Source organism: Juglans microcarpa x Juglans regia, chromosome 2D (genome assembly GCF_004785595.1).
Source record: "Juglans microcarpa x Juglans regia isolate MS1-56 chromosome 2D, Jm3101_v1.0, whole genome shotgun sequence".
Classification (NCBI taxonomy): Eukaryota; Viridiplantae; Streptophyta; class Magnoliopsida; order Fagales; family Juglandaceae; genus Juglans; species Juglans microcarpa x Juglans regia.
In genome coordinates, this window is record NC_054596.1 from 39,212,433 (window position 1) to 39,500,790 (window position 288,358).

The following is a 288,358-nucleotide window of genomic DNA, read 5'->3' on the forward strand; positions in this document are numbered from 1 at the left end:
ACTTCAAGGTTTCAAATAAATCTCTTACACTCAACAAAAACATGTGAGAGAATCATAATTTATTTTTATTAAGGGTAAAGCGATTAGGGCCTTTGCCCCCAAAGACAATCATAATAGTCTAGTCATTACTTTTAACGACAATCGCATCACAAACTCACTTAACAAAATAAGCCATATTTACCCTCTAACAAAATCTTAACCTCTAACTCCCATGAGCAAACTATAATGGAAACACCAAACAATATAGGCAAAATTAGATTCTTTAGTATTTTTCATCTCATTAGTTGTCTATGGATTTTGAACAAGAGCTGCTAGAAACTGTTTTTCTTATAAACAGTCACACAAGACATGAATCCTGAGCTACTTTTCACAAACCCATGTCCATCACCTCGTAGTATGGAAAATCTCTTATTAGGCGACAATTAATTATCTAAGATAACTAGTTCGCAATATCTCTTATGGTGACACTTTTCTAATATTGTCAACAACGTTCAAAGAACAACATTTTATTCAATATGTCGTCTAATAAAAAAAAACGACTAGGTACATTGGGTATCTTTGAATAGATGGTTTGTTTAGGCCGCATATAAACAGCACCAGTAGCATTCATTCGCTTTCAGTACCAAAATAATAAGCAACAATCATGCGCTGAAAGTATTTCATGCCTAAACTTCACAAAAGCTAACCATCTAATTCTCCTATGAGAATCAGCTATTTAACACATTCAAGAAAAGTTTCAATAAATATGCGATTAATAGTTATCTAAATGCAACTCAATTAGTGCCAAGAGATGGATCTATACCTCTATCAACTCCACTTTTCCTTTGTCAATTAGATCAACAACCCTATGTTGGATCATATAAGTGAAGCAAATCTAAGATTCTATGTTGGGATTCCTACTATGTGAATTCAATATCTTTAGCAGAGCGATATTATAAATATTCTCTTCTAGTCTCTAAACGACGAGAGAATATTGATATAAAGCTACCACGCTATTTAAGAGGATCCTTATATTCTATAACTTTTGGGAGTCACTATCACTAATGGTACACCTTAATTCAAAGGTATACTCCCACTAGCTATTGAATTACTCCTACTATTTTCGGCGATCTTATATAAAAAGAATTTTGAAAATATTAAGGTTAAGGTAGTGTGGAATGAAACGTGATGAAAACGTTCTTTTAAAAAATAAGTGTTACAAAAATACACAATTCTCCACCCTCACCGAAAATACGAGTAATTTTCTTGACTCAACCAAAAAATGATCAAGCTTAGATCCTCTTGATTTTTAATAGAATTCACGCTTGCACAAAATAGTCACTCAGCCTTTCTCAAAAGCGAATGAACTCGATCTACGGACGACAAATCAGAATTAAGGCTGCAACCTCATATTACATCAACCCAAGTCTGATGTAACAACTGCTTTGTGCCATAATTCATTTATAACATCATCCTCAGCAAGTCAATAAACTGTGAGATAATTGTTCTCATATTTATTATCAAAGTCCTTAGCGTGCATGCATAAGAACTTTCACATAGAAAATACTCATATTTCCTTTTCTCTTTGACTCTACTAAACCAAGGAGAGGGATCTCATTAGCGAGAAAATTTTCAATTTCTAAAGCTTGACACCCATCATCTTATGCCTTCATGACATATTTTAGTATATAATTTCCCCACCTGAGAAATAATACTACTGAGTCAATGAGTGACCATCCAACTTCTAAACCTCTAGAAATTCTCACTAATACCACTACTTTCAATAAGTCTTAAATCAAATTAGATATAGACTTTATTAATATCGCATTAAAAAAAGCGCTAATAAAAACATCGTTTTGTGCAACAAGTGCAGTATGTGATGTTTTAGCTGCTAACTAGCGATATATCTTTATTTCTTGCATACTCAATATTTTTCATATTCTCCGATCCACTATAGGAGAGAAAGAGAAAAAAAACTTTGCAAGAAATTATCGTAGCCTAAAACCTATCTTACATCAGTGCAATCACGAGCACAATTTTTAGTTTAGGTTTAGATAAGTCATGCAAACCTCCAGGGTGCTTGGTATTACTCTTAAGAGGTGCTCCAAAGTTTATATATATGCAAGAACCTATCTGTTCTCACTAGAGAGAAATAAAACTTAAGCAAGATTACCAGTGCTAATACCACATAAAGGTGCACTGATAAAATCTTTTAAAAAATGAATGTGCCAATCAAGAATGTTCTCAACACGCTTGTGCACTCAGATTTTAATATCCTTACTCGCCAGACATACTAGCAAGTTTTAGAGAGTATTTTTTTATCTGTGAGTAATCTAAGTTACTTTAAGATTATAATCCTCAACCTCAAAAATATAGGAGCAATTAATCTTTGCATTACAAAAACAACGCGCAATTTCTACTATTACCCACAAGATTCTTAAAGGCAAAATAGTGATTTAGCTCTATATGATAGTTGATCCCATCAACTTCTATAAAAATTGTAGTGCATGCATCCCACGCGCACTTCCAATTTTATTCTAGACATTTTAGAGGTTTCATAATAATGATGGTCTAAGACTATCTGACACTCATAATAATCTTTATTTGTTTTCAACTACTGCACATGGAGGAGATTAATGCGACAATTAAATCGTATAAATAATCTCTAGGCTTTCTTCATGGTTATCTCATAGTTACTAAACTATGCCCATCTTATTTCACACACATCTATAAAATTTGCCGCGTTAATCTAAGTTAGAACAAAAATAATTACTACACGTCGCAAGATCGAAAATTCGCTAAGCTTCCTAATCATCTATTGCGCCTCAATATCTAATTATTAATTTTTAATTTAATTTTTGCGCAAATTTATATCGTATAGGAGATTAATTCCAAATCAATCTCAACCATACTCCCACTAAGATAAGCAATTTACCGAGTTAGTCACATGAAAAAAATAATAATTTCTCTCAGATCGAAGAAATTCATTTGAGCCAATCAGAAGCATGGACTAATCAAACTCGGGCTACTTAATCCTCTAATTTACACATTCTAAAAAACTGAAGACAATTCTTAAAAATAGTCTAACAATACAAGTGATAAAATAAGCTCGTACAATTACATGTTATCACAATACATGTACAAAAAATAATCATCACATTTCATTCAAATAATTATTATTCACAAAAAATAATAATCTAAACAATTTATAACGTAAAATAAAATGCCAAACAAATGTGAAAAAAATAATATCATGGCAAGCATATATTTAATAACCATAATGACATGCAAAAATATTTCAAAAATATTTTATGCCACAATAACATGCTCAATAAATAAGTAAAATCAGCAAACTTACTAGTAATAAGCTCGAGCCTAAATGGTTGAGCTAATTGTTCTTGTGTGTGAGGTTGAGTTCAAATCACCACCCAAGCATTTTGCACAAAAAAAAAAATTGTGCCACTGAATTTTGGACAGCCAATGGGCCGCACCCTCATGGGCGCCCAGCTGTTGTGCAAGCCTGAGCCTGCTGGGCTTGTAGCCCAAATAACCCAATGGCTCTTTTTTTTTTTTTAAAGAAAAAAAACTTAAAAAAAAAAAGACTGATGCATTTTAAATTGAAGAACATAATATGGGCCTGACTTCAAACAATCTGTTTATTGCAAAAAAAAAAAAAAAAACATTTCAGCCCAAGCAAATAAAAATCTCACACCAAAATGTGATTTTAAAAAACAAGCCCAAGTCAAGCATTTTTCTAGCCCATAATCAGATATACATCTAAACCCAAATATTATTTCAAAACAAGCCCAGGCCATTAAGTCTGTAGAGATGAAACACAAATAACTATTCATCTTCTTCCTCAAACCAATGGTTACAGTGCTTGTAACGGAAAAAAAAACTGTAACCGAGGCCACATCATGTAACCGCCTGCTGCCACTTTATGTTGGCACGACGACACTCGTTCGGCCACTGGTTCTCAACGGCCGCAGCATCGTGGGCAGCGAATCACCGTCGGCTACGCCGCACACGTTCGCAGCACTCAACTCTGCGGAAGGCAGAGACTGTCGCACCATCCGTGTGCGCAACTCTTCCCGTAGTAGAGCTTGCCCTGCTACGCAGCAGAGCTCGCAGCACCCCCATGGTGCACACTGCTTTGCATGCAGTAGAGGACTGTACAGCAGAGCTGCAGTGAGCAATGCGCAACGACCAGAGTACCGCTGCATTGCACACTGCCTAGTGCGCAGCACCATCACGGGCTGCGCTGCTCCGGCCTGCACCACGGCATTGCACTGCACCTCTAAATACGGTGCTGGACGCGACGCTGGTGAAGGGCAGAGCCATGAGCAACGGAGCATGGTGCTGCCGATAGCTCTAGCCTCTACCACTCTGTTACACAAGCAGCCCTCCATGACAGCGCCGCTGGTTCATTATCTTTACCACCGTGCACTGTGCGCAGCCATCAGCTGTGGGGTGCCACCACCTGCAGCAGAGCACTTAGCTCTGCGTGCAGCAGAGGCCCCACTGCATCTAGTTGCTCCCCACCACCTACGGGTGAGCACCGCCCCTTAGTAACACATCACCCAACGGATGCCCGCAACAAGCACAGTGCCATGAATGGCACAGCTTCGTGGTACCCCGACGGTCAATTTGTCGAAACCATCGTAGGGCGCGGAACCTCGTGTGTTGCCGTACTGGCAACACCTTATTGGTGCGTGCAGCTTTGTCCGCTACGCCACCACAGTGCGCTCTGCTGCCTCTTGTGGTGCTGTGTAGAGATCTGGAGAGCACGTGCACGGGTCCTTATTGATGCGAGTGGGTGGTTGCAGCCATTCCACAGCGGCACTACCACCCTAACAGCCAACCTCGACAGCCATGTTACATAACATCATGCATGGAAAAATTTTTTCGTAAATGAAATACAACATGCACGTCAAAAAATAAAAAAAGGGGGAACAACAGATCTTACTCTGATACCAATGTTAGAAATGCTAGATCAAAATGTATAGCGGAAGCGATATTACCTCATAGAAAATATCTCAGATCTAGTGTGATTATTCTACGGATTCTTCAGCGTCGTTGTTCGTCCACGATCTTCACATTGATGGTGGAGTGTGCTACATGGTAATACCAGAATAACACTCACACGTTCCACAGCCTAGATGCCATGACTAGAGAGAACCATTTGAGAGAGAGAGAGCTTGTTTTATCCAAGTGTATATTCCAAAGAGGGGAAGAGACTATGTAAATAGTCTCTCTAGTGTAACCCCATTGCTGGCTATTAAGAGCCAGCCATCAAGCCTCATGAAGTGGCTTAAGAGCCACTTCATAACCCCCAAGAGGAGGTGAAGGAGTGCCCACTATGGATGCTCTTTTTTTATATAAACTTAATTAGTATAGGTTGAATATATGTTGTTGTTGTGGAACTATCTCGATTCTCTACCTAGGAATTAAGGATCACCCAAAAACTGGGAAAACAATTAATATAAGATAGAGATACGATGACTGATCAGAGCAAATTAAGGTTAATATAACAGAAGTAAATATGCAGAGATCGAAGAAATCGGGGAGGCCATCAAATTTCCCAAGTAGGAGGCATATTTGTACGTATTACTTTATTAGTAGCAAAATGATACTCAGATTCATCGAAACCACATTCCAAGTGTAACGCCCCATTCCCAGAGGTCCGGAGAGTTAACTCTTAATACCTCAAATCAACTTAAATAGTACAACTATAAAATCCGAAAAATCTAATAAAATATTAATCAATTTAATCAATCCAAATGTCTAAATTCCTCCATGGGGACGATAAAGAAAAACTCAATAACATAAATTAAAAACTCTCTAAAACTCGAAATTATCCTTAACTCATCAAATCAAAATATCTTAAACATAAATTTGGTTTACTAACTACGACTCTCAAATAAGCACTTGTACTTCCTGGCACTTATTCCACTCTGATCATCACACCTGTTAAACCTTTCTATTCTTGTTTTCCAGCTGAATCATAAAAAATATCTGAAAAATATATGGAGATAAGGGGTGAGTAACATGCATTAATTCTAAGAACCTGCATACTGCAGCATGCACGTCCATATTGATGATGAATTAATAGTGTTTATGCCATTCTACGTACGTCTTCCTGCCAACGTATTTGTTCGGGCAATGTTAATTACGAAAGCATGCATCAAATTAAACATCTTTTGTCAAAATAACATGCATTAATTCTAGCTACTTGCACTCTTATACCCCAATTATGCTCCATGCATGTCCCTAGCTAGCTAACTCGAGCAAATGTTCAAGTCCAACCAATTCTTCTAGAATTTCATCAGGGTTTGTAAACTTGGGTCTTCCACTATTATCATGCGAGTTAAATAAGAGATTTAATCTAAGTATAAACACGGTGGTACTCTCAAATTATCATAAAATAACATATTATTAAGAATTTTTACATAATCATCAATTTTATGATATGATATATATCGCTTGATATTATATGCATTTACTTCTAAACTATTACTATGATGGTTGGGCATGGAAGAACTAGAAGTCCGGATATTAATGGCTTGATCAGGGCCTCAAGCTTACGGCCTCTAATAAATGTGTAAGGGGTTTTCCCCCCTCTATCGGCCCTTAAAGCAAACTCACGAGAGACTAATAGGGAAGTAAGTCGGAGAGTCCGATCAACCCCAATCGAGGCCAACGACCCTCCCCTAATTAGAGTCAGTGGGCCTCTACAGAATACTCGGCCCATACGCAGGAAAAGCAGACAGTAGGGGTAGATGAGACGCGCCGCCCTAACACCACCCTGATGATACCCTACCCTCAGGAACCTGCACAGGCAGGTGGGCAAGAAATATGGAGAATCCTTAATCTGCTGACAATAGGCATGGAGAGACTTAACAGAAAATGCCCATAGGATAAAGTGAGTCAAGGAACTATGTCGTATTAATGGCACTACTATCCAGAATCCATGTTGCATTAATGATGCCGTCCCATAAGCCATGCTGCATTAAAGGATTCTGACAAATAAATAGTAGAAAGGACATAGGTTCCTCAAAGTCAGGGATGAGTTGTCCCCACCAGAAACCTAGTATAAAAGCCGATCCTCAGGTACGAAGAATATGCTCTCTGATTCCTCTAAACTTACGCACAAACTATTAAGGGGATATACTGACTTTAACATCGGAAACTCCCCGGCCACCACCAAGACCTCCCACTCTTTGTGTTTGTTTAAGTGTGCAGGTGAAAGACCGAAGACCCGAGTTGCTAGAATCCGATCCAAAGGCGTGTGAAATACGAAGTTAACAAAATGCATTTCCGATTTTTTTAATGTGGAAAAAAAAACATGGATGGAAATAAATTGGGTTTTCCATTCTTGACAGGATGGAATTGGCTTCAATTATTGGTAGGGGTGGCCATTCGTGTTGATGGGTTGTGTTTACGTCGTGTTAAGTTATGGATATTTAATTATATGGATTAACTCGAACATAGTATGTTAAGCTATGCGGGTCAAACCTTCAAATCCTGTCGTATCACCCATTTTTACTCATTTAATTATTAATTAGAAATTGGTCAACACGATACGACTCACGATTTCAACTCATTTCATGTAAATGAGTTGAAGTTTGAACTAGCCCACATAATCCATTTGACCAAATTAACATAATTTCACATAAAAGTTAAAATATATATTTATTAGTAGCTACAACATCTATAAAAGATAAGACTACCTACTGACAAAAAATATCAGTATTTCTAAAATTTTAACCTATCAAAACCAATATCACAAACTCAACAATAACAAATATGAGCATAGGTCCAAAATTAGTACAATCTCTACAATAAAATCATAAGCATATTGAGAAATGACATTAATATTAGGAGTGTAACCGGTTCGATTCTGTTCAATTTTGGAAAATTTTTGGAACTGAACCAGAATACACCGGTTTTGAAAATTTAAGAACTTATACAGACCGAGTCATTACCAAAATCAGAACTTTCGATTTTTTCAATTTCGGTCTAATCTGACCTTTTTTTTTAGTTTACAGTTTACACATATGTCACTACATAAGTTTAATATTATAGTTTTTTAACACTAAATTTAATTGTTAGGATTTAGTATTTATTATTAAGAATTACTAATTCATTAATGTTTAATCATACTAATGAATAATAAGATTAACTTATTGGTGAGATTAACTTATTAGTTATAAGATTAATAGACAAGATTAAAATCTCATGTTATATTAATTAGCAATTTAGCATATAATATAATATAAAAAATTATATATAATATAAAAACTATATAAAAATTATTTTATATATAATATAAAAAATTAAAATATATATATATCGGACCGGTTCAGTTAAAACCGGTTTTCAAAATAAGAAAACTAGTACCGAATTGGTTTCAGTTCTTAATAATCAGTATCGGACGGGTTACAAACTGGACCAAACTCACCGGTTATATTCGGTAATTCAGTCAGTTCAACCAGTTTTTCGATTTTTTTACACCCATAATTCATATTTCAACTCAACAATAATAAAATTATAATTTTGGAATAAAATTTAAATGAATTATTGTGGGTTGACTCGTTATTGACCTGAATCTATGTATATCAAATTTAATCCTATTAATTTTGTATCGTATTCATATTTAGTTCAAGGATCGTGTCACCATATTACCACCCATAAAATTTTTTGACAAACTTGCATTAATATATATATATATATTTATATATTATATGTATGTATGCATGCATGCGTGTTTACGCATAATGTCTTTCTTTTTGTGATATAATAAATGGTTTAAAAAATATTATACGTTTTGAGAGGGTGTGGACTGTGGATGGTATATGCAATTGATTTTTTCATAATCGTTTTTAAATTTTCCTTGAACAACTGTGACCGAATGATTTTCTCTGAAAATATGAGCTGGGTTCTAACCAGCTGAGCTGGCTCGTTAATTATTAGTTATGCAAAATATTCTATTTTGTGCTCTTCCATGAACTTACAACACAATTCGCAGAATTTTGAAACTTTCTTCCCATTTGTTAGTTGAAATAGTATAATGCTAATTAATTATTGACAAATTCTCCCGTTCAGATGATGATCTCCTACGTACTTCTCCCGCGTCTCCACGTACTACTGCTGCTTGCTGTATTTTAATATAAACAAATAATAAATTCTCATAAACTTGTCACTCAAAAATAAAAATAAAAATAAAAATAAGTCTTCAAAAAAACTTGGAGTAAACCCATGAATGATATCATCTACAACATATATATATATATATATATCTATACACATGTTAGAATACATATACAGTTCGTATTTGTCCATACAGTCGTCTAAATAATTTTTTAATTATAGATTTCGCGAGAGAATTGTGAGTGAGATCGAAATGATGTATGTTATTTTTCCTCGTAATTGTCTTTTCCCACATACAAGGTGGTAGATGGTAGATACAGATATTCTCTAGGACAAGCATATTGACTAGTCAACCCCCAAAAAGTCAATATTTTTAAGTTTTGTTGAAAAACTTCACGCGGCAATCCAACGAACTTCGGCTGCCCGAAGCGGAATAGACCAACTCCAACTCCACCTCCAAAATGCTAAGCACCAATCGTGTTGACTATAAAGTGTGTACGTGTCAACCATCCAATGCCACAAGATTCCTACGACTCCGTAGCCCATCTCTCTATAAATATAGAGACGGAGTCGTTGTCCCTCCCTCACTAACTAGAGCTATCCCTCCTCGATCTAAAACAGAGCACGAAAGAGAGAACAGGGGCGACCTGAGCTTACCTCCAAAACGACACAGCAATGGCAAAGAGACTTGACATCGTTTTTCTTGCAGTAATAGCTGTTGCAGCTTTGCTGCAAAGCTCTGTGGCACAGACTTCCCATACGGTGGGTGATGCCTTGGGCTGGGCCATTCCTCCTAATGGCGCCTCAGATTACAGCAACTGGGCTGCCGGCAAGACCTTCGCCGTTGGCGACATTCTTGGTATAACAACCAAACTTTTCAAACGAATCATATCCATATATATGACTGAATAAAATAAGGTTCTGGGTTTTGAATTTTGAATTTGATTTTGATTTATTTGATCTTTTGCAGTCTTTACCTATACAGCCGGCCACGATGTAGCCAGAGTGACCAAGGCAGCTTTTGATGCCTGCAATGGCACTAGTCCCATTTCCCTTAAAACGGACGGTCCCGTGAATGAGACTCTCAACGAGGCTGGGGAGCATTACTACATCTGCACCGTTTCTACCCATTGCAGCCTTGGTCAGAAGTTGGCAATTAATGTCTCTGCAGCTACTTCTCCGGCTCCTCAACCCAGCACTCCTCCACCTGCCACCACTCCAACAGCACCAACTCCGTCTGCTGCTGCTCCACAGCCTAGCAGTCCTTCACCATCGCCTTCCAGCGCCACCCCTCCAACCTCCGCCGTACCTGCTCCTTCCCGCACTGCCACGCCTCCATCCCCCACAGCATCTCCTCCTTCCCCCACAGCCTCTACTCCATCCCCCACCGCCTCTCCTCCATCCCCCACCACCTCTCCTCCATCCCCGCCCGCCACCCCACCATCCTCCAGCGCCACTCCGCCCACCAGCCCTTCAACGCCGTCTCCTACAGATGATGCTTTTCCACCTCCACCTCCACCTCCAAACTCTGCTACATCGCTCGGGTTGGGTGGCAGCTTATCTGCCGGCTTCTTGTCCATCGTCGTAGCCTTCTTGTATTAGACGTGATTCTGGAGAATCACTGCGAATCATTTTTACATATGTGATTGTTGGTATACGGATTGAGATTTTTTTTTGGGTTCAATTTCTGATCATAATAAAGCTGTTTTTCATATTTTACCGGTGGTTGAGTTTGATCTTGATTGATGTTTACTGCAATTGAAATTAGTTGGTGTATGAGCTCAAATTTTCAACGCCCACTTCGCCTCACCTTTTTGTCTCGACATGGTGGCCGGTTATGCGGTTACAAAATGGAACACTTGGCTTTCACACACGTTGATTTGTGTCAGAATTAAAGGCTGGATCATGGATGTTCATTCGATGGCTATTATTAGAAAGGATGATGGTTTGGGGGTTTCTAGTTAGAAATTATTTACATCAGTCACGATAGCTACATCACATCATGATGGGGAAGAAAAAAAAAAAAATCACATTGAGTGTGTAGAGAGTGTGACTTATCATTACTCTTCTAGTTGATTCATGAACTTGACAGATGAGGCTCTGTTTGTTTTTTTTTTTTTTCCGTTCAAAGGAGGATCTGATTAGAGAATTTAGGAGAGCTTCGGATAAAAAAAGTGTTTTTATTTATTTTATTTTATTTTATTATTATAATTTTTTAAATTTTTTATATAAAATTTAATAAATAATAAATTTTTTAAAAATTTTAAAATAATATTATTATTAAAATATAATATTCTAATAATATTTTATTTTATTTTAACTCATTTTATTTTAATTTTCTATCAAATCTCTCGTCAGAATGATTACGTAACATGAGTTATGACTAGTTAGAATGTGATCATTGACGAGTATTAAATTATTTTTAGAAATGATAAGGAATCAATTCATTCACAATTAATTGATAATTACCTAAAAAAAATTCTTCAGTTTACCACACATTCTACACTCTATAAAAAATATAACGTGGAATGTGAGATTTTTTAATTTATTTGTGTTTTAAATTGATATGTTTAAATTTTTTGTTGTATCCGTTCTCAATTATTTTAGTTATGATTGGAATTGTTTCTCTCATACTTAAAATGAAGTGGCAAAAAGAGAAAATCCTGCAGCCTGGAACTGGCTTGAAGGACGTGTCCACCTGTAATGAAATGGTTCCAATTAAGCAACTGCAATTCCAGCCATAATGAAATGGTTCCGATTAAATTATATCCCTCACTCTGGGTTGCAAGTAGTTGGGTTGGCCCTTTCTTGGTTTGCATAATTTGTATATATGGACATCGTTTTAACTCTGTTTGCCCTTTCAAGTGTGGCTATTGGTTTTGAAAAATGATAACCTTATAATTATTTTATAATTCTGCATGAAATGGATGTGTTAAGGACGTATTTCACACCACCAACTGTACGATGGTATTGATGTTGCAGAATAGGCAACGCTCTATGCCCTGCATAAACTCTTATACTTAAGTCAATAACAATATATATATATATATATATATATTTATATATATTAAAGTGTGTAACAAGAGTCTACCTTTGTTCATTACCTTTACCGATCTATTTATAGAAGAATGTGGTCTGAGGGCCATTCACCTTGCTCCATGCTCTTCTGCTTGTCTCCCATTATCCGCCTATTAATTGAAAAAGGTGTCTCCTATTACATTGGTATCCACTCAAGGATGTTATCCTTGCAGAACCAGGGATGTCTCTCCTTGAGCTGTGGGCCTTTTTGTCTGAGGGAACCTTTAATGAAGGCCTTCGACAAGCCTTCTAGAACGTATGGATGGGCCTGGGCTTTAGGGATGGGCTTGAAGCCTAAGGGCATAAATATCACCTTCAGGATGGTAGTTTCGTAATATTAAAATGATTTTTAATGGAGTGACATAATTTTATTGGTTGTTTGAAAATTAGTTGTAAAATATTTATAAAAGAATTGTAGATGTATCATTACCCATTCGTTTTTCTAAATTAGCCAAATTGCTAGTAATTGTAAGAATAGTAGAAAAATACTTTTTGTTTATGTATTACATTTCAATGTACAGAAGTATTTGTACACAAAATGTTATTCTTTACAGTTGTACAATGTAAAGTAGGAATGCATAGATCATGGGATTATCCTGCTGACTTTCCTTCTTGAGAATATGACTTGTGTTGCATATCTGTAACAATTGAATCCTTGGGGATTTGAGCTGAATTTATGGAGGCTAGAATTAAGGAGAGGGCTACATTCTTGGGATCTTCTGTAATTTTTTTGTTTTTTTAATCAAAACATGCCTCTGTATTTCATTAAGAAGTATCAATTACAATTTTGTCCTATAAAATCAAGCTATACAAACCCTTAGGGCCATCTTCCATCCACACTAACTCTTCATTTATGTTCAAAGCAAACTTTGCTAGAAAATCTGCAGCTTTGTTTGCCTCTCTAAACATATGAGTAACTAACCAAGGAGATTTGTTATTTAACATTCCCCTTATATCTTCGATTATCTGGCTTCCCCACTCCCAATTCTCATCTCTTCTATTTACTGCTTTAACAATACTCAAAGCATCCCCTTCGAACTCTGCTCTACCCACCTGCATCTCCTCACATAGCTTTAAAGTTTTCCACAAGGCAGCAACTTCTGCTTGAGTAGCAGACATGGCATTAAATTGTGGCATACAAGCAGATAGCAGAATATCCCCCAACTGATCTCGAATCACAATTCCAACTCCCATCCTCTTACTATCCTTCATAAAAGCAACATCCCAATTGACTTTTGTTTCCCCCTCCGTAGGCATCTTCCATCTCACCAACTCTCTTCTTATAAGATTTTCCACTTAACTTTCCATACAGTTTGCTTCCTTAAACTCGACAATTGTCATCTCAACTTGTTTAAAAATAGTGGCAGAGCTAATAAACTGTGCTTCGAATATGAATTTGTTTCTTCTCAGCCAGTTGTTTCTTAAAACTATAGCAACCAGTTCCAATTCTTCCACACTCAAAGACTGTGTCAATTCCTCCATACAAGCCTAAAATCCACTTCTTTTGATGACCACTTCTGAACTAGACTACTCTCATCTACCTAGACATCCACTATTGCACCACAACTCCAAAGCACATGACAGACTGTTTCTTCATATTGATTGCATATTGGACAACAAGAACTTTCAAGCACCTTCCTTTTAAACAAGTTTCTTCTTGTTGGCAAGTAATTATTTAAAGCTTTCCATAAGAACATCTTAATGACCCTTGGGACTTTTAACGTCCAAATGTCACTCCATCCTTCATTTTCAAAAGAAGCCTTTGAAACTCCCTTATTATCCTTCTTCTTCTCTGCATTTTAAAGTGATATGCAGATTTCACATTGAAGACCCCACTCTTTGAAGGTGCCCATATTTGCTTATCTGGTCTACTAGTTTTACTTATAGGTAAGCCACAAATACTTCTAGCTTCATCTTCATTAAAAACTTCCTTCTTCACATCCACCTTCCACTCACCTTTATGTTCATCAATTAGCACAGCCACCCTAGCTTCCTCAGAGAAACAGTTAACAGGAGATTGAACTTGTACAAGGATAGTTGAGCAATCCACCTATCTCCCCATATTTTAATACTCTCCCCATTGCCAACCCTCCATACTAACCCCTCTTTTAACATATCAATAGCCTCTTACAAACTTCTCTAGATTAAAGAAGGACTTCTGCTTAGATTTGCCTCCAACACATTGGGTGATTTATAGTACTTGTCATGCAAAATCCTTACTGTAATGGACTCTAGATTTAGCAAGACTCTTTAGCATTGCTTGGCTAAAAGAGCTTTATTAAAACTCTCTCGCTCCCTAAATACAAGGCCCCCCATATTTCTTTGAAGCTCCCATTCTGTCACAGCCCATCCACCTTATCTTTTTGTCATTTTCTTTGAAGCTCCACCAAAACTTTGCCATTTCAGCTGCTATTTTCTTGCACAGTTTTTTGGGAGTGCAAAAACACTCATACAATAAGCTAGAATCGACTGGATCACAGCTTTTAACAGAACTTCTTTCCCAACAGGAGACAGGAAGTGATTCTTCCAGTTGTTTATTCTTTGTCACACTCTATCTTTTATACCTCTGAAAGTATCATACCTGGATTTCCTAACCATTGCAGGTAATCCCAGGTATTTTTCAAAATTGTTCTGAACTCAAGCACCAAGGTCTTCTATAATTCTCTCCCAGTCCCCCTCTTCTTCCATTCGAGCTGAACATGATGGTTGTTTTCTGTTTGTTGAGGCATTGCCCTGAAGCATTTTCATATAACTGTAAAATGCTTCTGATCGTCACCCATTCCTCCCAACATGCCCTTCCAAAGATAATGCAATCATCAGCAAAGAAGAGATAAGTAAGCTTTACTCCTCCTCTTGCCACTGCCACAACTCTAATCAAACCCGCCCCTTTTGCCTTATTTAGCAAACCACTCAAACTTTCAGCACATAATAAGAAAAGATAGGGAGATAAAGGACATCCCTACCTTAGACCTCTCGATGGTGTTATCATCTCTCCAGGCTATCCATTCAGCAAAACAACATAAGAAACAGTGGTGATGCAAGCCATGATCAAACTAATCCATCTCCTTCCAAACCCCATTTTCAGCATAATTGACTCAAGATAGCTCCACTCAACTCTATCATAGGCTTTTGAAATATCTAGCTTTGAGACCATAGCCCTCATTTTACCCTTGAGTCTGGTTTTCATAGAGTGTAAAGCCTCATAAACTGCCACTATATTGTCAATGTTCAATCTGCCTGGGATAAAGGCACATTGATTTTGTGAGACCATTCCATTTAACACCTTTTTCAATCTATTTGCCAAGGCTATTGCAATGAGCTTGTACAAGACATTACACAAGCTTATTGGCCTGAAATCCCCCACCTTTACAGGCTCAGACAACTTTGGAATCAAAGCTATGTATGTGAAGTTCAAGGATTTTTCTATCATGCCACCATTCAAAAAATTGAGAGCTGCTTCACTGACCTCTTCATTAATAGTCCCCTATAAATTCTGATAAAAACAAGCATTATAGCCATCTGGACTAGGTTTGTGATGGCCCATATCTCTCAACGCTGCCTCCACTTCCTCCCTACTAAATCTTTTTCCCAGCTCCTCATTCATACAGCTTGTTACTTTTGTACTAATGGATGTATGCATTTCTCAATAGCCTCTCTTGAAGGAGATTCAGATCTAAATACATAAGAAAAGAGCCTTTTGAAAGTCTCAACAATCTCATCCTCTTTAACCCTTAAAACTAATTGAGCATCCATTACTGAAGACACTTTATTTCTTCTCTTTCTTTGATTGGCACAAGCATGGAAGAACTTGGTGTTCTTGTCTCTCAAGTTATACCAATTTCTTTTTGCCTTCTACTTCCACCTTATATCCTCTTACTCAAGCAATTTCCCAACCTCTTTTTAAAGCTCTTTTAATTCAGCTGCAACCTGAGGACCCTCCACATCTTGCAATTCTTTTATCTTCTTTTCTTTTTCTTTTTTTTTTATTTTTTTTATTTTTTTTATTTTATGGCAGCTCAATGCTTCCTCCCCTTTCCCTGTCCCTCTTTTTCAATTTTTAGCTCACTGCTACATCTTTGCAACAAATTATGCATCTGCTTGATGGGTTCAAGTGTCAACTGTTTCCTCTCCCAAACTATTTTTTTCACCATCATCTCATAATCCTCCTCCTTTAACCAACTCGCTTCAAATTTAAACAGAAATATTCATCTCCTTCCCCCATATCTTTCATTCCTTGCAGTCATTAAAATAGGTTATACAACAACTCCCAAATAAATTTCCTCTTGGCTGCCTCAGGGTGCCCCTAAAAACCAGTGAAATTCCACTCTTTTGCACTACCTTCTTTTACTATAGCATTTATATGCCACTGTGCGAAACTAGTGATTTCCACTTTCACTCTACCTTCCCAGAACAGAGCCAAACTCCATCTCCTTCTAAGTGAGTCAACCACAAAACAACCATTCATCCCTAGCTTAGTTTGCAATTCCTCCACTCTTCTTGTTTTCACCATAGTCTCCATCAAAAATACCATAAGAGGCCTCTTATCCTTAACCAAATGGTTAAGGTCTTAAACTGTCCAATGGTTGTCAAGCCCTTGGCAATTCCAGCATAAATCTATCATTGATCTTGGAGCAGCCTCCAACATACAATTTACATTCAAATCCCTCAGCAGCCTCCACCATACAATTTGCATTCAAATCCCTCACTTCAACAACTCTTATTCTCATTCTTTTTCGTCCCCTCCACAATCCCAGCCTTTTTTATGTTACAAACTGCATTTCTTTTCAAAGTCATATTAGAGGCTAGAGACTCACCATGAGCTTTTACGACACGAGCCCTCCTCTTCCAACTGCTAGTTCTTCCCTCCTTAATTCATCATCATGCTGCAAGTTTGCTGAGGAAAACTCACTAGTAGTAGCAGATGAGATTACCTCCTTAAGATCTTCCTTCGAGCTCACTGTAACTGGTGCTAGGACAATTTCTGCTTTGATCACCTTTGTTCCTCAACCCTTGTGTCATCCCTACCACCTCTGTCATTCCTATGCCACCCTCTATGCTCCTTTTACCTCGAACCAATACACCTCCACTTGTCACATCTTCTCCACTTTCATCCTGATCAACACTAGTAGAACTTCCCCCCATTCCTGTAGATTTTGGTTGTCTATCAACTCTACTACGACTAGCTGTTGAGGCATTCATCCAAGCCCCAAATTGCTTTGAGGAACCTCCTTCTTGTGAACCTCCCACCTCTCCTCCCAAGCACCCCTGTCTAGAGTGCATTATACAACCACATCGAAAGTAGATCCTAGGTAATTTTTCATACCTAAAAGGATCTAGATCTGCTTCCTTTCAAAATTCATTATCCTCCCTCAAGCTAAAGGTCTTGTAAGCTCGCACTCCACTTTCACCCTCAGAAATCGACCCTAGGCCAACTCGTTCTCCTCCCCCTCCACTTCTAACACTCTCCCAATGGATTTGCCAATATCTTCTCCCATTTTCCAGTTCATCCCTCCCAGAGGCAAATTATACATCTAGATCTAGAAACTTGTCGTTGAGAAATCAAGAAGATGAGCCTGCGTACTTCCATCAAACGGCTTTAATGCAAATAGATAGCTATCAAACAGTCATGGACAACCAACATGGGCTCTGTTCCTATCTCCCCGATTCGCAAAGGTCACCACGAAAATATTAGATCCAATCTCAGTAAATTCCATACACATATTGACTCGCCAAATCTTTTTCATCGTCTTTCTCACAACCTCCTTTCCAATGACTCAATCCGAGCAAACTCTTCCCACTAGACTCCTTTCACCCTTCCTGCATAACTCCTCCATATCTCCCAAATCCACTGCTATCGAATTACTCCCCTCTTCATTCAATCTTAATCACTCCCACTCAACTTCTATTTCCTCCATCTTCAACCTTCACTGCCGTCATCAATGGCAGACTTCACCTCCCCTTATTCCTGCGAGAATAAAATAGACTAACTAACTTCTCCTCTGTCGCCTTCTAGAGGAGAGAGAGAAGACTGGGATCTTCTGTAATTACTCTAACATTAATCTCATCATAATATATTAAAGATGCATATTGTAATTTTTTTAGTATTTTATATTATTCTACAACATGTATGCGTCACTCATGATAATTAAATCCATGACTTCATCCATGACGATTAGATTCACGATTTAGCTATCATTTTTTATGTCTATAAAGAGGTTACTCTTTATTCCTATAAAAGGAGAGCATACAAGTTGAATTATAAGTCAATTGGTTCTTCAAATGCTATTCTTATTCACTTTTAAAATGGATAAAAGAAAATAGTTTTGGTTCGATTCATTCCAAATTAAAATTAGAAAAGATTGTACCCTTGGGCCATTTTTGCTTTCCCCTACACAAAAAGCATTGGCGAAAACATAAAAATTTGAGAGCAAAGTAGAAATGTTTTGAGATATTCTTAGAGGTAGATCTACTTTAAAAAAGCCAAACCTAGGAAACTAATCCATGCACTTGAAGAACTCCGTTGTACAAATGGTTATATTTGCTTTCTCTTATAACAATCTCACATTTGTATTTAGATAAGCGACACACTTACCTCACACCAGAGGAACTTGAGAATCTTTTAGACAATTTTTCTATATGGCTTCTTCACTTGCATATCTTTGTGTGGCTTAAGAATAATCAGGAGAGCACTCTCAGTAATATTCTTACAAATGCAAACTATATCTTTCTCCTAACACAATGAACAACATGCAGCCTACATATTGTAACAAAATTCTAGGAGAACTCTAAAAAACACATAAAATCAAAACTCTATATATCTCCTAGCACAAATCATATGACCTTCTCAATTCTCTATATAATTTCATGTACATAGGCCCTTTAAATGGAATGGAAAGCAATTGAAGTTGTGAAAAGCGATGAGAGAAAAGTAAATTAAAATAAGAAATCAATCACATGACAAATATTCATATGGTTCGGCAACATGTCTACGACCATGGAGCTGTAGAGGATTTTATTATCTTGAAGAATGACAAAATATACTTTATGGTAAAATACACTGTTCCAGACTGGTTATATTGTTCATAATTACATATTTATATGGTTGTACAACAAAAACTCTAATTTCACAATTATTGGATTATTCGCTCAAACTAACTCTTTGTCTGATGTTTGCTTGAGAGATATGTCGAGCGAACTCTATTTTTGAGTTTCGCTCAATCAACCTTTTGTGCAAACATCGAGTGAAGTTCTTGTCTAGCATTTCTCGAGTCACAAACAGGGTCAAAATTTTTCATGTTGGCTTTCTAACACCATCTCAAATTAGCTTGTCTTGATCATACGAAGTAAATCAAGAGATATGGTTGTTTTACTCCACCGTCTCATTCCAAGTCGGCAAATTGTGAAATACATATTGTAGGTCATGTTCGAAGCCCCATTTTGAGCTCGATGCCAAGCATGGAACAACTCTCAATCCATATAGATTGAACCTTATCCAAGTTTTGTTTGACGCCGATATTATTAGGGAAAAAAAAGTAACAAAAGATTAATACCTTAATCATACCTTTTTTTTTTTTATATGTTTGATATGATTTGTTTGTATCAATGCCAAAATATCTAAATCAACACCAGTTTGATTCACTTATGATGATTCATTCCTTGTAGTGACGAATTCAATTTCTTTGGATGGCTAATATCTTCAATATATGATGATCAACAAAAATATAAGAAAAAAGGATGCAAATTATAGTTTGGAAAATGATCAATTTGAATATGTTGATGTTCTCGTGCATTAGGTTATGTGCTAGTATATTTCAATTGATCTCTAAATATGTCAAAATGCTATGAGCATATATTGTTTTCGAATTTTTGGACTGGAGATTTATTTCCTAATCCTGATCATTTTCTTAGGCATATTTCTCCAATACTCATATACTACCAGGACAACATTTCAAGGGAAAACATTGTCTTTTCAATAACATAAATTTACTAGTTCACGAGTCAACTTCCTATTATATTAGAGTATAGATCATATTATTCTTCAATTCATCCATCTTAATGCTTTGAATAAGATTAAAGTTCTTTTTGTTCTTACAGTTGGAGATAAGAATAGTCAGTGGTCCCACTCAAAGAGCTCATGAGTATATGGAGAATAACCTTATAAAGTCTATTTATTAGATAATGGTTGTTCAGCCCTAATATTCAGGAAATAACCACCCACACATCACAATTATCATACCAAACAAAGTTGACACGTTGCAAGTATCTATGGGTTTAAAAAAATGATCACTCCGTGAGATGGAAACGGGATGGGGAAAAAGTGAGAAAATACTCTCTCTTTCGAACTTCACTAGAAATAGAAAAGGAGTGACTAACTTGATCATCAGAGTGTCTCTGGTCTTTCGGGACCCAACGAAATTCTAAAGGAGTTAAAAAACAGACAATAAAGAAGAGGGTCATATCATCATCTTGTTGGTATTCTCCCTTGATCGGAAATGCACCAACACTTATCAATTTTTTGGTGGTTGAATAGTGCAATACGTTGATATTGATAATGGGTTAATTACACTTTGCCCCCTCCAACTATCACCCAAATTATAATGTGCCTCCAAAACTATTGATTGCATCAAAATGGACCCTCTTACTATCAAAACGTCTCAATCCTCCCTTTCGTCTACAATGAGCGTTAAATCGAACGGAAAACTCACCCACGTGCTTCTCACATGCCAATCCTTCAATGTAAAGACAAAATCACCTCTCACTCCATCTGCTTTTCCCAAACTGAACTTCATATATGAAAATCCCCAAATCTGAAATTCGAAAACCCTAACTCGGAAACCACTAACCATCGATCGATTGTTGTTCGTATTGGTGTTTCGTTCGTCTTCGCACCAATCTGAGTGGCTTCATCAAACATTTTTGTTCGTCTTCATCGAGTTGGTATCTATCTTCTTCGTGCAGAGGTGTGTCCATCTCGAAATGACTCCATCTTTGTCTTCATCAAATTTGCATATTTTTCGTCTGAAACTGAGTAATTTGAAATGACTAATGTTTCAGTTTTAAGGATTTCCATGTCCAATGTTGCACGTGGGTGGGTCCAATGTTGTATGCTTCCTAATATGACGCTAATGCATTGCTGAGCGGTGTTCGTTGTCCCAGTTTGAGAACACAATAACATGGGGGTGTTGTTGTTGTCTTTATTGTTGGGTTGTGACAAAGAGGTGGTCCCTTGCATAGGAAAAGGCACAAATTTATCTATTTGGTCCAATAGTTTACTTTTGTTTACTTTATGATTGGTTTAATTATTGACTACGGTCCTTAACTAATTTAATAGATAATATTTTGTAGGATGGCTACAAGGAATTTATTATTTCAAGTCCATCATGGTGGGGTTATTGATAGGCGGCAGAATGGGGAAAATGTTGGGGGTAAGACTAATGTGTACCATGAACCATATGATGAGGATCAACTATCATGGATTGAGATACAGATGATTGTGACCAAGTATGGTTACCATCATCCAGGTGACCTAGTCTATTATAGACACTCTGGCTTGGGGATGCACAATAGTCTTAAATTACTTACATCTTACCATGATGTGTTGTCTATGATGGCTGTGCTTCATGGTCAACAAGTGGCTCATTTGTATCTTGTGTCTCATTCTCGAACTTCAGTGCACTAGTCTTCTTTGCATGATCATCATGTCGAGGAGGATGTGAGTGAGGATGAGGAGGAAGCAGAAGCACGTCACTTTGGACTTAATGATCCATTTTGGAAAGAAGTATTGAGTAGTGAGGATGAGTTGTATGACATGATGTCAACACAGTGGAAACATCGAGATCAAAACTTGCACAACCAAGGAGCAAAGGTGTTGAGTCTCAAGTGACGGTTGATAATATAGAGCTACAATCTTTCTCAGATGTTGAGGATAAGGAGGATGAATGGAGGAGTCAGGACAGAAGTGGTCCAAGGTGGCCAGAGGAGGATGACATAGGTATAAAATACTCTTCTATTTTCTTATTTATTAATTTAGTGTTCATTTTTTAGAACCTGCTAAACAATGCTTGCTTTCATAAATAGCTCCTGAGTTACCCCTGTTTTTCAAAGGAAGTACAGATTGGTAGCCTGTAGAGAGGGTTTTAAGGCTGGTTGTAGACCATTGATTGGTTTAGACAGGTGTTTCTTAAAATGACCATTTAAAGGGTAGCTCCTATGTGCTGTTGGTAGGGATGCAAATGATAACATGTACCTCATTACCATGGCCATTATAGAGGCAGAGTTAAAGGATAGTTGGGGATGGTTTATTGAGACACTTATATCCGATCTTGGAGAACAACCTAAAAGTGGGTGGACATTTATTAATGACAGACAAAAGGTAATTTTGTAAGTCTTTCAATATAATCTATTAACTAAAACCTATTAAATGAACCACTCATCGAATATTTTTTGTAGGGTTTAAAGCCAGCAATGGAGGAGTTGGTGCCTTACAATAACAGTCATATTTGTGTCGGGCATTTATATGCCAATTTTCGAGATATTCGCCACAAGGGTGTGGCTTTTAAGAAGAAATTGTGGCAGGCAGCTACAACATACACCGAGAGGGATTTTGAGAGAGCTATGGAGGAACTGAAAGCCCTCAATCACCATGCATATGACTACTTGAAAGTCATAGACCCATTACAATGGTCTAGAGCATAGTTTAACACATTTTCAAAGTCTGACCTGGTAGTGAATAATCTCAATGAATGTTTCAATGCGTATATTCTGCAAGAACGGGATAAGCCAATTGTGACTATGGTGGAGACCATACGAAAGAAACTAATGGGACGGTATCAGTTGAAAATGGAAGCAATTGCTAAATGGGAGAATACAATCACACATCGGATAGTTGCGAAGCTTGAACTTATGCATGACATGTCCATCTATTGCACTCCAACATATGCAGGATGTGATCAGTTTGAAATTAACAATGCTAGTAGGCAATATGTGGTTGATTTGGAAAAGAGGATCTGCTCATGTTTGAGATGGGACATGACAGGTATTCCATGCCCGCATGCATATACATGTATTGTGTATTCTGACCAAGACCCCAAAGGATATGTGCACCATTAGTATAGTGTGGAGATGTGGAGGGCAGCATACGATCCTTTAATTTACCTTTTGCCTACTGAGGATTAGTGGCTCACTACCGCATACGAGAAGCCTACTGCTCCTAAGGTTAGGAAACAACCTGGGAAGCCAAAGAAATATCGAAGAAGAAATGAGGACGATTAATAAGTAGCAAACAAGTTGAGGAAAACTGGTGTGCATATGACCTATTCGAGATGTAATCAAGTTGGTCACAACAGAAGAAAATGTCCACATGGGAACGCAGGCACACCCTCCTTCACTTCCACAGCAGAATTTCAAGCTCCTTCATTTCCAAATGAACAAGTTAGTGGCTACTTCTTCCTTATTTATTATACATTATTCATTTACATATTGCTTGAAAATGTTGAGAATGTTAATTTACATTTAAATGTGGTACTAGGTCATTTCACAAACTCCAATGTCAAAGCCTTCACAACCAACAACCCAATCTATGCAAACTGAGTATGCTCCATCGTCGTTGCCTTTGCAGACAGCATGGCAAACAAGTCCAACAGTGCAGACTCCTCTGTCAAAGACTTTGCAGGCAGCATGGCAAACAAGTCAGGCAGGTCAAACAAATCAACTACAAGCCAATGTGGGTCGTGTAAAGATGTTGGTCAAACGACCACCCAATAGGTGGTCTGCAAGACTTGGGGGCCACCACTCACAGACTAGTACACGTAGACCTGTGTTTGTGGATTTAAACGCAGATACAAACAATCTAACACAAGGAAAATTGTGTTCTTGTGGCAATCCTGAAAGGGGAGGCATGCAATTCAGAGTTGGTCAACTGTCACCCAACACCCAAATGCCTCCTGCCAAGGCTAATGCATCAGTGCCACCCAACACCCAAGTGTCTCTTGTTAAGGCTAATGCATCAGTGCAGAAAAGGAAGGGTGTATAGTCATTTTCATGTGTGGAGAGGATAAACGAAGATAAAAAGGGGAAACGGAAGTGACTAAATTGGCAATATTGACTTGGTGTTGTAATAGTGTAGTTAAGGTTTAATGACATTACTGTTATTGGATAACTTTTTTTGTAATGGTCCATAGTTTATATTTTTGGTTTTATGGTGTTATGGTGGCATTCCAATTGAAGGATTTTAATATGTAGGGTAACATTATTATTAATCATTATCAACACAGTAAGTTGTTGCCACAAAATTCACTCCATAACCAAATTACATACAATAAGTGATGTTCAATACAATAATCAAATTCAAAACAACAACCACAGTCAATACACATTCAAAAAATTACATTAACTAATCATACATTATCATCAAGTAATGGTGACCTTTATCAGCATGATGGGACATTTTCATGTAGATAACAGCAACAACCAAAACAATTACAATGACACCACACCATATGTAGTTATTGTATTTATTGCTCAAGTCTTTAAATTTTTCTTTCTCCTTATACAAAAACTCTTTGATATGCTTCATGCACTCCCTCTCCATCACTAAGTTAACCTCCAATTTTGTATATTTTTCCTTCAACTTATTGCATAACTCTTGGATATGCTCCTTGCGCTCCCTCTCCATTACTAAGTTAGCCTTCAATTCGGAATTCTCAATCTTGAACTCACGACTCCGTATCAGGAGTCTATCTTGTAGTTGACCAACGACATCTCCGCACGTGGAACAAAAATCATCATCTATCCAATAAAAAAATGTACAAAACATGCCTCCACCCCTATGTTGACAACCAGACGTTCTTCACTTTGAAATGAAACCATTTTTTGGCATTAATAAAATGAGTCGTTTTGGCCATGGAGTTTGGGGATTTTCGGATATGAAGTTTTGTTTGGAGAAATGGAAATCGATGGAGTGAGAGGTGCTTTTATCTTTGCATTGAAGGATTAGCATGTGAGAAGCACGTGGGTGAGTCTTCTATTCGATTTAACGCTCATTGTAGACGGAATAGGGGATTGGGACGTTCTGAAAGTAAGAGGGTCCTCTTTGATGCAATCAATAGTTTTGGGGCACATTGTGAATTGGGTGATAGTTGGAGGGGGCAAAGTATAATTAACCCAAAATTTATGCACTACATTGGTTTATATTGATAATTTTGAAATATAACAATATTGTTTTGAAAATAGCAGCCTACCTCCTGCTTTATATTCATTAAGTATATATAAAGTACATAGCATCGACTTTGTACAGAGGTTTGGTACATAAACTTATCTCTATCTATCACATATCCTTATCTACAATATTTGAATTACAAGTGATTGATAACAAGGTAATATCAGCAAATGCATAAGGTGTTAAACTCTAGCATTGGCTTGATTGAAATTTATCCCTACCATTCTCTTGGCAATTATCGTTGATACTCACACGGGTGGAATTGGAGTGGGACATGGACTTCGGCTCTCTGAATTGTGTGCAGAAGGAAAAGTTGTCCTAACATCCCCTTTCAAGCTGAAGGGAAGGGCACAAACCAACAACTTGTCACCAAGTTGAATGAAGCAAGCAGAAGTCAAACCTTCAGTAAATTTATCACCAGCTGAGCAAAGGTGGAGATGAGCTTGAGTGGAATATCCTTCCTGCAAGCCTTCTCTCGAATGAAGTGGTAATCCACTTCAATATGCTTGGTGCTAGCATGGAATATAGGATTGGTAGCAAGGAACAAGGCACCAAAATTGTCGCACCACAAAGTAGGGGCAGAAGGAACAAGGAGGTGAAGCTCACGAAGAAGCATATTAACCAATACAATTCTGCAATAGCCAAAGCCATAGCCCTATATTTTGATTATGTGCTTGATCTTGAGACAACAGGCTGTTTCTTCACACTCCAAGTTATTAGACAAGGTTCAAAGAAGATAGCATAACCTGTGGTAGAGAGACGGTCATCCACATTTCTAGCCCAGTCAGAGTCACTAAAGGCATTCAAATCTAGGGAGCCTTTGCCAAAGTATAAACCATGATGAATGGTACCCTTAAGATACCATAACACCCTCTTTGCAACAGTCCAAATGTGAAGGTAGGAAAGTGAATGAATTGACATAATCGATTCATAACAAAGACAATTTTTGGGCATTTCAATATGCATTACTAAAGTGCTCCAATGATTTGATGATACTCAATAATGTTGGGGAAAGGTCACCTGTTGAATCGTTGATTGGGAAAGCTTGACTCCTAAAGCAAAAGGACTGGAGTAAGGCTTTGCACCAACCATTTTGGCTTGATGAAGGACATCAACAATGTATTTAGTTTGAGATAGGTGCAAACCAGTGGCATCTCAGTGACCTTGGATGCCCAAAAAGTAACATAATAGTCCCAAGTCTTCATTGCAAAGTTTGTTGCAAGGAGGAAATCAAGCTCATGATTATAGATAGATGAGTGCTAGTAATTATTAAATCGTCAAGATATACTAGAATGAACAAATGAATGTCGTGATGATGATAAGTAAATAGAGAGTGATCCACCTGTGAAGAGCTGAAGCCAAGTTGCAGCAAAGACTGAGTGAGCCGATGAAACCAAGCTCTTGGATTCTGCTTAAGTCCATAAAGAGACTTGTGTAGTTTACAAATAAGTTGAAAAGTGAGGTTTAATGAATCCAGGTGGTTGCTCCATGAAAACTTCCTCTTGTAGTCCCCATGCAAGAAGACGTTAGACACATCAAGCTGTTGGAGAGGCCAATCAAATTGAACAACATGTGCTAACACTATTCGAATGATGGAAGGCTTAATAACAGGGCTGAAAGTCTCGAAATAGTCGAGGCCATCTTGTTGTTGAAACCCTTTAGCCACAAGGCGAGCTTTAAATCTTTCAACTGAACCATTAGATTTTTGCTTCACTTTATAAAATGTTGTGGTTGGGAGGCCTAGGACATAAAGATCAGGTCTTGTTGGCCTACAGTGCCCGGAACTCCTCTAGCATGGCAGTTCTCAAATCAGCACACTTTACAATCTGAGTGAATGATAAGGGAGTTGTAGGAATCACTTGAGAATGCAAAGCACACAAGGGATGCTTGGTGGAGGAATATATTTGGTAGTCAAAAAAGTGTTTGGGACAATGATATTCTATCTTAACAAGGGTAAGCATAGGATGTGTAGAGGCAGGGTGACTAACACTCGAGGAGGAAATGGATTGGTTACCACTTGTAGGTTTTGGGGAGGGAGGCAAAATAGAATCTAAGGACAATGGGAGCTAAGTGGATCAGAAGTGAGTGGGTTGATTGGCATAGTTGTGTTGGGAAAAAGGGTAGTGAAATATGAGAGGAATGTTCAAATAATGAAGAAGAAGCATGATAAGATACCTGAGTAGTAGCAGCAGCAGTTGTAGTGAGAGTGCAACCTCCAGGATTTGACTCCATGACAAGTGGCCTTTGTAGGGATTGAGTGGAAGGCACAACCAGGGAAAATGTGTTCATCAAAGATCACATTCCTATTAAGATAGATACGATTAGTTGAGAGGTCTAAGCAGCGACCCTTATGATTTGAGCTATAATCTAAGAAGATGCATTTTTTAGAACGAAATAGCAATTTGTGGTCATTATAGGGTCTAATAAATGGATAGCAAGCACAACCAAAGACCTTGATTAATTTATAATCATGATCTTTGTGTAATAGTATTTGAAATGGAGATTTATTTTTCAAGACAGAAGTATTCAGGATCTTGTAGTCAAAATAACTATAGTCAAGCGAGCTGTTAATGTAAAATCTGATGAGTTGGGGTCAATATAATGAGTCCTCGGATATTAATTAACCAGCCGGAGCCGTCTCTCATAGAAGATTACATGGATATTCTTGCTTGGTCTTTGCTTCGAGAACAAATGAATACTATTTTGACGAAGAAATTGGTATCAATGGTTTGATTTTCAAAAAAAAAAAACAAGGGCAAAGCAATTTACGGTGGGTCAATGTTCTCGAATCCCTCAAAGTTTGGCATGGGTAGCCTATTTTGAAAGAAAGGAACTTGTTCTTTAATTCACATTATAAAAGTTGACGTCAATGAATCCATACATATTAGGCATATGGGGTGGCCAGCTGGTTGGTAGCGGCAGGCAGCTTATAAAAAGTACGTCTCATCGCCATTCCTCCAATAACCATTATTCCCACATTCATAATTATTCCTTACCCTTTCATTTTGTCCCATCAATTTCAGAAGAGATATTGGCAGGAAAATTAAAATGGGTAATCGTGCTGGGTTTATGATTTGGTGCTTGATTGCACTAGTACTTGCTGTTGATCTTAAGGCCACAACTGCAGAAACTTACATTGTTGGCGACGGAATGGAATGGGAGATACCTCCACTTGGCTCCATTGCCTACAGAACCTGGGCTCGTAGTAATGTTTTTGAACTTGGTGACACCATAGGTACGTAATTTTATTTATTTATTTATTTAATATTTATTTTTACTATCTAATTCGGCATGACCAATCAAGAGTCTCCAAAAGAGTTTTGAGGATTTTTAGTTCTATGTGCCGTTCCATCCCTCGATCCTCTTTTTTAGAACGTTCATCTATCGATATTGATCAATCAATAGAATGCACTTATTGTAACATGAATTGTTCCATTTTTAATCTGAAGTGATCTTGAGCTGATACGATAGTTTTTTTCCCGGGACCTAGATTATGATCTATTAATCCAGCTTGCTCTTTTTTCAGATGTTCCAACAATTTTGATGTTCACAATTATAATATATTTGTTTTGTTTTGTTAAATACTAGTACTGTCAAAAGCTATCTTCAATATATAGTCATTATTATTGTTATACTATGAATTAAATAACTAATTAAACTTAAATTTTTTAAATGGGTATTGCTATTATGCCACTCCAGTTATATTATTCATTTTGTCTTATTGATGTGGCACCATCACGTGATTTTATGTAGTTTATTAAAAAGAAAAAATTCAAAATAAAATAGTGTCTGTAAACACAAAAATAAAGAAACTGAAATTTAAATTCTCTACTATTTTCATATATGGTGTCACGTCAATGACATAAAATAAACAGTATAACTAAAATACCGCAGGATAGCATTTCTCTTTCAAAATAAGTACATTTTTCGATATGGACATACTTAGAGTCAAAGTCATGAGTTCGGAATTCCATGAGTATTAACTCGTCGCGTTTCACTAATATTCTACATGCAGTGTTCAACTGGACTGGGACGCACGATGTTGCTGAAGTGACTAAAGAAAATTACGACAACTGCACAGGCACTGACGCCATTGATCTGAGACAAACAAGCCCAGCAAATTTCACTTTAACGACGAACAGCACTCGCTACTTCATCTGCACAATTAGCAACCACTGCGACCTCGGCCAAAAGGTGACCATCAATATCGGAGATCAGTGGAGCTCAGCTTCATCTCTGGCTGTTGGTGCTCTTTCTGCAATTCTCTCCACCATCGCCATCTCTTTCTTGACATTTTTCTGAAGCTTTCATTAAGATATAAACTATTCATGATGTGATCATTAGTGCAGTCTTTTCTTTTTGTTTCTTTTTGTGGTTTGTTTTTTGTTAAGAAAATTGTATGTTGTTCTTGTAGTCTGGAGCACGTCACGAATCATATACCATATATTGGATTGATAAGTAATTACAAAAATGGAGATGATCACAGCTCATTTGATTCCCGAACTTATTATTTAATTATGGAAAATGATTCATACAGGTGTACAAGTTGCACGCGCACGTGTCCTTTAAAAAAATATGACTAAGAAAAAATTAATAATTTTTTTTTCAAAAGACTTATGCGAGACATTTCTAACTAAACTTGTAACGTCTCAATCTCGAAAATCCAGAGAGTTAACTCCTGTTACCTGATAATCAACTTTAACATTAATGCTAATATATTCTCCAAATCCAAATATATACTTCTAAAGACTCCAAATCAAACATAAATTCATCTAATTTGATTAACTACACATACTCATCTATCGAATCTTCAATACAATAAACCAGATAAAATAGGTCAACTACTTCACATATCCCAAATAACATAATAAAATGAACCAGAGTTTACATAAATCTCCATAAACCATCTTTAAATATCCATTTACTGAATAAAATAAACCCCCCAACATAAATAATACCCTGAGGTACTCAATTACTATGCTCGGTTAATCTTGCCCGCGCACGCCATTATTGATCCTTAGCTGAACCATCAAAGTCATCTGAAATATTGTGAAGATAAATGGATGAGTTACCAACAACTCATTAAGCAGAGAACATATACTAGTATGTAAACATTATCATTTACAGAGTTCAGAATACAGAACAAAACGTTTACTTTTAAAATGCAGAATCAGAAATATGTTATCAAAATATCAAAATGAAATTTTTAGAAAACATTCTTATTCAAAAATATCCTTTGGCATATCAAAATTTGATATATCATCTTCATATCATATCTAATCATCACATCGAGACAGAGACTATGTTTAACTCCGCAGTAGAGTTATAAACCACCATTATACCCGTGACGAAAATATATACCATTATTATACCTGTGGAAGGGTCATATACCACTATTATACCCGTGGCAGGGCCTTAACGGAACTAATTAGAAACAGAATCAAAATCATATCATAATCAGATATCGAATCAGAATATCAAATCAAAGGTTTTCAAATGCCATATCATATCAAATAGAGTACAAAACAGATTCAGATCATTCTCGCATTTTCATAAACAGAGCCAAAGCATCTTCATAAACCATACACAAATTCTCATATTTTCTTAATCGCTCTTTTTTCATAATTCAGAAACTGAATACCAACAAAAACTTGCTTATGTCTACACCAGTCATGACAAAAATACTTTCTCTTTATACAGATTTCATGAGTATGCAGAACACATATTTAAGGTTGTTTTTAGATTTCTTTTCAAAACAAACATGCATATTTTCAAAATCAACCTCAATCATTTTCTTTTATACAAAATCTAGTATAGGAATCCCGCTTAACTGACTCTTGCAATGTGTTATCTAAGTCTTGAGTCCGACCTCTAATATTTCATCACCTAAATCAGAAAAATATTCACTGAGTTTTAATAATCGAAACGCACCACGACTAACTCTATTAACTAATCCCGTACAAGAACTTGTCAAACCAAAATAGTCATGTAACTCAACTCATGCAGCCACACACACGTCAAGTGAACAACCATACTTCCGAGTTAACCAACTTACTCCCGACATGTCCCAAAATCAAATACTCAAGAACAAGTAACTACCATCCAACTCAAACTATCAACTCCAAAAGTAACTTATAAACCCACCATAACTACCGTCCAACTCAAACTATCAATATATAAACCCCAACACAGCCCACATCTAGCTCAAAACAACCAACCAGTAACTCTGGACAATCACATAACTCCATACTGCAACACAACCCCGAACAGTCACATAATAACCCAAACAACCAACAACTTCACCAATCAGCAGCAAATAAACCCGAACCTTCACATATCAATCCAACAACCAACACATTAATCCCACCTGCAACACAAACAGCCTCAATCTCAAACTCAACACAAACACCAATAACACTACCACAAATCAACACCAAAACTTCGAATAATTCAAGGCTTAATCATACAAATATACCATCACAGTAGTACATTGCAAAGAGGGGAGAAATTTACGATACCTAATTTCGTGCGCTGCCTAGAGATGAAATTATCTCTTTGTGATCCACCTACAATGTCAAAAGTTAGGTTTATTCAGTGGAAAACACGTTGCAGTAAGGCTAAACTTTGAATACTCATTAGAGAGGAAAATACCTTGGCGGCAAGAGGGGTGGGCCTTTGTCTGTCATATCACCAAAAATAAAGAGGGAGGATTTGGTGTTGGCAGTATACGGAGGTGTTTGCTCGTGGTGTAGGGCTCTTGGGCAGCGACAGAGACAGACAATAAGGGGGTAGTACACGGTAATGCCTAAACTGCAGAGACGCGCAACGTGGAGGTTGATCTGCAAAGAGCTTGAAAGGGAGAAATCGGAGTGGTTGTGTGTGTGGGTATGAACGGGAAACAGAGAGTGAGAGAAAAATCTAGAAATTAAAAGGAAAGGGGAAAAGGATTACCAGTGTGAAGAATGAAGAAGGGTCAACCGGCAATGACCCTTGATGGTGGTGGTGCACGGCGTGGTGGCAGAGAGAGTATTCTGTGCGTGAAGGAGAAAATTATGTGAGTGAGAGTATGAGTGTGTGCATGAGTGAGGGTGAGAGTGAGAGGAGAGACTTAGGCTACGTTTGGGTAGCCAACATACCTCAACACTATCCAAGTATTCTCGTATTATTGGAAATACTCCACATGCCAAATACAATAAACCATCTTCATACCAAAATCTTTTCAAAAATCACTATAATATTTATCATTATTATATATAAATAAAAATTAAAATCAATAATATTTATCATTATTATATATAAATAAAAAATAAAATCACTATAATATTTATCACTATTAAATATAAATAAAAAATAAAATCACTATAATATTTATCACTATTATATATAAATAAAAAATAAAATCACTATAATATATAAATAAATAAATAAATATTTATCACTATAATATTTATCACTATTAAATATAAATAAAAAATAAAATCACTATAATATTTTTCACTATTAAATATAAATAAAAAATAAAATCAATATAATATATAAATAAAAAATAAAATCAATATAATATATAAATAAAAAATAAAATCACTATAATATTTATCACTATTATATATAAATAAAAAATAAAATCACTATAATATTTATCTCTATTATATATAAATAAATAAAATAAAATCACTATAATATTTATCACTATTATATATAAATAAAAAATAAAATCACTATAATATATAAATAAATAAATAAATAAAATCACTATAATATTTATCACTATTATATATAAATAAAAAATAAAATCACTATAATATTTATCACTATTAAATATAAATAAAAAATAAAATCACTATAATATTTATCACTATTAAATATAAATAAAAAATAAAATCACTATAATATTTTTCACTATTAAATATATAAAAAAATCAGTATAATATATAAATAAAAAATAAAATCAATATAATATATAAATAAAAAATAAAATCACTATAATATTTATCACTATTATATATAAATAAAATGTGATCTGCTCTTAGAGAGAGTATAGTCCATTGATCAAAGCATTCTTATTGGATTAGCTAAAAGCTAAATTCAATGAGTATTTAGCTATTAGAGAGTAAAATATACTCACATTGGATTAGCCAAATTTTAAATATTTAGAATTTAGCTACATTGACTTTCAAAATTTTTTTTAAAATTTGAAAGTTACTATATATACATCAAATACATATTTTATTAATTATTTTTCTCTCATTTTCTTTCTATTACATATTTTATCAATTGATATATTAATTTGAGTTAGTGATATATCAATTTAATAAGAATATGATTATTAATTAATATATAGTAGGTAAAATAATAATATATGATAAGATTAAATAAATTAATAATTAAAAAAATTAAATATTTTTGAAATTATTAGTTATTCATTACTATATAATGAATAAATATATAATCTAATGTGAATATTTGATGTGAATAATTAAAATCGAATTTATCTTATATTATTTTATTATTATATAATGAAAAAATAGTTATTCTAATATAAAGATTTATATGAATGGAATAGTCAAAAGTTAAATTTTTCTTATATTCATAAAAAATATCTTTTAAGTTTGACTAATCTAATGAAAGTGCTACAAGAGATGTGAAATAGGAATTGCTATAGACGTGGAAGGTTTCTATCGGGGTGGAGGGATTTTCGGGTTGCAAAAAAACTGAAGGAAAGAGAAGAACTCGAAAAAAAAAAAACTGAAATCGGAGGGGGAAACATACCTAAACAGCGTCGTTTGGAACTTCAAAGCTGAGTCTCCCGTGGGCCTGGGCATGGGCCTACGTCTGGGCTTGGATTTGGGTCCGAGTACTACAAAACCAAACGAGATTTATCTTGTCTAGATTTATTATTATATGTGAGATTTATCTTGTTATGTTTGTTTAGCTGGTTTTGGGATTGTATCCTTGATTATTGACGACCAAGTGGCATCATGCGTACGTACAGATCAGACGTTTGTTTTTCATCATCATCAAAATAAGATTTTAAAACAAAAAAAAAAAAAAAAAAGACTATACCCATATTGTATACGTACCCTCTACAGTACTTTCCAAGCTATTATTCGATCCCATCGACATAACGTAAATTTGACGCCGTTTTGAGCCACAAATATCCTTAATATGAACAACAGTACCCTTTTATTAGTCTTATATAGAATGAATCGCACACACGCATACATATATATATATATATATATATATATATGACAAGTTTGAATGTGATAAAGTCTTGGTTTTGGCTTTGCTTTCATGATTTTCATTGGAGAAGCCGCGTGTCCTCCTAGCCTGCCATTTTAGAATAATATTATTGTGTCATGAAAGGGAATTGGACCCAACGGACCATATATGTACATTTTCTCTTCTTCACACTAAGTAATATTAAAAGAAGAAAAAAAAGACGAACAAACCATATTATTCAGAAGGAGAATGATTGAATAGACAAGTACGTAACAACATGACTTTCATGACAAATTACAACAACCATAATACGAAAATTATTCTCCACTTCTACAATTCCAGATATTCAAATATGTAACATGAGTTTCCTCCCATGGTGTATGCGTTACGGCTACGGCCACCGGCCCGATGAGGCCGATCAAGTACTGACAATGTTGACTTGAGTAATGCAAAATTAATTGGTGAGTCTCGATTTGAATCATTATGTTGAATAAAATTAAAGAACGAGTGGAGTTCCTGTACAAAAATAAAATATTGGGATAGAAAAATGCTTCGAAAGTACTAGTCTTGAGATTTCTCCTTAATTATGAGTAAATAGGAGCCTCACACGACTTGATCAGAACTCCTTGAGAATGATAAATAGCACTCATGATGATCCATAAGCTTAATTGGTTCCTGGAGAACTAACACTAGTAGGTTTTTTTTCTCAGCTAACAGTAGTTTTTATTTATTTTTTATTTATATACCTTGTTATTAGTACTTTGAAAATTGATAAATATTTTTCTTATCATAAATTCGGATCGACATCCTTAATTATACTTACTATATGTGACATGTTTTAAGTGGTCACTATTAAGTAATTAATATATATATAAAACCATCTAAAATCTGCTGCTACAACAAACATGACAGATCTAAGATCTAGAATAAAGACTGAAATATATCCAAGTCTAACATAAGGCAGCAATTATCCAGCCCAATTTCTTAGGAAAAAAATCATTACAGCCCATGACCAAGTTCGCCATACCCCCTTGGCCCCATTCTTTTCAGGCTTTGCTGGGCTAGCTTAGTCGTTGAATCTGTATTATATTTCGGTTGATTTGTTTATTACCAGTGTGGGGGCGAGAATATTCAAAATCAAACTGGGTACGTTGCTTGCATGTTTGAATACATATATAATAATCTATTCCGTTGGTCTTTCTTCAGCCATATTCATGAATGAGCCCTTTGAATGGACCAGGCTTCAGCCACGTTGTGCGCGGCCTGGTCCAACTGCATGCATGCGTGTATTTGTTCGACTCCAAGAGCAGCACGTAATTAAAGGACTGGAGAATGGTCCGAACCAAGCATCATGTTTTTCTCTTTTTTAAATTTTCTTTTGCAAAAGCCCTACGTAACTTCACAGCTATATATACCCATTAACACCATCTCTCTTCTATACATATAATATCCATATCCAAAACCATATACAATTCTCATCATCTCGCATAGAGAAACTTTTACAGATCAAGAGTACAAGAACATTTTTAGAGGGAACACAGAGCAAAATGGGCAGCCGCATGAATATGATCATCGGGTGCTTGATCGTTGTGGTGACTTTAGTGCATATTAATGGTGCAAGTGCTGCAACAGTAACCTCGGCAGGAGATTATAAGGTTGGAGACAGCCTTGGGTGGGATGTTCCCCCAAACACCTCCTATTACGCCGACTGGGCTAGCACCCAGACTTTCTTCCTTGGTGACAAATTCTGTAAGCATTATTCCTCATCGCCTTTTATTTCTATCCTTGGACCATGCATGTCATGTCTATATATTCAGTTTCGAAAATGATTTCATGCCCAGACTCAATGTTTTGTGCAAAACTTATTTCTCATTTCAAGTGGATTTCACTTTTTTTTTTAAAGAATTTTTGCATAATTATTAACGTACGTTGTTTTGATCAAACCTGCATGAAACTTTTCCTTTCAACTGAGTCGATCATTAGTGGTTAGTATTTTTTAATAAGATTAGGCTTTAAAAATCATTTATTGGGTTTTTTTTTTCCCCTCAAAATATGAACAGTTTTCAACTGGACGGGGACGCACAATTTGGCGGAAGTATCAAAGGCTGATTATGATAACTGCACCAAGGTTTCAAGTTACATTGGCAGCCCAGTCACCTACACTCCTCAATCAACCGGTTCTTACTACTTCATCTGCACCGTGAATGACCACTGTGAAAGAGGTCAAAAACTGGCTCTCACCATTTCAGCCCCAAACTTCACCACCGTCAGTGAGTCCCGGCAGAACCGCCCATCTCCTCCGCTTCATCGCTCACCGTTGGTGCCTTATTTGCTGTGCTCTCCACCGCAGCCATCTCTTTCCAGACTTACATGATGATCTAAATGTTCCCCACACTATAGCTAGCAGATATATATATATTCTTCATCATATGTACGATCGAATAAATTATGTATTCTATTTCCCGATTATTTATGTTAATAAATTAAAACAGTTCTTTACATATCATGGATATCGATGCATGGCTTTGTCTCGAAGATGCACTGTGTCAATTAATTACTATTTTCTAGCGCTAGCTAATTAGCCTATATAGCTCTTGAAGATTCAGTTCGTGGAAGTTAATGTAGCAATATTATTGGAGTACACACGTATATAATCGATTCAATATCCTCTCAAATTCTTAGAATATCCTACTCATAATATATTCACTTTCGTGGACTCTTTCAAGTCCACGATTGTTTTACAATTAATAAGCAACAAACGAACCATTTTGATCGTGAGGCACGTCAAGATCTTGACGCAGGTACTTGATGAAATCATTATGCTTTTAGAATAACAAAAATTATATTCATCGTCCCTATATCACATTTTTTTTTCTTTTTATTTGTTCTCTCAATAGATGTGTGATATAGGGTTGCTGAATAGAAAAACTCTAAAAATAATTATCTAATGGATAGAGTTTTCCTATGAATTGAGTTAGAGGAAACCGTATATTAAAGAGAAATGATTTAACATCTCATAAACTGACGTGACTTGATGTATTACGTTAGATTATAAACTTATTTTTATTGTAAAGTAAAACTAATATATCATATGAAATTATGTCAATTTATGAATTTATTTTTATGAGATTTCTTTGTGCCTGTAACATTTCTCTATATTAAATATGAAAATTTTTCTTAATCATTTGACAAATACATACACTTTTTGAAGTCCACTTAAAAAATGAGCATGTCCCTTCACTAAAAAAAAGGTGTGCTCGTTATATAGACACATTTCAATTTTTTAAATAGGTTAGAAGAAACTCTCTCTAATCCAGTCTCGAGGAAGGTTCTATACTTTCCTAATTACCAATTAATTAAGGCATGCCCAATTCTAGCTTCAACTGACAAATTGGCCGAGATATGGGCCTTGAAATAAATATAGATATAAGAGGCATGTTTATTTGAAATATATAGATGTACCATACAAACTTAAAAGAACTAAAGAGTACTCTATATATAAGTTATATTTGTAATTCTAAGGGGGTCATCACCAAAACGCCAAACGGTATATTCCTTAGAATGATACCCTCTCCATGGTAATGGTTCTCAAAAGGGGCGATGGTTGAGGAAGTGTCAAGAGACACAACTCTTTGATTTAGTCAAAATGTTGTATGATCACTTGTTCATAGTTGTGCCCTTTACCAACTATATATTGTCATACCAATGGTTGTGCCACTTATCAACCATTGCCTCATGGTCTATAAATAGGGACCATTTGTGCACAATGAATGCACTTGATCCCCCTTTGTCCATCACCAACTTGTGGAACAAATACTTTCACAAGCATGTCACCATATTATCGAATCTTTACCCAATTTTCATTCATCTTCGTTCTTCATAATTCTACAGTGGTATCAGAGTCTGGTCATGACAGAGAGAATATTTTCACGCATTGAGAAGACGATCAATAAACAAGTGCTTGGTTTAGCAACCACACTTGCATATTACAATCATCATCGAAGACTCTCGAATCCAAATGAAAAACTTTTCCAAATTACGATGTGAGGTCTTGAATATACTGGGAAGGGAAATACTCTAGCCACAAAGGGATTGCACAAAAAAAATCTCACAAACTGATGTGGATTGATGTGGTTCGTCAGAATATAAAGTTACTTTTATTGTAAAGTAGATCTAACAGATCAGATGAAACCACATTAATTTGTGGGATTACTTTTGTGTAATGTAGATGTAGCAGTACTCTACTAGGAATCTTCAAAATCTGGTAAGTAGTTATTATTCTAAAGAAAATTTTTGGCACATTTTTACACAAAGAAAAAACAGTGCATTTCCCATTTCACACACTGTTCCAGTCGGTCGCCAGAGCCACTCACAGCCACCGCGAGTTGAAAGTATTGAGGACACGTCAGAACCTTGGTCACCAAAACCATCTTTCCAGACATAAACCAAGACACCATTTTTTTTTTTTTTTAGAATCTGTGTCATCCTTGCGCGAGGAAGAAGGAGGAGAACAAATTAGTCGAAACAGTGCCGTTTCGACCAACAGGCAAGAAAATTCAATCTATTCTTGGCTAAATGCATTGTCGTTCAGCTAAGTGAAGAGAAAAACAACCAAAATTGTCATTTTGGCCAAGCCTGGGAAGTCAAACGTTGCAACGAACGACGCCATTTCTAGCAAGAGCCCAAACGACGCCGTTTCGAGAACATTAAAAGCCATCTGTAAGAAACAACACGACGTCGTTTCAGCCAAGCTGAACGACGACGTTTCATCTGGAACAAGCTCACCTCAAACGGCACGTATACAAGTCTTGTCACCAGCCCACTTCGCTAAAGCTCGTGGGTCATAAAGAACTGGCCCAAGCCCAAGTCACTAGCCCGTGAGCCGACCCATCATCTGCAGCTGCAAGCCAAGCCGCAAACGGAGAGAAGAAACAAGCCGCTGACTGTGCCGTTGACTGAGTTGTTGACCTTTCCGCTGACCACCGGTTTCTTCTCCTGGACCCAATTTAACCTAATTGACTCGGTTTTCTGAACCAATTCGGGCCAGTTTTGATATTTTGGGTCGTTCTGTGTCATTTCAAGATCGATTTAGTCCGTTCAAAAGCTATTGTGCTCCAAATTTCGTGCCCATTCATTATAGAGCACTTGTTGGTCGAGATTATTGCCAATAATTCTTTGGAAGGAGTGAAACATCAAGGAAAGCTCATGAGAATACTCAATCGGGGCATCATTTCCATTATTCTCCTTATTTAAAATATAATAGGAGAATTAAAAGACTGCCACCTTGGATTAAATCTAATGATTATTATTATTATTAAGTTTTTAATAATTTTATTTTCCCACAAGTGAACTATTGTATTTAATTTATTTACAATAAAATACATTTATTATTTTTGCATTTTTTGTTATTAATTTTTAAGATTTATTATTTATGTACTAAAGAAAATTATCGATCCCTCGAGAATAGAAAAACTGAATGGAAGAAATTTTAGGGCCTAAAAAAGGCATATAACTTTTCTTCTAACCCATAAAAAAACTTTATACACATTGACAACACAAAAACCAACAAAAAATGTAGAAAATGAGTCGAATGGAAGTGGAAGCAACTTACGGAGCAAAAATAAATAGAAAGAACACAATGCATAGGCAAAAATTTTAATTTTGCATTGTATGAATGATCATATCATTCCTCTCTTTGAAGATTATGAAACTGCCAAAGAAATTATGGATACAATTGAGACAAAGTATGGTTTAAGGTCGGATACTTATATACAGTTATTGGATAAGTATAACCGAACTTGCATGAAAGAGAATGATGATATTGGCGATCATGTGCATCAAATGGAATTAATTGCAAAAGAATAATATGATGATGGTCATCATCTCACTGATAAAATGCAAGTTATAACCATACTGAATAGTCTTCCTTCATTTTGGGATCATATTGTTACTTATTTAATATATAGTGAAAATAAAATAATAATGACATCACTTTCAGTACTTTTAGTACTTGAAGGAAAAATGATGAAGATGAGAAATAGAGATAGTGAATCATCCAATTTGATAATAGCTCAGGACAAATGTTCTACACAGAACAAGATAGACCCAAAATAGTTTAAGAAAAATAAATGGTTAAAAAAGAAGTAAAATAAATCATTTACTGGAAACCGTTTTAAATGTGAAAAAAATGGGCATTGCAAATCACAATGTCCTAATAAGAGAAAATGACAAGAAAACAAGAAATTTGTGATGACAGTATCAGAAGTAATGCTCGTGGAACCAGCGTCAGATTCATGATGGGTTGACTCTGCAGCAACAAAACATATATGCTAAAACCAAGAGCTGTTTGTCAAACTTGAAGAGAAACAAACAAGAGAGCACAAAGTGTGTATATCTTCGGGTAAGGTACATGTAAATTTAAAGTGAATGGTTTTATTATTTTACTTAGTAATGTATTATATGTACCTAGTATTCGTAGAAATTTAGTATTACTGCATGTACTATATCTAAAAGGCTACACAGTTAAATTTAAGTCTGGAACCGTTGTAATAAGTAAGGGTGATGTATCAGTGAAAGGTGTGAAAAATCACGATATGTATGTACTGAATGTGTATATTAATAAAGTATTTATTTTTTATTATTTGAATGTGTCTACTAATTGTGCATATTTATGGCATTTAAGATTAGGTCATATAAATAAAAATAAAATAATTAGAATATATAAAAGTACATTAATACCACAAATAAACCCAGATAATTTTGATATATGTGAATCATGTATCAAAGGAAACATAAGTAGCAAATTTTTTCCAAAAGTTGAAAATCCACATATTTATTTGAAATTATACATTTTGATATTTGTAGACCTTTTAAAACAAAACCCATAGAGGAATGGAGTACTTTATTACTTTCACTGATAATTATTCAAGATATGTTTATATCTACTTACTCAAACATAAATCTGAGGCAATTGAGAAATTTAAAAAATATAAAGTAGAAGTAGGAACTCAATTGGGTAGGCCTATTAAATGTTTGAATAGTGATAGAGGAGGTTAATTTGAAGCTTTGGATATTATCGCAAATTAAATGGTATAAGACATATTTATACTATGACATATAAGCCTAAAAAAATGACATTGTAGAAAGAAGAAATAGAACTATTTTGGATATGACGATATCAATTATGGCATATGTTGATCTACCAATATATTTTTAGGGTGAACCACTATCGAATGTGACATATATATTAAATAGAGTTGAAACCAAACCAAAACCTCTTACACCTTATGAGACATGGACGGGACATAAACTAGACTGAAGTAAACTCAAAATGCGGGGTTGTAAGGCACAAGTGCTTATCCCAAGGCAACTAAGGGATAAATTAAAAAGTAAAATCTGGGAATGCAGGTTTATTGGGTATTTAAAAAACTGAAATGACTACAAATTTTATCATTCTGATATAAAATTTATAGAAATTAGAGATGTCGTTTTCTTGAAAAATACAAACTTTGTTACTCCAGTTGATCATATAGATTTATTAAATGATCTAGAGAATCAGTAGATCTCCACTGAGTCTGAAAATGAAAATGCTAATATTATTCAGATACAAGATAATAAAAATAAAAGAAAATCAAATGAAAATCAATTTTTAGATATTGATGTTAGAGACAATGGGAGTAAAAGAACAAGACGACCATCGATAGTATTTCAAGTTCATTATTCATTAAATACTAGCTTGAAAATTTTAGAAAATGATCCTAAAAATCTTTCTGAGGCAATCAATAATGTCGATTCAGGCCATGAAAGATAAAATAAAATCGATAAAAAAAAATAATATTTGAGAGTTAACAGATCTTCCAAATGATAGAAAATTTATTGGTTACAAGTGGGTTTTTAGAAGAAAATTTAAAATTAATAGTAGTTTGGAAAGGTATAAAATAAGGTTAGTGGCTAAGGGATATACCCAACAACCAGTGTAAACCTTGTGGACACGTATTTGCCTATTGCGATCACATCCGTAAGGATTATCATGTCTATTGTTGCCATGATAAATTTAGAATTACATCAGTTAGATGTAAAGACAAATTTTCTTAATAGTGAATTAAAAAATGATATCTTTATGATTCAACCGAAATGATTTCAAATTAAAGGACATGAAAAAAAAGTCTTCATGTTGAAGAAATCACTATATGGACTTAAGCAATTTTCAAGATAGTGATACTTGAAGTTTCACCAAGCCATTTTGAAAATGGAAGTCCACTAGATCATTATGTATACATATGGAAAATGATAATAAAGTGACATTATTATCATTATATGTTGATGATATATTATTAGCAAATAATTGTCTAGATAGGATGAATAAAATAAAAGAATTCTTGTAATTTAAATATGAAATGAAAGACATAAGTGAAGTTGCATATGTTCTTGGTACAAGAATTTCAAGAGATAGAAATTCAACGATTTTATATTTAAATCAAGAAAAATATCTAGAAAAAAGTAATTAAAATATTTGATACAAAAAATTGTATACCCTTAAGTACACCTGTTTGCAAATGTCATGCTTTAAATAAATATATGTCTCCAAAAGATAAGGAGAAAATAAGCGAAATACTTAAAATTCTATATGCTCAAGTTGTGGGAAGCCTCATGTACGCCATGACAAATATGTGACTAGAAATTTGTCATGTAGTAGGATTGGTATGTAGATATCAATCCAATCTAGGTAAGAAACATTGGCAAGCAGTGAAGCATATGTTAAGGTATTTACAAGGTATCATAAATATAAAATTATGCTTTGGAATCAATGATATAAAATTAATAGTCTATAGTTATGCTGATTTTGGAAGTGATGTAAATGATAGAAAATCTACAAGTAGATATATATTTCTATTTGATGGAACAACAGTTTATTGATTAAGTAAGAAATAGGGTTGTGTTGCTAAGTTTACTATGGAAGCAGAATATATTGCTTATAGTACTGCAGTGAGTAATGTAGTGTGGATAAAATGCTTTATTAAAAGCTTAAATTTGGGTACGTCCATAGAACCAGTCAATGTGTTTTGTGATAATCAGTCTATCATCTTATTGATAAAAAGGGAAACATAGAGTTCCAAGAGAAAATACATTGATGTGCATTATCACTATATTTTGGATATAGTGGAGTGATATGAGATCAAGGTTGATTTTATTTCCTCAACCGAGATAGTAGCAAATCTGATGACCAAGGGATTGTCTCTGGAGAAATTTATAGCACATGTGACTAGAATGAAGTTAATAGATACCTAGATGAAACAACCTCATGGTCGATATACATAACTCAGGAAATTTTGGGGACACCTAGAAAAATGGAGTTATGATGATACCCAAATTAAAATTTTGATCATTTATAAAATCGTTTATAAGGTGATTAAGAAAAACCTTAGGAACGGTCTTAGGGTGAGTACTTGATAAAATTTCAATACAAATTGATTAACCAAATAATTGGTTGATCATTTGTAAAGTCACTAATAAGATTATTAGAGAAAGCCTCAGGAATAACTTCTAAAGAGAGTACTTAATGAAAATTTAGTGCAGATACATGTGTTGTGTATTCGGCTGAAGTCGCCAATTATGACAAGGATATTGATTATTGATTCAGTCACGGAGAATTGATGTCATTCACTAAATTTTTAGTGAAATGAAGTCACCCTTTATATGTGGTAAGTGGGAGCACATATGGTGGAGGGTGCGGTCAGATAAGGTAATGATAAAAGCGTGCACATGTAAAGGCTTGTCATGCTCTAACGCCAATCTATAAGAGTTTGCAAATGATAATTGAGTAGTGGAAAGTTTATATTGGTACCAAGGTAAAATACTCAACTGGATCATCACTATTTTGTGTGATTAAGTGGAAGATGTAATTCTAAAGGATGTGATCACGAAACGGTGTACCCTTTGGAATGACATTATCTCCATGGTGATGGTTCATATGGGGGTGATGGTGGAGGAAGTGTCAAGAGACACAACCCTTTGATTTAGTCAAAAGATTATGTCACTTGTTAATGGTTGTACCATTTGCCAACCATTGTCTTACCAATGGTTGTGCTCATTGCCAACCAATGTCTCATGGTCTATAAATAGAAATAATTTGTACACAATGGAGTGTCACCATATTGTCAAATCTTTGCCCAATTTTCGTTCATCTTCATTCTCTATAATTCTACACTATTGTCTCTTATAATACTTATAGCAAACACTCGTACTTAGAGTACTTTTTTTATTAATAAACAATACTACTCGAGCTATTTTACATTTGATACTTTTTACTAAGAGTAATGTTAGTTATAAGTCTTCAGTATATAAGTTTTGCACAAAATTTTTGTAAAAATATGGATTTCATAAAAAAAGAAAATATTTTTTTATATTTTTTCATGGTGATCCAATTTTTTATAAAGACAATATTAGGGCCACCAAGAAAAGTGCCCCATGCATTAATTGTATTGATAGTGCAAATTGCACTTTTATTTTCCTTTTTCAAATAGTTTTTAAACCTCTTAAAAAATTTTAAAAAATTCACAAACTCATTAAAAAATATGTTTTTAACCCTTAAGTAAAAAAAAAAAAAAAGGATTGGTCACTTTTGGAGGGCACCATTCTCGGTAGCCCAAGTATTTTTCTTTTAACAAAAGAACTATGCGGAGGTTTATCTATTTGAAATTTGAACAAATTTTTTTCTCTCTCTCTAAATGATTTCTCTACTACAAAATAGCTACTTACTTTTCTTTTAGGTAAAGAAGAAGATCACAACTACAGAAAAAGGATATTATCTCGATAACTCAAGATATAGAAAATACTATGAAAAGTAGTTTATCAACTTATTAGGGACATAAAACACACGTCTATGGTAACGGAAGATCACGCATTTTATGTAATGATTTTCACTCTTCAACTAAAAAACTTCGTATGTTTTGTGTTACCCTTTTTTCGCACAAGACTTAAAATCATTTTTCCTCCTTGCAAGAGGTGGGTTCCTACAAAAAAGTTGGGCTGGAACAAAATCAGATTTTCTCGGCCGCGTTATGTAGACCTTAAAAAAAAAAAAAAAAAAGAGCTGAATCCAGACCATGAAGTCAGGCCCAATCAACTCTCCCCACCCTCTCTCCCCCTTCTCTCTCTCTCTCTCTCTTATTTTTCGAGAACTGATACGGAGATTAAAATAAACTTACAAACTGATGTGATTTTATAAAATCTGTTAGATCTACTTTATAATAAAAGTAACTTTGTAATCTAACGTACCATATTAATTTGTGAGTTTATTTTTGTGTAATATCTTTGTAACTAAAGTATTTTCCTATTTTCCACTTTCTTCCTGTCTGACATGAATGAAAAATGAAAGATTTTCATCATCAATATGCAGTGACTAATGTTACCATACATATCTGGAATGAATTTCAAATAAGGAAAAGAGTCAATGCAGTTGGTGGATTTTTGAATTGCTTGTCATCATCGATTTGTTCAAGTAAACTTGTGACCAATCCTCTCCACAAATATCATAGGCTACTTCCATCAAGGAGTTAATGGTCATTGATGTTTTCATGGCCAGGATTCAATGTGGCCCCACAAGAACGCAATATTTAAGCTAAAACGAAAAGAGGGAGGCACCACTCCGTGAGAGGAGAAATTTCATCCATATCATCTCACTATCAAGCTATTTTCAAAATAATGGAGATGAGTGGCATGCAACTTTGTACGTTTTCAGTTTATGACTCTGGCTCTCAGTAGCCAATGGGTGCAAGCAATATGGAACTTATCATCACACTAAAAGGGGAGAGCACAGATACACCCAAGATAGGATAGGACAGCAGGACTTGAGGAGTCAGAGAGGAACATAACTACAGAAGAGGTATTGGCATAATCCATAAACAGTGTGAATAATATATACTTCCTGGCTGGAAACCCACTAATGATTTGTATCTGAGTTATAACCAAACGGTTTTGATAAGAATTTGGCTTAAACTTCTATAGTTTATAATTAAACAGTTTTGACAAGAATTCTTGGCTAAAAACCACCAATGATCAGAATAGTTTGAACATTTGCTTGTAGATCATATTTCAAAATCTGTTAACAGGATCTTCCAAATCCCAACTCCATGAATTGGATTTTTTTTTTCTTTTTGGTCCAATTGGATTGAACTCTCGCTGCTTTTTTAAGTTTTGATTGTGTTTAATTTACAGATTCAGGTAAATCTTACATGTTTTGAGGCAATCCGACAGATATGGATCTTAGTGTGTCAAAACTTATACTGTGCCTTGAATACTGATCAAGTTATATTTCTGTTCTAGAGAAGAATTTCATTATGAGTAATGCTAGATTCGATCAATATAGAAGCCCTATTAAACCATTCACCCGATTTCACTCTTAACTTACCAAGCAAGATTACAATTTGGTTTCCTTTCAACTCTTAACTGTCTCTCTAGATGTATGGTCCATGAGCCAAGGCTATCCATCAGTGGAGCAAAACAACAAGAAAATAAAATAAAGAATATTGGTAAGAGTCCTGTTTGGAGGAAACCCTACATACCATTAATATAACAAGACTTAATTTGCAAGATAAGTTTAAAATTAAGTTTCTTGCAAATTAAATCATTCCATGTCAGTGGTGTGGAGTGTATCTTTCTCACCAGCATGAAAATATAACTTTTGAATTGATATACTAAAAAATAGAGAAATAAAGAGATTTTTTTAACAAAATATAGAAAGAAACGTAACTAGAACATAAGTTTTATTTTTTTAATCTCGTGGAAAGGAGGGGACAAAATTTTAGCCAATGATCTTTCTTAACTAAAAATACACTCCAGTAATCTACCTTAATTTTCTGCGGAAAAAGACAGTAGAACGAGAAACACTCGAGACTCGAAATGAGGAAACAATCCAATGGTTGGAAGTATAACAGCTCTAACTACATTTTCTTTTTCTCTCTCTCTTTTTGAAAGGTCTCTAAACTCCACCAAATTCCTTGCCGAGAGATTTTGACATGAATACTTTAACCTTGGATACAAGGAGCTAGACAGCTATTAGCCTATATAAGTCTCATTTGAGCAAGCACTCCACCATCCACCCAACAAATAACCAACCAGGAAAAGTTCCAAGCAATTCGAGCAGGCCATCAACCCGGAAAAGAAACGATCAAAGACTTCTTCAGGTAAACCTGACACAGGTTCCACAGGGCACCAAATGTTCCTATCCAATCAACTGGATAAAATCAGTAGGTAACACTCCTTCCTACAAAGCCGGAAGAGACAATACTTCCACAGGTTCATCCCAAAGACAAATAACGTGTCAAATGGAAACCCCTGAACCATCTCCAACTAATGGGATATTTACCCACAGAAGCTTTCCAAATAATTCAAAATAGATCATATGAATTAGAAAGACTCGTTCCAATTTGTTTTATTCATCAGTTAAATATAAGGAAAGATAATGCATATAAGACCTGCGCCATTGCCACAGGGAACACAAGCCATTCATGTGCAGGTACACAAGTGTATACTGAGTCCATTTCTTTCGAGTCATATATTTCATATGTTCTGCCCACATCATTTATTTTCTGTTTCCCTCAAATCAGTGTATCAATTTATCTAGAAATCAACTATTTTATTCAATGAATGGGGTAAATTTGCAGTGTAAACTCTAAATTAGCTGCAATAATATCTGCTAGATGTTTGCAGGATGCAATGCCTTAAAACTACAAGCTATACTATTCTCCCATTTAGTCATTTAACTACTTGGATTAAATCAAACCAAGGTTTTCTTTCCCATTCACATTTTACACCACTGCAACTTCCTACCATCTGTTTCTAAAATTTTACAATAAGACCAACAGAGATTTGGAGGTCAGAAAACGGAATTAACAACATATCTCAGGGCATCTTGGATGTCAAAGCATATACAATACAAAAGTGAAAGATTGTCTACAAACCTTGCCTTTTAATATGACCAGTAGACTACTTGGATGGGAGCTCTATTTTCCAGTAAAATTACCCGCCATCATTATAACCAGAAGGTGCCTTGCGCTTCCTATTTGTTGTCTCCATATTCTGACCTTCACTCTCTGTATTCCACTTTCTTGAAGTGGAGTCATCGGGATCACAAGCAACCCTCCTTGGAAAAAAACTGAACTCCTTTTTTGTATGTGGAGACAAATCACCAAACCTTCCCCCCTCTTGAGAACAGGTCGAACCAACATCTTCCACTTCACATGCTGAACTCTTTTCAATGCCCGTACGTGACTGTGAAATTAGACCCAGCCTCAAAGACAAATCGCATTCTCTCTCTTGTGGCTTCTCTTGGGTGTCCAGGACATTCCCTTGCATTAATCTATTTGAAGCATTTTTAGCATTATTAAAGGAGAAAGGGTTCTGGAAGACACCCCTTTCAGCAGACTCTCCCGTTGCTGCAAGAATCGGTTTGCCAATATATATAGTCTTAGAATGTGGTTTTTCTGGGATCTGGGAGCCTAATTGGGACCCTCCAGTTGGATAGTGAGTTCCATAATACAATGGATACACTGTACCCAAGTTCAGTAGGGTGTTTCTTTCCATTATCAACGGGTTAGGGCCGGCAGGAATGTTCTCTACCAAGAGAGGGTGGTTGCAAGGGGCAGTGAGGTTAGGATTTGGATTGATCTGGCTGTTGGATTCTGAAATCAGAAAAGCAGGATTCCTGGTGGTGGTTTTTGCAAGGTGTAACCGATTTCCAGAGTGAAATGGCGACAATGGGCGTTGTTCACAACTAGTTCTATCTAAAATTCTAGCAGGTGCAGAGGCCGGTTCTTGTGCTCTCGGGGTGAGGTAACTCCTAGGATTACTGAGCCGTTGGCTTCTCGAAGCCCTCACAGGAATGCAACCCAAGTTAAGGGCAGCTGAACAACATAGGAGGAAGAATAAAAGTAAGCAAATACAAATTACAAACTGAATTAAATTCCAGTTTGAACTACTTCTCAATGCAAATAACTGAGCTTGATCTAATATTCTTTTCGATTGCAACTTGTTTCCAGAATAAAATGGTGTAGAACAATAAATCAGTACCTTCTATACATGGCGGCAATAGCTCGCCGGTTTCGGTGTTCTCGTCTTTCCGAATGATAGTGTTGACGGCATCATTTACTCTGTCCCATAGTGTTTCAAGACACATATACTCAGCCTAGGCAATGAAAGTACGCACGCAACATTAGTACAAAGCACAAAATATAGATCTCTAAACATGCGCACGCACACAGGAAAAGATCAAATGATCTCGAAGCAAAATGAAGAAGATAGACCTCGGAGTTTGCTTTGGAGTACATGATTTCCTCTGCTTTCAGGACAACAATAGGAAGCTTCTCTTGCCATTCTTTGTTCTTTTTAGTTGCAGCGCTGTGAGACTCATTGACGACCCTAATCAAACATGTGGTGGGCACTGAGTTAAAGGCACATGTACAGCATCAAAGAGCGAGAGATTGATCGAAATAGAGAAGACCCAGAACCTGAAAATCTGTTGAATAATAGAACCTCTCATGGGTTGGTGTCTGTCGCTGTGCCAAGCTCTCCTAACACACTCATAAGGTCTAGGGCCCGGCCGTGGCATCCTCAATAGCAGCAGCGACTCAGTCTGACCACAGCGAGATGGTAGAGAGAGTGACAAAGAGAAAGAAAGGCGCTTTATCGGTGGGGAAGGAGGCGTAGGGCTCTACGTGGGGGTTGCCGGGTTAACTGTACTTCTGCGCTCCTTGTGCACTTCCATCTGCCAAGTTGCAATGGGACAGTTTAGCTGGGCAGGACAGTTGTGCTGCTTGTGCACTTTCACCATTCTGTTGTCTTCTCCAATAATTAAGAAACTTTACCACACTTTGATGTTCAATATTTTCTTAGGTGTAAGGGGGTCACCTCTTGTGAAAAGGAGAGTTAAAGAGGTGGGTATCAAAAGTACTACAGGCCTACTCCATCTCTAAAATCTCCCTCCTAAACCATCACCTTTTGTCTTTCTTATTTATTTTCTTCTTTTCCCTCTGGAGTCTGCACCATCCCATCATTTACCCAACCTTAACTGCATTTTACTCACTTTACTATGTTATTATAATGAAAAAGAAGTTTGCTTTTCTCTCTCTCCTTCCTACCCTGCTAACAGCCCCCTCTCCCCCAGTGCCGCTGTTCTTTTGACTCATTTTACAAAAACTTTCCATAGCAAATTAAGCAGTATGTTGTATTTTTTTAAATGAATGGATCATTGAAAAAAGGAAAGTAAAAATTACATATATGCAATGCAATGTAACAAAAATGAAACCTTTTTTTGCAGGCTAGGTGGATCCTTCGATAAAACGCACAGTGAAAACTTTTTGCAGCCCCAACTATGCGTGAAGATGGCCTAATAGCACACTGTCACTGTCTTTGATACGGCCATGTCAATGCACGGGTCTTCCCCCCCACTCACTCATGTCTTGTCCACTCTTGAAAATGGCTTCACTGATACAGCCCCTTAACCTCTTTCTGCAATTTTTGGCAGTCCAACATCTAACCCTACTTACCCCACAAAGGAAACACTTCCGGCCCTCCTCCTCTTAAAGAAGTCCTTCACTGATACAGATGCTATCACTGCGTTTTTAATTTCTACATACTAATCCCAACCGGTGACCATCTCAGCTTCAACTGCAAGTAGTTAGTGTGCTTAGATTTTTCTGAATTGTGTTGAATTTTAGCTCAGTTTAAAGTTATACAATCTAGAAAGTCATGAAAGGATGCTCTAGAAGTATGAATGGTCGCTTATGGAATCATCAGATTCGAGTTGCTTGAGTTTTTAATAGCAAACGAAGCGATCTTTTTGGAGGCATGAGTGTAATTAGGGAGACAACGATTGTAACTAGAGAGATTCAGGAAATGTGCTCCTGAAATAGCTAAAACAAGCAATTTGAGTTCGAGTTATGTTGACACTGAAGTATTTAGAAGTTGATTATGTAATTGGTGTCATCTAATTCCCGAGTGGGACTTGGGATATTAAATGGATCCCTCGACCTTACCCGGCTTGTGGATATCTCTTGAGATAAGATGAATTAATGGTGCTGCAGGATCATGAAAATAGATTAAAGTGCAGCTATTTAAAAATAGCAATAATGTTTTAGAGACACTTCATTAGAGATTTGGATCCAAATCCATATTCTTCAAATTAATTTTCATTTATTTCAGTGTTTGTTTCGGTTGGGGGTTGAGCAAAATAATGAAAGGGACAGCCTATAAAAAATAATGAAAAGGACACAATTATTTGCATTATTATATTATTATTTAAAAGAGAACTGCTACATATACAAAGAGATTACACAAAAGTAAACTCACAAACTGATGTGATTTAATAGAATCCGATAAATCTACTTTACAATAAAAATAACTTTACAATCTGATGTATCACATCAAGTCACATCATTTTATGGATTTAATTTTATATAATTACTTTGTGTCTAAAGTATGAATTAGTCTGCATACATTCTCCAAATGGGGATTGCTCATACAAACTCATACAGTTATATTTAAAAAAAAATTAAAATTACAATAATATATTTTTTTAAATGATTTTTTTTTCTTTTTATCTTTATTCGTCAATAAGACTGTATATGCAATCCCTCTTACAAATAAAATTTCTACTAAAATACTTTCTTATTTAAATGTTTTTTTTTTTTTTTTTAATCCAAGATTCCCCCTACCTCCCTTCAACATCAATTAGCCTTCATTCTTGGAAGGAAAAGATTTCGTACCAATTAACTTCATCCAAAAAGTATAGGCTGTCGTGCCAACATGAGTTATCAAAATTATTTGTATTTTACTGGCTCCATTCAAGGACTGTCACTTGCACATAACTCAATCTTGTCCTCCTCCGACAATCTTGTACAGTTCCCACGCAAAAAGCCGACCACCATGTCAAGTGAATTGGCCTTGTGCTGAAGCTTTCCGACCATATTTTCAGGGTAATTCTAACACCTTTTTCCTGTCTCAAACTAATCCTATAGGAATGATGAAGGACTCCTCACATGCTCTCACATACATATTGATGGAGACATTACAAAAACTTACTGTGCATCACAATGTACCGACACGTTGTTAGGTCGACTTTGGTACCATTTATAACAACTATATCGAAATGTCGTGTGGTTTGAGCTGGCCTCCTTTGGTTTTTTATTTGCTCTCTTTTGTATCTCATGGATTAGGGAGTTATAAAAAGGCATATATGGAATTCTCAACTTCTTCCATGTGATGTGATAGAGAAATAAAAGTATGTACTGTATTGAGCAATTTGCCATTACTTTTAAGAATAAATCTTCACAATCTCTTCACACTATACATTTCATATATTTTTTTTTTATTATTTTTTTCTTTTATCAAATATTTATTATATGAATAATGAATAAAAAATTTGAAATAATTTAAAAAGAATAAAATCAAAAAAATATTTTAAAAAAATTTAAAAATTTAAAAATTTAAAAAAATGTAGAGTATAGAGTGCGGAATACGATGAAAATTGTAAAGTTGTATAGCAAAACTCCTACTTTAATACTCCGTATATATATGTGTGTTGGTGATAGTCTTTATCTTTTTATTCTCTCTTATTTATTTTGCTTTTGTTTTAATGGGACGTTTGCGTCACAAGAATTATACAAGTAGCAACATCTTAAGCCTGGTTTTATACACACAAAACATTCTATAAAAATAAATTTATAAATTGACATAACTTCATATGATACGTTATATCTATTTTACAATAAAATAATTTTATAATCTAATAAATCACATCAATCATGTCAATTTATGAGTTTACTTCTATAAAATATTTGTGTGGTTAAAACATTTATCTTCATTAAATATTTGGGCAATGGACGGATAAAAAGATCTCAATTGTAAGATACTAATAAAAAAGGGTAGACAGTGCAAACTTTTAGTAGTTTAGATGTGCAATGTACTAATGTCAATAGTTTTGTATGTAAAATATAAAATCCTCACTAGTTGAGAAGTGAAACTTGTATTTTATTCATTAATAAATGATAATATATATCTACTCTATTATAATAAGTGGCTATCTAACTGTGAATAATAATTTTTATTATTTTTTCGTTAACTTTTTTTGTTTTTCCGTTAAGTCATGTTTTTATCAAAAGGTCCTTAAAACTCTTGATCATTTGACATGTAACTCCTTTGTAGAATTTAATGAAGGATCCAGTTTTACTAAAATGTCCTTAAGACTCTTGACCATTTGACATGTAGCTCCCTTGTAGAATTTAATGAAGAATCATGTTTTACCAAAATGCTCTTAATAGCCTCGCGGCGCATATGAATTGACGTCTCTTTTTCATGTATTTTTTATCTTGACAGTGTACTCATTTTCTTTTCTTTTTATTTTAATTTATTTAAATAAAAAATTAATAATATTTTTTTATTATATAGAGTAAATAAATAATCAATATGGATGCAGACCAATGCTCATACTTTACTGAAATTTAGATTTTTTTTTATTTTTTATTTTTTTTATTTTTATTTTTATTTTATTTATTTATGTATTTTTATTTTTGTCTTTCTTTTAACTTTGGATTTTCTTTTCCCATCAAATAAGCTACTGAATTTTTTATTATTTTTTTAAATTATTATGTCAGGTGCACTCTATGGCTAATGCACCCGGGGCCGTTTCCGTGTGTATGTGTGTCCACTTCAATGTTCTTTCTCCAAAGCACCTGCAATCATGAAATAAGAGAGGAGAAAATACAAAATCTTGAGGTGAAGAACATTGCTAAAATATTTCAAATATAAGGTGCACAATCTAATTAAGTTTCATCATTAAGATGAATCTTCTAAGGTAGGTCCAGCCTGCTTTGCATCATCACCATACATTTGGTCAAGAATCAGCACCAATCCCATGGCGAAAGCACTATCAAACCCTGGCTCAAGACACAACAAGAAAACATCCTTCCCAAGCATCACACATGTTGACGGGTCCACTTTTCGTTTGATCCGAGCCACAGGTAATTTTCTTGATGCGTTCTCCACACAAGTCTTGTAAACTGTACAACATCGACGTGGGAAAGAGCCTTCGATTTGGTACTCCTCTGAAACATCACCTTGAACCTCTATCATCAATCTAGACCGTCCAATTATGGATGATCTAGATACACTAAAAATCGAGTTTTGATGATCTGCTTTGTCTCCTCTGTATCCTTCCCACCTTTGATAAAGACTCGGCTTCTATTCCATAACACACTCTCTTTCATTATTCACTTGGTATTAGAATGTGAAAATGTGTAGTACATTTAAATTAACTCTGATAAATAAAGATTAATGAATGATTATTATCTAAATTGGATACTCAAATCTAAATAATGAAACAATATCATGTGGACCCTAAAGTATTTAATAATGTGGGACCAACCGAGGATGTGGACTCTACATATTTATTGCATTAGTCTTCGAATATGACCTACATTCGATATAGATACAAGTAAAGAACCCCAATCCGAAAGAATAGTATTATAAATAAATTTTGATAAATATTTTTAGTCACAAAGAAATAATATAAAAGTAAACTCATAAACTGACGTAACTTGATGTGATATATTAGATTATAAAATTATTTTTATTGTAAAATAGATCTAACATATCATATGAATTATATCAATTTATGAGTTTATTTTTGTATGATCTCTTTATAATTGTAGCATTTTTCATAAATCTTATAACAATTAACTAATTAGCTTAATGATTTTTGTGATTCATTTTAAAAGTATATCCCATCACAAAACATAAGCTCATCTTTATTTAGATTGACATTTAAATATTTTATTCCTTAGTATTGTTGAGTATATTGTAAAATTTAGGACTAGATATAACCAATACACAATATTAATTTAGGATAACAAGGCACGTTTTATAGCTTTCTCATATATAAGAAGGGCTGGTTGACTTTTTATTGGAGACTTGCAAATTGAGAAAATAAAAATAAGAAATTTAGAGGGTAAGTTGTAGTTTCTTTTAAAAAAAATATTATATATATAATATATTTTCATGGGTTTGTGTATTATTTATTATTATTTTTTAAAAATTATTATGTTTAAAAAGTAAGAAAGTTACTATATATGTAAATTAGTATAAAGATTGAAACAAATGACAATTATGCATTAAGCATCTGACATGCACATATAATTTTAGAATAGAGATTGAAAGATACGACAATTATCCATTAATCATCTGACAACCAAATATATTTATGGAAAACTCTACTATGCGGTTCAAATTATACCGCTCGGTTTGACTGTTTAATTTTTATTTTTTTTTACCAAATGATGAGAAAAATAATTTTAAATGTATTGATGTATTTTTTTTATTTTTTTAAAATATTTAAGTATATTAAAAAATATGAATAGAAAAAAAAAAAAAAACTAATTTTACAATTAGCGGTAACACCAGTACCACCGCTCTATATTTATAAGTCTAACTTAAAAACTGACGTGTATTCGTTCATTAAAAAAAATGCGCTAGTCATATACGTAGCCTAGCGATCTATATCAATTTCTTTATAAATGGTTAAATAAATTTGGAAAAAAACTCAATTAATATCATAAAATCATATTGGAAAAAACCTCAATTTTAAAGTGGTTAAGCAGGATGTGACGTAGTTATATCACAAACCTTTCGAAGAAGAGTGAGGAGGCATTTTCCGGAGGAATCCATGAGAACGAGCTCGTCTTTGGGTTTGGAATCGGGGCCGTACGAGTCAAACCGGAACAGAAGCACCCCTTGTGGATCATACACGATGAAACCGTCACCGGGGAAGAAGACGGAGGTCTTCCGGACTGTGAGAAGGGTCTCTTCAGGGAAGCAGAATTTCTCGTCCACGATCATGACAACCTTGTCCATATTCATTGCCATGCACCCAAAGACTTTTAAGATTTTAGAACAGAAAACCAGTAGTATACAAAATCGATCTGTGGAAATATGCAGATCATTGCAGAATATATCATCTCAAGTAGGTAATTTATGCCATTTAAATGGCGCATGGGAGTTGCTTTGCCATCTATATGTCTTTTTCTGAGATGCCTCGAGTTGGAGGTCATGCATGCAAATCATTCAGTTTATGTATATTTTCCATAAAATAATGTTAGGCATACAAATTTTAAATAGACAAATTTTATACAAATTATTTATAAAAAGTGAATCTCATTAATAGAGAATTGGTTTTTTAGATTTTTTTTTAAATGGAATCTATTTTTTTATAATGGCTTGTACGAGACTTGTCTATTTGAAACTTATACAAATCATTTCTCTTTTCGATAAATATATATGCTAAATTGGATTTCTCACACACACATATATATATAAATATATATATATATATATATATGAGATAAGTAGGTTTGGGTCCTCTTTATATTTTCATAGAGTTTCTAGACAATGAATATATTTCAATATTAATAATTTATGAAGGAAATATTATATCGTCTATCTACAGGGTCAGTACGATAGGAGTTGAATCTTGACACAAGATTTAAGTGTGATCGGTGTTGCAATCATTTGTGCATGGCAAAAATACAATGGCGATCTATCGTTTATATATTCATTAATGCCATCATTTGTACGTCCAATTTTGAATCTCCTCCTCAATTAACTTCAATATTGTCTATAATGTGGTCAAGCGAACTCTTTTTTCCTAAATAAAAATGAGTAGAAGATGATAATCAAAAATAGTTTTTATATTTGTATGTGATCATAGTAGCATTCTATCTGTTGGAAACTGAAAATGAGTGATTTATGGGTTGTTTAGATTTGGAGTTGATCTCATCTAATCATTACAATTTTCTCAAATTTTTAAATAAAATATAATAAATAATTTAAAATTTTTAAATCTCAAAATAAAAAAAATATTAAAAATATATATTCTAATAATATTTTATTCAACTTTCAACTCTCATCATATTTCATATCAACTCAACTTACTATTCAAACATCTTAGACGGAAAAGCTGCATACACCCCCTCGAAAAAGTTTTGAGAACTCTATCTTGTGATTTTTGAGACTATGATAATAGATTCTATCCCCTTTTTTAATTTTTGACATTATAGATCGTGCTTTTTAATATTAATTATCTGATATTTATTAAGGGTGAGAAAAATTACAGCAGTGGTAGTGGGTCGCTGTGAAAATTAGCATACCAACAAATAATAGGAAGCATTGTTGCTGTATCTAGTTGATGTCTCTCCTAACTAGCTGCTTGTAGTTGTCACTGATACAAACAGCTAAACACACACACATATATAGTCATAAAGTTGTCATATATATATATATATATAATAAATATTTTAATCACAAAAAGATCTTATAAAAATAAATACACAATTAACTTACGTGATTATATGTTTTTTCAATTTATTTCTTCATAATTCTATGTATAATCAACTTCTTTTATCACAATTTAATATAACGTTGCATATATATATATATTTATATGTATATGTATGCATACAGTTTCCCAAATGAGACATGGTATATACTTTTTTTATAGGTAAAATTAAAAATATATAGGTGCGTGCATTAAAAAAGTAAAATTTCTCTTCATTTTAAATATTATTGTCATCCTTAATCAAATTTACTGATATAATATATTTTTAAATAACATCGGTTACTTTAACCATAATTATTTTAAATATGAACAAATATAATAAAGACCTTTGCTCGGAAGGTGGTGTAGCACGAGAATGGCTCCCAACAAGACCAATTGCCTTTTTTATTTTTTTTATTTATTTTTTTCAGATCTTTAAATATTTTTTTAAAAAAATTTACAATATCATTAAAAAATACTTCTTTAAATATTAAAAAATAAAAAAATTATTGGGATCCGGTAGAGTAGCTTTTCTCTATAATAAAATTAATTTGAATAGTAAGTGATGTTACACTTCATCGTAAGGTTACATGAATGCAGATCACCAGTACTAAGATTTGCAAAATAAAACAAGAGGTGATCCTGTGTAAATCGCTGAATGATGTGAGATGAAGGAGAGAGTACTGGCCAATAAAGTATGTCTTTTCTTATCAACATGGTTATCATTTCTTTTTTAGAATTATTCTGTACAATAGTCTTATACCACGCACTTATTAATGTGAGTTTTTATTTTTTAATTTTTTTACTTCTTTTTTTAATATGTCTATAGTGTAAGGTTGCATTATATAATTTTTCTTCTTTTTATAGCTAAAATTTTGGATATCTCTTTGAGAATTGCTATAGCTGACTATTCTTTTTGGATCTTTGTGGAATGATTTTGCTTGCTTAAGAGCCCAAGTTCAAGTCTAAATTTTAGTTTTTCTTTTTTCTTTTTGTTAAAACTCAAGCATTGGACTAGTCAAAGGGATATTTATGAAACTTTGAGTTAAAGTAATTTAAGGGCTCTAATCATATTTGGAGAGTCACTGTAGAAGGATCGAATCCATATTTTATGATTTTTCCATCCAACTACTTCTCTCTTTTAATATTAATACAAGTGTATTTACAAAATATTAATTTTTTTAAAATATTATTAAAATATATATTATTATATTATTATTTTGACTTTAGAATGACTAGTCTAATATGAACTAACCTTATCAAAAGTTTTGACTATAGTCAAAACCTCAAATTCTAATAAAAATTTAGACTTGACAATGATTAGGCCATTGTCAATGTTCTTAAAGCCATACATCAGATGCAGTGTGGGTTGGTATGATCTCCATATCATGTTATATTTTTTCCTACTTAAATTTGTATTATTATGAGTGTTGCCTTACAAAAGCACCAAGTTTCTATTTTTGTAGAGAATGAAGTAAGTCCTATAACATTTATTTATGGCCGCATAAAAATTTCAGGTAATATTAAATGAATAATAAATACCGTAGAACCTGTTTTATATATCTATCCAATTTATTTTAAATATAAAAACTTGAAATAGCCTTACTCTCCTTTAGGGTAAGAGAAGTGACTTCTGTCAAATGGATTAGACATGGATGTAGTATTGTTCACTCGGGTTCTGACTCGGCTACTCGGGTATACTCGGCTCAAAACCTGGGTCTCAAACCTAGGTAGGAACTCGGATGAAACCTACTTTTTTGAAACTCGAAAATTCACATTCTTGACTATACTCGATTTTTTTTTTTATACAAAAGCCGATATGTTATTAAATTCTTTTAATGTTGAAAAGCATAATCTTTTTTAATCTAAAAGCCTATATTTTACCAAAGTTTTTTCAAGAAGTCATGTTGAAAAGCATAATACTAATGCAATGAACAATGTCTATAATAATAAAAATATATTAAAATGGAAAACTAAATTTTATGTAAAAAATAAATAAAGTTAGAAACAATTAATTATATTTTTAACTAAATTTTTTTTTCCTTAAAGTTGACTTTTTTTATATAAATCCGGAATACAAATTTTATATCCGACCCCGCCCGAGTAGGCTCGGATTTTGAAATGTGAGTTTTGGCCTGGATTTGACCTGAAATGGAAACAGTAACCAAAACCCGGATTACTAGTAGGTCCGATAATCGGGTTGGAAAAAAATCGACCGGGATAAAGAGTCTTACACGTATGTCATAAATTATACTTGATATCATAGGGTGGTGGCGTTTTTGTAGCTTTTATGTCTCCAGATTTTCCATCCTATCATTTCCTTTCCTGTCATTTCCTTTTAAAGATGTTAAACCAAGGCCAAGATGGGTTGGCATTTCCTTCCTAGGTCGAGACATTTACTTTAGCCACTGTCCTTCTTTGCTAACTTTTGGGCCTATGTCACTTACTCTAACGAAATGTGAAGTGGGCCTCTTGGTTAAATCCCATGTGAGAAGAAAATATTTATTATTCAACTCGGTGGTGAAGTCAAAAATAATAAGTCATAAGTGTAAGAGAACGGATAAAAGAGAAATAGGTGGTGAAGTCGAAGAAAATAGTCATACATTTTCAAGGTAAAAAAAGGGCAGTTTTATGGAGACGGAAAGTCTATCGATAGAACTGATCAATTACCACTAAATTGTTTTTTTTTTCTTAAATATTAAGAAAAACATTTCTTAATGTTTAAGGGGAAAAAAACAAAAAAAATAATTTAATGCATATCTTAATATTTAAGAAAATAAATAAATAAAAATGTACCCATCGGTGCAAATGCTCTGTAGACGGTCTATTCTACCTAACATTTCTCTAAAAACAATTGTATTTGTTTTGTATTCATCGTTGCATTTTGAATGTCGAGTGAATGACGAGTAGGGTGATAAAAAGAAAAGCGAAAACGAGAGTGGACGAACATATATAATTGGACATAGTTTAAAAGTCACATATCTAGCCATTGAAAAGCCCGAATAATAGAATAATAAATTGAAGAGAAATGGTACTTACATTTTTAGGGTTTGTAAACCCCGCTTATTCACTTTTAGAAAAATGAGTAAATCTGAAACTGATATGAAAAAATAATTTTTTTAATGCTGGACTTCACTTTTTCTTTAAAGGGAATGTGCAAAATTTACACATTCTAAAATTGCATTTAGCATTACTCTAAATTTAAATAAATAGAAAAAGAAAGCAAATGAGGAAGAAATGAGAGGATCCATAAGAGCGGATTGTTTTTCGAAGGGGACAACTTTTTAATAAGCTAAGTTTTATCAAAGAAAATAGGTTAGGAGGTGAATTATCTTGTGTCATATCCACATATAATGGATTACAAGGAAATCAAACACAGCTTATGTAGCTAGTGATAGTTAAGATAGCTCATGAGTTGCTAATATAAAGAACTCAATCATCTAAACACAATTGCCACGGTTCATGGAAAGAGTGGAGATGAGGAGGAAAGTTGGTCAGAGAGGTGTAAGGAGGTAGAATGTAATTGTTAATGCCTAAAAATGGCGCAACAATCGGGAAGGGGAGAAAGATCCATTTCCGACCCCGCTGAGGTTGTTCTAGGCCAGGATCAGTGTTGTGTGGAGCCCCCGGAGGTGGGCTAGTGTGACTGAACGGTGTTCATGCGTACATCCATAGCGGTGAACAATATTTAAATGCAAAGGAAAAAATAGAGGAGGACACACAGATTTATGTGACTCGATACTTGGCCTAAGTCCACGGGGGTTCGGGGAGGGGAGATTCCACTATAATATATTTTTTTATAATCTCTCATAGTCTTTCATCCTCACTGTACAACGGAGATCTAAGTTCTATCCTCTAATTTTTCTCCTCTCGCTAGAGTCTCTGTGGTGAGGTTGAAGAATGTGAAATCTCAGAGAAGTCTAGCCGAAAGTCCCCTGGAGTCATATGTCTCCATGCCTTCTATCTCCTACCCCTTTACTTTATGTCACTTACCTTTTACCCTACTGACACACTGCCCTTCCTTATGCTCTTGTCCTCTCTCTTTCTCTCTCTTCTCTCCTGATGAGTCCCCTCTGTTGGGCTGGGCCTAGGAAATACCATGGGCCTGTTATATTTTATCCCTTACAATTGTCCACAATTCTTAAGGGCAATTTGCTCCAAAAAGAAGATCTTGAGAATTTTCAAAGATAAAATATGCAATCGAAATAATCCACCCAAGTCTGTAGAGAAATAAATTCTGAGTGTTGGTCCTTGGTTATCCGTTCCTCTTCCGTTATGCAATGAAAATTTTCGAGCACCGGATTAGGCGGGAGACGAACTCGACTATATAGAGAGTAAGCACGAGGCTCGTCTTAGCGAGATAAGTAGGAGATGGATTCGACCATATATAGTGCGAGTGCGAGGCTCGTCTTGGCAAGGTAAGCAGGAGATAGGCTTAACCGAGTAAGGTGTGAGCATGGGGCTTGACATGGTGAGAAAAAGCTGGAGATAGGCTTAACCCCATAAAGTGCAAGCACGGGGCTCGACTTGGCAAGATAAGTGGGAGATAGACTTGATCGCGTAGAGTGTGAGCGTGAAGCTCGATTTGGCAAAGTGTATACTCCAACGCTTAAGTTGCGAGCACGTAACTTGGCTATGGCGGGAGATGTACCCTACCGCGTAAGTAGCGAGCGCGTAGCACGGCTACGACGGGATATGTTCTACAATGTTTTGAATGCCGTACCAGACGCCGTATCGGTCAAGGCACTGGAACGAAATATTTCAGTACCGGTACCGTTTCGGGATAGTGTTTCGGGATAACGTTTCGGGATAGTCGATATATAAATAAATTATATATATAAATTATATTATAAAATAATAGTCTATATATAAATAAATTATATATAAATACATATATATATAAATTATAAATAGTTTAGTCTGAATTGAGGATTAAAAAATAAGCTTGTAGTTTGAAAAAATGAAAAAAAAAAAAAAAAAAAAAACACAGGCCGAAATTGAGGCCAGAACGGCCGGTACCTGCCGGTACTACCGGTATTTGGGTCGGTACGAAACAGGTCTGGCCGGTACGAAAAATTTCGACCGTACCGGCCGGTACGGTACGAAATTTGAAACACTGATGTTCTATACCTTGTAAAGTGCGAAGGTCGGGTAGTCGAGTGCCCTGCCCACCTGTTGGGCGCTAGCTCGGCTATAGCGGGAGATGTTCTCTAATGCGTAAGGTGTGAAGGTCGGGTAGTCGAGTGTCCTGCTCCCCTGTTGGGCGCTAACTCAGCTATGACGAGAGATGTTCTTTACTGCATAAGGTGCAAAGGTCGGACAGTCGAGTGATCTGCCCGCCTGTTGGGTGCCAAGGGGGCTGAGCTACCCCTGACCCTTCTCATTTGTTGACTCGATATCGAAAATAACCCAGGAGAGGCGGTCATGGCTCGAGTGTAAACACTCAGTGTTTGCTGGCGGAGATGTTGTCTTAGGAGTAATGTTAGGCAACTGAAAGACTGGACCCACACTTCGCCTTTAAAGAAGGCCAGGCTGTCTTAAGGCTGGACCGACCTATTGACCCTCAACGGGAAGGTAAGTAGGAGATGTTCTACCGTGCTGGAAAATTCAAACCGGTTGGTGTAAATATTCTCCAACCATAAGTGTGAAATTTGCAAACTTAATCTGTTGTCCTGGAGTGAGGCGAGAATCAGAGGTTCGGCATTTTCTAGAGGAGATGCAATTCTTAGAGTAATGTCAGGCAGTTGAAAGACTAAATCCGCACTTCGCCATGAGGGAGGCCGGGCCACCTTAAGGCTGGACTCACCTGTTGACCCTCAACAGAAAGATAAGTAGGAGATGTTTGATCATGCTGCAAAAGTAAAACCGGTTGGTGTAAATAATCTCCAATCACGAGTGTGGAATTCGCAAACCTGAGCTGTCTTGCTGGGGTGTGGTGAAGGTCTGAGACGTTACTCTTTTGGCGTTCCGTTGCATGAGATGGAGTGTGGTGAGGGTATGAGGCGTTATCCATTTGGCGTTCCGTTGCAGGAGATGGCGTCCCAGGAGTAATGTCGGATAGTCGAAAGACTAAACCCGCTCTCCAAAGGAGGAGAGGTCGAGATGCCTTAGGCTAAGTCCACCTCTTTGTTCCTCCCGAGGAGGTAAGTTGTCGAACAGCTAAGGTGCTGGTTCACTCTTCACTGTGATGGGGGTATGTTGTCCGGCAATTGAGAGGCTAGACCCGCTATCCATAGTGGGAGGGATAAAGCAGTTTTAAAGCATATCTCATTCCTTTGTGTCCAGCGAAGTGGTAAGTTGTCAGCGAGTTTGAGACTGGACCCTCTCCCGCTTGTTGATGCTCATGGGGAAGGTAAGCGTTGGGCAACCGAAGGCTAGACCCATTCTCTATTACGAGAAGGATAAAACAGCTTTCGGGTGTAACTTATCCCTTTGGTACCTCGCATGGAGGTAAGTGCCGGACAACTAAGAAGCCAGGCTGCTCTTCGCCGTAAAGGGGTTGAGATAAGTTGTCAGGCAACCGAGGGGCTAGACTTGCTCTCCTTCGCAAGGGAGATTGGGTTGCCCGAGGGACTGGACCCACATGTTGACTCTCATGGCGAGGTCCTGCCCTTTGATATCACTTAGAAGGTAAGGGTTGGGTCAGGCTATAGCTGGACCTGCTCTTCACCATGCGGAGGTCAAGGTAAGTTACCGGCAGCTCAGAGGCTAGACTCGCTCTCCTCCGTTAGGGAGGTCAAATCGCCAAGGGGATAGATCCGCCTATCGCCCCTCACAAGGAGGTAAGTTACCGGTTAGTTTGAGACTGAACCCGCTCCTGTCTGTTGAGGCCACAAGGAAGGTAAGTGTCAGGTCAGGCTGATACTGATCTCACTCTCCATCGCAAGAGGGATAAAGTAGCCTTAAAGCGTAACCCACCCTTTTGGACCTCGCGGGGAGGTAAGTAGTCGTTGATGGAGATTATATTGATGAAGATTACGTTGGTGGAGATTATGTTGATGGAGAAATACTGAGGTGTCTGAATAGTGTCTAAGTGTGGCAGGGCGTTTAGCCAATGTTTTGCACTGCAGGAATCAATCATGTTAGTAAAAATAAAATCCACATAAGTTTTGAGGGAGACAAACTGTGGTGTTTTAGCCTTTGTATCCAGTTGTTGTTTGACCAATATTCCTCGTTACTAGTTGCTATTTATTCTCTTTCTTGCTCCTCTTCTTCTTCTCTCTTTTTTTCTTTTCTTTTTTCAATTGAGTCAGTTTACTGCTAGGGAATTTGTCCGTCCTTAAGTATCTTTGAAGCGATGTGGACTTAACCATCTCCTAGAAAATTTCTTGTTCATCTTCTCCTCGAGCCATGTTATGTGGGTGAGTGGAATACTGGGTGGCTTCTTATACTCCATCATGTGTACCGTGCATGGCTAATGCATGGCGCACATTACACATGCGCAACACACGCATAAACACTGGTTGTTAATCCGTCGAGATGTTGCCCACTGAATAAGGGGGTAGGCAACATGCCCACCATGCATGTGGCCGACCAGTGGAGATACTTTGTTGGGTTGGCTGAGCACGACGGCTGGTATCATGTGTAGGTTTCCTGCTTGGCCCTGGCTGAGACGGTGGTTGTGTAAGGTGTGCATGTGACATGCAAGGTGGCCGAGGCACATGTATGTGTCATGCAAGGTGACCGTGATGTAGGTCGCTGGGAAGGTTGCTTACTTGCGTGGCTGGGAGGTGGGCTATCTAAGATGTGCATGCGACATGCAAGGTGGCCGAGGTGCATGCAGGTGACACAAGGTGATTGGGCCATGCATGTGGCGGCCAAGTAAGTGAGGCTGGTGGAGCACGTCGCACGGCCATCACATTGCATGGGCCATGCAACATGCCTTGGATGTGGCTCATGTACAGCTCGAGAGAGGGGTTCTCATGTGGGTTAGGGTTGAGCCGGGCAAGGGAGAGTCCTCCATTGGGGCTGTGAGAGAGATGGCTAAGGAGCTTGACGTTGGCCGGAAAACTTGGGTGAAGAGCATCTAGCCGGATGTAGTGGGCAAGGTGTAGTGGGCGAGGAGTTTGGGCAGGTGCAGTGGGCGAGTAGCTAAAGGAGGCCAAGAAGCTTAGGGTCGAGGAGGGCCGTCATAAAATTGACCGACGAACCTAGGGGCGAGAAGCTAGTGGCTGAAGAGGTGGTGTGCTTGCCATTGGGTGGCCGGGCAACACACTGCTGGTCGAGATGAGTGGTTAGCAGAAGGAGTGGCCAGGAGACCACTAGCAGAGGAGTGTAGGCCCTTCACTGAGGACCGAAAAACACCCAGGTTGTTAGGGGCCTGCCCGCCACTGGGGTGTCGAACAGCTCAAGACGTGGTCACTGGTTAACTCGGCTAGGGACCTTGTGTCGGCGACATAAAACGCTGATGGTGGCCACACTGTGCCCGTGAGCTGGCTTTCATAGGTGCTCCGAGTCGGACCGAGAGCAAAAGAGCTTTTTGCAACTGAGGAGCCTCCGTCAGAGAGGGACCCTTCCCTTTAAACAGAAAACTTCAGCAGCCTGGTTGGTGACCGCCATTGGTCTTCTTGGCCCACGGTTGGCAATCACAGGGTGATTGCTGTGCCCCAACGGTTCTACCGTGCACAATGTACATGTCCCCCAGTGGCAGATCGCCTCGAGGGGAAGACATAAACCATCGACAGACCATGTGGTGGCCATCGATGGTGCTCATCGGGCTCATAACGGGGAAGTCGTGAGCATCCTGGGTTCACTTTACCTGCAGACGCGTGGCTGTGGGCCACTGCCCGCCTGCCTTAGTGGTCGGGGACCAATTTCGGGCCAGTAGAAGGTGCCGACGATTGCTAGCCGTGGCCCTCTTGGGTTCCCTACACTCATGCACACATACTGTGCATGGCACTGCGCATGCCATGCATAGTCGGGACGTGCATCCATGCACTTAAGTGCACAGTGTTTGCTTGCTTGTGTGAGTGCCTATACACAGTACATTTTTGTATTTAAAATGCATGCCGATGACATACATAAAATGCAAAAAGGACTTGCAGTTCAAGTAGTTAGGGAGTTTGGGTTCTCGGCTTACACGTTACGTGCAAAGAAAATCATTTAAGTGTAGTGCACTTAATCGTCTGGGCGAGGAAAGGTTCACTCGCCCCTTTTTTGCAATAATGCTTACTACTTTTCATAAACATAAAAAACAAAAAGGTTGAAGATACTTATCTGGAAGAGTTTCATCTGCTCATCCTTTGGAGATTATTTAGCGCTCAAGGAAATAATCTTTCTTCCGCTTTTGATGTAAAAATAATATCGATCCCACAGACGGCGTCAACTGTTAACGCCTAAAAATAGCGCAACAGTCTAGAAGGGGAGAAAGATCAATTCTCAGCCTTGCTGAGGTTGTCTGGGCCTCGATCGATGTAGTGTGGAGCCCCCAACAGTGGTCCGGTGTGGCTGTACGGTGTCCATGCGTACATCCATGACATGAACAATATTTAAATACAGATGAAATAAATTGAGAGAGACACATAGATTTACATGGTTTGGTACTGGGCCTACGTCCACTGGAGTTCGGGGAGGGGAGATTCCACTACAATATACTTGTTTATAATCTCTCATGGTCTCTCGTACTTATTGTATAATGGAGATCTGATTTCTATCTTCTGGTTTTCCTTCTCTCGTTGGAGTATCTGTGATGAGGTTGAAGAAGGTGAAGTCTTAGAGAAGCCTAACCAAAAGTCCTCTGAAGTCGTATGTACCTGTGCCTTTTATCTCATATCCCATTTGTTTTATGTCATTTCTCTTCGATTTATGTCACTTCTTTTTGCTTTATATCACATCACCAATTTTTTCTCCTGAAACACTACTCTCTGTCATGTCTGTCCCATCATTCTCTCTCTTGATGAGTTCCCTGTTAGGTTGGGCCTAGGAAACACACTGAACTTATTATTTTTTATCCATTACAATAATAATCAATTCAGCCCCTTAACTTCATCATAAATGACTGAGAAAAATAAAAGTGAATTATTAAGGGAGGTAATGTTGAAACCAAAAGACTTGCATTACTATTATTAAGTGCTAATGCCACTATGAAGTGGTTTGAATTCAGAGATGAGTTGAGATGGTTTGTGAATAGTAGAATAAAAGTTGAATTGTTTATTATATTTTGTGTGAGAATTTGAAAAAATTATTTTGGGATTTGAAAAAGTTGAATTGTTTATTATATTTTGTATGAGAATTTGAAAAAATTATATGATTAGATGAGATGAGTTGATGTGAATTTTGAATACAAACGAGGCTATATTACACTATCATGTCTAACCATTATCAATCCAAGGCATGCAAAAAACGAAATAATGCCAAAACATGTGAGAAATTACACCAATTTTTTTTGTTTTAGAGAGGAAAATTAAATTCAAAAGTAAAGATTATAAACAAATAAGATTATTCATTAACTTTTTAGAAATTTGATAAAAGAAAAAGAAAAATTTTAAATTTTTAAAATTTTAAATCAATGAAACCAACGAATAAATAAAATGCAGGTTTGGGAGGTAAGATGAGAATTTTATGTTTTGTTTTAAAATTTAAAATATTATATTTTAATATTATTATTGTTTTGGAATTTAAAAAAGGTAAATTAAAATTTAAAAAAGTTAAATTATTTATTATATTTTGTATGAAGATTTGAAAAAAATATAATAATAAGATGATATGCAAATTTTATATCTCATCCCACCTCAAACCTGCCTATTTGATTTTTATAAAATTCAATGCGAATGACCTTTGTGATGCATAAAGGAAGTTAGAGCGCAGAACGCGCATTGCAAGTAATTTGTATTTTTGACTTAGTTTTGTTAGAGTAATAGTATGTATAATTCTAAAATAAATAATTTTTATATAAATTTTTTTATAAAAAAGTGAGTTTTTTTAGATGGGTCTACTTTTTTGTTTATAAAGATTTATATGAAATTTGTACTTGTATAAATTATTTTTTTTATTATATATAAATCGGTATAACACATTATTTATAGTGAATTTTATTTTAAAATTAAAATACAAATAACTTATTAGTATAAATGATCTGAAAAGCTTTCATATTAGTAGTGTATTAGAAAAAAATAATATTAGGGGTTGTCCAGCTGTACGTGCCCTAATGCATTTCATTTTTTGTTAAATATTTTTTTAAAAGTATTTAAACATTTAAAAAAATATATATATATTTAATACTAAGGGTGATTTGTATTCAGAAATCATTTCAAGTCATCTCAACTCATCTCACTACTATTTATTATTATTTATTAATTTTAACTCATAAATTTTATTACTATTTACAACTTATCTCACTATTATTTATAATCTATCCCAATTCATTCCAATTCATTTTCAAATCCAAACGACACCTAATTATTTGCTTTCAAAAGATTTAAAACGTCCAACTGAGGCTACCATTTTCCTTCAACAAAAAAAATGTCTTAGATAGATTTTATCTTTTTGCCTGAGATTCTGAGAGAGACGGTGTCACTTCGCTTACCCAAGAAACCAACCGTTTTCACTTTCAGACCTCCTCCCCCTTACACCCCAATCCCATCCGTCGGACAGATCACATCCGAGGATCTTTCTCGATTCTGTCTGTATTCGGGTTCGCAACGATCACAGTCATAATCGGCAATGTCGAGCCCTAGACCAGCTCCACAAGTGTTACATTCACCCCAAGACTCTTGGGACTCCATGCTTCCGGGCCCTCCGAGCCGCAATAACTTCGGATCCTCTGACCTCAGCCCCTCCGGCCTCCTCGCCTTCCCCTCTGGCAGCTCCATTTCTGTCCTCGACTCTCGCTCTCTCCAGCTTGTTTCTACTCTCCCCCTCCCTGTTCCCCTTCCACTTCTTCCAATCCTCTCTCCCCATTCGTTACCTCCGTCCGCTGGACTCCTCTCCCCCTGCGCCGCGACCTCCTCTCCACTGAACCTTCCTCCTCCCACCTCCTCCTCGCTGCTGCCGACCGTCAAGGTCGCATCTGTCTTCTCGATTTCCGTTCCAGATCTCCGGTCCTCTGGTTCGAAACTGATCCCGCTTCCAAATCCGGCGTCCAGGATCTCTGTTGGGTCCAGGCCCGATCTGATTCCTGCCTCCTCGCCGCCATCAACGGTCCCTCCACTCTCTCCCTCTACAACATCTCCTCCGGCCGCTGCGTCTTCCGGTATGAAGCCGCGCCCGAGTTCCTCTCCTGTCTCCGCCGTGATCCTTTTGATTCTCGCCACTTCTGCGTACTCGGCCTCAAGGGCTTCCTCTTATCCGTCAAAGTCCTCGGCGAGACCGAGGATGATATAATTCTCAGGGAGCATCAGATCCCCACTGATTGCGCCGAATTGCAGAAATTGGAGAGAGATGCCGTCGCCTCCACTAACGGTTCCAATTCATCGTCGCCGGCTTCGGCGGTGTTTCCGCTTTACATGGTCAGGTTCGCGTTCTCGCCGCAGTGGAGGCACATTGTTTTCGTGTCATTCCCGAGGGAATTGGTGGTGTTCGACATGAAGTACGAGACCGCGCTCTTCACCACTGCGCTGCCTCGTGGCTGCGGCAAGTTTCTTGACGTCTTGCCCGATCCGAATAAGGACCTACTTTATTGTGCTCATCTTGATGGGAAGCTCAGTACTTGGCGCCGTAAAGAGTAAGCATTATTTTTTACCTTTTTCTCTGGAAATATGGTTATAGTCTATACTAGGCTTCAGTCATCTTATCTACCATCTTTCAAAATTTATGATACCAAGTTCTGCCACTATACGATGTTGAAAGACCAAAGGGATTTAGCTGTACATGAACAATTCGTGAGTTTCCCACGGAAGAGTAGTATAAATAATATTCATCGATCTAAGAAGCATTAATTAGGACAATCACTAAGATAGGTGGCTCAGTTTAAGTCACTGCCTTATGACCAGAATGCTTACTACTAAGGCCTCGTTTGTTTTCATAACTCCTCTCAACTCATCTCATCTAATCATTACAATTTTTTCAAATTCTCACACAAAATAAAATAAACAATTCGAATTTTTTGAAATCTCAAAACAAAAATAATATTAAAAAAATATATTCTAACAATATTTTATTTAATTTTTAACTTTAATCTCAACTCATCTTATCTGCAAAAACAAACGAGGCCTAAGTGATCTTTAGCAGCAATGCTTGGAACAAGGTTATACTATGATCCAATATAAAAACACATATGTCACATCCCTTTATTTTTGTAATTCACCTGGCCACTGCGATCCCTAGTCTTGTTCAGGGTCTGGCATGGTCCGTATCTAGGATTTAGGGGCAATTTTTTACAAATGCTACTTCACCTCTTAGCTAGCAACTCGGGGAAGTGGGTTTACCATATGATTTTTTGCCATTAGTGACTTTAATACCCCATATTAGGGGTGGAAACTGACCCTATTGGTTCGGTTTCGGTCTTGACATGTTTTTTAGGGGGTGATACCGACCGAAGTTTCAGCCGGTTACCATCGGTTCAGTTGTGTTCTTGTCAGTTTACACTTTAGAACGCCCATAAAAAAATTTCACAACAAAATCATTACAAAAACAAGAAAACTTAAAAGAACCCCATCAACAAATCTCACAACAAATATCACAACAAAATCATTACAACAAAATCATTCCAAGAACCCATCAACAAATCTCAAATGAATTGGAGATGAGAGAATCTGAGAGAGAGAGTCAAAAGCCTGAAAGTTTGAAACGGCTCAAATGGATGGAGGGAGAGAGGGACGGCAATGGAACAAGAACCCCATCAACAAATCTTAAATGGATCGATGGCATCAGAGAGAGAGAGAGATAGAGAGAGTTCTTTCAAGGAAGAATGGCGCACTGAGGGGAAGGGGGGGCTCGGGCGGCACCGTTTGGTATATTAAATCAAACGGCGTCGTTTCATATATATTTTTTTCAAAACTGTGCATATAAAATGATGCCGTTTAAATCACTTAAGTGAAATGGCGTCGTTTTACCTAAGATATATATAAAATATATACATATTATACCGGCTGGTTCGGCAGTTTTAAACCTGGTTTAGACCGGGACCAAACCGGCTGACATCGGTTTCTTGTATTTCCTACCACCGGTCGGCCAGTTCTCCACTGGTTCCGGACTCTGGCGGCCAGTTCCCGTTGGCGACGGTCGGTCCTGTCGATTCCTATGCAGCCCTACTCCATATTGAGTATAGGAAGATGGTGAATAGGATCGCGCATTACTTGGAAGGAGAAGTTCTTGCTCTTTATAATGATATATAGAGTTCTAATTGCAACATTGACTAGTTCTTTTGAAGCATGGGTCTAGATGTGGTTTAGGCCTTCCTTGGGTCGTTATAAATGATATTAGAGCCAAGCGCAACCAGAAGTGTAGGACCTGAGTTGTGCTACCCATGATGGAATGACCAGATTTAAGAGTGGAGCATTGGTCTTGGTGGTATGCTTCCTCCAAGTCTAGGGTTCAAACCCTTGGTTGCAAACAATTTCTAAGGACCATCAGATTGGGGGAATTTCCCCTTAATTTCCCAAGGTGCACTTGAGGGAAACTCATTGCTGAGGGCCTAAGCACCCCCTGAATTAGTCGGGACTTTATTCCAGTAACTCGATGCCGATAAAAAAAATAGAAGGGGAGATTGTAATTCCACGGATTGAGTAGAGGAAGGTGGTCTCATTTTGCTGGGGGGAAAGAGTTCTTGCACTTTATAATGATTTTGGAATCTCTAATTGTAATAGCTTGGGCCTTCCTTAGGTCATTTAATTGAAAGAGTTGTTGACTAAGATAGATCTTGGGTTTGAAGAGTTCTTTTTTGATAAGCTGGGTCAGAAGAATTGCATTGTAGATATTCATGTGTTTCTTTGAGAAGGAAAATTCAGTTCATTTAAAAGAGTCCGGTTTCCCAAAAGAAAGAAACTTAAGCCTTCTAGAAAACCAAATGATTTTTCAAATGGAGATTTAGACTCATTAATTTCATCTTTGGAACGTTAGGTATCATAAGGCATCTATTACTTGTAGAAAAAAAGGCACCTAACTTTTTATTAATATTAAGTTGGAAATGTCAATGTTTTTGCTGAGATGATTTTTGAGGTACTTAAAGAAGCTAGTAAAAACATTGTGAATTTAGGTGAGAGTGAGTCGGAGATTTCTGATTAAGTTGGTTAAGGGCATCTTGGATGCTATGAGTGGGGTCTTATCATATAGGCTACCAGAGTTCTGAACATATCTAGAGACTAGATAATACTGAGTAAAGATACTGCTACTGCTGGAAATATTTCACAATGCAGTTTACGTATCTGAAAAAAACCTGCACTGCATTATCTTTATGTTAACAGGTGTATGTTCATCTCTACAACTAGAAGCTTCTGAATGTTATATTAAAAAGTCTAAATACTTCGTGTCAATTCAATAGAATCCTTCATTACTAAAAAATACTTTGTATCAATTGATTTTTGAACTTAATTTCTGTTTTCTCTGAGATAATCATAAAACTGATTAGATGGCAAATGTTTTCTGGTCCAAGGGAATATACTTACTTGAATATTGTCACAGACGAGAGCAGATACACATAATGTGCTCAATGGAAGAGTTGATTCCCTCGATAGGCACATCTGTCCCTTCTCCTTCAATTCTTGCTGTAATCATCTGCCAATCAGATTCTACCTTCCAAAATGTTGGCAAGCTCTATTCTGATGTACCTCATTCTTCTTCTCCAGATGTGGATTTTGATACACCTTTTGATTTTTGTGATGAACCGCTTCTTGTTTCTAAGACACATTTAATCTCCATTTCTGATGATGGAAAAATTTGGAACTGGCTCTTGACTGCTGAAGGGGCTGAAAGCATGCAGAAGGACAATACAAACTTGGGCTTGGTTGCTGATGTTAGTGAAGCACCAGTTCCAGAGACCAATGCTAGCATTGTAGTTTCTTCTACTGGTGGACCTGCGATGGAAGCAGGTAAGCAACTGAAGTGTTTGGATGGTAGCAGAAGCGGCCCGTCAAATTCTACCTTGGAAGATATGTCATTTAAGGTTTGTATAATTATTTTCTTCTACAGTCCTTTTTATTTTCATATTTGTCAATGTTGTCACAAGCTAGATAAAAGGAGTAGCATTATGACATGAACAACGGGAAAACCCAATTATTAAGTATAAGCTCTCTCTCTCTCTTACACACACACACACACACACTTAGGTAGAAAGAGAGTATTCAAAGAGAGCTGAAAAGCTTTATTGCCAAAGACCACCAGTACAGGAATGAGTATTCTAGAACTTTTAAGTGTTCAGGCATTGAGTAGCATACTGTATGTGTTTCTTCTTCAAGACAATTTTTGGCCAGTTTTTGATACTGTATAATGTAAATGCTGCTCAGTGTTTTTTTTAATAAGCAAGATTTATTAATGAGCAAAAAAGCGCAATCTAAGTACACTAGTCATAGCCCAGTTAGAAAGAAAAGAAAGATTAATAAAGTGGCAAACCTTGTAGTTATGTCAGAGGAGGGCGTATATTGAAACTTTTCTCTCTCCTATTAAAATTTTCTCTCTGTACACTTTGCAATAATTTTCCTTGTTGAAACTGATGATCTTGCTAGTGCAAGTTGGAGTTGGTTCTGATGGGATTCTTTAGAGAGGTGGGGATTGAATCGAAATTATTCACTCTTAGCAATGAAGGTGGATTATTTCATATAATAGAGAGGGGGTGGAGTAGGAAGCAGGAACTACTGGTGGAACATAGAACTGTGTAGTGGTTGGTCAAGGCGTTGGAGGTCTGCTTTAGTGGGGAGGAGGAGTTTTACAGCTCCATCAGAGAGGGTTATTGCAGTTACCTTGCACAGAGATGCTTCAATAGTAGAGGTTGTTTTGTGAGGGTGGCAGAATATAGGGAGGGGGGAAGGAGAAACTTCATCATCATTCCGGAAGGGGAGGGGGGGAGAGATGGAAAAGGTTGAAGGAGGCGTTGGGGGAGCTGTTGCAGGAGAGGAGAGCAAGTGGTGCTCCTACCGTCGGTACTCAGGTGAGGCCTAAGGTGGAGAAGGCACGGTCGTACAAGGAGGCACTTGCATTGTATGGGGAGCGAGATGGGGACTGGAACTCTGACTGACGCATGCCTTGAGCTCCTCAAGGCGTACGCGTTGTAGATGGTGGCAGGGAGATGGAGAGGGATGTGCTCTGGGTGATGGATGATTTGCAGAGCCAAATATGGTATTTGCAGAAGGAACTTGCGGTGTTGAGGGTAATGGTCGAGTGTAATAAGGATAAAGGTATTCACAAGGAGATGGAGAATGAGGGGCTGGCCTTGTCATTGAAATCTCATCAGCCCAACGTGAAGGGATTGGCCCTCTAGAGTAGTAAAAACGTGGGGTTGATTTGGAGGAAGGTTGGGTTGAAATGGAAGTTTATGGGCTCACAGCCCTTGGGCCTTTCTTCTGAAGGCTTGGGCAAAACTGAGAATTGGCCTCATCACAGGGCCCAATTGGCGTGGGAAAGCCCTAGGGCTTCACCTGTAGTTGAGTCTGGTTAGCCGCTAGCAGAGACCACGGAGTGTCTGCCACTGTCGCAGGAGGAGCTGTCGGGGGTCAACAGAAATTGCCGATGATGAAGGTGGCACTCTCCGATGATGGTCTGCAGGTCTGGGGTGCTCAGAATGAAGGGATTGGTGCCGCGATGGTTTCTGCGACTCGGGGGGGGGAGGGTTTTCTCCGTTGCTCGAGCAACAGACAGTGTTGACAAAAGAAGGGGAGGGGAGGGGGACACCAGCGAACCACTTTGGGGGCTTTCTTGTGGACTCTGAGGTGGACGTGAAAGATGTGAAGCTTTCGGATTCTGAGATGGGTTTGTCCCAATATGATTCTGTTGAAAGGGTGACATCAGATGAAGAAAATGCACTGGCTTTGAGTGATCATTTAGGTATGATAGAAATCTCGGTGGTGGAGGAGACTTAAGATTTTTTGGGGGTTAGCAGGGTGGTGGATTCGACCCCTTTGAATTTTCTGCTCCCCTCCCTATCGAGAGTCTCGGATTGGGTTTTTGATAAAGTTATAGAAATACAGAAAATTGTGGGAGTGGAATGTGAACGATTCGAAGATCAATTGATGGCCTTGCTAACGGCCATCAAAGCGGGGCACCAACAACATCGGAAGAATGCTTCGAAAAAACAGCAGGAGCTTAATAGGTTGACATGGTCGTTCAACACTGAGGGTAGATCTAGCAAGGGCAGGTCGAAAGGGGCTAACCTTTTCTCCATGAAGCCCAAAATTGTGTCGTGGAATGTCTGCGGGCTCAATGAGGCCAATAAACGTCTTCGGATAAGAAACTTGCTTCGTGAGTGGAAGGCGAACATTGTGTGTTTACAGGAGACTAAGTTGAAGTTGATCAATAGGGGAATTGTGAGAAGTTTGTGGAGTGGAGCTCATGTGGACTGGGTTTATATGGCTTCTAATGGGGCGTTAGGAGGAGTGGTTGTGATGTGGGATCGACGGGTGGTGGAGAAAATGGAGGAGTTTATAGGGAGATACACAGTAGCATGCTCTTTTAAGAGTGTCAGATAATTTTTTATGGACTTTTGCAGACGTTTACGGTCCAAATCTAGACAACATTAGAGTATGTTTGTGGGAAGAACTGACCGGAATTCACAGTTGGTGGAACCTCCCATGGTGTATAGGGGGAGATTTTAATGTCACTAGATTTCCAAGTGAGTCTTCTTTATTAGAAGAGGGCGGACAGCTATGATAGACTTCTCTGAGTGCATCTCGGATTTTAATTTGGTAGATTTGCCACTAGCTGGTGGCTTCGCCACATGGGCTAATAATCAAACTTGGTCACGGTTGAATCACTTTCTCATTTCTCCTGAGTGGTAGAGCCACTTTCCAGACATTTGGCAAAAGCGTTTGCCGCGTATTAGCTCGGACCATTGGCTTATCCTGCTTGATTGTGGTGGTATCCGAGGCGGTCGAAGGTACTTTAAATTCGAAAATATGTGGTTAAAATCTGAAGGCTTTGTTGAAAGAGTAAGACAATGGTAGTTTTTGTACCAGTTCCGGGGTTCCCCTAGTTTTGTCCTTGTAGGTAAATTGAAAGTGCTAAAAAGAGACTTGAAACTATGGAATGTGCAATCTTTTGGTGATTTAGGGGCAAACAAGAAAGGTAAGTTGAAAGAGATCCAGGAAATTGAGAGGATCCAAGAGGCTAGGCACCTTACCCAGATGAAGTAGCTTGAATGTCTTTGTTGGGTGAGGAGCTTGAGAAAATTATCTATCTAGAAGAGATTTCTTGGCGATAAAAATCAAGAGCCTTGTGGCTCAGGGAAGGAGACCGAAGTACCAAGTTCTTTCATCGAGTTGCAAATTCTCATAGGAGGAACAATAACATTGAGATGTTGAATTTTGGTGGTGTGGAGTGTAGAGAAGAACAGGTTATTCAGGATCACATAGTTGGATTCTATGAGCAACTCCTAACTGAACCGATGTGTTGGCAGCCGTCCCTTGATGGCTTGGTATTTGACGCCATTGGAATGAGTGATGTCTCTCGGTTGGAGAGGGCTTTTGAGGAAGAGGAGGTGGCGGAAGTAGTGCGGAAAATGACCAAGTACATGGCACTGGGGCTGGATGGCTTCTCCATGGGTTTCTTCCAAGATTGCTAGGATGTTGTAAATGAAGATATCATGAAGGTGTTTCAAGAGCTCTTTGTGGCTGGAAAATTTGAGAAAAGCTTAAATTCTACTTTCCTTGCATTGATCCCTAAGAAGGTGGGGGCAAACGAGATAATGGAGTATCGCCCCATTAGCTTAGTGGGAGTGGTTTATAAGATTATTTCCAAAGTGTTAGCCAACCGATTTAGTGAGATGGTGGGGAAGATCATCACCAAGCCCCAAAATGCCTTTGTTAAAGGTAGGCAAATACTTGATGCGGTCCTTAAGGCAGGCTTAGCAGGGATCATATGCAAGTTAGACATGGAAAAGGCATACGATCATGTTAATTGGGATTTCCTTCTCTATTTGTTTGGGAGATGTGGGTCTGGAGAGGTGGTGGTCATGGATCCGGTGGTGTATCTCAATGGCCAAATTCTCTGTGTTGATAAATGGTAGCCCGGTGGCTTTCTTTCATAGTTCACGAGGCCTAAGACAAGGCGATCTGTTGTCGCCCTTACTGTTTGTTATTGTGATGGAGGGATTGGGCAGGATGATTTCGGCCTTGACCCATCATGGCTTCGTGGAAGGATTTTCGGTTGGAACCTTGGATGGGGGCATCATTAACATATCTCATTTATTGTTTGCAAATGACACGCTTGTATTTTGTGATCCATATCGTAATCAGGTGCGGGCTTTAAAGGTGTTGATGTTGTGTTTTGAAGCAGTGTTTGGTTTAAAAGTGAATTTTGATAAGTCGAAATTGGTGCCAATCGGTGTGGTGTCTAATGCACGACAACTGGCTCATGCGCTGGGTTGTAAGGTTGCCTCTCTACCTTTGAAGTACTTGGATCTTTCGTTGGGGGTTGGTGCAAGGACGCCTGCTATATGGGAGCCAGTGATTAAGAAAAGTTGGAAGAGATTGGCGTGTTGGAAGAGATTGTACCTGTCGAAAGGTGGTAGGGCTTGCTTTGATTAAGAGTACACTCTCTAACTTACCTATTTACTTTCTATCTATTTTTCCTATACCTATAAAGTGTTGTCGGCCAGATTGAGAAACTCCAACGTGACTTCTTGTGGGGTGGTTTGGGGGAGGAGTTTAAATTTCATTTGGTCAAGTGGGAAACAGTACGTCGCCCAATATCCAACGGTGGTCTGGGTATTAGAAATGTGAGTACCTTCAATCGGGCGTTACTTGGCAAGTGGTTTTGGAGATACAATAAGGAACTGGAAGCCTTGTGGAGAGGGGTGATTGGGTGCAAATATGGCGATATATGGGGGGGATGGTGCACTAAAGAAGTTAGAGGAGCTGATGGAGGGAGGTTGTGGAAACATATTAGAAGAGGATGGATGATCTTTCTTCGTCACACTCGTCTTCTGATGGGCAATGGATCCAGGATTAAATTCTGGAAAGATATTGGTGCAGAGATACTGCTCTACAAGATGCATTTCCCTCATTATTCCAAATTGCTAGTGTCAAATAGGTTTCAATAATGGAGGTTATGGGAATATCAGGAGAGCAACTTCATTGGAATATCGATTTTAGTAAGGCTGCGCAAGATTGGGAGATGAACAATTTTACTGATTTTTATAGTCTTCTGTACTCCGTGAAACCAAGCAATGTACAAGAAGATGGATTGTGGTGGGTGCCCGCCGGGAAATGTGTTTTTTCAGTTTGCTCATTTTATAAGGCTCTTACCCAAGATCCCAGCATTCGGTTCTCTTGGAGGAGGATTGGAGACACAAGACGCCTCCAAAGTAGCTTTCTTTGTGTGGACAACATCTTTGGGCAAGATTCTCACAACTGATAATTTGAGGAAGCAGAGAATTATTATAGCAGATTGGTGTTGTATGTGTAGGTGAGGGGTAAAGTCGGTGGATCATCTCTTGTTACACTGTGACATAGCACGGGCTTTATGGGATGGGGTGTTGGGTAGAGTAAAGTTGGGTTGGGTTATGCCAGAGACTGTGATGGCAGCCTTGGCTAGCTGGCCAAGTATTGGAGGGGTACATCAGATTTCAGCAGTCTGGAAGATTATTCCAATGTGTATCATGTGGTATCTATGGCAGGAACAAAATGCACGAACGTTTGAGGACAGTGAGAGATTGCTAGAGGAACTTAGAGCTTTATTTTATACCACTTTATGTACTTGGTCTTATGATGTCGATTTCAATGGCATGACCCTTCATGATTTTCTTGTTTCCCTTGCACCCTCCTAGTCAGGCTTGTCTTTTGTATATACTGGGCTAGGCCTATCCTTGGAATAATATATATTGTTTACATATAAAAAAAAAAGTATTCTAGAACTTTTATCCCACACTAAAATTTAATGAATGTTATTTAATTGGGCTTGGTTATCTCTTATCTCTAGCCCAATATTTGGAAGTACAAACATGGAGCTTTTGGTTTGACTATTTGATGGTCGTTGATGTGTCAATTGGATTGAATGTCCCTCATTGTGAGGGTTCTTCTCATTATATAGAACGATATCACTAATTACAAGGCTGAAAATCAGCCATTACAACAATCAAATCTAACTAAATAAGGAAGCTATAAAAGTCCTACTAATTACACGATATCTACAGCAATATATACAAAATATGCCATAAATAGATAGACACGATATCTACAACAATATATACAAAATCCTGCCATAAATAGATAGACAGCACATATCCAACTGACATCCCCCCTCAAATTGATGTTGGTCGATCAAGAAACATCAATTTGCCCACAAGAAACCGATGGCGCTATCGTGTCATGGCCTTTGTAAACACGTCAACTATCTGGAGGTTAGTGGAGACATGAGGAAGAGAAATGATACGAGTGTCAAAGGCTTCCCGAATAGAATGACAGTCTACCTCAATGTGCTTTGTACACTCATGAAAAACGAGATTGACAGCAATCTGAATGGCACTAGTGTTATCAGCATGGAGAGGAGTTGGATCAAGCTAAGAAAAGCCAAGCTCAGCCAGAAGCCCACGAAGCCATATAACCTCAGAACAAGCAGCAGACATAGCATGATATTCGGATTCAATAGAAGATTTAGAAACTCAAGCTTGTTTCTTACTCTTCCAAGAGATCAAAGAATTGCCAAGAAACATGCACCAACCCGTGACAGATCGTTGAGTATCAGGACATCCGGCCCAATCCGCATCACTATAAGCAACAAGGCGAAGAGGAGAGCCGGTTGGGAAGAACAAACCATGGGCAGGTGACCCTCGAAGATATCGAATGATACGACGAATGACAACTAAATGTAGATGGCGTGGAGTCTGCATAAACTGGCTAACCTGCTGGATAGGGAAGGAGATATCTGGCCGAGTGATAGTCAAATAGTTCAAGCTGCCCACCAGCTGTTGAAACACAGTAAGATCGGAAATGATTTCACCCTCGCTCTGATATTTCACATTGATCTCCATAGGAGTATCTACCGAAGAAGAATCTTGAAGACCGGCCAAGCTAATCAAATCTTGGGTATATTTGTGTTGTTCAAGAATATACGCGAAGGATCGATGTGCACCTCCAACCCCAAAAGAGGACCAACATCCTTCATACGAAAGTAGCCCTGAAGATGCTGTTGAAGTTGGGTAATCAAGGTGGAATCAGTGCCCGTAATGACAATATCATCCACATATACAAGTAAAAGAACGAGACCAGTTGAAGTCTTGCAAAGAAACAAAGAGGAGTCGTATTGGCTTTGGACAAAGGAGAAGCAAAGCAGAGTAGACCTAAACTTCTCAAACCATGCCCGGTGGGCCTGTCTTAAGCTATAGAGAGACCGCTTCAACTTACACACAGTGGAAGACGGAGAAGAAAACAAACCCGGAGGAGGAGTCATATAAATATCCTCTTTGAGATCACCTTGAAGAAATGCATTTTTGACATCCATATGGTGAAGTGGCCACCTTTGGGAGGCAGCAATGGAAATAACCGTACGCACCATAGTCATCTTTGCCATTGGAGCGAATGTCTCCTCATAATCTATCCCATACTCTTGCCTGTTCCCAAGAGCAACTAATTGGGCCGTATACCGATCCAGAGTCCCATTAGAGCGGAGCTTAATCGAGTAAACTCACTTACAACCGATGGCTTTAACATAAGAAGGACAAGGAACCACGTCCCATGTATTATTTTCTTGGACAGCCCGAAGTTCTTCATCCATCGCTTTCTGCCAACATTCATGTTTAACAGCCTCAGAAAAGCATGTAGGAATAGGAATCGAAGACAAAGTAACATTAAGAGAAGTGTGGGAGAAACCATACCGATCAAGAGGACGTGATACTCGAGTCGATCGACGAGGTCCAGGTGCAGGAGGCATGTCAGGCCCATGAGAACTTATCGGAATTACCTTAAATGATAGGTCAATCTTAGGAGAAGGCGTCTTAACAGTCTCAGATGGAGGGTTAGTCTCGCCGCTCGGGAAGGGGGCAAGGTCGATTGACGTCGAGTATACACAATTTTAGGTTTGAACCATTCAAGAAGAGGAGGTAACGCATCAAGACAAGGTAGGATACTAATTTCCGGCAATGACTCAACATGGGTAGAAAAGAAACATTGATTCTCAAAGAAAACAACATCACGAGAGATACGAAATCGGTTAGAGCAAGGATCATGGCAAACATAACCTTTGTGAGAAAGACTATAACCCCTAAAGGCACATTTCACAAATTGAGCAGAAAGTTTGTGATGACTTTCATGAGGAGGCAAATGAACAAAACAAACACATCCAAAAGTGTGCAGATTAAGATAGGTAGGATGTTGATGATACAAACGATAATATAGATAATCAAAATTCAAGACCTGAGAAGGCAGTCTATTAATTAAGTAAACTGCAGTAGACAATGCCTCAACCTAGAATTTAAAAGGAACAGAGGACTCAAGCAATAAGGTGAGAACAACGTCCAAGAGATGGCGGTTCTTTCGTTTTGCCACACCATTTTGCTGTGGGGTATAAGGACAGGAACGTTGAGAGACAATTCCTTTGTGATGTAAGAAATCATGAAACTCATGGGACATGTATTTCCCACCTGAATCATACCTCAAAACTGTAATACCTGCAGAAAATTGGGTCTCAATGTAGGCTACAAAGGTCTGGAAAACAGTTAAGCCCTTAGATTTGGACCAAAGAAAATATACCCAAGTATACTGACTAAAATCATCAATGAAGGTTACAAAATATTTGTATTGAGCATGAGAAATTACAGGAGAAATGTCCCATACATCACTATGCACAATATCAAAGCACTTTTCAGCACGACTAGCATGAGAAGGAAATGGAAGAGTCTTACTCTTACCAAGTTTGCATACAGAACAGTCAAATGAAATATTGTTAGAAACTTGTTCTTTATTGCCTAACGAACCAGAATTTAACATATGAGACAGAGCAACTGAGTTTGGATGACCCAAACGCTTGTGCCATACTTCACTCTGAGTGTTAACTGTCATACAAGCCAAGGATAAACAACTGGGAATGGAAAAATGCAATGGAAATAGTATGCCAACTTTAGGCCCCTTCGCGAGTATCTTCCCCGACGCCTGATCTTGCACAAGACAACCACCACGAGAGAAATGGACATGACAGTTGTTATCAACTAATTGGCCAACAGAAATAAGACTAGTAGAAAGTCCAGGAGACACATAAACATATCTGAAAGAAGAATTAATATCTCCAACCCCATTAATAGCTAAATGACTTCCGTTGGTAATCTGAATATGAGATGACCCATGATATGGACGAACATTGCTAAGAGCATCAAACGAACTGGTCATATGATTAGATGCACTAGAATCAACAAGCCAAGACTTAGACGAAGTCGTACCATTACCTTGGAGCCCTAAGGCGGAGAAGGCAGACACAATCATATGTTGTACCGTTTCAGGAGTAAGAATAGATTGTCCAGGTGTAGATGAAGATGTTGAGGACATCGATGGAGCAGAAGAGGTTGTCATTGCTTGGTAAGCATCGGCTTGACAATTCTGAGTCCAAGTGGGACATTCTTTGATAAAGTGTCCCGGTTTCTTACAATAGTTGCAAACTTTATTTGCACAGTTGGAGGCAATATGGCCAAACTCTTTGCAGCTGAAACACTGGACTTTGTGCATATCCTTACCCTTTCCTTTCCCGTGAGTTGCATAGGCGACAACAACAGGATTGGAAATTCGGGAATCTTGCTTAAACGTAGCTTGTGTGAGAAGACATTGCTCCTTGTGAAGTAATTCTCCAAAACATACATCCAAGGATGGAGAAGGATCCCGATTCATCAAATTTGAGCGAGTAACCTCAAATTCAGAGCGTAATTTGGTCAGAAATTGATCCCTCTTGCTTTGCTCGTGAACAGCTTGAACAATTGAGAGAGAGATGCTGCCGGTACCTTAGCATAAACCATATCAGAGAATTCTCCCCACAAATTCTGAAAACCAGAAAAATACTCCTGAGTGGAGAGATTGCCTTGAGTGTAAATAGCAATCTCGTTTTCCAATTGAAAACGGCGGGCAGTATTGTCCTGGTGATAAACCTTTAGCAAATACTTCCACATGGTCTTCGCAGTCTTATATGGCCTCAGATTGAGCACAATAAAGGGATCTGCAGATCCTAAGATCCAGGACATCACATGTGCGTCCTTAACCTTCCACTGAGCCAGCTCCTTAGGCTTCGTAGGAGCCGGATCACTGCCATTGATATGGCCCCACAAGTAGCCCACCAACTTTGTCTGTCAGCAAGCCCAAAAAGCAAACAGCAACCCGAGAGGCCCCAAAGAAAGACAGAGGGTGCCAAGACCACCAAAAGAAAGTCACCGAAACTATCGACCACCAACAATCCCTCAACTCACCCCCCAGTTCTGTCAATCTCCACAGAGATTCTGACAGCCAAGAAAATTCACTCAAAAGAGCCTAAAATATCAAAACCACAAGACCCAATCCCACGAGAAGACACTGAAAATAAATTTTAGCTCTGATACCATGTCAATTGGATTGAATGTCCCTCATTGTGAGGGTTTTTCTCATTATATAGAACGATATCACTAATTACAAGGCTGAAAATCAGCCATTACAACAATCAAATCTAACTAAATAAGGAAGCTATAAAAGTCCTACTAATTCCACGATATCTACAGCAATATATACTAAATCATGCCATAAATAGATAGACACGATATCTACAGCAATATATACAAAATCCTGCCATAAATAGATAGCCAGCCAGCACATTTCCAACTGACATGATGTGCATTTGTTACTTTATTGTGGTGTAACTTGCCTAAGATTGTTGGCATTTCTTTTTGTTTGTGTCAAGATTGCATCCTAGGGTGGACATGGCACCTTATTTTTTTTTTCTTTTTGGTGTTGTTTATCCTTTGAAAAATGCAATCGCTGATGATTATCATTATTTTCTTTTGTCTGGGCATTTTCTTTATTTTTTCATCCATACTTACAAGTCATGTCACTCATGCAGATTAGCTTAGTTGGACAGCTTCAGCTTCTTTCTTCGACTGTGACCATGCTTGCCGTACCTTCCCCTTCTTTAACAGCTACTTTGGCCCGTTAGTATCCTTACGTATAATTTTATTGAATCCACTTCAATTTGGTGTGATTTGAAGAAAAAATGGTAATGCTTTGTATGCTGATTAGTATGATTTATTAAAGGTGGGGGAAACTATCCTGCTGTAGCTGTTCCACTGGTGGCTTTGGGAACTCAGATTGGGACAATTGATATCATTGATGTTTCTGCCAATTCTGTTGCTGCAAGTTTTTCTGTTCATAATGGAATGGTTAGAGGATTACGGTGGCTTGGAAATTCTAGACTGGTCTCATTTTCTTACAGTCAGGTGGATTATCTTTGATTAGGATATTATTTTTTTGTTTAAAAAACTTATAAAAAAAATATGTTCTATTTATATGTCATTTGTTTCAGCACACCCCCATCCTTTCCCCTACCTCTTTTTTCCTGTTTCCTTTTGCTTTGCTTTATTTTTTTTTACATTATTAAAATTTCTGGATTTGCATCTTTTCTCTCTGTCAGGCATCTAGGGTGATGATTTTCTCACCATCCTCTAGTTATATGAAATTTGTGCATTTCTCTTAAAACATTTCCATGTCCATTACTACACTTTATGCTTATGTGCACACTAACTTTTGTTGATCCAGGTGAATGAAAAATCCGGAGGCTATATCAATAGGCTTGTTGTTACCTGTACTAGAAGTGGCCTGAATAAAACTTTTCGGGTTTTACAAAAGCCAGAACGCGCGCCCATAAGAGCTTTAAGGACTTCTTCATCTGGAAGGTTGGCTCTGAACCATGGGTTCTCTCATCTTTATTTTATTGCCATCAATTTAACATCTTATATTTGAAATTGTGTGATTTCGTTGGTCCTTATCCATGCAAAAGTAATATATTCTAAGTTTGTCATCTGTTGCTTATAGGTAAAAACCTTTTTCTATATTGTGTTGGTTTGGTTTGATAACCTAAAAGAACTTTAAAATTAGGACAGAGTTGTGATTTCTCTTGGTTGATGAAAAAAACAGTGCATGAGGCATATACAAGAGAAACACTTAGGCCCCGTTTGGATTCAGAAAATGTTTTATCTCATATCATTTCATCATTACAACTTTTCCAAATTCCCACACAAAATATAATAAACAATTCAACTTTTTCAAATCCAAAACAATAATAACATTAAAAAATAATATTCTAACAATATTGTTTTCAACTTTCATCTGAAACCATCTCATCTCATCTCTGAATCCAAATTGGCTCTATACTTGTTAGGCTAGGGATAGAAGGAAGTCATGAATATTTATTCCATTTAAGTCTATTATGATCAACCAATGAAATAAAGTAGTAAAGAAAAACATTCTAAGCTCATCCATTGGCTGGTTGCGATCAATTGTCTAAGTAGGTAGGGAGGGAAACATTCAAATTATAGTCTGAGTATGTAGGTAGGAATGTAATTGGGGACACTTGAGCATGGATCTATATATATAATTGTTGGATATTTGCTACGTACAAGTCTGGAACAGATTGTACCAAATGGGTATTGAAAAAGGGAAAGAAAAAAATTTGGAATGTTGAAAAATGTTGGATAATTGTTTGGCAAGCATTTCTTTTTCTGTCAGAGCTGCAGTTGGTAGGTTATATTTATTTAGGAAGGACTAACAGTGTTACACTAGAAAAGATCTAGGAGCCACATCCCATCGGTGAATAGTTGATGATTTACCTGATCCATGTGATGGGGACATGTTGCACGAGTTCGGGGTTTAACTGGGTTAAAGATGTGTTGGGCTTGTACGGTCTCTAGGATTCCTTGTCATTAAAAGTGTTGCATCATAAAATATTTTCAAAAACTAGTGTGTAGTTTTAGGGAGAGTCGTGTTCAATGAACTTCTTGGAAAATATTGAGTATATGGAAATGGAAAATGTATTCGAAAAATATTTATCTATGATCTTAAGATAATTGCTTAGGGTTCATATAATTGATCAGTAGTTGTTATATCTTCATTGACGAAATTTCCATGGATAAATTTTTATTGATATTCTTTTGACTCATACAGACTGATATTGTCTTGAAGAGCTGATATTTCATTGAAATTGTACTTTCATTTGGTGCTGTATCTCTTCTGATTTCTTAAATGATTGTGCCCTTATTTTTGGTGTTTGTAACTTCATCTGCAGTTTGAGGTAATATTGTGTCTAATCATGTTAGCAAATTTGCAGATATCTTCTAATTTTGTTTCGTGATGCGCCTGTAGAGGTTTGGGCAATGACCAAAACACCCATCATGGTAATTTGTGATGCGCCTGTGATGGGGACATGTTGCACGAGTTCGGGGTTTAACTGGGTTAAAGATGTGTTGGGCTTGTACAGTCTCTGGGATTCCTAGTCATCAAAAGTGTTACATCATAAAATATTTTCAAAAACTAGTGTGTGCAGTTTTAGGGAGAGTCGTGTTCAATGAACTTCTTGGAAAATATTGAGTATATGGAAATGGAAAATGTATTCGACAAATATTTATCTATGATCTTAAGATAATTGCTTAGGGTTCATATAATTGATCAGTAGTTGTTATATCTTCATTGACGAAATTTCCATGGATAAATTTTTATTGATATTCTTTGACTCATACAGACTGATATTGTCTTGAAGAGCTGATATTTCATTGAAATTGTACTTTCATTTGGTGCTGTATCTCTTCTGATTTCTTAAATGAACGTGCCCTTATTTTTGGTGTTTGTAACTTCATCTGCAGTTTGAGGTAATATTGTGTCTAATCATGTTAGCAAATTTGCAGATATCTTCTAATTTTGTTTCGTGATGCGCCTGTAGAGGTTTGGGCAATGACCAAAACGCCCATCATGGTAATTTGGCAGCTACCTTTCTTTCCCTCCTCCTACTTGAAATGTTGTCTAATGAGTGAAGTCATCTATGGACTATGGGACTATGGGTTTTGGACTACTAGATTATATGATTCTGCAACTATTGTTGTTCGTGAAAATATATCTATTTGGTTATATGCTTTGGAAGGTTTGAGGTATGAATGACATGCATGACATAGTGTATGTGGTCAGTAATATTATGTGTTTTGGTCACCTTGGAGACGTGATGCCCTTTATTTTATTTCAATTTACTTATCATAAAATATTATGTGTTTTGGTATTTGCCAACCATCGCATCTAAGGCTCCTTTCTTCCCAAGTGTTTCATAACTCAAGGTTCACGAAAAAACAATTGGAGCACAATAGCATGAAAATCAAAATCCTTTTGGCAGAAAGGTTAATAATGTTTTCTTGTTAATACTTGTGAGGTTGATATCTAAGTCACAGTATTATGGATTGATTGATTTGGTTTCTTTTGTGGTTTACATGGAAACTGAGTGCCAGATTCTTTTGCAAAGAGTGCTGTAAGCATCCCCCTCTTTTGACAAGTAGACCTTTTTGCCATTTTTGCATTCGTAGGTCTCTATATGTCCATGTTGTATGTGCCTGTCATTCCTAATTAGTGTCCCCCCACTGCCTAGATAGCAAAGGGATTGGGTAGCTGTGTGTTTATCTTGTTGCTCTCTAGTTTTATTGGAGTGGGAGTTGTTCTGATGTTTGTCAAGATGAGCTCAGCAGTTTACCTAATATTTTTAGGATATGCTCTTAGATATGCTATTATTAGGTTTTTAACAAGTAACCTCATTTTAATATTATAGTAAAATTAGGTACCACAAATTCATTCCAAGAGGCACGTGATTTTAGTATATGTTATTCTAAGCATTCATCTATTTTCCAGTTTTTTTTTTTTTTTTTTTTGGTTTGTACATTTGGATTGCTAAATAGGACTTGGAATTTTATTTCTAAATCTGGTAGCAGAATGTCTATTTATTTACTTATCCTCTATCATTGAGATTTCCCCCTGGATTGGAAAATTATATATATATATATATATATTTTTCTAGCTGATTGTGTTGAGGAATTTTTAATGCATAATATTTTGTGCCTTCACATATCTTGTATGTTCTTCCAATATATTTTTTTGATTGGCATCGGTGTCCAAGAACAGCGTTCTGACTAATCCTGGGAGTGCACAGGCCCTCGGCAAGGAGTTTTTCACAAGTGCACCTTGGGTAATTTAAGGGAAAAATCCCCAGTCCGATGGCCCCTAGAGATTGTTTGCACCCAAGAGGTTTCGAACCTTAGACCTTGGAGGAAGCATACCACCAAGACCAAGGCCTTTATCACTTGAGCCAACCCCTAGGGGTTGTACGTTCTTCCAATATATTAAGAGTGTGTTAGATAGGTATTTGTGTATTCATATACTGTTTATTGTGCTTTCTTATTTGTTTTAGTTTTTGATGTGCAATGAATTTAATGTTTACTTTGTGGATAATACGTTTATAACACACATATAGATGTTGGTTTAGACTTTGTTTCTGATGAAGATGTTTATTGTACTTTATGTCTCTATGTAGCTTAGATCATTAGCTCTCCCCTTTACGGTAGTGGAATGGACTCTTCCGACAGTTCCACGGCCTTCTCAAACTGGATCTTCTAGGCAATCATCATCATTATCTAGAGATCGTACAGATTTGGCATCAGATGGGGCATCTATGCCAACGCAGATATCATCTTCAGATTCTAGTGAGCTTCTTTTGTTGATATGCTTACATATTTTTAAATCTCCTTTACTTCTTTTACTGATAAATAAAACTAATCACTGTTTTTCTTTTCTGCAACAAAAATTTAGACTAGTGTCTGGTCTGTATTTTTGCCTATCGTTTTCTTGGATAATAATTATTCTTGTTTGTGGAAGGAAAGAGTAAGATTCCACTATATTGAAAATAAGGTTACAGGCCCCTCTTTTTATAGATGATAATGCTCATCTATTTTAGGGATATTTACAGCTAATCTAGAAAGGAAATCAGAACTACCTAAAACTGAAAGCTATAAAACAGGAAACTTATATCTACAGATTTGGTAACAGACTACCAAATCTCCTAAAATCATGGGATAAGAAAAACTGATCTGTTAGCTGTAAATCTCCTAGATATTAGCCCCTAATATTGCTAACAGATCCTTAAACATAAATCTCTCTATAATTCTACACTTCCCCTCAAGCTGGGCGGTAAATATTAATTAACCCCAGCTTGGAACTCAGATCATCAAACACCTTTCTCGATAGAGCCTTGGTAAGGATGTCTGCTGTCTGAAGACATGTAGGCACGTACAACATCTTGATTATTCCTTCCTCTATCTTCTCCTTTATAAAATGTCGATCAATTTCCACATGTTTTGTTCTATCATGATGAACTGGATTTTTGGCAATGCTGATTGCTGATTGATTATCACAGAACATTTTCATAGGTTCTTCATCTGAAATTTTTAATTCCTTTAGCACCCTTTTTAACCAAATTCCCTCACAAATACCGTGTGCCATTGCCCAGAATTCAGCTTCTGCACTGCTTCTTGACACCACTGACTGCTTCTTACTTCTCCAAGTGACCAAATTTCCCCACACAAAAGTGCAATATCCTGAAGTTGATCTTCGGTCTTGTACTGATCCTGCCCAATCTGCATCGCTGAACACTTCAATATCTCTTCTTTGGTTCTTCTCAAAAAATAATCCTCTACCTGGTGTTAGTTTCAGGTATCTCAGGATTCTATACACAGCTTCCATGTGTTCTTCATTTGGATTGTTCATGAACTGACTTACCATGCTAACAACAAATCCAATGTCTGGTCGTGTGTGAGATAGGTATATTAGTTTACCTACTAATCTTTGGTATCTTCCTTTGTCCACGGGTGCACAATTTTCCTTAGCTCCTAGTTTGATAGTTGGATCCATAGGAGTATCTACCGGCTTACACCCGAGCATTCCAGTCTCTTTTAAGAGATCTAGGATATATTTTCTCTGTGAGACAGAGATTCCCTTTCTTGACCTTGCAATCTCCATACCTAGGAAATATTTAAGATTCCCAAGGTCCTTGATTTCAAATTCTGCAGCTAGTAAACTTTTGATGGTGCAGATTTCCTCTTCATAGTCTCCTGTTAGGATTATGTCATCCACATACACTATGAGGACAGCAAGTTTTCCTGCAGAAGAGTGTTTAACAAATAGTGTATGGTCCGTCTGACATTGAGAGTAGCCATGCTTCTTCACTACCTTTGTGAATCTTTCAAACCAAGCTCTTGGAGATTGCTTGAGCCCATATAGAGATCTCCTAAGTTTACAAACCTTGTTGCATGTAGTTTGTGTCTCAAATCCGGGGGGAATTTCCATGTACACTTCTTCAGTTAGGTCCCCATTTAGAAAGGCATTCTTGACATCTAGTTGGTGGAGAGGCCAGTCAAGGTTTGCAGCCAAGGATAATAAAACCCGAACTGTGTTTAACTTGGCTACAGGAGCAAATGTCTCCTCATAATCGATTCCATATGATTGGGTGAATCCCTTTGCAACCAGCCGTGCCTTGAACCGATTAACACTCCCATCTTCATTATATTTTACTGTGAAGATCCATTTGCAGCCTACTGGGCGTTTCCCGGTTGGTAAGTCAGAGATTTCCCAAGTTCCATTTTTCTCTAGTGCATGAATTTCTTCATACACTGCTGATTTCCATTCTGGTGAGCCGAGAGCTTCTTGTATATTATTAGGAACTTGGATGTTGTCGAGGTTGGCAACAAAAGCTTTGAACTTCGGTGACAATCCTTCATATGACACAAATGTGTATATCGGATGTTTTGTGCATGATCTTACCCCTTTTCTCACAGCAATAGGAAGGCCATTGTCATCATTAGTTTCAGGATTAGTGTTACCTGGTGGATCTTCACTTGGTCTAGGACTTGAGTCAGACTCTTGGGTTTGCTCAAGAGATGCTTGTTGTTCCATCTCCTTTTGGTTCTTTCTCCTCCTTGAGTAGGTAATCAATTCATCACTCTTTGTTGATTGAATAGTGTCCAGTTTTTGAGGTGTGTCCAGATTTTGAGGTGGATTGTTGGCTTGATCTTGAGTAGGAGGTTCTAGGAAGTAAGAAGACTCAAGGGAGAGATTTTGAGGAGGAAGTGATTCATGATTTAGTGATGGGCAAGTTTGGTCAGAATTATGAGAGACATGAGGTGATTCTTCAATATCCCAAAGCTGATATTCAAGGATAAAATTAGTCTCCCCCTGAATATCAGATTTGGGGAAATAAGGTTGTTGCTCAAAGAAGGTGACATCCATGGAGTGATAGAATTGTTTAGTGACCGGTGAGTAGCATTTATATCCTTTTTGAGTTGGAGAGTACCCAAGGAAAATACATTTATGAGCTCTAGGATCAAGTTTGTCCCGGTGTTGTTGATGGACATGGACAAAAGCTGAACATCCGAAAACTTTGAATGCGATGGTGGAGATGAGACGAGTAGTGGGAAAGGACTGAAAGAGAATTTGACAGCGAGTCTGGAAGTTAAGAATCCGAGATGGCATCCTATTTATGAGGTATGCAGCAGTAAGAATGGCTTCACCCCAGAAATATTTTGGTACATAGGTAGAGAACATAAGAGACCGAGCTACATCAAGAAGATGCCGGTTTTTTCTTTCGGCAATACCATTTTGCTGAGGAGTGTTAACACAGGAACTTTGGTGAACAATACCATGACTCATGAGATAATCATTAAGGCTGGAATTGAAATACTCTTTGGCATTGTCAGTTTTCAGAATTTGAATTTTTGCTTGGAATTGTGTTTGGATCATGGTATTGAAGGTTTTGAAGATCTGGTTTGCCTCAGATTTTTCTTTCATGAGGAAAACCCATGTGAGTCTAGTGTGATCATCAATAAATGAAATGAACCAGCGAGAACCAGTAACATTTTTTATCCTAGAAGGGCCCCATATATCACTATGAATCATGGAAAAAGGTTGAGATGCTTTGTAGGATCTGTTAGGATAAGAATTGCGAATATGTTTAAAGAATTGACAGATCTCACATTGAAATTCATTTGGATTTTTACCATGGAATAATGAAGGAAACAACTTCTCAAGATACAAGAAATTTGGATGACCTAACCTATAGTGCCATAACATAATTGCACTATCATTATTAGACTGACTCACAGACAAAGAAACAGAACTACTGGACACTGAACAATCTGATTGATGAATTGCTCCTTGAGGAGGATCATTAACCTCTAGAAGATAGAGCCCCGAACACATCTTAGCACTGCCAATCGTCTTCCCCGAGTCCAAGACCTGAAATACACACAGATTTGAGCCAAATTTAGTAACACAGTTGAGATCCCGAGTGAGTTTACTAACGGACAGTAAATTGCAATTTAATTTTGGTACAAGTAGAACGGAATCAAGAGTGATGTTCTCTGAAATTTGAACCGAGCCTGTACCAGCCACCTTTGAGAGTGAACCATCAGCTATTCGCACAGTTAAATTTTTATAGCATGGGGTGTAAGTTGAAAACAGCTTCTCATCTCCAGTCATATGATCAGAAGCTCCTGAGTCTATAATCCATGGACTGAGTCTCTCCTTGTTAGCATTTAGAGCACTTAAAAAATTACCTTTTTGTGCCAGGGATCCGGTACCAACTACAGTGGGAGTTGGTGCAGGCAAGGATTGGCTGAACATTTTCTGCAAGATCTCTATCTGTTCCTTGCTGAAGGGAGTTGGTTCGGGTGGAGGTTGTTCATCCATGGAAGCAAGGTTGCCTCGTCCTTCTTTGTCATTGGCAAATCGGGAAGGCCTCCAATCTGCTAGTTTGCCATGAATCTTCCAGCAGTTGTCCTTGGTGTGACCAGGACGTCGACAATGATCACACCATGGTCGCCCTTTCTTTGGTCTGTGATCGTTGTTGTTGTTGGATGGATTCCCTCTCACCACAAGTGCTGAACTCTCAGGATTTGTCACAGAATCTTGAGATCCCATCATGATCTTCTTTCGACTTTCCTCTCTCCGAACTTCTGAAAAAGCTTCTCGGATATTTGGTAGTGGTTTGGATCCTAAAATTCTTCCTCGTACTTCATCAAGGTTCTTATTTAATCCAATCAAAAATTTGTATATTCTTTTCTGTTCAATTATTTGTCTATACCTGATTCCATCATTCGGACAGCTCCAATTGTGCTCCTCGAATAAGTCTAGCTGCTGCCAATACCGATTGAGAGTGTTGAAGTATTGAGTCACTGTTAATTCTCCTTGGCGGAAATCATGAAGAACACTTTCCACCTCGAATAATTCCGATGTATTCTCATTGTTAGAATATATTTCCTTGGCAGCATCCCAAATCTCCTTTGCTGTTCCATAGAGAAGAAAGTTTTCTCCAATGTCATTTGTCATGGAATTAATGAGCCATGACATGACCATATTATTCTCGGCATTCCAGACTTTGAACTTTTCATCCGTCTTGTTTGGTTTGGCAGCATCTCCGGTGAGATAATCATCTTTGCCCTTTCCGCATATGAACATCATTACGGAATGGGACCATTGGAGATAGTTGTTCCCATTCAGTTTGTGTCCTGTAATGGGCATGAGGTTACTATCATTGTTGGAAGCCATGGCTTCCTGATTGGAGGTGATTTGGGAAACGGTAGCTCTTGAATCACGTTTCCCGTATTTGGTCATATGAGGGAATTAGGGTTCAGAGATTGCTCTGATACCATCTTGTTTGTGGAAGGAAAGAGTAAGATTTCACTATATTGAAAATAAGGTTACAGGCCCCTCTTTTTATAGATGATAATGCTCATCTATTTTAGGGATATTTACAGCTAATCTAGAAAGGAAATCAGAACTACCTAAAACTGAAAGCTATAAAACAGGAAACTTATATCTACAGATTTGGTAACAGACTACCAAATCTCCTAAAATCATGGGATAAGAAAAACTGATCTGTTAGCTGTAAATCTCCTAGATATTAGCCCCTAATATTGCTAACAGATCCTTAAACATAAATCTCTCTATAATTCTACAATTATATGTAATTGAAGGTAACTTTCATATGCAGAGGCAGTGAGCTCAGATGGATCTCAAGATGACACTTCTGAAAGTTTTGCATTTGCGCTGGTAAATGGTGCACTTGGGGTTTTTGAGGTTCATGGGCGAAGGATCCGAGACTTCAGGTATGATTCTTCTTCAATTTGAACAAACAATATAGTATATATCAATGCATTTGGTCCACATGTTAGCTAAATGGATGCACAAATAGATCATATTCTTGGATTGCCAAATGGTTTATAGAGAAAGAGGTTGTGTCATAATGTACTGTGGGCTACAGGTCATATTTCAAAAATCAAATTATTTTTTTTCTGGAATGATCTATCATGCCTTGGGGAAGCATGAATCGCCATGAAAATTATTGCATATATTGCTCTTTGAAAGCCTTGGCTATATAAAAAAAATTAATCATTTTTGCTATCTGAATCACTCTCACTTGTGCTTCTTATATGCATATGAGTGTCTCGTTGACACACACCTGAGTCCTTATTAAATTGCAAGTCCGGATTTGAAGTGGTTGTGCTTGAACATGCTTTTGTAGCACATGTTTTGGGCGGCATCCTTGTTGCATGTGATGACAAAAAAACGATTGCTGTAGTGGTGTGTTTGTTTAGTTGGGGTATTGGATTGATTCTTTTCAAACAGTTTTTTTCTCCACTAGTGCCCTTACGACTTGGTTTGTCCCCCCTATATTGGTTTTCTTGTTCCTAATATCTTTCATGATAGTTTTGATCGATGATCATTTCAAATGATCACAGATCAAATATTGCTTTGATAATTTGACTGTCTGTGTTGTATAAATTTCATAAACATATGATTTGATTTGTTTTTATCTCATAAAGGCTACATTTTTACTTGTCTCCAGACCAAAATGGCCTTCTTCCTCATTTGTGTCATTTGACGGATTGATTACAGCCATGGCATACCGCTTGCCTCATGTAGTATGTATCATATCTTTTGAGATTGTTTCATCTGATTGATAATCTAACTAGAATTTGATCCTCCCAAGATTTCTACTATGAGTGGCAACTGCTTAATTCATTTTCCAGGTCATGGGGGACAGGTCGGGGAACGTAAGGTGGTGGGATATAACAACTGGACATTCTTCCTCATTTAATACCCATAGAGAAGGAATCAGGCGAATCAAATTCTCACCTGTTATTGCTGGAGACCATAGCCGAGGGCGTATTGCTGTACTATTTTATGACAATACATTTTCTGTATTTGATCTTGTGAGTATGAAAAATGGTATTGTTAAAATTTTCTTTTCCAGTTTGTTCTTTGATATGGTTGTACTATACTCTCAGTTGCTGTAGCCCATGATTTATACTTATTGGTTCTTATTTGCTACACAAATAGAAAACACTCATTCAGCATGTTATTGAAATTCGTTGACCTATTTGCTGCATAATATAGTTAACAAGCGAACCGCAACTTTTACTATGAGCAGACCACTCGTCTATTTTGTATGTGTTTGGTAAAATTTAGTCACTGATGGACTAGTTAGATGATTTTCTTGTACACCTTGTTTTACTTGGATTGTGCCTTTTACGCTTTTCAATGAATTCTTATTACTCATGAAAACTTAGTCACTGGCAGAGCTTTTTTTATGTGCTTGCTTCAGGGTCTTGTTTGTCTGGACATTTTTCAAAATCCTGCATGTGTATGCTGTATATTCTGTTGATTGATGTAAATTTTTTCCAATTATATGCCTTTTGTTCCACCACCCCTTTCAAAGGATCATTTTTCTGTTCGATCCTAAATTTCTACATGTTTATTACTTGCAGGATTCACAGGACCCATTAGCCAATTCTCTTTTACAACCTCAATTTCCTGGAACCCTAGTACTGGAGCTTGACTGGTTGCCTTTGCGAACTGATAAAAATGACCCTCTGGTATTGTGCATTGCTGGAGCTGATAGTAGTTTTCGCCTTGTTGAAGTTCATACGTATGTGGCAGATTTTTTGGTGCTTTTGGATTAATTTCTGTCCTTTTTATGTTTACATGACTAAGAATGTCAAGAGTACATCTTTGATATGATGTGAGAAATTGTAAGATGTTCTTGATGAGATCCAGTAGAGGCTAGATGATGCTCTGTTATGGCTCTGGTTAGATTTGAAGTTTTGAAAGGTTTTGAGTGGCTAATAATCAAGGGATGCTGATGAGGGTGACACATTCACATAAGTATTTTTAGGATAGGGGATTAAGGCACTCAGACCTATTATGACAATCATTCTTATAGTGTCTCTTGTTATGTATATAATTTAGGTTTTTCTATATTTAGATTGTATGGCAGAGAATTAGGCTACCTATAAATAGACTTAACATGTATAGACACTTAACGTGTCACAGAGAAATCAGTAGAAGAAATATCTAGCAAGTTGTAATTCTTTCCTATAAATAATGAAAGAAACCTAATGGAAGAGGTATTCAGACCAATATTGACATGGTATCAGAGCCACTCTAATTTCTGTCGCGTTGGTCTTAATCACAGGGTGCGATTTTCTTTCGCTATTCTTGGGAGAATTTTTTTTTCTGATTCAGCAAGTTCTTTCTTGCTCTTAGTGCGTCTCGGCGACTTCTGTGGAGTCAAACCTTGTGGTTTGAGTTTTTGGTGGCTGTCGGACTCTGTCCTTTGGTGCGGGCCACTTCTCTCAGTGGTTTTTCGTGGTGGCTGTACCTCTTTGTGGCTGTCGGCACTCGTTAGGAGTTACAAGTGCTGTTTCTGTGCCAGTCGGCACATTTTGTGGTGGTTGACAGCATCTGTGGGTGGCTGAGGTAGTCGGCAGTTTTCGTGGGTAGCTAAGTGGCCGTCGGCTTCTTCTGTGTGGTGGTTTGCCGTGATCCTGTTCTAGGCAGTGCAGTTTGGTGCTTATCGGCAGTTTCTGGGTAGTTTCTGGTGGCTGACGACGTGCGGGTGTCTCCTTTGGTGAGTATTTGCTTTCCTTTGGTTCCTTGTTTCGTGACTTTGGGTTGGAAAATTTTCTGGGTGAACTTTTCTGCTTTCTATACGTGGGAATTTCAGTTGTTTGGGCGGGCCTTTTTATTTTGGGAGTAGACTTATTACCGTGACTTTGGGCCTTTATCAGTTTTGGCTTATTTTGGTCCTAATTTAAGTTAGGCTTGCCGCTTATTTGATTGACTACTTGAGCATATAAGTGCTTTTCATCATGTCTATTGAAAATACTATTGTTCGCTTTACTGGAAAGAATTTTTCTACGTGGGAATTTCAGTTTAAGATGTTTTTGAAAGGAAAAGAATTATCAAATCATAGTGATAATTCTGTTAAAATTCCCACTGATGAAAAAGAATTTGCTCAATGGGAGGTCAAGGATGCCAAGGTAATCTCTTGGCTATTGGGGACGATTGAGTCTCACCTTGTGACCAATCTTCGATGTTTTACTACGGCTCAGGCTATGTGGGATTATCTTCACCGCATTTACCACCAAGATCATAGTGCTCGGAAGTTCCAATTAGAATTGGAAATTAATAATTATAGTCAAGGCAATTTACCTATCGCACAATTTTATTCTGGTTTTATTAACATTTGGTGCGAGTATTCTGCCATTGTTCATGCTAAGGTTCCCACTACAGCACTCGCGGCTCTTCAAGTAGTTCATGCTTAGAGTCAACGCGATCAGTTTTTAATGAAGCTTCAACCCGAATTTGAGTCCGTTCGAGCTGGTTTGTTGAACCGTTGTCCGGTTCCTTCTTTGGATATTTGTTTGGGAGATTTGTTGAGTGAAGAACAACGGTTATCCACTCAGATGGGTATGACTTCTGAGAAGGTCTTTTCTGAGACTGTGAATGTAGCCTATGCGGCACAAGGGAGAGGGAGGAACAAGTTGCAATGTTTGAGTTGCAAGGAATTTGGTCATATCGCTCACAACTGTTCTAAGAAAGTTTGCAACTACTGCAAGAAGGAGGGCCATCTCATCAAAGATTGTTGAGTACGGCCTCAGAATTGCCAATCCCAAGCTTTTCAGGCTGTTGTACAGTCTTCTTCTTCATCTTCTGCGCACCATGTGATCCCAGAGTATGCGGAAGACATAGCACGATACTCAGACTCAGTAGAGGACTTGGAAATTCTATCTTGCTTCTTACTCTTCCAAGAAATGAGTGCATTACCTAAGAACATGCACCAGCCGGTAACGGAGCGACGAGTATCCGCACATCCGGCCCAATCAGCATCACTATACCCCACCAACTGTAAGGAAGATTCTTTATGAAAGAACAACTCCCGTGTAGAGGTGCCTTTCAGATATCGGAGAATGCGGCGGGCAGCAACTAAATGAAGATGTCGGGGAGCCTGCATAAATTGACTGACTTGCTGCACAGCAAAAGAAATGTCAGGACGAGTAATCGTCAAGTAATTCAAACTCCCAACAAGCTGCCGATACAAGGATGGATCTGATAGAAGCTTTCCTTCTTCCTGACGAAGCTTAAGATTTACCTCCAATGGAATAAAAACAGAGTTACCCAATTGGAGACCACCCAATGAAATAACGTCCTGTGTGTATTTGTGCTGGTGTAACAACGTACCAGTTGGAGTAAGCTGCACCTCAAGGCCAAGAAAGTATTGCAGGGGACCAAGATCTTTCATGTGAAAGGAGGCCTTGAGATGCTGTTGTAATTGCTTAATTAACTAAGTATCTGAGCCAGTAATCACAATGTCATCGACATGTACGAGAAGCAATACAATTCCTGCAGAAGTCTTGCGAAGAAAAAGAGAGGAATCAAACTGACTTTGAGTAAAATGAAAAGCAAGCAGGTTAGATCGAAAAACCATGCACGCGGAGCCTATTTCAGTCCATACAAGGATCGGCGTAGATGACAAACCTCTGAGGAAGGTGTAGCAAACATGCCGGGAGGTGGGGACATATAGATTTCTTCCTTCAAATCCCCACGTAGAAAAACATTCTTCACATCCATCTGCCAAAGAGACCACCCTTGCGACGCAGCAAGTGCCAAGATAGTCTGCACAATTGTCATTTTGGCAACAGGTGCAAATGTCTCTTCATAATCAATACCATACTCCTGTCGATTCCCAAGAACCATGAGACGGGCCTTATATCTGTCCAGTGAGCCATCAGCTCGAAACTTGACTGATTATAACCATTTACAACCAATAGGTTTGACATCAGAGGGACAAATTACAAGGTCCCAAGTGTGATTGTCTTGAAGAGCATGGATTTCCTCTTGCATAGCTTGCTGCCAACACGCTTGGGTGGATGCTTGGGTATAAGAGTGAGGAACAGAAATAGTGTCGAGAGTGGCAGTAAGCGAGATGTGAGGAAAACCATACCTATCCGGTGGATGTGTAACCCGGGTGGGGTGCCGAGGTATAGGAACCGCAGAATCAGATGATGGATCAGTGTCTGGAAGGGGCGTTGAAGAAGGGGGAAGACGTCTACGATACACTATACCTGGTTGAAAACGCTTAATAGAAGAAGACATATCATCAAAAGCGGGAAGAAGAGTAATAGGAGGATTAGAAATGACCAGAGACTGAAAGAAATATTGATTTTCAAAGAAAATCACATTCCGTGAGATTCGGGATTTATTTGCATGAGCATCATAACAAACAAATCCTTTCTGAGTAGGACTATATCCCATAAAGGCACATAGGACAGACTGTGCAGCAAGCTTGTGATGCTCAACAGGTGGCAGATGAGCAAAACAAACACACCCAAAGGTATGAAAGGATTGATACTCAGGAGATATGCCGAATAGTCGAAAATAGGGAGAATCATAATCTAGAGTAGCAGTAGGCAAACGATTGATCAAATAGACAGCAGTAGATAAAGCTTCTACCCAGAACTTAGAAGGTACCAAGTGACTACCACGACCACTGCAGGCAGCACCACCGCCTTCTTCACTGCCGCCATAAAAAACCCCCCCACCAGCAACCCCATCGCCACCACTACCACCACCACCCACACAGCCGCCTTAGGCACCGCTATAGACCCCGCTCCACTTAACTTCTCTGCCAACAAGCTCGTCACTGCTGGACCGTACACCGCCTTCCCGGCAGACTCCAAGTGAGTCGAAGAACCCCTACCCTTGGAGGCGAACCCTATGGGACCCGAGGTGATGAGCCCGGTGGGCTAGAGCGGCATCGGGCCCGAGGATTTCTTCGGGATCGCACCGGAGTTGGAGTCGGATCGGACCCGGATTGGACCGATCCGCTGTTGTGTTGGGAGGAGGAGGAGGAGAGACGGGATACTTTGGGGGGAGGTAGGGGGCATTGGATGTAGGATCGAGGACATGGATGTCAAACATTTTGCCGAGCTCACCGGACTTCTTAACGTCACCGCCGGTATAAGGAATGGCGCGCGAAGCGATTGTGGGCTGGCGCTCCTTGACCTGCTCCGGCCGCCCCGACACGTAGAGCCCATTGTTGAGCTGGTGCGACGTTATTCAACCACTCATTTCTATGCACTCAGTGACTACCACAACCACCGCAGGCAGCACCACGCCACCTACTGCCACCAGCACCACCGCCTTCTTCACCGCCACCATAAAAAACCCCCCCACCAGCAACTCCATCGCCACCACTACCACCACCACCCACACAGCTGCCTTAGGCACCGCTATAGACCCCACTCCACTGAACGTCAAACTGCAGACATATTCACTAAAGCTCTTTCTCGACGTCGACATCAGTTCTTGGTTGACAAATTGATGCTTTCTGATCCACCAGCATCAATTCGAGGGGGGATGTTATGTATATAATTTAGGTATTTCTATATTTAGATTGTATAGCAGAGAATTAGGCTAACTATAAATAGACTTAACGTGTATAGACACTTAACGTGTCACAGAGAAATTAGTAGAAGAAATATCTAGCAAGTTGTAACTCTTTCCTATAAATAATGAAAGAAACCTAATGGAAGAGGTATTCAGACCAATATTGACATCTCTGCATGTGTATTGTTGTCACTATGTGGCCTTCTGTAATGTCTGCATCCAATGATGGAGTACAGGTCCTCAATTGATAAAGTGAAAAAACTACTTTTGGCTATTATGCACGAGCAAATCATTTAAAATAACGCTTTTTTTTAATGAGCAAATTTGCTTATGAATGACTACTATTCACTAGTTAACACATAAGTGACGACCTCGTTTGGATGTTGAGATGAGATGAAAAATCTGTGAATAATAGTTAGGTGGTTTGTGAATAGTAGTGAAATGGTTTGAGTTAAGATGTTTTATTGGGTTTTGGGAAAGGTGAGAAAAAAAGTTGAATAAAAATATTATAAAGTTCAAATATTGTTATAATATTATTTTTGTTTTGGAATTTAAAAAAGTTGAATTGTTTTTTTGTGTTTTGTTTAGAAGTTTTGGAAAGTTGTAATGATTAGGTAAAATGATTAGATGAAACAGTTGAAGATTTGAAATTGAAAAGTGTTTGTGTTTGAGTGATGTTTAGGAAGTGAGATGAGATGAGATGGGTATCCAAACGGGCCCTAATACTATGAAGTATTCGTGAATTGTTTGGGTCTCTTATCTGTGGGAAGAGTGGTAAACTGCTATTCTCTAATTGTACATTGCTCCTTGATGGCTGATCTTGCTGACATAAGATGATTTAAAGGACTGATTGAACATCTGCTTTATATCAATTGGTCAATATTGAGCATTGTGGCTCCCCCACCCCGCCCGTGCTGGGGGAGAAAGAAAAGAAGGAAAAGAACCTTGAGGCTGACAAGCTATCATGAATATTGTCTTGTTTTGTGCTTTGCTCATCTTGTTCTTTTTTATGCAGAAACGACAAAAAACTTGGCTATGGACCCCAGTCCAGAAATATTAAAGAGAGATTCCGGCCAATGCCCCTATGTTCTCCCATTCTACTTCCTACACCACATGCCCTGGTAACAAGTATACTCTGTTTCCACTTATTTATTCAGTGTTTCTGTGTCAAGACATTATCAGATACGTTCCTGTCCTAGTTGAGCTGTCAACAGTAGATGATGTACTTTTATATCTAAGTTCAGGGTTATATCTTATATTTAGGCAAATGTACAGAATTTAAACCAAAACGGAAAAGAAAAGGATAATCAATTAGCAGTTTTTAAAATAAAACTTAACATGCATATCTCATTACTGAATAGAGCTTTGTTTTTCCTTTACAACTTCCCCTCTTCCTCCATAAACATATTTGAGAAAATGGTGTGGTCCTCGGATAAAGTGCAAATGCTACTTCGTCTCAAATAACATGTAGAATAAGATATCGGACTAGTGCTTAGTTGTAATTAGGCATGTTTGATGTATACTCCTGGTGTACTTGGCCTATGCCTTTACTATCACTCTTACTTATAAAAAAAAAAAATTAGAGAGAGAGAACGAAGAACCAATTTCTTGCAATCTACTGATTTTAAATTCAAATTTTCACTACAGGCTCTGCGAATGGTATTGCAATTGGGTGTAAGGCCCTCATGGTTTAATACATGCAGTACAACTCTAGAGAAAAGGCCACACCTAATTCCAGGGACTGCTTTATACTCGGGAGATCTTCGCAATTACATGATTGAGTTACCTCCTGTTGGTGACTCTGTGGTGCCAGAGATGCTCCTAAAAATATTAGAACCTTACCGAAAAGAAGGTGGATCTTTTGTCTTATATGTTGTGTTTCCATTGTATATACTGGTATTTGCTTTTTCTTACTTGTTACCAATGCTTCATTGCTCAAGGCTGCATACTTGATGATGAGAGGGCAAAATTATATGCTAAGGTGGTGAATAAAGGTTGCTCTGTGAGGCTTGCGTTTGCAGCTGCAATATTTGGTGAATCTTCCGAAGCATTTTTCTGGCTGCAGTTGCCCCATGCTCTCAAGTATTTGATAAATAAATTAGTAAATAAGTCTCCACAGAACCCCCATGTAGCAGCATCAAATTCTGAGCTCGATGACACCGCTATACTGAAGAGGATAACATCAAAGGAGCGATCGATGCCTGGAACAAGGAAGAAGGATGCGCTTGTAAGTCCATTTATTAACTGCTAATTATTTTTAACTTAAAGAGTAGTGAGATTTTTTGTTAGGTTTCTAGCTCAATTGTTTGTTTTGGCATGTCATCTTTTAAATCCCAAACATCTGTATGAATTATTCCTTAACATTTTAAGCAATCTCATATTCTCTTACACTAATTTTTCCATCTGGTCAGAGTCACGGTCAACTTAGGTTGATGGCTTTTGAGCAAGAAGAGCTGTGGGAAACTGCTAATGAGCGTATTACATGGCATGAGAAATTAGAGGGAGAAGAGGCTATTCAGAATCGTGTACATGAGTGAGTACTCCCTAAGTTTATTATTAATATTATTATTATTTTGTATGTAACAATACCACTTCTTGTAGAAGCGCTAGGGGTGCAGTCCAAGTACACTGGGGGTATACGAAGGGGAATGTCTGGTTTAAGGAAGGTTAAGGAAACAAGAGCTAGAAAAATCTATAAAGAATTCAAAACGAGAGTTATCGTGGATTGTAGTCCACTCATACAAAGATCTAAGCATGAATGTTCTTAATTCTGTCAGTTTTTTTACAATCTTTGAAATGTTGGGCATTGCGTTCCCTCCAGATACTCCACATCAAGCACAGAGGTCCCATCCTTCTGACTTCTATACCCATGACTCCACCTCTAGCGCCTCCCCAAGCCGCTATTAATTCCAATACTTGGGAGTGGTTTGCCCTTTATGTCCTGAGAAGTTGGGAATATGACCGCCCTCAAGGCCCTATCCACTGGGTGTAGAACACAATAACATGTTCTGACCTCAAATTGTGTTCTGGTATGGATCCACTGTTCTATCTTCATGTTCACCCCTATATCTTTGTTTGAATACACAAGGTTGAGGAGTGAAGTGACGGGTTCTGGTATGGATCCACTGTTCTATCTTCATGTTCACCCCTATATCTTTGTTTGAATACACAAGGTTGAGGAGTGAAGTGACGGCATCCACTTCCCAGTCCTGCATCAATCTTACTATTATTTTTACTTGTGCCAGTTCACATTTTTTGCTGAATAAGCATTAATTTGACTTAATGCTAATACATGGTTTGCATGTTATTCCATGTTAGACCTGACCCATGCTAATACAGAATTGTGGTCCACCCAGCCCATGCGAGCCTGTCCTCAATGGGCAGGATTGGGCTCATATTTGAGGTCCAATTAAGTGGCCGGAATTATAAAATTAGGCTTATTTAAATTTTGCGCTGGGCTATGGCTAGGTGCTTAGAAACCCAGCCTGAACCAATAACAAGCACTCGAGTTTTCACCCTCCTTTTGTCAATTGAAGAAGAAAAAGAAAGTTTATTGGGCCACAATTGAAGGCAGGCCCAAGGACTTCGTTGTGAAGCAACTATATGCTTCGGGTTAGAGTCTTTAGACAGAACTTGATGGCCATTACTGGATCTAGATTTTTGCAGAAAATAAAGATCAAGAATCTTGCAACCTATTTCAACCCCTAGGGGCTGGCTCAAGTGGTAAAGGCCTTAGGCTTGGGAGTATGCTCCCCCCAGGTCTAAGGTTCAAATCCCCTTGGGTACAAACAATCTCTAGGGGCCATCGGACTGGGGGATTTTCCTCTTGAATTACCTAAAGTGCACTTGCGGAAAAATCCTTGCAGCCTCTACACCCCCGGGATTAGTCGGGATGCTGTTCCTGGACACTCGGTGCCAATAAAAAAAAAAAAAGAAGTATCTTGCAACCTCGTTGGCTATGAGGAGAAAGTATGGACTTGGTTGGTTTTTCCATAGCAAATACGTTGTGAACAACATGAGGCTGGCCAGAACCCAACTGTTTATAATCCATTGTGGGAGTTTATATTTTATCTTTCAAAACATGACCTTCTATGTATTTTTTCTCCTTCCCATAATAAAATCTTGCATATGGACTCGAATTATCTAAGCTTCCAATTAGCACTATTTAGTTGACTGGTTGGTAAGACCATGTATCTTCTGGCTAATTATCCATCACTCACAATGATATAACTATATGTTTATGTGGGTGTATGTGTCAAGGATGGATCCCATCCTCCCAAATGCTCCCCCACCCAACACACATTCCGAGCTTCCTAAATTTTTACAAGCCCCAGCTCCCTGTTTGCATGAGAATTCTTGTGACTGTATCCACTGGCTTTTCCAATTTCTCAATAACAAACTAGTGAAATCTGAAATAAAAGAGGCCATGTACTTTTACTGGCTTTGGTTATCTGCAATATAAGCAAGAGATCAAGATAAATTATCATGCGCAAGAATGGGTACTAGATTTGTTGGATCCCATTACATGTATTTCATGTTATTGACACATTAAGGTTACACCCTACCTACAAATGGTAGAATATCTAGCAGACTAGCATTGTGTGACCTCGCTTGTTTTGGTCAGGCTCCTGGACTTTACTGGTTGTGGCTTCACTTTTTTTTACAAGTGGTTGTGGCTTCACTTATAAAGAAATATTAAAATTAGTTGGGGGGATCACATCTTCTGATACCTGTACCTTTTCATGTCTTATATTCAGGCTTGTCTCAGTTGGAAACTTAGAAGCTGCAGTTAGTTTATTGCTTTCCACTCCTCCTGAGAGCTCTTACTTCTATGCAAATGCTCTACGTGCAGTTGCCCTTTCATCTGCTGTGTCAAGGTCTCTTCTTGAACTGGCAGTTAAGGTGAGTATTTTATGCATCTGTACAGTGTCAAAAGACATGGTGATTGGAACAAAAATGGTATACTTTTCCACATTTTGTTTACTTCATCACCATATTCTCAATTAGGTTGTTGCAGCCAACATGGTCAGGACTGATAGGTCACTATCTGGTACTCATCTTCTCTGTGCTGTCGGAAGGTATCAGGAAGCTTGTTCTCAGGTTAGGATCTGTCTTATATAAATGTTCTCTGATCATTTTTTGCTCGTAAAAAATTACCAGTTACAACAGTCCATTTTTCATTTCAGAAGCATGTCATTTTCCCTTCTTTTAAATTATAAAGCTTGTGGTTAGTCTTTAAGGTATTCTCATAAAACTTTGAGAGTGTTGACAGTATCTGGGAAAAATGGACATAAGAATATAGTAGGTTAATACCTCAGATGATAACGCCCTGCATCCCTGTGTACCCTAAGATTTGTCCAACTAAGTGCCTGAAATTTTGGCATGTAAGAGAAATGAGACATGTAAATTGTCAACTGATTGAACTAAATGTGCAATTCTATGAACATCATGCTTCATGACTGGGAGCTGATCCTGTTGGGCTCTGATTTCGTCAAGACAGAAAGAGTGTTGATGTCAGGAAAATATGGGATGAGGTGTTTAATAGATTGGACATAGCGTGGGGTATGCCGAAAACCGTGTTGGATGTTTTGGCTTGCTGGACCTCAATTCGAGGTATACGTCAGATCAAAGCAGCTTGGAAGATGATTCCCATCTGTATTATGTGGTGCTTGTGGCAGGAGCGCAATGAGAGAATTTTTTAAGACAGAGAGATCTATGGCGGAGCTGAAAATGTTATTTTTTAGGACTCTTTGTACTTGGGCCATTGCTGTGGACTTTAATGGCATGGATTTTCATGATTTCTTAGTTTCTAATGCTCCTACATAAATAGGGCATATTCTACTTGTAATTGACAGTTGAATGGATGAATATATACCTATTTTACCTATCAAAAAAAAAAAAATATTGAGATAATGTCTGGTGCCATTGGGTATAGGTCTATACCACCTATAATGAGAATTGATAACAAGTTGAAGGTTTCCTTGCTGCATTCATTGTAGTGTCTGGTGCAGACTGTGAAGCATCCCTGCTGGTTAAGGAAATATTCTTGCAAAAATGGAACAGGGGTGAAATTTTCATGTCAATGTGCTATGCTTTATTGTCGCTAGGCTGATTATCATAACATCTCTTAATGCAGCTACAAGATGCTGGCTGCTGGACAGATGCTGCAACTTTAGCTGCTACACATTTAAAGGGGTCTGATTATTCAAGGTTTTTCTTCTTCTTCTTGGGTTTTTTTTTTTTTTTTTAAAAAAAAAAAAAAATTGCAACTTATTCTGCTTATTGAGTTTTCGAGGTTGATCCATCTTTCATATTGCTTTTCTTTATCTTATTGGTATTTTTCCTTGCATGTTCTGTCACATGTGCCTTGTGGTAGCCAAATATGTATATTCATTTGGGGCCTTGAAAACACAAAATCAAGTTGCCTATGTAGTTTATGCATAGAATATTTCATCATACATGGGGATGGGGGAGCAAGTTTTTTTTTTTAATTGATTCCTGGCTTTTGTATCTATAAAGAAGCCTGATTTTTTGGCATAATTTTTAGTGTTTTATGGCGTAACACGTAAGCATCTCAATTGATCATTGTTTGTAGGGTAAACGACAAGTTGATTGCCCTTGCTTTTCACTGTATTATGAGGGCACTCATGACATGTGACTCATAAAATTTATTGATGACCTTGTGATGAGTTAAAGACTTTCTTCCCCCACTCGGTTCCATTTTTCCTTAAAAATAAAACATTTTAACTAATCAACTCATATCTTTTTTGCTTATAAGTGATCAGCTGTTATGCTTTTTAACGCTTAGTTATGATATATAACTATAATCAAAAGGCATAGCTATAGATCTGCAATAATGATTATAGGCATAATCATCTTTTCACGTGGAAAATCATGTCATCGTGTCAATTTTTTCTGTGATGGGGATGATGATTTACTTAATCAGTGTGATGGGGATGCGTTACATAGGTTCGGGGTTTAACTGGGTAAAAGACGTTACGGTTACATGGTCTCCAAGATTCCTCGACATAAAAAAGAATTCCTAAAACAATGTTGAAAAGTGTACTGAATAACAGCATGTTTATTAAATTTCAGTAACAGGCTTTTGGGGGTTTTCCCCTTTTGCTGACATGCTGTACTACAATTTTTGAAGGAGTTCAATTTTTAAATATGATAGTCACAGGCTCGCACGATGTGCTAGATTAATATCTTTAAGATATTTAGTTAAAACTAGTATATATGATTTTCTGGAAAATATCTTAAAATTTGTTAATGTTTTAGATTTATTTTATACCCTCTACAGCAAAGAAAAAAAAAAAAAAAAAGAGGAATCCATCTTTGTAAATCCATTTTTTTCTGCAGTATCATTAGGTAATGAAGTTAGTCAGGTCTCTATACTCACTTAGGTTCACTTTTCTCTTTAAAAGACGAGTGTTTTGAAAACTCAAAAACTGTTAATTCTAAATAAAAATAGTAACTTGATTAAATATATTGTTTTCTAATTAAGAAATTTAGTTTTGAATAAAAATGATTGATTTAATTAGATATAGTCATGTTCGTTTAATATGTTGAACTTAATTGCATACATTATTTGATTTTATTTAATAATAATACAATTGGAGGGATGATTTGGTTTCATAGGAATACTTTTCATTTAACAATAATAAAATGAGATAGTTAATGATGTGGCTTCATGAGAGCTAGGCTTATGCTTTGAGAATTATATTGTATATGGATACTCGATATAGTTACCTGTAAAAAAATTTGGATAAAGTTTAAAATTCATTTTTATTTTAAACTGTTGTTGTTGAGAGTATGGTTTGAAAACTCTATAGCCCTCTTGATTTTTTATGTGTTGTCTTTATATCCAGGGTGTTACAAAGGTGGGCTGGGCATGTTCTTCATGCTGAACACAACATTTGGAGGTATCACCATTTTTCTTCTATGACTCTCCATATATACTCATCTGACTGTTCCGAGTTTAACGTGGCCAAGTGCAGGGCTTTGATTTTGTATGTTGCAGCTGGTGCACTTCAAGAGGTATTGGTAGCACTTCGTGAGGCACAACAACCAGACACAGCTGCCATGTTCATCCTTGCTTGTCGTGAAATCCATGAAGAAATAATTGCTAATCTAGTGAATTCAGATGATGACTCAAGTTCTTTGACGAAGGATAAGCTGCGTCACTTGCCCGGTTTGGACCCAGATAATGAAGATGTTATTGCAGTAGGTGAATTTTATGGGGAATACCAGAGAAAATTGGTGCATCTGTGCATGGACTCTCAACCATTCTCTGATTGATAGGACTAGGCTTGGTTATCTGCCTCCAAGTTTCTCATCCATACAATTGTGTCTACAGAGAAAACTGGAAAATGTGTTGCCAGATGGATTCGGAATCAAAAAGATGACTTTGGGTTTGAAAGAAGGTAGTTGGCAGTGATGATATGGAGCCAACTTGAGAGGGGATTTACCAGTCATTATAGAAACCGTCTATGGTTGAATACTGAAATTTAGCTGACTGGCTCCTGTCGAAGTTGTTTGTTGTAGGCATCACGGTGAGGTTGATTGTATTGTTGTAACTGACATAAAATTTTGTCAGCAAAGAATGTTCACATTCGTTGTATGGATGGTAGGATTGTCATAGTGATGTCATTCATTTTTCTTTACAGAGAATTTCAATGTTATTACTTGATTTTGAACAAGACTATACGCTAGATCACATTCTTATTTGCAGCCAGATTCTTTTGTTGCTGAATTCGTTTGTATTTGTCCCCTGCCTCCTAATCTTCAGAGCGTTCTGACGTTATAACTATCCTATTTGTTTTTGGATAACCCTGTCTCGACGGGCGCCTGCATAACAATCGATCGTCCTTGTTGCATCTCATAACACTTATCTAGGAGCACTAACAGGCTCTCTATACCTTTTTTTTTTTCCAAAATTTAGGGTTTACATTTGAGAAAAATCTCAAATGCATCCTCTATCTGGCTTCCCAAAATAGGGTTTCGATTTCAGAATGGTACAGTGGATCCCCATATTTGGGGAGCTATTGTGTATCCCCTTTCCTCATTTTGATTCATTCACTCTTGCGTAGCTTCACTCTCACACCCTATTTGCTACCATATCTCCTTTGCGTTCCCATTTGGCGGCCCCTTCGATCGTCTTCTCTTGCAAGTGTCTCCACCTTCGACACACACACACACACACACACATTCTCTCTCTCTCTCTCTCTCTCTCTCTCTCTCTCTCTCATATGGGGATGCTTTGGATCTCTCTCCACGTTTCCATCTAGCAGCCTTTCCAATCGTATTATATCTTGCTTCTATTGGACTCGTTTACCATTCGATTGTATAGCAATGATATTGGGTCTCTAATATGGTCACCATTGGATCTCTAACTCAATTATTCTATCTTGGTTTCATTGAGCCTCTGTGCTCCTGTTTTGGGGCTTCGACAGATTTCCGTTGTCTTTGATTTCTATTGTACATATTATGTGATTTCCATTGTACGTTTCCATCTAGCAGCCTCTCCAATCGTATTATATCTTGCTTCTATTGGACTCGTTTACCATTCGATTGTATAGCAATGATATTGGGTCTCTAATATGGTCACCATTGGATCTCTAACTCAATTATTCTATCTTGGTTTCATTGAGCCTCTGTGCTCCTGTTTTGGGGCTTCGACAGATTTCCATTATCTTTGATTTCTATTGTACATATTATGTGATTTCCATTGTACAAATGCTAGGATTTCTATTGTCTTTGATTTCCATTAGTGCTCTCAGTTGTTGGTTGCTTGTTGGTTGTGATTACCATTATTCGTAGTGCTTTGTTTGGTATTCGATTAGGATTTGTTTGCCATTCGATTAGGGTTGTGATTGGTGATTTGTGCAATGTACAAACTCTGTGTTTGGCATTCGATTTGGGCTTTGATTACCATTCAATTTCCATTGATATGCACGAGCTGTTGTTGGGGCTATATTTGTAATTTGATGAGGCTATGATGATGGTAGGATTGTTGGGTGTGTGAGTGTAATATCAACAGTTATAGTGAATGCTTATCGATCAGTATGGCAAGATAACCCGAATGATAATCTTTATTGTGAAATTTTCACAAAGGCAACGGGATTTACAGCCATTCCATCGTGTCCTTTACCATGTTTGAAATTGTATCATTTTGAGCCCCCATGTTATTGAATTATAACCTATTTTGGACTTTGGTTTGTGCTTTCTTGGCTTAATTGATTTAGTATGCAAAGGGGTTTGGCCCTTGTTAGTTGATGTAGCAACTCTACCCACAAGTGTTGGCAGCTCCAAAATCATGTGCTGGAACATGTTTTTTGCATCGTTTTATCCCTTATAACCTGTTTTCCAAACCTTATTGACTAATTGGTTGGGTGTGCAAAAGGGCTTGGTCCTTATTGGTTGATGTGGCAGCCCCACCCACAAGTGTTGGTAGTCCCAAAATCATGTGTCCGAACATGTTATCTGCATTGTTTTGTGTTTTCTTGGCTCCATTAAATCATTGCAGTGCTTTGTTAGCTAGCTGGGTTTTGTTTCCCCTTTGGCTGTGATGATGACAAAGTTGAGTGGAGATAAAGAAAAATGGGTACAAACTCCATGGCAAGGTAACACCAATGGCCAATATCTATGTGAAGACTCATTATATTGGCAACTGATTGCTGCAACCATAAGTTATTATCCCTGCCTCTATGTCACAATTATTTTCCTAAGCTGATTTGCAAAATGCTTTCACCATTGATTTTAAGTTTCTAACATACCTAAATTTCTTCATCGTCTACAATTTTATAAAGATAGACTCACAAGAGTATAGAAATATGTTCTTCACGAATCTTCTAAATCAGGACCCTAACAATGATCACTCTTCCTTGAGTCAAACACAACAGAGTCCAGTGTTGGTGGAAGACTCTCCACCCCCACACCAAATAAAGGTTCTTACCACAAAAAAATCACAAAGGGGTGCCAACTTCACACAAGAGGAGGACAAACTACTTATCTCGGCATGGTTAAATAGTAACTTAAATGCAATCCAAGGGACAGTCAAAAAACACAACCAACTTTGGGAGAAAATTTTTTTATACTTCAATCAGTATAAAAAAAGTACAACGGATTGGACCATTGGGTCCTTAATGCATCAGCAGATGGCAATTCAAAAAGTGACCAATAAATTCTATGTGAAGCTAGGCCAAGTCGAAGGGTTAAATCAAAGGGACATAATCGAGCAAGATAAGGTATATCCATCCACTACTTTCAAGCTCTTGTAAATGCTGCTTTATTAAACTTTTGGATAAAAGGTGGCCCTAATAATTTTCTATTTCTTTGTATTTTGCATATTTCACAAAGCAAAGCTTATGTACCATTTACTGGAGAAAGACCAATTTTCATTCGAGCATTGTTGGTATTTGTTAAAGGACCAACCAAAATGGGTTGAGCATTACTCCAAGAATGGTCCAAAGTGAAGATCCACAATATCGCTAACCCCAAGTAGTATTTCTATTGCTTTAGAAAGAGAGGAACGAATCATATTGATGGATGTCACTGCCTTATCTGAAATACAATGCACATATTTCCAGCAACGTTAAATAGAAATTGAGGCAAAACGTAATGCAAATAAACAATGATAGTTTGTTTTGTTATGATTTTATGTAATTGATTTAATCTATCCCCATAGTTTTCACCAATAACAAGCATTGGTTAATTGTTGGAAATATGGTAAACTTGGTTTTGGATAGAAATATGGTAAACAGGTATTCATTTGAAAATATTAGCTCAAATCTTGTTGTGATAACTTTTATTAAGGAACTGAAATCGTACATGGAAATGTGAACTCCAAACTGACAATAGATAGTAAACTAGCTAGTTAATTTTGTAAATTTGGATATATAATTGTCATTTGATGATGACGTTGAACGGACTCCATAAGTTCAGTTGTAGGATTGTGCGATATTTCAGGAGGATTATCATCAACTTGTTCGCACTCAAAGTCGGGAAACCCATTATTATCTCGCTCATCTTCAATAATTATATTATGTAAAATTATGCATGCTTTCACAATATTTTTTAGATCACTAATTTTGAACATTCGAGCTAGTCCACGAACAATTGCAAGCGTTGTTAAAGGACTCCAAATGCACGTTCTATATCCTTTATTGCTAATTCATGTGCTGCTGCAAATTATTTATTCTTGTTCCCGTATGGAGATGGGATCGTCTTCATAAATGCTTACCACTATGGATAGATACCATTGACAAGGTAGTACCCCATGGTGTAGTGATTACCAATAATTGAGTAATTAATTGTAAGAGCACGCCCTTGGGTGAGCTCAGTGAAAATAAAATATCTCTCTAGTACATTGATATCATTATGAGAACTAGGTAATCCAAAAAATGCATAAAGATCATATGATGTCACCGATTCTAATATAATAGCTGGTTCACGATTGTGACCAGAGTACATACTTTTTCATGTAGCCGGACAATTTTTTGACTTTTCAATGCTTCCTAGTATCCTTAGAAATCCACATTGTTCACCAACAGCGAGCAATCAAGCAATATTATTGATATTTGGAGTCCTCAAATATTCATTAAAAAAAACACTTATGACCGCTTCCACAAACTTTTTCAAGCTCTCCATTGCGGTGTAGTGCTTTCTCTAATCCGTATGTATTATTTTATGAAATCAAAAGTTACTCCATACGCAAGTATTCTAAGTGTTGAAATCAAAAGTTACTCCATACGCAAGCATTTTAAGTGCAACGTTATCTCTTGCATGGAAGATAGACCGAGTCTTCCAACATTATCTCTACTTTGGATGAAATAGGGTTCATAAGCTTCTATCTCATGCTGAATACGAAGAAAAAGAAAACGACCCATATAAAATCTCCTTTGAAATAGATTCCAGAGATACATTGGTAATTCTGCAAAATATTCATGAAATAGTTGTTCGTGCCCTTGTATATGATCACGCCTAATGTACTTATAACGTTGACAAATACCACTACGAGTAGATGTTAATCCTCCATCTAAGGACTATCTTGAACTCATCTTTAGAATCTAAGTAATGAAACAATTTGCAAAAAAAATAATGAGTCATTTAAAGACAAAAGTGAAGAATGAGGCCAAAATAAAAATCTTCTCTCAATCTCAAATGAAATGTTGGTTGCTCCATGTCAATGAAAGAGCAGGTGCTCTTATTTATACACCAAAATATGACTGTTAAGAAAATGACAAAAAATATTACCATTAGAAGAAGGACAAAAAAGTATTATCGTTGAGAATTTAACTATTACAAAATATTAGTGTTGGAGAAGGCAAATTTTGACAAAAAATTAAATTATTCTTAAATGCATAATAATTTTGAAAATATTATCGTACCTACATTGTTTAAAATATTTACTAGAGCGTAATAGTTCAAAAAGAATGAAAAAGACAAATGAGTGAATAATCAAGATTGTAAAGTGAAGTAAGAGAAAAAAAAATTATTTTAATAAAATAGAGAAATGATAGGAAGTGAGATGTTGGATGTTTTGAAAAGATGAGTAGTTAAAATAGGGAAAGACTTTTGACTAAAATTTAGCCATCTCAATGTGGATGTTCTAACCCAAAGATCCTACAATATGGTCATCCCAATCGATACGTGCCTACCTAAGATCCGATATGCATTAAGGCTAATATCTAGTTCCTTTTAACGTTGGATTAGGCTTGATGGCTACAGTCCAATAAATGAAACTACTTGGAACCATGAGAAATCGCACTTTTAAGGTTATAAAGGGCCCTTTACGGTAAAAGAAAAGGGAAAAGACCAATTTTGAGCATGTCTGCAGAACCAGCCGAAGCGTTTGGAGAGCTCTCAGGTTCGCTGTCTTGACTTGATTCCGTAAAGGGTGATTCAGTGAGATTTTTTAAGGTGATGCAGAAAATGCTTCAGGGGGATGTTCCTTCGTAGAATCTTGGAGGTGAAAACCATCTTCATTCATTGCACGCAGCAACTACCACAGCACAGAGCTTAGCTTAAAAGGTTTTATATCCACGGATCTCTGGGTATTGCCTCCACGCCAAACTGCCTGGGTTTGCAACATTGGCAGTGACAAGTGAAAACACGGCTATCTTCTTTTCTCATTAACATTCTTTTTTGTAGTTTGCTCTTTAAATCTCTCTTTACACATATTGCCAGAAAAGAAGTCCAAAATTAAGGTCTCGCCTGGTTCCGAGACGCTACAAAGTCAAATAACTAATACAATTTGCAAAATGCAGTTCTATGAAATTATGTCCAGGTTCTCGCATTATTAAAGAGGATGGTGATGAATTAATGCACCGTTGGAAAATGACAGCTGTAAACAAGTAAAAGATTTATGTTCAAGGCAAACGGCCAATGTAAAATAATGCTTACATTGTCAAGCAATCAGTTGGAGATAAGAAACTAAAGTGAATGAACATTCTCGAACGTTAAGCTTATTTGTTTGCGGTACACTTTTAGGAAACTGAAGTGGGGCACCATAAACCAGACTGGGGTTCAGCATCTCTACAGGCAAGAATCTGATAATCTGATATCCTCCATCGACAACCTGCAGTTTTACTTGAGTTGAACCTTTTTTTTGGCAAAATATATGGCTCATCTATCTTTGCATGTATCGAATGACTCTGTATCACACCGTCCCTCTGATATATGGCTCAAGTCACCGTCCTATGACCTTTTCACACAATATATGGCTCAAGTCAACCCAGGGCATCCTTCAGCTTAAAGATCCAAGAAGCCAGAGTGTTGCACTTTATTATATCATGGCAACGAATTGAACAGGGTCATTAAGATCTCTGTCCCCATATAAAACCACCAAAGGTACTTCACTCCCTCCCTCTCCCCCACCCAATCCCTCCCCCCCCCCCCCCCCCCCCCCCCCCCCCCCCCCCCCCCCCCCCCCCCCCCCCGCGTTTATAAGACAGTCCGATTCTCAGCAACATCTCTGTCATGTATAATTTCCTTGCCAATCTATAGGAAATTCAACAAAATTTCTAAGTCCGCCAATTGATAAAAATTTGGAAAGCTTCAAGAAACCAAACTTCATCTCTAGCAACAAATACAAATACGAGATACTATGATGCATGACAGATGTAACACAGAAACCACATACCTTCAGGCTTCAAGATATCAAGAACTCAATGGAAGAATCTCCTTCGACATCGGGCAGATCCGAGCTCCTCATACTCGGATTTAGTGACACACATTGCTTCAAAATCAGGACTGGATGCCAAAAGTGATCCCCCCCGCCAGACACCTAGTATGGGACTGAACAAGCATCACAAAGTTTTAAGCCCATGGGATGCAGTAAAATGTTTGAAAACAAAATATGTAATTTACGAGGAAAATTTACTTTTCTTGAGTTGTCATCTTCACTTGGTAGTCATCAGGGACAAGAGGCCGAAGCTCCCTCTCTCTGTAATTTGATAAAGCAATAATATAAAAATTCAAGTCTGAATTTGCTTCCAAAAAATAAATTCAAGTCTAAATAAAGCTTTATTAGTAATTTTGACTATAAATCACATGTAAAAAAAATTGACTAAAATGAAATGGCAGAGTGATTAGAAGTTACAATCTCTCAGCAAATCGAGGAAATAACGTGCTTCCACCTGTTAAAATAATGCTGTCCAAACACAAAATTTAAACAGACATTGGTATTGAATTGATATATTTAACATAATTAGCATAGAGTCAGAGTTTGAAAAAAAAAACCTTTCATAGAGTATAGGGTGAAGATGAGGATGGCAAGAATTGACAGCTCGAACAATGCACTCTGCTAGCCCAGCCTGGTTCATTCCTGCATTAACGGCTTCAAGTCAGACAATTTGTAAAAGTACCTCAAAAAGGAGGCAATCGGCAGAAGTTATTAAGATTTTATTTCTCACTAGATTTAAAAACATTTCCAAAATGTTCCAAACAATTTCTTTCCAATTTTATTCCTCAAGAGGAAGCATGTAACAACTTGCGGAAACATGTAACTACCTTGATTCTAATGTTTACATCAAATTCTTCAATAAGTTCAAGGTCTTCTATACCTCCAATCCCAAGTATAATAAATGAAGAAGAATACAATTTCCCAGAAGTAAATCTAGATTTACAAGATTGGAAGATTCCCCAAACTCCAACCAAAGAATCTGCAAAACAAGCTTTTCACCATTCTCATTCTCATGTGATTACAATGTTCAAATTGTTGAACAAGTTTATGCTTTGAACAAAGAAGACGAGACAGAGCCCTTTCGTGTAAGAATCAAGGTAATTACAAACCTAGACCATGAACAGAAAAACTGACTGAAATCTTATCATACATAATTACCCAGCAATCCAACAAAAGCTAAATTCTACAAAAACAAAAACTTTGCTTCACAGATCAAACAGAAAACCCCCTAAAATATACTTCATAACTGCAGGTATTGTAAGATTATACAGACCCAGATCCGCAGGATGGAAGAGCATCTCTGGGACAAGGAAGCGCTCATTTGTCAAGTCAAACTCCTGCACAAAGTAAAGAAATATTGAAAATCAATAAAAATAGAGACGAATTGGCTGCTCCAAGGAAAGGGGTTACACCAGTACATTTTTGGTTAAATCAATTCTCTTTCGGTCCTCAGGTTTCTCTGTAACCTCAATGTGGTCCATATCCACCTTAGCTCCTAAGTTTGAAGGTGGAGCCCCATCTGTCAGCGACAGGTATCTCTGTGCTTGGTCCGGGTCCTTAACAAAGCCCTTGGTGTGCGTAACACCGTCTGGAAGCACGTAAGTGCACCTCAACAAGTTTTTCTTCCCGGGCTTCCTATACGAAATGAAAATTCAATTACTCTAAGCTACCCAATATTTCAAAAATACGGAATTTAGAAATCGGTGGAGTGCCTGAGCTAGTAATAACCTTGCGACGCCTAGGTCACGCGCGACGTCGAGGGAGACGAAGCAGAGCTTCTCTTTGACATCGTCCATCAAGAAGGTCTCGTCCATGACGTTTACGGAACGGTAGGAGACGAGCTCCTTGAGGTAATTGGTGAGGGCTTTGCCTCCGAGGTCGATACGTTTGACGGCGTAGTTGAGGGTGAAGTTCTGGAACACGGGGGCAGCGTGGGTGAAGGAGAACCCGCAGTCAACCACGAGGCTGCACTGGGCCGCACCCCTCGAGACGACGTGGCGGCGGCTGGTCTCGTAGAGGTGGGCCAGGGAGGGGGAGTCGGCGACGTAAAGTGCTGAAAAGTTGAAGTCCTCGAAGACGAGCTCGTCCGTGGCGCGTTGGATGGAGGGCAAGGCAAAGAGGGGCTCGGTCAGTAGCAGTGAGGACTGAGAGGGGCTGATATGGAGGAGGGAGTTAAAGAGGTGAGCCCAGATGTCTCGCTGGAGGTCAGGGTTGATGAGGTAGCCGCGGTCGAGGGGACGACGCACAGCGGCGGAGGTGAGGTCCAGTGGGTCTTCGGAGGAGGCGGCGATGGTAGGGGAGGGGTGGAGCCATTTCTTGGAGGAAAGGGGGCGGAGGAGGCAGTTGGGGAGGACGGTGGATGGGTCGCGTTCGCCGCCGAGACCGGCCTTGATAAGGCCACCGCCATTGTCGAGGACGACGACCACGTTCGACATGTCTCCCGGGAAGGAGTGAGAATGGGATTGGTACTGGATTTTTTGCATTTGCGTGAGTCTCGGTGTAGGGCTTTTGAAACTGAAAAAATTACTTCAAAAATCATTCCATCCTTCTAGTTTTTACGGAGTTAAGATTTTACCAAAAATAAATAAATAATTTTATATGTTAGGACAAAAACTATGATTAGATATTTTTAGAGTATTTAAGTATTTTCATCTTATATTATATAATTAAAATTATCTATATAGTAATGTGACAACTTAGACAAAATACAAAAAATTATACTATTTTTTCAAATTAAAAAAAATATATTATATTCAAATAACTTTTTAACTTTATAATATATTTTTTCAATATTTTTTCACTCATTTTTCAAAATTTAATCAAGAAAAAAATCTAGGATAAAGCCACTGTTTGCTGCATCCAAGTTGCACATATGACGTGTCAACGTAGGGAGGCACGGGAGACTAACATCACATTTTCAAAATTTTCATTTCCTCATTTCGTCTCTCTCCCCCCGCCCCCCGCGTTGAGATCACGTTAACATTTCGTCGTTAAACCCCTGCCCCCCCGCGTTTCCTTCCTTCTTCTCCCCCCACCCCCCCGAGCTCCTCTACACTGAGTAGCTTGAGTGCCTCTCCCGAAGCGACGTGAAGCCCTCTGCACTCCTCTGCACGGCGATTTCGAGTTCACAGGTGATCCTTGAGACTACTTCTTCTTCTTCTATTCTGAGATTTATTCTTCTTCTCTAAGGTTTCTTTTTCTTCTCTGTGAGTTCGACACAGTCAGATTGAAGCCCTCAATCCACTAACTTGAAGCCCTCAATCCACTAACGTGAAGCCCTCAGATCTGCAGACGTAGGTTATGTATCGTTTCTTGTAAAAAATCTTCTTCAAGTTTTTCCATGTATTACTCCTTTTTTCTGTGATTCTAGGGTTTAGTCATACATTTATTTATTTTTACATGGTTTCTAGGGTTTAGTCATACATTTCTTTTTTTTCTCTGTGTTTACAGCATCTCTTTTTTCCTCTAGGGTTTAGTTATATGAGCTGTAAATTAATAGTATTTTGTTAGAAATTATGAAATTAATGGGGTTGTTTCTGGATGATGCATATCTAGTATTAGCTACAGATTGGTGGTTGCATTCCATCCTGGCACAGTTTTAGTTTATTATTGAAGGTGGAAATAGCTAAAGCTAAAACGAATCAGATTTTAGTGGAGGGTGGTGCAATGTAACCTCTTGGGTATGTTGTAAATCTTGATTTTGGTCATGTATATATTGCTTTGAATCACGAACGTAGGCGATGGATGGTGCATCACCATGGGACTCTAGTCGGGTTTGTTCAAAACTGTGTGTGGATGGCATTACTTTGGTTCTTCCTTGGTATGGTAGAAACAGTGGATCCCCCATACTTGTTTTTATTTCTCACTTGTGGCAGTGTGGAAGAAAACAGTGTGTACAAAACAAATAGCACATTTTAAATGTATGTCTATTTATGTGGTTGGCATATGAAACTATTTAAAAAGGTAGACAGATATCAATTGGTGACAATGATTGGAGTATGATTGTGTCTTATTTATTTTTTTTGTAATCTTGGGTATGTGTTAATTTTTGGTCCTCTTAGTAGTGATTTTTTTAATCTTGGTTTGTGTTAATTTTGGTTTGGGTACTTTAATTTAATTGCATTGGGTGAAGTTTACAGCATAGGATAAGCTTGTACTGTAGTGGGTTGCGGATGAAAATCAAGTGCAGTTCGACTACTGTCAATCTGGTTTACTTTTTTTATTGAATCAGCTAATTACTGGTAAGTTTTCAAGCATATATATATATACACATGAACCTTCCTGGTCAAGTTTTCGTAGCTTTATTCATACACACATGTAGAGGACTACTACTCAACTTAGTGTCTCCTGATGAGATCAAAACTCTTGCTATATGTATGTGGTGGGAATCAAAAGAGAGAAAATGGATGTAGTTTGAAATGTAGTCTTCCACTAAATGAAAAGCTTTCTAATGCATACAGAGCCAAAATCCTATTGATGCAAATGCCCTCTCTCTCTAGATCTCTGACTCTGGTTTAGTCATGAGTGGACCGAATGGTCAATATTTTCTGAGGACAGATTTATACTCACCTTTCTTTTATTGTCTTGTGATTGTTCTTTTCCTACTCCATTTTATTTTTCTCCATTACCCAAAATTTCTTTTTGGGTATGGTTGGAGGCTTACATCACTACTTGTTCTTCTCTACTTGTACTTGTATATAGAACCATGCAAATAAATCATAATAGACGGCCAATCACATTGCACTTAATTGGACTTTCCAAGCTCAAAACTGACCCGTGCCACTTGAATATCTTCTTTTATTTATAAATAAACTACCTAGCTGATCCGAATCTATATTCTTATTGGCATCTTTATCCATTTGGGAACACTAATTTATGTTTGTTTAGTTTGATTTGATTTGCCATATCAGATAGTAAAAATGGAATCTGACCTCACCCTTCCTACCACTATTGTGTACTTAGATATAAATTTACCATCACTAACTACATCATTAACTATTGTAACTTTATACTGCTTATATCCTTTAATGGAAGCATGTCGTTATTGTCATAAATAGATTTTCCATGCAATGATACATTGTTAGGAACTTAGGTTAACTTGTACATTTGAAGTCTGTATACACTAAATACCATCTACAAATTAATGGTTAATAAAGATTGACCATGCTAAAGATTTTTTTAGTGAGCTAAAAGATTGGCATGATAATGAGCTGCTGGTGTTGGGTTATGCCAAATCAAGTTATGTTTAAATTTGATGATGGTCTTAGTTAAGAGGACATTCACTAGGCAATATTACTATGTATTCAATTGTGTAAAAGAGACAGACTGTTGTGCTCAAAGTTGTCTTTCCTTTTTTCAGAATCACGCATGGCATCTTCTCAATCATCATCTTTACTTGATGATTTTGTGATGGAGTCACCAACTTGTTGGTGTGGTTTGAAAACCAAACTAAAGACGTCCTACACTAACAAAAATCCAGGAAGGAGATTTTTTGCCTGCCCCAAGTATAATACGGTAAAAGCAACTTTATTCTTGTCATATTAAAGTAATCGATTTGCTGTTGTGGTGTACTTTTTATCATATTAATTTGGGAGTTCGTATGGTGTGCAGGGAGATGCGAGGTGTGAATTCTTCGTATGGGTGGATATATTGCAATTGCTAGAGGAGAACATGTTATTAAAAGAGAATAAGGCCAGGAAGAGGTGGGATGAGGTATTACAGCGCGAGTATGCCGTTCAAAAAAGGGAAGAAAAAGTGAGACAGATAGCAAAGAATCTGAAGAAGGAAAAGCGAAAGTTACAGTGTTTGTACTGGATTATCACTTTTGTAATAGTGTTTGCTTGGTTCGGATAATGTTAATGTAAAAAGCAAGTTGTATGTATTATATAATTTTTGAGTAGAAATAGCTTGTTCAGGAATGGTTGAAAATGGAAACCATGTTTGTAAATTGTATTTTGTTAAACCAACCTCTGTAACGAAAAGGTCTTTTGGCTATTCTATTATTGCTAATGGTGCCTATTCTCATGAAGTTTTTCAGTTTTGATTCCATTGTTACTGATGGTGCAAAGTGAACCTAACTTGACTTGCTTTCTCAGGTTAATGACAACCACACAATTGCAACACAGTTTGTATCTGATTTCATTGTTCATGCTCACAGAATAATATTGAAACATATGGAAGTGAACTAGTAAAATATAACGCTGTGTTGCAATCCATTGTACTAATTCAAACGGAATAATAATGCAAACCAAATAAACTGTATGCCAGCGATTAGTAATGTATGCCAGCGAGTACTGGCATTCTTGTGTTTCTTTATTATGACATCTGGCATTAGTAATAGAATTTCCCATCATTTGTCAATAGACATGTATGCCAGCGATTACTGGTATTGGTAGCCTGGCTCTGCTGTTGTCACAAACCATAAGATTACTCGATTCCAATTTGTGACAATAACTCCAAATATAATTCAAGTCATTAACAAATAATAGAAGTATTAGGGGTGCGACGATCACAACGAGATCAGATTCCAATTTGTGACAATAACTCCAAATATAATTCAAGTCATTAACAGATAATAAAAGTATTAGGGGTGCGACGATCACAACGAGATCAGTCTCCATCAAAGAGCAGAAGATGAGGTCTGTTCGAGGTGGAAAAGCTAACAGATCATCTTTCTTAGAAGTGCTTAAAACACAGCAGATAGAATATGTTGATCATAACACAAGACACTTATTGTACCAACAGCTATCCAACAGTGTTCACACCCAAACTGAAATAAGACGAAAAAGTAAATCAGACTCAAGCTCACCATTCAGAAGAGAAAGACTGAAGAAGTAAAGTATGAAACAATATTATACAAATCAGTATGTAAGTTTACCATAACATAATAGGATTAGACAAATAAGGAATGACAACTTGATGAAGACTAACAAGAACCTGAACATCAAAAGGTAAGCAGTTCAGAAAATATGGAAGCAAATTTCAAAAGAAAGAGATAAGGTGGGAATAAACACAGATAGAGAGGGTGGGAGAAATAGCAATTACCAGAAACCAAGTATATTACCATAACTCAACTCATAAATTATATTCCATACGTAAAAGCACCCCGTGAATCCATATATTAAAACCTAGACCTTAGCCTCCACCACTAATAGAGGAGAACACATCATTTTGTCAAAAGACTATTGCCATGAGAAATGAAATTATATCCAATCACAAATAGAGCAATTAGGATTATTTTAGAAGTAAAATATTCAAGAGCCTGAATGAGTGAATACATGATCAGATACATCTTTCCTAGACTTCTCAGTTTGGAGCTTTTTATCTTCTGCTTTTGAATTCCCAGATAGCTCCTTACTATCGTTTCCTTTAGAAAATAATCTTAATCAATAAGGAACTAACAAACTCAAAACTCAGTTGAGCAAAAAATTTCAAAGGAAAATTTTCAATAAGTACTTTCATCTTCTCAAGTCCATCCAGGTTGTTACAACAAAATGCTGGACATTTCTCGGAATGCAGCTTTAGTATTTTACATAATAAAATGATTATTACCTATATAAAAAAGGAACAGCATGTGGACAGTGCTTACGTACTGCAACTGATTATAAGTCATAATCAAGGATTGGCTAGACACATACTTGTCAAAAAAAAAAAAAAAAAAGGATTGGCTAGACACATACTGATTGGAGAAGCACATCATTTAATTGAAAGAAAACTAAAACCACAAGAAGAAGCTCCTACAAGAAATCACCTGATCTGCTCCACATCTCGTAATCAGATTTTTCATCTAAGCCTTCCATATGAGGCACGCGTGAGATAATGTAATGTATGTTCTGGAGGAAAACCTCCATGCTGCAAGAAAAGTATACTTTTATCCAATAAATTCAATAGCTATACAACAGTAACATTAGTGTACTAGGAACCTATATATTTTCTACAAGAAGAATATCTGATTCCAAAAGAACTTCACACAAAAGCAAATTAATCTGCATTCAAGAATTCAGATCGTAAACAAGATCATACCATCCAAAATAACTCATAAAAGAAAAGAAAAAATGTATATACCTTTTGTTAAAGATGCAGATTTCTACCTCACTATATAAGAATCATCATTGGTGCATACTTTACACAAAGCTGTGTTGGGTTCAAAGTGTTGCGCATTCTGCATAAGAACATCTCCAACTTTAATCAAGCATAAGGTTCAAAGAGATAGATGATTTGGCAGCCTCTCGAAACCTGCAAGAAAATTATTGGAAGATCAAGCACACAAAATACAACTTTAACAAGAAAATTATTTGAATTTGCTCTTCAAATATATCACTTCTAGCATCAATGTTTCTAACCCACTATTAAAGGGCTCCTGATCTTCCGTCTGCAATTAAAATAACACTTGCCTTGATTTGGCAGGGTACCATTGAAGCCATTGTTGCTTATATCCAGCGTGTTCAAGTTTCTTAGCCCAACTTATGCTACATTCCAAATTAAATATATAGAAAAATAGGTTGCAAATATATCTGTCCAATAATATATGGTACTAGAAAAAGTATGAAATTGTAAATGCCCTTATTTGATAATAGATAAGAGATAAGAGACTTACCTTGGGCTGGAAAGTAACCATCCAGCCCATTCCAAGTAATATTTAAATTCTTGTGCAAAGTGATAGCACCCAAAGATTGTAGTATACTATGGTTTGCAAAGAAGTTATAACCAAGGTTTAAACTTTCCAGATTCATATAAAAACCAAGGCAGTTATAAAAAACAGCCATTGCTGCCTTCCACCAGCAAAAAAAAGTGATGATTACAAAGCAAAAAAAGCCATTGCTGCCTTCAACAGAATCATGTGGATTTCTCACTCAATCTCCCATTCAATTTAATGACAAGAACTTTTGACAATGAAGCAATGGAAAAAACACCATTCAAGGAGCTATCAAAAGAGAGATCACTAACCAGTGCAAGCCTTAGGTAATTTAATATGATATTTTCCTCAGTTGCATCATAATCAACCTCCAAAACTTTGTAGTAGTCCTCCAAAACTTGTTGGCTCATGGTACCAAAACACCTTTGATCTCCAAGAGGTACAAAAAATTACCCGTTGCATCTCCACAAAAAACCTTACCATTGGCATACACCAATGGATACAACTAACTACTACCTTCCCCTCTCAAAGAGATACAAAAGTTACACCGGAAACAACCACACAAACTACACCCAACCCTCTCTATTTGGAACAAAAAAGACACACTTTCATATACACAAACTACCACCCAACCCTCTAAAAGACACAAAAACAGCAACTCAATTACGGTGGCAGATCTGAGAAATACAATTGGCATACAATGTTAGAGGATATAAAGCCAAATCAATGAGAAATACAAGTATCTAAAAAGAAGACTTTAGAGAAAAATCAACAGAGCCAATCATGCAAAATAATACTAAACGGGGAAAAAAATGCGAGATAATTAGAATGAGCTACGGCCCCCAGAGTCAAGTTACTCCCCGAACTCCCAACTTCCAGCTTCTCCTTAAAAAAATAGAAAGATTGCATCATTTTCAAAAGGGACATCATATTTTCCTCTTTAACTACAACATACCCTCTCCAAGAGCTTCAAAAAATGTGGCTTCTCATCACCATGGGATTACAAGTGTGCATCGAGATGGTGACACATCTGAAATAAAACAATCGTAGGGTTACAAGTGTGCATCATGATGTCAAACATGGTTGTCAGTTATTGAAAAGACACAATTAACCTCTGGAGTTGATTGTGTAAGAATGTTGTTTTGTGTTTCAACATCAACCCCATCATCAAATTGGTGTTGTTCAGATCCCGGTGTCTCACCCAATTGTGTTTCATCTACCAAGATTTTCCTGGAAGTCTGAGGTCCAAAACATAAATAGACACATATTAGAGTCATAATACTAACTTAAAACAATGCAAAATTAGACAAGCAAATACCGGTTTCTTTCTCTTTGTTGCCAACTTTTCAACTGGTGGAACCTTCCTCTTACTTGGGGGTCTCCCTTTCCCTCGAACCACGTTGGGGCTTAGTATCTTCTTACCCTTATCCAAGACGAGATTTGCTTTGGCCTTCGTTTGTTCATATGCTGACTCTAGTGTTGAACCTTCACATTTTGTCTCAAACTCATCAACAACACGCAAGAAAGCACTGATTTTTTCATTATCAGAGGATATTTTGGTCGCTAATTTCGAACATCTTTTAAGCACCCGCTCATAATTCCGTGCGTCTGCTCTGTCCCGCTGGTCATCGTAACTACTTCTGACTAATGTGTATGTCCTCTTTAAGTCCTTTCTCCAACGATCCAACACATATACATCTGGCAGCACATTAATCTTTTTGAACTGGCAAACTCTAAGTGCATGCCTACATAGAATCCCCCTCATCTGAAACAATGCACACGTGCATTTGACCTCCACCTCCTCTTCGTTATAGTAAACACAGAAATGGAGTGTTTTGATGTGGTCATCAGTAGATATTTCATCACTCACTTGGTATTTTAAAATGCACCCTTCTGTGCTTACCAACGAACAATTACAACACATTAGGCCCAGCAACTCTCTTTGTACCTCTTTGAACTTTGCATTTGTATATAACCTTTGAAACTGCTTCTCAATATTAAAATGGGACACGCAGGGAATAGTTTGGTTGTTAGAATTGAAATCAGCCATTGTCTCTAACTCCACCTTCTTTCTAAGAGCATTATCAAATTGGTCGATAAATTCCTTCAACGTGGTACCGGAATGGACATACCCGTCGAAAAATGCATTCATGCTTTCCGACCTTTGTGTTGTGCTCATTCCAGCACAGAATACACTTTTTAAGTAAGCTGTAACCCAAAAAGACCTTTCCTCATATAAGGATTGAAGCCATTTATTGCCGTGGAGATCATACTTTGCAATTACTTGACCCCAGCTCTCCTCAAATTCATTGCTGGTATGTGAGTCATATAATGCAGTCTGAAGGTCAGTCTTCAACCCCGCATTGAATTGCGCATGAGATCCTAGTTTCTCTGGAAGTTTGCGCATTATATGCCATAAACAATATCTGTGACGAGTTTCAGGGAATACAATGGCAATAGCACTCTTCATTGCCCGATCTTGGTCAGTTATCATGGCTTTGGGCGCCCGACCATTCATACAATCCAACCACATTCGGAACAACCACACAAAAGTTTCAGTGTCCTCGTTTGAAATCAATCCCGCTCCTAATAATATGGACTGACCATGATGATTAACACCAACGAATGGCGCAAAAGGCATCCCGTACCTATTTGTTAGGTACGTTGTATCAAATGTTACTACGTCTCCGAAATACTCATACGCCGCTCGACTCCGAGCATCAGCCCAAAATACATTCCGTAACCTTCCCTCATCATCCAAGTCCATGTTAGAAACGAACCCATCATTCCGATCTCTCATTCTTTGGAAATACTGATTAAGTGCTTCGCCACCACCTTTACCCAACCTTAAATGCCGAGCCTTGTCAATGAAATTCCGACAATCTTTCTCTTGAAACTGAAGATTCTCAAAACCCCCGCATCAACGACAAGAGAATAAAAATTCTTGTTCATTCGTATACCAGCTCGATCATTTAGGTCGAGGATCCTTTGACTGTATTCATCTAGATGTTTGTGAGATCGCAAAAATCTTGTCTTCTTGGGGCTCACAGTTATGTGGTTGTGCACATTTTCAACAGTGGTGAAAACCCATTTATCATTCTTGCTCAATGTCGCATTTACTCTCGCTTTACAATCCGTTCTAGTTGTTGGTCGTGGCTTCGAGATATTATTGTTCGTAGGATTGTACTTTCCGCCACGGGCACAACCAACAGTCACGTACACAGGCCTCCCTTCATCATCTTTCCTAGTCCTTTGTGTCCGTACACCAAAACCCTCTTGCTTCGCATACTGCTTATAATAGGCTGTAAGATCTTTCATACTGTCAAATTCCATCCAAGATCTTGGTGCTTCAACTCGTACCTCATCATCCTCGACAACAGTGGTACCCTCTAAATATTCATTTATGTCGAAGACCATGTCTAAAAATGGAAACATATGGATTACCATCAAAACAAAATTACAATGATTATAATCAAGGCAAACAAAATTGTACTACCGTCGGCATCAAGATAACTTTCAGCAGTCATTCCGGATGTACTTCCAAGATTTTGTTCAAATGTGGTATCGGTTGGCACAGTTGACGTTGGGGGCACTTCTTGCCTCAAGTCATCTGGATTACTCGGCGGAGGGTAGGACATATAAGGTGGCATATGCTGCAACAGGCACGTTGTTAGGGAAAATTGGATGACTCAAAAAAATTTAACATGTTAACTTCTGAAATATAAAAATTCAAATAAATATACCTCAAATGAATCAAAAAATGGGCTATAGTCTACTGGAGTACTCGGGGAATCGTAGGGCATATTTATATCAAAAGGATGCATTCCATCTTCGTTTTCCCCCATCACAATAAGGCTAAGAATGTCTTCCGATAATTTCTATCTAGTATTCCAAGATGGCAAAAGAAGAAAAATAAAGATTAAACTCTCATACGTAATGCAAAATCTGAAAATATAAGCACTTTCTACATAAATGAAATACAAACATACAATTATTGTTTGAACGGAAAAAATAGAAACAAATAACTCTCAGTGAGAAATCAAACAGATATTTCCAATTTATGGAATCCATCGAATCATGTAGCAAGTAAATAGTCAGTCTATTTTCATGTCTTTCTACTTGTCAAGAACAAAAAAATGAGTTAAAATATATTCTAATCTCAGTGCTCGGAATAGTTTCTAATAGTGTTTTCATGAAACTATTGCAAGACACTTATTGGACACATTTAGTTTTTTTTTTTTTTTTTTTTTTTTTTTTTTTTTTTTTTTTTTATGAATATTGCAAAAACAATTACTTTGACAGCATCCTATCTATGCTATAGCCATATTTTGAGACTTCCTATTATTTAAGAAGTCAAAAGTTTGCTTTGTTCTCATACTATTTAATCAAATTGGTCTTCACTACACATGAAGTTTAAGAGATTTTGTTCTTTTGTTGACATGAAACTGTCTTCTATTTTGCCACATTTTCTTCTAATTAATTATACTCTTAAAAAAATATTTGTTTCGGACGGATCAATTCATTGGAATGATTAACTATGATCACTAATAAACAACTTTTAAAGCAACCAAAATTAAATAAGCTCAAATATTAACTATGATCACTAATAAACAACTTCTAATCAAGCTTTCACACATCAGCATAAATATTAAATCTGAAGATTAAAATTTAGCCTATTTGTTAATGACAACCTCAGTTGCATCTTGATAACATTAGGAGACAACACACGGGTTTTCCTCAATGTTTTCACATGTAAATACAGATTGTAATAGAAAATATCATTTTCTGGACATTTCTCCATGCCCTAAGCATACCCATCTCAGAAAACACAAAAAACATGATGTACATAGCATGTATGGACGGGAAAATGGTAGTACAATATTTACGTACAAAACCATTTGGCGAAACAGAGCACTCTTACCCGTCGTTGGTTTGGTCCGTTCGATCAGCTCGCGAGGAGCGGCGGCGCTGGGCAGACGAACGAGCGTCTCGAGGTGGCGCTGGGAAGAGGAAGCCGTCGCGAGGTGGCGCTGGCAAGAGGAAGCCGACGGACGCGGGTTCGTGGCAAGGAAGGGGGTTTCGCGGGATTCAAATATTCTTTGCTCCGTTCAAACGAGCTCGCGGGACAGTGGAGGCACTGGGCACACGGAGGAGTGCCGCTCGGTGGCACTGATGAGAGAGACGGCGTCGCCGGGAGGTGATGGGTTGTGAAAGGAGACGCGGGTCGCGATTGAGCAGGGGTTTCGCGGCATCAATTCGAATGGCAGAAACGAATTTTCAAATACGGTCTTCAATCAAAACGTGCGTTTTGATTTTTTTTTTTTTTTTTTTTTAAAAAAAAAATCCACGTACTGAGTGCACTGAGTGCACAGCTACAGTGGATTCCGTATAGTATAACTCTTTAATCAAACATCTCAACTTAAATATTATCCAAACACTATGAATGGGGAATGTTGCTGATGAAAGTTTGATGATCCCTCGGGATTGGTGAATCTCGTACTTTTGACAATAGGATTCCCAGAAGGATTTAGGTTGAGCTTCCTTCTTGTGGGCAAAGAAAAAAATCTTTAGGCTAGAAACAAAATTTTTTTTTTTTTTTTCTTGGCGGGACAATGATATTTTTTTTTCTTTTATAAGTGTGATAAGTTTAAGGATAATGCTTCGTCCACGGACAAAAGCTTTTAAAGCATTTTTTTACATTTTTTTTTTCAACATTTTTTGTGTATTTTTTTTAAATACAAAAAAATAAACAAACACAATACTAAAAAATAAATAAATACAAATACTAGAAAAAACACATACTTCGATACACAATCGATATCGATACAAATCCTCGGCGGTTCTATCATCTTCCTAAGTTTAATTAGGAAGTCAATTAGTCACAGAAGATTAACCAAAATTATACTTGCCACATAGAAAGACCTAACAATGTCTGTGTTTCACTACTCACTTTATGAGGGAAGAAAAAAGGGACAAAAACTTAAGACTAACTTAGTGAAAAGTCAAATGAACAAAACAGCCAGCGCCTGCGACCAAAGCAACTCACGACCCCGAGTACCTCTATAGTTAGACCTTTACCTTCCTCCAAATTTACATCATAAACTCGTACTTCTCCAGTCATGCTAAATGAAGGGAATCAATTGCCACCATGGATCAACAATAAATTGGTATTAAGATGTCACTAGCAAACCCTGCTGGGTTGAGTTGATGTATCCTAAGACTATAATACCCAAACTCCACAGCTTCCCTAGAAAATCTAATATGCTGCGACCGGGTATGGGGTCACATGAAAGAGATACATACACTGAAGTTCCTTGGTGAAAGTAGACATGCATCTGTCACCTTTGGGGTTGATCTGGACCAACTGTACCAGAAGTGGTGCTAGGTCCAGCACCATTTTCAGTCGGAGGGGAGATACCCATTTTCCTTCTGACTCTAATGGCTCGATTATATGGACACCACCGTCTGTAAGACCTAATGCAAACTGATTTGGTTCGGATGGATGTGCCGCAACAACAAGAGGGTGCACTCTCATGCTGTAGAAGTTATGTCGATGGCTAAGTCAAAGATAAGCACAATACAAATCAAAGAGCTGAATCCAAATTGGATAATAGTACACACCTGGGGTTGGGAGGTAGATAAGCAGTTGGATTTATTCGACATCTCAGTCTTAGCGTTGAAGCAGTCAGAACACCCACACTTCCATCTTCAAAGCTCACGTATATTGACTGGCTATCACAGGAATACGTAGCATGCGTGATTGGACCACTAGCTTCCAGTGGGACCCACTGTTTGAGAAAACACAGTTTAAAAAGAAGCTATCAGTGGCCTACAACTACATAAAACTAAATTCAAAATCACATTGTCGGTTTGGACAACAAATGACAAAGCTTGCATATATACCCAATGCTTTAAATATAATTATCATATGCAATTAAAACGAAAAAATCTATAGCAGGGGGAGTAAATTTGTAAAATACAATGGGTGTCTAGTTGCATGCATGCTATCTCTGTATGCATGTATTTATATAACTGGCACACCTGCTTGAGGCAATCTAATTTAGGTGCATCATATATGGCTATCTGCGTTTCGTGAACAACCAGCAAATGTATCTGATCTAGATGAAATTGAACTCGTGTATCTACAAGAGGAGCTGCAGCGCGCCCACTTGGAATCTGCAAGAATTTACTAGCCTGCTTCTCCCATCCATCTGTGTTCCAAACACATAGCTGTAAAGAAAAAATAAAAACCAAAAATAAAAATAAAAAGGTGAGGTGGAGATTTTTGAGTTGATGTATCCACTAGGAATTACTTGGTCAAATTACTCAAATTTTCTCCAATATTGAAAAGGCACAGAAGGACAAAAAGAAAATGGCTAAGTTATTTTTTAATTATTGTTTTTGAGAGGAAAACAGAAGTGCAAAGGCATTAAAAAAAGGCTTGTGAAATAGTGATGCAAGGGAAGTAAATAGAACTGTTTCCTGTGACATTCATTTTAGAAAAGCATTCTGCAGTCTCCTCCTGCACTTGTGGTCCTAACCAAACGGTCTTAACATGAACAGTGATGAATGGTAAAAAAAAAAGAGCCAAGTGTCAGCCAAACATGAATGCAGTTGAGGCCTTGTAAGTACTTCAACAGCTGGTTGGTTAGTATAACGCAACTCTTATGTATTTTACCTGAGAATCAGCTCCCGATGAAACAAGCACATTTAGAGTGTGAGAGAAGGCAAGGCCTGTAATTCTTTTCTGATGACCTTTCAGCTTGGTCTTAACCTGTGATAATGAAGCATGCAAATTGTTATGAATCCCAAATGCCAGTTATTTATTACAGATTTAACTCGCATGTTCCAAATTTAGTAACATAGAGTAAGACCTCATCCACCCGAACATTATAGATTTGAATAGAAGAGTCTTCCATGCCAATGGCAATAATGTTATTGTCTTGAGGGTGAAATGCAAGAAATGTAGCTGCTGGAGGTGGGGGCATGAATGTTGTCATTGTCTGCAATTGAGGAAGCATCACAAAAAATATGATCACATATAAAGAAGCAAATGTATTGAAAATGTACCAATATGTCAAGAGCTCCCCACTCAAAATCTAACCAATATAAGATCTGGTAAGTAATGTGCCTTCTGTTGATTTTTTCCCCCAACACAATATACTTCGAAAAAAGTACAGCTATTCTCATATCCTGAATACCAAATTAGACAACTATTCATTATGATAATGATCTTCAAACCAATCAAAGGTTTCAAGGATGGAATTTCTTTTATAGGTAAGATGAATTTTATTTGTAATCAAGAAAAAGAAGCATGGGCATTATCACAGTACATAGGGAGTATACTTTGAGTATGGCTGATAGGGGAGAGAGAATAGGTCGAAAAACTCTTGAATACTAAAATTGGAAATTTTCAATGATGGATTTTTAGCAGGAAAATTATTTCTGCGGCCACTCGGTAGATTATCCTTGATAACAGCTTCCACACATCACGACTGTTTGGTAATTTCTAGGAAAAGTACTACTTAGGATGGTAATTCTTTTCCTTGTAGTAGTACTTGGAAGACTAAAGTGTCTCTAAAAAGAGATTTTTCAATGAAGATCCTCACCATGGAGAACCTAAGGAAACATCAGATTATTGTAGTTGATTGTTGTAGGGGTAAAAAGAGTGAGGAATTTGTAGGATTATTTGCTACTTCATTGCAAGATTACCAAGCCCCTATGGAATTTTTTTTTTTTTTTGGCAGAGCTGGGTTTGGGTTATGCCTTGAAGCGTTGTAGACCTTGCAAACTGAAGTGGTTTATATGGCAGTTCACAAGTTGTAGTAATGTAGAATAAGGCACAGTATGTTTACTGTGGTGCATTTGGAGGGAAATGAACTATAGAAGTTTTTTTGGAGATCACGGGCAGACAATAGATGAACTTAAAACTTTTTTCTTGAGTACTCTATTCCTTTGGGCAATTGATATAGACTCTGATGGACTGTCTTCACGACTTCCTTGTAACTATTTCTATCTTCAAATAGGTGTTTATCTTATATACATCCTTAGTACCTGAGTTATGCCTTATTTTTATATCAATAAAATTCTATTACCTATAAAAAAAAAGATTTCCAGAAGTGACCAACCAAGTACAATAAATATATGTAGTGAAAAAAAGGAAGCCATCTACCTTGAATGTCATCATATTGAATAATGAAATTTTCCCCCCCGAAGCTGACATGACGTAAGAGTCATTCTTTGACAGTGCAAAACATGGAACAGCATCATCAGAATTTGTTTCGCTTACATCATTTGTCATTAGTATTCCGCTTGGAGGTTGCCATATTTGAGGTACTACACTAGCTGTGGCCTAAAAGAGGCACAGTCATTGTAAATAGTAAGCTGATAGGTTTTGAAATGATAAAAAGAAAATGCAACCTTAAGAGAAACTTCAATACCTTCCCTGTTAAATTTCGATCATTTCTCTGCCACTTCCAGAGCTTGTGTACAGCATTTGATGCCAAGGCCAATATGGCTAGACCTGAATTTGTATAAATTAATCTTGAAACCTGAAGTAGTTGTCAAAATGTCAAGACCATAAGAGAAAACTAAATAGCAACATACACAAACTTTCACCTCAAATTCAAAGGAATCCATGCACGCTTTGTTTTACCAATTCATGCAAGACACCATAATCAATCAAGTTGAAAACTACATGAAAAATATTTTGCAGCACAAGCCAACTGCAAATCCATGTATTTTGAGTCTTCTGGTCAATGAATCCAATCCCTCAGCCTAGACCACAGCAATTCTCACTGGTACCTAATCTTTATAAGTAATGATACATGCACAACCCTTTATACAACCATGTTTTAAAATAAGGGTATTTATGTAAAGTGATGTTACTTTTATAAGTTATTTTACAAAAAATGCCCCCTCATTTAAAACATAATTGTATAAAAGGTTGTAAAAAGGGTTGTATGTCTATCACTTTCCAATCTTTTATAGGCACTGTTGCCTAATCTGTTCATCCTCATTGGCCCAATCCTCCACTAGAATGTGAACCATTCGATCCAAAGGGAATCAAATGTAAGTTATCATAATTACTCAACCGCCTAACTCATATAAATCTTATTGTCTGTCATAACCTACAAACTAATAGCTTTTCATTATTATGTTTACTACCTGTGAGAGACCATGTAAGGTTCTTATGGTGCCAAAACTGGGAAAACACATTTTATTGATTACTTGAACTTCAATAGAGATATGGCAAATTCTCGAGAAAGCATCATATTATCCCATCATTATTAAAACTACACAAATAGATTAGGTAAAATTAATTATAGAACATTTTAAACGTTTCATCAAGCCATTTTTATCAAGGATTTAAAATAAAATGCTCCAAAAAATAAGTATAATACCATATACCTTTAGAGAGAGGTTGCACTAGCAGGCATAGTATGCAAGATGCCTTTTGAGATTACAAGTCTTCTGAAGATTAGATAAAGTGGGATCACCTTCTTCACGTTGTTACATATAGGTTCCCTTTTTGTAGTCCATGGCATGGGTTGAGTTTTTTGTAACAACGGTGTTACTCCACCATAAGTGAGGGGACTAATATAATTTCCTTATTTAAAAAAATGGTATGCAGGATGCAAAAATGTTACTAATAAAAATTCCATTGATATAATCACACGTGATATATACACGCAGAAAGGACTAGGTAAAGCATGCATGACGACCATCAGTGGTGTGTACACACATTTATCTTGGATGCACGAAAACTGGCTGTAATTTTGCAGTGCAATGTGTGGCACCAGAATTAAAAAGAAGACAACTCTGCACTGTCAGCTACACTTGCTCAAATGAACAGGACATAGAATCAAGGGGGAAAAGATAGAGAAGCAAAATATGCCAGAATGCAAAATGGAGCATAAATCTTTCAGCAGTGATATTGGAGGCCCTTTACCTTTTGAAAGTCAACAAAAGTTGGTGAAGTGGCACAAAAATTAACTTAAATTGTGATAAAATTACACAGATTGGGCACATACCCTCACTGGCGTTAAACTATCAGGGAGCCTCAGGGAGCAGCATTGTGATGGTTCATTGATCTCTGTAAGTTTCCAGATCCTAGATTTATCGACTGAATCATCAGCAATTCTGGGTTTTATGTCCACACTTCGACTATCACTGTTCTACACAAACTCCAAAGAAAAAAAATTAAACGGCTTGAAAATAAGTTTTTTTTTATAAGATACATATCTCATTAAAAAGAGAAAAAGGGTCTTGCCCTGCTTGACATATAAATCTTAATCTTAACGTACATCCATGGATGCATGCATCAACAAGAACACACAATCACATGAAACAATAGGCATAGATCAGATTAACAATTTGCTTCTTTTAATAATCTCAATGAGCATCTGAGTTACCCACAAGACATTAACACTCACCATTGCAACCATTGCTGCTACTGGAGGAGCACGATCTCCAATGCTTGTTCCAATAGTTACAACGGCAGATCCAAAGGTGCCTACTGCAGGAGCCTATATAGGAATTGTGCAATTAGGAACTCTAATCAAACAAGATCGGCTGAGTTTGAGCAAAATACCTTAACAATAGCCGCAGAAGCAACTCTAGAAGCATCAAATGTGCGATTCTCCACTGTTTTTAGCAGCCGAATTCCATCTGGATTTGCTAAGATTTTAACACCATTATCATTCGTTGAGACAGCTAACAATATTCCTTCCTTGTTAAATCTAATACAAGGAGAAGCCTGCAGGTTTCAAGACCAATATAACTGGTTGACAAGAAAGTTCTCTAGATAAAAATTGACATGGACTGAAGCGTAACCAATAATTACCGGTAGAGAGCCCTCCGCTTCAGTAGTTACTGATAACCTCTCTCTGTCCATGTCCCAGAATTTGACCAGGTTATCATCACCAGCAGCTAACCACCGATTTTTAGTTGTATCAAATTGCACAACCCCAGTGTGTGCACGCTTTAGAAGACCATGATATGTGCGCCTGACAGCACCTTCACTTTCATTCCATTCTACTAGGAATGATTCTCCTTCTTTGTTTGTCCCACATGAGAACAATCTGAGTTTCCCATAAATCATGATAAGATAGTTAGGTAACAACATCATATGATGCCAAATGTTGACCTAAATGAATGGAAAGTTGCAAGGCAGTAGAAATTCATGTATATACCTTGTCCCGTCAGCACTGTATGCCATTGTGGTAGATGAATGGCCTGGTGCATCATAGTCAACTCTCGAACCCATGTTATCATACAACCATGCCTTTATCTTTCCATCGGTTGCGGTTGAGAAGATGAACTGAAGAGAGGGTAAAAACAGTAAGAAAATCCAAGTCTCAACAGCAATAGTTAGATAATCATGCAATAAAAATAAATCCAACAAAATAAAGCACGTCCATTTTCCTTGTTCAGTGTTTACCCTCTTAGATAATTCCCTCCTTTACATTATGAAAGAAGTTTCACAACTCTATTCAGTCTCAAAGCAATCTTGGTAAGGGAAAAGTGACCAAGCTGTAAGATATTCTAACTACCCATGCTTAATCATTAGATGGCTGAACTTTTAACTCGTGGCTCAGCCAGACAGTGGCAAAGAGAATAATCCTTTCTTTAAAAATTAATCTATGATTTCTCTTTGGTAAGGAACAATTTATGATTGATTTAGATATGTAGAAACAATGTATGATTTTTTGAGACTAGAATACAAATCAACTGTGAAGAAAATTTTTAGTTGGATTGTAGGGATTTCTAGATATCTTGAATTTTAATTATATTGATTTCTTCTTTTTGTTGGGGTGATGGGGGGGTGGGGGTTAGAAACTAATACAGACTATCTTCAAGATTTAAGATGGAATACAAATACGTATATATACATACATATAATCTCACTTAAACATATATATATTATATATAATCTCGTTCCTTTTCTTCCTCAAATATAGGACCCTAATATCTTCGTTTCATAAGGGCAGGGAGACGAAAAATTAATAGAATAAGAGCACCTCAGTTTGCTTGTTTTATGACCAATATATATAGAATGTCAATCATTACCTGAATATTTTCTTTGTGATGTGGACATACAGAATATACAGGTGCTTCATGGCCCTCAAAAGTATACTGCTCGGTCCCAGTGACTGCATCCCACACCTGTATAATCTTGAAATGTTAAAAATAATTTCCAACCCATACAATCAGATCTAGTAATATAACAAAACAAACCTTAATGACTCTGTCCTCGCCACAAGTGACAACACATAGTTGTTTGTTTGGATAAGAGAAAGCGAGATCATTAACACGACCAGCATGGGCCTCAATCTGAGAAACCACGAAGAAATTCATGAAAAAAAATAGTTAGCAAAAAGAATAATATTAAATAAGCATAAGAAAAAATCAAAGGAAAAAAGAAAGGGAAAAATCACTTTACTACCTTACTGAAGAGACTTTTTTTAATGAGTAAGATAAAATTTTGTTAATGACCCTACTGAAGACATTTAAGTAAAAACGGCTTGAAAAAACATTTTGGAGAAATTGGTTGATGGCACAAACCTCCAAGTGGTTTCGCAGACCATCACCACCATGATATGAGTATAGGTGCACAATATGCTTAGAGTATGCAACACCTGTAGTAGGGACAATAAATATATCACCAACAACAAGCCTATTATCACTCTCGTAACTTTATTTTTCTCTGGTATAAAGGACCAATTCTCAGGATTTTATTTCCAAAATGTGTAATGATTAAAAAATAAAATATGGCAACTAAAGCTAGTAAGCACACCAACAAGCGTTCCATCAGGGCTCCACATCACGCGATTTACTGATGCTGTATAATCATTGGTCAGAGATGCCTATAACAGAAAAAGAAAAGCCATTTATTCATTGAAGATAAAGTAATTTAAGAAGCTTCATATAAACATGCCATGTCAAAAAAATGTAAAAGAAAAAAAAATTGTCCAGCATCAAAAGCCATACCTGCAGGGCCGTTGAACATACTCCAAGATCCCATACTTTAAAATTTCTATGAGCAATCCTTTCACGGCTACCTAACTCCCATAACATGACATCACCCATGTTTGTTCCAACTGATACAGGCACACATTAAGTAAGAGAAAAGAAGGGTAAGATCTGCAACTCCAAAAACCTAATTTCAAATAAAACTCCACCACAGGAACAGAAACAGAAATTACATTCAGTACATTAATAAGGCTCACCAAGAAGAAGAATTTGTTGCACTGGATGGAAATCCATACTCTTGACAGCTGATCCCTGATTTAGAGTCATAACAACAGTTTTGGGCAACTCGTCGGTACCATGGTAACTTTGACCATGGCTTTGGGGGTGTATGCCACAGGCAGAATATTTACTGGCAGATTGTTGACCTGTTGAAAAATTATTTATGCATCACCAATTACATAGACTTATTCTTTGGCGTTGATCTTTCAAGCAAGGGCAAAACTAACATACTATTTTTTTTTCAAGCAAAGGAAAAGGCTAAATTTTGGGTTTAAAGACCACATGCGTGGACCTCAGATTCAGAAGATAAAGAATTAGCATCAAAATGAAATAGTAGCATACCAAAAAAATAAATCAGTCATACATATCATTCATGTTATCCCCCCCCACCCCCACCCCTTCCCCTTCTGGCATCGTAACTCCTAGATGGAATCCGTGAAGTGTGCGCAATGAAAAAAGGCAGGCACAAACCAAAAGCCAAAGAACCTAATTAACATTTCTCTGAAATTCCTGCCCTCTATTTGATTTTTTTTTTTTTTTTTTTTTTTTAAAAAAAAAACCCGGTATAAGCTTAGATTCAAAAGAATTTATGTTAATCTATTATAATGACCATTCTATTTCCATAACATATAAAGAATAATCCATTTTAATAGGAGTTTCTAATATGTAAGGGGGGACAAGAGCACTTGAAGGGATAAGTCAGTTAATCATCACTTAATAAGTATGGAATATCTCGGGAGTAACTATATCTTCAAATTAGAGTGAAAATTGCCCACTAAGACATTTTTGAGCAACCCCATCAACTCAAAATTGTAAGACAAATATCATTGATGCGCTATGGGTACCTATTTTCTACTCACAATGTGCCAAGGAAAAAGAATTCAACTGCAACACCAGCAAAACTGTCACAGGAACAAAGAACAAAAGAATAAATTCAATGCTGCTTTGTGTGACAAGGTGGATCTCACAATGTGTCAAGGAAGAGATGAACACTGCAACAATGGCACAACTGTGACTCGAAGAAAGAACAAGAAAGGAGGGGGCCAGGAGAAGGGTAGGAAGATTCAACTCCCATTGTGTAATAAGAGAACCCTCACATCTAACTAACTGCATTGATCAAGATCTTCAGGGATCATAGAGTGGCACCACAATTCTCAAGACATGTTAAAAGATATATCCAAAATCAGATAAGCAAGAGTTTAATATTTTAGTAATAGGACTCGGATTTCCACTTTGTAAATTGAATTTATAAACGATGTGTAGTACCTCATCTGATATTCCAAAATGTCTTGGTCTCTTCAACACATGCTCAGAATCAGCTGTTTGATAGTCCATAACTGGGTTATTGGTAGGGGGCGTTCTAGGGCGCTTCAAGATGGCTGCCATGATGATAAATGAATAAAAAAGTAGAAATGTATTGAATGAGATAAATAAAATAATTCAGGTATAAAAGCAGATTGCAAAAGTATCTTGGTGTACGATATAAAGGTTAGAAGTACATCAATTGAGATGGAAAGAAAGAAATTATGTAGGAAAACCAAATGCAAAAGTATCTTTTTTTTGGGTAAGATAAATGCAAGTATATTAGTGTAAAACACTTCATACTTCTCAGGTTTTGCTACAATTCTGTGTATCCGTATCCTGATTATATATTGCCAATTACAGTCAACCATAACAACTAGATATGCATTCATATCATATTTCCAATTGGAGGTGTCTTGAGCTAGCAAATTAGCTCCAGACACAGCTGGTCAAAAAGGTTAAGTATATGTCAATACCTGAGTTGTTAGCAGCAGTCAAACCGATGGGTCCTGCAGAGGCTGAAGGGTGAGGCACAGGAGACGGATTAGCCATCCATCCAGCAAGAGATGTTGGAAGAGCAACCGGTGTGGGCTGAAATGGCTATAAACATATAGACCAGACTCAGATAAAGAAATTCAAACTTCGAACAACTTAATTACAAGAAAAGCGACATAGTTCTTATCTACTTTCTACTTACACCATGAGCACTCAGTGGCGGAAAAACCCCAGCCTTAGGGACACCACCCATTAAGGGATTCGTGACGGGAGATGGGGCCCGTGCACCATTTGGTGTTCCGCAACTGTGGTCTACAAATAGTGTCTTAATGTCAGGGTTAGGCCTTGGATTCTTACAAAGTTGATGCTGCCAATTTAAACTGCATTTCAATGCAAAAAAAAATATATATACCTATTACTGAAAGCCAAGCTCAACCATTAGGTCCAAATACAAAATAAAGGAAAAACTTTCTCAAGTACCTCTGATTAATTAGTGTTCGCAATCTCGAGTTCTTCAAGGGAGGAAATTGAAGCTTATCTCGAAAAAGGGGGTTAGCCTCGATCAACTTTTTTAGTTCAGCAAGCATTATACCCCTGGCAGATTTAGTATCTCCATATTTAGACAGCTGTTCGTTATCTCTGCAAATCATTACCATGGAGTGATTTACATAGTCAGTATCATTAGAAATCCAAGAAACCAGGATCTACAAGAAAAATTCCATTGAAGATAATTTCTTCATACCGAAAGTTGTCCAAAGTCAATAGCTGCGTAATTTCCTTCAAAAGCTCTTCATTAAATGCCGCGAACACTTTCAAGTCCTTAACTAAAATATCCACAGCTTTAGCACGATCCCTCCTACAATTATTATTAATTTCATTCTCAATATTTCGTACCAAATAACCTACCAAGTAGCGCAAACAAAATGACAAGCTAAAGAAGCGATAGTTTTTGGCAAATCAAATTCAGTAAGCTTTTTACACATACTTGTCTAAAGCTTCGAGGTACTTCTGCTTGCGAATCTCGAAGAAGATTTTCATCGAGTACCTATTGTCGTCAACCTTCGTGAAACCGGAGAGGTACTTCTCCACCTCCTCCCACTCCCCACTGGTCACCATATCCTCAAAATACCTCATGTTGAAGAAAAACCCTGATTCTTGCTCTAACCTTCACAACCACAATCACCCAAAAATAAATAAATTAATCCATAAAACGATAACAATTTATGCAAACATACACATACACAGGAAACAAAAAAAATGGAAAAGTAACCATACCTGTGAACGGTTTCTTTGAATTTCTCTTCGTCGAGAAACTGAAGTATGAGAAACACTAGTTCTCTGCTAAGCGAAGACATGGCTGTGCAGCTGAGGAACCCGAATAAAACTACCACACAGATTTAGAGCTTCACAGATCGATAGCAGTTGAGCATGCAAACCCCTAAATTACGCAGCGAATAAATCCAACAACCAAAACACAAAAGTAGTCTCAATCCAAGAATTCAACCGCAGAGCAAAATCCATGAAAAAAATTCAAGAAAATGAAGAAAATGAGGAGGAGGAAGAAGAGAGGACGGTGCATACCGGAAACAAGGATTGGCAGCCCAGATCGGAAGGTTCTACAGAATTTCTGAGAATTATATATTATTAGTTTTGTTTCCTCAATCGCTCTAAAGAGCATTGGCTTTGGAGAATAGAGCTTTCTCTCTCTTTCTCTGACTCTTCAGTCTTTCATTCGCAACTGACGCGTCTGTTGCGTATTTCTACAGAGAAAGAAAGGATTAGGGATTTGGAAAAAAGAATGAGAGAGAGAGAGAGAGTCAGGGGTGTGAAGCGAAGAAACAAAAGGTCTCGGACAGATTTATAATTACCGTGACACAGAGAGAGAGGAGAGATGGATTTGTGTGATAAGTAGATGTACTTATTACAAAGTGATAAGTACTGGTGCTTATGCAATGGCAATATATAGGCCCGTGGGCTTATAGGGATCATGTATATGCCATAGATTTGGATTTGTTTTTATTTAGGGGGTGGGATTTTCCAGGTGCTCACTGATCTCACACAGTTAATTACTAGTTTCTTTTGTGTATTGTCGCTTTTCTATGGATGGTTTTTTAACTCATTATTTTAATTTTTTTAAATTTTAAAATAATAATAATATTAAAAAATAATATTTTATCATCTTCATTCAACTTAATTATCACAATTTAAAAACGTAACCTTAATCAATATTTAAAGCTATCGTCAATTCATGAACTCTGCTCCCTCCCCAACGTCCTTGTAATGCGCGACCGGACCTTTTTACACGGCTATCAAGACATGCCTTGTAAAAGATCTTTGACACAGTAACAATTTTGAGAATTTTGATATTTATAGACGAGGATAACGAGCTTATTACTTTTTATCATCTATTTATTATTTTATAATATATTTTAATTTTTTATTTTATTATTATTTTATTTTAAATATTTTTTTTACATTAATAGACTCCATTAATAGTTATATTATTTCATTAATAGTTATTTTTTTTAATCATTAAGACTCTGTTTGATTACAAGATTCAACTGAAATCAATTCAGTTTAGTTTAATTTTAAATTGAGTCTTACATCTAAACATTCAATTCTCAAATTATTAAATTCATTTCAACTCAAAACTTCTTTACATGTGGGATCCACAACCTTTTTCAATTTCTCATAAATAATATTAAACTCATATTAACATCTAAATTCATTTTAGATAAACCCCACATAATTCACTCTACCTACTCAACTCACTACTATTCATAAATAATTCAGCTCAATTCAACATTTAAACTCAGTCTAAGTAAAAAAAAGTAAATGACGTAATAAAATAATGGTTGGAGGTAGTAAGTCTATCATTATATTTTAAATGTGTTTTCTTTATTTTAATTGTGTTTAAGTGGATGTTAGAATAATAAGTTAAGATGAAATGAGTTGACTTGAAATAAAAGTTAAAATTTGAATAAAATATTATTTTTTTAATATTATTATTATAAAATTTTAAATTTTTTTATTTTGTATAAAAAAAATTTAAAAATATAATAATTAGATAAAATGAGTTAAAAATTATTTGTATCGGAACCTCTCCTAAGTTGTGTCCAACACAAAAACAAGTTATGAAGTTTTTTTTTTCTTAGGATTTTCTTTTTAAACTGGTCAAATGATATTTACAATTCTATTGTAACATATAAAATATTTTTTTAATTTTTATTTTTCGCAATGCGTACATACGTAATAATTATATCTACGACTTTTCATTTATTTTTTATTTTTATAAAGAGGAGATGACATTCTGAATGAACTTCAAATCAAAAGATTTCTCTTCTAACAAAATGTATTATTGTAATTATCTTTTACATTGATGAATAGCTTCAATACTAAGTTAAAAAGCAAGGGAAATATGTTAAAGGGCAATATGTTAAAAAGCAAGGGAAATACTAAGTTAAAGGGCAACATGTTAAGAGTTAGAGAAATATTTTAGTCATAAATAAATTACTTAAAAGTAAATTTAAAAACTAACATATTTTGATGTAATATATTAAATTATAAAATTATATTTTTATATCTGTATTACTTATTTAAAGACCATATCATTTTGTTGCACTCTCAAATTTTAAATTTTAATTTATGAAAATGATAATCACATGAAATTAATTTAATAATATACATTATTAGCTGTATGGATTTCTTAAATAAAGTTAGGAAAAATGCTAATCTCACTGACTATTGAATTTCAATTTTTTTTTTTATTTAGTGATTAAGGAAGTGATTTTTAATAATTTTATAAATTTTTTTAAAAATAAAATATTTAAAGATATAAAAATAATAATAATAAATCCTGTTATCGGGACCGTCTCGTGGTACTGCTCCAAAGTTAGATACACAATAAATACCATAATATGCCTTAATAACCGCAAAATACCAAACACGTAGTATATGCAGCGAGTACAGGACATTGTACAGTTGAGCGAGTAGAGGCTTGAGAAGTTGCCCAGCCATCAATACGTTGCTTGTCGTACAGGCGTGTGACAGACGTCAGTTGAAATTTGGAAAAGGAATTAACGAAGAAAGATATTTTACAACGAAGAATGGAAACTTATCTTAAAGTTTTCAAAATATCGTACCGGGGGATGTTAATGGTGAAACGTCATTTCGCAATTCCGGCTGTGACGCAAGACAAATTCTGGACGGTTACAATCAAAAGCTCAATATTCAACTCATTTTGTAATCATGTCTAAAGGAGCGGGGGTAGCGATCAAGTGGGAAGGACCTCACCGTTATACAAAGAGTATTGCTTCATCTATAAAATAATTATATCAAATAATCTCACAAATTAATACGATTTTATCTAATCTATTATATATATTTTATAATAAAAATAACTTTACAATCTAACGAACCACGTCAAATCATATTAGATTTTAGGATTGCTTTTATGTAATTTTATATAATTATGTTTTAAAACTAAGATATTTATATAAAGTGATGTTATTTATATATTATTTTATAAAAATATTTATTTAAAATATAATTATGTAAAGAGTTGTAAAAATGATTGTATGTCTATATATATATATTTAATTTTATAGATCAAGACATGCGATTGAATATTAAAGAATCAAAATAAATATATTTTCAACATGACTAGCATTATAAAGAAATCAAAGAGATGTAAACGACAAGCAAAGTGATTGTACATATAACAATCACTGTCTGGATTCTGGCAGTAATCCTCAGCAATAATTTTGAAGTATATATGCTTTAAATAATGCCCCAACCTTGGATTTGATTTTATTAAATTATCATTTTATATTTAGAAGACCTGCAATTGGGATTGTTGTGTGGTTGTTGTAACGTACCTCTTGGAAGTAGAATTAAATTTGGACTGCACTCGCGTAACACTCATTTTTTAAGAAATAATATTAGATAAAAGAAGGTAAGTTTTGGACATTTCTTTTACGTTTTTAGCTTTATCAATTTAAAAAAAAAAATCAAAGTATTATAATAAAAAAATTATATAAAAAAATATATGATTTTATATAATATATTAAATCTATTTTACAATAAAAATAATTTTATAATCTAACTTACTATATCAATTTATAGATTTATTTTTATAAGAATATTATTAGTTACAAGTATCAAATGTATAAGTCTTGTACAAGCCTTTTGTAAAAATGTAGATTTCATAAAAAAAATTGTTTTTTTCACACTTTTACATAGTAGGGTCTATTTTTTTATAATTGATTTGTGCGGGATTTGTGTATTTAAAATTTATATAAATTATTTATCTTCTTGATAGTGACGTGGCAAATTTTAATCTACGTATTAATTATGGAGCGGTACTGCATCAGACACACGACTTTAAACGAAACACGTAAGTATTCCATACCACATATTTTTGAGTGTCTAATGTATTCTTCGATCGGGATTGTTCTTTACTTTGGAAAGTCATTTTCAAGGAGTCTTTATTCGAGTAATGGCGACATTTTTTTTTTCCTTTTGCGCTAGCCGTAGACCAGCTTAGATTGATAAAAGTATAACTTGTAGACTTTTACTTGTTCAAATTGACGTATGTGACGGATAAATAAATATTATAATGATTTTATTTATTTTTTATATATAATAGTGATAAATATTATAGTGATTTTATTTTTTATTTATATATAATAGTGATAAATATTATAATAATTTTATTTATTTTTTATATTTAATAGTGATAAATATTATAGTGATTTAATTTTTTATTTATATATAATAGTGATAAATATTATAGTGATTTTATTATAAATATTATAGTGATTTTATTTTTTATTTATATTTAATAGTGATAAATATTATAGTGATTTTATTTTTTATTTATATATAATAGTAATAAATATTATAGTGATTTTATTTATTTTTTATATATAATAGTAATAAATATTATAGTGATTTTTCTTTTTATTTATATATAATAGTAATAAATATTATAGTGATTTTATTTATTTTTTATATATACTAGTGATAAATATTATAATGATTTTATTTTTTATTTGTATATAATAATGATAAATATTATAGTGATTTTATTTTTTATTTATATATAATAGTGATAAATATTATAGTGATTTTTGGAGAGACTTTGGTACGAAGATGGTTCACTGTGTTTGGCATGTGAAGTATTTTCATCCGTACGAGAATACTTGAAAAGTGTTGAGATATCTTCGCTACCTAAACGTAGCCTTAGACTTTAAAGTCTTTGTATTTTATATTGTTAGAAATACTAGATCAAAGTACATAGCGGAAGCGATACCACCTTGTTGGTAAATCGTAGATCTAGTGCGATTGTTCCACAAAATCTCCAGCATCATTGTTCATCCACGATTTTCACATCGATGATGGAGTGTGCTACGTGGTAATACTATATCAACACTCTCACGTTTCACAACCTAGATATTGTGAATTGAGAGAACTATTTGAGAGAGAGATGGTTCTCTTTTTTGAGTCAAGTGTAATTCACGAGAGAGGATTGGCTATGTAAACTAGGCCATCTAAGCATAACACCCGGCTAGCCATTAAAGGCTAGCCATCAAGGCTCATGAAGTGGTTTAAGAACCACTTCATGACCTCCAAGAGAAGGTGAAGGGGTGTCCCTTTCTTACATTTCCCACTCACATATAGTGGGCAAAACTTCAAGTCTGCATCCCTCAATATGCTCTCAATCTTGTTTATATTAGCAAATAGGTTGTGCAACCATCAAGCACGGCTATAAAAGAAAAATGGGAGCAATATACCAAATCTCTTCGAGAGAAGACCAGTTTAGCAACATCCCTAAAAGTGTCTTGTTATACCCCGACTCATTTGGTCACATCAGACTAAGCATCCATAATCTCCCTCGAGTCTAAATAACTTAGAGCAGTGCTCAATCTCCATAAAATATAATGTACTCACAGCTATGTTGCAACTATTAAGAAGTAACATAACTTGTCAGTAGTGAGTACACTCTATTATCGATGTGTTATCAAATAGTTTTCCCTTCGCCCTCACGTCATTTAGTTTCAGTTTAGTCACTTTCTCAGCAATATCTCTTTGGACCACATCATTCATGGCCATAGATAATATGCCAAAGTAGCAAACACTAAAATATCAACCTCGTGACATACTCAAAGGTTTCTTAAGGGTATAAATAAATTAAGGTCATCAATTATAACCTACAAGACTCACACAATGAGGAAGCAGAGATTTATTCACTCACCTCTACAGTTGGACGCAAAAGTACATGTAGTATGAAATACATGCTACGGTTGAGTTCTCTTTAAAAAAAGAAAGAGCGTATATCTAATCTCAATACATCATATAGATCTTAGTCTAATCTATATCTCAATGCCTAACCCGAGTCCCTCCATTTGCTCGCTATTCGAAATGCCAAAGAGGTTCTCGCATCTGGCTAAATCACGGGCTACATGGATTGTGGGTAACCATGCACGATCCTATTAAATATAATGGACCTCATCTTAGCTCTCACTAAGGCGACATATATTTTGTGTCTTACAACTTGTCCCTTCTAGACAAGTATCGAGTGACACATTGTCTCATATTTGCTCGCTACCTCATTGTAGCGCCAAAGGCGATTGCTCTTGCAAGTAAGCCAATCTAAGCCTGTCAATATACCATTTTCACCATAACTCCAAAATTTATGGTGAATGTGTGTACTTACCAAAAAATGCTTCCAATTACGCCACATGATCATAGAACACATCAGTATCATGTGTACGGTGAGCAATACCATGAGGTAGAGAGAAATCACATGATCAACTACAAATTATTAAACCACAACTCTCAAGTGGTGTTTAATGATCATTTCTCTCCATGTGCATTCTAATGTGTAGTAACTTTTCAAACATACTCCTACCAAGAGACTTTATTTTTACATATAAAAATCTTTTGCAGAACCATGAAGTCAGCGATGACTCATTGTGAATCTCATTTAGGTTAAACTTATAATGTAAACCTTAATTCAAGTCAGCAAGTCCAACTGTGATTTTTAAGAATTTACAAGGTGACCACAAATGTCATTCATCAAACTTAATTTACGACTTCAAGGTTTCATATAAATCTCTTGTATTAAATAAAAGAATGTGAGATAACCATAATTTATTTTTCATTGAGGGCAAAGCGATTAGGGCATTTGCCTCCAAAGACAATCATAATTGTCTAGTCATTACTTTTTGCGACAATTAATTATCTAAGACAATCAGTTCGCAATATCTCTTAGGATGACACTTTTCTAAGATTGTCAACAGCGTTCAAAGAACCTCATTTTATTCAATAGATCGTTAATAAAAAACGACTAGGTACATTGGGTATCTTTAAATAGATAATTTGTTTAGGTCACAAGTAAACAGCAACAGCAGCATTCATTCACTTTTTGTACCAAAATAGTACTAACAACAATCATATGCTCAAAGTACTTCATGTCTAAACATCATAAAAGTTAATCATCTGATTCTCATAGGAGAATCAGCTATTTAACTCCCTTAAAAAAAGTTTCAATAAATATGCAATCAATAGTTATCTAAATACGACTCAATTAATGCCAAGAGATGGATCTATACCTTTATCAATTCTACTTTTCTATGTCAATCAGATCAACAACCCAGGTTGAAACATATAAGTAAAGTGAATTTAAGATTCAATATTGGGATTTCTACTATGTGAATTCAATACCTTTAATGAAACCATAATAAAATTGGATAGTCCAATTTAAAATGATAGACATGACATTAAAAATGGTATACATGCAATATTAAATATTATAGGATTTGCATGATTTATCTATATTTTTGACATTTTCCCACCACTTTTTATGGTGCGTTGATTAGATTTATACGTACGAGTAAATACCAACCACGGTATTAAGTACTTACTAACAGCTTGGTCGATCGATACTATGTATGAGAAAAAGATTATAGAGAAATAATATATAAAGTGGATCTTAAAATTTTTATTAAATATTGAACGTTTCTAAAAAAAATTTGATATAGATAACAATAAATACTATAGAACCAACTTCATATATCTATTTCTCGATTATTTAAGATCTTCAAATTCAAACAATAACTTAAAACTTGAAAATAGGAATTTTGATCACTATACAAGTATTCTTTAAACTTTCATATGATTTTGGGAAACAATCCTCCTAATATACCTGGTTTTCTCTAGAAACAAACCATTTAATCATTTATATATGCTCCAAGAAAGGCTTTTAAGTTACTGAGTGCCACATATTATCAAGTACCATATTCAAGAAATTGATTGATGCACTTGAGAAACTTTTATGTAAAGTTAAACCACCATTTCTTTAAAAAAAATACAGGAATTCTCCTTTGTCCACTAAGTCTCATTATTAGGCCAACTTTGAATTGGTAGGACACCTATTCTTGGGTAAAGACCAAGTGGAATATCTCTTGCAATTTCTAGCTTACTCTATTGAGTCGGGCTACACCCTCTATTAGCCCGACAAATTCTCTCGAGAAGATTATTTGGCCTTTTTATTTTATTTTTTATTTTTTTATACATTTTTTGTATGCCTATAAATATTTTTTAAAAAAGATTACAAAATTATTAAAAAATATTTCTTTAATCATTATGTAAAATAAAAAACACCTACCAGGACCCATTGTCGGGACAAACCCTCGTGGGTTCAGTGTTTTCCTACTCTATTTTCATGGGTAAGAAGTAGGATGGGAGTTTTCAACTTTTCTCGTAGCATTTGTATTGGATTCATCATTTTTATCTTTAAAATTTAATGAAAAATACATATTTTTCATAAATTCAAAATTTTTCTATCCATAACCTCATATTAGATTAGTTATTGGATTCATCATATTATTTTGTTAATAATAATATTTTTCATTTATTTATTTCATACTTTACAATTACACTAACTATATGTTAATTAATAATTTAATTTGATATTTAAATTATTATTTTTCAACTTAAATATATTGTGGCTCAAAATTGGGAAACAATAATTTAAGTAAATAAAATAATAGTTATAGAGTATGAATAAGTGAGTCTTCAAATTTGAAGATGAAATAAAATGTACTGTAGCTAAAAACTTGACATTTGAGATATGGTGAATCCAATGTCAGGATTTTAAAGCTAAAAATCATCAAATTTTGAAGATTAAACTCATGTGATGAACCCAATGATAGTTCTCTCAGTCACTTTGCGAGGGGCTAAATAGAGTAAAATCTGCAATAATTGAAATAGTGATTTCCATTCGCTCTATATATAGTCTATGCTCTCTCATTGTGGTGTAAATTAAACCTTCCATATTATCATTTTTTTCTTTTTGCAATGTGGCTTCCAAACCATTCATTTATTATTTAGCATCCTAATTCTAAATATAAATTGTAAAAGAGTAATGCTAGATATAATTATAAGCTGTACATGTCGTGTATATTCTCTTTAAATAAAGTGAGATCTATTATTAAAAAAATAATTTTTTTCATGCGGATCTAAGATATTCATATTTTTTTTAAAAGGACCATACGCAGTTTGCATACCCAGGATGTAAATAAGATACATATTTTTTAAGATCTTATCCTTAAAATGAAAAATAAATTATGCAACAATATTTTTAATTGTCGGCTAGTTAACATAAATGATACTCGACGGGGGATAGACGGGTTGTGTACTACATTTTTTCTTCCCAAAATCAAGGTTACTGGTATATAAATTTTGACAGTTTATAGTTTTATACTGTATTTTCTCACAGTATTTTAAATATTTTTCCCTCTCAAAAGAGGCGACCTTTCAAAACAAGACAATTATTAATAAATATATTACAGCCTTTTGTTTTAGAAAAAAATATGGATTTTAAATAAAAATAATACAAGAATTAGCATAAAGCGAAAAGATCCATTTTGAGATAGAAAGCAAATAAACTCATCAATTTTACTCAGAAGCAGGGTTTGTGTGCCAAAATGCACGTGTTTTGATAAAAGAGCTTCACATCAATATTTATGAAGATTATGCTTCATTTATTTTTATAAATAAAATAAGTTAGAGATAAATATTAAAAGTTGAATAAAATATTATTAAAAAATATATTTTTTAATATTATTTTTATTTTAAAATTTGTAAAAATTAAATTTTTTATTTTATTTTGTGTAAAAATTTTTAAAAAATTATAATAATTAGATGACATGAAATAAAAATGATTATGAAAACAAACGATGTCTTATCTTGCAAATATAAGTATATCCTTGCTTTTATTGCTTGCCCATTAGAAGATCCCTTTACCTGCCCGCCTACAACGAATCAATCCCTGTTCTCCTTGGAAAAGAGTAATGACATTGGCCATAGATGTAAATAGTGCTAGCGATCTTCTGCTAGAAGAGCTGCAAAACAAAATGCAGATGTTCATACGAAATGTAGATGGAATCAAATAGACAAAAGAAACAGGCAAAGCAGTATTCTGTTTAGATCAAAAGGGTATCCTTTCGCAGCTACTAATTTAGGCGGAAAAAGTTTAGTACAACTCTCATTTGTTCGAGTGCATTAATAAAGGCAATCCAAAGTAACGAGCGCTATATTTTTCACATCCTCGGGAACTTCCAGGCATTAGAGCCTCTTTATTAAAAAAAGGAGACGGGACAACCCAAGTTCCAAGCTACAAAATTCCAAAATTTTGTACTTTGGATGACCAGAAACCTTCATTCAGATGTTCTCAAACAGCCCCCTGGGAGAAGGAACTCAAACTTATCTGCATTCTCTATCAAGTAGGCAGGAAGATGAACAGCAGAAGCCGATCGGGGAATTGATCCCATCTTTTTAATCAACTCCTGGAAGGTGTACTCTTCAGGTAGCATGTCGAAGAGATCATCGCCCCTGCAAATGAGCTCCTGTATTCTTGCATGATCTAAAAAATCTTTCTGCTTTACACGTTCTGCATGGCTATAAGCAGTCATCTTAAACACAAACTCCTGGATGTGCCGAAAACAAAAGCTACAGTGCCATCCAGCATCAGAGAAGATAAGATCAGTTTGGCGAGAATGCCGGTAAAGGGTGTCAGGGCCATAGATGTGGGTTGTGGCTCGCCAGCTGCTATAATCCACGGGGAACTCAAATGAGTACATATAGTGCCGGAGCTCGAGATGCATTACAGGTGGCACCCCATCACACCATTGCATTAATTTCATGGTATGTGGGCTTGGTATCTCGTCAGTATCTGACATGATAAGAATGTCACCATAAGAAATCCCTGACTGGCGAACTAATCGATTTATAACCTTACGTTGTTGGGTCTCGAGTTCAAATGGGTGTTTGTATGATCCGTGAACTGCCACTTGACCAGATAAGATACCATGGACAAATTTCCCCTCAGCAAAAGCAAATCGAGCTCGGTTTGAAGAAAAGAAGAGAGGCTTTGGAATGCCTGTGAAGGTGGTATTGGACTCGAGGATTACAAATTTTGTGACATAGGGATAAAGCTCACGCCACCTGATCTCCAGTATGTCCAATTCATTGCTGAATAAGATGGCATCAAAAACATTACGGGGTTGGGATCGCCGGGACCAGCCATGGAGGTGGCAAAGGTGGTCCATTGATACATTTTCTGCATAATAGTGTGGGAGGTGTTTGAAGGGGGGTGGGGCATTGTCCCATAGTGGTCGGAAAAAATAGGATATGTTCTGGCCATGGGTAAAAATTCCAATCACACAAATAGGAATAAGTATCAGGAGTATGATGAAAAGAAACTTAGGTGGTGATCGTCTGGAGGTCAGGCGGACAGCTCGTGTTGCCATGTCTTGAAGGAGAATGATTAGGATAACTACTTGACATGGTTGTGCCAATTCAACTACCGGAAAAATCAAGTGCCTTCCAAATTCGCTCACCTGCATAAAATCAAAATATATGTTAGGAACTCTATGATAACTACTTCTATAAACAAATTAATGCAGGAGCTAGCCGGTAAGGCCAGCACTAGACAATGTTAAAAGAGGAAACTGCCTACAGAAAGAAACTTTCTAGTCGAATCACGTTCAATCATCTAAGCATTAACAATCCCTTCTCCAAGATAGATGGAAAATTTACCGTAACATAATATTCATCACTCTAGACAAGCAAAGATGTTTTGATGGGTAAAGACGGGCAAACATTTAAATCCAATATAAAGTATTCCCAAACTCTAGACTTCTTTTGAAATTGGTCTAAAGAGTTCTTGATGCATAAACCGAAATGCAGTTCACACTGTCAGCACAAGTTTATTTGTAGCACAAAGATCACATGGGTGATAATCCTCAAAATCTATTCTTTATTTTTTGATAAGTAATCGTCAAAATCTTACAAAGAGATAAAGAGTCTTGATGCATAAACCCAAATGCAGGTCACGCTTGTCAGCACAAGTTTATTTGTAGCACAAGGATCACATGGGCGACAATCCTCAAAATCTTACAAAGAGATAGAATGGTCTGCTAACCATAAAATATGGAATTCTTCTTATCAGTTATAATGAAGAAATTCATAAGCCTAACTCATTTCATAAAGCCGGTTCTACAATAAAAGATTGTTCATTCTTTATAAACATGCCCAAGACCTTGTTTACAGGCAATGTGAGATTATTCCTCAACACCCTTCCTCACGTGCAGGCTAGTATTTTTCCTGGTCCTTGTCATGGGGTAAGTAGCGTGGGCCCACATTCTTCCTGTGGCAGGCTCTGATACCATGAAGAAATTCATGAGCCCAACTCATATCATAAAACCAGTTCAACAAGAGAGGATTGTCCATTCCTTATAAACAAGCTCAAGACCTTATCCACAGACAATGTGAGATTATTCTTCAACACCCTCCCTCACGTGCAGGCCAATATTCTTTTTCTGGTCCTTGTCGCGGAGTAAGTAGTGTGAGCTCCCATTCGTCTTGTGGTAGGCTTTGATACTATAAAGAAATTCATGGGTCTAACTCATCTCATAAAACCGGTTCTACAAGAAATGATTATTCATTCCTTATAAACATGCCCAAGACCTTGTCCACAGGCAATGTGAGATTATTCCTCAACATATAATGCCTCCTTAAATTTTACCAATGGCAATGGACGTCATTTACATGAAAAATGAGAAATATAGGACCCACATGAAAAAATTAAGTTTTCAACGAAGGACTCCAATCTTTTTCAAAATGAGTGTGTGGCGCTTGCACAACCCATGACTGTATGCATTACTCTTTAGATGCAGCCCGACGTTGGCTCTCTTCCCAATGGTGCAACCCTTAGAGATGCACTCAAAGTTGAGATCCGCATAAACAAGAAATAAAACATGATCTTGCAAAACTCGAACTTGTCCTTAAAAAGGACACCGTGCTTGAAATTCTAAACAAACAACACTGTTGCAAGCTGAGAGAGGACTAGATTTCCGCAATAAAAATTTGTAATGATAAGCTAGTTAAAACCCAGAGAAAAGTGTGGAAGATTCTTATAATTATAAAAAATACTACGGAAAATAAAATAGAAAAATAGAATATGCAACCTCTTTCTCAGGGAAATGTTAAACATGCTCAGAATCTATCTTGCTTAAAGATTTAGGGAGAAAAGAGAAACCTTTAGATTAAAATATCTAACATTTTCCTGTAACCAATTTAGAGAGCTTTGTGTTCTTAATAATTATATGACTGCAACAGTGTCGGTCCCTGTGATTCACAACCTAGGTTTTCAGTAAAGACCTACTCAAAAAAGGGAAAAATGATGGAAAAATAGAGCGCAATGTTTTAGCCCAAATACATTTTTTTTATAAGTATTAGCCCAAATACATGAGTATGATCACTCACATTAAGAGCTGGAATTCGTTCTATTCAGGACATTGCAGTATAAATATGCATATAAAGCACAATTATTCTTTACAGGACATTGCAGTATGTATGAGATGAAGCTCAAAGTGATGGGCATTGAAACAGATGCATCAAATTTTACAGCAGAGCTAACTAAAATTGGCACATAAGGCTTACTTTTTGGGGGTAAGTTTCCAAACATTGAACAAAATATTTAATGGTTCAATGAAGAAGGACAAGTAATTCTTACAATAGCTCATCCCCAGATGGAAATTGGTAAAGGAACAGCAAGATATAAATTGGAAACCCAACTAAAAGATATAATGGAAAATCTTCCATTTAATGAAACAAAGTTCAAATAAATTCGAAAAGCAGTACAGAAAATCACGCTACAAACTAATACTCACGATTTTGCATTTGCATAGGTCCTGAATGCATTCCCGCCAGTTCCAGTTCCAGATAGAGAGAGAGAGGTAGAGTCGAGTGCCCACGTGAGAATGAGATGGCGGAGTGAAGCAAGGAGAGACAACCTGAGGACAGTTTCCATCCCCTGCGGGTCTGCAGTTGCGACCTTAGGGTTATTGAAAAAGCAACCAACGAAAGCAAGACGCGTGGAGAAACGAACAAGTGTTATTTTGCTAAGGATACCGCTCAAAAATTTTTCTCAAGGCTTTTGATAACTAAAATCATCTCAATTTATCTCAATTCATTATTATAATTTTTTTAAATTTTAACAAAAAATATAATAAATATTTTAACTTTTTCAAATCTTAAAATAATAATAATATTAAAAAATAATATTTTAACAATATTTTATCATCTAAACTCAACTCAACTCAACTCAATTCAACATCCAAACACAACCTAAGGCTTCGTTTGGAACTTAAATTCATCTCAATTCATCATTACAATTTTTTCAAATCCCAATATAAAATATAATAAACAATTCAAAATTTTCAAATCCTAAAATAATAATAATATTAAAAAATAATATTCTAACAATATTTTATTATCTCAACTCAACTAAACTCAATTTAACATCCAAATACTACCTAATTACTTGTACTATAAATTACTTCGTCCATATAAAAATAGTTATTCTATTTTCAATTTTAAGTTGGTGTATAAAATGGATCAATTAAATGATAAAATTTAATTTATAAAATTTAAAATTTAGTTTTTAAATTAAATTTTGTCATACAAGTATATTATTAGATATTCTCTACGTACCGACTTGATAATATCATTTTTATATAAAAATTAAAAGAAAATATTTAATAATTTGACATAGTACATTAAATTATAAAATTATTTTATTATAATATAGATTTAGCATATTATACCAAATTATATTAATTTTAAAATAATTTTTTATAATATTTTGTAGACCTAACATTTTATCATTTGTTGATCATCTCCTCGCAACCGTCATACCAGTGAAATTTGTCATGAGTTATTTTCAGTTTTTACTTTATCTTTTTCTAGTTTTTTAGATTTTTAATAAGAGGCACTTGTTGCAATTTCTTAAAGAGGGAGTAAATCATATTTTTCTTTTAGTTTGAGAAACTGATTGTCAAAAATTAATAATTTGATGAGTAATTATATATTTTTGTTTTATAGTTACATGTTTTTATATTGACAAGGAAAATGGTAGAAATACAATCCTTTTCATAATTTTTATATAACTATATTTTAAATAAGAAATATTTTTATACAATAACTTATAAAAGTAACATTACTTTATATAAATATTTTCATTTTAAAGTATAATTATAAAAAATTGTGAAAAAAAAAAAAAAAAGTTATACATCTATGGTTACTCTATTGATAATTTGGTGTATGGGTCGAACTTCCTATGTCCGGTTGTAGATAAACTGTACGTGAAAGAGTAATGATGTATTTAAAAAAAAATTATATAATTTTGATATAAACATGTATTAAATTGAAGATATTTATATAAAATAATATTATTTATATAAATTATTTTATAAAATATAATATAATTATAAAAAAAATATAAAAAATAACATTAGCCAACTGTGAAACAGTATCATTTAGCAAAAGAAAATGACTGACGTGTCATTCAAGGCTACCACGTCATCCACGTCAGCTGACGAAGATTGCTAACGTCGGTCACTAACGTGGCAAAGATTGCTAATTTCCTATTTTTATTTTGTAATCAACTGTTAAATGATTTGACTTAGCAGTAAACACTGTGATACGATTAATGAAATGTGAAGTCAAGCCAGACGACATACGAAAACGTGGTTGGTCCAAAAACTGTAATTAATCCTTTAATTAATCAGCTGCATTTCTTTAATTGGACCTTATTATAAGGATTAATGACTTTTTTGAGTCATTTGATTGAAGCATCTAAAAAATGAAGATTTTTAAGTCAACTGAGAAAATATATATTAATTAATTTATTATGAATAATATCCAGGTTTTGTTTAGATATATAAATAATTTCATCTCATCTCATTTTATCATTATAATTTTTTTAAATTCTCATACAAAATATAGTAAATAATTTAACTTTTTAAATTTTAAAAAAATAATAATATTAAAAAATAATATTTTATTCAATTTTTAATTTTCATTTAAAACTATCTCATCATCCAAACATGCCTTAATGAAACCCACTTGGCCACTAGTACTCAAAGTATATTATATTTTTTAGATCAAGTTCTTACAAACTTACTGCAAATTTTACTACAGATTTCTTACAAATTTATTGCATATTAATTATTTGAAGATGATTTTTTTAATGGGCAATTTCCTGGTGATGTAGCTCTGATCAACCAGTCAGTCTCTGGGCTATAAATATCAAATAGTTGCAATTCATTACAGACTAACCAGAGATCTAAGAAAAGAAAAACAGCTACTCGGTGGATAGGAACTAGAGTGCTACCTATCCCCTACGGATTAGGGCCACCCCTTTCTTGCACTCGGCCCTGCTTGGGGTAGGGGGGTCACCCCTGTCCCCCACCCCCGGGATGTAGGGGTGGGGTACCCCACCTAAGAGGGAGGGTGCGGGCCCGCCCCGCCTCCATCTATTTAAAAAAAATACTACATTTGACTTGGTTTAAAAATTATTTCTAAGTGAAAAAATAATTAAAAATACTTTTTTAAACCCAAATTATAAATTTAAATTTTGTAAATATAACTATAATTTAAAAATTATGTAAATTTTAAATTTGCTAGTGCATATTTTGTGTAAATTGTAGTGTATTAGCTTTGAAACTATGTAATTTTTAAATTTTTCAATACATATTTTGTGAACAATTATAACAAAGTGTAATATATATTTATATATACACAATTTGTAAAATATAAATATATATTTATGTTTATATATATATATATAAATGTAAGCGAGAGCGAGGCAGTGTTGGACCCTTCCCGCTAGGAGCCCTAGATGTAGGGCGAGGGGCCCCGCCCTCACATGGGCGGACCGGGATTGCCCGCCCTGCCATGCAGAGCTGGGGTAGAAGGGGCGGGGTAGCGGGTGCGAGGCCCCCTTGCCCACCCCTAATAAGAACATTGAAAGCTTTGAAGTGACAAATACTTACAAGCCCTGAGGGCTCATAACTAAAGTCATGCAAAGATAAGCTTCGTCTGGGTGATGAGATGATCTCAAATGATCTGTGAATTGATACGTAAATAGAAGTACTAAGTTAAGATGTTTTAAGTGAATTTTGTGATTCCATTGAGATGTGTTTAAATATATGAAATAGATTGAAATATATTTTAAATTTTTTATAAAAAGGTGAAAAAGTAGCAAGTCTTATCAATAATTAGTTTGAGATAGGCTGAGACAATTAACCCAGCACCCAAACATACCCTAAATATCCACTGCCAAAATATTTGATGCACAATGTCGGGTCACCAATACATGATACATACTCTGAGGAATTATATAGAGTGGTGTTACTCACACCGAAAAATGGGTATCAAATGGGTACCAAACAGTGCAATTTTTTTTTTTAAATATTTTTTACAAAAATAAAATTTACAAACTTATTAAAAAATACTTCCTTAACCATCAAATAAAATTCGATAGATAAATTTGATGGGAGTAGTGTTTCTCATTATATAAAGCCAAGATGGATGTCAATAATAAAGTAAGAAGAATAAATAAGTTCAAATAAGCAAAAGAAATTTCAAGGAAATTTAAATATAAATATTCTATTCGCAAGTCAATGTAGAGCACATAATCACATTATTTAAATGATTATATATGATTTATAAAATTTAAATTTTAAAATTTATCTTTTAAATCAAATTATACTACTTAAAATAGTAGTGTGATACTGTAGATACCTTAGAGCAGCGTGAAGTACTCAAGTAGTTATAAAATTGGACGTTGCTACGTCCATTACATTTCTCTACCGAACACTCAAAACAGTTTTTTTTTTTTTTTTTCTTGACCTTTTTTTAAACTATTTAGATATTTAAAAAAAAATTACATATTCATCTAAATATTCTTACTTAATCATTAAGTAAAAAAGAATTAAAAAAAATTCGATAGAAGATTTCGGTAAAAATCTTACGTGAGAATAGGATTTTCCTATAAAATTATGTATATATATTTCATTTTGGGGTAAACGGTTAATGGGTTATCCATATATATATATAGGATATACATGCTAGTTAGGTTGTTCGTGATCTACTGCATGCGTAAACCATATATTAATTACATACTCATCCAAAATTCATGCAAATGAAACTGCATTGAGTCTACTAATTAATTTGTATATATAGAGCTAAACTCGGAGGAATGCAAAGCGTGCTACAGCTAGCTAGCTCTATCAACGGCTACTCTTCAGCAATTTGATACGTCGCACCGAACGACTGAAAGTTCTGCAAAAACATAAATTCCATCACGAGTTACAACAAAAAAAAGTTGCATACCTCGAACAATTTAATACGATTCTTAATTTTTTTTCCTTTTTTTTTTTTATAATTATTTAACATATTTAAATTGGAGAAAAGAATGAACAAAATGATCGAGGGCCTGCACTAGTTTAGTGGCTGCCAAGTTGGTCATCTTGGCTACCTGTTTATGCAATCAATTCAACACTTAGAGTTCGTTTGCTTCATAAAATCATCTCAACTCATCTTAACTTATCATTACAATTTTTTTAAAATTTAATATAAAATATAATAAATAATTTAACTTTTTCAAATCCTAAAATAATAATAATATTAAAAAATAATATTCTAACGATATTTTATCATCTTAATTCAACTTAATTTAAAATCCAAACACAATCTTAACATTTTTAGGACGTTTTTCCTTTTTATGAGCTCAAATTGCAGTTGATAATTAAATTCATACACAGTACCTCCAAGATACATCTTCAGTAAATAGCCAGTCTCCTTCCCCGTCCTGGTAAGCAAGCCTATACTGGTTTAAATCCTTCTGACCCGTTTCCAACCACCCTTGAAACAAAACCAAAAAAGGGAAAACATGTCAATCCCCTGCTTCGCTGTTCCTCGTTGAACAATATATTCCAATACAAAAACTTTCATAAATTGTACTTACATTGCCCGAACATGTCCATTAAGGTCTCTGTGAGCGTTTGGAAAGAATGATGGAGGCTTACGTCGATCTTTCTTGCTATTGGAACTCCTTCCATCTTCACCTTCACGTACGTTGAGTTTGATCCTCTGATTCCAAAAGCAAATCCATTCTCCAGCCCTACTGCCCGATTGTTCTCGTGGCAAAGCCTCTTATTCCACCACCGTGACCTAATGGGTGGCCACCCCACCAGACCATCTCCATTATCGCCATCTTTTCTATATTTCAATTCAATCAAACAACCTCAATCATTCTGTTACTTATCCAAAAAAAAAAAAGCCCCAAAATTTACAGAATATAAAAGGGAGAGAGAGAACTTACTTGTTGTTAAAGGTGACTAAAGAATGATTCTCGAGGTCTTTGGGGTCGTCTTCCTCGTTTGGATGGAGGTTCCAAAGCAGCAAAGGAAGCGTTCGAGGCACGGTGCTATCCGTAGCAGTCTCAAAGGTTTGGTCGAAACTACGTTTTTTGTTGTTGTCGTTAATATCTGTGCAGCTAGACGCAACAGTGAACGATCTGTTCGAGATGGCTATCTCCTTAGGCTCAGAAGCAAAGTAATTCAAATCGAACCCTTTGGAAGGATTGCTTGGAAGAGCGAGACCCAATTGAAGTTCCATGTGTAATCAATCCAACAACAACAATACAAAAAGGAAACCCAAATAAAATAAGAACCAAGAACGGATTTTGTGTATGTGAAAGCAAAGGACAAGTGAACGACTTCGTGTGGCGTCTAGGAAATCTGGGATTCTTCCACATAGTAGGGGTTTTAATGGCGCGCGCGCGAGAGAGAGAGAGAGAGAGAGAGAGAGACAGCAGTAAATGGGGATAGCCCGGGGTGAGCGGGAGTGGGGACAGGGTGTTGGGAAACAAAGAGGAAAGGGGTCCATGTCAGTGCTCCACTTTAGGGCGACCCAGTTGCAGTGCTGTTCCTTTGCTCATTGTTTTCTGAACTCTAGTCCCCACCCCCCCCAACAACACTACCCTCTTTTTAAAGCTACTCACGCGCATCCGGCATCCCATTACTTCTCCGTACTTGGGGGGCACACACACTACTGTGCTAGCTCCTCTTCCTTGGAATTTGTTCTTTCTCATCATGTACGTGTAATTATAGAATGACATCTATGGATTCTTTTGGTCTCCATCCCACGACCAAATAAATCACGATTAAAATCGAAGATTCGTTGAAATTGAGGGCTCATCTAATTACTACATATACAGTATTTTTTAATGAGTAATGTCATTCATTATCATAATTTTTATCATCTTAATTCTCATTATCTACTCATCATCGTATGATATGATATTAGATAATTAAAAATTATTTATTATATTTCACTTGTGAACCTATCATATAATTTCAGATTATGGAATGATGAGAGAATGATAAAAAAATAGATGATAAATAAATTTATTTTTTTTTAATTATTTATTCAATATATTACTAAAAGATTCTCTTGCATTTTTCCACAAATTTTAGGTGGATCAGAAAAAAGCTAGTAAATTTGAACTATGTAAGTGAATGTAAGCCTTACGGTGTTGTTATTGCGGACGTTGTGTCCACGCTCCCAATATGGTGGCCCTCCATGAGCTGAACTGAAGGATCTTTCGTGACCAATACTGTAGATTTGATTTAGGTATCGTTTGTATTTAAAGATGAGTTGAGATGAATTATGAATAGTAATGAGATGAGTTATGAATAGTAATAAGTTATGAATTAAAATTGATAAATAATAATAAATAATAATAAGATGAGTTGCGATGGATTGAGATAGATTGCGAATACAAACCGGATTTTAATTTCCTTTCCTTTTGTTTTTTTTAATGGTTCTGAATTAATTGCCTAATTAAGTGAGCTAGTGTCACGAGAGTCAAACCGTGGGACCAGGGTGGTGGGCCCTGCACACTTTAACATTCTTGTACTCAAAGTGTTGGACATGTTCCTTTCCTCTGTGTGGTTGGGTTCACTACACATTTCTTTGTTTTTCTGCTTGACGAGTCCTGACATTTCGAACTACGCGGCATTATTATTAACTTTTCTTCTTGATTAATTATCGACCGTATTAATAGTTGTAATGCGAATTTTTATTTTTCTTTTATTTTCTGAATTTATTATGATTTATATGAAAACGAAAATTAAACTCTATATAGTGTATATAGTAAGACTCATAAATATATGGTTGATGGCTTAATTAAGTTTGAGAATGAAGAGGAGAAAATTACTTTTCCATTCAAACTTAAGTGGACAAACACACCGCGCGCCGTGTTTGATGCATAAGTAAACACTGAGCCAAACTTAAATTAAACACAGAGATATAGGGATTTATGATAATGAGTAATGTTAGATATAATTATAGATTGTGCTAATGTAATTTATTTATTTTGAAAAAAAGTAAGATTTATTATTAAAAAATTAATTTTTTATGTACATCTTATATTTATTTACTTTTTTAAAAAAAAATACACGATGTTAACGTATTTTATAACTGTAAATATTATTTCTTTATGTTAATAAATAGATAAATAAAATATAAAATATTTCATTACGAGATTTTGACTAAGGCCTTTATAATTATCATTACGGCGAAGTTAGTGACACGTGGATCGTGGACTACTATCTATAGACAAAGACTTGCAAAAACAATAAATAATTAAGAGATCAGTACTGATCATGTGTTGGCCTGTTTATAGATGTTTAGAAAGTGTCATCAATCGTGTTTGTGCGAGACAGATCATGTATACAATATATATATATATATATATATATATATATATATATATAAGATATTGATGTTACAAAGCTAGCTGCATGCAAACACACGTGGTACGTACCGGTACGTGCTTAATTGTTCTGTTACTAATACAATCCAACACGATATTATGGTACTTGTTGTGTATATATATGGTCCCTCGTTCACCAACGTACGTACAAGAAAACATAGTTCCCAGAGTTTTAACTTTTGCCCCCCTCCAACCAAATTGCATCATATATATATATATATATATATATATATATATATATATATATATATATAATATGGGTCCCTGTCAGTGTAGCTCGATCGAGGAGGCCTTGTAATGAATATATATAGATTGAAAGAAAATTAACCACACGGCCGGGGATGATTTCACGTGATCATGATCATCACCGGCAAGCCCGCGAGATCCCTGCGCGCATCATCGACGTTGAAGAACCCGCACGAGGCATGCAGTACTGCTATGTGGTGGCATGCATGCATGCACCAATGACCCATATTAATAAAACAAGTCCCATATTGTATATGTTTAATCTAAATGAAATCATGGTGAGATCATCCAGCTATCACTGGTCCAATTTCATAGGAAAGGACCACACCCACATGATGGTTCATAATAATTCCAATTATATTCCTCTGTCGGTCAGTTTACAGTTGAATATATGACCAGATGCTTTTCCCATTTCAATGGGTGAAGGATGAGTACTTGACCTGTATGTCTCTCGTTATATGTAGTCCACTTAATGCTTTGTTGAAAAAAGAATGGGTGGCTCTTGTGTGTACGTTGAGCTAGCTAGCTGGTTTCAACACTTGAAAGCTAGAATTACTAATACGAAATGATCACGTACGTAAGAATTACTAATTCTTTCATGTGTTGAAAAATGAATATTTATGATAAATTATTTATGATAAAAATGATTATTTGTGATAAAAATAAACTCATCTTAAACGAAAATAATTATTTAAAAAAATAACTAACAATAAATAAGCAATATTGTAATAAGAAAAATAAAACGAGTTCGCGTACCAAATCGCACACCAATACTAACATGTATGGCATTCGTTTAATAAAATAGTGTGAATTAAATATGATAATAATTTTCATGAAATAGAAGACTTTATATTCTTCTCTCAAAATTTTTTTCTTTTAATTTTTTAATAAATAAAATTATATAATAGATAGTACACGATTTGATGTATCAAACTGTTTGAAGAAGTCTCTTGTAATAAATGGAGGGACCGGCTCCCCGGTCACGCACGCCCCTAGCCAGGTAGGTATAATATTTCAAACAGCTCATCTTTGATAAATTAGGTCCCCCAACACCATTTGGGTCCACCAAATTAGATTTATTTTCTATATGCTCATGCTTTAGCCGGAAACTACTCTTGTCCCATGTTTGATGAAAAGCATTTCTTCCAAAGCTAGCTATCATGCATGCATAAGTACTAACTAGCTAGCTCACTTTATAAATATTATTATATTATTATTTATAAAAATATTATAATTGGATCAGCTAGCTAGCTCACTTTATAAATATTATTATATATAAACGATAAAAACTTCTCCAAAAAAATTAAAACCAATTTGATTTTGACTTGATTAATGTATTTTTTAAAGTACTCGTGTACGTGTTAATTAATTCAGAAACTGACCTTTCATTAGTATATATGGCGTGAAGGTCGGAAAATGTTTTCCTGAACTAGATATTGTTGGTTGGTGATGTTTTGACTTTGTGGCCTGATTGTCGGTTTAGGGATCTTTTTTTTCCACATTTGCCTTCAAGATAAGCAAGCGATAGATACCTCATCCATGCTGTTTGGTTTTGAATTGAAGGACGGACGGGATCAGACAGAATGGAATCGTGCCATTTGTGTTCATCATGGGGGACCATTTGACGCCTAATCATGTTCCAAATTCCATCTTCTCATCATTCACTGATCCCTTCCTTAATGATTTTGCTAAAAAAAGAGAATCTACTTTTGCCATACATACCGGCCTGTTCCGCATATAATTAATTTTTGATCTGTTGGTAACCCAATTTTTAGCTTTAGTGCTTTTAGTGGTAGAGTTGTTTAGAGTTGCATTAAGAGTCTTAAAAAATATTTAAATTGTCTTAAAAGCTCTTTAATAGATAAATTAAGTTGTTTAGATATTACATATTAAATTACTTTTTAATCTCAAATAAGCTAAAAAGTATGTGCAAAGAAAATCATCATTTTGATAATATTTTTAAAATACCATGTATACAATTACTTTAAGATAATTACAATTTTCAAACTTTAAAAAATATGATCATAATTATTAAAAAATCAAATCATCGTCAATTTTACTTCATAAATCACCTTTTAAATTTATTTCCAAACAAATGTAATATGTTTGAAAGTACTTTAAACATATGGTTATAACCAAATAGTAAATAACTTTTAATTGTAGAACTTATTACTTAAGTTATAAGCCTTAAAGCTATACACTATATTTTCTACCGTAATCCCAAATATGCACCAAGTAATGTTCTACTATTAAAAAGTTATTTATTTTTTAGTAACTATATGTGTAAAACATTCAAACATATTATATTTATTTGAAAATAATATTAAAAAATACTTTTTGAGATAGAAATAAAATATCATTTCAGATAGTGTTGTGCCAGTGATAAGATTAGATGGAAAATTTGTAATTATTTAAAAGTTGCACGAGCATTTTCATCTATTGATAGTCTTATTTAAAATTGGAACTACTTTTTGTATTATCTGAAAAATCATATTTGAGGAAAAACATAAAAATGTTTCTTAAATGTACATTTTAACTTTTTTTTAAATAAAAAATACTTTAATATATAACAACCAAACATCTTAATATTATCATTAAAAAGCATTTGAGATTATTTAAATACTTTTTACTACCTCTAATACAAGGCCAAACAAGCCCATAGAACTTGGACCCATACGGCCAGCCTTTTCCTAATTAATATCACATCTATAAACCTCTGTCAAATATTTACTTAAAGAGGACATTAACATCCACTACATTTTATCATTTATTTTCAATATATATATTGACAATAATTTAATTCTTATCATGAATTAAAATAGAAAATAATATATAAATTTAAATAAATGATGTGACACAATCTTAATTATGTTGATGCACATGCATCGGAATTTTTTATAAGATTAAAAAGTAGATATACCTTGTTATCATTCCCATGTTGGATCGAAACCAGTAGTAATAATATTTTTGCATATATAGATCAGCAATTCCCAGTGCCGGCCACTCATTAATTTCCTCTTTAATTCTGTGTATTAGGGGTCTTTGCCTTGTTTTTGCTTTCTTCCATTCGATAAGTACACGTGGGAGCTGGACTACACATTAATTAGAAAAGAGTAATGTTATATACAGAGTTATGTTTTGTGTAAGTGTTGAATATTTTTTTTAAAAAATAGTATAATATATTATTAAAAAATTATTTTTTTCATGTGAATCCTATATTTGAAAGTGTTTTACACATATGGTCTTATTCTGTGATTCTACAATTCGTAGGCCAATGAGTCTATTTATAAATAACCAAACGATGTTTTCATTTTTCTGAAATCTGATACGAACAAGTGTATTTATTATGCCTATTACGAAGTGACACAATTGTTGGACCCAGTCCAACAATTTATGGACTGGTTGTAGCCTTAGCGCTTTTATTTGGAATCCCTTTGTTTAAATCCTATAACAATATCTATTTTTTCTTAGGTTATTTCCTTGGACTTACCACTCTAGCTTTTTTGAATTACATTAAGATTTTACTCCTACAATTATTTATTTCTTGGGACAATAAACCACGAGGAATGACTGATTAGAACATGAGGAATTAGCATACTGATTCGCCCTCTTTCTTCCATTTCTTATTCCAATGAAATATTTTTTGTAGCAAGTTTTACAACAAACGAGATACTTCGGAATTGACATAAGGCCTAAATGCCTAATACCTGATTCTAAAAAAAAAGTACGTATACTTTTTTTTTTTTTTTTCAAATGGAAATTTCCACTTTGCTTCCTCTCCAACTAGCTTGCCCAAGTTCGAGTCCCAACTGACACGATTTGGAAATTTTATTTTTTCCATGCATTGCAGCGCCTTGCGCTTGTACCTTTTAACACGTCGTAGTGCGCCTTGGTGCTGGGCAGCTCACCGTGGTTAGAGCAAGCTCTACATAAATCAATAAAAAGTTAAAACCCCTCTCTTGTCATGTGGGTGATTCCCCTTTGGGTAAATCAAGGGCATCAATACCACTAAGTAAGTGATTGACTTATAATGCAATTATGGCCCCAAAATAGTATAAGACTTGTAAACTTTTCATAACTTATATCTTTCCAAAATAATTCATAACTGCCAAAAATAAATCCCCAACATATTATTAATATTAAATATAATATATATTATTTTGAAAATATTTCTAATAATCTCTTACCATTTTCAAAATATATCCTTGTTAGAATAGGAAAACTTATACATAAATGCATGTATCTTTTTGACTTGAACCTTCATATAGTAAAAATACATCAAAGCTAACCAGGATGGCATAATAGACATGTTTTGAACTAGCGATTCTATACGATTAGTCGGATATATCTGACATATAAATTTTCTTCTCTTTGGGTAGTTCATAAAAACCGACACATGGATTGGCCTTGTGTCTATATCCTGGTTTCATGAGTACTCTAGAGACAAAACCTAATTCGCATAAGAGATGACAACACCCCTGACACTCATAGACTTGTTGAAAATGTCTTGTAACTAAACATTTCAACAAAATCATGTTATAAGTCTATTAAGAGCTTATTGCTCAGCCTCTTATTTTCACTACAGTATCAAATACTTAAAACCTTGGAATGATAAATTAGTTTGAAAACTAATTTTAATATCACAGTGCTTGAAAACCACAAACATATAATGTATTTTGCTCATTGAACTAATCAAGTTATGATATGTTCAAGAGTTGAGTTGAGTTTTCATTGTTGGTGATTTTATTGTTTTGGCTTTAACTCATCCCTTTGATGTCCCACATCAATTCTTTTGCAAGTTCTTTAGTTAATGAATATGCTAGTTTCAGCAATATCTCATATAATCAATTATAATTACTCCATCTGTAAGTATTGCCTTAATATTCATAGACTTTCCATTACATATATGGCTTAGGCCCATGACAATATTTCCTAACTGTCACAATGCAAATATATTGGTAGCATTGATTTTTGGCCAAATCCTAGATCTCTATCAATATTTTCTTTGCCACTTTGCCTCTTTGCTTCAAGAAGCCAATGTTATAAACTCAGTCGTCGTGGTTGAGTAAGTCATGCATGCTTGCTTCTTTGATCTCAGGAGATTACTCTTCCACCAAGGGTAAATATCCACCCATTGGTTGATTTGTGATTATCATGCTCAGTTCCCAACTGGCATCTATATTCCTTCTACAACCGAAAGAAACCCGTTGTTCTCAATACTATAATTTATGATATTTATCAAATATCATAAAATGCTTTGTACAACTATCCAAATAACTTGATACTTTAAATGCATTATATAAACATAGCAATATATAGAAAAAATCATATATAGAAGTCACATTTTTTTATTTGTTTTTGTATGCATATTCATAAATCAAATCATATAATTTTGAGGCTTCTAGCATTAATTTGTTCTAAACAACAATGCAGTAAATAATATGAATTAAGAAAAATATTAATTTAACTAATAATATCGAGTTTGAACATGCATTCACTTAGATATCCCTTCTCCACGAAATTACTGTTTTTGGTTAGCACAAATTTATCTGACACAAAAATCAATTTAAACCCAAACTTATTCAAAAGACTACCAGATATAAGATATTTTCTAACTTCTGGTACATTATACACATATTTGAGAGTAAGAATTATTTTGGAGGTAAACTCCATTTTTATTGTCCATTTGCCTTTACCTACGGCAGTGGATGAGTTCTCCATGTACAGAACATGGTCATCTTCCATTGGCTCGTACCTCTTGAACAAACTCTTGTCTTTATAAACATGCCTTGTTGCTCCTGAGTCAATCCACCAGGAGTTATCTCCTTCAAGAGTGTTGGTTTAGAGATCATAGCCTCAAAATTCTCTCTAGGACCAGAGTCCTGTCATTTATTTTAACATTATCTTTTGTAATGGCCTTGTTTGCAACAATGGAAGCAATTTACTCCTAAATTCTTTTGATTTTCATTTTAAAAGTGACTTTATTTTCTTTCAAAATTATTCTTTCTCTTCCGATTTTCATATGATTCATTGGGTTGTATGGGTTGGTGGGTCTTTCCTCCCTCTGCCACATACATGTTGGAATTCAAAGAATCACGCTCTTTATTACTGTCTCTAACACTAATCTCTTCTTTTATATGAAGGTGTTGGCCTAATTCTTCTAGAGACATTTCCTCTCTTCTATGTTTCAAACTTCTTTTTATAATTTTTCCATGATTGAGGAAATTTATCAATAATAGATGAAACTGATATGGATTCATCCATTTTCATCTTATGTTGAGAGAATTGATTAAGAATATGCATAATCTCATTGAATTGTTCAACAACATGCCTAGAACCATGGTATAATTAAAAAATTTTGTAGCCATAAATTTCTTACTTGTAGTATCTTCAAAAAGATACTTAGCCTCAAGTGCATTTCAAAGATCTTTGGCGGTTGCTTTATTTTGGTAAGCGTCAAACAATGTGTCAGACATTGTATTGCAAATATGTCCCTTGCAAATGTAGTCATCTTGTTCCCATTTGATCATTGCCCAACTTTGAGTGATTGTCTTGTCTTCATTTGTAGACGGCCTATGAGTGGCTAGAACATACACCACTTTGAGACTGGCTAGGAGGAAGTACATCTTCTTTTTCCAGCGTCGAAAATTGGCTCCATCAAAGCGTTCGAGTTTTACAAAATCTAAAACAAACTCTCTCAAATTATGCGCCATTAATAACCAAATATTGTCTTAAGATTGTTGGTGCAAAATGGCTACAAAACAAAAAATAGTGAGAGAAAAGTTTGCTTCAAAGCGTGTTATAATATCGCTTTCCTTAAGACAATATTTGCCTTTACCAATAACGGTATGCACACGGGTTATAAATGAATTTGCCTCCAAGATACAATGAAACTCAGAACAAGTCTGTTTGTCTAACTGCATTATACACACATGAAATTAGACTCTGAATACTGTTAGATTTTGTTATTTAACTAAGAGATTAGAAATATGTTCTCTACAGAATGAATAGATCCTAATAACAAGTTTTAAATAAATGAAAACTTTTGGGAGAGAGAGAATTTTGCAATTTCCTTCTTCGTTATGTGATTCTACCGTTCGTAGGCCAATGAATCCATTTATAAATAACCAAACGATGTAAATGCTGAAATTTAATACGAACATGTATATTTATTGTGTCTATTATCAGGTAACACAATTGGGTTCAACGGTCACTTTGCTTCCTCTTCAACGGGCTTGCCCAAGTTCAAGTCTCAACGGGCACGATTTGAAAATTTTATATTTTCCATGCATTGCAGTGCCTTGCACTTGTGCCCCTTTGATGCGTTGCAGCGCTTTGCACATGAGCACCTTGGTGCTAGGCAGCACGCCATGGTCAATTTGGAGAAGGCGGTACATAAATCAATGAAAACCCCTCGTCACGGGGTGATTCGAACCCCAGCCGTATGGGTACGTAAACCAATACATATATGAACCCAAAATAGTACAAGGCTTGTAAACTTTCCATAACTTCTTTTTTTCTAAAATAATTCATAACTTTAAAAAATAAATTCTCAAAATATTATTAATAATAAATATAATATATATTATTTTGAAAATATTTTCAACAGTGGATGGGCCCATAAATCATTTATTTGTAAGACCTGGGATCACTACTATTTATTCCTCTCAGAAAACGCCCAAGTTCATAGTTTTACCACTTTGTCGCTAGTCATGACTGTTTGATTTTTTTAGAGCACAAAAATGAAACATAATTTAGTTTAGTTTATTACTTTTATTTTTATATTAGTTTGGAATTTCAAGAGTTCGTTTCTTATTTATCTATATATATATATGGTAATGGATTTACAAATTAATGTTGATCTCTTAAATTGTTGTTTGAATTTAAGAGATAAACGCATAAAATAGACCATACAACACATGAAGATCCCATTTTACCAGATGGCCTATATTAAAAGATTGAAAAAACAAATAAAAAAATTTGTAAGTTGGAAGGCGAATGTTTAAGAGATGAGTTAGAGAGATATTGTACGTGTCACAATGTGAGGGGGGCATTTGTCACTACGAGAAAATGGTAGACATCTCTGTATAGGGTAGTGGTTTTTTTTTTTTTTTTAATATATATATATATATATATTTTCTGGTTAAGTGTTGTGTGTTATTATGCATGAATTAATTGTCCTCACTATTTTTTTTTGCAGGAAATTACTAGGAAAGAAAATAACAAAAGCTTTCCATTCAGTGAATTTGAAAAAAAAAGGCCAACTAGGAGTAAGCCAGTTCTAGACTTTAAGCCCACATACTTGGCGAAGTTTAATGCCCAAGCTAGGGTCCAGCCCAAACTAGTTAGCTAGATGGGCCATGGCTAATATAAATTAAAGACAAAAAAATAAAAAATAAAAAAAATAAAAAAAATCTTGGCTTCTTCGAATTGCCAAATTACTTGTACCAAATTAAGCCATATATATATTATATATATATATGAAAAGTTTTTTTTTTTTTTTTTATGATAAAAAGGATCATAACCCTTCATTAAGAGAGGACTTACAAAATTGACTTGAAAAATAAGTCAATTACAATCGTTAGTAGCTTCCCAGTACACTTTCGTGACTGACATGGTCTAGTCCAGATAGTAAATCTCTAAAGACCTAAGTCTTAGAAAAATACCGCCTTTGTCCACGACAGAGGTTACAAAGCCTCATACCTCGACTAAGCAGGGTAGGGTTCACCAAACCCTGTCAACGTGAAGGGGGGACCACTACTCCATTTGGACCAAAGTCCGAAGGCATTATATTTTTTTTGGATTTTTATTTTCTTAGAAACAACATTACACAAAAAAAATTACAAAGATAAAACACTGCATAAAAACTGAAAAGTAGTGCATTGAGGCTACTGTGTCGCGTGCAGTACACTCGCCACTCTTGGAAGAGAACCGATAGTTGATCTTGAAGGTCCCAGACTCACAGACACCAAAAACGCAGAACGTGGCGTTGGCACGTACTATTTTCTTAAACTCTCTTGATTATTATATTTTTAATTTACTTAAGATATTATTTTCAATATAACAATTAGATGATCTGATCAATATGATCATATATATATATATATGTATATAATGGTCTTTCCATCCGAATATAAAATATAAAAAATTGACTCCAAAATTTCAAAACAATTAAGGTCATGTAAAATTGCATTGACTCGTCCGTGAGTCTGGAAAAAAGGATTAATGTAGTTCATCATGATCGAGGAATTAGAAGAAGGCCACTAATTCGCGTACTCTTTTCTAACTCCACGTTCATAATTTTCTTTTTAACCCGATCAAAATTGATAGATAGCTAGAGACATGCATCATTTCAAGAAGAGACAGCTACATCTACATGAACTTTTTCTAAGACTACTGAAAAAAAAATGTAAATAAAAAACTTCTGATATCCATGATCAACCCTTGTTAGCTAGTGAAGTAATTAAACACAGAGCCGTACGTATATATATCATCATCATCATCATTTCTTTAGATTATTTTTTGGGAACAACATATATCAATTGAAATGCATTTTTTCTTTCTTCGGGATATATCGGAAGCTGCAAGGAAGAGATCAAAACCATATATATATATATATATATATATATATATATCACTACAACACAGTTACATTTTAGTGACGGTTAAGAAATTATGATAGTCCCTATACTGTCACTAAAAAGTATTTTCTGTGACAGTTTCTGGAAACCGTCACTAAAGATAGAATGAGATTTTTTTACATTCCAACGTATGAGAAATATGCATTCGAACGTCATATATACGTTCGAACGTTATGTCTGTTTACGTTTGAACGTAAAATGTTTTGGCACAACCGTTCGAATGTTATTAATTTTACGTTCGAACGTAAAATGTTTGCACCAATGTTTGAACGTTAAGTAATAACATTCGAACGTTCATTGTAAATTTAAATTAAATGACTTTAATTTAAAAATTATGTGATTTTTATTGTGCATAATTTGTGAACAAGTCTAAAAAATTAAATTGTATATATTTATATATACACACTTTGTAATATATAAATATATATTATTGATTTATATATATTTGAAATGCAGTGATTTAGTATTAAAGTTGAAAAATATAACATCAAAGAAGATTAAAAATTGAAATTAAAAAATGATAGAAATATTCAATAATATTTTTCGTTACAAATATTAAAAATAAAATACAAAATTTGATAGAATGTAGTAAACAACAGTCAGATGATAACGTTATCCGCAAAAGTCAAACTCCGTACCTCCTCAGTCAAGGTATCAACCTTGTCGTTGAGGATAGTTACACGATGGGTGAGTTCGGCAACAGACGCCGATATAGTCTCGAGCGATCGATCGATCTTATGATCGATATGCGCAGTCAGCTGTGAGATGACCGCATCAGCCCAAGCAGGCCGCACATCTCCTGCAGATGTACTCGGGCGTATGCTGACTACTACTCCCGACATGACCTGGCTCAGGCTGCGTCGGAGGAACTAGATCCTCTACAGGGGGTGGCTGACGTCCCCTCGCCTGTCCAATGCTACGTCGATGCGTGGTCATGTCGAGGGGGCTCATCTGATCTTTGACCCGCTCCTCTGGTTGGGTCGGCACTCCCCGTGCAAGTAATAGTCGCCTGATTAGGACACCATATGAGAGATTATCCGTGGAGACGATGCTCGCCTCGTAACATAACGAATCCTCTCAAAGATGTGCAGTGGCAAATCTATAGGATCTCCACGTGCCACTCGTATCAAAAATTGTGCCCGAAGCCGACTAAATGTAGTTTTATGAGCCACATGATCGACATTTGTTGCAACAATAAGGTGCAACATGCAGAAGAAATGCAGCAGCTGGTTTTGGTTGAAGGCGTTCTTCCGCTCGATCTGCATGCGGTCCCTTCCGATGAGGATGTAGAAATCCTCGTCTCTGTTATCATCCCGAGCCTCGACGCCAGTATCCTCAGCCTCTGACTGGCCTGCATCTCTGGCTGATGCTGGCTCAAATGGGCAGCCAGTAGATGATGTAGAAGTGCCTACATCCTCAAGTGTGCAAATGTCTCAACTCCTCGACGAATCCTGAGGTGCTCGCCGATGACATCTGCTGATACCTCAATGGAAACACCGCGTACAGTCACGGTGTGAGAGGATGCATCCTGAGGCATGTCACACATCCCCATATAGAATTCTTGAACCATTGAGGGGTATACCTTCCCCTCAATGTGCAGATATTTCCTCAGCAGAGGCTGAGGAAAACATCTCTCAGGTTCGTCTGCTGCCAACAGAGTTCGTCGAACTCATTAATTAAGACCTCTCGCTCAACCATAACAGTATGAGCTCCGATATGGGCAGTGTCCGACGTGGCTCATTCCCTCCCTCGTTTCCTAGTATGCAGTGGAAGAGCCATATCCTGAAAATAGAAAAGGAAAAAAAAATTATTTACAATAATGCATTTTTTTGTATTAATTTTAAGCTGCTCTGCAGTAACGTTCGAACGTTTTATCTTTAACGTTCGGACGTTTATTTATACATTCGCACGTAAAATAATGTAAATAAATTTACGTTCGAACGTAAAACAAAGATGTTCGAATGTAAAAATATACGTTCGAACATAAGCAGTAAATAAATATTGGCTGACGTACGTTTGGACGTTAAAACAAATACATTCAAATGTATTTGTTTTACGTGTGAATGTAAATATGAACGTCCGAACGTCGAAGCATGAATAATGTAGAAAATCACTACGTTCGGATGTTATAATTAAACGTCCGACCGTATGTGATTTACGTGCGAAAGTAAAATATTCACGTTCAAACGTATGTCGTTTAATAATATTTAAAAAGTAGTACGTCCTGACGTAGACATTAAACGTTTAGACTGAAAATTGATGAATATGACGTCCGAATGTAAGACAATTAACGTTCGAACGTGGAAGCCGTAACGGCTCTGTAATTTAAACGTCGTACGTTTGAATATCTTGGTGAAACGTTCGAACGTTTCGAGGCAGAATGGCTGAGTCAACTCAGCCATTATTGAAATCTCAAAAATTTCTCTACAAGGTTCTAAATGCCGAAATGTCACCGTGGAAATGAAGTATACACTTCAAGAAACATTTCTACGGTGACTATTCGGCCAATGACTGGCCGTGGTGGCCGGAAAATGAAGTTGAAAATCCGGTAACCACTTATCCGGTTTTAAACAAAACTCAATCTAAATCTCAATAAAATACATGTTATTTGAATAAAAGATGAATGCCTACCTTTTAGTGACGGTTGTGGCGGAGTTGATGGCAGCGGTGACAGAGGCGTGGCGGCGTGCAACGGAGTAGACGATGGATACGTTTTGGAAATGTCGTTTCGACGTTCGGTTTTGGCCTTATATACACAGAACGTTCGAACGTACTTATTATTATGTTCGAACGTTTTTCAATTTAATTTCCAAAATTTTATCTATAATATATTATATTATAAATGTTTATGTTATATATTAGGATGTTATATAATATTATTGACAATTAGATTATTGGTTTTTTTGTGAGTGCTTGTTATATTTCTAAAGTTTAGCAATATGTTTATACATATTGTTGTGATTTTATGCTTACTCTTGAAATAATTGTGATTATTATTTGTGAATTTTGCGAATAGTTTATGAGTTTATAGTGTTTATTAATGAATTAATAAGTAACAATTTAATATATATTATTGATTTATATATATGGTATAGTTTATATATTATATACATTTATGTTCTCATTTAAAGTATTATACTATCATACTATACAATGTAGTATATAGTTATAGATATATAAAATGTAGTATATATATTATAGTATAAGTTAGTATATAATAAAGAATTTAATAAGTAACAATTTAATATAAATTATTGATTTATACATTAATGTTCTCATTTAAAGTATTATGCTATCATACTATACAATGTAGTATATAGTTATAGATATATAAAATGTAGTATATATATTATATTACAAGTTAGTATATAATAAAGAATTTAATAAGTAACAATTTAATATATATTATTGATTTATATATATGGTATAATTTATATATTATATACATTAATGTTCTCATTTAAAGTATTATGCTATCATACTATACAATGTAGTATATAGTTATAGATATATAAAATGTAGTATATATATTATACTACAAGTTAGTATATAATAAAGAATTTAATAAGTAACAATTTAATATATATTATTGATTTATATATATGGTATAATTTATATATTATATACATTAATGTTCTCATTTAAAGTATTATGCTATCATACTATACAATGTAGTATATAGTTATAGATATATAAAATGTAGTATATATATTATACTACAAGTTAGTATATAATAAAGAATTTAATAAGTAACAATTTAATATATATTATTGATTTATATATATGGTATAGTTTATATATTATATACATTAATGTTCTCATTTAAAGTATTATGCTATCATACTATACAATGTAGCATATAGTTATAGATATATAAAATGTAGTATATATATTATAGTATAAGTTAGTATATAATAAAGAATTTAATAAGTAACAATTTAATATATATTATTGATTTATATATATGGTATAGTTTATATATTATATACATTTATGTTCTCATTTAAAGTATTATGCTATCATACTATACAATGTAGCATATAGTTATAGATATATAAAATGTAGTATATATATTATACTACAAGTTAGTATATAATAAAGAATTTAATAAGTAACAATTTAATATATATTATTGATTTATATATATGGTATAATTTATATATTATATACATTTATGTTCTCATTTAAAGTATTATGCTATCATACTATACAATGTAGTATATAGTTATAGATATATAAAATGTAGTATATATATATATATATATATATATTATATTATAAGTTAGTATAGTAGGAATCGTACGTTCGAACGTTAAACTAAGAGGCGGGAAATTTTTCGCTCGATTAAGGTATCTGTGTGATTATTCAGACGTTCGGACGTTTATACTATATGTTCGAACGTTATTTGATGAAAATCACCAGAAAATTATGTACATCCGAACACCAAATCTATTAACGTTCAAACGTTAGTTAAATTAGTGCAAGAAATTTCCCGCTCAAATATGGTAACACTTTGATGAAATGTACGTTCGGACGTTTAAGTTAAATGTTCGAACGTTTATCTGTAAATCTACGAACGTTCGAACGAAAAATTGTGACACATTCGAACATATATGAGGAAAGTGCGGGAACTTTCCCGCTAGATTTTATGTTATATCATAAGAAGGGTATGTTCGAACGTGTACTGTAAACGTCCGAATGTTCTGGGCGGGAATAATTTTAGAATATAACGTTCGGACGTACAACTTAGACGTTCAAACGTTTAAACTAATAATTTTAGAACTTAATCAGTATGCGCACGGGAGGAAGCAGATCATTTCTTCTTCTCCCGTGCGCGCAACAGAGAGATAGGGTCCTGCAGGAGAGAGAGAGAGAGAGAGAGAGAGAGGGTTAGAGTGAGAGAGAGTTGAGTTAGAGAATGAGAGAGAGTTGAGTTTTGGTAAGAAAATATTTTTATTTCTTATCTTTATTTGAATTTTATGATATTTATAGAATGTGTTTTTATTATAGAATATTTCTAATAAGTTAGTGTTGTATTTTTTTGAAGGATTGCTTGTTTTGGGAAGTTGGAAGATTTTGATTTATAAGAGGATATGAATTTGAAATATTGTGTTTATTATTAGAAATATATTGTCATTAGGCTTTGTTAATACATGTTTATTGCTTACTCAAGTTTAGAAATATGTTAATACAAGTGGCATGTTATTTTGTGAATATATTGTGAGTTATTGTGAATATATTGTGATATGGACTTTAAATATTTAAATTATTATTTGTGAATGACGTTTGAATATGTTTACATTGTTACAAATATATTGTCCTTAAGCTTTGTTAATACATGTGGCATGTTATTTTATGCTTACAATTGAAATATTGTGATTATTATTTGTATAGTTTGTAAATAGTTTGTGAGTTATTGTGAATATGTTGTGATATGAATTTGAAAAATTGTGATAATAATATTTCAAATTAAGTAATAACAAATAAAAGTAACTCTTTAAGAATTATAATATTTAAAATTATTGTATAACCATTGAAATTTAAGTATGATAATTAAATATTTATAATAATATTTGAAATTAAGTAATAACAAATAAAAGTAACTCTTTAAGAATTATAATATTTAAAATTATATTATACTTCTTTTACAATTTAAGTATAACAATTAAAATTATATTTTAAGAATGATAATAATTAAAATTATAATATAACCTTTAAAATACTCTTCAATAAAAAAGTCTTGAACCTACTAAATAAGTAGAGTTTGAATATGTAAATATACTTATTTCCCAGAATGTACGACCCTTGGGTGCATAAACAGGTTATGATTTAATTGATGGAGAGTTGGGTAAAGTTCGGTGGTATGTGCTAAATAACTGCCGAGAGATTGATGATTATCTTAGGTATGCCATTTCATTTCTTTGAATAATTATAATTTTCTTTAAATTAATTAGAATTGTTGTGCTCAAAATATATTTTTTTTGCAACATGTTATAACAGTGACTGTAACACCCCGTATTTTAGTGTATTTTTACTGAAGGATTATTTTTTATTGTTCAAAAATTTATCCTTTTATTTTAAAGTTTGTTGGATTTTTAGTAAGTTTATTTCTATGATTTTAATTTGGTGAAAGTTATTTTTATGTGCTTTCCAAATATTTATTTATTGTTATGCATTTAAATTGCTTTTAATATTTAAATTAATTACCGTGGGATTTAATTATTTCAATTTGACTTTACAATTACGTTTAAATTATTTTATTTAACTTGAGGTTTTGAAATCGTTTCCGTTGGATCATTTTTGTGACCCAAGTTATGAGGATTGGACCTCATTTCTTTTCCCTCTATTTTTTCTTTTCCTTTTCTTTTTCTTTTCTTCTTTTCTTTTTTTCTTTTTCTTCTGCTTTCTCCCTCCCCGCGGCGCGCACAACCCAGCCCCCTCTCTCTCCCTCTCTCCGTCCGTTTGCCTCATCTCCACCCAGAGCCGCCGTGAGCCGGCGGTGGTCGACACCGCCCGGCCTACCAGCTCCCCCTCCCTCCGGCGACCTCACCCCACCAACCTCACCTCCATCCGCGTCGCCGTTAACCACCAGTAGCCCTTCAAAGCCGCGGCCACCATTGGCCACCATCTTCCTACCACATCATCCTCGACCTCTTGGCAACCCATTGGACCCAACCCCAGCTCCGATCCGCCACCGGTGAAGCTCCACCATCTACATTTCTGATTTGGGCATTTTGGTCTTCTACCGCCCATTTCGCCCCACCCACGGCAAACCACCACCACCACTAGCTTCACCGACCTCCCTAGGCCCTACCCTATCAATCTTGGGTCTTCGTTTGCCTCCGTTTGAAAGTTGGTATTTGTGACCCACGGCCACAGTGTATTTTACACTGTGGTGTTGCTCAAACGTCGCATTTTTTAACTTCGTGATCCTTGGAAAATTGTTATATTGCACTGTAAGTATTTCTCCAAAGAACTTTTGTAATTTAAATGTATTTTTGCACTAACCCATTTCACTGTATTTTTTGGCATGCCGGACTGAGTCCGTGGAGTTCGGGAGTCGGATGGATTTGTGATTGGAGTTGTTTGGTTGGATTTGATTGGATTGGTAATTGTTGGTTTGGATATTGTGTTGAATATTTGTATTTAAATTTCTGGTACTTAGTTGACTCATTTATATTATCCGCTGCGACTTTTATTGTGCACCTTTGCATGTTGCACACACACTTGAGCACATTTCGTTGGGATGCGTGACCGTGTTGTCACCATCCTGACTTCACGATTCCCTTGTTTTTGTACTTGGAAGTCGGGGCGTCACAGTGACCACATGGACAAACTTAGGACGGAAGGCGTAGAAAATATAGAGGCAAGACACGAGGAAGAATTTCCCGGATGGTTTGAAGAACGTGTATGAACTAAAATTATATATATGTTATATTGTGAAAATTTTAACTCAGGATAATGAAATAATAAATATATACTATTTCAATTTATAGATTTTGGAACAACATGTTCGTGATCCCGAATCAATTTTTTCTGAATTGTATGCATTGGCCCGTGGTCCCTCAAATAGAGCACTTCGATATACTGCATGCACGGTTCGAGGTTATAGATTCCATACTTTGGACCGTGAATGTAATAGAAAGACTCAAAACTGTGGTGTGTTGGTCGAGGGGATTCATGGAACAGATGATATTGACTATTATGGTGTCATACGTGATATTATCGGATTGAAATATCTTGGTGGGTCTGTAACATATGTCTTTAAATGTGATTGGTGGGATCTAGGCGGTGGTCGGGTTTCGATACATAGGGATAATCACTTTACGAGTATCAATACTGCATCTAAATGGTACGAAGATGATCCATTCGTATTGGCTTGTCAAGCTACCCAAGTCTATTACTTGATTGATCCAATGAAAAGTGCTGATGAAGATAGTGGGGAGATAATTTGGCGAGTCGTACAAAAATTTGTTCCTCGAAATATATATGAAGCAGGAACGAGTGCAGATTACGAGAATAGTGGAGATGAAGATGACACTCCGATTGTTGAGGCATACCAGGAAGATGGAGAGGGTATTAACTTATTTGTTGACCTTGGTGCACTCGAGTTGCTCCCCTTGTGTAGAGATGATGTCCCACCCGTACATCTCGACCCGTCTGTATTAAATGATCATTCAATTCAAGTCAGTGAGGAGGAAGAAGAAGAATACGAGTCAGAAGATGAAGACGAATCAGAATCTGGGCAGGAGGTGGATAAAGATGATGAAGAAGAGGTGCATGATGATGATGAAGATGTTATTGATGGAGATTCTGAAACAAGCATGGAAAATTCATCTGAAGAATAAAAGTACTAAATATTTTATTCATATAGGTGACTATAAAATATCTTGAATTTTCATAATTTCTTCTAATTAATTTTCTTTGATATAATTAATTATTTTAAAGAATGCCGCCAAAACGACAACGAAGAAATGTGCCTCCGCCAAGTCCAAGTCCTGAATCCATTGAGGACTCCCCACTCGAGGAATCCGTTCCTGAAGATCAAGCTAACACAGAAGAGAACAACAGCCAGTCGACACCTACCAGTAAGGAAATATTGTCGTTGATAATTATATATATAGTTAATATTTTTTTCTCAATAACTATATAATTATAATTATAGTATATCTATTATCATGTAGTTGATGCATCTGCACGTCGCAGTCGTGGCTATACACGTGGAATCTCTCTTGAAAGAAATAGAAGGCACGGTAAACTGAAGATCACAATGCCTGATAATTCCACTGGAGGAGTGGATGATAGTGCAGCAGCGCTTTCCTCCTATATTGGCATAGTAGTTCGAGCTTATGCTCCATTTTATGTGCGCTCATGGCGAGATGTTCCGAATGAGATTAAGGAGCACATTCGAAGTCGTGTGCTGGTGAGTTTACTTTTCAGTACATTTTTTTCACCTAGATTAATATATTATATTTTTGACCTGATTCCCTTGTTAGCATGAATTCGACCTCGACTTTGGCTGTAGCGAGGATTTGAGAACCGTGAATGAGTTGATGGCTACACTATTCCGACGTCACAAAGGATGATGTCATGACCACTTCAAGAAGTTTGAGACATTGGAAGACGCTGCGCAGTCTCATTTTCAGCAGATGAAGTTAGATGATTGGAGAAAGTGTTGTGATCTTTTCGCATCTCCAGATTATCAGGTATTTTACATTTATATCTTTTAATTATTTACATTCATATTCGTTTTATATATTATATGTATACATATTACAATTAATATTTTTAATATATTTTGTAGCACTTGAGTTCTATAAATGCACAGAATAGATCTATTCTGACTGTCCACCATCGTGCCGGTTCAAGGTCATTCCACCGTAAATGGTAATTAAAAAATTATAGAATTCATTTATTTTCCTGATATTCTTTCTGATAAGTACTAACATTATCTTTTTAAAATTGTTAATATTGTCGCTTTGTTAGAAACGTGATGATCCTGAAAACTTTTCCCTCATTCATGTCTATGCTGCTACTCACACTAATGAGCATAGTGAGTAGATGGATTCTGTCGCTGCAGATAATTATGTAAGCAGTGTTAATTTTGTTAAATAAATTATTTATATAACCTTTTAATAGTTTATTTCTTATTTCTATTTCTTTTAATACGTTACTAATTATTTACGATCATTACCTTTTAAATTGCAGAGCAAAATGTTGGAGATGCAGTTGGCTTTTGAGGAATCCTCTCCTAGTGACATAGACATATTCACGCAAGTGCTCGGGCCACAGTCTAGTATGGCAAGAGGTTTGGGACGATCTATCAAGCATAAATGTTCATCCTCCTCAACCTCATCGGCTTCACAAATTAATAATCTTACGGTAGATTTAGAAGCTGCACGGCGTGAGAATGAGTATATGAAGTCGAGACAGCAAGAGTTAGAGTCTCACTTAGAACGACAATCTCATTTAGAGATGCGTTTGCAGGACCAACAGAGAGACCAGGAGGAAAGAATACGCAGTGAAGTGCAAGAGCAAGTGCAACAGGAGATGATGGTGCAAATGGAGCATGTTATGTCGTTGCAACAGAATCCCCGTGGGCGAGGGAAAAAGAAGAAATAAATTTTATCAATATTTCTGACTAGTTTTAATATCTAATTTTGTGCTTTTATAAGACATTGTTACTTGTTAATTGGGTATGTAATATGATACAATTGGTATTATATTTTTAAATTTTATGAAATTAGTATTTTTGATCTGTACGTTCGAATGTAAATAAAAATCGTTCGAACGTTGGTTCACACTATAACAAACGTTCTAACGTAAATACAATTGAATCGTTCGAACGTTAAACTATACGTTCGAACGTACTCACGCTAAAACGAACAAACAGTTCGAACGGTAAAGCAACTAACGTTCGAACAAAGAACTTGCATTTGGACGCTCCTTCGTTTACATTCGAAATAACGTCTGAACATTAAACGCACTACGTTTGAACATTTACGTTTACGTTCGAACAAATATTCGAACGTTTATTGTAATTAACGTTCGGACGCATTAACATTCGAACGTAAATATGATACGTTCGAACGATATCCAACGAATGTCAACTTCTCTCATTCGAACGCCAATCGGTCGGGTATAACATCCGAACGTTTGATTTTACGTCCGAACGTGATTTTCTGTGACAGTTCATAACCGTCACAAAAAAAGGAACGTTCGAACGTTGTACCGAACGGAACACTTCCAACCGTCACTAAAAATATTTTTTGTGACGGCTGAATAGTAAACCGTCACCAAATGTTTTCTGTGATGCACTTTAGGTGACGGTCATGGTGACGGTTTCAAATTGTCACCAAATATGTTTAGTGACGGTTTGTTATTTTTTTGTGACAGTTTCCTCTATTACAAAATACACATTCTGTTGTAGTGTATGGGACATTCAGTAACTGAGGTCGAGTAGGTTGCAGGCCAAAACAAGACAATTTTAATTTGCTTGAAACAGGAGGGAGGGAGGTAGAGATGGAGGAGGCGAGAATGATTGAGGGTGCACGGTAGGGTACTTTTGCTTTCACTATGGTGAAGGAAGATTCATGTGATTTGCAGATGAAAAAGAAAAAGTTGGAATATCATTTTGGAAAGGATGGGAAAGTGAAAGGAATCGTAATCTAAAGCCCACGACATGCAAGCCAGCTTAAAAGTGATCCCCAAAACATACGCGACTCACTTCGTAGTGTGTGCGTGATTGTGAAACATCATGAATAGCACGTTTCCTGGCTTACGTGTACTTAAAAAATCATGCAATTTGGTTAATTAGATATATATATAATTAATTAATATCCTTAATTAATTTCCTAAGTACTCTACATTGAATGGATTAATCTTTTGAGACCAGGTACAACATCGATGCATGTATATATATGATCTTATGCCATGCATGCATTTTAAATTAGTCCGGTCGACATGATTAGATTGACCTATATATACTAATACTACTATCCAAATTCAATTCATTTGGAGCTGATCTCTTCCTAGAATTATATATTAATGGAGAAATTCAATTTCTAATGCAAATTCGATTTCAATGAGCAAGTTGATCTTCATCCTCTGATCTCCAAAACTACCATAAGTACATCATCTAATTTGACATCTAGAGCTATATATAAGTACTACTTCCAAAAGGGAATTAATTACAAGGTTCCGGAAATGATAAAATTTATTAAAGCCATAAATTTCGACACTAAACTGAAATATATATATAATATTATATGGAAATTATCTCCATGCATGTTCTTGAATTAACCCAACATGAGTAGCAGGAAATAATGTAGTCGGCACAAACTGTCAATTTCTTCTCCTGATCATTCCAAGCATCGGTCTCTTAATTTACTGTAATTAGACATATATATATATATATTATATTATATGCAGTAGGAGTTAGGATGTAGCTAGATATATAGTGGAGAACTTTACAAAGGCGATAGTGACTGAAAAAGAAAAAAAATTGGGAGAGAATAATTCAGTAGTACTACTAGTTCTGACAAATTTCAAGGGCCGAATTCCAACATTCAAACACGATTTACTTGAATTATTCTTATTATGAACCGCTTTGTCTGCTGCATGCCATGCCATGCATGTCAGTATGTATATATAATAAGCCAATTTTAACCAGTCTTATCATGTCTAGATCGATCTTACTCTCTTTTTTCCCAGGCCGGCCCCATGCAGCTTCTTTTTAATTTCTTCTTTCTTGCCATAAAACATCAAGCTTTGTGACATACATAATAATTAATAATCTTAGAGTTAGAGATAGAATTGCTCCTAACTATAGACAAGCATATCTGATCATGAACAGCAACCAGCTTTACTGTATATATTTGCATCTTGATGATCACGTACACGATCCAGATAGATCAAATTGCTTAAATATTATTCGAATATCCCCATTTCAAATCGTCCTGCATAATGTATTATTATTCTCTGCTCGATCTGCACTTCTGGGTATGGGAGAGCCGGGGTTGGGGTTCAGTGACATGCTTTTAACTGTTGATGATCTGGTGCGCCACTAAGTTACTAACGTCTAGATTTTTGGAAAAACGTCTGAGCCCCATTACTAACTAGTGCTCCCCCACACTGATAAAGAAGATTTATTCTCTCTTTTGTTTGAACAGCTGGATTCGAAGACAAATTTGCTGAATGCAAGGTACTGAAAAGGGAGAAATTATAGCCTCATCAAAAACTAAAAAAGCTTATCATTTTCCTATCCAAAATATCGAAATGACAGCTAGCAGGCCAGAAGCTGGAGAGAGAGTGAGATTCTTGCATGCTTGTATTTTTCCGTGTCGTGGCTTGTCTTGTTTTAAATATCCATCATGTCTTTCCCTCTCAACTATGACCCAATGATTTATTCCAATCAGCAATCGGTACATGCAAAAGCCATCAAGAAAATATGCCACCAGCTCGACAAATGCATTCCATGTAGTACTACTCATGGTGGGACAGCTTACACAAAAAGCTGCATTTTCTTTCCGCTCGATCAAATGGCATGGCCGCGCCATTAATTCATCGATCACTTCCTACGGGCATATATAAATGAATATGACAACCATATATCCATCTTGATTGATCGATCGGGCCTGCTAAATACTAAAAGTTAAGCTCACTACTTTATATATATTTCTATTATCATTCTTTCTTATTCTGGTTTGTTAAAAGCTGGATCAATCTCTTGGAACCAAAAATTTCTTAATATTTCATGAATTACATAATGTGGTAAACAATTTAATAATACGATTGTACAAAAATTATATCCACTTCATTTGGCACGGGATGAGGCATACACATTATGAGACTATAATTAATGATATTATTAGAATTCCTCAAAATGAATTCAAAGGTGTGTAACTTATAACTTTGCTCGTAAATTAGAGAAATACTTAGTAAATTCATAAAATTAAACTCACAAACTGACGCGACATTTGAAATGGTACATCAAATTATAAAATTATTTTTTTATTTTAATTAATATAAATCTGACTATCACATAAAATTATGTTAATTTATGAATTTACTATTTTAAAATCTCTTTATAAATATGTGCTGTATGGCAAGGTGAGGCTAGGAGTTTTGGAGGATTTAGAGCATCCAAAAATGTATTCTTCTAAAAAGTAAGGAATTATGGGGCTGGGTAGTAGTACTAAAGGTGAGCTAGCTAGCTAGCAAGTAGGGGTGTCAAATCGTGTTAACGGGTCATGTTCGTGTCGTGTCAAGACATATATATTATACTATATAGATCAACTCTAACCCGACTCGTTAGGCTTATCGTGTCAAAATTTCAAACCCTAACACGACCCATTAACATAACGGGTCGTATCGTGTCAACCAGTTTATATAAATAGATTGAAACAGACCCAAAATTAACCCATTTTATTTAGTTAAGTTTAGCATAATTTTATATAAATATTAAAATCACAATATCTATAAAAAATATAAAACTAACTACAAGTCCAAAATTACAATCCAAACAATAAAAATATCGAAATTAAAATCTCAACAATTTTATTTTTTAGGTATAAGGGTATAATTGTAACTTTAACTTTCTTAACGGGTTATAACGGATTATAACGGGTTGACCCGTTAAGCTATCGTGTCTTAACGGGTCAACCTTTTTTGACCCGAACCTGTTAAGGGTAAACCTTAACCCGTTTTTATCGTGTCATGTTCTTATTGGATTAATAGATCGTGTCACATATTGTCATCTCTACCAACAAAGTTTAAAGATGGCAATAATTAAGGCCTAAAATCTAACTTGAGAAGAAAGAAATAGTTAAGAGGACCTATTAATTTTATGGTCCGATACTTTTTGTGATGTGCAGCAACCAAAAGGGATACACTGTAACACTAGTCGATGACTCGATATCTTGCAAATTAGCGATAAAAATACTAATTAAATTGCTTTATTACGATGATCATTTGCAACGCTTGCTAGCTAGCTGTATTTCCAAATTATTATTCTTGCCCTTTTGCTTTTTTGAGCAATCCTTTACTTTTTAGTAATAAATGATCGAGTGCAGAAAAGACGAGATCAGAAACCAAGAAAACCAATCCGTCTACGTGAGCTTCCATGCACTCGTGCGTCTCAAAAAAAGGACCAGTTAGCTAGCCTGAAAATTGTGTTAAGTCTAATATCCTTTCTGAGTGAATACTGACGGGCATTAACTAGGAGTTATGTGCCCTTATATTAATTCTGCTTTTTAATGCCATGATAACTCCATTTAAGATGATCAACTCCCGAATTAAGTTATAACAAGAAATCCTTTTAAATTCATAACAAATTCACACTTAAAAAACTTACAACCAATTCTAATAGGCCACTTATTTTTACATGTCAAGGTGAGGGAAGATCTCTGTCTCTCTCTGTGTGTACATAAATATGTCATATCTGAGATGAAAACATATGATCTATATATTGTACATTATATATATATATAGGTGTACTGTGTGTATATAAACATACAGTGTGAGTGAGAGAGAGAATTGTGTTCAAAGTGGAAGGCAGATTTGCTTTTATATACAAGGAGATAATTCCAAGGAAAGCAAAAGGGGAAGCAAAACGGGTCCCTCAGGGAAATCTTCTAGCACCATAATGTGGTGTAATCTGCTTCATGCACGAGTGAGTGCAATAAGCTACAATCTCCACCACTCTTCTATATATAACCCAGTCGCATTGACTGACCCATTTACAACGCATTAATCAAATCTCTGTGAAAAAGAGGCCAGGGGTCATGGAAGTTAAAAGAGTGAAGCCACAGCTTAAGAAAAACTTGTGGAAGCCAGAGGAGGACTTGATTTTGAAAAATTATGTGGAAACTCATGGTGAAGGCAACTGGGCTACTGTGTCTAAGAGATCAGGTAAAATAATTCTGAATCATCACTTCCCTTTGTAATCTACAGGAGTTTCTCTCATCTCTCTCTCTCTCTCTCTCTATCTCTCTCTCTCACACACACACAGGTTTGATGAGGGGAGGAAAGAGTTGCAGGCTAAGATGGAAGAACTACCTGAGACCTAACATTAAACGTGGTGAGATGTCCAAAGAGGAAGAAGACCTTATCGTTCGAATGCATAAGCTTCTAGGCAACAGGTAAGTGTAACGTGCTTATATATATTACTAACTTGCCTAAAAAACCTCCTCCAAATTGTTCGGAAATCTTAGATATTACCAATATGCGTGATTCATACTCCTTTTCTTTACGTACGTAGCTGAAATAAAGGAAATGTTCCACTGTCACAAAGCTTTGACGACCAATATATTTTCGAGTACTGGAATTTATTCCAGCAAAAGTTGTATTGAAAGAAGCTTCACAAAACTTAAATTTTATTATCTCACACTTACTCATCTTTCTTTCCTTTTTTTTTTTTTCTTATTTTTTTATTACGCAGGTGGTCACTGATTGCCGGTCGGCTTCCTGGTCGGACAGACAATGAAGTGAAGAACTACTGGAATACCCATTTGAACAAGAAAAGCCTAATTATAGGCAAAAGAAAAACAACCGAACCAGACCACAAACAACGGGAAGACAACGACGAGAACATGAACAGGGAGAAGAAAAGTCGTCCATGGTGTACTGATCATTCCGAGCCCAGTGGAAGCGCAATATGTTTGAGAAGAACCAGATCACAATCTGATCTAGGTCTGGATGAAAGGAACATGATTAATAAAGAAGAGAAAGATCAGGCCGAAAGCACGGTCACAAATCCCTGGATTAATATCGATGATCCAAACAGCTTCAACTGTGAAATAGAGTACCCAATGCTGATCACTGGAAATAGCAATAATAATGCAAGACTCATCTTTGACGATGAGCCTCTTATAGCTTACTTGGATTCTTTCATCTTGTTCGAAGCATTTGGATGCGATGGTGAGAACGTAGGCAAGTGAACCCCTCACCCCGGCCAGCAGTAAACGATCCCACCTGACAAAAAGAGCATTTAATGGTAGATACTTGGGGGTTTGGGTAGGAGATCAGTGGGTGCCAGCAACTTCATGATCAAGAGTTGCAGTGCCATGTGCCATCCCCTGCACTGTACTGTTGTACTTGGAGGCCAGTGGGTGCAGTTCATTACAATATGGTGTATCATTATTGTATGCATATAATTGCCCACATCTACTTCGTACATTTGTACTTTTCAAAGCGCTCTCTCTCTCTCTCGATCGAAGAGTTAAAAATAAGTGGGAAAAGTAACAAACATACTAAAACTAAACTAATGAAAAGTGGAAAAGGTAAATTAAGGAGCTTGCCCATGTGGCACTGGCAGTATCACACGCACGCCAATCACACGGGAGTGTATGACAATATATACGAATGCAGTACAAGCAGTCGAGACCTGCTCGCGCGTCTTGGTTTGGTATCTGAAGACATGGTAACCAATCATCTCAATGGAGCCATAAAAGAGAGAGAAAGAACCGTCGACAAGCAAAGCTGAGAAAGCACAGCTCCATTACAACCACTTCAACAATCAACGTATGTGTTGCAATTGGGTTCGCTGGAACTCCAAACACAACCTTTAATATCAGTCAATAGCGTACCGATGAATGATGATACAATGTCCTTCAGCGTCAGTAATTACGTTGATAAATGTAAAACTGAGCGTGCCCTAAATTTCATCAAAGAAGCCAACTGATCTACCCAGTTACTGAAATCCCCACCCCCCTATATACGCTTAAAAAGTTAAAAAAAACAAAAAAACAAGAACAAAAACAAATGTTAGCTTATATTGGTGTTCTTATGTTCTCCCCTACGAGGGCAACCTGCCTCTCAAAAGACGAAAATGTTGGAGAGAACTTCAGCAACCAGAAAAGAGTAAGAGCGGGAGACGTGAAGTCCTTCCCACTTCAACCGACTCTCTTTGTTTTTCCTTCCCCTCTCCCAAAAGAAGAAAAGAAAAAGAACAAAAAAACACGATCGATCTCGATTCTTAACTGGGGATGTAACGCGCGCACCCCAGGTTACAACAATCCTTTCTCATCAAATCAGTGCAAAACATAAGAAGAATCATTTTTTTTTTTTTTCTAAGCAAGTTAATTTCATTAAACTAAATAAGTGATACATAAGGAGGGGGTGAGGTTCCCAACAATAAGAAGAATCATTTCATAATGGACTTTGGTGCTATTTGATAGTAAACTGATTTGCTGAAAAAAAATAATAAAAAGAAAATAACTCAATTACATGAGGGAAATAAAGCAGTGAATGTGTTTCTACAGATTTGAGCGTACAAGGCTGATGAATAGAATAGGTACCACGATTACAAATTTACAATACGTCATCTTGTTCAGTGTATAATAAGCCATCCTCAACAGGCAATGAGGGTGGGGTTCCGGGAGGAATGCAAGCCGCACCATTCTCACCGGCACATATGCACAAAGCCTCTGCATCTCTGAGGACCGAATCCAGGTCAATGTGACCACTCAGTTCGTTGATGAATTTCAAGAGCGTGTCAAAGTCCATCTGCTCCCCCATTATCCTATTACGATATCGCTTCAAGATTGCAACACATACGTACAGGTGGAAGTGCTCAGACAAATAATGCGTCCACAATACCTCCCATAAACGCATTGTTTTCTCGTATTCAAACTCCCTAGAAAAAGTGACAATATCATACCTCCCGATAAATGCATTTCAGGTGATATAGGCTACATGTCCAAATTTTGTCATCAAGTGGAATAAGAGTACAGTTCAAAGGAACGTTGTGCGGTAACTTTAGGCATCAATGATACTCATGGAAAAAAGAATTATGGCATGCCTAAAGTTCGAAACATGTTACTCCAAACTTGTAAAAAGAACAAGAAAAAGAAAAAAAAAAAAAAGGATTTAAGAATAAAAAAACAAAATAAGTTGGTCAATGAGTTATTTAGTCCCAACACAATAACTCTGTTTAGTTGTGAATATATCACGGAGAAAAGAGAACCGCATTATCATTAAAAAACAAAACACCAATACAAAACTGCTCCACAAAATTTTCTTTGTTGCTCCCGTGTTTTTCCACCATCCAATGTGATACGTCAAAGAGGTTCCTGTTAGAACCCTAGGAAAGTGGCCCCAAACCAAGCCTCGACACGGCCCTTGACAGCCAAAGATAGCCCCACGGCTAGAGTACACGCATGCCTTGGCCTGTGCTGTGACACGCATGGGGCACCCAGCATGCATGCCTTGGCCCGTGCGTGTCCCCAGCATGCATGCCTTGGCCCGTGCGTTGACACGCACGGGGCGCCTAGCATGCAGGCCAGGCCCAGCGAGGTTAGTGGTCGTGCGAAGCCCAGCGCACGGCTTGGCATGCGCATAGCCCTGTGCCGCGCGCCCATGTGCGCGGCTCTGCGCACGCATGGGGGCACGGCACAGGGTTATGCGCATGCCCCTATGCGTGCCCCTGCACATGCCCTTGCATGCGCCCCATGCCGCACTCCAGCGAGGTTAGTGGCATGCTTTAGCAGGCATGCCATCCAGCGCACGGCTCCAGCTTGTGCCTTGCAAGCAAGGCCAGTGGCATGTCCACCAACGCATGGCTCCAGCCATGCCTTGCAGTGCCAATGCCCAGGCCACCATCATGGGCCATGCAGAGCCAACGCCTAGGCCACCTGCCTGGGCCATGCAGCACGCATGGACCATCAGCAGGCCTTGCATGGCATCATGCCATGCCCATCAACAAGCCATGTCGTGCCCATCAGCAAGCCATGCCGTGCCCACCAGCCATGGACCAGACTAGCCCAACCGAAGACCATGCACCATCCTAGCCCATACATTGGGCCATGCATGCCATGGGCTAACTTGGCTCGTGCCACTATGTTATTGCTATATTATTTATTTTTATTTAATTATTTTCCAATGGACCTTTTGAGGGTTTCCACCTTGTAACCTTTATAAATAGGACTCTTAGGCTTTGCATTCACATCTTTTGACAATTTTCCATTGTGGACGGCTATTGTTCTTGAGATCATCATTTCGGTGCTTAACACTTGGGCTCTTTGGGGTGCAATTCGTGAATCCCTTAAGAGAGAACTACACTTTGCAATTCATGAATAAGTGTAATTTATTTATCAATATATGAGATTTCCTTTCATCTTTGTGCAATTTGTGAATCAAAGTTAATTGTGTTATCTTTGTATTTGCTTTTGTGTTCATTCAAGTTCTAGAGTGTTCATAGTTTGTTCTTTGTGTTCATCCATTCCATTGCTCATTCAATTCTTCCATACCCATATTTTCGACCACCAAAGTGTTAGTCATACTTTCCATAAATTCATCCTTCCATCCATCAAGCCCTAGCCGAAATACACTTCCCATATTCAGCTACCACAATTCTTTCCTTATTCTATTTGCCCTAGCGGAAGTCTTCTAGTTCCCTATAAGGTAACACTTGCCTTTTAGGTAACTTTGACTCCATCCATTTCATATCCCTTGATTTAAGGAATTGTCAATCATCAATCCCTTAAATCACTCCCTTTCCTATTTTGCCTCAAGTCAACCAACAACTTTCAATACAAGGCCATACTCGAAATTCCCTTCCTTCCTAGATTGATTCTCTCCATCTAGGGATCTTACCATACCCATTCCCAACCGTCCAACCTAGCCAATCCCCTAATTCTCGCCAACCCTAATTCTACCCTATCCAAACTCGAGAACCCTAATTGCTACTACCCGAAACCCTAACCTCACTTCCTACCCTCAACCCTAGCCTCCATCATCTTGGCGCCACACTCAAGGACAAGTCCTTTAGCCGTTCCACATAGTTTTGCCTCCACTAAACACTCGCATTACCTGATTCCATCATCATCACCATCACTCCATTGCCATTGAAGTTGAAGGCCAAGCAAGTTGGCAAAGTCACTCGGTCAACAACCTCACCAAGGCGAGCTTGTGGTTTTTGGTGTTTAGGGATAAGACTGGGGTCCCTAACAGTTCCTCTGCGTGCGTGTGGGGTGTGTGCGTGTGTGTGTGTGTGTGTGTGTGTGTCTGCGTTGTGCGTCTGTATGGTTGCCAACATATTCCATATTTCCTTGAGCTTTTTAGTACTAGTTGCCAACATATTCCATATTTCCTTGAGCTTTTTAGTACAAATCGCAATTGGAGGACAACATTGATTGTTCAAAGCAAAATTCTCTTTCACAGGAGAAGAGGAAGGATGCAACCCACACCATATGTTCAATTTCATTAAGCACATCAATGCCAATACAAAGGATTAGCAAAAACAAAAGAGCTGAAATCTTTAAAGAGCTAACAAATAAATTAAAGAGCTGACCTTTTTAATTGTATTAGAATCCAGCGAAAACAAAAGAAATAATTAAGGCAGTCATTCTGCTCAAAATAGTTGTGCAATGGGCTGTCTAACAACTCCACTAACTGCAACAAAAATAGTGAGAATTCATTAGAACTGGCCTGGTTTATTTTCACAAACCATCTCATGTAATCATTATAACTTTCCCAAACTCCCAAACAAAATACAAAAAAAATTCAACTTTTTCAAATCCCAAAACAAAAATAATATTAAAAAACAAGATTCTAACATATTTTAATCAACTTTCATATCATCTCATCTGTGTAACGAAACGAGGACTGATCAACTTTCATCTCATCTCATCTCAGAACCAACTGTTCTCATCCAAAATCTGATCAACATCTTCAAGCATAGTATTGAAATTTGATTCCAAATGTACATGTATAGTCACAAGATTGATTTTCCTTTTTACAGGCATGCACATTCACAGATTGTTATCTTGTTTCGTTTTCAATGACCAAATCGATTCAAAATAACTAGAATGATGCGTTACAGAATATATGAGGACGCATTTACTGATTAACAGAAAAGAATTACATCTTATACCGGTTTTAGGTAATTATTGTCAAATTAAACAAAGATTCCATTTATTAAGTTGATAATATTAAAGGAAGAGACTCACTACAGTAGGAGATCCTCAATGCCATATTGGAGGTCTAAATTCCACCACAGGACCACATCCAACCATACTAATATTCATGAAGAAGAAACTGAAAGAGGTACATAAGCGAAAAACACCATGCACGGAGGGAAAAGGGGGTTTTGGGGGGGACTAATCAATATTATAATAATTAAATATTTATTATTATTTTCTTATCTGTCCTAGTACAAAAAAAAGTTATAAATGCAATTTCAAATACAAAACATATTATCAACATATTTTTCAATTAAGGACGTGAGTGTGCATGTAGGGCTGGTTTGGATAGTGAGATGAGATGAGATGAAACCATCTCAATATCCAAACAAGGCCTAAGTGTCATAAATTCCAAATAATGGTTTTCCATCTTCAATCTCAAAAACATTGTTCACCTTAAAAGTTGCTGTTGCGGAAAAGAGAGAGAGCATATAAAATCAAGGAAATGATTTTGAAGAGACTCAAAAGAAGGACATACATACATACATACATACATACATGTCTATTTGTTTTCAGCAATGTTTTGAGCTTAAAAAATCTAAGTTTTTTTTATAGATTTGGAATTAAAAAAAAAATAGCAAAATCCTAAATGCAAGTGCTTTTTAAGATTTGGAACAGGAAGATATGGTTTTTTCAAAAATTATGTTATGAGAGTTATTTCTGGTTTTTGTGGGTTATTTTAATATTTGAGAGAGTGGCCAGTGAGAGCAAATTTTCAAATTTTTGAGGGAGCCTTAAAAGAAATTTCTAAATTTTTTTAAGGAGGGAGAGGGGGGGGGGGGGGGGGGGGGGGGGGGATATTTTTACTTCATAACTTGTCACTGGCATCAATACTACCATTGATGCCCCGTGTAGGTCAATGGCAGTGACAAATTATAAATTACAAATAATGATTTTTTCTTCAACCAAGAACAAGAAATTTTCCAGTTGAAATTATAGTCATGGAGAGCAGAGAATGGAAAAGATTGAGAGATGGGTTGAATGGAGAAAACTAACATGTCATCATTTAAAAGAAATTACATCTTTTTGGAATCAAAATCTTGAGTTAAAAATATCAAATATTAGAAAAAAGAGAAAGATTTGAGCTAAATTTTGAGTTTTAGCAAACATTCATATAGTTTTTAGATTTTTTTTGGGGAGACTATGGTTGATGGGCTGTTTTCAACTTGTTTTAGGGCCAAAAATTTTTTAGACCTTTTTTTGTGGTTTTGCTAGATTTTTTTTTTTTTTTTGGGGGGGGGGGGGGGGGGGGGGGGCGGGGGGGATTATTCAAAATTCTCGGAGGGAGGATAAAGAATTCTTTTTGAAATTTTTTAGGGGGCCATGGGTATGGGTTTTTATTAGATACTTGGAGGAAAATGACTATTTCTAGGGGGAGAGGGGTTTAAGGTTTTTTTTGGGAGGCAGGGGGATGTCCCAGCCTGGCAACCCTACCTCTCCCAGTGAGTCATAAAAGGCAATTAAAAACCACGTATGTTACGAATGACAGCCAGCTCAGCCCAATTCAGTCTGCTAGATGCTGTACTAGAATCCTTTATTCTCAATAACACTGGAAGTTGAAGACCCATTGGCTTTCTTGCTTTGTTTTTTTTTTTTTTTTTTATCAGTTTTTTTTAATAATGATATCACTAAACAAAATCCTCAAAATCACTTGGCATAACATAAAAACCACTACAAGTGGAGTGAAATTTTATACTAAATAAAATTTCACTCCACCGTCATGAGTTGCAATGAACAAACACTCCAAATGGGAGGAGAAAATAAAAAATAAACATTTAATGGAATAGATAAATAAATAATGCCAACTCCAAATAAGTCCAACCGTTCAAAGGCAAAACATCAGCTTAAAACAATCTTATTCTCATTTGACCAGGGAAGCAAAAACAAGTTGAAACATAAATAAAAGAATATGTTTATATTTGACATTGCTACTTGCACAGCAATCTGAATCAACTGATTTTTTTTTTTTCACACCACAGAGAGAGAGAGAGAGAGAGTACCTTGGACAATGCAAAAAGTTGAGAGTGCATGCCGTTTTGGTCACGATTGAAATTGGGTCCAAGGCGTTCCATTAGTGCAACAAAACACCAAAATGATTCTGACTCATCCTCCATTACGAACAATATTGGGGACAGGAGATCACTCATACCCTGTAAGACAGCACAAAAATCTATGATGTGCAACCATAATGTCCATCTAGGAGATTGGGCCCAAGCGTGTTCTACTTCTGAAGGTGGTTTGGGAATTAGAAGATTGATTACATTCAATACAGCCTTTTCGGGGGAAATGGCTTTGGTGCTATGCCAATGAAAGAGATAGTATATAGAGAGTAGAGATAGATAGGAAGTATGGTAGTTTGTGGGTAGCTAGAGCTCTAATGAGGTGAATGAGAGTTATGCATTCAGGATATAGAAGAACTGTAACATACGGGTCCTAAATTAGGGCTTAGAATTATTATTTTTAGAAAAATTCTTCTCATTAGCCACTATTTACCACCCCACACCCCACACCTCACACCTTATGCAAAACACCCACATACCCTATGAAAAAGTTATAGGTGTGGGGTGTGGGAGTGAATAGTAGCTATAATGCATAACATTCCTCTTATTTTTAAGCCTAAGTGTTGAAGACCTCGGTCTTGGGATATCACTCCCTTTAAGGTCCAAGGTTCAACACCTCATAGGTGCAAACAATCCTTTGGGGTTACACCTCCTGGTGAAAAGCCAACGATTTAACCAGTCCCGTGTAAAGAAACTTCCGAAAATACGGTGTACGGGACCGGAGTTTACTCTATAGGGGTGGGTCCAAAGGGCCTTGCCTTGAAGAGGTTCCCCGACATTAAAAAAAAAAAAAAAAAAAATTATAATTATTATAATTATTATTATTTTAGTAAATATTTTATCAGATCAGTTTTAAAATAGTGATTTTAGTTGATTGAGTTTCTTCCACAATCTTCACCCCGTATATCCCTCCTCCGTTTGATTTCCTAGTTTGAATAGTTTCCTAATTGGAAACCAACTCTCACCTCAAAAATCCTCCCATAAATCCCCTTTTTTACCTAACGCTTTTTCCTCCATCAAACCAGCAGCTCCCTTGCGGCCAAAACCTTCCCATTAGCCACTACCCATACTCACGGCCAAACTCATTCTCACAGCAAGCCCCATGTTGAAAACAAAAGCCACCGTAGCACTTTCTCTCCATACCAGACCACCACCTCGTCGGGAACTACCACAGAAGACGCCGCCACCACAGTCAACCTATTAGGGACCCCGGTCTTGTCCCTAACACTAAGAACTACGAGCTCACCTTGGTGTGAATGATGACTGAGTGACATTGCCAACTTGCTTGGTCTTTGGACAATAATGGCACGTATGATGGTGATGATGAGTTCCTGGGTTGATCTAAGGAGTGAATAAGGGTGTTTGATGCAATGTGGAATGGCTTGAAAGTTGCCCTTGATGTTAGGGCCACTTGGATGATGATTAGGGTTGGTATGGTGAAGTGTAGCTAGGGTTTTGTGTGGTGGCTAAGGATGATTTCGAGATTGGAAAAAAATGGACTAGGGTTGGAGTCTTAGCTAAGATGCTAGGGTTGGCCGACTTTGGGGTTGGTTACCCATTAATGTTAGGGTGGTTCGGTATTGGCAATAGGAGAAAGTGTTTGAATGAGTCTAGGGTTGCTCCTTGACTTTAGGGATTGATTAAAGATAAGGTGAGGAAGATAGGATTTGGATATGGTCAATGGATGAAGATGGATGGTGTTTGAATGAGTCTAGGGTTGTTCCTTGACTTTAGAGATTAGGAGATGGAAGATAAGATTTGAATATGGCAAGATAGGATTGTAATCTTTGATTGACTTGAGTGATTGTAGGGAATGAGAGATTTGAGGGATTGGATATGGTAGATGAGATGGAGTTTGAATGAGTCAAGGGTTGCTCCTTGACTTTAAGGATTGGCTAGGATAAGTTAAGGAGGATAGGATTTGGATTTGAATATGGCAAGAGGATGGAGTCTTTGGTTGACTAGGTCAATGGAAGGAGTTGAGAGATTTAAGGAATTGGATAAGTGATTGGAGGGATTGAGTGATTCTAGGGAAGTTCCTAGAATCAAGGGATTGGCATGGGATGAGTCAACTTTCCTTGAATTAAGGAAGTTGCCAAAGAGGTCTCTTGATGGACAGCTAGGGTTTGTGTGACTGGATGAAGGCAAGACTCCTAAAATGAATGAATTACCTTCTAGAGATTTGAGGTGGACGGCTAGGGTTTTATGGATAGAAGACTTTGGTGTGGCTGAATATGTAAGTGGAGTATATGAACTAGGATTTTATGGATATGGAAAGATTTATGGGCAAGCCACTTATGGTAAGTATGACTCACGGTTAGGGCAAGTTGGATGATGAGAAATGGCAATTTCGACTAGGTCAATGAATATGACAGATGAAGGGTAATTATGGGATGTGGCCAATTATGGAAGGTAGGGTAACACTAGGGTTGATCGAGTAGTGTATGTGGGAAATATGGCTAGGGTTTTATGGAAGGGGCGGCAAGGTAATTTATGGTAAGTGGACTAGGGCAAACACTATAATGGGCAAGACTTAGTGTTTGGGTGGATCAAATGAATGCAAGGAAATATATGGATGAACAATATGGATGAACACGTATGAACATTCAAGAACACAATGATGAATAACTTAACCACCAAGTCAAGAATGCACAAAAATGAACGGACTCAACAAAAGAATATGAAGACTCTTTTTGGTTTATATGAATATTTAGATATGCAAGAAAGTGTAGATGAACAAGATGGAAAATAAGAACAATGAAGATAATGGATGAACAAAATAACACTTCAACTATTGATTCACGGATTGCACAATAGTTGAAATAAACCTCATAGATTGATGAACTTGAAAATAACAAAGATAACACAACTTGGATTCACGAATTGCACCAAGTTGCAAGAACAAGATAAGTTGAATCACACCTATTCACGAATTGCAAGGTGATGATCCTCTACTAGAGATTCACGAATTGCACCCAAGTAGCCCAAGTGCTAAGCACCGAAGGATGATCTTAAGAACAAGTCTACCCACTTAGGGAATTCGCCAAAAGTTCAAAAGATGTAAACTAAATGCCTAAGGGTCCTATTTATAGAGCTTACAAAGTGAAAACCCTAATTGGTCCATTGATAAATAAAATAAATAAATAAATAAAGAAAAATAAGTGATAGTGGCGTGGGGCCCACAACATTGGCCCTTGGTGGCCTAATCTTGGTTGTCCATGCATGCCTAGGACCATGTCCTAGGGCGGTTTTTGATTGGGTCTTAACACAACCACAAAGGACGTCGGAGCACCACCCACGCTGCCCAGAAACTGCCAGACAGCCAAACTCCGTCGAATCCCCACTATTCCGGTAAGCCCACTACCGTCCGCCACCCTCCTCTCTCTCTCTCTCTCTCTCTCTAAACTCTCTCTCTCTATGTCGCATCATCATGTTTAAAGGGACCCTCCAGTTGCACCACCGTGACCCTCGTCCAGCCACCCAGACCCACTGTCACAGTGGTTCTTCTCTCTCTCTCTTGGTGAGCATCTCACAACCCTCCTCTCCCATAAGCATGTGTTTCTCTTTTTATTTCTTTTGTTTCAGCCTTTCCCAAAAAGCCCATACATTAATATTGTAATTACATTTATACCCTTTTAACCCTTGTTGTGTAACCTCTCGTAAACACTTTTGAAAAATCTTTGGTTAAATTACATCTCTGCCCTTAAGTGTCTATGTCAGATTTGTGTCTTAACTTGTTTTGTACGTGGGCTGACTTCTCACATGGGCCTTGGGCCTTCCTATTTTCTCAGGGTGTTGATTTCATAAACTAGTGTATTGTTTTAAATGGGCTGACTTCATGTGGAGCTTAATGTTTAAATTGGCTTCTTGTATTTTACAGAATATATTCAAGGGATTTAAAGTATATTTTAAAGTATACTATTGAGCCAATTAATTTAGTTAATATTCTCATTGTCTATTTAGTCGGATTTTAATAAAACTATTATGTTATACTTTTAATAGAAAATCAAGGAATATGTTATGATTTTTAAATAACATTATTATCTATTAATCTTAGTATAGCTGAATATTTTTTTTTTTTTTTGATAAGTAAAAATATTGTATATATCAAAAGGAGAAACCAAGTACACTGAATGTATACAAGAAAACACATTGCCCAAAATGACCCAACAAGCCCCTAATGACCCAAAAAGCCCATAAAAAAACCAACCCAAAGTACATCAGACCCGACCCCAATCATTGTTTCCCGTAGAACTAAAACTCTACCCAAACACCAACCGCAACACCTTGATTCCCGTCTTCACAATACCCTCCATTTAGACTTCCCTCTAGTTGAACTACCACCCTTAGCGCTATAGTTGATTGTCGAAAAGAGACGCTGTAACTCCCTGCTTTTCTTGAATCTTGATTTGGTTTCAAGTGTGCGGCTTGCCTCGATCGCAATAATTAGTTCGTTAAATTGGTCTTCACATCCTCCATCTGAAATTCCCACGAACTGCTGAATCTCGTTAACTTTAGGTATAGAATCCAATCCGCTATTGGAAGACGAGAGACCAGGGGAGCCACAATATCCCCATCAACCTGCACTCCCGACTCTAGACATTCCTCTATACAATGCACCAACGCCAAACTCATTAGTTCTCCAGTAACTCTATTGGTTCTCTCCAATAGTATCGGGGTCCCCATTGGAGATTCTGGGGTGACAACAAGTCTCTTCACCTCTGGGGTGATAGCGGATCCTACATCTCCTTCAGACCTCGGCAGTACACCTTTTTCCTTCCACTCTGACGAGGGAGCCATAGTTTCTTCAGGGACCAAGGGTGTAATACCGACTATCGATCTATCCTATGTTACATGAGGCGAATGACATTCCATTACTGATGTCTCTACGCCAATACGCAATGTAGACCCCACTTCAAATAACCCAGATTCCCTTTTAACCCGCCATACTCTCCTGGATCTGGTTATAGGGACAGGGCCGAATCCGATCTTCCGTTTTCCTTTTTCTTAGTTTAAAGGATTCGGGCCTATCATGTTTCTTACCACTCTGTTGCCTCCAGCTGAAAGTCGATCTATTTTCGTAGACAAGAAAGTTATTGCTGTCTTCAACTCGACAAGTTGGGTTTCCATCTCCTTTAGAGAATTGTGCATCTCGACAAGCTGGTCTTGAGGCGTGATTGGCAGACCCCCCACACTCTGAACCCCCAAAGCATGTGTCGTCTTTAGAGCTGCCGCATAGGATTGCCTCTCGCCACAGAGGATGCACTTGGGTCTTTCTCCATGTTCTCCCTCCCTGCAACATAATTCCAAGCTGTCACTCCCTCTCTTGCTGAAGGAAAAATGACGCAGCACCTCCCCCATCCTTCTCCAACCACTGCCCCCCCTCTTCAGGAATAAAAATAAAATTCCTCCTCCCCCCACCACCATACTCCTCCACCGCCATATAACGTCCGCGAGCATTCGAGCAGCGATGCGCTGTGAAACTACGTCGACCTTCCCGGACAGTGGAGAAAAAATCTTGTTTCTTATCCTTAGTACACGCTTCTATGGCCTTGGCTAGCCATTGCACTGTTGTCGAACCCAGAATCAACTTAGATATCACCCTTCGACTCCTTTCAGTAATGGCCAACATGCTCCCCTTCTTTACCTTACCAGTGTAAAGGATTTAGATTCTATGGCCAACTCCATAGAAGAACCCATACTGACCCACTCCCCTTCTTCAACAACCATTCATCATCTCAGAGAAACCAGATCAGAAATGCGTTGGGAGCTGCAAGCATTGCGAAGTTGTGGACTCCAGGTCGTGCTCACTGTTATCTCTATGGTATGATTTTAAGTAATTAGAATGCTAAGACACGTTTTTCTAGAAAATTTAGTGACAATTAGTGCCTCGTATAGGTCACGAGCTAAGATGAGAGATTGTGGAAGCAGCGCTAAGGGGTAAGTAGCATGATCATAATTATATGTGTGCTGTAATTATTCTGATTGTGCATGAAAAATGTGATGTTTACCTACGGTACACTACGAGCCAATACAAGGTTAGCCTTTTTCACAAACCTCGATGAATTATGATATGTTTGCAAATGAGACTATGTATGCTATGCTGATATGGTTTGTTGTTAGATGGATGAGATGTTATGAAAATCAAATGTACGCCATGTAATGTTTAGATCACGTCATGCCATGCCTATGTTATGCTATGTGGTGTAAGACTCATATTAATATGCCATGTATAATGTTATGCCATGCACAAGAGTATGCCATGCCATGTAAATTCATGAAGTCAAACATGTTCTCATGCATCATGAAAGTTAATAAGAACACACATGAATGACAAGTAAGCTTTAAGACTGACCTTAAGTTATGGGTAGATATGCAAGCCACAGACTCAAGTGTGGTCCACCACAAGTAAGCTAATATGTTTTGAGGTGACACGGACCCAAGCGCGTTTCACCAAAGGTTATGATAGACGGTGCCACGAACTCAAGCGTGGTTTACCATATGCTATAAGGTGATACGGACCCAAGCGTGTTTCACCACAAGTTATGATATGTTATGAGTGCCACGGATTCAAGCGTGGTTCACCATATGATATGTGATAACACGAACTCAAGCTTGTTTTACTACATGTTATGATATGTTATGTTAGACGATACCACGGACTCAAGCGTGATTTACCACATTCTATGTGATAACACGGACCCAAGCATGTTTCACTACCTATTGTGATACATTAGATGATGCCACGGACCAAAGCGTGGTTTACCCTATGTTATGATATGTTATATATGGTCAACAACAATTGGACCAATGCACACATGTTATGATGGCTACTAAGTAAGTGAAAGACAAGATGAATAGGTTATGTACGAATGATAGGAAATGCATGGAGTTAGTCATTCGTTACCAATGAATGATCTATATGCTATGTATATGTGTCAAGTTAGTCATTCGTTACCAATGAATGATCTATATGCTATGTATATGTGTGACAATGTATGTAAGTTTTCAAAATTAAGTCTAATGTTAAACTAAGTTACGTTTACAATATCATGTGCTATTACTAAGTCTTCGCCTCATTTGTTTGTTTCCCTATTTTTATGTTTTGTTGTCCCAGATGATGATTGCGTGAATACAGAGTAGGAATGCCAGGGGTAGAATAAATTTCCAGAGACTTAGTGTATGATTTAGACATTTAAGCAGTGTTGGTATCACTTGGAACTAGCTTATGGAATTTCTTTATTTTTCAGCTTTTATGTTATGAAAGACTGTCATGCTAGTCAAGTTTTATGATCCAATAGATGAGGTATTTTATGAGACTGAATCTCTTTACCGGGCATCATATTATGAATGTAAGTAACATTCTAGACCTATGGGAAGGGGTGTTACAAGAACATCCGTACTCCCAGGTACCTCCAAGATGAGGCGAGTGATGGACCCAAGTTAAAGTTCTAGCATGATATATGGTGCAAAGATCAGCACCTTAAAAGAGCTTTCCCAAACCTATTAAATATCCACGGCCAAGGAAGCATCGGTGGTAAACAATTATTTGTGTTAAATGGCTATTCCCGTTGAGAAAGGAATTTATTTGTGTTAGACTGGGAGGTGGACCATTTTACCTCTTTTATGCTTGGCTGTATTCTTTTAGATTAAGACAAGGTGATGAAGACAAGATGTGTTTAAAGTAAATCATTATACAAGGCACTAATCCCCCACGTCAACATCACTTTTCCATGAAAGACCATTTGGAGTGGTGCTTGCTCGAGAGCGGCTTTCTTTGTATGGATGACCACACTAGGGAAGATTCTAACCTTGGATAACCTACGGAAAAAACATGTAATCTTGATCGAGTGATGTATGAGGAATCAGTAGATCTTTTAGTCCACTGTGAGGTAGTTAGCTCGTTATGGCAAGCTTTTCTTACTCTTTTTGGGTTAAGTTGGGTGATTCCTAGACGGGTAGTTGATTTGTCAGCATGCTGGAAAGGCTAGTTTGATAATCATCACAGTGAACTTATGGAAAATGATCCTGATTTTTCTGATGTGCATTTGGAGGGGAAAAAGAGACCAAAGTTTTAAAGATAGCACATGATTGTGGAAAAGACCTCAGGGCTTTCTTTTTCAATTCTCTTTACCATTGGACAGAAGCCCACTGATATCTTTCTAGCTTTAGCTTCCATGATGATGTTTCTCTCTTTTCTTTCCCTCATTAAGAGTATGATGTATACTTCTTTTTTTAATAGGTAAGATAAAGTTTTGTTGAATCAAGTAAATAGACGTAGCCTAAGAAGACAAGAAGTAAAGGAGATAAGTGTATGATGTATACTGCATACCTCGATAATGCCTTTGTATCATTTTCTTGATGATCTTACTTATCAAAAATAGATTAAAGACTTTTCACTATGGTATTCATTATTTGGGATGTTTCCATACAACTTAGCCAACCAAAACAATCATTGAAGGATCTATGCCAAATTAATATCAAAGAAAATAAGTTTCTTCTTCCATACTTTATTTCTTTGGGCATCCTCTTGTGTACTTAATGGAGCTTGCTTCAATAATTTTCTTGTTTCTCTTTTTAGCTCCTTTTTAGGTAACTATGTGTATGCTGTTTGTATACCTCCTGTATACTTGGGCCATGCCTATTTACTACCGTTGATAAATTGTTGTCTTACTTATAAAAAAAATACCAAACCTTAAAAAGTTCTGGCAAAATTCACATTTCACAATAAAAAATTACCTGGCAGTAACCGAGATCGAAGTTATAGAATGAGTATGTTAGCAGAATATCACGTAACAGATTCACATTTGCATTATCTTCCCCGTCATAGAAGGAGAGCGATCTGTCAGTCCTTACCTTTAAAACAGATAAAAAACAGTAACTTAAAAATTTGTCCTTATATGTTTGAACTCGATTTGTAAGTTAAGAAAAACCGTGCTAGTTTAGGCCTACCACATCTTTTTCAATAAGGCCTTTTCTCTCCCTAAATTTTGTAAATCTTTTTGCCTGTTCTGAGGAGATACTCTGCACAGGAAGATATGGATACATATAAGGCCATATATAAATCATAATCAGGAGAAAGAAGAGAACTTTCCAAAAAAATCACAGGAGCTTGATTTAAGAAGAGGCAAAAGAATTTTCCATCCATATCTTTTTATGGATATAAAAAAAAGAATTTACTTATCAAAACAAAAAAAAAAAACAAAAAAAAAAGAAATTACGTTTTTTTTAATATAAATGTATTTAAAATATAGGTTTTACTAACTTTCTTCCACACCCTTAAAAAATAATTTCCCTGTTTACAGTCTTAGCTTTGTTGCTTACCTATGATGCACTTTATAGGCAATCTTGCAAAGGAATGGTGAAAAAGGACTGAAACAAAACTCAATGGGATAGGAATTGAAAATCGGAAATATAATTACATGTGTGCTTGAGAGAGCATGCACATGGAAACATGCACATACATGAAAATAAATCCAAGACAGCAAGGATGGCAAGAAGAACAGGAGACTAGTAATCATTACACACCTGCCACTGCCTCTTTATGGTCTCATATTCCGACTTTTTAATCAACCTAAGATATTGCCTCTCGGCATATGTTGAATCATAGAGATGGTATCCCAACACGAACGCCCATGCCTATATTCATTTCGAGATTTCAAAGAACACGCTGCATATTCAGTTAAGAAAAATCACTTGCCTTAAAAATACTATTATGTACATACCTCTTTCCGCAATCCATGTTCGAGTCCCCCATAGAATATTCTCTTCCTTAAAGCTTTTGAGTCCATGACTCTCCCTTCAGAATCCAAAAAGGTGAACCACTGCAACAAGAAGTAGAACTTCAATAAAGCAAATGTGATTGCACTCCATATGTCTAGAATTACTTTTTTTCAAAAGAACAGAAATGAGATAGAAAGCTACTCTTCGGTTTAGCGATGGAGCAATTGTAAAATGTTTGAATAAAGAAGATTGTTTTAGAGATACAAATTCAAATTTTATGAAATGACAGACATCTACTTCGTAGAAATACATTGCAATTTTCAATAGAACTTATCCTCAACAAAGCCCAGCTCTTACCTCTTCAGGCCCCAAAGGTGGCTGCCGTGGTTTTCCCCATACTAGTGTCAATTTATCAACCTGCCAGAAAAAAATTTGATTTGAGATGCCAAGAAGGAAAGAATCTTGTGTCATCAGGTTAAAAATTGCATCTTAAAATTTTGTTTAAACTCCTAAATCTTAACAAGAAAAGTGTATCAAAATTAACTACTTAGCAATCATAGGTCCTCTCACACCCCCACCATTATGCACTTTATAACTAGGCGTGGCATGAAGTGAGACATGTCAGGGATCCAAGCAGAGGCACTCATGGTACAAATAAAAATGGTAGTTGTTTTCTGTAGGTAAAATGATAGTGAATTATTATTATTATTATTATTATTATGTTGATCCGTATTATTATTATTTTTTTGATAAGTAAAATGATAGTGGATTATAACCCTTGCTAAATTTATTCCCAATCTCTGGTATCATTTGGCTTACTTTTACTTTATGCATGCAGAAGTATTGGAAGGCAAGAACAAAAACTACATTCAAACAAGTTGGCAAGGTCCTGCATCAGAAACGGCATAGAGACACAACACACCCTATAGTTCAACTCAACCTCTAGCATTTAATAAGGGAGTCCATATGCCTAAATAGGTGTTACCATTTCAATGTCCTTGATCTTCATGATTTTCTTGTTTCCATTTCTTCTTCCTAAATAGATGTTACCTCTTGTATACCCTCTTGTGTACTTGGGCTATGCCTATTCTTATTAATACAATCATTTACTTGTAAAAAAAAAGGGAGTCCATATATGCTATTCCACTAAGGTGAGAAGGAAATTCAGAAACTCATCCAGAATACCACATTTTCATACAAGGAAAGAAAACCAAGGAAAGTGTAAGTAGTTAATAAATCAACAATGGAAACAACTTTTTGTCAATTGAACCCCAAATAGATTTTAAACAGCTCCTAACCACCATCCTTCATCAGGGCAGCAGAGGTCCAGCCTAAATATGATTATCTATTTTACAAAACGCAAACAGACACCAGTAGCAACGTGTAGCGAAAGCTAGGGTGCAGGAAGTTTTCAACTTAACCAATATTCAGCACTGGGTTTGGAATTTGTGAGCATATTGAAGTTACAAGAATGCACAAACATGTTTACACATTGTAACCCATTAGAAATACATCCAAGTACGTTAATGAATGCAACTGTTGCAAGCATAACTAATGCTTGTCACTTCAACCAGTAAAACTCCCATCCTCATTGGATATTCCAACTTGATGGACAGACAATCAAGGTTGATAATCACATTAAAAACTAATTTTCATATGTGATACAGCACTCTTAAGTAGAGAAGAGAGCGCGCCCAGGAAAACAATTGTGCAAATAAATAACCAGGTCATACCATGTGTCATCCAACAAAATTTAGACCACAAACAACCACAACATAACAAAAAACTTACAGAGCATATGTTTGCCACGAATCAATCTACATGTCCTTGTGAACTAATTACCCTAACCGAAATAAAAGAACCCCAGAAATTAAAATTTAACAGAAGGGTTCCTTTCAATACCTCCTTACAATTGATTAGCTCAAAAGTTCCCAAATTGGTGGCAGCTTCTTCAACAAGATTGTGTTTCATATAAGAAATTTTCTGTTTTAACAGGTATAGATGTCTGTATTAGACACTCCTGGAATAGAGTTTCAAATTCCTCCAACTAAAATAATATGAGATTTAAGTGAAACCAAGAGAATAAAGCTCTGATCTGAACCATATATTCATTCACGAAAAATTAGCTTTTTTTGTAAGTTATGTAATCTCATTAAAAAACGCATACAAGTTATCTGGTGACCTGACAAGAGAAAACATATTCAATAGGAAAAAATTAACAGCAGTTTAATAATTCTTCTCAAAAATTAAAAAATTTAATTACTGAGATTCATTATTAAAAAAAATTATTAAAAATAAAAAAAAGTTTCACAAGCTATCTGGTATCCTCACAAACACATCTCAAGCACTATTCTCCCTTTCGCCTTCCTTGTCCGCTAGCTGTTATACCTCATAAAAAGCACAGAAACGAAAAGCACTCTAATATGTCCAAAAGGACTGATAAATAACACTAATATTAAACACTGACTAGAGGACCTAACTTATTAGTCTGTACAGTTTCCACTTCCAGACAGTGTCTAGATAATGACAAGTGGTTGTTTGACCACAGAATAACTAAATCCCAGCAGTTAAAAAGGATTTATTTTAATCGTCCAAACATGGAGGGTGAAAAAAAAGTAGAAAGATGAGGATGGTGAAAACACACACACACACACACACACAATAAACAAGAGGATGAGAAATAGAGAAAGGATACCACAATTCACTTTTAAAGTTATAACTACAATAGAAAATAATTATAAATTTGGTAGGATAAAACAATAAATGCACCTAAATTGGGAGAGTAATTATAACACCACAATCCCACATAGGGAGAAGGAATAACTCACATAGGGTGACTAAGATATAGAGGTAGTCATGAGTGCTAGGTCCCATATTGGCTACTTACTAGGTAAAATTGGGCTTTACAAATGATTCTAGGGAAGCTTTTTGACTAGCTTTTTGACTGGTATATTCTTTGGGGTTATAGCGCAAGATGTGCTAACACTTGCCCAGATTGTAATAGTAAGACTAGAATATCTAGAAAGTTTTCCACTTCAAAATGAATACTAAGCATAGCACTAAAAAAGAACACAAATTACATACAATTTCTCTCCGTACAATTTCTCTCGACGATGGAAAACAAATACTTGTTCTCTCGGCTAAGTTTGGGTGGTCTGTGATGGCGTTATACGACTGAGCTCTGGGGTGTTGGTGTGCTTAGGATGGGTTTTTCAAAGGACATTGCGATAGAATCAAAACTTTTCACTTGTGAAGGAGGGGGGTCTCTTGGTAATTACAGAGATAATCTGGAGGGTGGTGACAAAGCTGGTACTGGGACATTCAATGGTGCAATGGTTGGCAAAGGCCTTGGAGAATTGCATGAAGGAAGAAAAGAGAGATTGCTTCACCACACTCAGGAAAGGCAATCGTAGTTTTATTTTTTATTTTTGACAAGTAAGAAAATTTTATTGAATCAAATGAAACTAGGCAATGCCCATGTACACAAAAAGTATACAAGATGAGACACCTAATTTAGGTGGATTGGCTAATACGGTGCATTGAACTTGATACTGATAAGGAGGAGAGAAGGGGGGGGGGGGGGGGGGCTTGGAAAGTGGTGGACCTAGTGTGGGCTCGGGTGAGGGAGATGGGCAGCGTAACAAGGGCTTAGGCCTGTTAGTTGACGGCCCTAGTTAGTTAAGAGGCGTTGTAAGGGGGGGCCAGACAAAACAAGATGGGCCAAATGGGGAAAAAAAGGGGCACATGACTGGGCCTCAGCCCGTGGGGAAAAAATGGGGGAGAGCCTCAGCCCATCCAGACCCTTCCCGTGTGGAGAATTCGAAAGGGGGGTGACCGTCGGCCCACCATTGACAGAAACCTCACAACCCTGCCAAGAAAAGCATTGGGTGCACCGTGACCAGCTGTGGGACCATCGACAGAGGTCCAAAATGCACTGACGATGGTGGTGGAACTGACAGTAGTGATGTGAAATGGGGAAAAAGAGGATCCTGCCACCGTGTGTCGCAATCCCGACTTATTGTGACCAGAAAAAGCTGACAAACGCTCTGAAAGCACCACTTACCCAGGCATAGGCTCCACAACAACCTGAGGAGCACCTCAAGATGTTGTCAGAAGGAGATGGTGAGGAGAGGCTGGAATTTGCTAGGGATGTTGTCAAGGATGTTGCAGAGAGGCTATCTCAAATGCTCAATCCTATCGATGGTAGTGACGAGGGGATGGTTCTTGAAACACAAATGATAACTCCACTCTCTGGCAATGATGTGGGTATTGTGGTTAAATAGGAGGGCAGAAATTTGTTTGGGAAGGAGGAGAGGGGGACATCATCGAATTCGCGTGGGTTTCTAGAGAAGGGGAGCCCATTCCTCTGGATTGGATGTTACCAAACGAGTCTAGATTGGGTGCTCCGCAAGGTAAAGGAAATTCAACATTGTGTGGAAATGGAGTGTGTGGGTTTTGAGGAACAGTTTATGGCTCTTCTCACTACCATAAAGGTGGATCACTCTCACCTTAAGAAATCTGGTAACAAGAAAGAGCGAGAGCTTAAGAACCTCAAATAGTTGTTGAACCATCAGGGCAACTCAAGCCATGATAGATCCAAAGGGAAAGGGATTGTATCTCCTTTATGAAGCCAAAAATTGTCTTGGAATGTCCGCGGGTTAAATGAGGCAAATAAACATCTTCGTATAAAAAAATTGCTTCAAGAATGGAGGGCGGACATAGTATGTTTACAAGAAACCAAGCTGAAATTTGTTTCCAAGAAAATAGTGCGAAGTGTTTGGAGTTGTCCTTATGCAGATTGGGTCTATTTTGCATCGAATGAGCCTTCGGGTAGAATTTTAGTGATGAGGAATAGAAGAGTGGTGGAGAAAATGGAGAATTTTGTAGGGAAGTACATTGTGACCAGCTGCTTTAAAAGTGTGGCAGATAATTTTTTGTGAGCTTTTGCAGGTATATATGGGCCGAATGTAGACAATATCAAAAGATTATTATGGAAAGAACTTATTGGAATACATAGCTGGTGGGACCTTCCATAGTGCATAGATGGAGATTTTAATGTCATAAAGTTCCCCAATGAACGATCCGGAGAAAGCAGAATGTGTCCAACAATGACAGAATTTTCAGAATGTATTTTTGACTTAAATTTGGTAGATCTTTCTCTCATGGAGGGCTCCTTTACTTGGTCCAATAATCAAATGTGGTCTTGGCTGGACAAATTCCTAATCTCACCGGATTGGGAAATCATTACTCAAAGGTGTGTCCAAAGAGGTTGCCTTGTCTTTGCTCGGATAATTTTCTCATCTTGTTGGATTGTGGTGGTATCCAATGCGGGTGCCAATATTTTAAGTTTGAAAACATGTCACTCAAGAGTGAAGGCTTTGTGGATAGGGTAAAGCAATGGTAGTCATCTTATCAATTTCATGGTACCCCCTCCGACATAATTGCAGGCAAACTAAAAGCTTTGAAGAATGATCTAAAGCTTTGGAACTCTCAATCCCTCGGAGACATAGGGGAGCGAAAGAAAACCATGGTGGAGGAGCTACAGGAGTTAGAGAAGATACTTGAGGATAGAGTCCTCTCTCCAGAAGAATTATCGCGAAAGGCAGAGCTAGCTTCAGAGTTGGAGAGATTAATTTCTCTAGAGGAGATCTCTTGGCTACAGAAGTCAAGAAACATTGTGGTTGAAAGAAGGGGACCAAAACACAAAGTTCTTCCACAAAGTAGCTAATTCTCATAGGAGAAATAATACTATTAAAATGTTGAATATCAATGGTATAGACTGCATGGAGGCTCCTGTGATTTGGGATTGTGTGGTGGATTTCTTTGAACAACTGCTTACATAACGAGAGTGGTGGAGGCCAAAGCTTGATAGACTCGATTTTGACTCTATTGAGCCACAGACAGTGTCTTGGTTGGAGAGACCTTTTGAGGATGCGGAGGTCTATGATGTAGTTAGAATAATGATTAAAGACAAAACATCAGGTCCAGACAGCTTTTTGATGGATTTTTTCCAAACATGTTGGGAGATAGTGAAAGAGGACATAATGAATGTGTTTCAGGAATTGTTCTTGGCTGGGAAGTTCAAGAAAAGCCTAAATGCTACTTTTATTGTGTTGATCCAGAAAAAGATCGGAGCATCAGAGGTGAAGGATTATAGGCCCATTAGGCTCGTTAATGGGGTGTAAAAAATTATCTCCAAGGTGCTTGCAAACATATTAGGGGAGGCCTTGGCTAAGATAATTATGAAGTCACAATGCATTTGTAAGGGGTCGACAAATCCTGGATTCAGTCCTTATAGCCAATGAATGCCTGGATAGCATATTAAAGTCTAGTATCGCAGGGATTATATGTAAGCTAGATATGGAGAAGACATACGATCTGAAAACTGGGAGTTCCTTCTATATTTGCTAGGGAGATGTGATTTTGGGAAGAGATGGTGGATGTGGATCAGATGATTCATCTCAACGGCAAGGTTCTCAGTTTTGATTAATGGCAACCCAGCTGGTTTCTTCAGCAGTTCTCGTGGCCTAAGACAAGGAGATTCGTTGTCCCCACTTCTTTTTGTTATCATCATGAAGGCCCTTAGTAGGATGCTATCGGCCGTGATTATGAACAGTTTTGTGGCTGGATTTTCGGTTGGTAATTACAATCGGGGCCTTATTACCATGCTTTGAACTATATGCTGGCTCACCCGGTTAAGCTCTTGGCTAAAAAAGATTCGAAAACACTCCTTAGGCTACTGAACTTCACTTTCGCATTTGCGTGAGCTATCGCTTACTCAACTTGCACAAAGCTACTTCAGTAGCTTTACCTTTGCTACAATTTCCTGCAAAACTTGACTAGATAGAGATAGGTAAAGCCTTAAGACCAAAAACCCTACGACTTTTTTTTTTAGTATTTGCCATAGCTAGGTGGAGGAGTGAGACCCACAACACCTATCCTACAATATCCGATTTATCTCATTTATTATTTGTAGATGACACTAATATTCTGCGAATAGATTAGGGGTGGTCATTGGTAAGATAATCTCAAAGCCACAAAATGCTTTTGTAAGGGGTCACCAAATCCTGGATTCTGTCCTAATAGCCAATGAATGTCTTGATGGTAGATTAAAGTCTGGTATTGCAAGGATTATCTGTAAGCTAGACATGGCAAGGGCGTACAATCATGTAAACTGGGACTTCCTCCTTTATTTATTGAAGAGGTGTGGCTTTGGGGAGAAATGGTGTATGTGGATCAGATGGTGCATTTCAACGGCAAGATTTTTAGTTCTGATCAATGGCAACCTAGAGGGTTTCTTTAACAGCTCTTGAGGCCTAAGGCAGGGAGATCCTTTGTCCCCTCTCCTCTTTGTTGTCATCATGGAGGCACTGAGTAGGATGTTATCCGCTGTGGTTAGTAACAGTTTTATGGCTGGTTTTTCAGTGGGTGATCCGAATAGGGGCAGTATCTCAGTTTCACATTTACTATTTGCAAATGACACACTCATTTTCTGCGAGGCAGAACAAGACCAACTTAGGGCACTGAAGGCGCTTCTTCTTTGCTTTGAAGCAGTATCAGGTTTGAGAGTGAACTTCGATAAATCAGAATTAGTGCCAATTGGGAACGTCAATACTATTCGGCAATTGGCTAGTACACTCGGGTGTAAGGTCGCTTCTCTTCCTATGACATATTTGGGATTACCATTGGGGGCTGCATCACGAGCCTTATCTATTTGGGATATAGTTATTGAGAAAATAGAATGAAGATTGACAGGGTGGAAGAGATTATATTTGTCGAAAGGAAGCCGGGGGACTCTTATCAAAAGTACCCTCTCTAACTTACCAACTTACTTCTTGTTTGTTTTTCCAATTCCAGCTTGCGTGGCAGCACGGATTGAAAAACTACATCGTGATTTCTTATAAAGTGGGATGGGGGATAAATTTAAGTTTCACCTAGTAAGCTGGGACAAGGTGTGCAAACCAATTCCGTCAGGCGGGTTGGGATAAAGAACTTGAGAACGTTTAATCGGGCACTTCTTTGGTGTGGCGAGGAGGCTCTAAAGGATTCTTTTCCATCCATTTTCCGTGTGGCATGTGACCAAGAAGCTTCGGTGGCAGACCTCTTGGTTCGTTTAGGGGACCAAGTTCAATGGAATATCACTTTTAGTAGAGCAGCCCAAGATTGGAAAATAGACAGTTTTGAGGCCTTCTAGTGTATTCTATGAAGCTGAACGCATTGGGCGGACGATAAACTATGGTGGACTCGTGCAGGTGAGGGTACTTTCTCGGTTCGCTCCTTTTATAAGTCTCTTACACTTATACCAAATACTCAGTTCCCACGGAAAAAATTGTGGAGGAATAAGGCGCCTCCTAAAACACTCTTCTTCTCTTGGACTGCAGCCCTAGATAAGATTTTGACTACTGATAATCTGCGAAAGTGCCAGACAATTATCTCAGATTGGTGTTGTATGTGCAAGAAAACTGGAGAGACAGTGGATCATCTCTTGCTACATTGTGAGACAGCGATAGCCGTGAGCTGGGTGATGCCTGCCACAATGGTTGAGTTATTGGCCAGTTGGGTGATGCCGAGTAGTGCTCCACAAATCAAAGCTGTGTGGAAGATGGTCCCTACCTGCATTATGTGGTGCATACGGTGAGAGCGAAACGAGCAGACATTCGAAGACAAGGAGCAAACACTAGAGGAGCTTCGAGCTTTATTTTTTTGCATCTTATTTCTTTGAGCTATAGCTATAAATTTTAATGGCCTAAATGTACATGATTTTCTTTCGTCTATAGCGACCTAGATAGGTCTTACCTCTTGTATACCTTCTTGGGTACTTGGGCTATGTCTATCCTTATTAATACTACCATTTACTCGTAAAAAAAAATATATATTCTGCAAGGCAGACCAAAACCAGCTAAGGGCACTAAAGGAACTTTTAATATGCTTCGAAACAGCGTCAGGCTTGAAAGTGAACTTCGATAAATCAAAGTTAGTACCAGTTGGGAACATCAGCAACACTCGGCAATTGGCCAGCACACTTGAGTGTAAGGTCGCCTCTCTTCCCATGAAATATTTGGGACTGCCGTTGGAGGCTGCCTCACTGGTTTTATCAATTTGGGATGCAGTTATCGAGAAGATAAAACAAAGATTGGCAAGATGGAAAAGATTGTACTTGTCGAAAGGTGGCTGGATGACTCTCATTAAGAGTAGTCTCTCTAACTTCTTTTTTTTATAGGTAAACAAGTATTATTAATACAATAATGGGCAACAAAGTGCCAGTTACAAAGGTCATTATGCCCTATCTACGTAGGCTCATTAGAAACTAAGAAATCATGAAAGTTCATGCCATTGAAGTCTACAGCAATAACCCAAGTACAAAGAGTCCTAAAAAAGAAAATTTTAAGCTCCGCTATAGATCTCTCTGTCTTCAAATGTCCGCTCATTGCGTTCCTTCCACAAGCACCGCATGATACAAATTAGAATCATTTTCCAAACCGCTTTGATCTGTTGCACACCTCGAATAGGGGGTCTAGCTTGCCAACATTTCCACCACAGATTCTGGCATCACCCACGCTAGATCCATTCTATTGAGCACCTCATTCCAGAGAGACCTAGCAACCTCACAATGTAAAAGTAGATGATTCACCGACTCACCCCCACTTTTACACATGCAGCACCAATCTGTAATGATTATTCTCTTTCTCAGATTATCTGTAGTGAGAATCTTACCTAAGGATGCTGTCCACACAAAAAATGAAGCTTTGGGTGGAGCTTTGTTCTTCCAAAGCCTTCTCCAAGGAAATTGTATCTCAGGTTCTTGTATGAGAACCTTATAAAAGGATCTAACTGTGAATACCCCTCCTGCAGGAGTCCACCACAAACCATCTTCCTATTGGACATTCAGACGACAAGAATACAACAGACTATACAAATCTACAAAACTCTCCACCTCCCAATCTTGTGCGCCCGGATGAAATTGATATTCCAGTGTGTACTCCCACCCGCACTTCCCATAACCTCCGCCACTGTAGCATCTTTATCACTTGCAATCAGGAAAAGTAAAGGAAACAAATCTTGAAGGGCACTGTTACCACACCAAGCATCCTTCCAAAATCTGATCCTGGACCCTATACCCAGCTAAAACCGAGTATGATGATGGAATGCCTCCCACCCTCTTCTTATATGTTTCCATAGCCCCACTCCATAGGTGCCTCTTAACTTTTCCAGTACACCAACCCTCCCCTAAACCACCATACTTCTTCTCAATCACTACTTTCCATAAGACTTCCGGTTCTTTAGTATAACGCCACAACCATTTTCCAAGTAACGCCCGATTAAACAACCTCAAGTTTCTGATACCCAAACTGCCACTGGAGATAGGAGGGCAAACCTTCTCCCACTTGACTAAATGAAATTTAAATTCCTCTCCTAAACCACCCCACAGAAAATCTCTTTGAAGCTTCTCAAGTCTACCGGCCACACTTGCTGGTATAGAGAATAAAGATAAGAAATAGGTGGGTAGGTTAGAAAGTGTACTCTTGATCAACGTCATCCGGCCCCCTTTCGACAAGTACATTCTCTTCCAACCTGCCAATCTCTTTTCTATTTTTTTCAATCACCGTATCCCATATCGAGCAAGTCCTCGAATTTATACCCAACGGTAGTCCCAGGTACATCATAGGAAGAGACGCTATCTTACAACCCAATATCTCTGCCAACTCTCGAACATTCTGGACTCCCCCAATCGGCACCAACTCGGATTTATCATAGTTCACTTTTAAGCCAGACACAGCTTCAAAACAAAGAAGCAACGCCTTCACAGCACGCAACTGATCAGGATTGTCCTCACACATAATAAGCATATCATCTGCAAACAACAAATGAGAAATAGTAGTAATACCCCTACTCAAGGATCCAACCTGAAAACCATTTACAAAACCATTAGCCACCAAAGCCGAAATCATCCTGCTTCATGCCTCCATCACAATGACAAAAAGTAGGGGAAATAACGAATCCCCTCGTCTCAAGCCACGAGAACTCGCAAAAAAACCTTCTGGGCTGTGCCATTGATCAATACAGAGAATCTTGTCGTGGAAATACACCAGCTGATCCATGACCTCCACCTCTCCCCAAAACCACACTTATCCAGTAAATACAGAAGAAAATCCCAATTAACATGATCATACGCCTTTTCCATATCTAACTTGCACAAAATCCTTGAACTCCCAGCCTTCAATCTACTGTCTAGACCTTCATTAGCAATAAGAACCGCATCAAGAATGTGTCTACCCTTTACAAAAGCATTTTGAGGCTTAGTAACAATCTTCCCCAACACCACACTCAACCGATTAGCTAGTACTTTAGAAATAATCTTGTAGACTCCATTCACTAGACTAATAGGCCGATAATCCGTAATCTTACACGCCCCCACCTTTTTAGGTATTAAAGCAAGGAGAGTGTTGTTAAGACTTTTCTCAAATTTCCCAATTGAGTACAACTCCTGAAACACCTTCATAAGATCATCTTTTATCACCTCCCAACAATCTTGGAAAAACCCCATAGAGAAACCATCAGGTCCGGAGGCCTTATCTTTTACCATATTCCTTACTACATCATACACCTCGTACTCCTCAAAAGCCCTCTCCATCCTAGCTACATCCCCCATCTCAATGGTGTCAAAAACCAACCCATCAAGAGTAGGCCTCCACCCCACCTGCTCAGTAAGGAGCTTCTCAAAGAAATTAGTAACATGATCTTTAATAACTTCCTCTTCCCAACACTCCACCCCCTCAATTTTCAGTACCTCTATATTATTGTTTCTTCTATGCGAGTTTGCAATGCAATGGAAAAACTTCGTACTCCGATCCCCTTCCCTTAACCATAATGCTCTTGACTTTTGAAGCCAAGACATTTCTTCTTGTAAAATAATTCTCTCAAGATCTGCAACCAACACAGTTCTTTGTGATTGCTCCTCCTCAGAAAGTGGCCTTCCATCTTGAAGTCTATCTAACTCCTGAATCTCCAACCACTTGATATTTTTGTTCTCCCTTATGTCTCCAAACGACTATTTATTCCACTCCTTCAGGTCTCTTTTTAAGGCCTTCAGCTTGTTCGCAAAAATGAAACTAGGTGTACCATTGAACTGATAAGAAATCCACCATTGTTTAACCCTCTCCACAAAACCTTCTGATTTCAGCTACATATTCTCGAACTTAAATATCATCTCCCACTATGAATGCCTCCGCAATCTAGCAAAATAGGCCAGTGATCCGAATTTAAGCGTACCAAACGCTTTTGCCATACCTCAGGAAAATGGCTTTCACACTCAGATGAAATTAAAAAGTGATCCAAGTGAGACCAAGTCTGGGTTATTTGACCATGTGGCAGGGCCCCGAACTCCACACTTGCAGGCCTCATTCTTCTTCTTCTGAAGCTTTCACTTGGAAATCTCACAACATTGAAATCACCCCCAATACACCATGGAAGATCCCACCAACTATGTACCCCTGCTAGTTCATCCCACAATAATCCTCTATCAAAGTCTAGATTAGGACCATAGACACCTGCAAAAGCCCATAAGAAATTATCGAACACACTTTTAAAGGAGCACGCTATCATATATTTCCCTATAAATTCCTCCATTTTCTCCACCACCCTCCTATCCCACATCACCACAATTCCTCCCGATGCCCCTATAGAGGCCAAGTAAACTCAATCCACATGAACACCGCTCCATAAACTTCGCACAATCTTTCTATCTATCATTTTCAACTTCGTCTCCTGTAAACACACAATGTCCGCTTTCCACTCACGAAGCAAGTGCCAAACCCGGTGGCGCTTATCTACCTTGTTAAGCCCACGTACATTCCAAGACACAATCTTAGGCTTCATTTGGGAATAGCCAGCCCCTTCCCTTTTACCCTACTCCTACTGGAACTTCCCTCCAAATTCATCGACCACGCCAATTTTTTCAGCTCCCGATTCTTCTTCGAATCCCCTTTCCTTTTTTGTTGATGTCTAGCTTCCATAGCAGCTAACAGTGCTATGAACTGCTCTTCATACCCTTCACAATTAATCCCCACGTAATGTTAGATCTCTTTCACCTTATTTATGACCCAATCTGAGGCTTGGGTTGGATAGCAATAGTTTAATGGAATAGGAACCCCCCTCCTATCAATCTGAAAATTCTGGAACTCTTCGCCCACCGAAATCCCTTCCAAGCCACCTGATCACATGCCTGAGGGAGAAAAAATTCATCCTCCACCGAATGCAAAAGCTGGTCGCACGACTCAGGGAGAAACAACTCATCCTCCACCGAATGCATAAAGTCAACCGAATCATCCTCCTCCTCAGCCACCTCTAAATCCTCATACAACTTGACAGACAAGTTCGTCAGAGCAAGACCCGCGTCTCCTCCAACCATCGGCGACATTTGAGCTTCCTTTGGGGCAGAGAAACGCGATCTGAACTCCACCAGCGCCTTTTGCACACAGCACACCGGCGGCCCATCATCGGCGACCCCCATCCCCTCTGTCGGCACTGTTTGTGCAACCTTCACCTGATCCTCCGTCGACGGCACACTTTCCGGCACAAAGCCAAGACTTTGTAACTCGGCGGGACACGCGAGTTTGCGGCTCACGATGTCTCATGGACCTTCCATGGACCTGGGTAGGCTCGCCCCGAACCCAGACCCATCACAATGGGCCCTAGGCTTAGACGGCCCAGCCCCATCACAGGGGCCTGAGCTCGACGAAGCCTTCAAACTGGCCTTAGACCTAAAATGCCCACCCGTCTGACGCCAAAAACCCCAACCCTTACCAATTTTAATTCTCAGCTGGGTCTCATTGTGGGCTTTTCTAAGCCCATCACCCATAACCTTCCGTTTGCCTTTTAAATTCCCCTTTTCATCTCTTACCTTAAACAGACCGACAGCCTCGAGTACTTCAGCCATGTCCTTCTGCAGCATCCGTAACTGCCCTTGTACCTCCAACAACGTCCTACGTACCTCCCACACCTCCTGACATGCCACAGAACTTCTGCCAAGTGAGTGGCTCAACACACCATACTGCTTCGACGGAGCTTCACGACGCCCAACTCCCCTGACAGTGCCCCTCCCGCCACCGTCACCCTTCCTCACCACGTTCGGCATCGTCGAAGAGAGCGCCTCCTTATACGACCGTGTTTGGTGCCTCATCTCCCCTTGACAACATTCGACTGACCTCCACCAGGAAGCACCTTTCTCGGCTCAAGCAGCACCTCCCTCATCTTCCTCCACCCCCAACCATTCTCACCTTCTGGAATGCACAAGACATTTCTTCTCCCCCCTGGTTATACTCAGCAGCCTCAAGATATCTTCCCCTACGATTTGAGCAACGCTGGGCAATAATACTACAATATCCATCTCTAGTTGCTGAATACACCTCCTTTCTTCCTCCTTTCATACTCTCCTCTAGCACCTTCCCAAGCCACTGCACTGAAGATGGACCAAACAGAACCACATGTTCTGACTTCCAGTTTCTTTCAATGACTCGCAGCATTCCACCACCAGCCTTGACAAAATAAAACATTTGGATTCAATCACCACCTCTACAAGAAACCCATACTTAAGTCACCACAATAACTCAAAATCCAATTATCATCTTAGACGTGAAAATATTTTTGGAAGCTATTACGTACGGAGAGAAAAAAGGAGAGACTCTCTCTAACTTACCAACATATTTTCTGTCATTATTTTCAATTACAGGCTTCCAGCTAGTGTGGCAGCACAGATTGAAAACTCTCACCGTAATTTCTTATGGAGCGAGGTGGGGATGAATTCAAATTCCATCTAGTCAGTTAGGACAAGGTGTGCAGGCCAAATCTCTTCAGGTGGGTTGGATATAAAAAATATGAGAACATTCATGGACCCTACTTGAAAAATTGCTATGGAGATATAATATGGAACTAAAAGCCCTATGGAAATTGGTGGTTGATTGCAAATACAGAAGCTTGTGGGGTGGTTGGTGTACTAGAGAGGTGAATGGGGCCTATGGAGTGGGGGTTTGGAAGCATATTAAATGAGAGTGGGGGCTGTTTACTCACCATACTAAATTAGTGCTGGGTGTGGGTTCTCAGATAAAATTTTGGAGGGAAATATGGTGCGGGGATGAGGCTCTAAATGATTCTTTTCCATCCGTTTTTCAGGTGGCATGTGATCAAGAAGCTTCAGCGGCGGATCTCAGGGTTCGATCGGGGGACCAAGTCTAGTGGAACATCACTTTCAGTAGAGCGGCCCAAGATTGGGAAGTAGACAACTTTGAGGCTTTCTTCAGCCTATTGTATTCCGTGAAGCCGAATGGACAACGAGCCAATATGTTGTGGTGGACACCTGCAGGTAAGGGTGCATTCTCGGTTCAATCCTTCTATAAGTCCCTCACACAACTACTGAATGTTCAATTCCCATGGAGAAGAATTTGGAGGAATAAGGCGCCCCCTAAAGCGATCTTCTTCGCTTGGACAGCTGCCCTAGCAAGATTTTGACAACCGATAATCTGAGGAAGCGCCGAATAATTATTCTAGATTGGTGTTGTATATGTAAGAAATCCGGCGAGACAGTGGATCATCTCTTGTTACATTGCAAGACAGCTAGAGTCTTGTGGATTGAAGTGTTCGGCCGAGTAGAGTTAACTTGGGTAATGCCTGCCACAGTGGTTGAGTTATTGGTTAGCTGGAGACTTCCTGGAGGTGTTCCACAAATCAAAGCCGTGCAGAAGATTGTCTCTATCTGCATTATGTGGTGCATATGACAAGAGCGTAATGATCGGACATTCAATGATAAGGAGCGGACACTAGAGGAACTTCAATGTTTAATTTTCCATACTTTATTTCTATAGGCCATAGCCGTAGACTTTAATGGCCTAAATTTTCATGATTTTCTTGTTTCCACTACTGTGACCTAGATAGGTCTTATCTCTTGTATACCAAATTGTGTACTTGAGCTATGCCTATCTTTATTAATAATATCTTTTACTTGTAAAAAAAAATTATTTAAGATCTGGTATGATAATGACTTCACATTTTGCACTAAACTTTATCAACATTTAACGACTATATGCTATGACAGATAATCCAATTGTATTCATCCAAAAGCTCAACTTTCATAGCACCAATTTTCCTGAAATTGCTATTCCTATTTACTTAAAAAATATCCTGAAATCACCATTTTGTTTTAATTAGAAGAAGCAAAGGGAAGAAAAAGATACCTCCAAAGGATCTGATGCAACGGGGATGGTGTCAGGAACTTTTTCAGCAATATTGGATGCCTTCTGAGCAGAATCAAGGGCAGAATGATTATGGCTTCTCCTCTCAATCGCACCAAACCCATTACCATGACTTTCACGGAAGATTTGTGAAGTTGTTTCACGGGCAAATTTGGTCACAAGAGAGAATTTTTCCAAGACTTGAATTGAGAGATCTCGAGCAGGATCATGACCCTTTTGCCTCTGCTTCACATTGTATTGAGAAACACTTGAAGTTTCGCTGCGAACCCCAGCATCAGTTATCTCCTGGTTATCATTTAAAGGGGACTCACCAACAGAAACGGACATAGATGGCTCGCTAACAACAGAAACAGCCCTAGGCAGCTCCAAAGAAGACAAAGTTTTCTGTGTAAAAGCAATAAACATGATAAAATGTACCCGGTTGCTATTGAACAGTCTATAATTACATATTCAACACATCAAGTAAAAGCCACAAAGATTAAAAAAATATAGGTCGATTAAGGTAAGGCCAACTTTCAAACTTCATATATTTTGCATTGTTGAAAACATATGTTCATGGAAAATGAGAGAGCAAAGCAAGGGAATGCATGTTTGTTAATCCTCCACTTGATCTAAAGCAAGATACATATAGCAAGAAACAGAAAGACTTATTTTCTTATGGTAAAACTAAGACAGAATCTATTATCCTCATGTGCCAGCATCATTGGCAGAGAAGAACATTATGAATTTATTAATCGACCAACCAAAAAAGTAAATCGGTAAAATGCGCACCTGGAGAGGATTTTGAAAATCGTTCACTAGAAATACATTTGCATCCTCTGCGGACCTAGGTATCGACAAAAAAGAAACTTAGAACAATGGTAGAATGTACTAATCTTTTTTTTTATAAGTATAACTTGATAAGTATGTTTTTCACAGCGCTTAGCTTGTAATTAGGTTCATCTCCTATATACTTCCTATATACTTGGGCATTGCCTAATTATGTGGCTTAATAAATTCTTCTTACTTATCAAAAAAAAAATTGATATGTATGTACTAAAGCACCACAAGCACAAAATGGACATAATAATCGATGACATTATGATCATAAATTCTGTTTACCTCCGATTAATGATTTTCTGTTCTTAGTACATAGCTTGGTCACTGCAGTAACCTTCTCCAGTTTTGGTAATTCCGTAGCATATTGATAAAAAATCCCTCGTCAATGTGAATATCTTTTTCATCCTCATTTTTATTCTTAAAGGCAATGAAGATATAAAACTACAAACTTCTTCATACATTGCATTACTGACCAGCATTTTGGACCAGATTGGTTCCAGTTTTATTCTTGACAAAAAAAGAAAAAAAGAAGCAACATATGTAACAATAACCAACCTCACAATAAAAACATGTTGCTTTATACTACCGAGAAACTCTTTGACTCCTCCGTTGTAGAAATAAAGAGGAGGATAAGCAAGTCCTGCAGAAGACTTCCATTCACAAATTATAGACATACATGGCAATGAATCAATTCAGTCATGCAGCATAGATGACCATAGAAGCTTCAAATTACAAAAGGATAAAATGATGCAGGAACTCATGATAGAAAAAAGTAGAACTGCTAAAAAGAGTATCATACGAATATGATAATTCACCCATAAACAAATTCTAGATTCACTTAATTGCGAATGAAGTTTTGGATGGACGACTCAAATCTAGAGAACTTGGGTTACTTTGCAAATTAGACATGGAGAAAGCCTATGACCACGTCAATTGGAAATTCTTACTTTATTTACTTGCACGATGTGTCTTTGGAGAAAGATGGTGTAATTGAATAGAGTTTGGAATCTCTACAATTCACTTCTCTATCTTGCACTAGTGGGTTTCTTTAATTCCTCTTGTGGTTTGAGATAGGGGGACCCGCCCTCTCCACTACAATTTAAATTCATCATGGAAGTTCTCAACACGATGATTGTGGGCCTTGTGGAAGGTGATTTTCTCTATGGTTTCCCGGTGGGGAATGGGTGATTATGGCTCTATTGATATTTCTCACCTTTTTTTTTGCAGACGATACTCTCATCTTTTGTGGGGCAAATCTTAAGCATATACAATCTTTGAGGGCTCTATTTCTTTGTCTCGAAGCCGTCTCGAGGTTGAGAGTTAATCTCTCAAAGTCTGAATTGGTGCCGGTGGGGGCTGTCCCAGAAGTGGTGAATCTAGCTTCTTTCTTGGTATGTAAGGTTATCTTCTCTACCCTTGAAGTATATTGGCTTACCACTAGGTGCGTCCTTTAAATCAAAGAGGATTTGGAATGTTGTTGTTGAAAAGGTGGAGTGCAAATGGGCTCACTTTGATTAAAAATACTCTTTCTAATCTATCCACCTATTTCCTAATTCCTATCTTTGAACCCGCTCCCCACAAAGGTTGCCAACCATATTGAGAAGTTATAACGTGACTTTTTGTGGAGTGGGATGGGGGAAGAGTTCAAATTTCATCTAGTAAATTGCTCAATTGTTTGTATTCCAATTTCTAAGGGTGGATTGGGGATTCGTAATTTGATGAAGTTCAACCAAGCTCTGTTAGGTAAATGGTTGTGGTGGTACCCGAAAGGGGGGCCCTATGAAAGTCTATTATAGATTCAAAGTTTGGGGCGGCTTGGGGAGGATGGTGCTCAAATGAGGTATGTGGTCCATATGGGGTGGGTTTGTGGAAATACATTAGAAAAAGTTGGGAGATCTTCCAAAGACATGCAAATATAGTGGTGGGCGACAGTTCTCGTGCTAGATTTTGGTACGATAAATGGTGTGGTGAACAAAGCCTCCACGACACCTTCCTAGCTATTTTTGAGCTCGCACAAGTGAAGGATGCAGTGATAGCTAACCTCTTGGTCTTCTCTAGTGGCTCCCCTCAATGGAATTGAGATTTCATTAGGGCGGCCTAAGATTGTGAGTTGGAGGCTATCACAGAGTTCTATGCGGCATTGTATTCCATAAGCAAGATTGAGGGTACCATAGATAAGATGAACGGAAGCCCCTCCAAGAAAGGTAGATTCATTTTCAGATCGTTTCCCCAATTTTAACGAGCCTTGGAATGACCACATTCCCATGGAAGAGTATATGGCAGACGAACACTCATTCAAAAGTAGTTTTTTTTTTTTTTTTTTATTTGGAAAACATCCTCGGATAAGATTCTTACCACAGATAATTTGAAAAAACATTGGGTAATGGTGTTGGACTGGTGTTGCATGTGTAAGAAGAATGAGGAATTAGTTGATCATCTGCTTTTCCATGAGGTGGCCAGGATTATGTGGGATGATTTTTTTGCGGGAATTGGATTATCATGGGTCATGTCTCTTAGGCTGGTGGATTTCCTAGCAAGCTGGAAAGGCCTCCAAGGTAATCCACAAGTGGCAGCAATCTGGAGAATAGTTCCTATATGTATGTATTGGTGCATTTGGCGGGAGAGAAATGATAGAAGCTTCGAGGACCGCGAGAGAACGATGGATGAGCTTAAAGTTTTCTTTTTTAAAACTTGTTCTTATTGGCAGGGACCATTGTTTTTAACAGGCTAAATGTACATGATTTTCTACTTTTGGTTGTAAACCCTAGTTAGGTACTTCTCATGTATACATAAGAGAAGGTCCATCTAAGAAGTCTAGCATGATCATAACCAATAATGCTCGTATGTCTAACATAAATAACGGAACTTCAAAAACATTGTAGCCAACATCATAAATATTTTACCCCTACAAAATAATGCCCGACTGTTTTACCTGAAGACAAAACAACGATAATGTACTGCCACCCAAGTGCTGGTGTGTGCCTCCGAATGGACCGCACCTCCGTAAAAGGTACTGCTCTTATGGTATAAAGATTCCTATCTACATAACAACCCACACAGTAATAAATTCAGACATTATATCACTCTCACAGACAGTAATTTTTAAATTAGATATCTAAAGCCAACAACCTTTCTCGGACAGCTTCGCATTCGAGCTTTGGCCTTTGTATGGAATCCACGTCTATCAATTACACACACACACAAAAGAAAAAAAAATGAATAAACCCAGGCATATAACAAAAACAAACAGAAAACTAGTAGAAATTACCATAAAGAGAGTATAGCCTTGCTTAATCAGCTTTAATCGCCCACTGATCCTCTCGGAAGCGAACTGCGTCGGATGAATTGTCACATTATCCTTCATATAGACAATCTCCGCACCGTCGGGCTCGCTGGACGAGCTCTGTGTACGACTATCGCTTCCCATCATGCTTGCCGACCCCTAAAACCGAATTTCACAAACAAAAACCTCAATCAAACTCACAGATTACGCATTAATTGCCATTCGATCAATATGCTAAAGTTCGGGAACCAATTCTTGCAAAAACTGAAATAGGAATCCCGAATTAAATTTGATTTCGATTTAAACGAAATCTTGCAAAAAATAATCGATGTGTTTGGGTGGCAGATCGGATACGGATGGAAAACGCTTACTTGGAGCTGTGACGCAGCGTAATCGGCGTCGTCGGACAAATCGTGTAGGTCGGTTTCTTGCATGACTAGGGATTGAGCGGGAGAGAGAGAGAGAGAGAGAGAGAGAGAGAGAGAAGCTTTTTCTTCGTTAGGAAGGCAGGGGGGGGCAACCGATTTGGGAGGGAGACAGATAAAAAGAGAGAGTGGGGGAGCAATGGTGGGACCGAAAAGATGTGTTGGGGCAGTTTTTATTAGGAAAAAATTACTTTGTAGTTCAATTAAAATTTTTTTTATCTAGTGATTAAAAAAATAATTTTAAGTGTATTAAAATATTTTTTTATTTTTTTAAATATTTAAATATATTAAAAAAATTAAAAAACAAAAAGTGAATGGCGGTAAGAGTATTAGCATTGGATTATGCAAATTCAAAAAAAATAAAGAGTTTGGATAATAAAAATCCACTGCAATGGATTATGCAAATGTAAAAAAAATAACTTTTAGTTACAGTAAATTAGTGTTGTGGGTTATATTTAGATTTAACTGTAGCTAGACCAAATGAAATAAAAAAATACTTTCTCTCTCCCAATTCTCCCTCTCCCTAAATCATTTAGCTCCCGGTTTTTCCCTCTATTTCTCTTCTATTTCTCCTTTCTTCCTTTTTGGATTTCTTTCATTTCTCATCACCAATATATGTCACTGCATTTCCTTTCGGTTTCTCTCCCGCAGTCTTACATTTTTTTTATCCCCTCTCGAGTGTTCTGTCTATAATATACGGTGCCGAACCCAGTGATTTTGTAGGTTTCATTAAACCCAACCTCATAAACTCACCATTCCCCATATAAATCATGGTTGAACTCAAGGAAATCTTCAGGTACTTTCCTTTTTAGCTTTTCCTGATTTCCACTGTCCTTGAGGTTTTTCTTTTCTCTTTTGTGAATTGAGTTTGTGATTGATTAAAAGATCCTAAGTTCTTTCAAATTTGGTTGCGATAGTTGATTTTAGGTTTTTCTTTTATTGGATTATGCTGGTGATTTGTATATTTATTTATTTTTTTCGAGTTTTGGGTTTATTTTGTCTTAAGGTAATGTGTCCCTTTTGTTTGGTTGGGTGAAAAAACAAAGGAAAGAGCGGAAAAATACAATTTAGAGTTTTTTTTGTTTTTAGAGATACGTTTTTTTTATTGGAATTGGCTTTTACAGGTCAAATGGTATTTTGTGACTCTAGATGTTCCCACTTTTAGACAAGTCAAATGCAATAAAAAAGCTTTTGTTTTATGATCTATCTTTATCTTTTCATAACCAACTTTTCAATTTATTTGCTTTGACATCTAGGTTTAAGCTAAGACTTTGTCATGGTCATCAGGTATAATGAAAATTAAGTTTAAGAGACTGTCGATTCAACATGAGGATGCTTATGATGATGGGTAAAATTGATAGACTTATAAGCCTGACATCATTTGTTCTAGTAAGATGCCTTGGAAAATTATTTGTGAAAATCTTTTTAAGTTTATATTGTATGCAAGAAAACAAAGTACTTCCATGAAAATAAAAAAAGTGGTGAGGTTTAGAATGAAAAGTGGTGAGGAAAAAAGCTGATCTTGGTTGTAATATATGGACATTGATTAGATGTGCTGAGGTTTAGAATAAAAAAAAAAAAAAACTAACCTAGGTTATTATGTACAGAAACCTGAATCTTGTAGACTTGCTTGTCAAACTATTGTTGGAAATAAGGAAAATTCTGGGTAGGTACTCTTTGAAATAATTTATTCTTCATTAGTTTCTAATATCCATGATTTAAGTATGCTAAAATGTTACATATATGATACCCAAAGTATACAAGTTTTAGTGAGATTATTTATCACGTGCATTCATTTCATTATGTTTTACCTCATTTAATTATGATAAACTTTAAATTATTTAAGGATGAAGCATTCATTTGATACGGATCCATTTTTCACTACTCTCTTGTAAAGTGGTAGACAAGGAAAAGGCAGCACCCCCTTCAATAGCATACATAATAATGTGGTGATCCAACCATCACAAGCTAAGGTGAACGAAGGCTACCTATTAAAAATTCTCAATGAGGTGTGTCTTTCACCACTGAGGAGGATAATCTCCTTGTTTCAGCTTGGCTAAACATTTGCGTTGATGCTATTCAAGGGACTGACAAAAAATCCACACAAATGTGGGAAAGAATTTATAAATACTATCATGAGTATAAAAAACCAAACAATCTTGAATGTTCGATTGCGTCATTAACCAATCGATGGCAATCGATCAAAAAATGCACAAACAAGTTTTGTGCTGCTTTAGCACAAGTAGAGTCGTTGCATCCAAGTGGTACCACAGAGGTCGATAAGATATTAATTTTATTTTTCCTTTAGTTTTTTTTATATGTTTGGGCTTATTTACATACTAACTTTATTACTTTGTTCATTTAAGATTGAGAAAGTAAAAATAATGTACAAAGAAATTGAGAAGACAAACTTTACCATAGAGTATTGTTGGTGTCTATTGAGACACAAACCAAAATGGCAGCAACATCAGTCAACATTGTCAACAAGGAGGAAACCACATGGAAGACGTCTGGCCAGTGCTAACTTAACTCCAGACGGAGACGATATTTTGGATGACAATGTGGAGGTTGTCCTTGAGAGACTTCCAGACAAGAAGGCCGAGAAAGACAAGGAAAGAAAGAGGAAGTGTAGAGATGATGTAAATGATGAATTTACCCATGCCTTATCTCGCATGACTGCTAAAAGAAATATATTCAGGATGGAGAGAAGAGAATTTAATAGTAAGAGCAGGATAGAAATGAACATCTTGCACTTGAGAAGAAGAAGTTTGAAGCTGAAATAATTAAATTAGATCTTGATGGGATGAAATCAAAGTAGCAACTTTATTTCCAACATCTTCAGGATGAAATTTTCGATAGTTTAATGAGTAAGTCTGCAATCATATCATCGTCCGAGGACTCATCCACACCTTTTGGAGGTGTATAAGTATTTTTCTAGCCCATTTCGAAGTTGTAATTAACAGTAGTATATGTTTAATGTATACTTTGTCTAATTTTAGTGGTCGTCAAGCCATATGTGATGGAAATACATGTGGCTGGGCATCAACTTTGTGATTGAGTGTTGTCTTTATTTTTTGTGATGGACAGTAACATTAGTGATGGGCTGACTTTTGGAGGTGTGTATATTTTTGTAATAGGTTGAAATGTATTGAACATTAGTGATGACTTGTGTTTTTCTCAATGATTTTTTTTTAGATGAAAATGTAATAGACATGTGTTTTTTTCAATAGTGTTGTATGAAATATTTAGAATGTATTTGCTGCACTCTAGGAGCCATCCACATCTTTATCTAAGTCTCATATTGTATAATATTAATATTTCCACATAGCTCTTAATCTATGAAAAAAATTAATAGAACAAAAAAAATAAAAAAAAATATTATTAAATTTATAATATTTTATTATTATTTTGACTAATATATAGATAATCCAATGTGAGAATAAGTTTTAAGTGAAATAGCCAAATGTAAAATCATGTCATATTATGCAAATTTTACATTTGCATTTGCATAATTCAATACTAATGTTCTAAGGGATATTATGAGTGGTAGAGTAATCCAATTCTTTTTCTTACAGCCCGTTAGCGTTCAGGACTAATCCAAGAGCTGCTACTACTCTTCAAAACCGAAATAAATTAATCTTAGCCGTTAATTTTCTTTCCAAAACCCTGCTTTACGTCACTGCATTTGTAACCGTACGATGAAACTCTTTGGGTTTATTGCTATTTCCCAACTTTACGAGATACTCTTCTTTTATGGTGAGGATCGTCGTATATTGGTTGGTTTGGTTACAAATGATAAAGATGATTGAAACATTTATAAATATTAATGAGGTAATTTGTAAATGATAATAAAATAATTTAAATTAAATTTTTTATTAAATTTTAAAAAATAAAAATAAAAAATTATATATAAAAATTATATAGTTAAAAGAGGGTTAGAATATATTTTTTTACTATTCTTTTATTTTGAAATTTGAAAAAGTTGAATTTCTTTTATATTTTTTTTTAGAAATTTGAAAATGTTGTGATGATTGGATGAAAAAATTAAAAATTTAAATTTAAAAAATATTTGTGCATAAATAATATTTAAATGTTAAAATGAGATGACTTGTCTAATCCTCTCACCCGTTATTAGAATGCATAAAGAAAATAAAAAACCTCAATTATGGGGTTGTTTGGAATAGATTTCATCTCATATTATCTCATTTCATTTACAAACATCGTTTAAATACAAATATTTTTTAATTTTAAATATTCAATTTTTTCATCAAATCATTATCTATTTATTACAACTTTCTCAATCTTACAAATAAAATATAAAAAATAATTCAACATTTTCAAAGCACAAAATAAGTATACTATTAAAAAATTATAGTATAACAATATTTTATCTTTATAATATTTTATTCAAATTTTTTTCTCTCATTTTCTAAAACCTTATAAAACATCATAATTCAAATTATTTCAATATTATTCTCAAACCATTTCATGCTTGAATTATGCTAAACCATTTTCTAAAACCTTATAAAATAACACCTTAAAGTATTATCTCATTATATTCTCAAGGCTAGGGGTGGCAAATCGTGTTTACGTGTCGTGTCATGTCAAGTCATGAATATTCGACTATATATGTCAATCTGAACCCAACTTGTTAAGCTAAACGTTTCAAATTTCGAAACCCTAACTCAACTCATTTAGATAACGTATCGTATTGTGTCACTCGTTTTGACTAGTTTAATAATTAATTAGAAATATGTTAATACAACATGACTTATTTAAACCGTTTGTTTCATATAAATATATTGAACTAAAACGCATAACTCATTTGACCTATTAACATAATTTCACATAAAAGTTAAAATTTATATTTATTAATAACCATAATATCTTAAAAATATATATATCACTATTTTTCAAATTTTAACATATAATAAAGCCAATATTACAAACCATACAATAACAAATATGAGTATAGGTCTAAAATTATAATCTCAACAATAAAAATAATAAAAATATAGGCATACTAAGAAATATCAATTGTACAACTTAACTATGAGTGGCAATATGTGACACAACTCGTTAACCCAACATGAACACAATACGATAATAATGGGTTTTAGTTTAGTCTTAACGAGTTCGGATCAAAACGGGTTGACCCGTTAAGCAATAATGCTTAACGGGTCAACCCATTTTGACCCGTTAAGAAAGTTAAAGTTACAATTATATCATTATACCTAAAAGTAAAATTGTTGGGATTTTAATTTTAATATTTTTATTGTTTAGATTGTAATTTTGGACTTATAGTTAGTTTTCTATTTTTTATAGATTTAACATTTATATAAAATTATGCTAAACTTAACAAGGTCAAAATGGGTTGACACGACTTGTTAACACGATTTGACACCCCTACTTAAAAATAATAAAATTTTAATTTTGAAATAAATTATAAACAGATCAAAACAAGTTGATTTCGTGTTAAGCAGGTTGACCCATTATTAACCTGTTTATAAGTTCTGTCTTAACGGGTCAACCCGTTTTGACCCAATTCTGTTAACATCAAACCCAAACTCATTAATTATGTGTGTGTTGGATTCACGAATCGTGTATATTGACACCCCAACAATCAAGCATCCCTTGAGAAGTAGAAAATCTTTTAGAAAATATTTTCTCATCAGCCATTATTCACTATCTCACACCCCTACATCTTATGAAAAACACCCACAGACTTTATGAAAAATACCCTCACATGTTATGAAAAAATTATAGGTGTGAAGTGCGAGAGTAAATAGTGACTAATGCATAGTTTCAGAGAAGAATCATAAACTACCAGGTGACAAGAAAAAAGCCTCCGCTGCCATCTCCTACATGGCCTCCGCAGGTTCCTTTTTCCCTTTTAATCTTTTTTCCTTTCTGCATAGTTTGTTTGTGTACTACTTTTTGTTGGATATGCTCTGCTTGGTTGCTGAGAGAATGCAATAGACGTTAGTTATGATGACTTCAAAATTTGTTTGGAGGTGTAGTGTTTGGTTAAGCAGAATTGTTTGACCAAACCAAGGCTGCGCTCGTACGTGCCGTTTGCTCATCAATGAAACTTATCTTACTTATAAGAAGCCGAAAGATTAAATTTAGAAACAATGAGTTAAAATGAGGACAACGAAACGGATATGTGGCGATAAAAAGAGGGAAGAAGAAGATAAATGGATGCATTTGTTGAAACAAATGGTGCATCGATATGGGAAAAAACAATGTGAACCCTGATTAGATGGTTCACCATAAACCAGGACAACAAATGAATTCAACCCTGTGGAGGATAACTTGTTTTTTGTTTGGGTGTTTTCAAAGCAAAAGGAAGGCCAAATACTTTGGTTCAATAATGAGGGCACCGAGTTAAAATTTAGATCTGGGATTCAATCTTTGGCTGGCTTTTGTCCTGAGTTGTACAAGCCAGACTCTCATTTGATGTCTAGTCCCACATCAGCAGTTATGGCTCTCCTCATGGTGAGCCATTACCCAAAGGTGGATTTGGCACTGGATAAGAAAGTAGGAAGCTGCTGGAATTTTATTTAGTTATGGGTTCTTTTACATGATATTCACTAAAAAGGATATATGCCTTTGTCAATAATATTAATACTACGGATTTTTGGCATTGTTCTGGTTATTTTGTTAGCATTTTTGAGTTATATTGGGTGTTAAATCTATTTCTATGGCTCATGTTTGAATCCTTTATAGTTTTTCTTTTCCATGAGCGTGATCATCATTATTGGGCCTTTTCTTTAGGGACTTTTTTCTTTTTAAAATTTTTTATTCTGTATTTGATGATTGTTTTCATTGTATGTGCTTTTATATCCTGTCAATATTGGAACAAATCAAGAAAGTAGGTATCATTTTCTACATTTGCTTAACCAAGCAAAGTTTTTTCTGCAAAAATGCAGTTGATGCAATTTATCTTGCGTACACTCTTCTCAAGTTAATAAATCCAAGTATTTAATCAGCGGCCTGAATACCTTTGGTCTTATGTGGTGCAATAGTAAGATGTTTTAACAAATTTGCATGATCTTTAGTTAATTTTCTGTGAAAGAAGCAATTGAAGTCATTTGCACTCAGTATGAAAATCCAGTTACTTGATGACGGTAGGAATAATATGCGGACCAATATTGCTGCTCTTGACATCAAATCAGAGGGGACCTACAAGTGACACTAAACTTTCCTCATATATTCTCCTCTGGCTTTCAGGTGTTGTTCATATAAGAACTGTTGTGCGTAGAAGTTTTCAGGTGCATGCCTGAAAAAAATGTCATGGCTGAAGTTCCCACATGTGCTTTCATATTTTTGCTAGTGGATATGATTTGCTTTTCTTTAATTATGTTATTCAGTCGGCAAGTGCTTATTTTCTTAATTTTCTCAAGTCTTTTGTCCTGCCTAATAATGCTCCCTATTAAGTTCTTCAACAACAAAAGTATTATTATAACAACTACCACTCAAACAACCACCGACCTGAGAGTTTAATGTAACCAATTGGTTACCAATGACAACAGCACTGCCAAAGTTTGTTACTAGTCCTATATGCTTCACCACATAGTACTTATGTATACTTTTGATATCTTCATCTTGATATCGTCATCTTGAAATGAATAGATATTCTTAGTACATAAATTAGTAACTTATTGACGATCGTGAGCCAGATGGATGGGGGGCATACTTCAAGTTGAAGTTTGTCAGATGATAGTGTTCTAATATTAACATCGTTCCGTACTTATTGTTGGTGAAATACACAATAATATAAAAAATTACAATGAAATTAAAATTAAAACAAAGTCAGTTTGGATTGAGGCACGAAAATATCGCTCTTTTTAAGGAGATTCAAGCCCTCTGCGGTGTACAAAGTCTCAAATTAACTAGCGCAACATAACTCCTCTTGACTTGACTCCTCCAGGATACAACAGCCAAACTGATTGTCGTATAACCCGATCTAACTCTGCACAAGTGGTTGAGCTCAAAGCTCCACCAAAAGAAAACTTTTCTTTTTATCTGGAAAAACTCTCAAAATTACCTAGGTACACCCTCTTTATTAATCTCTCTAGAGATTTTTCTCTATAAAACAACACCTCTCTCAAATGAAAACCAAAACTCAACTAATCCCCACTTCTCTCAATAAGCTCAATCATTTAAATAAAAAAATAAACGTTTATCTCCATCTGGCAACTGGGCATTCAATGAAAAGAAACTCTCAACGTAAAAAAAAAACGTTGGCCATCAATGGTACTTAAATGCACCCAATTAACTAATAGTCGACTGGGCGTGCATTGAATGGTTCGGGACACAGCCGGCTAGTGAGAAGTCAGACTTTCTCTATCTAGGAGGTGTAAAACTCTTCTGCACTTACTGTTGCTAAATTTTCGAGTAATTATTTATTTTACAGAAAGGTTTTCTAAACATCTTGGTCTGCTAAAGCAATCCTCAGTTTTCTTCCAACCATCAAACACTTCTACATTGATTTCATCTTCAGATAGATATGGACTCGCTGATCCTTCAAACAAAAGTATTGTCTTGGCATGATCTTAATCTTCAACTTGATCCAGAGATAGCAAAAGCTACTTCAGACAAAATCCTGATATGAAGGTTAGTAGCTTATAGACCCTTGAACAAATATGCTATTCATTCTAGTATTAAAGCCTCTTGGAACTTCATCCAAAACTTTCTCATAGAAGATATGGATATAAATAAGTTTATATTCACATTTAGAACATATCAAGATAAGTTCAGAGTGCTTAATCAAACCCATTGGAATATCAAAGGGCATTTGCTTATTCTGAAACCATGGTCCCCGAGTGCATCTCTCCATGAAATCAATCTAAATCTTGCAACTTTTCATGTACAAATTCATGGATTACCTCTGGATTACATAACACTCAACAATGCCAAATAAATTGGAAAAGCAATTGGCAACTTGATCAAGGTGGAGGAAGATCCTCTCTATGGCTTAGCTTTCAGAAAATGTATAAGAATTAAAGTTGAGCTAGACATCACAAAACCTCTTCAACAAGGGTTTATGATGCCAAGACTCGGTAACAATGAAATCTGGATAGCTATTAAATATGAAAAGTTATCAGACTTTTGCTATGCGTGTGGAAGACTTGGACATTTCCAAATCTTCTATGGTTTTCTAAGCTTACCACCAACAAGACTAAAGTATGGACCATGGATCTGAGCAGAGTTTAATAGTAACAATGAGAATAGTTAAGCATTTCATCAAATAGATAGTTGGCAGTACGAAGAAACTGAGCACTTGGAAAATTTTTCTTCTTCGGTCTCTACTATTGGTAACAACAACAAGGGAAAAGAAATCATCCAAGCAAGTAAACAGCAGGAAATTAAGGGCTAGAACAGATTTGCAAGAGATCATATAGAGAGAGTATCAGTCAACAAACCGGATTTCCAGAAATTGTTTTCATCTTCAGTGAGTTCGAAAAGGTCTTCTGGAAATTTCATGAGAGAAACCTCAACAACGCCTTGCATCTACAGTAATCTAGGATCATTAATTCTTCCACCAAGAAAAGTTAATTTTTTCATTGTTGACCCAACCACTGAATCAAGCAACCTTACCTCAAATCAAAAAATATCCCTTTTGTCTTCTGCTTTAGAGACCAGGCATCTGATGCATTTACTCCATCGGGACAAGAATCTTCTACAGCCATTGAGTCAATGAAATACAACCCACCATGGAGATCTCAATGGCAGCAGGTTTATTCGGCTGTGAATAAATACAAATCTCAAAAGGAAACACATGGGCTTGGCTTAGGAATTGGGCTTGGACTTCACCAATCTTTTCTTATGGAGCCCACAGGTACTTCAAGTTCACAAAGGGAAACAAGACCTCTTTTTATGGATCCTCACATTTTAATTTCTAAAAGGCCCGAGGCATCATCATCAGATTTAAGCCCATTAGTTATTCAACCCCATGCAACAATTACGGAATATTGAAGCTTCAACCCTTCAGCACCTTGTGAAAGCTCCAATTTTAATCTTCATTGTTCACGTGATCCAAATGACCTTCCATCTCTCAATGTGAAAGCAACTATTCCATGCAGCAGTCCCGAAATTCACTCCCACGAAAAATTAATGGAATTCCCTCCAAGCTAGATGAATACTCTACTGCTTGAAGAATTAAATCCTCATTATGAATTCAGCCCCATGCAACTTGACACAACAACATTTTTATCAGATGATCCTATTCACAGTGAAATTAGTCCTAAGGCAACTCTCCCATCCAAAAGGAAGCAGATTGTTGAACTCTCTGAGGCACCAAAAAGAAAGTTCCAACACATTATTAAAGTGGAGAAAGTTGATCCAAGTGAGGGTAAAACTCTAAAGCAATAAACAGATGAAGCCTTAATGGCTTTAACTCTTCTGGAAATGCATGCAGGCTCTTTGGGGAAGGAAAAAAAATCAAAAGGAAAAGCCAAATTCGGCTCTTATAACATACCACCAGTACCCTCTCAAAGAAAGTCCAAATCAGCTAGCGAGGCAAGCTTAAAAATGCCTCCAGCAGCCGAGTGAAGACAATGGATGGAATTGCAGGGAATTAGCCCGTCCCAAAACAATCAAAAACTTAAGGGCTAATATTAGAAATTATAACCTGGATGTAGTTTTTTTGTCGAAAACCTTGGTGACGGATGATCGCACCATTTCTATTGTAAATAGTTTAGGTTTCTATCATTTTGTTCATGTTCCTGCTGCTTGTAAAAAAGGGGGACTGTTACTTTTGTGGAGACCGGGTGTAGAAATAGAACTTATAAATATAAATATTAATGCAATTTTAGTTATAGTTTACGCTGATCCTACACATCAACCTTGGTTGATTACTTATGTATATGCACCAACCCAATGGAACAACAAAGCTAACTTTTGGAGTCATTTAGATTCATTATATCAAGCTTTTCCAGGGGCTTGGATTTGTATGAGAGATTTCAATGACCTCATTGATCAATCTGAAAAATATGGAGGAATGTCTATCTCTTTTACACCAAATAAAGGTCTCAAAGCCCTTATGGATAGAAATTGCCTCATAGACATGGGTTACATGGGCCCAAAGTTTACATGGTCCAACAATAGACATGTTCAAGCACTCATAAGGGAAAGACTAGATCGAGCTATTGCAAATCAAGAGTGGAGATTGCTTTTTTCAGATGCTACATTACAACACCTAGCATCATCAGCTTTAGATGACCATCCAATTTTGTTAGCTACTACGGCTAATATTCGTCAAGCTCCATTTTTCAAGTTTGAATAATTCTAGACCCGTGAGCCATTAATCCATCAAATAATCAGTGAAGCATGGAGTAAACCTCATTTGGGCAATCCGTCATACATCTTATGCAAGAAAATCAAGTCTAATAAGGAGGCTCTCAAAATCTGGAACAAGAATCACTTTGGGCAAATCAACCATAATATAAATCAGATAGAAAGTGAACTTCTCGAAGTAAAAAGTAATCTTATGACTTCTTCTAATCAAGAAAAAGAGAGATTCTTGCAACATAGACTTCACAAGCAAAGAGAATATGAAGAAATCTTATGGAAGCAAAAATCCAAACTCACTTGGCTTACTTCAACGGATCTCAACACCAAGTTCTATCATTTGACAGCAACTATCCGAAGAATAAGGAATGTTATTGAATCAATCAAACTGGCTCCAGGTAATTGGTCAATGGACGCTACTGTTACAGAGTCTTCCTTTATTAATCATTTTAGAACTATATATTCCTCTTCAAATCCAAGTATTCAGACTCAACTGGATAACCTCTTTGAAAAGCATATTTCGGATATAGAGAATGAATCTTTAATTGCCATACCAGAAGAAGAGGAAATACTAGAAGCTCTAAAACAGATTCTTAGCAGTAAAGCTCCAGGGCCAGATGGAATGACAACTCTTTTCTATAAGCATTATTGGAGCATTGTTAAAAAGAAAGTTATATTGGCAGTCCAGAATTTCTTTAGCAATGGTCAGCTTCTTAAGCAGATTAATCATACCAACATTGCTCTTATCCCAAAGACGGCAAGTCCAAATAGCCCAAGCCAATATCGCCCTATCAGTCTCACGAATGTCAACTATAAGATTATCACCAAAATCATGGCCAACCGTCTTAAAATTCTACTCCCAAAAATCATCTCTCCACTACAGACAACCTTTGTCACGGGTAGAAATATTAAGGAAAATACTATCATAGCCCACGAGCTTTTTCATCATCTAAAAAAAAAGACAGGCAAAAAAGGTTTGATAGCGATTAAGCTAGATATGGAAAATGCATTTGATCAGGTGGAGTGAGATTTTCTCTTTATAGTGATGCAAAATTTGGGATTCGATAAAAAATGGATAAATTTGATTAAGGAGTGTATAACAACAGTGTCGTTCTCTATCCTCATCAATGGTTCACCAAGAGACTTCTTCAAATCTCAGAGAGGAATCAAGCAAGATGACCCAATATCACCATTTCTCTTTATATTGGTCATAGAGGCCTTATCTAGGATTTTATTAAAGGCTGAAGCCCAACAGAAATTGGAAGGGGTTCGAATTAGCAGACAAAGTCCAACAGTGTCACACTTATTATTTGCAGACGACACAATCATATTTGCAAAGGCCACGGAAAGAAATGCTCAAAACATTTCAGAATGTCTTACAAAATATCAAAGCTAGTCAGAACAAAAGATCAATCTGAGCAAGTCTTCACTGTTTATCACCAGAAACACAAGCCAAGCAACAAAAAACAGATATTTCTCAATGGTTACCTTACAAATCAACATCAGCTAGAATGAAATATTTGGGATTGCCCGCCTCATTCAGTAGAAGAAAAAAAGAAAACTACAGTGAAATGCTGAGCAAAGTGGGGATAAAATTTGAAAGTTGGAAGTCAAAACTATTAGCCCAGGCTGGCAGAACCATGTTAATCAAATCAGTAGTAAGTACAATACTAACATACCAAATGAGTACTTTCCAGCTACCAAAATCAGTTTGCAAAACTCTTGATACAACCTTAAAAAATTTTTGGTGGAGATTCTCAAAAGACAAAGTTCATAATTTGACACTCAAGTCCTGTAAATCTATCTGTCAACCGAAAAAAGAAGAAGGCCTTGATATCAGATTGATGGAAAAGATGAATCAAACAATGCTAGCAAAAACAGGATGAGAATTAAGTGGATCTAGAAATGGCTTATGGCGCTCTATCCTAGCTGCCAAATATTTACAAAACACAACATTTTCAGAGGTTTCGTAGAAAGCATCAGATTCGTGCATGTGGAAAGGAATACTCAAAACAAAAAATTTACTCAATAGAGGTCGATGCTTCCAAATTTATAATGGAGAATCAGTAACTATTTGGCAGGATCTGTGGGTTCCCTCTTTGATAAATTTCAAACCACAACCAATCCAAGGTATGGATCTGGAATATCCAACTCTCACAGTATCAAATCTTATAAATATCAATTTCAGGACTTGGGATGTTTTAAAAATGCAAACTCTATTTGATCAGGAAAGCATATCAGAAATACAAAAAATTCTAATTCCAATAAGATTATATGAGCAGGATAAAGTGGTTTGGGTTTTAAACCACAATGGAACATATTCAGTGAAATCTGCATATCAGGCAACAATAATAGATCAAGTTTCAACTCAGCAAAGTCCTTCAATGGCACTCTTCAAGCCAATGTGGAGTCTTAAAATCCATGATCGTCATAAACTACTGATTTGGAAACTTCTTTGGAATATTCTTCTTACCAGATCTAGACTTGTTGAAATCATTCCTCATTTAGAAACAGAAGAATGTATATTCTGCAACCACGACAAAGAAACTTTAATGCATCTTTTTGTAGAATGTCCTATTAACATAATATTGTGACAACAAAGCAGTTGGCCTCTAAACCTTGCAAATCTGCCTATTGTTTTTATATCAGACTGGATTTAGATGATCATTTATCCGGAAAGAGAATTGGGGCTTCAAAAGGAGGAAAAACACCACTTCCAACTGTTTGCAGTTATAATGATGGATTTTATCTGGAGGAAGAGAAATGAGGTTGTTCATAATCACACTTCTCTATCCATTGAAGAGGTAAACCTTCAGCTCAAGCACATCTATGAAGACTATAAAGAAGCATGGAAGGGAAAACTATTTCAGCAAAGTAAAGAAGAAAAATGATATCCCCCTCCTTCAAACTATCAAAGCTTTTCTTTTGATGCAGAAGTGCATGATCAGTTTTCAATAGTCTCAGCAATACGAAGAAACAATAATGGAGATATTCTGGAAATCATGACGAAAAAGGTACAAACCACTATCCCTTTAATTGCAGAAGCAAAAGCAGCACTGCTAGCAACCAAGATGGCTTCAAATCATAATCTTGCGACAATAGAAGGGGATTCTCAATTGGTAATTGCATCTATTGAAAACCCAGATACAATCTCGTTTTGGAACATATCAACAATTATCAAGAACATTCAGCATATATCCAAAAATCATCACGGCTGGAAATTTGCTAAAATACATCGATCTCAAAATCGATGTGCGCACTCAGTGGCGCAATGGGCAGCTACCAATCATGTATTTGGAAACCTACCCTTAGATAAAATTCCTAGTTGTTTTCTGTATATTGATAGTGGAAAGGATCTTCCTTAAACATTGTATGTTTTATTATCTATAATATGCTTGCTTAGAAAAAAAAAAAAAAAAAAAACTAATAGTCGACCGCACTAACTTATTACACCATTAACAAAGAGCCGGTCAAAGAGAGTATTAGAGAGAGAAAAAAATTCAATAGGCTTAGCAATAAACACGAGCCCAGAACTGGTAAGAAATAAAGCTAATAACGGACTAGAATAAAAACACGTTAAAGACCCTTCTCAATTTCTAATGCTACCATAATAGCACTAAAAAACGTTACAAAAAAAATCTATTTATTAAAAAATACCAACACTTATAAAAAAAAAATAATAACAGCATTCCTTTGAATTTCTCTCTTGGTAAGAACACATCATTATATTGTCAGATAGCATTTCTTAGTTCCTCCAAATGCCTCTGTCAAGTCTATGAGTCCAAATCATAAATTCATATTGGTTTTGTGAAGACCTAATTTCTTATCTTTTATATTATGTTTTAGTTCCTTTCACACTTAAATCAGATACTACTGAGGGCTTTATTAACCCCATAGCACTTCAAATGAGTGCCATAGAATTGGTGAACGATATGACTGGTCTAATTTCAAAATTGATGCATTGAAATCTTTTGCAGGTCGTGATGGTTCTTTCCTGTATTATGGCTTTCTCAATAAACTGTTGCATGTTTTTTTTAATACAACTCTCAATTCAGCTCTCACTCAGACAATTTGTGGTGATTTGATGTACACAGTATCTGTTTCCAACTTCATGGTACCCTGCAAAAAAAGAAAAAGAAAAAAAAGAGAGACATGAAGCTGTTTGAATCTTGATGTGAATATGTTAATATTACCATTATTTTCCTGAAAATTGGTGGCCTTCATGCAATTGTTTCACCTTAAACTAGATTATTTAGCTACTTTTTATTCAATGTAAATTTCTAGACTGTAATTACTACGATGAATATCTAGATAGTTTTTCCAGTCCATATCCTCTTGGCCAGTAAAGGGCATTCGAGGTCATGGGTCCCGACTCCCAATTGCCACAGGTTGCTGATCTGTCAGTTGGACCATCTGAACCAATTACTTCTTAAACAAGCTTAATATATCCGGCTAACATTAGATCATATGTGTCTTTAAAGTCATATTTTGGTTACCAGTGCTTCCAATCGCCGCATCAAAGTTCATGCATTTTTTACCATATTGCAGTGAAAAATACTATATCTCTGCCATAATTTACATGAATATTTTGTAGTCTTAGCAAGAGGGGAAACCAAAAGGTCTCTGCCCTGCCCTCCCTTGGATGGACAAATCTCCAGCAGGTTTGTTGATATTCTCTTGATGTTGTTGGTTCAATTTGTTTCTAAAAAAGCAGGACTGACTTGGTGAAATTGATAGAATTGTTATGTTTGTTTAGTTTAATGAGACGTTAGGATTGGCTACAAACTGAATTTCTGATTTTGTGCACTAATGGTAATTTGTGAGCATAGTCCTTGGGCATGCAAACTTCTGGTTTGTACCATATATATACTCAATTTTCTGCCCTCCCACAGCTCTTCTCAATAGTTTTATTCTGACCCCCAATTCTGTTGTAGGGTCTTCTTACAATTGGGCTTGGCTGGCTACTGTTTGGCGGGCTTCCTTTTGATTTGGTGAGCATGAAATGCCACTAATCTTATTTTTCTGTAAAGCTCTTGACATTGCCATTCGATCTTATTTTCCCGGCCAATACCTTGGTTTTATTGGATCCTGTTTATATCCCTATTATAAACTCCAAGGAAAATAAGCACGTTAAGCTGCTGCATGAAAGCTTTCCTTTTCACTGGAGGTAACACAACCAAGTTTTGATCTAGTGATTAACTTGTGTTTGGTTGTTGAATCGAACTAACTCCTCTCAACTCATCTCAAACCAATCATTGATGAGATCTATTACTTTTTCAACCTCTCATAAAAAAGTTAAAACTCATTTTAACCTACTTCATACATTTTAACTTAAACAGTTAAACTCATTTCAACCTAAAAATGTTAAACCCATCTCAATAGAACTCACAAAATACTACTATTTGAAATTCAACTCATTTCAATATGTTCTTGTGAAGCATATTGAAACATATAAAAATTTCCTTTGCAGTATAGGGTATTGAAATTTTATAATATTCTCCCATAAGAGGGAATTTTCATATTAGAATGACATGATATCGATTTCTCTTTCTCCGATGTGATTAATTGAGTCTTATGGTAAAAGTTAAAAAAGTTGGAAGCGACAAATCTTTCAGGTTTTAGTCAAATTGGAGATAAAATTATAGATGGAAAATCTTGATATCACTGAAATTTATAATTCTATTTTCCATTCAGCGATCTTGCCGTCTTTTGTGATCAACCTATTCACCTCAATGTATTGACTTTGTGTCTTTTGGTCTACCGTATTTAACTCTTGAGCTCACGCATCCAATTTGAAATTACACTGCCTTCCAGGCATATATGTACAACTGCAACACTATGCCACAACGTCTCTGATGAGTTTGCTTTCGGTGGACCTCTGTTGGCACTCTTGCAGCCTTGCTTCATATTTCACATGTTGGATTCCTCGCTCTCCATTAGGGTAATCTAAAGCGATTCATGCATCATAAGATAAAAGGCTAATTACACTTTCACCCCTTGACTATCACCCGCCGTTTACTTTATACTCAAACTATCAAGACTTCGTGAGTCCAATTTGTACTCTAAATAACAAAACATAAAAATAATTTAACTTTTTCAAATTTGAAAACAAAAATAATATTTTAACTTTATAATATTTTTATTCAACTTTTCTCTCTCATTTTCCAAAACTCAATAAAACATATTAACTTAAATCATTTCGCTACTATTCACAAATTATTTTACTACTATTAACATAATTTTCATCTCATATCATTTCTGAAGCATTCCCATAGTTGAGCTAAATGGTTAGAGTATTGGCATTGGCTTCATCAAAAGTCTAACCAAATGCAAAATTTGATGAATTTCTTCAAAATAGGGCTGCATTGGATTAGTCAAAGATATAAGTGTAAAACTTTGAGCTACAGTAAATGGATAGGTTTCTTCAAATTTGAAGGGCTACTATTCACTCATCAAATCTATTTTTTATTCATTTTTAATCTCTAAAAGTCTTTTTTATTCACGTTAATATCCAACCGTCTTGTAATAATAATGTAAGAATCAAATTAAATTATTAATTAACATATGATTAATGTAATGGTAAAATATGAAAAAAAATAAAAATATTTTTATTAAAAAAATAATATTATATTATTATTTTGATGAATTCAATAGCTAATTCAATGTGGAGTTATGGTTAGGAAAGTTTTGGATTTATAGAAATCATATACTTTTCATTAAATTTTAGAGATAACTTTGATGAAGCCAATACTAATGCTCTTAGATCTTGACTGAGGGTGCAAATTAAAAAAATACAGGTAATTTGGGGTACAAATTGAAGCTTTTACAGTTTGGAGTGTAAAGTTTAATGGAAAAATAGGTAGTAAATTGTGGGTAAAAAATATAATTTTTCTAAAATAAATTTAGGAAGTCTATCTTACTCGGGAATATTTTGGGGGTCTTATTTGAGGGCTCTAGCTACACTCTTAGCAAAAGAAAAAGAGCCACTTGGAGGGCTGGGGGGATGGGTGACTGTGAGTTGAACAAAAGCTTTGCCAGCTCCTCTACATTGGTGAATAGGATTTGAAAATCCTACATCTTGTTTGTTCCTTTTAGTTGTTATTATTGAATATTTGGACCATGAGTAGACATTTTATACATACTTTACACAGAAATAGAAAAGAAAAGAAAAGAAAAATCCTCAGATGCATGAAATTAATGAATAAATATGCATGATTAGGCTGTTCTTTTGCATTACAGCTTTGGCCATGAATATATTCGGCTTAATTGTGTTGGCATTTAACTTTCATCCAAATGCGATGGTAATCAAAGTGTTTAGACTCTCTCTCTCTCTCTCATTTTTTCAGTTCTTTTTAAGAGTCATTTTGCCTGGACCTCCAGGCATCATGATATTTGTCTGCGCGGACAAGTTTACAGGAAATTAATCTTTCGGTTAGTTAGTGTTATGTCAAGTCAGATGGGTTTACAGGAAATTTATGTCCCAAAAATGGGTGAACCATTTATGACCTGGTGGATTATTTCGGCCTTTATTGTTTCAACCTTTCGGAAAGTGAAAAAAGCATTTTCCGTTCACTTGTTGCTGAGAAAATTTATTTGGGAGGTTCGAGGAGGTAAGCATTAAGCATCCTGCATCAGCATATGTGAACAGAGGAGCATCATATTTACAGTGACAGGGCATAATGGTATTATGAGAGAGAGAGAGAGAGAGAGAGAGAGAGAGGGCACAACAACTGGAGTTTGTGAAGAAAGACGTGTTCTTGTCTGCACAAGCTGACAAGTGACTTTGGCCAAATTGCCATGCAGGATTGAAACATTACCCATCACCCCCCCCTCTTCCCCCACATTGCAATAAATTTATATATCTTTGCATTTCCTCAACCCTGATTTTATGGCAAAATGTCTGTGAGAGATATTACACCTCCAACGACCAATTCCTCCGAGAGATCCGCCAAGAGAACGGTCAAGAAAGTTCAAATGACCACTTCAAACATGCAGAAGAAAAAATAAATAGTTGCAAGAAACAAAAAAACTCTAGCTCTAGACTGCATGACAACAACATATTCGAACAAATTAAACAAAATAAGACCAATAAATCAAAAGGAGCAAATTCGTAAAGTGAATCAAATACAGCAGTGATACATAAGAAAGTGCATGTTCTCTATTAAAAGGGGGCTAGGCCAATATGGCCCGCTGAGCTTTAAGAAAATCTCACTTATGATCTGTAGAACGTGGGTGTCTTTTTGTCCACTCTTTAATGAAGAGTTTCAAAGATAACCACAATGCATAATTCTGCTGCAAACGACACACATGGGATTGAAAATACAATATTTATTAAAGTTCATTTAGAAAGCTATAGAAGAAGAGCCAGCTTTTGACCTCAGTCTACAGTCCTAAGAAGGAGAGACCAAGACTTGAGTGAGAGGGAGTCCTAGGATCTGGTGAAGAAAGAAGAAGGAAAAATGCATTGGCTTAAGGCGTGGGGGAATCTGTTTGGGTGGTGGCACGCGAACTTATCGCCTCAAATCATGAGTGTAAGAAAGAGAGAGAATAGAGTAAAAAAAAAAAAAAAAAGCCCTTTTAATAAAAGAGTCTTTTGCACTTCCCAAAAATCTTTGAAGGAGAATAAGAAAGTGGACCTTTTTGAATAAAAGAAAGAGTGGGGGTGGTGAAGAGAAAAGGGCAAACAAAACCCAAGGGCGATGTCTCCTAATGCAGGCCCAAGGCAGGGCTTTTTTAGCGCCGGTGTCCCCGCTTTGGGTTGTTGCCTATTTCGCCCCTTTGCTTTGTGCTAAAATGTGTCTCTGAAAGCTAGCAACTTTGTGCGCAAACTCTTCCATTCCCAAACTTCTTTCCAGACAAATCCCCTTCGCTGACATTCTGCACTCCTGTTCCCAAGATTCTCTCTCTCTCTCTCTCTCTCTCTCTCTCTCTCTCTCTCTCCCCCCGAACGGAAAGACAAAGACAAACACGTACTTTGACCATCTTTTGCTACTACATAGAGTGATATAGATTGTTAATAGCTATTTCGGAACCTAATACTACGTTGTACATCCTACCTCGGATGGTATAATCTCGGTGCTTTAGCTTAGACGAGGGATACTATTTATAAAAAGCTAATAACCCTGGCCTTTTTTATACCTGAATAGCTTCACTTCTAGTTGAATTTGAATGTCTGATCACTTACAAACTGGGCATGGTACGATAAATTATTTTCCATTTTCAGATACAAATTCATTTTTGTATTCGAGTGGCCATGGGGTTTGTTGGAAAAACTGTTTGTAGAGGTTACAAATAGAGCCAACCATCTTATTCTCTGCAGTATATAAATAATCAGATACAAGCATGATACAAAAAGGTGAGGGTTAGAATAACAATGGAAAAAGATAGCAGTACAATGAAAAGGAGTTGTTTGGGTTTTCTGGTGGAGAATATTTCAGGTGCATGCGCAAGAAGGTGGAGTTTGATTTCATTGAGTACAAACTAGGCATGGCAAACCCTAAAGTAAGTTGTGCTCCCCCTTGACATCATTCCACTCACCTTCTTCACCTTCCCATCCCGAGGCAGAACCTACCAGTATACATTCTCTACCTCTCCACCCCTTCGCTCTTCAGTACTCCACTCCTCTCTCTCTCTCTCTCTCTCTCTCATGGTGATGGTCATTCTTAGCTATACTTTCCCTCCCTCTCATATTGTTCTCCTCAATGTAGATCAGTTGTTTCTGTGGCTTAACATGTGTGGACCATGGCCATTATATCTCTTTGGATCATAGTACTTAATTCTAAGCAAATGCATGTTCTAGCTTCATATATAAGCATTCCTTTTTTGAAACCCGCTTTCATACTTTGGTTGTTTTCTGTTATTACTATTTCATACATACATACATATATATATGTATATTGATGACATGCACACATTCATACATATATACATACATACATATGTTGGAAGTGTCTTGTGTCACTATTTTAGGAGCTACATATGTGTGTGTGTGTGTGTAACCCGTATCATGTGCATCAAAGCCTTGATATAGAAATACAATAATGATTTGAAGACCCACTACTGGGGTTAATATTGAACAGTAATAGAACTTTATATGCACTTTTCCTTCTTGTTTTCTTTCTGATCATCAGCATCGATCCTTCTTATAGCTAGCGAAAGGACATAATCACAACAAATGCATGCATTGAAAATGACTCGATTTGCTTGCACAATATAAATCATGATTTGGAGATCCCACTTCACCATTAATTACACATTATCCTTCAACCACTTCTGACTTCCTCCACTAGTACCTCCCCAAATATTCCACCAGGCAGCGACTTCCCTACCATGGGTATAAACAAAATTATCATGTTATTGTCTTTAGGTTGAAAATGGGACCATATATATCTAGTACGTACTATTCTTTAGTGAAGTGCTTTTTTTTCCTTTCTGGTTGTTAACCTGCTACCAGGCTGGCCAGCGAGCATGAAAAGCCCACAAGACCTCTGCAAACTCTTTAGTCCACATGGCTTGATCAGAAGATCAGCATGCATTCATGGAGGAAGCTAGAACTTTTGCTTTGTGCTGTGCTCTCTTTTCTATAAGAGAGAGGACGCTGGTGTGGATGCTTGGGGAACAAAGAAAGCGATGTTGGTGAGGTTCAATCCGATGACTACTTTACGAGTGCAAGTCGTAAGAGACATTTCAGATTGAGCCGCGCCAATATCACTTTCAATAATATGATCAGTTCCTCGATCAATTGCTTTCCCCCTCGATCCCAGCCTGATCGGTTTCTCTTGATCAGATCGACCTTGCATGGTTTAGCTGCTCTCATATTCGATCAATTTTACATTTTTGCATACTATGGCATTTTTTTTTTGTCTTAATGATCATGAGACCAGAACTAGTTTGCCTTATTCTTTGGAAGTAAATATTATGTGTGTGTATGCTATTGTATGTTAATTGCATTATTAGCAGTTATTTCAGTTGTAGAAACCCATATTCCGTTGAAATGATATCTTGATCAACAAGTGATGATCTTTAGGATATTTCACTTTGGAAGTGTTACACTATGTGAAAGAGATATTATAAAAGTAAGTCCATAAATTAACATGATATATATGTTAGATCTAGTATGTATTTTATAATAAAAATAGTTTTACATATATCACATCTAAGTCTCTTCAGTTTATGAATTTATTTATATGAAATCTCTCTGTCTAAAACGTTTGATCTCTTTCACTTTTTAATAATTTCTGTTATAAAGAAATGTACATATATAGTCGTTTTATAACTCTGAACGTATACTGCATGCAGTTTCTAAAGTAGAAATCTCTCTCTCTCTCTCTCAATCTCTCTGCTCTAATTTATCTATGAAGCAATGGGTTTTTAATTTGTTGAATGGTAATTAATTAGGATCATTGAATTTAGTGTGTATAAGTTTTGAACTAATAATTAAGAGGAATTTTATTCATATTTTTTAACCATGTACCATCATTTCGTCGTTTCTTGATCATCACCTGATATCAAAGGATTAAAAAAGAAAATAAACAGTATTTTCTTGAGCTAAAGTCTCATTCCTTTTCAACTAAAAATTAAGCAAAATTAAAAAATAGAATTAGTTTCACGGATCTGGGGGGCCGGCCAAAGATTTTTTCCTAGCCTATCGAATCTATTCATGCATGCATGCCCCAAGTATATATCTTATGTCTAATTTATTCTTAACGTCTAGCTTCGATCTGTCCATAATTAATTAAGTTAATTTAAAATTAATTTTGTAACACGATAACATGTTCAGATTGGTCATCGTGGTCTTAGTACTAGTTTTGTCAAATACATGAATATATAGCTATAATATTATAGTCTAAACACTTTCGTAAAGAAAGAAAAAAAAGTTAAACAAAGAAAATGTACGTCTAGAACTTTAATACTGTCCCCCTATTGGACATATAACCGTACGTCTCCGTCTTCAAAGCCTGGCCAACCAACAAAGAAAGAAAATACAAAGTCTCTCTGACTCTTTGACCTCTTCTGAATTCCTCACAGTCATAGAATGTGTAAAGCGGCCGGCCAAGATCACAACCCAAACCCTAAACCTTGCCAGCAAAAAAAAAACAAAAAAAAAATTGGTTTTGTCCATCAATTAATTAATTCGGGCTCTGATGATCAGGAAAAAGATAAAATATATTATATATGGCTCTAAAATGAAAAATCGGAAAATCTTCTTTGGAATGGTATATCAAAGCTGCAGGTAGGAGTCGGATTTTTTGGCGTAATATATACATACTTACGTATTGATCAGGGCATCATGGGGCCGGAAGGACTCTCAGGAGGCACAGGAAGGTGGCGTTTCGTCTCTTCACCGAGTGTTTGGAAGATTTTCTCATACCAAAGCCTGCCTCAACAGCCGCTCAAACTCTCTGTTCTCAAATTGGATGGCTCCTGTTTTGGTAAAGATATTTTTCCCCCCTCATGAGTTCGCCTCATGATTGTATATATATTCATGAAATATTATCATGTATACAATGATCATGCCAGCATGCATGCATGCTGCATATTGTAGCTGGCACGGACCTGTGTATGCAGATTAATGCATGCGTGTATGTTTGAGTACAGAATATGCATGTATTTATATATCATGTACCAATAGATAAATATCATGTACGTATAAGATTGTTAATTTTGAATGTAATTAATTACAATTTAGAAAAAATTTAATGCATGTCAAGCAGAATTGCTAGTTGCAAGGACGGCGACAATAGCAGAACTGAAAGAGGCAGTGGAGGAGGTTTTCAGTCGTTCACCAGAGAATCATGGAGAAATTCAGATTTCATGGTATATATATAATGTGTGTGTGTGTGTGTATTGTCAGTTATCCTGTAATTAATACTCTGGAAAAACACGGTAAATTAATACTCTCAACTTTAAATTTTCAAAACTTCTAAAAACAGCATTAATATTTGTGTACAGGACTCATGTATGGACTCATTTTTGCTTATGCTACGAAGGTCAGAAGCTAGTAGATGATAAAGCATATATCCGGCTGTATGGAATCAAGGATGAGGATCAGGTGCAGGCTTATATATTTTTCACCTAGCTAGCTTCCTGCTGGTGGGAGTTTAAGAATATATATTAGCTAGCTACTTAATTATATAAGGATATTATATGGTTTCTTGAAACGTACTCTCTGATGCTAATTCTTTTCTAAGCTGCAAATAGAAATATATTTCTATACATATTGTTTAGAATGTTGATTACTTATATATATATATATATATATTAATTTAGAATAAAACTAGATACAATTTTAAGGTGTGCAAGCCTCACCGCTCATGACGTACTCTCTTAAAAAAATGAGACCCATTATACATTAAAAAATGAATTTTTTTATGCGAATCTTAGATTTGTCCACTTTTTTTGAATGGAGTACGCGGATCAATCGAGCTTGTATCGCCTAGTTAGGACTATACAATTCGTATCCCATGCATTAATTTACTGTGAATGCATATGGGATCATATTAGCTCAATTGCTGATTAGATATTTTCCTACCCTTTTTGGCCTATGATATGCTTGCTTTTTATAATTGGCTAATAATTCTTTTTTTTTTCCTTTTTTTTTTTTTTTTTTTTTTCTGGAACAAACAGATTTATTTTGTCCGGCATCTTTCAATTAACTATGGCCAGGAAGAAGGCTCGTAGGGGGAGGATGAATCTGGCTGAATCACTTCATATATATATTCACAGCTTTTTTGAAGTCTTCTACAAAATCCACATGAATTAGTCGGCCTATAGTACTAGTTCATATAATGTGTGTGCTGTGGAAATTAAAGCATGCAGTTTCCAGGCCATTCTCTATCATGAGTTGGCACGAGTACGTACGGATATGGAAAATTGGATGAAAGATGATCATGATTCTCTAGAGGTTGTGTTTACTGTTTAGGGTCCAGATGGCAGATGAAGAGAGAAATAAGTTCAAAGGTGAATCGTAAGGAGAATACTGTTCATGAAGATCATCACAAATGCTACTTCAAATCGCCAATTTTTGTGAAATCTATGGCAGGGGCTAATTCAGATCAGGATCTGGAATTCAAGTGATTGAAAATTGGCAAACTTCTTCAAGGGCTGCATGTTCTTCATGCTCCAAATTGCGGTGCGAGGAAAAAGTGAGTTCATGAAGATGCATGCAACTAGCTAGCCTAGCTAGCTAGATTCACTACATCGGATATATGCTTTTCTGGACCTAGATTTTTGGTACGTAGTAAAAAAACCAATAAATTGTCGTAGTGACTGGTCCTTTCGGAGGGCTTTGTCCACGACCACGAGGGTCGATCGATCGGGTCGCCATTAATGATGATCATATTCTCAGCTGAGTATATGAGCTGCGCGCACGGGAGATCGAAGTACTGCTGGGGCGAAACTACGTACACGTACGTACGTTTTAAGAGCAATAAACATGTTTGGAAGACCCTTTATCGCTAGGCTTACAAAATGGTTCTGGCATACACCAAATACTTCATTGACTACAGTTTTCTACTACTTTTTTGAAGCTTGCTACTGCTAAGTGCTTGGTACGTTCGAGCACTAGCTAGCTAGTCAAAGATATATATTTAATTTGATTCGGAAATAGTAGCAAGTCGATTAAATTACTATTCGCGAAGGCATTTATATTATTTCAAACACTTGATCTTTAATTACTTCTTTTGGTCATCGACTCATGAACAGCATAATTTGCTTAAAATTTTCATTGATAAAGCAATAATCATCATAGATCATCACATCTTTAGGACTACTTATTCATCAGGATGATCGAGAAGTACTTCTGCTGCATAAAATTATAAGAATCATTCTCAATATAGTATATAATAATAATACTCCTTATAATCTCCCTGATCTCAAAGTGCTTCATATATTGTTGTTCTCCTAGTTTGGATCTGCTCTCGTACGTGAGGAGGCCCTCATGCCCATAAATTGCCCAAGTCGATATTTTTATGCAAAAATAAATAAACAAAATGCATTGAAACCATCAATTCCAGGGGGCCGGCTTTGTTGTTTTCAAGAGATCAGAGCATCGCATCGGTCTTTATCTTAGCATCCGTTAGGACCATTGCCATCTAATTTCTTGCTAATCAAAACAACCCCCTGCATGCGTTCCAGATGAAGTCTTCATGAGCTTGGTAGGACTCTAAGAAGAATCTACATAGAAATATATATATTATGGGCTGGTGGAGCGGTGAGCAATTTCTAAAAGGAATCGACAACAACTTTTTTCACTAGATTCTTCTTGATATCATCTTTGCACCTATCTTGATCATCTTCCAGGTTGATATATATGATTTTGATCCCTGAGATTACTCAAGCCATGTTATTCTCTATTTGTGAGCAGTACTAGCTTCCCTAGCTAGCTCAACCATCCAGCTCAAGTACTTTGCTCATCCAGCTCAACCATCATAGATTACTCATTTATTATGCAGACTAGTCTGCCTGCTCATTTATATTATATGAAGCATATCTTTATTATAAGTTACTTTGCTCAGTAAATCCGAGCGTACCATAGAAGTTGCTGGATTAGGCATTGGAGATATATATATATATATATATATTCTCCAATTGAAACTAATAATTAGCTTGTTGGACTCTCACTGGATTACGCCTTAATTCTCCAACTTATTTCGTATATAGACTCACAGCTTGCAGAAAATTGCTTGAAATTTCCATGAACAAGCTGGAGGCCAGGTAGGGCACCGAGCTGTATTAATGTTGCCTGCTTCCGATGCTTTAATTTTGAATATGGTCATGATTACACCATCGAGCTGGATGTTTATTAATATCATGAAATTAATGACGTCAATTGAAATGATGGCTAATGATCACGTAATAGCACGATATTAGGTGACTTATATCATATATATATATATATATATATATATACACACACACACACACACACACTAGTCTTCTATATAGATAGTTCTTACTGATCTTCTTGCAATATAATAGCAGATCGATCATTATGATGATCTGTACGTACCCTATGAGAAAACACATAAAATCCGGCAATCATGCAATGGGAAGACAATTAAACCTACTTTAGTTTTGAAAGATCGATGAAGTGCATGCTAATTTCTTTCTTTCAACTTTTTCTTTTTCCTTTTTTATTTTTTTGGATCGAGGTAATTAAGGAGATCGAGACCCTTTATTGTTTCCTTGCATGAGAACATTACAAAGAAGACGTCGACACTCTCAAGTACTGAGGAATTGCTTGGCAAGGGTATATAATTGATGTTGTTCACCAGCTGATAGCAATAAAGGAAGCCAAGCTAAAAAGTGAAACGTCCCACAAAAAGTAATCCTGGCCAGTTAAGCCTTGAAGTAACATATTGAAGAAGAATTCCAGTTGGTATAATTATGGTTGAGGTGACGGGTGAATCTATCAAAAGAAAATATGCTATATGTAGCATCTCATTTGGGAAGACTTAGCTCCGTTTGAAACTTGAAATAGTTTAATTTTAAGCTGAATCTAATATTTAAATACTTAATTTTTAAATCATTAAATTCATTTCAACTTAAAACCTCTTTACACGTGGACCCACAACCTTTTCCAATTAAACACCTCTTTACATACGAGACCTACAATCTTTTTTCAACTTCTCATAAATACATTTGAACTCATCTTAACATTCAAACACATTTAAACTCATCTTAAGTGGGTTCCACAAAACCCACTTCACCATTTCAACTCACTACTATTCATAAAAAATTCAATTTATTTCAATTCAATTCAACATCTAAACAGGGTAAGAAGACTAAAATTAACTAAAAGAGATCCCAGTGCTCTTATATATAGCACAGCTAAAAGATACAAAGGCTGGACGTTTTCCTCGTTGCTGGAGAAAAGAATTTAAGGCTAATTTGACATTAAAAAAAAAAACATGCTAAGGAAAATAAATGCCACATGCCACATATATTTATGCTGCATGTGCTTTCTTTTATGAATGAGATATTTATGCTATATTTGGTAAATTTCTGGAACGGTATGAAATTATAATGCGAGTTCTGACTTGAATGACACTTCCTATGCCATGAAAATTGAATCAGGGCAAGGTTCTCTGATCAAGATCCACTAGAAATAAGAGTTGCCTACCAATAAGAAAACGAAGGCGTATATAATACCTTAACTAACATCTTATAGAAGAATGCAAGTCCCAGAAATCAAAGCAATTGGAAAAATCAGGTGGTTGCAAAGAACAACTTGGAAATGATAAGTTTTATCTAATTACAGTATATAGCTCAATTACAACACAGGCAACTCGCGAGGAATGTTCTAAATTGATGGTTAGCACTCTAATGTAAGGGCCTAGGAAAAGGAAAACTGATGTACCTTTCCTCTCCCGTTGTCCCTGCTGCTCTGGCAAGTTTCAAACACCCAAAAATTATACAAGCTTGAAATATGTTCTTGTGACAATTACCCAGTTGAAAGAGATGGCACGCGGCGAGCCTTTGTTTTATCAAATAGTACTTGAGCCAATCAAGGAGAATTGGCTGCCCATCATCTACAATGCTGCTTGCCAATGTTCAGTGGAGAGTCTCTGATGTTCTTGGATTGGTTATAGGTGAGCTGTGGGGTTCCATCTTTTTTCTTGCGTCTCCCTTGTTGGGATAGACGAGAATGGTTGATAGCAAGATCGTTAAGATCTTGCAATGGAGTCAGAACTTTAACAACTTCATCCATTGTAGGGCGGGATTTTGAGTCCTTACTGAGGCAGTTGAAAGCCAACTGAGAGACTTTTTGCACCCCTTTAAGAGAGTAATTCATTTCCAAGCGAGGATCCACTATTTGATGAAGCTTTCGCTTGTCAGCTAGATGTGGCCGAGCCCATACAACGAGATTTTGTTCTCCACTAGGGCGTTTCTTGTCCATTGATCTTCTGCCCGTTAAAATCTCGAGTAGCACGACACCAAAACTGTAAACGTCACTCTTAGATGTCAAGTGTCCTGGAAAAAATAAGACAAAATTGAATAATTTGTTAGATCTCAAACTTCTTATGGTACAAGAAAAACACACACACATACAAGGGATGACTTGCTTGTGAGCTAAGGACCTGAAACATCAGTTTCCAACCATTTGAACTGCATCAAACTAATATTTCTAAAAGATTTCTGGTGTTGCAGGATTAACCAATTAAATTCATGGTACATAACAATATCATGATCAGTTTGATATGAAACATCTCATTCTATGAATTTAGCAAAATACCTTCACATGGCTGTTGAAGGATGACATGGTATTCATGAGCTACTTATGATCATACAAGGTCAGATAAGAAAACAAGATGGCTTAGAGGTCTAAATACTCCAGCTTTGTAGTATTTCTGAACTATGTGCTGTGTGCCCATGCATTGATGCAAGCACATTCAAAAGGAATATATGCTTTTCAAATTCTTAAGTTCTTAAGTTAGAAATCAGGCCAAGTGGAAGCCATTCATCCTCGTTAATGAATATCTTGTTGACTATAGAGATGACAGAGGCTTATCACCAACTTCAGTGCATGAAGTCATCACATTTGTTGTTATACCAGTCGCTCACTATATCCTGCTATTAAGCTCTGGCCATTAATAATTAACTTCATCAAAACCAGAGCATACATATTACCTGTCATTACATACTCCGGAGCAGCGTATCCATAAGTTCCAACAACCCTGGTAGAAACATGTGTTTTGTCTCCTTGAGGCCCAGCTTTGGCTAGACCAAAATCTGAAAGCTTTGCATTATACTCCTATGGAAAACAATCCATATTAACAGCTCAATCCAACAAAAATCTGAACTTCATCATTTGCAAATACCATTACTGACATACCGAATCAAGCAATATATTGGATGTCTTGAAGTCTCTATATATGACTGGTTCAGGGCCATTATGGAGGAACGCCAGTCCCCTTGCTGCGCCAAGTGCAATCTTAATCCTACTGGACCATGGAAGAGGTATGGTCCCTTCAAAGTTTTTGAAAAAATCAGCATTTCTTTAACAGTATTCAGTTCGACATTTTAAATATGAATTCACTGAAAGAAGTTATATTTGTTCAATAAACTGAAGGCATTATGCTTAATTTAATCATCCATCAATCTTTTATCCAGTAGAATTGCAGTAAGAACTCAGAAAATAACAATAGAGGTCCATATTCTTAAAGGGGAAAAAAACCAATTTTAAACATGAGAACCTTTCAGATGACATGCTCAGCTGTAAGAATTAGGAAGAGAAACTAGAGACAGAAGGGTGGAAGACAAATATATGAAAAAGATCACTTACATACCGAATCAGACCCCTCTAATTAAATTTTAGAAAACTGTGATGCCAGAAAAATTCTCATGGCCGTATTTTTTTTTAATAAACACCGCAACGTAAAAGTTTTAGCAAGATGAGTTGCAACTAGACTCACTTCTAAAAAGATGGTTTTCAAGACTTCCACGGGTCATAAATTCATAAACAAGCAGCCGTTGATCATCTTCACTGCAGTACCCAATAAGTTTAACAAGATTAGGATGGTGGAGCTGTCCAAGGAAGTCGACCTCAGCCTGCATTAAGCAAGTGTCACGGTTATACTCCCAACTTCCATCTTCTCATTAAAAACCTCTTTTTGAAATCAATCTACTAACCCAAAGCAGATATTCTACTAACCAGCCATTCTCTATGGCCCTGAAGACCGTCTGGCTTCAAGCTTTTGACTGCAACTGTAATTCCCGACCCAGGCTTCGCTGGTGCTGTCCCATTTTCCTCAATCCATCCTTTGAACACGTATCCAAATCCACCCTCCCCAAGAATACTATCAGGTCTGAAATTCCCCGTTGCAGCTTTTAGTTCCTGAAAAGAAAACTGAAGCAGCTGGCAAGGAGTTTTGCTTTCTGATGATGGCGGAACAGGATTCTCTGAAGATAGCTGAGCTTCGCCTGGAGGACAGAGTTCTCTGTTGCTGGCATTTAGATAACGCGTTTCAGTAGCTGCATTGACAGAATGAGTGTCAAAAATTCTGATTCATACACAAGCCCTTCATAGATAAAATACATGACACCTTAAATTTGCTTGTTTTGAACTTTGAAGTCAGACATCAAGATGTAAAGTCTGCAGAATGAGGGTGAACTTTGCGCCCAACATCTCTACTGGACTGGACGCAGAAGTACTGAAATTTTACACGTATTGGGAACACGGTGCGATGCCAAGTGGAACGAAACCCTTGTGACCTAGAGATTGTAAACTTTTCAGAGAGATTAATTAAGCACTGCGGCTTTGGATGATTCAAAGAACAGAATTATGCAGCAACCGGAAGAAAAATTACTTGAATTTCAATTGTCAAAACTCGGACAGAACAAGAATCACGTTTCCTGGTAGCTAATACTCAAAGACAATATATCAATAGAATCATTATCAGAAACCCAGTTTGAGATCTGTTGTTCTCTTCACATATGCATCATGATTTCAGCGTACAAATGAGTTTTATCATGCTATTTTGAATGCAAATTTCTGATGGGAAGCGAGTGTTAAATTGACTTTCAAATCCAGGCACCAGAGGATCTATGTTGAATTATTTGAGAAATTGAGGATTTAGAGAGAGAGAGAGAGAGCCTCTCCCAGAAAATAAAAACAGAGGAAGAAAGTGTCTCACAGAAAAATAAAACCATTGGAGACCCGGTATGAAGGCACATACGAAGCATTTCTGGAATAACTTCTATGCATCTTGAAAATCCAAAAATTAGTAGAAAGCACGAAACTTGAATTCCAAAACAGATTAGAAGAACCTTGTTATGATACCTATACATATACCTGCATCATAAACTAGACTAGTACGAGGGATTGTATTGACAGAGTCTTTAGAAGCAGTGGGCTTGCAGGCACCTCTAACGCCGCGTCTCAGCACAGCCCAGCACCCGCACTTTTTCTCCATAGCTCTCTTGCAGGTTCTCTACCATTCATGGGCAATTGCATGAGATGCGAGAGAGCCGTGAGGAATCAGCCATGAGGAAGCGAAGAGAGGAGAAGGGAAAGAGGTAAGTATAGAGAAGAGTAGAAAGTGAAGGAGAGGAAGTGTTATTGTTGTTGTTGCTGCTGCTGTTGGAGATTGCAGGCATCATCATCGCCATCATGGCAGTGTGTACAAAAAGAACTTTTTTTCCCACCACTTTTTGTGTGGGGGATGGGAATGGGTCTGTCTCTCTCTCTGTCTCTCTCTCTCTCTCTGTTCTTAAGTGACAAAATTACCAAAAACATTATGCTGTCTCTTGTATGATTGTTTTAACATGACAAAATTCCCCAAAACATTGTCTGAGAATGTTTTTGGTGCTTGAGGGCAACCTATCAATCAGCTTTCAAGAATATTTTTGTTTCTTTTGTTTTCTTCTATATATTAACTAAATGAAAAAAGAGATTTTTCTCCTAACATCTTAACTGATACTTGAATACCATTTCGAAGAAAACATTCAATCCTTACTTCCAAAAACCTATTTAATGCATTATTCATTTTGGCACTCTACATAGTACATCATGTAACCTAAATAGTCCAGGACATCTTCTTCTTCTTTTTTAAACTATTCCTTAAAAGCACTAGCAATATGTAATGTGAAATTATTATTTGTCCTAAAAACTTAAGCTTATGAGAAGATGTATATTTTATTATTTATTTTTAACACTATCCTTATATGTAGAGTCATGGTTTAAACTCAAGACCTTTGTATTTGATACCATATGAAATCATAATTTATCCCAAAAGCTTAACTGTTATTCATGGGTGTTAGCTCCATGAATCAAATCCTTTATAAAGAGAGGGTGTAGACAAGAGAGCCTCTCATTCTTCTTTTCTTTTTTTCCCTATGGTAAAACCACCAAAACGGCAAAAAACTTGCTTTAGTGACTTTGTAAATTGTTATTTAGTTGAGTCCTAAGGTACCATGCACACAGATCATATGAGATTCAATCTCTACATATTGATAATGTTAGAGATGTTCACATTGACTCAGTCATGATAGAAAAAGTAATGCTTTGTATGTGACGCGAAGTTATGCAATGTTAGTTGCAGTCATGGTGAAAAGTCTGGCAAAATGACCAGAATGGTACTTAATCAACGGTTGAATAATTGTTGTTTTACCTCTCTCTTTGAAGTAAATTACATCAACCTCCATTAAAGTTCAGAGAAATGCGAGGCACTTTGTGTCTCCTTCTCTCTCTCTCTGTTTTCTTCTTTTCTAACGAAATGATATGCCCTTCCTCGAACATTTTATGACAGATAAAACATGCTTTCTTGAGAAAAGATTTTATCTCTAAAGCATCTTCAGGTGTATATGGCTTCCCTTTTGGTTACATAACAAGGAAACCCAAGGAAAAAAAAAAAAAGTTTGGGGACGTGATAACAATTTTATGATTGATAACCACTCTGGCTAGTAATGTCATGAAAAATTGCATGGAGAAGATAACATCTCTCTCTCTCTCTCTCTCTAAAATTCAAAGAATTCCGATGGATGCAAAATTTTCGTTAGTACAACAATAAAAAGCAATTATAGTTCCAAAGACTAGAGAGAGAGTACGGATGTATTGTCCCCCACCGAATAAAGGGGCAAAATAAAAACTACACCCAAGATCTTGAGAACAGATGTTTTACGCTTTAGATCTAAAAAGAATAATAAATTAAGAGATAAAAAATAAAATAATATTCCTGTTTGAAATCAGTATCTAATGGCATTAAAATTATATCAAGAATATGAACCAAATAAAGTGTTGGTGGATTTGCTCCAGTTTCCTTAGCTTCGTTTCCACACTTGGCCAATCAGTAATCTGCCTTGATATCAAGCAACTACGTTTAATGTTCAAAGTATGAAACGGGAGCAAGCATTCTGATTTTCAAAAAGGCAACAGAAGACATATTGCAGCAGGTTGCATGACGCACCACGTACTGTGTTTTTTTCCTCCTCATTGCTTGATGTTCTAAGAAACTAACCTCAGACCAGAATCGTGTATAGATATACAAATTGGCACTTTCTTTCTTTCTTTTAATTGGCTCCTATGAGCTTATGGATCTGAGTTCACTTTCTGGCCTCAGATCTTTCTTTGCTTGTGTTCGTGTCTGTGCTATAGCACTGGATTTGGTTTTCTGCAGATTGTGTTTAGTAGCTTAAAAGATCTTTCCATTCATGAAGGAGTTTGAAGTTTGTTAGATTTTATCTTCAAAAGCTTTCCATAATAAGGGTCAAATGAGATCTGTTTAATTAAACAATTCTTGGTCATATTATGGGCTGGTCAAAACTAATAGAAAGACAGTCAAGAGCATATTTGAGTGCAATCCCATCAATCTCTCTCTCAAGACAACGAATGTAGATGTATTCCTATAGGGTTTGGAATTAGCAGGTTTATCATAGTTGGGTTATTCTCAAAAGGCTATGTTAATAAAGGGAAGGAAGAAAGTGGGGAGTGGAGGATTGGGGGGTGCTTGGTGAGAGGTCATTTCATCAATCAACCATAAACAAAATTGTATTCTATGATGCTTTGGGCGAAGAAAAGCAATGCTTGCTAAGAGATCCTATTCTTTTTTCTTAGCACAACTTGACAAGGTCTTGTGGGAAAGGAGTGATACCCATTGCCCCCACTTAGTGGTGGGTCCTACTGCTAGGCCCAGCACAGAGAGAGAGAGAGAGAGAGAGAGTTTGGAACACTGACCAGTGAAAGCCCACTCAAGGTCATCATGTGGGCAAACAAGATATCCTATTTCTGGGGTTATAAAGTTGCCCAGACATATAATTGGTGCAGGAAAAAGGCTCTAGAGGCATTTGATTTTTTTGGAGAGGTAATGCTGTGCAAAGCAAATATACCATACACTCGTTGAACTGAAGCAACTGCAAACTTGGCAAATCTAGGACCCAAACCAGATCAGCCTATCATGAACCATTCATATGCACTAGTTTAATTTCAACTTAGGCCTTGTTTGAATTTCAGAGATGAATTGAGATGATTTTAGATGAGTTAAATAAATTATTGTTAAAATATTATTTTTAATATTATTATTATTTTTATATTTAAAAATTTTGAATTGTTTATTATATTTTATATAAAAATTTAAAAAAATTATAATTATGAGATGAGTTTCGAATGAAAAGAAACCTTAAATTTTCCTTTTGGTTTTGAAACTTTACTGTTGGTAAAACCCAAAACAGTGAACCACTTGTGCATCCCAGACATCATCATCTTCATCATCATCATGCTTGAAACTATTCATGTCATGAGATGCCATTGGTGACTTTGGTAGATAGAATGATATCCTAAAGAATATATGATTGATGTGAAGATGCTTCTGGTCTAGTTTCAGTTTCCACCATGGTCTGAAATCCAACAACTGGGTGATTGCAGTTAACCCAATTATCAATACCAACTCGGTGGACCGCGGGTAGCATCTTTTGGATAGTCTATGCAATGTTATTAATTGCTTGTACCTTTTTGGTTTTTCAACTAAACTAAAATAAAACAAAAACAAATTTTGCATTAGAGCCACAACCTAAAAACCATTCACATCGAGATTCATCTTTAGGTTAAATAGGTTAAGCTAAACGAATATATACCAAACATTTTTTTACGTTGATCGCATCAAGATTCATCTTTTGGTTTAACGGAACAAAATGAAAGGAAAGGAGTAGATGAGTCTACAATAGAAGTTCTTCATCCATTTTAAAATGAGTGTATAAGGAAATTTTTCCTCCCGTTGGCCCGACTAATAAGATTATAAGTCCATGAGAGACCTTAGAAAAGGGGGAGAGAGAGCCCAACCCGACCCAACGACCATCATCTAAGAGAAGTCACTAGGCTTTTATGGAGTATTCAGCCAGTAAACAAAACCAACCCGTAAAGCAACCCTCATATGGGAAATATGAACGATAAAGACAGATGAGACTCGTTGCCCTGATATATCCCAATAATGCCTAGCTCACAAGAACCTGTACAGGCATGAGGAAGAGAGATACGGAAGACCCTCGATCTCCTGACAGAATATATGGAAAGACTTGACAATTATCACTCGCAGGCTAAAGTCTAGTCAAGGAGTCACGTCGCATTAATGGCGCCACCTCAGAAGCCACGCTGCATTTAAATATTATGATCAAACAACAGTCGAAGTGACATGAGCCCCTTAAGGCAAGGTACGAGGTGTCTCCACTCAAAAACTTAGTATAAAAGTTGACTCCCAAATACGAAGAACTCTCTCTAATCTCTCGCATTCAAACACGAACTATTATGGAGATATACTGACTTAGGTATTGGAGACTCTCCAGCCTCCACCAAGGCCCTCCTCTCTTTAATTTCTTGAGTGTGCAAGTATAAGAACCCAAAACTCGAATTACTGGAACTCAACCCAAAGGTATACGAAACACGCATTAACAGAGTGCTTTTAACATGCCTAAAGTTAGAAAAATTCTACTTATATGCAAATAAACGACACATTCCATAATTCTAACATGCCGAATTGAAAAAAAAAATTTTAATTAAATTTTAAAATTTTCAACTTTTCTTACAAACAGGCTTCATGTATTGGTTGTGTAAAAGGTGTATTCTTCCAATCAACTTCCAACTCAAATAATGATCATAAAATAATATAAAAATAATTATTCATCCTAATACATACCTGGATGAATTGCAATATGCTAAAGCACAATATCTCATGACTTCAGGCTCTAAATTTGAAAACTTTTTTCCTGCAATTTTGTGAAATGGAAACTTTTTTCCTGGCCAGGGTAGAATAATCTGGAATAAAATTATCCCTATATTCTTTTTCCTGATATGCCGTATCAAAATCTCCGATCTTAATTAGATGTGAAGCTTAAAGCTGCTCGATCGCTAGACGGTGTATCAAAAAAAGAAAAATATCTATATATATATATATATATATATATATATATATATATATATATATAAAAAAAAAACACGAGGTTTGTCTCGTAACATGACATGACACTTTCATATGCATTAGTCCTTGAACATTTTATGTAGCATGTTTAATATTCGAGATAAGCGTGATAATATAAATGCACCTGACTTCAAAGAGATAAGTCATAAAGCTGAAAAATGACAATGAGTAAAAGAGACTGAAGGGAGATAGTACTATAAAGGCAAGAAGATACTTCACTTTAGGTAGATCTTCACATCCTCCTCCCATGGCAAATGTTCCAAAATGCTTGAGTGAACAGCAGGTATTAAACATTATTTATGATGAATTACACACTCAAAATCTGTGGACTTGGGCATCAATACCGAATCACGTAAAGCTTTATTATTTTATTTTTACGTTTTTTTTATATTCGCAAGCCATGAATGCGGATGAGCGCCATCCAACTATAGTACTGTAAGCGTCCATAATTAGAAAATACCCCAACATTTTAGATGTTTTTTTCTAATCAAACTTCATATATATATATATATATATTAAACAGTTACAAAATACAGGAGTCTAAAGGGCGAGAGGTCCCAACAATCATCTTCAAACCAATTAATACAGAACGAGAAAAGAAAAAAAAAAGGGGATCTAAAGCCAATGGCTCGTAGTAGATTGTATTGTGTTGCACTTTGTTGGTCTAGTTTGATTGAAAGAAACACCCACTTCCTTTTCCTCACGATCTTTGATTAAGATAAGTGGTAAAATAAGAACATAACATCTGGTAAATGGTCTAATAAGTTGATGAACAGCCGTTAGTGGCTGTGAAGGTGTGCAGGAATCACGCATCACTGTTGGTGAGAAGACATTTGTTGGATCTATAAGATCCGAGGCCGTTGATCCCACTTTTGCTTCACGTAGTGGCAAAACATGCATTGTTACATGGCCCGCGTGTGGATCTCACGCTTTATTCGAATGGATGCAATTTTTTCAAAAGCCAACAGATCGACAGTTAGGGAGTCTTGTGGAACTGCGAGTGACGATCAAAGGTGGGCGGAAATCAATAGATCAGCCCACCTCTATGCTAATTTTGAAAAATTAAAGAAAAAAGATCGAACAAAAGTTAGTAGACAAGGTCAAAAAATAATGAAAGGAAAGAGGAAATGAGGAGCCAAAGCCCCCCTAGGGGAATTGTATCATTACAACACTACATTTAGGGAGAAGACAATAGAGATACTGGATTTTTAATTAATAATTTCTGATAAGGATATGTTAGGTGGACAAATTTATAGGGTACATACAGTCTCCCATCTTGCACGCATTGGGTAATTTATCAGACTACTCCATATCGATGAAAGGTGATTTGTTCGCTTTATTTTGTAAATAAGATTTCAACCCCAATCTATCTAACATGCAAGGTGGTTGTTCCACCTGCCACTTCAACTCTATTTTCCTTTCTTTTTTTAATAAACAAATACTTTGGACCTTTATGTTAATTGGGCCATATAGACAACACAAATCACACCTAATTAAAGTTCATTTGACTTTCCTTCATAAGTTGGTGGAGTTAGGTTTTCCCTTAGCCTTAGATACGTTGAGTTGTTATTTTTTTATTATAATTATTATCTACTTTTGAAATATCCATATATGATTCACAAATCTCAAACAATTTAAAACGAAAGTATTAATTTTATAAAAAATAAATAAATAAATAAAATTTAATTTAATACGTTAATTTATAAATTTATTTTATTATAAATAAATATTATATGATATTATATAATTATTTTTCAGTAAGTTAAATATTTTTATACAAATTATTTTATCTCATCTCATCTAATTATTATAATTTTTTTAAACTCTTTCACAAAATATAAAAATTAATTTAATATTTTCAAATTTTTAAAAAATAATAAAAAAATAATATTTTATGATGTTATCGGTAAACAAACAAATCATCTCCTCCACCCATCCTAATAATTAGTGTTTTTCCTTTTATTTTATTTACGATAATTGAAGAGCTCCAATGGTCTCATCAGGCTTTTGCCTCCACTTCTTTCAACGACCAATACAATACAAACACGACGTCGCTCAAAACGCCACATCCCCAGTTGAGTTGACCAAACCCAAATTTTATCCATCCACGTCTCCTAAAACCTCCCTCGCGATATGTGTCACAAACTCCCGCTTGCATGTCTCCTTCTCATTGGTCCTTCGCCCGGCGTCATCGTCACCCAATCACCGCTCCTCCAACTGTGCTGTATGGTGGTGTAGCCATGCCCATGATCCTGAATGAAGGAGTCTATCAAATCCTACCCATCCCCCCCTCTCCTCGGAAGCCGAAGAACCCTGATTTATTCCATCGAAATATCTCTCTCTTCCTGAAACTGTGTATTGATTTCATATATGATTGTTTTTTCTCCTCGGAAGCCATCAAAACAGTGAATGAGAGAGAAGGTGTGTGAGGAAGAGAAGAGAGAGTAGAGGAGGTGGAGGTGGAGGAGGAGGAGGTGGGCGGTTGTGGCGATAGAAACATAGAGCGGACGAGCGCCGAAACATGTCTGCCATAGTGTGCGGGAAGAGATCCTCCATTTTCGAAGACAGTTTGAGCCTGACAGCTAACCCACCCGTCTCCAAGAGAATCCGCTGCTCCTCTTCCTCGCCCGTTCGCTTCTCCCCGCCCAGGCAAAACAACTCTTCCTTTCCTTCCGCCTCCTCCAATCACTCCCCGCCGCACTTGATCGAACATCTCAAGGCCATTTTTCCTTACATGGACAATAAGGTTTGCTTTTTTATTCTTAAATGTTTAAGAGTTTTGTTTCTTATCTAATTTTGATTTCTAAGATCTTAGATAGATATATGATTTGTGATCCTTAATTTTGATTCTTGATTTGGGTAGATAAAAATTTCTTATCATTTCCTTCTTTTCTTTTTTGGTTGGCAAGAATCTTACCTAGAGACGATGATATAATAGGAAATGAAAAGCAAAGCCAGCTCAATTTTTTTGAGTATGTCAATAAATCAGAAGCCCCATGCTGAGATAGTCCTACTTGTTTCGTCCTTTATATATAAATATATATATATATATATATATATATATCAATACAAGATATGAAATTGGAGGACGTAGAATTTTCTTTTCAATAAAAAAGATTTGAAATTTAGGATATAGATCACATCTGCTTCATGTAGCATTAATAGTTACTAACCGTTTGGGAGACCTATCATTGTTGTAGGTGCTCGAGAAAGCACTTGGAGAATGCGGTGATAATTTGGATTCAGCCATCAGAAGTTTGAATGAGCTTCATATAGGATATACTGATAATAACCTAGACTCTGCTTCAGCCAAATTTGATGTTACACCGGAAGCCAATGTTCAATCACGAGGTACGTCTATGAAAATGTTTCGAGTCTATTTTTGGAAACTCAATGATTCTGGCTGTCTCTAAATCACATTGGCTCTACTGGTGGTATTCTTTGGTCTTTGTGAAGAACTTGTCTCCCTCGGTAGATTGATGAGAATCTTGCTTCAATTATTTTTACCTATGGTCCAGCTGGATTTTAGGCATTGGACGGGTTAATTACAGTTAATAACATAGTTGTGATGCACCCACCAGTGGGTAGCCCAAGCGGTAAGGGCGAACATGTGTGCATGAGCTCCATGTCACAAGTTCGATTCTCCTTGGGATCAAACTGTGATTTAAGTGGGAGGGCATGGTGGTGGGTTGCTGTGCCAGTCTCCCTGGGGTTTAGGGTCCATGGGTGAATCCTAAGGGCTCTGCAGTGGGGCGGCTCCCCCGTCATAAAAAAAACATAGTTGTGATGTACCATAGCCTTGGACCTCGAAACATTGGTTGAATGATTTTCAGACAAAAAGAATATGGGTTCTTTATTGATTGATAGCAAACAGTGGTTAATTGAGAGATTGTGGTGAAAATGATTGTGCTGAGAAAGAATGTGGGGGCATGCATCGGTAATGGTGGGACTTATTAGGCTGCACTGATAATAGGGACTATCTTTTCATCTCAACAAGCTGTGAAGCTATTTTATTAAACTCTATAATTTGTTCCATTAGCATGTAGAAAACTATCATTTTAGGTATTTATTACCAATAAAGATCCAAATTGGTTCCAAGAACGGGGTAAAGGGTGGTCTCTTACATGTTAATGAATCGAGCAATACTCACTTGTTGCTTACAAGCAGATTCTGGCCCCAAGTTGGCCTTCATACCCAAGGGATTCAACGTCCAGCAGTTATGACAAAAAGAATAAACCCACCAAAATTGATTGCTTAAAGAGGATAACCTCACATATCATTCTTGGCAGTTGACATCTGTTTCATGCTTTGAACAAAAGTCAGCAGAAATAAAGCTCTGCAAAAATGGATGATGTTTACATGAAGTGCCAGAATTTATAGGCAAGGAGATCGGAAAAAGAAAAAGTTTCAAATTGTGCAGAAGATTATAAAGTTAAAAGTGAATTACTTGAGGATACTTACCATCTAAGAAAAAAAGTTCGACTTAAGCAAATTTGGTCATCCTTCATTTGGAAATTACCCTTGTTTTTCTAAGTTTATATAACTAGTCCAGTATGCAGTGCCAATTCTTAGTGGGCTGAGTGCCATATTTTGTTTCAGGTGCAGAGATTGCCAATGGGGAAGTTGGGGCTAGTGAGGAGCTATCAGCTCCACAGGACCCTCCCATGGATGGTGCTGACTGGGTGGAGCTGTTCGTTAGAGAAATGATGAGTTCTTCCAATGTAGATGATGCTAGAGCTCGTACTTCTAGAGTGCTTGAGGTTTTGGAGAGATCCATCCGTGCACGTTCAAGTGCAAGTGCAGAGGCAGCCCAAACCATTCACCAGGTTGTTTATCATGCCATTGTTTCTGCTACTGTTATTATGGTTGTGGAGACTACTACAATGATGCAGAATGTATCATAATTCCCATTACTGTTATTTCCGTGTTTTTCCTCTTTGATGGGTGAGAGAAAGAGGGAGAGAAGCACAGGTGGAAGATGTACCAGGGTAGTTTGGGGTGGGAATAGGGTTGAGAACTTAAATCTAATCATGGCTGTCTTCTTTCGCAGGATTGGTTGTACTTATGGGTTGCCCTTTTGTAGGAAAATATGATGCTGAAGGAACAAGTGGAATCACTTATTCAGGCAAATACAATTCTCAAGCGAGCAGTGTCTATTCAACATGATCGTCAGAAAGAGAATGAAGAAAGGAGCCAGGAGTTGCTACATCTGAAGCAACTGGTGTCACAATACCAGGAGCAATTGAGAACACTAGAGGTTTAGCACACAAATCCATCAAATCTAAAGTCTATATTTGATCCAATGAATAAACTAAATTTCAGCATGTTTTTGGTGTCAGCAGTGGACTATGCTGTTTGGAATGGAAATTTCTATCAAAGTCTGGCATTGTAGTCTTTCTGCATTAGTCATTTTGATTGATCCTTTCTTCTTTACAATCATTGCATGATTAATTTATTTGCTGTTTATGATCTCGAAATGTCTTGATTCTGATGGTTTTTGTGTGGTTTTATGTTGCGCTGCCAGGTGAACAACTATGCATTGACAATGCACCTGAAGCAGTCTCGGCAAAGCAACTCCATCCCAGGACGTTTCCACCCCGATGTCTTTTAGTGAACCTTGGATACATTAATTTGGCCTTGGGGATGGTTAGTGAGTGTGCTTTCAAGCACTGCTAAGAAGGTATTACGACTTATCTCTAGGCACTTGAAATGGTGGTCTGCTGTGCTAATTGGGGCTTTTGGCGTGCTGGGGCTTCCTATTTTATATCCAAATGGAAGGGGCAGTGGTGAAAGACAGCATTTAGTTTCATTTGAATACGTTGTTAAGGCTTACTTATCTTTTCCATTTGTGCCCTCAATTTTATAAGAATTTAATACACGTAGGTGCTTGTATGTGTATGTCGAGACGTTTTAATTTCATTAATAAAGAGATTTATGGTGCTCAGATCCCTATCTCATTTTCTCATTTTCTTTGGCGGAGTACTGATATCATTGCTTCACACCTATCTGATGCACTCTCCCCAACCTACAGAATTTTGAATGTCAATTTCTATTAGCATCTGCACGTTTCCTTTGTGCCCTGTAATGGGAATATGAGATGGATTGGAAGCTGGTGGAGGTGTGGGGGACTTACTTTTTATTTTTTCGAATGGGGAAAAGGAATGGTGCCTCACTGTAATAAAAAATAGGACAACGGCTTTTCTATGCTTACACAGATGTGGGAAACAATAGCCCTGCCTCAAGTACAGTTTTGCAATTTTAAGTTTAACCATTCTGGTTAAAGCCTGTTTTTGTTTTGAGTAAATATATTCATCATCTATTCTCTTATCATTTCATGATGTGACATTAGATGATAGGTTCACAAGTGAAATATAATAAATAGTCTCTAATTATCTAATATCATATTATAAGATGATGAAAATTGAGATGATGAGTAGCATTACTCGTTTGTTTTTCATCACGCCCATGCAAGGTTCTCAATCCCACATTTTTCTCTGAATTACTTCCTCAAGGAGGGATCGATGATTAAAGGATGGATACAGTAAATTGGGTTATGCTCAGATGCGAAGGAGGGATGATTTGGCAAGTTTTCGAATAGGGGCCCCACAGGACATAAAGAAAAAGGTTGTTCTTTTCGTGCTGAATATTGTTACTAATTTTGCTATTTTGTTTCATATCCTTTTGAGGTGTATATATGGCCAGTTTTTTCTTAATTATGACTGATGTTTTTGTTAACTTACACATTTGGAAGTGCAATCACGTTTGTTGTTGGTCAACTGCAGAAAGAGTCAAGAAAGACCAAACCTTGCTAGCCTGTTTTGTTTCTATTTCGTAGTTTGACTGCATAGTTTATCATCAAGTGTCCAATATAATATGTATATATTGCAAAAAAAAAAACAAAAAAAGTGGTAAATGTGGACTAGTCCAAGTTCTCAAACTGCTCGCTTCGAAATAAGAAACAAAAGAAAGAGAGAAACAAAAAGATTCATACGGTTGAAATTTACATACATTTTTCTTTTCTCAGGGTAGAACAGAACTGTACATAAATTGACTAAGCCAGCTACCAGAATGGTCGGATCAGTGTATGCGCCGGGAACTCAGAATATTACTGTCTCTCACCTTAGCTTCATCTAGTCAAGGGAAGTCTGTACGTATTGGGAGGGCTAACCTCTTTTCATATATAGATTGCCACATCTTTCAGATCATGAAAAAGAAAAAAAAGAAATACTCCATACCCTTTTCCTGTCAGGTAGAAATTACGTACATATATACTTGAAGATCTACACACACATATATATATATATAGATCATGATGTTCTTCTCCATCTACTTGAGGTCGAAATGAACATCTTCTAGGAAAAATGGTTGGAGAATGAAACACCTTGTTTGCATGCACCACCAAAGTGAATGAGAGGATCGAGGGCTGTATATATAATATGGCAGCATAGAATATGATCATGGCGAGGAATACTGTTTTATTGTTGTTTTATACACATTTTCTGCGTTTTCTGATGTGTGTCGGTGCCTGTGTCAATATCCATGAGAGAAAAGGAGAGAAGGATAGAGAGAGAAACCTTAATATATAGATCCAGTTTGGAAAAAGCCTAGTGAGAATTAGGAGCGAGGCTAGGCTAAGAGAAGCCTCCGGCCTCCACCTTTCATCATCTTCTTAAACTCGTCAAAATTAACCATGCCATCCCCATCCATATCAACCTTCCTAATCATCTCCTGGCAATCTTCCACCTTCTTCCCTTCCTTTAACCCCAAAGAAGAAAGCACCAAACGCAACTCCTCTACCGTAATTAAGCCATCTCTATCTTTATCAAACACACCAAAAGCCTCCTTTAAATCCTCTTCTCCACCTTCAATTTCTAAACCTGTTGCTGCCTCATCTCCCTCCTGACCAACCATGGACTCGCACAGCACGCAGAACTCATCAAAGTCGATCAAACCATCTCCATTAGCATCCACTTTCACGACCATCTCTTCAACCTCTTTGTCTGTCATGAAGATTCTGATATTCTTGAGTGATTCCCGCAGCTCTTGCTTTGCTATGAATCCATCACCATTCTTGTCGAAGGTGGCAAAGATCTTTTTGAGCTCAGGCTTATTGTGAGCAGTAGTCCTCTCTAATTTGTGGGAGGCAACTGGAGGTGGGGAGGCGGTAGAGACCATGGGTGAAGAAGATTTGTTGGCTGAAATATATTGCAACCATGCATAGAACTTCTTGGTGGGAAAATAAAAGAATATATTAACGAGGCCAGCAACAAATAAAACTGCTAATAACAGTAGGGTAATTATCACCATTTCTGCTGTCTAATACAACCAAAGAAGGAGAAGGAGGAGAAGGAGAACAAAGAGGTTGGAGAACTTTTGTCTGTTTATGAGACTTTGGTGGTGTAGAAACTATAAAAACTTCAAGAATTGCAAGTCATGGGAAACGCGGTGTTTGGTGGTACTTTTGATCCCACAAACCGCGTGAACTAAAATAACTGTATTTTCAAATTATGAAAATTAATTAATGTTTTATTGACATCTAGTGGCGTTGGAATATTACACTTTTGCATCAAACAAAGGCACTTGTCGATTCCGCAATAGGTCCCCTATCTACTCTATTAATTGTCAATTGTGGTGGAAAGTTCGAAACAAAATTAATAAATGATGGTCAAGGCAGGCTAGCTAGCAAGCTGAACCATATATAAAAGGATTAATGATATAGACACAATACATTGTATAACATATTATATAATAATATTATAAAATGAGAATATTTTTATAAAATTATATTACTTTTATAAGATATTTTATAAAAATACATCTCATTTAAAACATATATAGTTGTGTAAAGTGTTGTAAAAAATATTGTGTGTAAATTATTTTCCATATAAAAGTAGTACTACTTTGTTTAAACTTCTAGAAATAAAATAAATAGATTGCATAAAAGTAAAATCACAAACTAACGTAGATTCATGTGATCCATCATATTCTATTTTACAATAAAAATAATGTTACAATATAATAAACCATATCAAGCCGTATCAGTTTGTGGAATTATTTTTATATAATCATTTTACGACTAACTAGAATATTTCTCAAACATATATTTTCACTATTAATTATAGTGTATGTTCTTTTCTTTTCTTTATTATTATTTTTTTGATAAATTATCAACACCTAAAATGTTTTTAATGCCAATCATGCAGCTATATTTAGAATAAATAAACAACTGAACCAATAATTCATTTTTCATAGAAAATTTTATTTATACTTATAATTTTAGGCATATAATTCTGATGTGTCAAGTATTAAAATAGTGAATATTTTGAAATCTGAATTAAAAAAAAAATGATAAAATTGAGTGGATACTTAATATTAGTCAATATATATAATATTGTGGGTAAAGTTATACTTATATGTAATACTACTTATTTCTTATTGTAATATTTATATATTATATTGATCAACTTGAATGGGTGGCTTACATCATAGTGTTGATACCAGCTTGTGTCGTCATGGAAGGAACAAAATGATGTTCATATTAATTAACCAAACAGGAGTACTACTACAGCTAGCACTTGCCAATGAATAAAAGAATAAGAAAAAGAAAAAGAGGAACTTGGGGTAGCAGTACTTTACGAGAACCCCACATTATATATACTTCATGATTTATCATTAATGTCTACTGTTATTCCAACTGAAAAAGATTGAACAATGGGGTTTCTTTCATTTGAAAATTCTATTAAAAAAAAAAAAAAAAAAAAAGACTTGTGAATGGAGCCTTGGATCGAGAGAAAACGATGAGCGATCTAGTGGTTGATGATGACTTTTGTTTGGACTTGAAAGTACGTGAGAATCAAGGGGACTGTGGCCTCCAATAAGACGAAGTACCTCGCAAATCATATCCACAGAAAATTCTACTCGGATTGATTTTAAAAATCCAAAACAAAATTAAAAAGGCAAATGTGGTGCGCAATAATTCAAAAAACAACTTATATTTAAAAAAAAAAAAAATAGCTAATGTTACAAATTATAAAGATAGAACTTATTCTTTTCAAACTCTTTGTTGTTGTTAATATTTTTTTCTAGTTTGCTTATACAATATTTAGTGTTGGAATTGAAAATTTATATTCGCAAGTCGACGTGCAGAGATATACTTGATAAAATGTTTACATAACAAAATATGATTTGAAAGATAAAATATTTAAATTTAAATTATACAAATAAAATCTTATCATTTAAGTGATACAGACAATATACTTTATACGAAAACTTGAAAATAGAAAAATTCATTGAAATACGTTTTCCTATAGTTTGGTTAAGAAAGATTGTCAATTTGTTGGTAAGTCAAATTCCACACAAGAGTATCGTAAAAAACAATGATCAATTTGCAAAAAATTATTTTATGTAACATCGTGAAAAAAAAAAAGAAAAGCTAGCTTATGATCAACTCATGTTGGCTTTTGACATGATATTCCGTGCCTAATTAATTAATTAGGTGCCGTGGTTATTAACGAATAGATGCCTTTCAGCATTGGATACCTATCCTTGGGAGCAGCATAAATTAATGGCCACACCTAAGCTACCTTCCTTCAAGGAAATGTCCCTAATTAAGAATCTGCTTCTTTCTGTCTCCCCACTACTGTCTTCTTCACACCTTCCTGTGAGAATCGGAAACATTTAACAGCAATTATGTGTTTGTCACTCGAATCTTCAGATTTGTTATCTCATGTCATTATGGTCTATTTTTTAATATTTTCTCACTGGCTTCATCAGAAGTGCGGATATAAAGAAATCCTACAAAATAAATCTATAAATTAATATAATTTTATATGATATATTATATAAAAATAACTTTACAATCTAATACGTATCACATTAACTTACGTCAGTTTGTAGATTTATTTTTATAAAATCTCTTTATAGCATTACTTTATTACTCGTTTATATTCAAAGTCGATTTGGATTGAGAGATCAGATCATCTTAACTCATCTCACTACCATTCACTACTATTCACAAATTTCAATTTACAAATTTTATTACTATTCATAAATCATCTCAACTCATCTCATATTGATAACGTTCATGAGATCTTCGATTTATGGTTTCTTGTACGCAATGGCCAAATGATTATTCCCGATTGATACATAGGTTTCACTAATCACTAATTTATATTTACTTTATTTGTTTCCCTTTTTAATCTAAGATAGCGGACTAGTTTGGTCAAACCTAGTTATGCCTTTTTTTACTTTTATAAATTATACCATACAATAATTAATTTCCACGTAAGCATGTAGAATTACTCATCTTACAAATTCGAAAAAGAAAGGAAAATCAAACTTCTTGTTGAAGTTTACATGGCTTTGAGAACTGTGCTTCAATGGCGTAGGGTTTGGATGGGGCCTGAAGACCAAAGGGCAATCATGGGCCATAATTTTAGGGGCATGCAGCCTAGTGGGCCGTTCAAATTAGTACACATTATAGAAGTCGTGAAAGAGCTCTCAATTTGATTAGATGGGCTTCCTAAATAAAACAATCTTTACTTGATAATCTCATGCGTGCATATGGTCTTCCTTTTGAATTTGTGTCGCAATTTAAGTTACTTTATATTTAAGTAATTAATTAATGCCCTTCTACTTTCAATAGTCTTGGAAAGGGCCAAAGTAACATCCAACAGAGGTGCACGAGTTCTTTAGTGTATTAATTCTAAAAGCGAAGGATAAGATTATTTGGGCCGGGCCTGATCTTTCCAATCAAACTGAAAAAGGTTTTAAAAAAAGTCCAAGTAGTGCTATTCATGGGCTCAATCGACCTTCTATTTGTACCCTTTGCCTAGGCGTGATTAATTTTCGGGAGCATCATTAAATTTACTCTTTTTTTTTTTAATCTAATTCTTCTATTAAAATTTTATCTCATTTGAATGTTGAGTTGAGTTGAGTTGAGTTGAGTTGAGTTGATTTTTTTATAAATAGCAATGAGTTGAAATAGTGGAGTGAGTGTTGTAGGGCCCACCTAAGATGAGTTTAGATATGTTGAGATATTAAGATAAGTTTAGACATATTTATGAGAAGTTAAAAAAGATTGTGGATTCTATGTGTAAAGATGTATTGAGTTGAGATGGATTTAGTGATTTAAAAATAAATGTTTAGATATTAGATTCTGTTTAAAATTAGACGGAATTCCAAATGGGACCTAAATCTTGTTTGGGGAAAAAATCTCATAAATAATATTTGTTCGTTTTAACTTTACTTTTCTCAAATATGTTTCTCGTAAGAAAAAAAAAAATAGAACTCAGTCAAATTGATTCCTTTTATTTTTGAAAAAAATAAAAAACCCGACATAAGATAATAATAATAATAATAATAATAATAATAATAATAAATTTAAAGTCTAAATAAATAGATGGATCCAATAAAAATAATTTTCTATAAAATAGAAGAGGACGAAAAGAAAAAGAGAGGAAGAAACAAATAATGTTCAACGACTCGATTAAAGTCCATTATTGTACTACTAAGTTATCCAATGGGCTGTTTTGCAGATACCGTTTACTTGTTGGAAGCTGAGTGCAACTTTTTCTGGTGGTACCCACGAGCATTTGAATAAGTTGCACCCCTAAAATTTTAAAAATAAATAAATAAAAGAAAAATAAATTTCGGATAAAAAGAATTCACAAGTAATCCAATCAAAACTAACTCATCTCACCAATAAATAATACAAAAATTTTATGTAAAGTAACTTTCGTGGATTCTTTAAACATTCTATTGATGTAATTGACTGCATTATTTTAAAAAAAATGCTAAAAAATAATATCCTTTTTTCCATATAATCTTTTGAATATTTTTTTTTTTTTTTTTACCAGTTGGGAGATTTAATAAAACAGGAGTTGTTTGCATGTGATGAATCATTATTGAGGTTTGGGCCCATGTGTGTAATAAGACTGTTCACGTGGGCCCAAATGTGCTGTTCATTTGGGCCCATCTGTGTACCTCCCCACCCCCACCAATTTGTGTTTTGTGTACATACAATATGTATATTTAAGACCTAAGTAATTGTTTTTTTGTGGATATATTCAAATTTATTGCGAAAATCAACATTATATGGGTGAGAGGGTTTGAGTGGTGTGAACAGGCTGTTAAATGACCCCATGAAAGTGACCCCCAATGAGAAGACGACAACGTTACCGTAGCAATCCTTGTCAGCCCCGTCCCGTTGTGCCTAACACCTTTATTCCCCTTTGGCGCTGATCACATGCCCCCATTTTCTCCCACTGCTATAGGTTGGTGCTGTCACAACCTCACAAGTGACAATTTTAAATGGGATAAAACTGCAATGAATCCACTTTATCATTAAACTTGGGTTCTGCCCATATTGGATGTTTTTGGCCATTTTTATGCATACATGAATGTGTATATATATATTAGCAGGATTGCTATTTTACTTTTTAATGTTGTGTTAAAGTTGTGTATGAGTAGTAATTTTATTGGAGTACTACTATTTTCAAGTCTCTATACCATACATTACTTACGTAACATAATTTGATTTTAAAGATAAATTTTAAAATTTAAATCTTATAAATCAAATCTTACCATTAAAATAATGTAGATATTGTGCTCCATATACTGGCTTGAAAATATAAGAACTAATTATATTGTGATAAAGTTATATATAACTAATAACTCTCCAATTTCTCTAAAAAGGTCATTGCGGGTGTATGAAATTTACATATATATACATATGTGTGTGCACGAGCGCGTGTGTGTGCGTGTGCACTATAACACACCTTAAAACTAGTAAATGATTATATTTTGCAAATGAATTAGAGTGCTTGGTATAAAGTTACAATTAATTTAATTATTCACCATTGTACAAAAGCGTTGTTAGATTAACTATAATGTTAATATTAAGCAACATGTTAATAGGTGTAATTTATACAAAGTTATCTTATCTTCATCCCTTTTCTCTTTATATATCTATATTTATTATTGAGAAAATATATTTAACACATAGTTTTTTAACACACCCAGCATACCGTTGATCTGGAAACCTTCTACGTTACCTATACCAAAAAATGATTGGTTTTTTTTTTTTTTTTTATATTTTTGAAGTTATAATGAATCTCACTATAAGTAATATACTGTATATCAGACTTCTATACAGTAAAACTCTTTATTAATAGGTACATTAATCGACTTTTCTTTCATATTAGATTCATTTGCAATTCAAATGGGTGATTATTAAACATGGGGTAAAATCTTGCTAGATAATAACTGATAAGCATATGATTAAAGTAAAGGAAATCCAAACCCATGAACTATTTGTATGTCCAATATCAATATAAAAAAAAAAAAATAAAGGGAGAAAAAGAAAATATAAGGACTAAGAGAATGATACGGTATTTTATGGGATCCGTACGAGTGCAGATCGTCGGATGCTGGGGTAACTCGTGCACGGAACTAGTCAAACATCATATGACAAAATGACAGAAGAAATTAAGAAATTCACTGTTGATGATTTTATTGTGTTTTATGTGCAAATGTTGTACATTTTGTTTTTAAAAAATAGTTAAATATGAAATTTATATAAAATTAATTTTTTGATAATACAATTAATATTTTGATAATAAATTCGAGTATTTTTCATACTCGATAATTATACAACTCATTACTCTATTTAGTATTATTTTTTATTTTCTTGTGTACCCTGGGCTACAGTAATAAATAAAAAAGAGCCACCGTATCATTCGGCATGCCTTCGTATGTTGTCCTCTAGTTCAGCTCCCATACGGTTTTTTTTTTTTTTTACAATATTACAAATATATTTTACCATAAATATTATTATCACTTACATTTTTTTAATTCTACAGTTAGATCGTGACCTTTCATTTTTTTTCAATCTGAATAAAGAGTCGATCCATCTGTACTTGTTAATAATTTCAATGATATGTCATATCAGCCCCAATAAAATTACAACACATGTCCTTAATAATGCTGATTCAGCTCCACGAGAAAAAAACTGAAAATGGAAAATGAAAAAAATGGGTAACAGGTATATTTTCACTCCGAAAAACACTACTATGTCCACTCTTTTTGATATTCATTTGACGTTAATTTTATTTTTTTACTTAATAACTAAGGAAATGATTTTAAATGTATTGATGTATTTTTTTTAATTTTTAAATGTATTTAAATATGTTAAAAAAATATGAAAAAAAAAAGAAAAAAAAAAATTTTTTTACGCTGGGCGGTATGCCCAGCGGTCAAGATGGGGCGGCATAATAGCTGCACCCATATCCACCCTAGTTAAAAAGACTCGGCAACGGACCTACACTCCTAAAAATTAAATTTGTTATAGTGAATTTGTTAACTTTTTATTTTTATTTTTCTTTAATTTAAAATCTTTTTATGTTTCTGCTTAAGATATTATTATTATATTTTACGTCATGATATTGTATAGTACTAAATTTATGGATGATATTGTATGGTAAGAACTTTGAAAAACATGCCTTTTAGATAAAAATCTCCTCAAATTCTTATATGTTTATTAAGGGTTTTGTGAGAGAGAAATAGATATATAAATTAGATCTTATAATATTTATTAAACATTTAATATTATCCAAAATATCCATGTAAACAATAATAAATATTATATGACTCACTTTATATATTTATCTTTCTCTCGTTTGAATCACTCAAATTCAGACAAAAATCCCGAAAATATCTTGGAAGTAAAGGGTTTTGCAAGTTTTCCCTTACCCTAATTTATGGAGTCGACACACCTAGCTAGCTATATATATGTTAGTTAAAGGCCGGGATCACAAGGGTTTAAAAGGAGGACTTCTTTACCAATTTCCTATACAAGTTTGCAGAACACAACCAAGCTGCTGCCACAATGGCTTGAGTTAGATGTTCGGAAAAGAAAAAAAAAACAAAAAAGAAAAGTAAAACATGTAATATATATATATATATATATGTATATATATATATATATATATATATATATATATTACATCTATCTGTGTTATATATAACAGATAAAGCTGAATGCCGAATGGCACAATTCAATGACAAGGGCCAGTACTACTCTGTTAAACAGTATAACACCAAAAGGGAACAAGCACGCACTCGTATTCTAACTTCTGCAGAACCGACTCTGCTCACTAACACATCATGCATGGGGAAACTAATAATGTTCACTACATGCAAGTAAATGAATTGCTTCTAAACTGAAAGTTTATCTTTTCCCAGTAGTACTAGTACTACTTATTATAACCGTGCTTGTGCATCATGCATGCATCCCTGTAATCTTCTGCAGATATGACTACGACATGCCATATCCAAGAGCCCCCACTGCTCAGGCTTGCCGTGTGTTATAAGCAGATACTGTTTGAATTCTATTATGTGATAGAAGTATTAAATTCAAACTCAGAAAATTTAAGGTCACATATATTAATATACGTGACTTCTTGTAGTATGTAAGATTAATTGTATTTGTAAGGCAGATTTAACACAATACCACAACAAGCTACATGAGTTTATAAATTTAAACCTTTGTGAGTTCTCTAATTTGTGAAGTACTAAACGTTTCTTATTTGAGAAATGTTTTAGCAACAAAGATATCCCACAAAACTAAATCTACAAACTGATATGACTTGATGTAATATCATTTTTGTTATATTGTCAAGCTATTTTTATTGTAAAGTAGATCTAACGTATCATATAATGAAATCACATCAGTTTGTGAATTTAGTTTTATAAAATCTATTTGTCTGTAGTTCTCTTTCTTATTTTAGAATATTGGCTTGAGTACTCCCCTCTCCAAAATAACCATTAAAAATCCCAATGAAATAAGTGCATGCACCAAGTACTGCTTCTGATATATATAATATGCAAGTGTTTTATCGGCCAAACTAAAAATGATATTTTATCTTTGAGTATTTCTACATCTACAAAAGAATTTTATAAATTAACGTGGCTTCATATAATCTGTTAGATCTATTATATAATAAAATTAATTTTACAATCTGATGAACCACATCAATTAAGCAACATCAGTTTGTGAGATTGTTTTTGTGTAATTCCTTTGTGGTTAAAGTATTTTCCTTTATTTTTACTCATGTACACATCATGTGAGTATCTAAAGTAAATATTTAACCTCACATCATCATATCGTGCATATATATATAATTAATTAACGGCCTTCTTAGTTAATCAAAATTACGTACGATGGTTAATTCTTTTTGACAAGGTGAATATTAATTAATGTTTATATATGTTGCTATTCATGTTTGTTTCCCTAATTTACACATTTTGGATAACTAACGTGCATGACTAGCTAGTGCTTAAGGTTCAATTAATGTATCTAGAATCCTGCAAATTATACCTAGAAATGAAACGAGGTCGGACCAATTATATGATCCATTGAGGTAATTTTGGTTAAAACAAAAAATCAAAAACAAAAACAAATTCTTTCTTAAACTCATGCATGCAAGTAATCAAACCAACTTCACGCATCTTTTACCTTAAGGAAGTCTTCACAATTACTTGTTAGATTTATATTAACGGCCTACATCATGCTCACTCATCATGATCCCTTCTTCCCTCTGCTATCGAGTTCTCCATGATATCTAGGAGGAGTGTGCAGTGTGTGTGTGTGTGTGTATATATATATATATATATATATATATATATAGTTGATATAGGTTTAAATTAAAACTGGTGGGTGGGGGTTGGAGATAGAAAATTGAAGTCCAATTAAACCAACTAGATAGAGATATATAAAGTAAACCAAATAATTGATTTGCAAGGTTTACAGCTTGTTTCGGGTCCAGTACTTGGTGCTGATTAATCAGTAACTGGCCGGGAAAGTACTGCGTGCATGCATGCATGTAGATATGTACAAAATAAAGATTGTACGTATACTGATGCAACATATTCACGGAAGTTGAACCAGATTCGATCTTGTACATGGAAATATATAAGTTTAAGCTCCAGTTGTTTCTTTCAACTGGAAATATATGCAGCTTTCTCAACTCTACCAAAGTTGTAGACATTCCTAGCTACATGCACCATGTGAACAATGGTAGCTAGCTAGCTAGCTGCTGACATCATGTACGCATTTTCCTTTTTTTTAGGGTCTTTTCTTTCTTTCTTGGGACGAAAATACTAGCTATAAAATCACAAAACCAATAATTAATTAGTTATGTTTTCTTTACCAAACTCTCTCAAGCAGAGGCTTCAAATTATAAAGGGAAAAAAAATCGATTTATAAGTTTTATTTTTTATATGAAAAATGCTACTCTCACCGACAGTTGGGTCTCAATATTTTTTTTTTTACTTAGTGATTAATTAGGAAGTTTTTTTGAATAATGTTGTATTTTTTTAAAATGTGTAAGGATATAAAAAAATGAATTAAAAAATTAAATTTTTTTTTTTTTTGCCCTTATCGGGACCGTCTCGTGCTACACCCTCGGTGGGTGTAGCACTACTCTTTTTACATATCCAACACATGGCTGATATGAAAAATTATGCTAAAAGATTATTGGTGTTTTGACCACTATAAATGGTATGCTAACACACCAGATTATGTGTAGCAAAATCCAATTATAAAATAAGATACATGTATATGTCATGTACAAGCTAGCTTGGATATAATAAATGACATGAGCAATTAAATCATGTTATGCAACGGTACTTAAGATAGAGGCGGAAAATTTTGAGGCTATAGCATAAATAATAAAATCTACAATATCTTCTCATCGATTTAAGTTTTTATGATAAGTATTAATGATTTCACAGAAAATTTGTAGTAACAATGTTTAGCATGCAAAAATTAAATTTAAGCTCTAAAATAGATAGAAATTAAAAGTAGGTACAGATCGTCATGAAGTGACAAGCCTATATTACTTTGACTAATTTGAACGTTGGATTGACATGATGATTAATGCCTTTTCCAAAACCTTGATTTTCCAGAACCATCATCATCCAAATTCGGGAAATATTGATTGGTAATTGCTAGAAATGTCGAATTATTACATGATATAAGTTATTGTACTCTCAATCTACTGCATGCGCTAGATTGATCATGTTATATCATTAAAAATCCAGGTAATTATATCAGAATTTTGATAATATGACATTATGTAATAATAAGACAAGAACATTGCATCAATATTTCGTGATTACCAAGTAATTATTCAACATGCATGGAAAGTATTGAAATTAGCAAGCATCGCTAGTTAATTGAGATCCCAAGTCACAATATGACCGATATGAATCTTTTAAGTAGCTTAGAAGCTTTTTTCACATCATTAACTAGTGATGAATATTTTCCCACCAAAACATATTAAAAAGGCCGTAAGAGTAGTGCTACGACCATAAAATAATTTTACAAAATTAAATTTATAAACTGATATAATTTCATATGATATATTAGATCTATTTTATAATAAAATAATAAAGATATATAATATTAAGTAATGAAAATAGGTAATAGGTTAATGGATTTAATTATAATTAAACAATAATTAGTTTAGATGTGAAGCTTATTATAGAAAGTCGGAGAGTATCAATATTCTTCTATATATTCTAAAGTTTTAAATTATGGATATGCAAGCTCAAGGACATGATGCATACTCTTTCCTCCAACTCAGGTACGCCTACAGTTGTGGTAGACGCATTTTTCATAGGAATATGCAAATAAAGGATGCTTCTCGACAAGATTGGATTTAATTTCAGACATAAAGATATAGCTGAGAGGAAAAAGGAAGTAGACGACAAGTTTTTTGTGGGAGGAATTAAAAGTACATTTTTTATTTTTAAATGTTGGCCCATTTTTTTAATTTGATAGGGACTTGGGCTACACATACGCCACTTGATGGATGATGGCCAATGGACACTCCGGTCTACTCCTGTATGTGATTCTGTAAAAGATGTCAACTCCACCGAAAAACAAAACAAATGAAAAATACGCGTGCATGCAAGCACGAAATGACGGATGTGACTCGAAAATTTGTCGACTTTTGATGCTTTTTTTTTTTTTTTAGGTAAAATGTCGACTTCACTTCTCCCATGGCGCTGCCGGTTTCATGTCCTAAATCAATAACCATGTTGTGTTCTACCCACGGAAATAATTCACAAGTATATGAAAATATCATGCACTAAAAATTAAAAATTAAGAGGAAAGATAGTTAAAATCGTGAATATGCAAGTATTATATAATTATTTTAAAAAAATTAAATAAATATAAGATACACATAAAAAAATTAATTTTATAATAATAAAATCTTTTTTTTTTTCAGATCAATTGTTACACTTCACAACTGTATGTAACATTATTAAAAAATATTGACAAATTAATTAAAGATATGGAGGAAAATTCAACTGGATAGATGGATAGATACTTCCGATCATGCTTGCGAGGTACATGTGAGAATGGTTCTCTTACAAGGAGATTCCCTTGTCGAGAATGGTTCACTTATTTTTCTTTTTTTAATTTTTTTTTCTTGAGTGAAAATATTACAACACTAGAATAAACAGTACATACATAGTTTATGGGGATTTATCTCACTTTACAATAAAATCAAGTACTTAAATCCATGATCTTATTATATAAACATCGACTGACTTGATCATTCTTTGAGTTGCTAGTTAGCTCGTGAGCTATTGAGTTTGCTTCTCTATGAAATTCACTCGAAGTGTCAATTTGTATTTTTTAAAAAATAATGGTGAAGCTGAGACTCAAGTCGTTAGCCAATTTATAATAGGCTACCACAGAAGCCCAAAATGGTTCCCCTAGCTCCCTCTCTCTAAGGGATTAAGCAACCTATATATGTTGTACATGCCAAAAATAAGAGAGAGAAAAAATAAGTATTTGCTAATCATTCCATTAATCATAATAGTTTTTTTTTAATATTAGAATTTTTTTTGAAGAGTTATTATATTTTCAAACATCACTTATAAAATTTGATTTGTAAAATTTAAAATTTAAAATTTATGTTTTAAATTAAATTATGTCGTATAAGTAATATATAACAGTACATGACTTGGTTAAATCAAAAGAACTCATATTATAATTCTCAGGTTATCATTTATTTTTTTGAAAAATTTTATTCATCATCTTGATCACAACACAACACAACACATAATTTTTTTAAATTTTTTTCTTATCAAATATATGGTGTATGGATGATTCAATTAGTTTAGAATGAATAAAATAAAATAAAAAATAAAAATAAAAATAATATAGGATGTATGAGTAATAAAACTTCTTTCAAAACTATCTAAAATTTTTGACCGTTAGAATTAAATTGATATTTCCTTTTATAATTTAGTGGAAGTGACAAAAGGAGCGCATTAATTTGAGCGGTGAAAATTTAATTTTCAGAAAAAGGGGGAAAAAAGGGCAAAAAAAAAAAAAAGTGTTTGCTGCACGATGAATCAGACGGCAGATATCAATGCCAGATCAAATGAAGCCGAAACAAGACCGTACAAACCCAGAGAAAACAAACTGTTGCAACAGGTGGTGATGAGATAGACCTGACCGTAACGGGTCATATATAAATTTCTGGACATTTATAATTAATATTATTTTTGTGGGCCCCTTTATGTGCAGAATGAGCCCCACGAACCAACACGTTACACTACCACCCCCACCACCTCATTAAGGCCCACAACACACAAAATTATTAATAATTCTCTCTCTCCTTTTAAAAAATTAAATTACTTTCTACTTTTTCTTGTAACAGCAGAAAAATATTTTGCTTTATTTTCTTTTTGGGTCACGATCCTTACGTTATCGTATTTTTAGGGTGAGTTTAAATATTAAAGTGAGTTGAGTTGAGATGATAAAATATTATTAGAATATTATTTTTTAATATTATTATTATTTTGAGATTTGAAAAAGTTGAATTGTTTATTATATTTTGTGTTGAGATTTAAAAAAATTGTAATGATGAGTTAAGATAAGTTGAGAGTAGTTTATGTTCCAAACGCACCCTTATACTACAGGATGTTGGAGCGACTTTCGTTATACAAAATTAAATTATTTTATTTTATATAATTTTATAATTTTTTTAAATTTTAAAATAAAAATAATATTATAATAATATTTTATTTAACTTTTAACAAAACATATCATCTCATTTCATCCGAACTGCGTAACCAAACGAGACCTTAAAAATATTATTGTTCATCTAAAATTTTATTATTTTTAATGGCACGGAATTACAACATGAGCTTGTATATTATCACAGATAAGCTGAGCAATATTGTAATTAATAGTAGAATTAGATAGTTACAGTTAGTTTCTTAGTTACTCATCTTCGTTACTCTAGTTACTTATTTTACCTTTTGCATAA

At 36.2% G+C, this 288,358-nt stretch overlaps 16 protein-coding genes and 4 long non-coding RNA genes across 27 annotated transcripts; 7 read left to right on the forward strand and 13 right to left on the reverse strand.

Annotated features, from left to right (window-relative positions):
• The first annotated feature begins 9,704 nt into the window (after window positions 1–9,704).
• Window positions 9,705–10,903, forward strand: LOC121250002 (uclacyanin-2-like). Its single transcript, XM_041148904.1, has 2 exons — window positions 9,705–9,988; window positions 10,100–10,903. Exons 1-2 carry the CDS (start codon window positions 9,805–9,807, stop codon window positions 10,729–10,731), a joined length of 816 nt encoding a protein of 271 aa, XP_041004838.1. The 5' UTR covers window positions 9,705–9,804; the 3' UTR covers window positions 10,732–10,903.
• Window positions 10,904–28,230: 17,327 nt separating this feature from the next.
• Window positions 28,231–29,913, forward strand: LOC121250003 (umecyanin-like). Of its 2 annotated transcripts, none has more exons than XM_041148905.1 (3): window positions 28,231–28,359; window positions 28,452–28,658; window positions 29,439–29,913. In XM_041148905.1, exons 1-3 carry the CDS (start codon window positions 28,293–28,295, stop codon window positions 29,723–29,725), a joined length of 561 nt encoding a protein of 186 aa, XP_041004839.1. In that variant the 5' UTR covers window positions 28,231–28,292; the 3' UTR covers window positions 29,726–29,913. The 2 variants fall into 2 exon arrangements, with proteins under 2 accessions (XP_041004839.1, XP_041004840.1); XM_041148906.1 differs by having other exon boundaries at window positions 28,243–28,359; window positions 28,462–28,658.
• A 6,162-nt stretch (window positions 29,914–36,075) lies between these two features.
• Window positions 36,076–37,071, forward strand: LOC121250005 (umecyanin-like). The gene is made up of 2 exons (XM_041148908.1): window positions 36,076–36,394; window positions 36,706–37,071. The coding sequence occupies exons 1-2, from the start codon at window positions 36,193–36,195 to the stop codon at window positions 37,017–37,019; spliced, it is 516 nt and encodes a 171-aa protein (XP_041004842.1). The 5' UTR covers window positions 36,076–36,192; the 3' UTR covers window positions 37,020–37,071.
• An 11,346-nt stretch (window positions 37,072–48,417) lies between these two features.
• Window positions 48,418–51,216, reverse strand: LOC121250481. 2 transcript variants are annotated; one of them, XM_041149614.1, is made up of 5 exons: window positions 50,949–51,216; window positions 50,152–50,408; window positions 49,948–50,062; window positions 49,715–49,829; window positions 48,418–49,548 (listed from the first exon to the last, which is right to left on the reverse strand). In XM_041149614.1, exons 2-5 carry the CDS (start codon window positions 50,250–50,252, stop codon window positions 48,665–48,667), a joined length of 1,215 nt encoding a protein of 404 aa, XP_041005548.1. In that variant the 5' UTR covers window positions 50,253–50,408; window positions 50,949–51,216; the 3' UTR covers window positions 48,418–48,664. The 2 variants fall into 2 exon arrangements, with proteins under 2 accessions (XP_041005548.1, XP_041005549.1); XM_041149615.1 differs by lacking the exon at window positions 50,949–51,216 and having other exon boundaries at window positions 50,152–50,734.
• Window positions 51,217–54,417: 3,201 nt separating this feature from the next.
• LOC121250437 (protein LURP-one-related 5-like) lies at window positions 54,418–56,767 on the reverse strand. The gene is made up of 2 exons (XM_041149567.1): window positions 56,321–56,767; window positions 54,418–54,880 (listed from the first exon to the last, which is right to left on the reverse strand). The coding sequence occupies exons 1-2, from the start codon at window positions 56,558–56,560 to the stop codon at window positions 54,476–54,478; spliced, it is 645 nt and encodes a 214-aa protein (XP_041005501.1). The 5' UTR covers window positions 56,561–56,767; the 3' UTR covers window positions 54,418–54,475.
• A 12,727-nt stretch (window positions 56,768–69,494) lies between these two features.
• LOC121251257 (WD repeat-containing protein 11-like) lies at window positions 69,495–110,538 on the forward strand. The gene is given in 21 exon segments (XM_041150617.1): window positions 69,495–69,875; window positions 69,878–70,668; window positions 73,566–74,046; window positions 85,095–85,182; window positions 85,286–85,467; window positions 85,787–85,923; window positions 87,354–87,420; window positions 89,589–89,757; window positions 95,097–95,211; window positions 95,952–96,027; window positions 96,136–96,318; window positions 96,874–97,034; window positions 102,852–102,957; window positions 103,484–103,688; window positions 103,777–104,063; window positions 104,248–104,369; window positions 106,594–106,738; window positions 106,844–106,936; window positions 107,973–108,046; window positions 109,708–109,761; window positions 109,837–110,538. Coding segments are annotated over 21 exon segments (4,044 nt in total). The 5' UTR covers window positions 69,495–69,668; the 3' UTR covers window positions 110,138–110,538.
• A 6,035-nt stretch (window positions 110,539–116,573) lies between these two features.
• LOC121250599 (actin-related protein 6) lies at window positions 116,574–119,644 on the reverse strand. The gene is made up of 9 exons (XM_041149750.1): window positions 118,752–119,644; window positions 118,442–118,658; window positions 118,297–118,360; window positions 117,581–117,665; window positions 117,441–117,491; window positions 117,222–117,284; window positions 116,982–117,136; window positions 116,756–116,839; window positions 116,574–116,696 (listed from the first exon to the last, which is right to left on the reverse strand). Exons 1-7 carry the CDS (start codon window positions 119,504–119,506, stop codon window positions 117,007–117,009), a joined length of 1,365 nt encoding a protein of 454 aa, XP_041005684.1. The 5' UTR covers window positions 119,507–119,644; the 3' UTR covers window positions 116,574–116,696; window positions 116,756–116,839; window positions 116,982–117,006.
• Window positions 119,645–124,359: 4,715 nt separating this feature from the next.
• Window positions 124,360–124,927, reverse strand: LOC121248043. Its single transcript, XR_005937387.1, has 2 exons — window positions 124,774–124,927; window positions 124,360–124,389 (listed from the first exon to the last, which is right to left on the reverse strand). It is a non-coding gene; the product is annotated as an uncharacterized LOC121248043 (long non-coding RNA).
• A 1,285-nt stretch (window positions 124,928–126,212) lies between these two features.
• On the reverse strand, window positions 126,213–127,821 carry LOC121248768 (protein FAR-RED ELONGATED HYPOCOTYL 3-like). Of its 2 annotated transcripts, none has more exons than XM_041147323.1 (4): window positions 126,977–127,821; window positions 126,771–126,896; window positions 126,614–126,688; window positions 126,213–126,335 (listed from the first exon to the last, which is right to left on the reverse strand). In XM_041147323.1, the coding sequence occupies exons 1-3, from the start codon at window positions 127,808–127,810 to the stop codon at window positions 126,659–126,661; spliced, it is 990 nt and encodes a 329-aa protein (XP_041003257.1). In that variant the 5' UTR covers window positions 127,811–127,821; the 3' UTR covers window positions 126,213–126,335; window positions 126,614–126,658. The 2 variants fall into 2 exon arrangements, with proteins under 2 accessions (XP_041003257.1, XP_041003256.1); XM_041147322.1 differs by having other exon boundaries at window positions 126,213–126,543.
• Window positions 127,822–129,197: 1,376 nt separating this feature from the next.
• Window positions 129,198–130,981, reverse strand: LOC121250396. The gene is made up of 3 exons (XR_005937776.1): window positions 130,549–130,981; window positions 129,402–129,536; window positions 129,198–129,311 (listed from the first exon to the last, which is right to left on the reverse strand). It is a non-coding gene; the product is annotated as an uncharacterized LOC121250396 (long non-coding RNA).
• A 499-nt stretch (window positions 130,982–131,480) lies between these two features.
• Window positions 131,481–143,538, reverse strand: LOC121249952 (topless-related protein 4-like). The gene is given in 28 exon segments (XM_041148835.1): window positions 131,481–132,070; window positions 132,073–132,194; window positions 132,280–132,446; window positions 132,700–132,888; window positions 133,337–133,432; window positions 133,533–133,661; window positions 134,831–135,010; window positions 135,099–135,209; window positions 136,692–136,835; window positions 137,103–137,186; window positions 137,252–137,416; window positions 137,504–137,741; window positions 137,853–137,980; window positions 138,730–138,825; window positions 138,898–138,993; window positions 139,225–139,298; window positions 139,457–139,526; window positions 139,651–139,760; window positions 139,890–140,015; window positions 140,018–140,057; window positions 141,178–141,290; window positions 141,690–141,813; window positions 141,911–142,088; window positions 142,189–142,347; window positions 142,451–142,564; window positions 142,694–142,873; window positions 142,984–143,146; window positions 143,290–143,538. Coding segments are annotated over 27 exon segments (3,387 nt in total). The 5' UTR covers window positions 143,064–143,146; window positions 143,290–143,538; the 3' UTR covers window positions 131,481–131,996.
• Window positions 143,539–147,736: 4,198 nt separating this feature from the next.
• LOC121250461 lies at window positions 147,737–174,611 on the forward strand. The gene is made up of 4 exons (XR_005937792.1): window positions 147,737–147,945; window positions 158,927–158,934; window positions 162,928–162,939; window positions 174,600–174,611. It is a non-coding gene; the product is annotated as an uncharacterized LOC121250461 (long non-coding RNA).
• Window positions 153,138–157,102, reverse strand: LOC121250459 (beta-1,4-mannosyl-glycoprotein 4-beta-N-acetylglucosaminyltransferase-like). Its single transcript, XM_041149588.1, has 2 exons — window positions 156,948–157,102; window positions 153,138–154,613 (listed from the first exon to the last, which is right to left on the reverse strand). Exon 2 carries the CDS (start codon window positions 154,521–154,523, stop codon window positions 153,432–153,434), a length of 1,092 nt encoding a protein of 363 aa, XP_041005522.1. The 5' UTR covers window positions 154,524–154,613; window positions 156,948–157,102; the 3' UTR covers window positions 153,138–153,431.
• Window positions 161,141–163,047, reverse strand: LOC121250460 (auxin-responsive protein IAA29-like). Its single transcript, XM_041149589.1, has 4 exons — window positions 162,446–163,047; window positions 162,089–162,342; window positions 161,889–161,985; window positions 161,141–161,403 (listed from the first exon to the last, which is right to left on the reverse strand). Exons 1-4 carry the CDS (start codon window positions 162,739–162,741, stop codon window positions 161,352–161,354), a joined length of 699 nt encoding a protein of 232 aa, XP_041005523.1. The 5' UTR covers window positions 162,742–163,047; the 3' UTR covers window positions 161,141–161,351.
• Window positions 174,612–189,891: 15,280 nt separating the features above from the next.
• LOC121250801 (transcription factor WER-like) lies at window positions 189,892–191,466 on the forward strand. Its single transcript, XM_041150023.1, has 3 exons — window positions 189,892–190,200; window positions 190,301–190,430; window positions 190,730–191,466. The coding sequence occupies exons 1-3, from the start codon at window positions 190,074–190,076 to the stop codon at window positions 191,226–191,228; spliced, it is 756 nt and encodes a 251-aa protein (XP_041005957.1). The 5' UTR covers window positions 189,892–190,073; the 3' UTR covers window positions 191,229–191,466.
• A 970-nt stretch (window positions 191,467–192,436) lies between these two features.
• Window positions 192,437–228,949, reverse strand: LOC121250800 (TBC1 domain family member 17-like). Of its 2 annotated transcripts, XM_041150021.1 has the most exons (16): window positions 228,751–228,945; window positions 228,365–228,538; window positions 228,226–228,277; window positions 228,029–228,136; window positions 225,652–225,736; window positions 225,049–225,103; window positions 224,260–224,661; window positions 209,936–210,016; window positions 208,391–208,450; window positions 208,036–208,134; window positions 207,839–207,949; window positions 207,263–207,334; window positions 207,050–207,166; window positions 198,251–198,400; window positions 195,581–195,681; window positions 192,437–192,925 (listed from the first exon to the last, which is right to left on the reverse strand). In XM_041150021.1, the coding sequence occupies exons 1-16, from the start codon at window positions 228,811–228,813 to the stop codon at window positions 192,601–192,603; spliced, it is 2,055 nt and encodes a 684-aa protein (XP_041005955.1). In that variant the 5' UTR covers window positions 228,814–228,945; the 3' UTR covers window positions 192,437–192,600. The 2 variants fall into 2 exon arrangements, with proteins under 2 accessions (XP_041005955.1, XP_041005956.1); XM_041150022.1 differs by lacking the exon at window positions 209,936–210,016 and having other exon boundaries at window positions 228,751–228,949.
• LOC121250802 lies at window positions 199,308–202,389 on the reverse strand. The gene is made up of 2 exons (XR_005937855.1): window positions 201,583–202,389; window positions 199,308–199,507 (listed from the first exon to the last, which is right to left on the reverse strand). It is a non-coding gene; the product is annotated as an uncharacterized LOC121250802 (long non-coding RNA).
• A 28,380-nt stretch (window positions 228,950–257,329) lies between the features above and the next one.
• On the reverse strand, window positions 257,330–261,304 carry LOC121250371 (probable serine/threonine-protein kinase PIX7). 3 transcript variants are annotated; one of them, XM_041149489.1, is made up of 7 exons: window positions 260,894–261,304; window positions 260,265–260,313; window positions 259,754–260,073; window positions 259,515–259,650; window positions 258,935–259,068; window positions 258,730–258,853; window positions 257,330–258,072 (listed from the first exon to the last, which is right to left on the reverse strand). In XM_041149489.1, the coding sequence occupies exons 1-7, from the start codon at window positions 260,900–260,902 to the stop codon at window positions 257,627–257,629; spliced, it is 1,218 nt and encodes a 405-aa protein (XP_041005423.1). In that variant the 5' UTR covers window positions 260,903–261,304; the 3' UTR covers window positions 257,330–257,626. The 3 variants fall into 3 exon arrangements, with proteins under 3 accessions (XP_041005423.1, XP_041005421.1, XP_041005422.1); XM_041149487.1 differs by lacking the exon at window positions 260,265–260,313 and having other exon boundaries at window positions 260,882–261,304; XM_041149488.1 differs by lacking the exon at window positions 260,265–260,313 and having other exon boundaries at window positions 260,894–261,300.
• A 6,846-nt stretch (window positions 261,305–268,150) lies between these two features.
• Window positions 268,151–271,950, forward strand: LOC121249864. Of its 2 annotated transcripts, none has more exons than XR_005937657.1 (5): window positions 268,151–268,752; window positions 269,207–269,357; window positions 270,606–270,832; window positions 271,090–271,384; window positions 271,531–271,950. XR_005937657.1 is itself a non-coding variant. In XM_041148690.1 (5 exons), the coding sequence occupies exons 1-5, from the start codon at window positions 268,528–268,530 to the stop codon at window positions 271,615–271,617; spliced, it is 864 nt and encodes a 287-aa protein (XP_041004624.1). In that variant the 5' UTR covers window positions 268,154–268,527; the 3' UTR covers window positions 271,618–271,950. The 2 variants fall into 2 exon arrangements, 1 of the variants encoding a protein (XP_041004624.1); XM_041148690.1 differs by having other exon boundaries at window positions 268,154–268,752; window positions 271,090–271,263.
• Window positions 271,951–272,974: 1,024 nt separating this feature from the next.
• LOC121249865 (calmodulin-like protein 3) lies at window positions 272,975–274,489 on the reverse strand. The gene has a single exon (XM_041148692.1). The coding sequence runs from the start codon at window positions 274,311–274,313 to the stop codon at window positions 273,633–273,635; it is 681 nt and encodes a 226-aa protein (XP_041004626.1). The 5' UTR covers window positions 274,314–274,489; the 3' UTR covers window positions 272,975–273,632.
• Window positions 274,490–288,358: the final 13,869 nt, after the last annotated feature.

Coding starts and splice junctions, on each gene's coding strand:
- LOC121250002 (XM_041148904.1), top strand. CDS start 9,805: ATGGCAAAGAGACTTGACATCGTTTTTCTTGCAGTAATAGCTGTTGCA. Junction 9,989..10,099: donor CGCCGTTGGCGACATTCTTG/GTATAACAACCA, acceptor GATCTTTTGCAG/TCTTTACCTATACAGCCGGC.
- LOC121250003 (XM_041148905.1), top strand. CDS start 28,293: ATGAATCCATACATATTAGGCATATGGGGTGGCCAGCTGGTTGGTAGC. Junction 28,360..28,451: donor CGGCAGGCAGCTTATAAAAA/GTACGTCTCATC, acceptor ATTTCAGAAGAG/ATATTGGCAGGAAAATTAAA. Junction 28,659..29,438: donor TGAACTTGGTGACACCATAG/GTACGTAATTTT, acceptor TTCTACATGCAG/TGTTCAACTGGACTGGGACG.
- LOC121250005 (XM_041148908.1), top strand. CDS start 36,193: ATGGGCAGCCGCATGAATATGATCATCGGGTGCTTGATCGTTGTGGTG. Junction 36,395..36,705: donor CTTCCTTGGTGACAAATTCT/GTAAGCATTATT, acceptor AAATATGAACAG/TTTTCAACTGGACGGGGACG.
- LOC121250481 (XM_041149614.1), bottom strand. CDS start 50,252: ATGCCACGGCCGGGCCCTAGACCTTATGAGTGTGTTAGGAGAGCTTGG. Junction 50,063..50,151: donor ATTATTCAACAGATTTTCAG/GTTCTGGGTCTT, acceptor ATGTTTGATTAG/GGTCGTCAATGAGTCTCACA. Junction 49,549..49,714: donor ATTGCCGCCATGTATAGAAG/GTACTGATTTAT, acceptor TATGTTGTTCAG/CTGCCCTTAACTTGGGTTGC.
- LOC121250437 (XM_041149567.1), bottom strand. CDS start 56,560: ATGGCAATGAATATGGACAAGGTTGTCATGATCGTGGACGAGAAATTC. Junction 54,881..56,320: donor TCCTCACTCTTCTTCGAAAG/GTTTGTGATATA, acceptor GTTATGGAATAG/AAGCCGAGTCTTTATCAAAG.
- LOC121250599 (XM_041149750.1), bottom strand. CDS start 119,506: ATGCAAAAAATCCAGTACCAATCCCATTCTCACTCCTTCCCGGGAGAC. Junction 118,659..118,751: donor CGTGACCTAGGCGTCGCAAG/GTTATTACTAGC, acceptor CATTTCGTATAG/GAAGCCCGGGAAGAAAAACT. Junction 117,137..117,221: donor AAGATGACAACTCAAGAAAA/GTAAATTTTCCT, acceptor ATGCTTGTTCAG/TCCCATACTAGGTGTCTGGC.
- LOC121248768 (XM_041147323.1), bottom strand. CDS start 127,810: ATGAATGCATTTTTCGACGGGTATGTCCATTCCGGTACCACGTTGAAG. Junction 126,897..126,976: donor CAACAAAGAGAAAGAAACCG/GTATTTGCTTGT, acceptor TTTGGACCTCAG/ACTTCCAGGAAAATCTTGGT. Junction 126,689..126,770: donor TTACACAATCAACTCCAGAG/GTTAATTGTGTC, acceptor GTTTTATTTCAG/ATGTGTCACCATCTCGATGC.
- LOC121250459 (XM_041149588.1), bottom strand. CDS start 154,523: ATGGCAACACGAGCTGTCCGCCTGACCTCCAGACGATCACCACCTAAG.
- LOC121250460 (XM_041149589.1), bottom strand. CDS start 162,741: ATGGAACTTCAATTGGGTCTCGCTCTTCCAAGCAATCCTTCCAAAGGG. Junction 161,986..162,088: donor AATGGACATGTTCGGGCAAT/GTAAGTACAATT, acceptor TTTTGTTTCAAG/GGTGGTTGGAAACGGGTCAG. Junction 161,404..161,888: donor ACTGAAGATGTATCTTGGAG/GTACTGTGTATG, acceptor ATGTTTTTGCAG/AACTTTCAGTCGTTCGGTGC.
- LOC121250801 (XM_041150023.1), top strand. CDS start 190,074: ATGGAAGTTAAAAGAGTGAAGCCACAGCTTAAGAAAAACTTGTGGAAG. Junction 190,201..190,300: donor TACTGTGTCTAAGAGATCAG/GTAAAATAATTC, acceptor ACACACACACAG/GTTTGATGAGGGGAGGAAAG. Junction 190,431..190,729: donor CATAAGCTTCTAGGCAACAG/GTAAGTGTAACG, acceptor TTTATTACGCAG/GTGGTCACTGATTGCCGGTC.
- LOC121250800 (XM_041150021.1), bottom strand. CDS start 228,813: ATGCAAGAAACCGACCTACACGATTTGTCCGACGACGCCGATTACGCT. Junction 208,451..209,935: donor AGCTAATCAATTGTAAGGAG/GTATTGAAAGGA, acceptor TTTTTCTGGCAG/GTTGATAAATTGACACTAGT. Junction 198,401..207,049: donor TCGATCTCGGTTACTGCCAG/GTAATTTTTTAT, acceptor GCTGTCTTACAG/GGTATGAGTGATCTCCTGTC.
- LOC121250371 (XM_041149487.1), bottom strand. CDS start 261,014: ATGGAGAAAAAGTGCGGGTGCTGGGCTGTGCTGAGACGCGGCGTTAGA. Junction 260,074..260,881: donor TGATGCAGGTATATGTATAG/GTATCATAACAA, acceptor CTGTCAATGCAG/CTACTGAAACGCGTTATCTA. Junction 258,854..258,934: donor CCAATATATTGCTTGATTCG/GTATGTCAGTAA, acceptor TGTTTTCCATAG/GAGTATAATGCAAAGCTTTC.
- LOC121249864 (XM_041148690.1), top strand. CDS start 268,528: ATGTCTGCCATAGTGTGCGGGAAGAGATCCTCCATTTTCGAAGACAGT. Junction 268,753..269,206: donor TTCCTTACATGGACAATAAG/GTTTGCTTTTTT, acceptor TCATTGTTGTAG/GTGCTCGAGAAAGCACTTGG. Junction 271,264..271,530: donor AGCAATTGAGAACACTAGAG/GTTTAGCACACA, acceptor TTGCGCTGCCAG/GTGAACAACTATGCATTGAC.
- LOC121249865 (XM_041148692.1), bottom strand. CDS start 274,313: ATGGTGATAATTACCCTACTGTTATTAGCAGTTTTATTTGTTGCTGGC.